At 45.3% G+C, this 244,094-nt stretch overlaps 4 protein-coding genes across 22 annotated transcripts; 2 read left to right on the top strand and 2 right to left on the bottom strand.

Moving 5' to 3' along the window:
• Nucleotides 1–44,008: 44,008 nt before the first annotated feature.
• On the bottom strand, nt 44,009–65,079 carry LOC126542284 (rhodanese domain-containing protein CG4456-like). Of its 8 annotated transcripts, none has more exons than XM_055077144.1 (8): nt 64,628–64,717; nt 62,736–62,841; nt 60,006–60,094; nt 59,592–59,720; nt 58,162–58,209; nt 57,102–57,221; nt 47,625–47,787; nt 44,009–44,751 (listed from the first exon to the last, which is right to left on the bottom strand). In XM_055077144.1, exons 4-8 carry the CDS (start codon nt 59,611–59,613, stop codon nt 44,685–44,687), a joined length of 420 nt encoding a protein of 139 aa, XP_054933119.1. In that variant the 5' UTR covers nt 59,614–59,720; nt 60,006–60,094; nt 62,736–62,841; nt 64,628–64,717; the 3' UTR covers nt 44,009–44,684. The 8 variants fall into 8 exon arrangements, with proteins under 8 accessions (XP_054933119.1, XP_054933118.1, XP_054933116.1 ...); XM_055077143.1 differs by having other exon boundaries at nt 60,006–60,132; XM_055077141.1 differs by lacking the exons at nt 60,006–60,094; nt 64,628–64,717 and adding an exon at nt 64,990–65,079.
• Nucleotides 64,749–96,731, top strand: LOC126542285 (rhodanese domain-containing protein CG4456-like). Of its 7 annotated transcripts, XR_011892756.1 has the most exons (7): nt 65,027–65,156; nt 65,755–65,815; nt 66,188–66,349; nt 80,148–80,310; nt 83,584–83,617; nt 86,359–86,405; nt 96,091–96,218. XR_011892756.1 is itself a non-coding variant. In XM_055077145.1 (6 exons), the coding sequence occupies exons 1-6, from the start codon at nt 65,121–65,123 to the stop codon at nt 96,123–96,125; spliced, it is 504 nt and encodes a 167-aa protein (XP_054933120.1). In that variant the 5' UTR covers nt 65,027–65,120; the 3' UTR covers nt 96,126–96,731. The 7 variants fall into 7 exon arrangements, 6 of the variants coding, with proteins under 6 accessions (XP_054933121.1, XP_054933120.1, XP_054933122.1 ...); XM_055077145.1 differs by lacking the exon at nt 83,584–83,617 and having other exon boundaries at nt 96,091–96,731; XM_055077147.1 differs by lacking the exon at nt 96,091–96,218 and having other exon boundaries at nt 86,359–86,537.
• Nucleotides 89,653–102,721, bottom strand: LOC126542276 (uncharacterized). Its single transcript, XM_055077137.2, has 6 exons — nt 102,107–102,721; nt 99,578–99,722; nt 98,678–99,160; nt 97,469–97,780; nt 93,693–93,921; nt 89,653–91,347 (listed from the first exon to the last, which is right to left on the bottom strand). The coding sequence occupies exons 2-6, from the start codon at nt 99,602–99,604 to the stop codon at nt 90,575–90,577; spliced, it is 1,824 nt and encodes a 607-aa protein (XP_054933112.1). The 5' UTR covers nt 99,605–99,722; nt 102,107–102,721; the 3' UTR covers nt 89,653–90,574.
• Nucleotides 102,722–103,010: 289 nt separating this feature from the next.
• On the top strand, nt 103,011–218,052 carry msn (serine/threonine-protein kinase msn). 6 transcript variants are annotated; one of them, XM_050189269.3, is made up of 30 exons: nt 103,011–103,357; nt 108,570–108,635; nt 108,750–108,806; nt 109,716–109,760; nt 110,581–110,661; nt 110,742–110,790; nt 115,325–115,386; nt 115,500–115,590; nt 117,630–117,702; nt 119,010–119,067; nt 119,246–119,300; nt 120,434–120,630; nt 121,232–121,344; nt 131,255–131,463; nt 135,720–135,898; nt 144,358–144,575; nt 147,155–147,293; nt 152,577–153,083; nt 163,907–164,053; nt 172,097–172,355; nt 178,793–179,004; nt 189,486–189,552; nt 193,904–193,972; nt 194,589–194,758; nt 200,212–200,292; nt 200,801–200,821; nt 203,529–203,607; nt 209,859–209,939; nt 211,177–211,316; nt 213,788–218,052. In XM_050189269.3, exons 1-30 carry the CDS (start codon nt 103,295–103,297, stop codon nt 213,869–213,871), a joined length of 3,672 nt encoding a protein of 1,223 aa, XP_050045226.1. In that variant the 5' UTR covers nt 103,011–103,294; the 3' UTR covers nt 213,872–218,052. The 6 variants fall into 6 exon arrangements, with proteins under 6 accessions (XP_050045226.1, XP_050045228.1, XP_050045227.1 ...); XM_050189271.3 differs by having other exon boundaries at nt 172,133–172,355; XM_050189270.3 differs by lacking the exon at nt 200,801–200,821.
• Nucleotides 218,053–244,094: the final 26,042 nt, after the last annotated feature.

Genomic DNA, 244,094 nt, shown 5'->3' on the forward strand with positions numbered 1-244,094 from the left:
GCAAATATTCAAAAGTTCGGCAATTAATTTATACTAATTGACTTTGTAAAACGAAGAAAAAAATACCGCTGACTACGCCGTACGATTCTCAACGCCACTGAGTTGGTTTCAGCTAGCCCTCTAGCCCACACCGTCGTTTTCGAAACATTGGTTACCGTTAGCTGGGACACCCTGTATATTACCGTCATGCAGTCTCGTAAGCACCACCTTTACCATCTCCTCCCCTTCATCATCCTGCTCGGAAAATGCTTGCTTTGAGGCTCAGAAATGCCAGCATATCGCTGTAGCACAAGTTTCTTCCTTTGGCTTCTTCGAGAAGTGCACGGATGAGGTTGAAGGACATCGTAGATTCATACGGGCCTCCCTACAACGCACTCGACTTGTGTACAACGCCCACCTACGAACTGGGACTTCAGGGAATCCCTTTTTTTTCGCACATAGAAATGGCGCCCGGTATGGAATGTCCCGTGAAGACGGTACAGTCATCAATAAATTGCATTACGCAGCGCTAGTAATGCTATATGTAATTGCCGGCGGTCTCTCATGGCTGTAAAGTCCAATCTCATTTCTTCCTTTTACCAGCCTATACAATCCTTAATGGCAAAGCATTTAGCGCACTTCAAGAAGGCAGGCACGTGACAGAGACACAGGACAATCCCTACACTAATACGCAAAGCTTCGCCTTATATAGTTTTTGTTCCTTCACGTGCTTGTGGACGGAGTGATGGGTTATTTAAGGATATTGGTCGGATGGCGTCACGATGGTGCCATTCATCCGTTGGGCGTGCATAACCTATCGAGAACTGCGCTGCTCTGCAGACGCTTGAAAGTTGTTGCATACGAACATTTCTACGGCGCATAGCGTTGACTTTGACGTATTTGTGCGAGATGTGACTGGTACAATCCATGTAAACATATGAGCAACAATGTTCACTTGCTCAGTGCTTGTAGACTCGGCTAGCAAGCATTACACGGACCCCGCAACATACCTGCTCATCGCCGTGTCAGACATTCGCGCAAGCACGGACACAGATTTACCAATAAATACGAAGGCCCCCACCGAAAACGTATCACGAGCAGGAATATCACGTTCATGGGTGCATCGGCGGCAGTTTCCAGAGCAAGGCCAACCTCCATGGAGCAAAAACGCGACGAACGCCGCCGCTCGGAGAAGGCCGCCCGTCTCGCGACGTCCCAAAACTGGCTATTTGCCTCCAATCCACTTTTCTCAGCGTGTTCTCCCACTTGCTCGCACGCCACGAGGTGATAGGGAAAGCCACATACACAAAAGAAACCGCCGCTTGGTTGAAAGCTGTCACAAGGCTCCTTTCAGGGACAACCACGCACGCACAGGTTTCGCTGGCCGTTCGTCATTCGTCACTGTAACGAGGTGGTCAGCTTGGCGTCCCTCTGTGCGATGTAGCCGGGCGGCAGCGTAAGCTCCAAAGCCCCGTGGTGACACGGAGTGGTTCTCACGCTCACGGGCTGCGTCGGCTGGTAGGCGGGACTGAGCGGCCGCAGCGGAGTGATGATACGCGACGGCGGGTCAGCGGGTGCCCGGAGCATGTCATCTGCCTTCATCAGCATCTCCGTCAGTGGAGCCGGGGCCCCGGACGCCTCGGTCGCGGCCCTGAACGCCACGTCGGGTTGTATGATGCCCTCGGAGTCTTGCGCTGAAATAGAACGTGCGCGAAAAACATGCACACACTTTTGGCTGTCATGGGCACGTGTGATTTAAACGGCGGGAGGAATAGCCGATTCAGCCCACGGACGAGAGTGACTATCATCATCATCATCATCATAAGCCTGTTATAAGTCCACTGCATGACGAAGGCCTCTCCCTGCGATCTCCAATTACCCCTGTCCTGCTACAACCGATTCCAACTAGCGCCCGCGAACTTCCTTATTTCATCGCTCCACCTAGTCTTCTGCCGTTCTCGACTGCGTTTCCCTTCTCTCGGTAGCCATTCTGTAACCCTAATGGTCCAACGGTTATCTAACCGGCGCATTACATGACCTGTTGACTCTGCTGAGCTGCAACGAATCGTGCCGCGAGCAGCTGGACTATCCGGCGTCCTTGTGCGCAGCGTGATTCGCCGGCACTGAGGCACGCCATGTCTCGTCCTCGGAGGAAATCAGTAGTCCATTCTAGCTTGATCCAGCTCAACACAAGTACACAGTGCCGCACAGTGGCTATAATAAGGCCATTTCTGAGCAATTCCTTGTCTTTTAATCTTTCATAATTTTTGTCTCTCCAGTTACTTCAAGACACAATCTGTACGGACGCTAAATAAAGATAAAGGCTACCAATCGTCGGGTTTTTGTTTGAGGAGATAAAACATGTCCACACGCTCACAGGCGACAAGGATTGCAACAAAGGCTTTCTCTTCACTACCCTCACCCCTGCCGTCTAGGATGTTCGCGCGCAGTCCAGCCGTCCGCACAGGTCCACTGGACATTTCACCAGCCTCTCAAACGTGCCAGCAGGCTGTACTCCTGGCTAGGCCACTAGGCAATAAGAAAGATTAAGTAAATTGTCCGTTAACCAAAAAAAAAGCTCCATGCACATCGGACTTTGATGAAAATTCTCCTGCCTATGCTTCGTCGCTATACTGAGCTGCATGCACCGAAATCCAGGCGTTCTATATTGCTCGTTCTATATTGCTCACTTTTAAATGTTACGTGATAGGACAAGTAAAAAAAAAAAGAGGATAAGACACTTTTTAAGGAAATTAACCCTCCTGAATCTAGAAAAATACTTTAGATTTCTGATTCTAACCGTATCTGTATGAAAAGAACTCGTGCTGATAGAATGCAACGCTGCAAAATGTGAGTTTCCAGTATAAGCAGCACATAGAGATTGGAAAGCAGGTTAGATTCTGTTCTGGTCCTCAAAGCCGGCAAAAGCTACTAGCAATGAGTGCACTCGACTGTCCACCGCTGTGCGCCTGCGGAGAAAAGACAAACTACGGTCGTACTGATATGAAACGGAGAGCAACTCACTGGTCCTCAGCGCTGCTGCTGGCAGAGTTGCAGTGGGAACGCATAAGGTGAGAGACTTGCGTCGCGGCCTCCGACAGCACATGATGCAGAGCACGGTCAGGGCCACTGCGGATGCCAGTATCACCACGAGGGCTATCCTGCACGCGATGCGTAGAGAACGCTTGTCTCCAAACGTAGCTCCAGGCCATTGGCGGTATACTACGGTACAGCGTGTGTCAATATCGTCAAGCATCCAGAACATACTTTAGGCATGGCGTAGCAAAGCGTCGGCGCTACCGTTTCTTGCTTAGCGATAGCCAAGCTGCAATGTCAAGTAACCGCTCTGCTAAGTAGCATCACGGAACCGTGGCCTTCGAAATTGGGCGGCACTTGGAGGCCACGATGGAATGCATTTCACATTTCAGTCGACATTGCAGCATGGTCATTGTCCGGCGTAGAAAATGCGCAGAAATTAATATATGTGGTCGCCTAATGTGTTGGATGTTTACGGGAACAGTCGATCGACTCTTTCGTGTCCCCTAGCGTTATTTTCCCCGCATGACCTCCGTCTTCTGCCGTTCGGCTTCCCTCGCGTGACACACACGCGATACGGAGAGTCTGTGTCGTAGCTACGGCGACAGATGAGGCTGTAGTGTTCCGAAGCTGGAGCCACGTGACGGTGAGGATAACTCGGGCGCATGAGGAACTCGCCGGCACCGCTACGGCTGCGAGACACCCGTCCGCTAAAGCCACTTCATCGGTATAGCAATGGAGGGGCTTTACTGTGCGCTCGTCAGTGCTGTCCGCGCGATACCCCGCGGAAGCCTTCCCGTTCGGCTACGGAGTGCGGCACCGACCAGGGCGAACACGCTCTCTCGAATGCGCTCCCGTTCGCGAGACTGCACCCGCGAACGACTTGGGCATTGGTGTTTGACATGGGCGAACATTACTCGCTTGGTATCCTTGCGTGGAGAGTTAAACTTCGTTGATCGTCTTCCATTCTCGTACAGTCGAACTCACATGGTCCTCAGCGCTGCTGCTGGCAGAGTTGCAGTGGGAACGCATAAGGTGAGAGACTTGCGTCGCGGCCTCCGACAGCACATGATGCAGAGCCTTTACAGCAAAGTGCTTGGGACTTCAGAAATCTTTCGTTATACGGGTCACTTCGTTGTAAATGTCGCGCACCGCACCCCTCACAATAGAGCACTAGGCATGTTCAACAAGAGAAAACCTTTATAATCCAAAAGGATAGACAGTTGGACAAGTTGGCACGGTAACATATTCTTGGGTTATAGCGCGAAGGGACACAGACGAAGACTAGAAGCAGACAGGACTAGCGCTCGTCCCGTCTGCTTCTAGTCTTCGTATGTATCCCTCCGCGCTATAAACCAAGAAAATCTTTATTTATCATGAATTCGAGAGAGGCTTAGTGAAATAGATCGCTCATTTTTTGTCAATACTTCGTCTGACGGAATGCGCGACCGCAACCTGCCTCTATAGGCTCAGGGCACGCCCCGCGCCGATAAGTGGGAGCTACGCGAGGTAAAGCTGCAGATCGCCGAATGCCGCTGTCGCCTCTCTTGTCGCCAAAATTCGTGGTTTGTTTACATGTTCGTCATCACTGTTGCCTTGGTTGACATTCCGGTTCTTAGATGTTGTCGGTAGTCAGTTATGATTACATAATACGGCAGCTGCCGCACCCGCTGCTGCGTTAAAACAAGCACCGTACAAGTTGAACGACTCCAGGAGCAGTGCCGCAGGATCTAACACTCGCCGACACCGGCACGCTCTTCAAGCTTAAAGTGTGTCGCTGGAGCTTTTGTTAGTGCTAGCGCAGAGTGCTGCTCAGAGATTGGGATAGTGGCGGCAGCGCTACGTGGCGTTCGTTGCAAACGCGTTCACAATACATACGAAAGATAGGAATTCGGCGGGAATTATTTCTTCGTTATGCAGGTCATTTCGTTGTACATGCGTTTGACTGTAGAGGTATGCTTTCGTCGTCAGTCGAACTTCCTGGACTATTCAGAGCGTTTGACAGCGTGTTCCATTGCTTGTGTGCATATTTCGGCTATCTGGCATCCTTGTACAGAAGGAGGAATATAGATGCCATTTTGCGTTCGCGCTACGTCCTTTCTTACCGAGTGGCGCGTCAGATCCCACATGTTATAGTTCAGTAAAATGAAAGCAAGACATCGCTCTCCTGATGCCAAGACCTTTTTCCGCGATAACTACTACGCACAAGAAGCACGAGCTCAAATTAGCGTCGTTAGTGGAACAGAATTCCAGGACCAGCCCTAAGTCTTCAAGAAGTGCGTCGTTACCAGATCTGTAAACCTGTAACAAGTGAGAACGTTGTCTTGCAGGTATGAGCTTGATCATGCACTACGTTACTTCTGACACCTTATGTGGCAACAATTTATTTTCAGTACTGTGTAGTATATAGAGTGCTGCAGTGCATAGTATATTACTCTGCAGTAGCTTGCCTTTCAGAGAACAAGATTATTTTGCGAGTCTGGTAAGCTTCATCTGACTACAATGGAAAAATTCGCTACAGCTCCTTGTTTGTATATAGCCGATGATACGAAATGACCTCCGGGTTTCTTAAATAAAAAAAAAGAAAAAAGAAAAGAAAGCTTACCAAAAGTACCATGCTGGATGGAGGTACGCCAGGATCACACCCGAGGTCTCTTCTAAGGGGCTGCTTCGGTGTTCTGCGCCTCTGCTTTACATCCATACACGAACCAGATCCCTGCGATTTCACTGCGGCGGGTAAGCTGGAAGACAGATATTCATTAAAATTATACTGATCGCAGTTTCTTCTGCAGATAGGACACAAATAAAACGACAGGATGTCTAAAGATGGGTAGTTAGACATTTTAAGCGTATATTCAGGCTAGATGTTGGATTTCCCCCGCCGCCCTCAGAGGACTGTTATATGTAGTTCAGAATAATAATTATCGGTACAAAATACATTTTGTAGTGTAGCTGAGCGGAAATACGGGCGGGAAGGAACGAAGTGGACAGGACAGCCTGTCCACTTCGTTTCTTTCTGCCCGTGTTTCCGCTCAACGACGCTACATGATGCACCAACTGGCGCACCAGTCTACGCTTACGAACAACATACATTGTACACCTGTCCAACAAAGGAGCGACATCTTCTAGCAGGATGATGTCGGTGTTTATCAATACCGAACCAAATGCGACTGCATGCAACCAGCCTAACAGAAACACTACATCTGAATCGTTAGCGAGTACGTATCTCTTCTTTTCGGGGCATAGAAGCGGTGTTACAAGAAGAAACGTCCGGATTCGGTCGACTTACACGCCAACGCGACTATCCGAGACTTAACGCGTCCTCTGTCTACTTTGTCTTTCATGCAACAAAGCGGGCGCGGGGGGAGGGGTGAGGGGGTGATTTGTTTCGTCGTTCCTGTGCTCCAGTGTCGAAATGAAATACTCGAGAACATACACAAAAATGGGGAGTTCTGTACATCCACATTAGTAAAATGGCTGTATATCAGGAAGGGGCTAAACACACTTCTAACGGTATTACCTCGTCTTTTTGCTTCGTGACGTTCACGTGTATATGTCAGAGCTGTTGAGGCGATACAATTACCGTTCGATATATATACGCGTATGACCAGGTTAAACACAAATAAGCTAAAGCCACAACCACCATCTTCTCCATCTTCTTGAATAACAGGTAAATTTCTGGGTGATCGAGAAAGGAGGAAATTGAGATAATTCTTGCATATTCAGGGCGATTAGAGCTTGGCTTCAGCAAGAATATTCCCATCCTGCTTTCCTTTGGAGCTTCCACGTTAAACTGCCGCCAGCGAAACGCTCGCAAGTGGCTATGAGCAACTCGCGAAATTGAAACAAGAATCTCTGCGGCCGGAGATCAAGAAATGACAACAAAGCCGCGTAGCAGGGGAGCTCCCTCGAGTTCAATAATCGTAGGGGTACTCGAGAAACGTTCGCGAAACGTTCGGCGAAAAGGCGATACTGGTATCCGTATACGTAAAAAAAAAAGTGTTAGTCACATAGTGCGTTCAATATAGGAAAGTATCCTCACTTAACTGCGCGCAAATTCTGCGCCGAAACTTGCTTGCTGGTTGAAATGAAACACCCCCGCGAGCAAGAGGTCGAGCCCGAAACTAAGTTTCTGCGTTGATGCCGCGCCGACCACCGTAGCATGAAGAAGCTCCGTGGCCCATCGACCGTTGACGCCAGCCCTGGACCTCTCGGTATATACATTGAGCCGCAGCCCACGTGCCCCTGGCGTACGTGACTCGGCGACGGGCCGGCAGGTTCGTGCACGACAGTGTTATATAGCGCGGCCCGATGTTGATGGGCGAACGAAAACGCGAGCAGAAGTGCAGTGTTGTCAACGTCTGCCGTTTTCCTGCGGAACGGATCACTGCTTTCCTGGCCGCGTCACTCAAGGGCGTATAGAACGAGGGTTCTAAGCACGCACGTCACGTGGACTTTGAGGGCAACGCGCCATCAAAACCCACGGGATTTGGAACCCTTTTACTCTGAAAGCCCTGCTCTGCCACCCGTTGCTTTTCAGCCGCTTACAACGGCTGTTACATAGATATCCGTGGCGGAGAAAGTCTTATCGCATGCTGCCCGCGTTTTGATTACCTTGAAAGTGAGCCATGGCTCACCCTTACAAGTCTTTCAAAGATATTTACCTGAATGCGATCTCGATCGAATCGCCACTTGCAGTTTCCATGCGAGAGATACCTATATAAGCTGCCTTGCCAATGACTACGGTTCGCGTATGCAGCATTTTATATGCATTAGGGTAAAAGTGATTTCATACTCACCGGCTGCAAAAATCGAGCAAGCGTCCCAACTTCCCCCTCGACAATCTGTGCAGAAATAAGAAGGCTAGCTATGCGGAGAGAGCACGTTGCTTGACGTTCTTATATTTCTCGTGACCACAATGTAAACTCGAAGTGGTAGTTGAAATGAAATGTCCTTTTCTGCCAGCATCTAAAACCACGTCGTCAGAGACGGTTGGATAGAGCACGACATTTGTGGGAGAGGGTTTCTAGAAAAATGTTCTGCGATTGAAGTGTTGTCAACGTTAATGAGAAAGAAAAATAGAGGCAGAATGGTCTGCTATCAACAGGCGGATGAAGCTTTAAAACGGTGTTTGGGCCATCCACCTTTTAGCGTCCTTTAGCGGCGTCAAGTCTGCACGCTGTCCACATCTTTTCAGAGCTTGTGTTTCTTTTAGGCCTCGAAAGGCAGGAAAGAACAGCACCATGCGGCATTGCGGGCTCTAGACGAAGACGAGTAATGCTCCGTCTGTGGCTGGGGCCATGTTGTCCGGGACCTCGGGTCAGTGAGGGTCCAGGCTCCAGAGTTGGTACACATCTTACTCTGAACATTGCAAGCACCAGAGAAAACCCCGGGCTTTGCTATCGTCGTTTAGTGGTGCTCAAAAGTACACATAGCAGTCCTGCGTCCAGCGCTATGGTATATCGCTCAGGGAGCGTCTCTGTTTCTCTCTCTCCCTCTCTTTTCACGCCAAAAGAAAGGCTTAGCGCATGGGCGCCGTCTTTGTGTCTGGCACATCGGGAGATTGCAAAAGCTGAGGATTATGTTTGGTGCATGTTGCATGGCTCTGTACCAAGCCATGTATAAATGTATCCGTTGCAGGCGCGCTTTAAATAGTTTCTTCGACATGTTGGCAAAGCAAACTCTCCAGTAAGTTCGTTCTAATGACAATATTTATTTATTTATTTATTTATTTATTTATTTATTTATTTATTTATTTATTTATTTATTTATTTATTTATCTCCTTGTCATCTGACGAGGAAAAAGGAACTCGTGTTATTTGGACATAGACAACCTTCCAGATATATATAAAAGAGACAAAAAAAGAGAGTTTGCGTCTAAAAAAAAAGAGGCTAACTCCACATTAACTGGTTGATGTGAACTCAAAGGGCGTTTCCCGCTAACTTGTACTTCTGTCTGCTTAGGCAACAAAGGCACGCTTCGATTCCCCCATACAGGTCTCTTTCCTTTTTCTTTATTTTTTTAAAGTGAAGCTGTCTTGCTGAGCTCGAGGAAAGAAAGAGAGAGAAAGCTTTTATTGTTTAAGACGATTTTCTTGGAATGGTCGGAGCCCCTTTAGTCCAGCGCCCCGCTGGCCTCGGCCGCCCACTTGACCTATTTTATGAAGGTCTGTTGTCCCGCCGGTCTGCGCTGGTTGGCTGTGTCTGCCACTGCTCCACTGTGTGGCGTGTTTTATCAAACGGGTGTGATACACAAACCCATTTAATGTTTTGTAGTGTTGGTGTGCCGCCGCATCACGGGCAGTCGGGCCTGTAGCGAGGGGGAACATGGTATTTTGTAATTTAAGATGGGGGAGGGAGTGAGTAACAAATTTAATACACCGGTTTTGAATTTTGCGCCAGCTGGCAGCTTCTTCTCCACTGAGTTGTGGCTGAGATGGAGGGTTTTTTTTTTTTTCTGGTTGTACTCTGATGAGCGAGAATCTCTCGGGCGTTCGTTGGAATGGGGTTATTGCGGTGTCCTCCCGGAACCCTCCCAGTCGAGTCTGACCGGTTAATAATCCCTCGGGCTAGCGAATCGGCCAGCTGGTTCAAAAAAATTCGGTGAAATTTTTTGTACGTATCTCGCCTTTATAACACCGAACCGCGTTTAGCGGATGGCCGCGCCATCTAAAATCGGCAAAGCGAACAACTAGTTTACGAGTTTGCCGTTTCGAGCACAGAATTTCATATAATTACTAGGAAAAACTGTGGAGCTAGTGTCTATTGGAAATGCAATCGGAGTGATTCAGTCAGCATTGAAATGATGGTTAGTACATGAATTTGGCCTAAACTTCGCCCTTTTGGCTTCAAAAGGCTGCGAACTTAACTTAACTGCGAACTCGTCGTATTCAACAAAGTACCGGCGTTATAATTACTTAAATAAGCATTAATAAAATTGTTCGACAGCATAATTCGTACACAGGACCTCTAGCACACAAGAATGGTATTGAAACCATTACCCCAAGGACGCATGCGTCGACAAGCGACATGGAGCACCCTTTCTCACGAGCAGGCCAGTGCGTTGGGCCACTTGGCGCGTTTCGATCCGCAATTGCACTAAAGAAGAAACCGACGCATCAGGAACGCAACGAGTGCAACACGACACTATGGATTACCACTGAAGTTTTAAACAAATAACACACACACCCAGATAGTATACTTTCTGCAGGTAAATGTGTATATAATATTCAAATTGTCTACAATTCACTGCAAATAAAATAATTTGTCCGTATAACATTCTATTCTTTAGTACTAATATTTACACCTCGAAAACCACACTTCATACACGCACGCACTTGGTTCGTGAGCAACTAACACCAAGAATCATTCGCTTTACGTTTAGATGTCAACTGGAGTTGAGTTTGCCTATCTTTTTTTTTTTTTGCTTTCTTTTTCTTCTGCTTGATATCGACGAGCCATTCTTTCAATTTAGGAACGGAAGGGGCTGGACGTGCTAGATTAATCACTGGGCACCCTCTGCCTGGGGTAAAATAGTTAAATGGCCAGAACTACTGGCAAATATTACAACGCTTCCTGCAGTTGCTCAGTAAAGCGAGCTCTCATATTCTTGAATACATCAATATGTGTGATCTGAATACGTGTGCGTGAAATTTCCTTTTAACGGTGAAGCCTTCATTGCGCTTAACACTCCGTGCCAGGGAGTGACACGAATAAGCATTTCTTACAACTTGAACCAGCTTTTTCTTATTTTCTTCTTTCTTTGTCACTTTCGGTCGATGCAGTCGGCATTCGGCAGACACGCTTCGCCGCTTTATAACGCTTTCATGTCGCGGCCTCACCAGTGAAATAGCGTGACTCCGGAACACTTATAAATGCCCACGCCTGAGAGTGCCTTCTGGGGCGTATTGATTGCAGAAAACGAAGTGTGAGGAGTACAGAATACGGACTATGTGGCTGCAAGCGAGGAAATGTTGTTTCGTGTCACGCAATAACGTCACGCGATCCTCGGAGGAGGTGCGTGAATATTTCTCATTCTGGACTATCGCAACGAACACCTTGGGCGCTATAACGTAAATCTGTTCCAAACTGTTTCGATTCTAATTCTGCAGTCAGCCTTCCACGATTGGTCAAAACATTTTCGGGGCGACCCCCCACTTCGCCTGTCTATCACGCGACGCCACGGAAACCGCGAGAACTCCCCACCTGATATGACGTGTACAAACTGGTTATGCATAATTGGACAGAAAAAGAAAAATAATTATTTATGACCAGACGCCTTTTCCGCCATTAGCCCTCTGCTATCGATCAAAACTTTTCGGCTGCGCCCACTACGCCTGTCTGTTATGCAATGTCACAAAACCGCCAATCAAACCGCGTCAAAGTGACGTGTACGCGTTAAGGAAGCATTAATATGCCGAACGAAGCTGATTTTTCGTTCTGAATAGCAGGAGACTGCCCCGTTCCGAGAGGAATAGAAGACGGATACCCGACGATCGCTTTGGCACTGGTTGCTCAGAGCTGCCGGGGAGCATGAATTTATTTGCGTGTAATAAAAATTTTTGCGTATCAGTATAATGTTATCGAGCCCTTTCGGCTCGTACACCACATCGCTATGCCCACTTTTCTTCGCTGAGGGTTCGCTTTAGTGGCATTTTTAACCTTCCGTTGCACACCGCCGCGATTTTCGACCAGCCACCGCAAGCTAAGTAAGGGGAAGCTGACCAATCGCATACCCCGGCACTACCCTTCTCGTCCGGTTATCTACTTTCACTGCGCTGGCTCGGCCCCACAGAAACCCTCTCCACTTCAGCGTGCGCCTTGTCTCTTGTCAGCCACTTAGATAAGAAAAAAAAACCTGTTCAGTGTAGGTAATCCTATTCACTTTGAAAGCAAACAACAGTGACCATCTGTAAACGAAGAGAGCTTTTGATTGGTCTCGTCAAAGAACGCTGCAGCTTGCCGCCCGATATTTGCGATGTTGGTACGTAAATTTGGCGCCAAGAGACTGGAATAAAAACAGATTGAAATAGTTTGACGTTTTATGGGCCCTTCTTTCTTAAACCTAGCGTCATGAGCCCCATAGCGAATTTTGTAGCACAATGCACATTTATTGGTAGCCCATACCAGCACAGCATACTCTAGAAATAAAGCACTAGGAATGATGTATAATTGCCCACTAAGCCAATATAGGCAAGGTTATCTGTCTGCTCCTCACTAGTCACCTAAGCGTGTGCTATTACAAGTCAATAATTATTCGGATGTATTGCGTGCGTGAATATTCCAGACCTGTTGTGGGCCAGAATATTTGTATATATGCGCACATATTATAGTCCATACTATATCAAATAAATACAATCTCATACTGTATACTAGGGCGCTATAACGTAAAACTATTCCAAACTTTTCCATTCCAATTCTGCAATCAGCCCTCCGCGATTGGTCAAAAACTTTTTTGGACCACACCCACTTCACCTGTCTGTCACGCGACGTCACGAAAATCACGATAGCTCCCCATCTAATATGACGTGTACACAGTGATTATGCATGATTTGACCGAACAAAAGAAAAATACGTATTTTTTATTCGATGCCTTTTCGCCATTAGCCTTCGGCTATTGGTCAAGAGTTTTCGGGCTGCACCCACTTCACCTGCCTGTCACGCGACTTCACAAAACCGCAAAAACTAACCGCGTCAAAGTGACGTGTACGCGTTAAAGACTCATTAATATGCCGAACAAAACTGCATTTTCTTCTGAATAACCCTGCCCCGTTCCGAAAGGAATAAAAGATGGCTGCCGCCGATCGCTCAGGCACTGGCATGGGTTTATTTGGTTGTAATAAACCTTTTTGCGTAGCCGTGTAACGTGTTCGAGCACTTTCGGCACGTTTACGACCTCATTGTGCCAACTCTTCTTTGCCGAAGATTCGTTTTAGCGTCATTCTTAAGATTCCGTTGCATGCCTCCGCGATTGTCGACGAGCCACCGCAAGCTATGTAAGGGAAAGCGGACCAATCGCAGACGCCGGCACCACCATCTTCATCCGTTATTGATTTTCAGTGCAGCGGCTCGGCCCCATCGAATCCCTCTTCACTTGAGCGTGCTCCTCGCCTCTCCTGAGGCAATTAGATAAGACAAACCACTCAGTGTAGGCAATGTTATTCCTTTTTCAAGCAAACAAAAGTGACCTCCTATGAACGAGGAGAGCGTTTGGACGGTCTGTTGAGACAACCCTGCGGGTGACCGCCCGATACTTGCGTCGGCGGTTACGCAAATTTGACGTCAGGAGAATGGAATAAAAACATATTGGAATAGTTTTACGTTATAGCGCCCCTACACTGTAAAATTTGTACGGTGTCGCACTTGTTCTGCTTAAACCAATAAGACAACATATATAAAGGTTATTCCGGATTCATTTTGACCCCCTGTATTTGTGGAAGTCTCAGCCCACAAGTGTTCCCACATTTCTCACCCTTTGGAATGAGACCGCCTGACCATGAATCTGCTTCGTGCTCAGCAGCTGCAGTGGGTGTGCGTGGTGTGTGTGTGCGCCCACGCGTGATTATTCTTTGGGATCTAAACTTTGCCGCGCTCCTCAAATAGGCGACGTTATTTATAGCGTGAGACTATTTTGTTAGCTCAGACACGACTTTAATGCCATGGTTTGTGGGTCACTACCACTGTATTGACGTTGTTGTGAAACTTTTATTTTTTATTAACTTCTTTGTTGAAGTCTGTCTAACTAGTCCGATTCGGCGTTTAACTGTGCGATTTGGTCTAGTGCGTTTGCCAAATAGTGGTGTCGCCGTCGTCTCAGACAGAAATGTGTCCCATAAACCAACAAGCTACAAGACCTTGTAAAGTGGATATATGTACGGGCGGGCGTGTTAGTGCGCGTGCGAGCGTGCGTGCGTGCTTCCTTGCTTGCGTGCGGGCTTATTTCGGATATAACCGAAAATGCCGAACCTTACTAACCTATAAACCTACAAAAGCCTTTAAAGTGGACTTCTCCACACATTGGTTATCACTGTGGATAAGCCAGCTTTGGCGTACAATTGAGCGCTGTTCTCGGAGTGACGAAGGTTCAGGTTGCAAGTTTGATTCCGGGTTTTGCGCGTTTGTTCATCCGTATACGCCTATTATCACCGTAGTAATTCTCTCAGTTACAGCGCTAGCTTTCATACAAATGCCGTTGTTTCAAGTGTAGCTTCCCGATGTTCAACTTTATACAATGAGGGACTAATGTAGTGGAGGGCTCTAGTTGAACCTTGAAATCTTTCTTTTTTTCTTCTTCTTTTTTTAAGTTAATGCTCACCTATATCTCGCTGCTCAGAAGTTGAATTCTGTCACTCCGGGATGCGGCAGCCTTTGCAGTTTAAACACTAAACGTTTTCCATCGAACCTTGCCATCCCGCCTATTTTGCCGTTGAATATATTTCGCCCACCCTCGGCTTAACTAAACATCACAAGTAAGCTTCTCCTACCGCTCCACACAAATCCTGTGCGACCCGTAGGCTGTACTAGCTTACCATTGCGGCGGCTGATTCCCGCTATCCCGACAGCCAGACGAAGGTTCGCCGGTGACCACCAGCGTCGACTCATGCAGCGCCGGCAAAACCGTACCTCTCCGGGGAAAAAAAAAAAAAAAGAAGAGCTGCGGTAAACGGTTTGTACGAAACACGTACCCCTCTTCCGCGGCACACGTTCGGTGCGGGTCAGCCGAAAAATGGGCGCAGAGGAGCACCGCCGCTACGGCGAACCGTACGTCGAACCGAGAGCGGCCAGCCGAGTGAGGACTCGATGCCAGCCGAACCATCTGTCAGAAACGTGTCCCACCGTGACGGTCCCCGCGCGCTCCGTGGGCTCGTGTGTACGGCTGGCTACCTTGACAACGAGACGGAGCCGGTGTCGCCACGGGAACGGAGCGGAGCTCGAAAGCACGGCAAAGCAAGAAGAAAGAAATCAAGGTTGAACAGAGCAAATTGGCCCATGTTTGGTGTGGTGTTCCGTGTCGCTTTTTTTCTTTTCTTTTTTTTTATTCTTTCTTTTCCCACGACCCGGCCGCGGCGATATCCAACCCGCCGTGCGCTATATAGGCAGGGAAATAAGCAAAACTGCGCTCGCGTGCTCCTCCGTATATTCTCTCTTCCTCTCCTTCAAAAGTCACTACACACACACACACACACACACGTATATGGAGCACACAATGCCGCAGACAAAACGTCGTTCTTGCCTTGAGCGGAAACGTTATGGAAAATTTTCGTTCGCCTGATTCATTTATAACGGGAGCCTTGTCACATTTTTAATCATTTCACAGTTTTACATCAGCGCAAAAACTTTATCGTGTAACTTCATAGCAAAAATGTTTAGTGACACCTGAAATATAGTTCAAGTGATACACATACACATATTAAAAAAATTAAGCTTTGTATAAAGCGAGCCTTAGTGGGATTTATTATTATTATTATTATTATTGTTGTTATTTTCATGAGGCCCTGCCAAGTAAAATCGGTAACAGCAATTGATCAGTGCCAAGAGGGGCGTGAATAAAAGTTCGTGTTATAACTACCCTTTTGATAAGAATAAGCGGTTGAAATTTCTATTAAAATAATTAAATTGCGAGGTTTAACGTCCCGAAGCTGTACAGTGGGTCATGAGGAACACCGTAGTGGCTCTGCATTAATTTTGAGCAACCTGGGGTTCTTTTGCGCTGCGCAACGACAACCATTGTTGCGCACTTCCAGTAAAAGCTGGTTATTAGTGGCATGCCGAATAAAGCGGATAATCTCCGGTACAGACTTTGCAAGTCATATGAGTGATTATAACGTGGTTCGAAATGGACGCGCCGCTGCTCGACGATGCCGAGCCGAAAATGCGTCGTAAATACGGTTCGTATGGTTGCCTCTTTGAAGTTGGTTTTAATAGGGATACTATGAAACGCCTTTACAACTAAGCTCTTGGGACATCCAAAATTGTTCGTTATACAGGTCACTTCGCTGTGAAGTTCGCCCACCGCACCGTGCGCAATAGAGCAGGCTAAGCAAGACCAGCAAAGGAAAGCCTTTGTTTTTTTAACATCGATTCAAAAGATAGTGAAAAAAGTGGCAAATTTTCTTCTACACACGTTGTACAACACTCGACACACTTTGTACTGCAACCGACCTTATGGTATTAATCTTCACGGCACGCTCCGCGATAAAGAAAGGAGGGGGGTACAGCTGAATAAAGGTACATCTGAGGGTCCCTTGTCGTCAAGAAAGAGAAGCAAGGAAAGGCAGGGAGATTAACAAGACACGCCTCCAGTTTGCTACCGGGGGAAGTCAAAATACTTGGTTCGTCTGCAGAACCCTCGATTACGCCTAAATTATTTGGAAACCTCACACAGCTAACCTTGCTGATTGTATAGAATCAATTCAAAATAAGGCTGCCCGCTTTATTTTGCGCTCCTACTCTCCATACCGAAGTGTGTCTCCGTTAAAGCAGACCCTTAATCTTCCAGATCTTGGCACACGACGGAAATATTTCCGTCTGTCTTTCTTGTTCGCTCCCTTTACTATTGAGGTTCATCTTATTCATCTGCTCCCATCTTGCCCGCCCATTATATGTCCAACCACAATGACCATGTATGCGAAGTGTCTCCCATATTTGCTAGGACCAAAAAACGCCAAAATTCCCCTTTGGTGCTATCAGTGAATGAATGGAACGCTCTACCCCAAGATATTCTAACAATCACTGACCCGTCTGCCTTCCAATCTGCCTTGCGCACATTTTTAAATGTATAAAATGTTCAGCTGCCACCTCTTGCCTGGCCTGTTTTATACATATATAATTTTTTTAAATGTGTATTTTTCCAACACCCACCTGCCGCGTGTGCCTTGCTGAAGGGTGCCATGTATAGCAGATGTGAATTGTATCCTGTACTCTCACCCTAATTTCTTTTACCCAAATCTGTGCTTGATTGTTGTCTTCAGTCGTTTTTATTGTGTTGACATATCATGTGTGAATTGTATCCCCCCTATGTAATGCCTTTCGGGGCCTTTAGGTTATTCAAAACAAATAAATAAATAAATAAATAAATAAATAAGAAAACCGTGACGCATTCGTCAGCCGTCACACCTGCTGCGGTGTTTCAACAAGCGGCGCACGAGTCGAGCAGTTTCTGTAACTGTGCAGCAGGAGCGAAGCACTCGCTGTGATTGATGCGCTGGACAAATACGTAGCTACAGCTTGTCGTCAGGCCCAGCGCTGACCACAGCTCAGTGACAAATCAGAACAGTAACAAATCAGCCGTCGGGGACGCCAGGCACATTCGTTGCATTGGCGTTTGCTGTAGAGGCATTCACAATATTTCTGAAAGACGAATCCGGCCGGGACATACAGGATCCTTCGTTATACGTGTTATTTCGGTGTACAGGTGATCGTTTAATATACGTTCGACTGCATATACCTCGCTCATTCATTCCAAAGCTTAAATAGACACAGGTGAACACAGTGAGCACGATATAGAAAAACTGATGTCGGTCAGGAACTCTTACCCGACTCCAACGAGTGCGGGGGCCCGATGCCTCGTACGAAATGGAGTGTAATAGCTCACTCTGGCAATCAATAAATGTCGCGCAGCTGCCACTCTTATAGCTGCGTTTCGATAGCGCCCCGGTGCTTCACCCCTTCAGCAATGTGCATTCCAGTAGGTGTTAAGAGGAGTTGGTTTCGAAATGTCGACTTCGAGCCCCATTTTTTTTTTCGAAGTTTTCCGCAATGTAGACCTAGGCAGAGACTAAAATATCTCGAACTCGACATTTGACGTGGCCATTGATTACAAGCTAATGCAAATATCGGTACCGCACACTTCTCAGATTCTTTATTTTTGATGCATCAAATTAGAACCGTGCAGCCGCGTATGCTACATATACTGCAACAAAGTATTAGCTGCCTTATTGTCCCTTGAATAAAAAGTATATAGTTGACTGGCGCATAATAAGTCTTGGCGTTGGCCTTCCCTGCAGAATCTTGTGAGTGATAGACATATATTTTCCCGAGGCACTACCATAGCCAGTATCTGCAGCAGGTGTTAGAGACGCATAATTACAGCACGTTCCAAGGTTTTTGGTTGTCGATGCACACGCCCGCGCGATCGATGGTGTCGGGGCCACTCCATGCAGGAGTCTCCAAAGAGGAAACTCCTCCACTTGTGAAGGGCTTGTCAGGGCATCAGACGCACGGGCATATAAGTGCACGTGTGTGCGAGCGAGACGTAAATTCGGACCGTGTCCCTTCATTCAACGTATACTGGTATACGATAAGAAGTGACGGCTGATGTGTGGGGTGATGCGACCGATATTCGTGATGTTTCTGTAACTTTCTTCACCTCAGTTAAGGTAAATCAGTGCACACGCAAACCTCCTTAATGTTCGTAGTCGGTTGACGGTATCGAAGACATATCACATTTGGCTACGGCGAGGCGCAATAGAAGTGACCAAAGAAAGGTGAGACAGACGAGACAAGCTCTTGCCCAGTGTCTCTCTCCTTCCTTTGGTCCCGTCACTCCGTCTTTGGTCTTGGCATCTATTGCGCTTCACCGTAGTCATATATGCATCACCAGGCGGCCCAAAATTGTTCTCTTCCAACGACACGTAGTTCGGCCTTGTAGTTCGGCTAACGACGAATTCTGCACTTTCGTAATATAGGTATACTATCGGTCAAAAGCATACGGCCTACGTTACCTGCGACCGCCAGGCTGACCACCGGCTCTTTTACAGAGCTCTGTGGCGGCTTGCACGAACATTTAATAACGAAAATAATAACGAATTTAATAACGCGTTCTTGTGCGTACTAGGCGTTGTCTATGGAACGTTTAAGAACGCGTTATTAAATTCGATCGTTATTATTTTCGTTACTAAATGTCCGTGCAAGCCGCCCTGGTAAGATGCCATGAGTTCCAACGCGGCGGGGAACGAAGCGAACCCTCTTAGCACCACAGCAGTCGCATAGACGAACGCGCACGCACGCACGCACGCGCACACGCGCGCACGCACACACGCACACACACGCACGCACACGCACACACACACACGCACACACACACACACACACACACACACACACACACACACACACACACACACACACACACACACATATATATATATATATATATATATATATATATATATATATATATATATGAAAAACTGCCGATAGAGCTTTCTGTTGCTCAATACGTGCTACATAAAAGTGTTTTTCCGAATGTGAAAGAAGCTCGCGAATACACGCAATGTGGCTCGAGCGGCCAGTCGCGCGGCAATTTCGCGTGCATTTGCGGGCTTTTTTAGTGCTCAGAAAAACACATTTATATACCACGTATTGCGCAGGGAGTTATTAATGTCGCTCTACAATTTTCTCATTGACACTTCTAATCTAATTATAATAGTTGAGAAGTTGGCCAACATAAAGTTTCAGAACGTTGGCCAACATAATTAACAGCATCTTTAAAACTGGAATTTTTCCGTGCACTCTTAACACAAAAGTCATAGCCATTTTTAAGAAAGGTGATAGATCTATTATTTCTAATTAACGATATATTTCTATCCTATCGTCTGTTAGCAAAATAATTGAGAAACTATTTGTTAGTCGCTTGAATAATTATTTGAAAAGGTTTAATCTTTTGAATAACTCCCAATTTGGTTTTCGTTCAGGTAGCTCAACTGACTTGGTGGTAATCTCATTAACAGACTACATTAAGAATTCTATTGACAAATGACTTTATCGTTGGTTCTGTAACTTTAGATTTCTCGAAAGCTTCTGACACAATCACGACATGTTGCTAAAAAAAATTAGAAGCCTATGGAATAACAAGTCCAGCGTTAATCTTTTTGAGAAACTACTTGTGTAACAGAAAACGCAAGTTTTCAGACACCAAAACAATTGATCAGGGGGTGCCACAGGGTTCCATTTTGGGACCATTATTTTTCATTCTCCAAATAAATGACCTTCCGCAACACGCTTCACCATCACAATGCATGTTATATGCAGGTGACACAATTATCTCAGACTCGGATATATCTTTAACATCGATACCTCATAAATTAAACAGTGCGTTAGCTAAATTTGTTACTTGGTGTCGCAGTAATCACTTCAATTTAATTCCAAACAAAACTAAATTCATGGTTTTTCGCTCCCCTCAAACAAGACTATCATTTTCACCTCAGGTTTCCCTTGACTCGCACTTTGTTTCTACTAGCGACTGGGTATCATTTCTTGGTATCTACCTCGATCGACAACTAAAATTTCACAAACATATCGCACAAGTTAAGAAAAGAACTTTCGGCATACGAGCCATCATAAAACCTAGATCTTGTCTGTCTACTCCTGCTCTCCTTTCACTTTATTATGCATTCATTCATAGTCATATTAATTACAGGATTGATACTTATGGCAACACGTATCAGTGCCACTTAACATTTGTTCAGCGCATACTAAACCAAGCTCTGCGCAATATTTCTAACTTTAGTCGAGATAATAATAATATCACACGCATGGAGAATAAATTGCTGATAACTACTGATTTATTCGCACTCAACTTAATTAGTATGCTTTTCAGATTGATTAATAAAGATCTCACACATAATTTTAGTTCCTTGGATTCCTACTCATTTTGCTCAGAAAAATAATTTCTTGCTGCATGAAGCTCTTACTAATTACGGTAAAATGACAGCATCATTCTGCGCTATTAAAATGTGGAATTCACTTCCCCGCCCCATCAAAACATCATCTCTTACTGCATTTAAAAAACACTTAAAACCCATCTTTTAAATTAATAATTCTGTTATGATTTATTTATTATATTTACAGTGTTATTGTTTGTTTGTTTCTTTCCTTTCTTCTTTCTAAATTATCTTTGTAAATATTTTACGTGATAACGATACACTGTTACTGTACATGCTAAGTTTACATGCTCATTTTTGGTGTTGGTACAAATTTGTATTTCTCTACCAAATACTTATGCCATCACAAAACAGATTTATGTATATATAAACCTTGTTTTTTTTTACCAGTTTCTTTTGTTGGCTTGGTTCATTCTATATTTCTCTGCTAATTTCGTAACTTGTTTCCAATAATCATGTACAGAGAGTCCCGGTACGGTCTTGTGACTCTTCTGCATATCCTTCTTGTTGTAATCATGCTTTGAAAAAATAAATAAATGTTTGATTCAATTTGATTTGACTTGTTTGAATAGGTGTTTGGAAGTAATTTGCGATCATGGTATTGTAATCATCACGCGACGCGTATTGTTGTTTGATAACACTCGAGAACTGATCAGGCAGACAGTCCAATGCAGGGTTGCTTCCTCTTAGAAGCCTTTGTGAAAATTACGGCATCCGTTGTTCGCAGTAAAATAAGTAGCCCCGAGAGATTTGAAAGTGTGGCGCCTCCTGACACCCGTCTAATTTGAAAACTGCCGGGACATTAGGATGGGCTCTCCACAGCAAGCAACACGTGCTACGACGGGGTAGGTGAGCCTCAGCTAGGCGATTAGCCACAGCCGTCTCGTGTTGAGCAATCGGGCAGTGAAGAGACGCTCTCCCTGTGTCCATAATTATCTGTCAACTTCTCGACACCCTTTATGTGTGTACCCCCCCCTCCCCTACTCGTATCCATCAACCCACTCCCCTTCTTAAAATTATTTTCCGTTAGTGACTGTCGCACTCTTCAACATTCACCGGGTTGTTGAAAGGCGCGGCGGCCCCTAACATTCCTATATTTCTGTTCCTGCGTAAACATCGAAGCCATTCACCTACCTACACTCCTACCTGTTTGTCGTGCGACTTCTTAGTTCCCCTGGCCCAGTATCCGTCCTTGATTCATTTTTCCGTGCGCAAATCAGTGTTCTGTAGGCCTTACTGCCTTTGTCTCGTTTTTTTTTTTTTTTTCGCCTTCTTCATTCCTAATAGCGCGTACAAACTGGCCTAAAAGCAAGCTATTCTCAAGTTTATTAACATAATGAAAGTCAGGGACAAGGGAAAGAAAAATAGGGAAACAAGAAGAGGGGCTTGCTTATTATTCGTTTCCTAGACAAGCAAGTCGCAATATTTTTCGAATGCTCTTCTTCCTTGCAGAGTGGTCGACGATTCATTCAAGTACCAGAAATGAGAAACGTACAGAACGCTGGCTTAGGGTGCCTCGATAGTAGCACGGCAAGAAGCCGTGGCTGCTGTCTTGCCGAATGTATTTGTGGATTTATAAACAAAGGTTATAACAAGAAGCGGCTCACATAAGCCTTGCATGCTGACGACGTATATCTTACGCATAATGTCGGCTCGCGTACGGGCATCTATAGAGGCCCGCCAAATCTGCTAATTGGAATGGTGAATTATATTTCCCCGTATTCTTCGATTTACTTTATTTTCTCTGATTTTGGGCACTCAGCACGTGCCACTCGATTCATGGTCAATCCTCCCGAATGGGCATTATTATTATTATTTGTTTTGAACACATATACACATATACATAGTTTACAGGAAAGGGAAAGCGACGAGCAGGCTGGCAACTGCCACCAGAAGGGGCACAACGCCTGCCTACTCTTCTGAAGGGAGGTGACAGCAACACATGGTCGCGATATGTGCGATTCCAACGTAAAGCACGGACAAATAAAGTCGGCTCACATGCACCTGTTAAGCTTGAAGCCGGCATCCGTCTATCGGGCTCTTGCGCAATTTTCTGGCACACCATGAATTCGTCGCGAATATCGTGTTGCCTGGCAATTTCCGATTGGGTACGGCCGCCTCATTATTCCAACACTTCGCACGAGTCTCGAACACTTTCGCGCGGAGGCCGGGCTGCATTAGTGCACGCACTGCACACCCACTGCAAATGCATATACGCACGCAGGCAGGCTGCCGAAACCGGTTATTTTTGTCCTAGCACTACTGCATATCTTATGACCTATGCCGACGTATATACAGGGTGTCTCAGCGAACACTTTCAAAATATTTTTGAGATTGCTTCTGGCAGATAGCACAATTCTAGTACATGAGCTTGTCTACTCGAAGAGGCGGACATTACTTGCACAAAAATTTAAATGCATAACCGACGAAGTAACAAAAATGCACTAATTAAGTTTTTAACTAATTACCTTATGATACATATTGCAATTTAGAAATTCTAGCGGGTGAGACTGGAAGGCATGTGCACTTGAAAAAAGTTGTGTGGATGACACCATTTACGAGATATGCGCGGTCAAACTTGCGGTAAAAATGCACTGTCATTCCACTAACTTCCTTAACAAAACGTCGTTTTATGCATTGAAGCAAAAAAGTAACTGGAATGCCAACGCATTTCTCCGCAAAGTTTGGGAATTAATATCTCTAAACTGCTGTCATCCTCACAATTCGTTCCAAGTGAATCGGTCTTGCGAACTCCCAGGCTGGGATGTGTAAATTACAATATGTGCCATAATGTAATTACTCAAAAATGATTAGTAATTTTTGTTAATTGTTCGATTATAACGCTTAGTTTCCTGTGTGAGTAATGTCCGCCTCTTCGAGTAGACCAGATAGAACTAGAATTGTTCTATCTGCCACAGGCATTTCTTTTTTTTTTAATTTCGAAATGTTCGCTGAAACAACCGGTATGACACAGTTTGTGTCACACGTGTTCGGGTCAAGGTGTGGCACAGTGCGAAAAGGGCACTTTCGAAATTTTTTACCCCAGTCGCCTCTTACGACATGCCACTCGCCGTTTGGCTCCCGTTATTCAGTTCCAATATACATCATGCAGGACAACGAGAACTTTCCAATAAAGCAATATTTGGAATAAAGCGAAATCTTTGTAACGGTGGCCCGCTGTATATAACGCTCTGCTGCCACTTAGATGAATATTCAGATGGAGGAGAAGACTGTCGCTCCGCCGGGCTCAGTGCGCATCACATATGCAGAGAACGCCACGCCTCCTCGAACCGGCGCGGTGAGATCAAACTCAGTACCGGAAACCGGGGTTGCCTGGAAGACGTGCTCAGGGCTTACAAATACTTCGAGTCTCCGCGGCGAAGTTACCGATGTTGTCGCTCTGTTTGGCAACTAAGTGCATCGTTGTCGCTGTATATTTCTAGCAAATAGCAGTGCATGACGGGGTGCATCGGGTAGCTGCGTACATGTGCGACTGAAGAACACCCGCACTTTTTATAGCACCACGGCTAGCCCTATAGTACTGAGAGTAGGTCCTGATCTCGCTCCCAGCATTGCCAGTACGAGTCAAGGAGCAATATGGAGAGGTGCGTCACTGCGGACGTCAGGCTTATGCGACCGAGGAAACTTCTTTTATGTGAATACCTCACTGGCAGATCGAGAGGAAGGGGAGAGTGACCCCCCCCCTCCCTTTGGATACCTTTTTCCGACATACTCTTGAATGCCTTTTAGCCAAATTTTGACTGCCGCAGGATCTGTACCATACATCCGAACAATTATAGGGCCTAGAGCGCAGGCGCTTGCGAAAATTATTAAATAAAGGTAGTACAACCTTGAGTCCTTCCCGTCCAAAACGCTTGCGCGCTTAGCTGTGAGGCAAAGGACGATATAGAAGCTTAAGCGCAGAGCATCAGGGACGGTGACAGCGTGAATGGGCATCCACATGGACACCCCGCAAGCCATGCAGCCCTAAGCGCCATGTCTTACCCCGTCGTCGTTAACAATGAGTCGCCAGATGACATCTTTTTTTTTTCTTTCCTAGGCAGATATAGCAGCGGCGAAGGCTGTGAACAGTCAAACCATAGTCTCCTACATGGTCAAACTGTGGGTTTTAGCGTCTGGAAACTCCGCAGTAAGGGAGGTCATGGCGGACGCCGTAATGGAGGGCTCCGGATTAATTTTGACCACGTCGGATTCTTTAACGCAACCCAAATCTAAGTAAACGAATGTTTCTGTATTTCCCCCCCCCCCCCCCCTAGAAGTAAGGATTCCCTGGCCGGAAATCGAAACCGCCACTTCGCGCTCGGCAGCACAACGCCCTAGCCACTGAGCAACCACGGCGGGTATAGCGCGAAGGCTGTACAGAGGGTAACTAAGGCTCACACGCATTGCGCTTTTAAAACTAACACATGCGACGAACCGTTCCACTATCAGGAAATAACACCAGCAAATTTAATCGAGCCTGTTGACGAGGCAAGACACCATTCTGTCTACAGCATCATAGTGTATATCATGCTGTGAAGAAAGGTCTCGATACCGCGTATAGTTTTCAACATCTCCAATAGAACCCTGCTCTCCGCTCGAACCCGGGCAGCGCACACTGGCGTGAGCCTCCCGCGCTCCACTTCGCGCGGAAACGCTGCACTTTTTAGCGCCTCCGAATCCCGCAGACTAACCTCGCGGCGTGACTGACAGACTGCTGATTTGTGTACTGCGTATCGTCTGGCCAAATGCTGGTGCCACTCTAGTAAGACACTTTAGGTCACGCCTCAAAGACACGGACCGGAAAATATGCAATGGGAGCAGGCTCGGAAGCAGGTGGCCGCGAAATAGAACACTAGTTCGTATATCTTTTTAAACTTACGATCGCGCTGTATACCCGTCATACAATACGTGCACGCGCATACGATGCAGCTTGGGGTCTTTATGTTCCGCCTGCATCAAACGCCCGAGGCTATATAATATTAAAAGCTTCCAGAACATCCGGGGATGAAAATAAGGCAGCTAGCAAGTCAACGAAAGTTCCGATGGCCACAGATGCTAATACAGAGGCCCTGCTTCCACAAACATGCAAGTCTATAGATTTCATAATAGCTGGCTCGTGACCATACTAGAATATAAAACGCGCGATGGCATAAGTTAAAAATAACAAAGACATTCATTAAGACGAACTCGAAGGGACCTTGAAAATGGGGTTTATCGGAAGTTAACAGAATAAGTTAACTGTAAAACTCAACATCTACTATTCCTGGTGCAACCAAATACTCATGACGCAAAACAACAAAGGAGACAGAAATAAAACCAAAAGGAAGGCGTAAGCAGATCGTTTGTGGAATTTACATGAAAGAAAATATTCCTTTATGCATTATTATGTTACTGTATGAAAGAAAATAAATGTCCTTGCTTACCGCCGATGTGCAAACCTGTGCGTTATTACAGAAGATGAAATTTCACCTAGCGTAGTAAAACATTTTATTGCGATAGCAATTATATATAGACTCCAGACGCATTTCTGTCGTCGTCGTCGGTGTCGTCGTGATGTTCCGTATACATTCCAAAGGGCGGTGACATGAAAGCGTGTGAGGGTGAGCCGGCAATTGTGGCTCAATCTTGCGCCCGCTGTGGAGGAAAGCGGGGAGGAAGCGCTCCGTCTTTCGTCATGCGCAAGGCACCGGGGGGAGGGGAGGCGTTCTGCTCTGGCGGCGGCTGCGTACGGCGCGGCCGCGCGGGCCCTGTCGTGAAAGCGATCTGCGATGGGGGCAGAGTGGGCCGAGTGCTGATAGCTTCGTGTGCTCTGTGTTCTCGCCGCTTAGTTCGCGTTGAAGCGAGAGGCAGCACGAAGGTCAACTCGCTCGCTGCTGCTGCCGCGCTTCATCACTCCAGCGTTCGGACAGCGAAAGTGCTCGGCCGTCGAGTAAGATGTGTTCATGTTTGCTTGTGCGCACGTGACAGCATGTATGTTAATTTAATTAGTAAGCGAATGGTTACGAGCTTATATGGCCGATAAATCTACTATCCTTACCTCGTGTAGCTGTCTACTAATTTGCTATCGCAATCATGTTTCGCTATTTCGGTGATCTCCCTTTGTTTAAAATACACCAAAGCATTCACGGCATTATCAGCGACAACGTTAGAACGCCGCTTGTTCTTGTAGCTGCTGGGCAGTAACTTCGCCATAATTATCATCATGCAGAGACACCATGAGGATTTCATCAATTATTTTTATGATGTGTAAGCACTGTAAATTCTGACGCCATTGTGGACGCTGTCGTAGATGTTATGTTCGCAGAAACACAATTTGCTTCTCGAGTAGCTAGCAGAGTTGCCTCCTTCTAAGTCTGCTGATGCGGCCTTCTCGCTCAGTCGAGTAGCACGTGTCAGTGACCGCTGCGGAAGTTCAGCTTAACCTTGGCGATTCGATCGTGTTAAGTGAATTTGTTTTCCATTGGTTCTGTGTGAAACCAATCAAATGCTCACACATGGTTCCTCATATCCGAAAATTTGGCTTAACCCTGTTCCTCTTAGCGGGAGTCTACTGTATGACGAACAAAATACAGCACATCAGTTACCGTTCCTAATTAAGTGGCATAAATTAAAGATCCCATAACAACATTTGTGTAACACCCAATGATAAAAAAACAAACAAGACTCTGCAATTACCGGTTCGTGCGTGCAGCAGTGGTATGAGTAGAAGTCAGAGTTCGGCTTTTAAGACCGACTGGTGATGAGTGGTTAGGGGAACAAAACATTGCAGGAAGCGTGAAATCAACGAAACAAGAACAAGATCTCTTTTTATATCATTCAATTAAATTCTGGGGTATTACGCACCGAAACCACGATATGATTATGACGCATGCCGGGGGACCCCGGATTAATTTTGACCACTTGCGTATCTTTAACGTGCACATATACATCGAAGTACACGAGCGTCTTTGCATTTCGCCCGCATGAAAATGCGGCCGAAGCGGTCGCGATCAAACCCGCTACCTCGACCTCAGCAGCGCAACGCCGCATATAGCCGCTATTAACCTTGACTGTCGGCAAGAGTTTTTTACTTATTTTCGAAAAGCGGCTTTACTCTCTTCTTAATAGTCCTGCTCCACCCACGCACTAAGGGTAACTTGACACACACTACTGGAGCCATCGGACTCATCAAGAATAGTTACCTGAATTCCTCAGCAGTGGTCATATTGTCACGTGGTCGTGACGGCAAAGAACACAGTAGCAATACTGTGAAAGGGTAAACTAGCTTTTATTGGGCGAACCTGTGCCCACAAAACAGGCTACACTTAAAGCACAACGATAGCGGCGAACACAGTCGGCGATCGTCGAAAAATCTGATCAGCGGGTCAAGCGCGTCGGCTTTTATACTCTAGTCGTCGAATGTTCCAGACTAATCGTTCGGACCCGCGTGCCTTCCACAAAGTTCTACACCATTCGCGTCACACGATGAAATCAGATAACACAGGGTTCGGCGACAACAGACAGCCGGATAGAAGCATCGATAACTTTCCAGAAACTTCGGATACATGCAGGCGCATCCCGCGCAGTGCGATTACATTTGTTAGGCGGCGAAACGTGGTCGCCCGATAAAGATAAGTACACGCGTCAATATGACCATTTATTTTGAGTTGTCTGACTGAAATAGAATAGTTAACGGACACTCTCAGCGGTAGCCTTCCAACTTTCTTGAGAGAAACCAGGATACTACTAGAACAAAGTGTGCATGACTGTTGTGCAAGGAGCTAAGCAAACACCTTGTGTGCAGCGCAGATAGTGTCAGGACTGTCTGCCGAAAGAGGGTTCGGGGATCTCTCCCAAAGTGTGCGACGTGACGAGTCCAGACTCTTCGAAACAACGAGGAAGGGATACTCTCTCTCTCTCTCTCTCTCTATTTATTTTTCATTCCTTATTTTTTTATTCCTTTTTTTTTTTTAGGATGTGCCGCGACGGGTAGAACCTATTCTTGGACATTTCTAAGAAACGTTTAAGGCACGTACCTGCGATGTCATAGTTTCAATAAATCAAGCCTCATTGGCGCTACCCGTATCGAGAGGAGTAACTCGCGGCACAGAATCGAAAGTTCTGCAGACAGGCGTGTTTGCTTCTCTTTTGTTTTCGTCGTCGAAGTGTGCATCTCACACCCCGTGACAACAGGTGCTCTAGGTAATTTGCGATGCGGGCCTTGTTTCTATGTGGGGCAGTCATTTCCGCCCCTTTTGTTCGGAGACAGCGGCACTAATGAGCGCTTGTTGTTCACGCTGTAGCCACACGCAGGTGTAGACAGCAGCGGAACAGTGGCGCTAGGCGAAGAGACAGCCGCTTGTTTTGCAGACGAGCACGAGAGCTATATATGGGGAGCGCACACGTGAAAACTTCCAGACGGCGAATTATTTGAGTTGTTGTCACGGTACTTTTCTTTTTGACCTTTTTAAACAAATAAGGCATTACGAGCATGGGTTCTACTTAAAAATTGCGCAAACATCAAAATTTGGCCTGCGTTTATTTTTATATTTCGTTTTCGTTTTTGTCGTGATTTGAATGTCGTTCCACTTAATGCAACGCTGAGGGCTCCTGAAAGTGTACGTCAAATACACGAGGTCCTAGCTAAATGTGAAGACACCTTCCTGTGTAATCGCCGATAGAGGCTCAACTTCGCGCGAGATTTTTTGTTCCGTGTAGCATATCACAGTTTCCATGCTTTCGACAAGCTGCAGAGCATGACGTCGCGAAGACAAAGCGACGCCGTAATCGCCAGTTTCGCGTAGGAATTCAGCTGCAAATTGCCCAAGTCAGTAACGTACATGTTGAAAAGTATTGGTCACAAAATGCTACCTTGCGGTACATTGTTATTTTATTACCTTATAGCTATTGTGTTAATTCTCAATTCTAAAGCGCTCTAATTTATTCAAAAATTAATTAGTAAAGAACCTGTTAAACGGACCTCTAAAGCCTAAACTACTAAGCTTGCTTATCATTAGAGCATGGTGTACACTATCGAATGCCTTGGTCGAGTCTATGAATATTGCTAACGCGCGCCACGGTTGTCTTCCATCAGATCAGGAACGTAATCGGAAAATTCTTTCATGAGTACGATTGTGTTCCTATTTTTCGTGAAACCAAATTGAGCTGGATTATGCAGAGAATTTCTTGCAAAACGACTGCATCACATATGCAATATGGTTTTCTTTTCATTATTTGTGCTGTAGTGCACAAAATTAGCCATCTGCAGAAGTATACTGCGCATGAGCAAGAAAGGTATTTTCCAACCAAAGTTGCTTAAGACAGCTGATTTTGGCTCACATATACATGGTCGACGGGTGCCTTTGTGCTACTGGTTTTAGGATGAGCTCTCAACGTCGTGGCGAATTTTATTGTAGTTCACGTCATCAATACTCAACCGAAGACAACGCTTTCGTCTTGAACAAGCAGCTTTTATTTTCATAAACAAAATTAAGTTCTACATAAACAAAGCAAATGCACTTGATCTGTGAAAGCACTCGAACTTAATTTGCCGAGACGCGGCCAAACTTGTGCCTTGTTTTCCAACCAATTTTTGTTGTACCGCCGTTGCACGGAAGAGGACGCGCACCATTTTGCAAGTCATCCAATGCGATCGGTCTGTAGTTGGTATAGTCGTCTTTTTTTACCGCTTTTATAAACTGGCCTTATGACCGACATTTTTAGCTCTTGAGGTATAACGCCAGTATCCAGTATGCTGTTTAGTATCTTTAGCATTACATCTTTCAGCTCTTTGAAATGGATGTATAAATATTGAAAACGTACTTTGTCTATTCCCGGCGGTTTAATCATTTTCATCTGGCGCATTATGTTCCAAAGATCCGTTTCACTTGTAGATGGTAGAAAGGAAGTGCGTGCGCATGCGTGAACTGGCTTGAACACGCCCGAGTTGCTGCCAATGCTTCCTCTCAGTACTTTCGCAGCTGTTATGAATGTATCGTTGAACTTATCGCAAATTGCCTGCACGCTTTGGTTGGGAAAGTTCTTTTTGGCCGCATCCTCAATGCTGACGTCTTTTGAGCTGCCCATTCGTTCATTTGCTATTTTCCATGTCATTCTCCCGTCTTGTCTGCTCACTGTAAATTGACGCAAGAAGTATCGCCTGTCATATTTTTACGGTCACCAGATTTCGGTAGAATACGAAACTATCGTCTTCTTTAATCATCTCCCGGCTGTTTCCTGCATCGCTGCCAGGCTTTGCCTTTTATGTAGCAGATATTCATTATCTCAGGAGTCATCCATTTACGGTGAGGATTTCTTTGCTTCAATGTCACGCACCTAGTCGCTCGGTTATATATATCTTGAAATATTTTCACTAGTTTTTCTGTATGCCTGTAGATGGTCAAGAGCTAATAGAGACGTCCAGTTAGTATTCCTGATCAGTTCCTCAACTTTTTCGTTGTCTAAGAGATCGCGTTTGGCGCAGCTCTCCTCTCCTTCGACATATTTCTCTGCGGTGATGACAGCAGCTATACAATAATGGTCGACTAGTTTTAGATTGATCACGCCTGACCTATATGACTGTTTTGCCAGCCTAAATACAGTGTGATCAATGCATGTTTTTGTAATTCTGAGTCCCAATTAGGCGTTTATTACGTTCGTGAGTCCATATTCAGCTAATAAATTCAGGTAATCAGCAACTGCTCATCCTGCTTCTTGCAGAATATCAATATTCAGGTCCCAAACCAACATAAGCTGTTTTTCATTCATATGCCGTTGAAGGAAAGGGATCAATTTACTCGAAAACCTTTTAGGATCCTTGCTTGGTGGCCTGTAAGTGCCACACAATATTTATGTAACCTCTCTTTTGTTAATATATAGCGCTATAACCTCTGCACGGTGAAAGTTGACATCGATCCTAGAGCATATCCATGCCTCTTTGACAAAGATGAACACTCCTACACCTCTTACATTTTCCCGACATAATGCGTACTTTTGATAACCGTCCAAGTCATAGCAGACCTGCCTGGTTGCGTCCAAATTTATTTTTGTTAAAACGATCACGTCAGTAACCACATTTCGAGACAAGTAAACACAAAACTGATCCCAGTGTTTTCTTACGCTTCGTATGTTTGTATGCAGTATGCTAATTTCTTGGCTAAATCCATCTTCAGCGATTGCATTTTGGACGTTTTTATCTAATTCAGCGAATGACTTAGAAGAAACCACTAAACTATCTTTTGCAAATCATTCTCTACATCAACTTTAATCGCTGCAGTACCTTCCACCTTTCTAACAAAGATTTTGTCATTCCGCGTCCAGACAAACTTGTAGTTCTACAGCTTTGCAAGGCTTCGACATTGCCAAAATTATATATATATATATATATGTTCACCCCGAAGGGCAGTTCTACTGGATGGCCACGGGTCTCGAGTGGCTTGGTCAGTGAACCTGACAATGATTGGTGGAATTTTATCTTTTCCTGCGTTGATCCTGTGGACTGCTTGGAGTGACTGTTTTTATGGTGCCTGTATTTCGAGCCTTTTGCTCAAGTCTGTAAGTATGTGGTGCAAATCTTGTTCTGAGCTTTCTGCTATTTCTTGTATTTCTATATTTTTTCGCCTGGAATACCGTTCGGCCGTATCACGGTCTCTTTTAGCCGCGCAATTTCAGCGTCCTTAGAAGACAGTTGTTTGGCCAGCTCTGCTGATGTTTCTTTCAGTGTTTCTATTGCCATTTCCTGATCCCGCGTCTTATCCACAAGTCCATCATATTTTGAAGATAGCGTTTCCATTGACTTTTCAATTGCCTCTGTTGTTGCATATTGGCGATCTACTTTTTTTCCAAGGCCTTCCAGGCATCCTAAAACTGTGGCGAGCATTTAGCTTCATGGTGGCAATCTTCTTGCTTAACAACTTTGACTCATCTGAGCTTTTTTCGTCTGTAAGCCTATGTTCATCTTCATCGCTGCTTTCAGGTTCGGAAGACTGGTTGCCTTGTTTCAATGCCACACAAGTTTCACACTCTCAGCTAGCGATTTACATTTCTGTCATTTTCTTCATGTGCTTTATTTTTAGCAATACCCGAGTACTTCCTGGCATGATTACCAACTTTTACATTGTTTACATAAACTGCACTGGGCATCGTTTTCAAGCAGTTTGGTACGAAATGTGCAGTCCAGTGAAGTATAGAATCAAACTCAATTATATCTGAAGTTTCTCTTACCTTGAGGGGCAAGAAAAAAGCTGTCCCAGCTGTGTTCGATGCCCCACCGGACTGCAGGGTGGGATCCTTTGCCGTGTCCTTTTGTAGGTTCGAACGGGCCCAGTCCGTGACGTCACGCCACTCCCAGTTTCCGAGGCGTCATCTCCAACGGCCATTCATATCTGCGCTGACCAGCTGTGCAGGATGCTGTCTGTAGTCAAGGAATTTCCACGTTGATAGCAGAAACCCACCGGAACAGCACGCTGTAGGTATAGCAAGTCGCTGGCAGATGCGAAGACGTACGAATGGGCCTAGAGGGAAAGGCAAAAGAAATTGCCGCGCCCGTCACGTGAGGCGAGGTGAGGTCACGTGCGCGTAATTATCACCCGCAGCCGTGTCTCATCGGATGCGACGTTCTGCTGCTCAGCACGAGACATCGGGTTCCCTAAATTTTCGGCCGCGCCGGCCTTGTGGGGAATACAGCTGGACGATGCGTACTCAAGTTTAGGTATAGTGAAGGTGTCATATGCATATTACCGCCAAGAACAGCACTAAAGCAGGCAGCTTGCCACAAGAGGGAAATAAAATAATACAAAGGCGCAAACCAAATACAAAAGCTCCTAATTTGGATCATGTCCCTAAACTCTGCTTCATTCTGGTTTGAAACAAAATGAAAGAGCTATATGTTGTCCGGTGTATGCTCTGGTACGATCTGATGTCCTTCCGTGTTACGTTATCCGTAGGCTAACCTGCCAAAAATTATAAAAACACCCTTTTGGGTTTATGTTGTCCCCAAATAACGCTGCGGTCACCGTTTAGGTCACCAAAGGCATGCACGTCTACATGCGTGGCGTCGCGTTCTTGAAAGGTAAATGTAGCGAGCGCAGAGTGTTGAATAGAGCAAATTCACGCTACATAGATGACGGTTCTTATTTGGGGACAAGATAAACCCTAACGGGTGCAAAGTTTTTCTTTCTTTCTTTTTAACAATGCATGCTCCTGTTTTTTATTTGTCATGGCTCGCGCACATGATCGTGGGTCTCTGGCAATGAGTACAGTACAAGAGTTATTTACCTCAGTACGGAAAACCTGTCCTTTTGGCAATGGAGGATACATATAGGAGGAACCCTGGTACAGTGAACTAGAAGCAATTAGTGTAGTATAGTGTAGCGCTGGCGCAACAGGTGGTTTTATTTATCCACTGTATGTTCGTCATACGCTTCAGCCTCTCCCCGCCCTCCCCACCTATATATGTTTATCCAATGAGCGAACTTCATTGTGTTATTCGGAAACAATAATCTTCGGCTGAAAGCCTATACCATTTCCTTTGTTATTTTTACGCATGTGGGCTTATCGGTCGCTTTCGGCGTTTATTTGCGTTAAAGGCGAATTTGGGGGTATTTTCTGTGCGGGTGATGTACTGTAGCAATCCTATGTATTCTTTATTGGCGTAAAATTAACGCGGTAATAGAAAAGCAAAAAGCACAGTGGGTTTGAGGTGACGCCGTCATGGCGCAGATGCAATCGTTGTACGTCCCGGTCACGCAATTCAGTGAATACTCCTAATATTCGGTGACAGTTCTGCCAAGTAGTGGCGTGACAGATTCGCTGCTAAGTGCGTTGAGGTTTTAATTAAATGCGATATGTTAAGACGATCACTTACGGCGTCTCACGCTGCCCTGACAGAAGCAAAGGAAAAAGAAAAACCTGAATTTCATTTTTATTTTGATCGCAACCAGTTTGTAATGAGCGCAAATATAGTTCTTGTGTTACTCACCCAAATGAGTGTCGTGTGCTACTCTCATTCCATAACGCTTTACGATAACAAAATTGTCCGCCTCTCTGACTGTATTTTTTATCCCTGTGCGCCAACTTATGTCGGAGTACTGACATTTATTTGTTATAAAGCTGCCGGATTTGCAGAATAAATTCAACGTGCTTTTTTTAATGCATATTTTTCTCCTGGTTTTAACCGAACACGACGAACCCCTTCTCATAACTAAGATTCAATATTTTCCCAAAATTCGGCGCACTTTTTCGGCTTTTGTTTCCCCGAGAAAGCTTTTTTTTTTCGGTGAATATATTACAGCGAAGCTGCGAAGGGCTACTTTCCCCACTATCGTGCCCGCACGTAAAAAAAAAAAAAAGAAAAAAAGAAATCCCAAAGATGATGCAATGCCGGGCCGACCCACGGGGGAGGTGCAGTTCGCCATCAAGGGGCCCCATACATAGCTTCGCTGGTTATCCTTCTTCACAGAGTGGATTGGCACTGAATTTTTTCTAATGACATTTCACCGATTTTTTCTCGGTGAATTTCTGGTTGAATAATTGACTCGCTTAGACGTGTTGTGTGAAATAAAATTAAAAGAGCGCAAAAAGAAGAAAAAGGCACTGACAAGACAGGAAACAGCACAAGCGATGTACTGCTGCGCATCCTGCTCCTCAATACTGTAATTGCATAAAATAACAAACTTTTCGTGAACCAGTCTTTAGGAAGGGCCCAAAGCCTTATGGCGATGAGTCATGGAAAAAATCAGATGAGCGCATTTGATAATCGATCACATATACGAGTTGTTCATGTTATATTTTTAAGTGTTACGGGATGTTTTTTTTTTTTTAATTGCCTGTTTCAGATAACGTAATTCTAGTCCTTGATATGAATTGTTCGGAGAGCGGACAATACTTGCACGAAAAATTGAAACTCACATTCAACAATTTAAATAAATCACTACCTACCTTCCTAATTTGCGGCACATATTGCAATTTGTGAATTGCAGCCGATGAGTTTGCAAGACGTATCACTTGGAACTAATTTCCAGAATGACATCAGCTTGGAGATATGCGCCATCAAACTTGCCCTAAATATGCACTGTTGTTCCACTTACTTATTTAACAAAGCGCTCTTTTATGCTTTGAAGCACAAAAGTAACTGGAACGCCCATGTATTTCCTCCCACACTTTGGGAAATCAAATCTCGAAAGTGGTGTAATCCTGGAGATTCATTTCAAGTGAATACGTCCTGCAAACTCCCCGGCTACAATTCGAAAATTCCAATATGTGTCGTAACCTAATTAATTAAGAAGTTAACTAGTGACGTTTCGTTATTTAGATGAATACGTGCTTCGATTCATCGTGCTAGTAATGTCCGCCTCTTCGTATAAACCAGCGCAAGGACAAGAACTATGTTATCTGCCATAAGACAGTCTCAAAAATTTCGGGAGACTTAAAGATTCCCTATACGCGGATGATATAACGATATGGATAACCAAGGGCAACTTGGGAGAGAAGGAGGAAAAGCTCCAACGGGCAGCCAATATAATAGAAAACTATACGCAACAAAGAGGACTCCAGTGCTCTGCGGAGAAGTCAAAACTCATTCGCCTCACAAAAACCAAAAAACAAAGAACTGACCCGAGACTCAAACTCGAGATAAGGCTGGACGGGAAAATTATTCCTGAGAGGTCAACAGTAAGAGTGTTGGGGATGTGGCTGCAATCTAATGTCAGATGTTTACACACTTTAAACACGATCAGAAAAACAACGCAACAAATTAACCGGATGATAGCCCGTGTGGCTCATAATCGGACAGGAATGGGGGAACAAGACACCCTCAGACTGGTGAAAAGCCTGGTCATTAGCAGACTAATGTACTCCCTACCTTACCATACCATGAACAGGGAGGAAGAAGAAAAGGCTGATACAATAATAAGGATGGCATATAAGACAGCCCTGAGGTTGCCACGCAACACTTCAAATGAGAAGCTTCTAGCCCTCGGCCTCCACAATACATTTCATGAGCTGGCTGAGGCCCAACTCATAGCGCAGAGGAGTCGATTGGCGCAAACGACAGTCGGCAGAGCTCTTCTTCTAAGAGTCGGCCTTGGAGAATGCATACAAATATACCAAAACGCCAAAGGTCTACCCTGCCAGATTAGAGCTTTGTATGGGGTATCACCAATACCACAAAACATGGATCCGACATTACACGCAGGAAGGAGAAAAGCTAGAGCAGAATACATAGACAAAACAACAAAATACTTGGACACTGCACGATTCACGGATGCTTCACCATATCGGGCCAACGCAAAGAACATGGTGGCAGTTGTCGTAAACCGTAAAGCGAAAATCACGGCCTGTGCTTCGGTTTCCCGAGCAACCATTTTAGAAGCCGAAGAGATAGCCATTGCCTTAGCTATACGAGAAGGCATAGAGCGCAACGCTCCACTAACAATAGTCACAGATTCTCAGGCCGCATGTAGGAACTATCAGAGGGGACAGATCGGCGCGAGGGCACGCCGGATACTTACCGAAATCAACAGAGACCTTGACGTCAGGTATACCCAAACAATAACATGGGCCCCGGGACACGAGGGTGTTACTGGGAACCTCCATGCAGATGAGGCGGCTCGAGGTTTTACTAATTGCCGAGCTGTCCATGGCAACATGGTGGAGGACCCGACACCCATCGATCCAAGTTATAGAGCGATCTTGCAACACTACAGGGAAATCAGAAGGCTCTACCCAGCCCCGCATAGGAACCTTTCAGCCGTGGACTCAGCGACGTTACGCAGGCTCCAAACAGACACATACATAAACCTACATAAATTGCACATATACTACCCAACAGCATACAAGGACATATGCCCGTGGTGTGGGAGCACACCAACGCTCTACCACATCACATGGGAGTGCACAGCTCACACAGAAGAACAAGAAGATAATAACACGAGAGCGAGGTGGGAGGCATTGCTATCCAGCTCCGCCCTCGGGGATCAGCTCAGGCTCGTCCGCAGGGCAGAAAGGATGGCGAGGGCCAGCGGTGCCTTGGAATAGGGGCCCGACCACACGGCGTTACCCCATTTTAGGGGCAACGAAGTTCTTTCTACGAATAAAGTTTTGTTCTTCTTCTTCTTAAAGATGATCACCCCGGAGAATGAGATCTTATTTGTAACATTACGCGAGTAAAGCGATACAATGAATATTAATATGACAAGGCAGGCACGACAGCGCGGTAACATTTACTCAACTTGTCCCTTACATCCGCGCCGCACTGCGAACACTGCAAGGACGCAAGCCAGGGCTGCCTCGACTCCTCTACGTAGCCCCTCTCACTGCTTGTCATTGTCGTCACAGCCCGAGAAAAAGCGGAAGCAAATAAGAGATAAACACAAAGATTGCTTGGGCGACAGGTCGAAGCCTGATCATGGCCAGACTCCTTCCATCGGAGCGCATGTAAGCTCGAAGCTGCGTGGCGATCGCACTCTTAGCGCTTTGGTAAAGTTTGCTTTCACTGACAGTTCTCCGTGAAAACAGAAGTAATGAAAAACAATTGGGTGTACCCTTTCCTTATATAAACCGAAAACGATGAACCCTGCAAGTTATAACATATAAAGTAAAACAAATTATCTAAAATGGGCTTCCCCACACGTAGATAATTATTGTGGAGAAGCCAGCTTCGAGCTGCGCTTGAGAGTTTGTCTCGGAATGGAGAGTCTTGGGGCCGAATTGTTTTCGTCCGATTCTCCTTATCTCTCATCATCCTTTCCACCAAATAACCGATCGCGGCACGGCTTCGTGTGATCGAATGACAAAAGACATTAGGAATTGAAAATGAAAACAATCGTTACACAATGCGAGTACTAGCTGCTTCCAGGTTCGATCCCGGATGATGCACATTTGTTCACCCGCGTACCTATTTATTTATAATGACGTTTACGGTTTTCGTAGTGACGTTATCAGTTACATAAACATAAGTGCTACCGCTACACAAGCCGTTGCCTATAATAACAAAAAGCGTGAAGCTAGCTTTTTCACACAAAGACTCTAGGCGTGGAGAAGACAGCTTTAAAGGAAGCTTTTGAGCGACGCTCGCATACATGGACGTGTGTAGAACGCTACCGCACGCAACTTCCACTGTCTAACAAGCAAATGTCTTTGGTACCTTTAAACGTGTTATGCTGAGGCACCGACCCATATATTATATCGCGTTTAGTGATAGTACTACCATGGCCGATAAGACTGCAAAAGTTCCTCTGTTCAGATGTTCGGCAAACGGCCCACGAAGAAAATGGCCTCCCTTAGGAGCCTTCCCGCTGTAACATAACGCGATGCTCAAGGACACCGGGCCTGAAGAATTGTTGAAATGTTTCCACTGAGCACGCCTCCACGGTGACGCACTCCACGGTGACGACATCCGTCGCAGCCCTTAAAGTGGCGATCGTTAATGGATGGCGCGCCGCCCTTTTCACACTACGGAAATTACGTCTATAGAAAACGAGATATATGCTAGGTACTGCACTTCATCTTTCCCAAATACGCATCGCTGGGCTTCGATCACAAGCAAATCTAGCGAATGGGAAGCGGTGGACTGGTGACATGATCACAAACGTGTCCATGACACCGGCAGCCAGACCGTGGGCCCAGAGTATGCGTTGTTGTGCCTGGCGACCCCTCGGAACAGAAGATGCTTCACCGGCAGACATGCAGCTGTCACGGGTGCGGGTCACGCCTCGTCGTTCACTCAAGGCAACTCAATCAGCGTCATCTGAGCCTTACGGACAAGCAGTCATATTCCAGATCTTCGGCTTCACGCTTCATCGCTCACTTCAAGAGCAGCTGTGGAGGGCTACCGCGCAAATAGATCCCTTATAATTCTAACAGACTCCAAGGAAGCATGCCGAACTACATTAACGGCAGAATCGGTCAAAAAGCGCTCCAAATCTTCCTCCGCGCTGGCCAACAGAATAAACGCATTAGACGCACCATCTTTTGGGTACCGGGGCACACTGAGATTGAGGGCAACCAAAGGGTAGATAGGATCGCTTGCGGGCATACAAACCGAGCGGACCTAAAGAGAGATCCTGAGAATTTCATGACAGTGATCCCAACGTACTCTGGCATACTAAATTACCATAGAGGGACGAGGATCAGATATCCCCCGCCCCACAATACACTCACTCAACAACAGGCAGTTTACTGGCGAAAGCTGCAGACAGGAACTTTCCCAAATTTACGTATACTATGCAAAATGTTCCTAAGTCAATACAGGGACACATGCCCGTGGTGTGGCGCAATACCCACACTTTTTCCCATCACATGGGAGTGCAATACGAATAAGGCATTCCACAAAATAGAAAATTCGAGTGCGGAGCAGTGGGAAAGCGTGCTCTCTGCGGCGACCGTAGCCCATGGATCCAACGGAGGCTGGTGGATCATGCCCGACGAGCAGCTACGCTCAGTAGTTCCCTGAAATAGGGGCGCCAACCATGCAGGCCGGAGATCGTCATCAACCAACAGAAAATGAAGACATCCGGCCTGACCGTTGAATTCTCTTTCTAGAGCAATAAAGTTTACTTCCTCCTCCTCCTCCTTCTAATTTGCGAGGAATTGGGCATTTCCGCCGGCTCCGCAAAAACTAAAGCAGCAGTTCTCGCCGTCATGAAGGCAGAAGTGACGGTCGAGGAAGTTGACGAGGCTTGGAAAACCATTGTTGAAAAAAAGCAAAAGGCAGACGAGTGCGAGAGGCGCAAGCGCGAAGCAGTAGGGAGGCGCGTGAAGAGGCAGAAAGGCGCAAGCGTGAAGCAGAAATGTGCGAAAGGCGCGAGCGTGAAGAGGCAGAAAGGCGCAAGCGTGAAGCAGAAATGTGCGAGAGGCGCGAGCGTGAAGAGGCAGAAAGGCGCAAGCGTGAAGCAGAAATGTGCGAGAGGCGCGAGCGTGAAGAGGCAGAAAGGCGCAAGCGTGAAGCAGAAATGTGCGAGAGGCGCGAGTGTGAAGAGGCAGAAAGGCGCAAGCGTGAAGCAGAAATGTGCGAGAGGCGCGAGCGTGAAGAGGCAGAAAGGCGCAAGCGTGAAGAAGAAATGTGCGAGAGGCGCGAGTGTGAAGAGGCAGAAAGGCGCAAGCGTGAAGCAGAAATGTGCGAGAGGCGCGAGCGTGAAGAGGCAGAAAGGCGCAAGCGTGAAGCAGAGGAGCACAGGAGGCGCGAGCAGGAGGCAGCGCAATGGCACGCTCTTAGGATGGCAGACCATGAGCGCAAAAGTCAGATACTTAGATGGCAGACAGTGCGACGCCAGCTCCACACTTTCGGGGCATACGAGGCTATAGACGAGGATATAGTCAATTCCCTCGCCTGTTTTGAACGAGTGTGAGAAAGAGGGTGTCAGCCGGGATTAGTGGACAGTGTTACGGTTGACGTCTAGCACCTTGTGCAAAAAGGATTCTCGCCCACCATGCCTCATCGAAACAAAGTGTGACTTCCTAATTCGCCATGGTTGTCTCGAGTGTATACCGGTCTGGCGGAAGCCCCGCAGTGTTTACAAGCCCCTTTTGTGTGTACGCGACTTTATAGGGACCCTTTCCTCGAACTGTCAGGCTCTTCAGGAGAACTTCCGCGAACCAGCAACGCGCGAAAGAGAGGGGATCAGCTGTCTACCATTCCCAGGACCGCCGCCTGCAGAGGCGCGCTCGCGAATACGTCAACTGGGAGAATGGATCAGTCGCCCTTCCGCAACTAGACGCCCTTTCCGCGAACCAACGTCGCCTAGAAGAAAGGAAAAGCGTCTACATTCCGGACCTGCAGGCTTGGTATCTACTGAGGCGGGACACCCATCCACAAACCAGACTCTGTGCCTGTCACGTGACGTCGACGGGATCGAGATCTCTCCCACGATTTTAGAAAGCCTATTTAAGGGGCTCCGAAATGTACTTTTAAATCACTTCATTCTCTTCTCATCATCTTTCACCAATCTTTGAATAAACCGTGCAAGTTTCGAAGTAGAAATCGTCTCGTCCTTGCCTGGTCGCCATGGTCTACCAGATGCCTGCAGCCCGCTGACAACGCCACGCTACCCAATAGTAATGTCGGTCAAGCTTCAGCAGGCATCGCTACAACTCGGCAGCAGTACGATACGCTACCCTGGAATACGCAACAACCGAGAGATTACCAGCGCTAATCTTACTTGTGTTCTATTAACTGCTTGTCCGAGGAGAAAGCACGAGACTATCATAGGGCTAAGAAGGCTTTGTTCAGACACATCGGTCTAGCATTTCACACCGTCTTCGAAGGCCAAAAAGAGAGAGCGGCAAAGCTTGCCGAAGATTACTGCACGCACCGAAGTTTCCGCAGTACGCCGTGACAATCAGAGAGAAGCGACAAAGCATGATTTGGTTCCGGGAAGCAAAATGGTAACAAGTCTTACCGTAGGAATTTTAAACCGGAGACTTTCATATCCCCTGGCATGCATAAGGAGAAAGAGGGTGACGCACCTAAAGCAGCGCAAGAAACTAAGGCGCCCGCTGATGGTGTTGGAGGCGCGGAAGAGAGCTGTGTGTTACAACTGCGGAGGAAAAGGCCACATGACCAGGAGCTGTGAGAAGCGGGTGGTATTTGCCACAATTCAGGACTCCGAGAGCAACCTGCAGCTGTTGAAGCTGTAAATGGGACAGCTTTCAGTGAACGGCCAGGTGTGTATGGAGGCGGCAATATCGGCCAGCCTGCCAGAGCAAGTCAGCTATTACTCTTCGGATAGGTCGGAGCAAACGCTGACGGAACGAGGCGAATCCTTCTCCAATATGGGAACTTTCAGAGCAAAACCAAAAGAGGAAACTCAGAGACTGATAGGCGTATCCCCTATTGAGCAGCGGTCAGAGGACCATGGAATGATTCCCGAGGAAGCTGCGCGCAGTCACGAGTCAGACGTGTTAGTAGCTGGAAGCGAGGGGAAGACTGTTGACGAAGAGAGCGGCGGTTTTTCCGCAGCAAACAGAGAGCCCGTTAGGCCAACTGTGTACAGAGGTGGCAAGTTCGGCCAGCCTGCCAGAAAAGGTCACCTACGGCTGTTCGAATAGGTCAGAACAGATGGTGAAAAAAGATGGCATAGGTCTAAGAGTAAAAAGGCGAACGCGGTCGAGGTGTCTAACATCAAACGCTCGAAGCGACAAGGCGACAGAGGCAAATGGGTGAAGGTGAAGATCCAGCCGGAGACTGTGAAAAAGCGAAGGACAGTAAATCCAAAGCTTTAGGCGTTTATGGGGATCGGCATGACGGACGTCGTGAAAATGAGAATTTTGCGAAGATTCTGGTGTACTAGCCATCGCCTAGCCACACTGCAGATGTCTCGGCCTTATTTGCAACGTCAAACTGCCCAAAGCCCTCATACGGAGCCCTCGTTAGTATACGGTCGCCGAGTTAAGCAACAACCCACTTGTAACGTTCACTGTTCACTGAGGTCGCTGCTTGTAGCTGCACAAAAACATGCGCCTCGTTTTACGGTGTCTAAGAGCCCATACATGCAGTCACTAGCAGCAATCAGATCAAATCGGTCGCCATTTTTATACTCAATTTGCACCGACGCACCAGTTTTCACTGCTTACAATACGTGTTCCAACCTTTCAAATTCACCAGGCTAGATTTACCATCTGTAAGTAGTAAATAAAGCAAATAGATGGCCTGGTCAGCTGAACACATCAAAAACTCCTACCTTGAATTCGCATTTCGTACCAGAGGACACATTCATTTCTTGGGGTAGTAGAGAGCCTGGTTGTGCAACACTTGTCAGCACAATAAACAGACACCAAGTTGCAGAGTCTCTCGCAGTGTACTTAGACATAAGCAGCACATCTTTTGTATCTTACTGCAAGTTACAGAGGCTGCATTTGTTGGAAGTGTTCTAATAACAATACCATGAACCATGCCTCTAGTGTGTGCTGTAATGTTTCATGCATATTTCAAAGCAACGCCCACAGGAGAATCTTAATCTTGCACCATATGCCACCAGCTGAAGGAAGCACATTGTCTTTGATTGGGGACCACTATATTGCTTCTCACCAGCCAAGCTGGCAATAACACCACTGAGTAAGTGTCCTATCATCAGTACCAGTGCCAGGAATTGTGCTACTTTACAACACAGTGCTGAGGAGTGCTTCTCAGTGTACTATGTACATTATATTTAACGAATTCACAATAATCTCAACATCTGCGACCTCATGGACTTGATGCTTGCACAAACCTACTGCAACACTCAAAAAGTGCACAGTAAGTAAGATTTTAAGCCGCATAATTGTACAATTTAGCAACACTAATTGTTTCAGTAGAGAAAGTATATCTTACCATTACTCCTGTTCAGAGCTTCAATGAGCAAACCACACAAAGAGACACCAACTAACAACTTTTATTTTGTAGTGTGCCTGCACAACTCAGTACGAATAGTCTGCTATTTTAAGTGTGACTGATGCCAAGAATACGTAAACCAGAAAATGCTCTTGATGCAAGTAGATTTCTAAGCATTAAAGAAACAAAAGTAGACAGTTACAAAAAAAAGATTGTCCTGTCTCAATCAACACTGTTCTGACAAACTACACAACACTAGAGAGCACAAGGACTGCCAAGAATCAGATATGTACTACATACGCAAGGCACCTTTAAAAATTTCAAAAGCTAAGGCCTCCAGATTGATTCATATGGACTAACAGGAACAATAAAATTAAAGCATATTATCTTGCTTAAGGCTCTATGCCTCCATTTTAAATATAAGCCAGTGTATTAAATGGCTACTAGTGCTGAAAAACTACGGCTTCCCTATCTGCACTTATTTTGTTACAGGTCTGTTGGCAGTAATACAAAAGCCAGAGTGCTCCATATATGTGAATTCATTCTTGGGTTTTACGTGCCAAAACCACAACTTGATTAAGAGGCACGCTGCAGTGGGGGACTCCAGATTAATTTTGACCACCAAGGGATCTTTAATGTGCAATCAGTTGTGCTACTCAGCATAAGCTAGCAGTCTTGCTTAAAAGTCCTACAACACACGTTGCAGCAAATGGCAGGATTCATCCCTTGATCACCTCTCCTCCACGCTCCTCCCAGTCACAGAAGCTGCCTCTGTAGAACCGAGCACTGTGAGACATGCAAAGATGTGTGTTACACTTGGTAATGTTGCTACAAATATACAGGGTGTCCCAGCTTACTTTAGCCAGAGTTTAAAAATATGGAAATGCCACGCAGCTGGACAGAACAAAATTAATGTTGTTTGTCGTCGCTTGGAGATACTCAAACTATTATTTTCATTCTGCCTAATTAGATAATTAGTCTTAATTAACCAGCCTATCAGATATTGTAATTAGATGAAAAGTGTAAATGATAAAATGATAGAGTGACACGAAAAACTCCCGATACAGCTTTCTGTTGCTCAATATGTGCTACATAAAAGTGTTTTTCCGAGCGTGAGAGAAGCCCGCAAAAACACGCAAAATTGCGCGCGAGTGGCCGCTCAAGGCACCTTGGGTGTATTTGAGGGCTTCTTTCATGTTTGAAAAAACACTTTTACGTAGCACATATCGAGGAACAGACAGCTGTACCGAGAGTTTTCCACGTCGCTCTACAATTTTCTCATTGTCACTTTTAGTCTAATTATAATATTTGAGAAGTTGGTTAATTAATTAAGACTAATTATCTAATTAGGTAGAATGAAAACAACAGTTTGAGCATCTCCAAGCGACAGCAAACAACATTACCTTTGTTCGATCCAGCTACGTGGCATTTGTATATTTTTACTCTGGCAAAAGTTAGATGGGACACCCTGAATGTAAGGTGAGCTGCTTGATCACATATAGAGAGAGGATAAGTGAAACTGTTGCAAGTTACAATTATAAAGTAACATGCTTTGGCCAAGAGATGAGAGTGAACACCATTCTTGCAGCACTATGTTGCGCATCTTTCTGAGCCACAAGAGCCTGCATCCCTGCTTGTGTCAAAGTGAGGCTGGCAGTGCTGTTCTCTAAGCACAACAGATGAAGAATGACTGCAGGCTGCCCAATCAACACAAAACACCCCCAACATTTTGCAAAACTCCTACAATCCAGTGCAAAGTACTTTCACTGTATGCAACAATGACACAAATAGTTACAAAGTGAGCTTCCCTGCACACAAACACTTTTTGTAGGGAAGCCAGCTTTGACACTTGTCTCGGAATGTCTGATCAGAAAGTCATGATGACGACAATGGCAACATTATTGCTATGCTTTGTTGATTGACATCAAAGACAGTGAAGATCCATCTTTGCAGCAAAAATTCTGAGAATGGCTGCTGCATTGCACACCACCTTTGCAGTTATGCTCTGCAAGCGTATTGAGGAAGCGATGCATCAAATACAGCACCTAGCTGTACATCTAGAAAGTGCTCACAGTGGACACCTTCTCAAGAACCTCATGAAGGCACAATGTTGTCTTTGTTTGCTGCAGTATTGCCTGCTGCAAACTCCTAAATAAGTGTGCAAATACTACCACTCTCACAGCCTGTGTCAAGCACACAACACCGCACCTACTCTTGAAATAACAGTGTATAGTGCATCAAACAATCAGCTATACAATGCTGCATGGGCATGAGTTCAATCAGCAGTTGGGGCAGTCGACAAATCTTTCTTAGCATTTTTATCCTACTTCTCCCAATTTAGTCAGCAGCTGCTGTCTGTTATTTAGCTCCTGAAATATCGCTCTTGCTTGGAAAAAAAAGAGAGAAAGGAAAAGAAAATTACACGTCCGACTGATAAAAGAGAACAAATGGTCTTTTAACTCACTATGCAAAATAAAGTTTTACGCATGAAAAAGATGCCTATGCACCCTAGTTCATTCAAAGTCAAATGTGCTGAGCCCCAATTCTACAGCGCCAGCGGGTCAAAGCTAGCTGCAGTTGGAAAGCTGCAATTAGTGAAGCTTTTTCTGTGGTGTCCAGAGGTGTAGATAATGTGATCTGTAATGGCCCTGTGGTGTGTGGGTGTATCGATACGATTAGCATTCTTAGCCTACTTCGCCTGCCACATATTGAAAATAAAGGTGTCTTCACCACTATGGTGTGTTTCTACATTGCTTGAATGCTAATTGCATTAATGTCAACAGTCATCATGAAATGGGCTCTGCCAGTGTTTTTTTCTTATCCAAATGGCAAAGATAAAACTAAGGCTGAGGTAAGCAAGCAAGTGTCCTGACAATGACACGACAGTACAGCGAAATGTACGAGCAGAAGAAAAGCACGTCAAACCCAGTTTCAAGCTCCTAACTGCTGTCGTAGTAAACAATCATACATGGCTGGGAAGCAGGGGCTCTCCTGACGCTGCGAGATCTCAATGTGGTAAATGCTGTGCTCATAACACCAGCGCAGCATGGGAGTTTTATTTTTACATCTAAAACTGGAGGTGCCTTTTGTCGTATTGGCAATCTGCCAATCTGGAAAAGCAGCCTTTGGCACACCACCTCACTTTAAGCCTGCCTCTCTGATGATACCAAGAACAGGGTCATAACGCCCAATCTGTTGCAGCAATGACACCAAAGAGATTGAAAACTTCAGTCTACTGAAGCTCACTGTTGAGCACATTTGCTGCTTGAACATATATATATATATATATATATATATATATATATATATATATATATATATATATATATATATATATATATATATATATATCTTAAATGCTAACACAGAGCAACAGCAAGAAAGCTTCACAGCCTAGTTGCAACTCTGGACCACATGGCTCTCTACATTGGCTGCTTCAAGTGCCAGGCCAACAGATGAGGTTTTTCTGCTATTTATACTTGGTTAAAAAGGCAACTACTGATGCAAAATACATAGCTATGTAGAAGAGACTGAAATTTTATTCATCTAAGATATTAGCACTAAAGTTCCATAAGTAATGGAGAATCTTTTAAAGTTGATAGATACATATTGTAGTCTCAGTCTTGATGTAAAAGGAAGCAAAACCAAAGTTGCCTTACGCGTGGTATCCTCTGGCATGAGCTGTCTGCATGGCACTCGTGGCGCGCACACCTTTCCGGCATGAGAAAATGAGGTTAGGATCATCCTGAGAAGGTTTGTCACGGCCATACTTTTCCTTGAACTTTTCTGGTGGCAGCTCCAAGGCAGAACCAACATCATTCACTGACAAAAGCAGAGACAGAAAGCACAGGTTTAGTTAGCACACAGGACAGGTCTAATGAGTGAATGAATGCTCTTTATTTCAAAAATAAAGTAATGACTGTAGGGGTAACACATTATCAGTGCCTAGAAGCTTGACATACTGACATGGTTGATTAAAGAGGCCCTGAACCACTTTCTATCGAAGTGGAGAAATGTATTTGAAGTTAAAATAGGCCTTTGCAGAATTACTTTGATGCAAAAAGTACTTCAATGAGTTCAGCAGAAGCAGAGCTATTGGCAATCAAACACTGCCTTCATGGTGCTTCCTCTCCTTTTTCAATGCCATATACTGTGAAGGCTACATTGGAGCAGGGCATGCCCACAACACTCCGCCTACTGAATGTCACTGTGGCACACAGTTCAAATTTGATTTTGGATGTTCATGTAGACTCCACAATTTCTGAATTTGGCACCTACGACACGCCAAATGTAAGCCAAACATGGTTGCCATCAGTGAGCTGCAGTGCGCTCAGCCAGCTGACTCGTCGTGGCATACCATGGCGGCCACGGTATCTACACTATGTAGCAGACTGCAGCTACATGCAATTGTAGTGTGTAGTATGCTCAGCATTTGATTTGTGCACAACAGGGCTTGAGGGAGTGCTCGCACTCATATGCTCCAGTCTGGCCGTGCTGCGTGGTGCGGACCGGCTTTGTCCTGCACCAGCTTGACCGACGGATAGTAGCCACATCCAACTTGCACATTGTGAAGATATATCAATATCTCAATGCAAAGTGAAGTCTGCCAAGACGTCTAACCAGGAGCAGCCAGGAGTGATCGCATGCTGGCAAGCATGGATGCGGTCCGACTTTAGGTTCCCCGCGGTTCGAGGCTAGCTAAGTGTTCAAAACAAGTCGAAATTAGCTAGATCCGATGGCTACAACACCGATGAGCATGTCTTGGCAACAGCTGCAGTGCTCGCGCACCAGCTCCTGCATTCCTTTCTGCATGTACAGGCTATCTTGTTAAGCAAGATCTTTTCAGAAGAGCACCAGAATTTGGCTGGATCAACCGCACGTGTCATCAAGGAAGCTATCTTGTCAAGCAAGATCTTCATAGAAGACCACCAGGCGGTGCTCGCTTGTCCCGACATCGCTACTTAAAGGCTGTCTTAATCTGCTGTCGACCAGTCTTGCAGCAGTGGCAGTGCTCACGCATTCCTTTACGCTTGTACACGTTAGTTACTTGTGCCCTTGCATTACGTTTTTAGTGTTTTTAGTTGAGTGCTGTTAGATATGCTCACCTGTGATTAGCTTGCTAAGATAATTGATGAACTAGAGCCAGGACTTCTTAATGAATCTGATCGTATGACTGATCACATTGTTGACAAGATTATCGTCAACATGAAGACCTCTGGAGTTTACATGCTGGAGCTAAAGAAGCATGTGGACAGCCGTGAGTCCAGTCTAAAGTTTCTGAATGATCTGGTTGACAAGCTGCATAGTGGCAGTGACAAGCTGCCTCACTTGTGGCAGAAAACAAAGCCCTGAAAACGGAAAACTGTTCACTTTCCCGCAGTGTCCCTGAGCTCGAGCCCTACTCTCGCATTAAGAACATCGAGATCAGGGGTATCCCCTGTACTCAGGGCGAGGACTGTGTTGCTGTATTGGAGACAGTTGGCAGGAAAATTAGATGTCCCAGGATTTCCTCTGATATTGATGTTGTTCATTGACTCTCTGCTAAAGATAAGGGCAAGAAAAACTTAAATTGCTAGATTCTGTTCTAGAACAAAAAAGAATGATTTTATCAGCAAGGCATGAAAGGCAAGGCTCTGCCTGAGTGACATCGGCAAATATGACAAAAACTTTCCTACATTTGTTAATGACCACTTGACATCACAAAATAAGGCACTGTTTTCCAAAGCACTGGTGCTAAGAAAAGCTAACAACTGGAAGTACTTGTGGATTGATAATTGTAAGATTAAGGCTAGAAAGACAAATGAGACCCGTGTTTGTCGCATTGCTGATGAGTCTGAGCTTTCTATTTTCAACTAACTGCCTCTATTCTGACCCTTAAATGTCATTACCATCCACCATGGTTTCTTACCTGTCAACATCTGCACTGAATAAATTCATGTTGTGCGACTACCATTAAATTACTCACTTCAATGCTAGAAGTCTCCACAAGTATTTTGATGATTTTCAGCATCTGTTTTCGACACTTAACAGCATGTTTTCAATAATATGTGTGTCTCAAACCTGGCTTAGTAATGATGACAAGGACCTATTCTGCTTTAACTCATACACTTCTAAGTATTCTCACAGAGGGACGAGTAATCACTCATCTAACATTCCATATAAATACCGGCATGACTTAGAGTTGAATATTACTACCTGTGAATCTGTTGAATTTGATTCCCCCATCTTCTGTATAGACAACAAGAACTTAATGTTTGGCTGCAATGATCGCTCACCTTCTTCTTTAGTTACTGACTTCTGTAGTGCCCTTGATCAAGCCATGGAAAAAATATCACGTGCTAATTGTAACGTAATAATCATGGGCGATATCAACATTACCCTCATGTATACCACTTCATCTAATTCTTTTAGTTATTAAAAGCATCTTCCATAGTTTTGGATATGAATGTTTAGTTACTCTCCCTACTCACTGTCCTAACATTGCTGATGGCACCTTAATTGATCACGCATTATCGAACTTAACAGACCCACCTGATGCCGGTATTGCTACCACCGATATTACAAATCACTGTCCTATAGTTCTATGCCTGCACAATCACTCAACCTTATCAAACACTTCATTCTACAGAGTTGTACTTGACGAAGAAATGTTCCTTGCTAGCCTACCTAAAACTGACTGGTCGGAAGTTGTATCAGTTGATTGAAGTTGATTGTCAAAAAGCTTTTTCACAGTTTTTAATGACACTTTCGAGGTATTTTAACTGCCACTCATAAAATAAAATGAAGAAGAAAAGTATCACCGCCGCAAAATCCATGGCATACAGATAGCCTTCTGAAAGCAATGCGGTCTCGTGAAAATTTGTATAAAGACTAGGGAGCAACCTTTCAATACTAAACTATTTGCCCATTAAAAAAAATTTCCTAACTCACTTCTTGCACAGCTCAGAAGTGCGAAAAGGAATTATAACAAACAAAAAATTATAGAATGTGGTAATAACACTATAGGAACAAGTGGGAAATAGTTAACACCTTTTTAAACCGTAGCTCTCAGAACGTCATTTCGAGAATCATTCACAATGACATGGTATACATAAATTCGCTTGATATCACAAATGCCTTTTGTGATGCTTTCTTCAATAACACTTCTGATTCCACTTCATGCTGTAACATGTCCTTTGACCGCTTAACTCATTCATTTTTCTTTTTTCCAACATCTGATTAAGTAATTTTAATGATTAGAACCCTTAAGGCCACTAGTGCTGGCCTCGATAATACTAACGTTTACCACATTAAAATCACTGCACAACATATCGCTAATGTTCTCTCAGCTATTATTAACCCAATATTCAAAACCGGTGTTTTCCCACAAGAACTCACATGCGATGAAGTCATTCCTCTGTTCAAAAAAGGTGATTGTACGCATACACAGAATTACAGACCCATTTGCATTCTTCTATTTTTAATCAAAAGTTATTGAAAAACTTATCGAAAAGCATCTAACAAAATATTTAGATAAATTTAGTATTCTTTCCCCTTATCAGTTTGGCTTTCGTTCTGGGTTTTCAACTAATCTAGCACTTATATATCTTACTGATTATCTCCAAAAAGCAATTGATGAAAGTAAATTTGCAGCCTCGATACTCGTTTACCTATCCAAGGCCTTCGACACAATTAATCACACAATTCTTTGTGCTAAACTTGAATGCATTGGAATAACTGGTCCACCTCTACTTCTAATCCACAGTTGCTTACAAGATAGAAAACAAGTTGTTAACATTTCTGGGTAGTACTCCAAAAAAGCTGTACTAACATTAATGTACCATAGGGGTCCATATTAGGTCCCCTACTTTTCCTAACTTATAGTAATGATCTGCCTAGTTGCCTCTCCTCATCGAAGTGCATTCTGTACGCTGATGACACTACTATATTTAGTTCTAGCAATTGTGTAACAATGCTAACAAGTAAGCTAAATGAAGATCTCGTGAAAATTTCCACATGGTGTGAACTTAGTAAGCTGCAGATTAACCATAATAAGACCAATTTTGTCGTCTGCCTTACATCAGTGATCACCTGAGCTCTTTCAGTCTATTTCCATCAACAATCACCTAATCACAGCAGTTGATCATTGCACCTATTTAGGTGTGGAACTTGATTCCACCTTAAATTTCACCTTCACATAGGTAATGTAAAAAAGAAAATAGCATATGGAATACACGTTTTAATCAAAGCCCGACCATATTTCTCATTTTCTACTTTCACGTTGCTTTATTATGGTTTTGTTCATTCTCATATTAACTATAACATTGAATCATGGGGAAACACTTATAACAGTCACCTAACTTCATTGCAGTCATTCAGAATCGAGCTATTTGCCTAATAACATTTTCACCTAGTAGCATTAGCGCAAATCAGCCGTTACATGCACATAATATTTTGAATGTGACTGATCTTGTTAAATATAACCTGGTCATATTTATTTTTAGGGCATTAAACAATGATATTCCAGTAACCATCATACCAAAGGCATCCCTTACTAATACAATATAAACAATACTAGCTTTGCAGGCAATATCAACTTCATTTTACCATTCGTTCGCACCAGCTATGGTAAGCAGTCATTACATTTTTCAGCTTTATCTCTTTGGAACACATTACCATTTCCTTTAAAATTGTTCAAAGCTCACAGATTTCGTACAGAACTTAAGCACTTCCTTTTAGCTTCCTCCAAGTTTCCTATTTGAGTGTAGTATGTGTTGTATTTTGTTTCTATATTTGTTTGTTTCTTTGTTTCTACTTTGTTTATGTTTGTTTGTTCCTTTGTTTCTACTACACTTTGTTTCTATATTTGTCTCCCGCATTTTTCTTCCTTTTTTTTTCTTAAGCTCTCTTAGTAGCTTCACCTTTTGTTGACTAATCCAAAGCCTTGAAATTGTTTAATGCATTCATTGGCTGCTTTTCTGTTCATTTATGCCTTGTCTCCTAAAAGCTTTTATTATCGTAAATTTTACATGTTGCCATTGTTGTTTGTATTATTAATTCTAGTCATCATGCACAGGAGGCCCCATTTCAGTTTCTAACTATGGAACCTCCTTCTGTATATACTCATCATATAATTATCCCCATTTTCGTCATCATGAATAAACTGATTTTGATTTTGATTCTTACGCGGGCGGCTGTGGCCGAGCCTGAGCAGACGATAGTCGGCTTCTTCCAAAAGGACATATTTATCAACATTTGAAAGCAAATGTTTGCTTACTTAAGCCTGTTTATTAAGCTGCATCAATAAATATACACAGTAAAGGTAGGAAGAAGTGCACTGATCCAAATGCCCTTCTTGATCGATGTCAGCTATTCACCAATAGCAACCACATATGGGAATCTGCTATATTACGAAATAAAGTGCCCAGAAAAGAGTGAGGAGAAAGTTTCTGTTGAAAAGAGAGCGTTTGAGAGAAAGGTGACTTTGCGCTCCACTTGCAAGCTCCACGCGCCACGCACGACTGCAAAATGTGGCTCAGATGTTCATAGCAATGTACGCTATCCACAGGGTATGTTTTTTCACCAAGCCTGAGGGGTGGTTCAGGACCCGTATGATTAAAACTAATAAAACCAACAAGAAGAGGAAAATAGCTTATTCTTGGCAAACCAAATTAAGGGAGTATCATCACCAGAATAATGTAGAAACAGACTTGGAGGCACTCCCTACCTCAGGTAAATAAAAACAGTTTCCTTGCAGACACGGGGCAATATGGATGAGGACGACTTCATCCAATGGTTGTGCTCACAAGTGTAGAGTGCATTATACTTGATTCCACCTCAGTGCATGCAGAGGCCACGAGAAAATTTAGTTAGCATCTTTTATGTTCCAATAACCAACGTGAGAAGCTGTGCACAACAGAACAACGCAGATCAACCAATTTTCCTGTAAAATAAACATGTGGATACCGTGTAGTATGATAAGAAGCCATCTCACATTCTTTAAGTAACATACGTGGTTGGCTCAGTGGATAAGCTTTTTCTGTTAGAATGGTAACATACAATGTTCAAAACCATGTAGGTTCATAGAGAAAGAAGATTGTTATATATTCATCAAAAGGTTGCTGGCTGCTAAATGTTCGTGCTAAACACATTGTAATCAGCTGAATGCAAAAAATACAACTTAGAAGCACACCATCTTAAAGGGGCCCTGAACCACCCCTCAGGCTTGGTGAAAAGCACAGTCTACGGATAGCATACGCTGCTGTGAACATCTCAGCCGAATTTTGCAGTTGTGCGCGGTGCATGGAGCTCACAAGCGGAGTGTGAAGTCACCTTTTTCTCAAGCGCTCTCTTTTCAACAAAAGCCTGCTCCTCACTATTTTCTGGATGTTTCATTTTGGAATATAGCAGATTCCCATCATTATCATCATCAGCATCATCATCATCATCATGTTTTATGACCACTGCAGGACGAAGGCCTCTCCCTGTGATCTCGAATTACCCCTGTCCTGCGCCAGCCGATTCCAACTAGCGCCCGCGAGTTTCCTAATTTCATCGTTCCACCTAGTCTTCTGTTGTCCTCGATTGTGTTTCCCTTCTCTTGGTACCCATTCTGTAACCCTAATGGTCCAAAGGTTATCTAACCTGCGCATTACATGACCTGCCCAGCTCCATTTGTTTCTCTTGATGTCAATTAGAATATCGTCTATACCCGTTTGCTCTCTGATCCAAACCGCTCTCTTTCTGTCTTTTACCATTATTGGATAATACCTGACATCAACCAAGAAGGGTGTTTGGATCAGTGCACATCTTCCTACTATTACTGTGTATATTTATTGACGCAGTTTAAGGAACAGGCTGAAGTAAAAAGTAAAGAAAAATCTGGTTTCTAATTTCTATAATAATTACGTACTTCCGGAAGAAGCCAGCTACATTATATTGCCTGCTCACACTTGACCGCGGCCACACACATAGGAACTAAACTTTGGCCACCCTGCTTATCGATGTCATAGCCAAGGGGTCTGACTAATTTTGACTAGTTTTGCACCCTCAACAAGCCTCGTATCATGCGCAGCTTAAGGTCAGACTGCACGCACGCTCCCCAGCATAGGCTTACTCCTGGCCACTCCTGGTCCTGGACTACGGACCCCTCCTAGCCTTTGTTAGAGGGTTGGCCCTTAAGGCCTTCCCCAAATCTCTCTTGTATATGTGGCCATTAAAAGTTTTCCACCACCACCACCACTCCTGGTTAGGCGCCTTGGCAGACTTTGCTTCACATTGAGCTACTGATGGCACTTCAATATGAGCAAGTTGGATGTGGCTACTACCCGTTGGTCAAGGCAGTGTCTGCACCATGTAGCATGGCCAGACAAGAGTATGTGAGCGTCAGCGCGCACTTGAGCTTTAGGAGAGAGCCTTGGCCAGCTCCGACTTCAAGGGTGAACAACAGCTGATCGCGAGCGCCCACAACACGGCCTCAGCTCAAGGCATTCTGGAATGAGGACGCCTCTCTAAATAAAGCTACATTTACATAATAAAAATTTTTATTCTCTCCCTCTCTTTCTCTCTCTCTCAAGCCCTGCCGTGCACAAAGTAAATACTGCACATATGTAGTACAGTTGCATGTAGCTGCAGCCCGCTACATAGCGTAGATATCACGGGTTGCCGCGACAAGACCACTGGCTGAGCGCACTGCAGCTCGCTGATGGGAACCGCGCTTGGCGGTTTGTAGGCACCAAAATCGGAAGCAGTGGTGTCTACGTGAACATGCCAAATCAAATTTCAACTCTGTGCGATGATAATGTTTCATAGGTGGAGGGTTGTGGGAACGCCCCGCTCTGCCGTAGCCTTTGCAGTGCATGCAAGTCATTGAAGGAGCAGAAGCACCATGAATGGATCATATGCGACCTTTGAGTGTCAACAACTCCGCTGCTGCTTAACAGGTTGAAGCACTTTTTGGGGCAAAGTATTCCTGAAATAGTCTATTTTAACTTCAAATGAATTCCTCAACTTCGGTAAAAAGTGGTTCAGGGCCCTTTTAAAGAAGAAGAAAGGGAAATGAGCATGCCATGCGAAGATAAAGCTAATTCGGTGTTGTAAGGAGTCATCTCCTGACCAAGGGTCTCAAAAGAAACCAAGCCACTTTACTGCTCCGCATTCGCACGGGCTCTGCTCGTACCCCTGCGTGGATGTATAAGACTGGCCTGGCGTTGTCTCCATTATGTTCAACGTGTGGTGTGGGCGGTGACATAGAATATTATCTTATGTGCTATACTCTGTATAACGTGGAAACGAGTGTTACTCGGGTCCCTCAAGAAGACAGGAATTCCCCACAGTTCTCTTCAGGACATTGTTTTCCCGCGCGGGAACCAGTTAGATAGGATTTCTCGCCTTCTTTCAAGTTACCTGCAGGACACGGATTTGGCCTCCACATGGTGACCTTAGGAGTGACTATGTGTACTTGTGAGGTCTGTGTCTGATTTATATGATTTATGTATTTTAAGTGTCGCTACGGTGGAGCAATTGCCGGCAGCTACTGCAAGGCTAATCCCACCAGTAGCCTACAACCACTCAACTCAACTCAACTCGACTCGTGAAAACAGGAGTATGTTTGTCCATGCAGCTCATAAATGAACCAATCAGAATTAATAAGATCAACTTTCAAAATATTGATGATGCGTCAAAACTCAGTGTCTCATTCAAAAATTACGTAGCTTCAAATAAAACACCCTGTGACACAGTTCACAGAAAGACATTACTAGTCTGAAGACTGTTTCTCTCAATTAAACAATGTGTGCAGAACACTTGAGGAAGGCAACGCCTCAGTAACTTTTTGCAAAGAGCACACAACCATGATGATCTTAAATTGGCTGCATCATGGCCGCAATCAATACCAGCACGCATTGACAAGCATGACATGCTCAAGCGAAGAGCCCATACCACAAATTATTTGAAGCTGTGCCTTTTTTGTCTGAGAGGGCCTCCAACAACAAAGTCAGTTTTAACTATCTTATGCTGGCAAACTTTATTATGGCCACCGAGGTGGGCAGACACTCTTAGTAATGCACAATGACTCTAATTCACGAATGTGCACAGGTATCAGAGTGCCTGTATTCACTGTTGATATTGTGAAACTAATAACAAACCACAGCACTCACATGGGATGTTGACACAACCTGGTATGCGCCCATCGTTGACAAGTTCTTTTGGCTCTCTCACGTCGACAAAGAAAGCTTTCCCTTTCTGCAGTAAGTCCTTAACTTCTTCATAGTCACAACCTATGATGCAAAATTTAGTGTTTTAAGCTCTAATGAAAAGTAACCTGTTATTTAAATGACAATAAAAATGAGCATTGCTGAAAGGAACTATAAGTTCCTACAGGTTTAGAGACAAAATTGTTAAAGACATTGATCATTCGTGGAGCATTAAATATGTTGCTTTGCAGAACCAAGCAACTAGAATTCTTGAGCAGCGTTACCCAGAAATGGCTTTCTAGGATTTACAAAACTAAAATGACTTAGTAATTAAGGTGGTCTACATTCACTAAGGTTTCCAGTTAATGATGAAAATGCGACAGATTTCAAATTACCATAACGATTAGCAACAAAACTTTCATTCACATGCACAAAAGTTCTTTACATAAACGTGTTACAAGAAAGTTAGACATTTAGCACAATATATTGGCCTCCATTTCCACTTGATCAACTTGGGGGAGACTTTCACTTCAAAGCAACCTACTGCCCACTGTAACACCGCACAGGAGCAATAGCTACAGCTGAATAAGAAAATGCACGCTGAAAATTATATCCCTGAACATGATCCATCAAGAATGCAGCACGAGATAAGAGCCAGATGCAGACAAGTGCAAAGTTTTACCTCCATCAGCCATTGTGAAGAGAGCTTGGTCCTTTGGTCCTCACCACGACGTAGTAGCCCAAATGCAAATGTTGAGTCCTTTTATATAAAACTTGCCTCCCACTTCTCCTCATTGAAGTTAACATTGACATAATTGCTTTGCAAACAGATCTTCAATAAGGTGGTCCATAAAATCTAAGTTTGTCTGGCTAATGACCCGAGAAACAACGTTCCCATTACTGTCTCCCATCAGTACACAAGATCCCCTCCCCCAGCATCTCTAATGGCACAAGAGCGTCTCAGCAGCAGCTCTGTAATGGTTCTACCATACAGCAGAGAAAACAAGGTGCTTTAATGACTTACTCAACTTCTCCAATGAGGCAGCATCTTCACAGTGGCTTGTGCTATAGGCTGATGAAGAAAAAGAAAATAAAACTAGATAACACAGCTGTGTTTTACACATAAATAAAAAAACAGTTCTGACTTGGAGCATATGCTGTGTAGTGTGGAGTTCATACAGTCTGGGAGTGCAGACTGTATGTGGAGTTCATACAGTGTGCCCTCCCAGACTAGCTGTTAACGTAGCGACCTAAAAGCTTTAAGCTGCGATTAAAAGCAAACTCATGAATGTTTTATAGCATGAACATTGAGTAAGAAAAGTGTTCGAAGTGATATTATCCTTCTAAATTTCAAAGAACACTCCCCATTTAACTTGTTAGATCGACTACAATATGAACAAATGACATATACTCACTTTAACTGTAGAAATACGTAAATAATGACAGCCAAAGGCTGGGACAATGTGCTGTTGTTGCTAGAGTTACAAAAGATTTTAATCATTGGCCTATGTTTGTGAATGTAAAACATGCAGTAGCCATCAGAAGTCAAGCAAGTTTACTATGAGCATTCCAATCACAGGTAATAGAATATGTAGGCTTTCTATCTGTTCACACACAAAAGAAAAGAGGCAAAATTGACTTTGCTGAACACAAAAGTCACATCAATTACATGTCCTTCCTTGTCCCAACCATTTTTTCTATTATAGTTAGTCCTGCTGTGTTATCAAATATATTCTACATCTACTCAAGTCAAAAGGAACTTTCAGATCACTAATTCATAACCACAGGGAAAGCAGGTGCAATATACTGCAGTTTCTGTTGCAACAGTGGCTGAAAAAGTACAGGGTAATCAAAATATGGCTCGCATGCTGTTAAAAGTTTTCACAGTCCATTTGCATACACCCATTTTATTTGATGTCTGCCAAAGAGAGCACTTTTTTTTTTCATATGGTCTGCTAGTACATGAAATTACCATTATTTGTTCGATCACACATAAATAAATCCAATTGGATCAACCGAAACCTTTGCCCACAATATTTAATTCTGAAGGTCTCCACAAAGCTTACAAAAGTTTACTATAATGTCTGAATATCTCTACACAGACTGTGCACTCATTTTTTGCACTTTTTTGTTGACTACTGTCTATATACTTTCTGTAAACAACCAATTGGCAGTCCATCAAAAACAAAAGACCGAATGGAACAAATTCGTTAACAATTTCATAGACATAAGAACAAGTCTACAAGAAAGCAAAACAGATCTGTATAAACTATCTAGAGATTGGGTAATTTCATTGTATAAGGGCTGTGACCTTGTCACTGGGAACCAAAGTGTAACCAACTAAATATTAATCACACAACATAATTTTGTAGAAGTTTAACAACAGCCAGAAGAACAAAAGAGATCAAGCGGTCACTTTTTTTTTTCCTTTGAAAACTGGTTTCATTCACAGACCTTTTGTCATCTGATGCGACATTTTGGCATATTCAGCATTGCCCAGTAGTCTCCTTTTTGTAATGCTCAGTCTGACTGTTTCTTGTGCAAATGTGTTGGTTCTGGAGGTTGAACAGGACCGTAGGCATGCTGAAAGGAACATTTTGTGATGCAGAAAGACATCAGTAAAGACATCAGCTCTGAATATTTGACCAGACCCGCCATGTCACTTAGCCCACCTAGCACACCTTGCCCCTTAATGCATTACGACATCCGATTGAGAATGACTGACCTCCCTGTCTTTCCATCTATTTCTTCTCTTCCTGGTTGAGAATGCCAATTATCACTTGTGGTGTGACATGGCATCAGCCATACAATGCGAATGTGTGCCATCCGACACTTACTTATCAAAATGAAAGTACTGTCGGTACTAACCCCAGAAATATTGAAGGCTACCAGAAAAGGAAAGCCTCCCGGAGGTGGTGCCCTGTCGCTTTCCAGTTAGCGAAGGTCCACCAGCGTTCCTTTAAGGTGGATATTCACACAGCACATCAGCGTTACACTGCCAGGATAGCCGAAAAAAAACAAAAGGATTATCCCCAAGCGTTCTGGTCCTACATAAATTGTCTTTGCACATCTTGTCACTACCCCAGTTTCAATACCCAAGGCAAGCACATTGACAGTCCTGCGAAGGGCTCTACACACTTTGCTGAACAATTTTCGTTCATCTACACACCATCACCTGATGAGCGTCAACTACCAGACAAATGCTCGCCACCTGTCCAAGGCGAGCAGTCTCCTCTACCACTCACAGTGACACACGTCCACTTATTCATTCATACTTCTTTTTTATTTTTTTTAGAAGCACTGTGTTCTACTATCTAGAAAATCAGCTCCTCACAAATCCCTCGCCTTGTTGGCATGGCTCATATATTCTTCAGGATGCTTGCACCTTATGTACTCGTATTCCTGTGCACTGTGTTTCCGTCCCTATTTGACCATGGGGCAGTGCTTGCTGCATGGAAATGGGTCCTCATTTTTCCTATCCACAAGGGGAAATCCAAGACTACTAATAACTTGCAACACAATTGCCCCATCTCCATAACATCAATCATATGCCACACATTCAAGTGCATTTTAAACAGCTGGCGTCCTCACTTTTTCAAATGCACTAACCTTATTTTCAACATGCAGCATGGCTTCAACCATGACTGTAACTGCAACATGGCACTTGCCAACCCTGAGCCACTTCACCAGTAATGACAATCAAATGGAAACCGACATCATTAAGCAACGCATTCAACACCCTCAACATTGCTCGCCTGCTGGACACAGGCACGTGGGGCTGGCCAACTTTCCAACTGGGAGAAGTCAGCCCGTTGTGTACTTTGGTGCCCACTCTAATAATATACAGGTGTCATCAGGTGTGCCTCAGGAATTAGTCCTGGTGCCAACACTCCTTTTGATCTATGTCAACGACCAGCCCAAGGATAATCGTTTTCTTCTCGTGCAGTATGCGAATGATAAGTCTATTCTGGCCCCTATTGTTTCCCCTACTACAAGTCATAACTTGCAGGAGTATCTGGCAGTGATCGAATCTTGGGTCCACGTGAAGCTACCTCCTGCCGAACTCAGTGTAATGAGGTTCTTAAGGTACCCACAAACCAGTGAAGCCCTCATACCTGATGCACAGTGTGCCACTGCTCGTGCAGAAGTCACTCAGTATTCTGGGAGTCATATTCACGGGCACTGTGGACTTCACCCCTCACATTGCAAAGTGTTGTCACCAAGACACACAGTGTGCTGTTTTGTCTCCCAGGTTTCAAAACCAAGCGGCCGAGCAACATTTCACCCACTGCACACGTCAGACGTCACTGCACACGTCACTTGTACTGCCAACTCTTGAGTACGGTTGCGCAATGTGGTCACCGACCCAGCAACACCTAGTGGCCTGTATCGAAAGCTTTCAAAGAAGAGCCTCATGCACACTTTTCACATGCACTGTAGGGTTCACTAAGGTGGACTATGCGACCCGATTGGAAGCAGCTAAATGGTGGTCCCTACACCATCGTTGTCAAATGGCACGGATGCAGCTGCTCTGCCACATACTTGACGCCATGGTTTCCTGGAACCTGCATTCCATCAGCAGTGCTTTTGAACAAGCATACTAGTCAACATGAGCCTCTGCACACAAGGACAAAATGCCATGGCTCCTCCCCCATCATAGCCACAGTGCATACATTTCTCCCTTCCCCTGAGTATATGAGCACCTCTCCTATCCACCACTGAAGGATCGAAAGATCTGTGGTCTAAATACTATCGCCACTTTCGCTCATCAAATGGCTCGTGAAGGCCCTTCGCCATGACGATGGACAACATGAACTTTACTGGTTTTCAGTGTCTGTATTGTCTCCCCTTATCCTTCCACCCCTTTTCCCCTTCTTTTTTATGGCTGTTATGTTTTTCCCCTCGGAGGCAGGCTAGAAGATGCACACATAAGGGTTTTAAAATTTCTGTCTACCTTTGCACGCAACTGGGAGAGAACATACACTTTTTCTGCAATGTCATTATTATTATTATTATTATTATTATTATTATTATTATTCATACATATACAGCACCACTGTATTCCTGAGTCATTCCGGTACTGACACATTCTCTAGTTCCACACTGTCACTGGAGCTGAAAGCTTACTGTCCTCTAGTTTGACAAACACCATATGTAGTCGTTATATTATAAGCGCTTATGAATAGTTATGTGCATGCTATACTCAAATCGGGTGACAAGTCATCCTGTCCTTGCCAGAATCAGACCTTCTGTCCCTCTTTCACTAATGCATGGATAGTAAATTTCAGTGTCAAGTGGGGAAAATAATACCCTCAGAAAAAGGAGGAATCAGCAGAAGCAGTAGGGTGGCCTTGCAAAAAATGCAGAAATCAAAGCGTGCGGCTTCTCTAAACTTTGCACTTTCACAGAGCTTAAGTCCCTGTTTACTACAGAGATATGATGTCAGAGTACTGTTGAAAACACGCTTCTCACGCTGCCTTCTACCATTCTCCAAAATACTGAATCTCAGACTTCGATAAACATTTTTTCCCAATGCGGACCAAGAGCACTTCATTAGCAGAGCGAGAATGAAACTAGGTGACAAAGTAGGAACATTACCCAGCTCCTCCTGGGAGGATTGATTTCTAAGCAGTAATATGTGCCTCCAAAGACATCGGGGAGCTTGGGTTCGCAGCATGGCTTGCAATTGGCACAACGCCATAATCTATTCGTATAAAACAGCAAGGAAAGACAACTCAGGCTCAAACAAATATCATGGAAACACAAGTACAAATCTGCGCAAAACACACATAGCATGAACTGCAATGCCAAAGGCTGTGTGCTATGGCTGAGGAGTCCTGCATGCATGAGGAGTCCTTTAGGATAGCACGATGTGCTCGTCGATTCATGTTGTAACGATGAACATCGATGAGCGCAAAATCAAAGACAATGGCCGAGGAAGAAATGAGTACACGGGACAAAAGCTTGGCTTCTTTAGTCCTTTCTACCTGTCTCAAGTTCAGATTTGCGCTCACTGATGTTTATGTTCAGCTTTAAAAAAAAAGTGTCTGGCCATATGGCCAAAGGGAACCGATTTGCTTGACAAAGGTCATGAACTTATGATATAACAGTACACAATGCAGGGTAACAACAAACCACAGCATGTATATCAATACGTTTTGAAACCTTTGCATAGAACTCAAAGTAATATTAAGCAAGGTCATCAATTACACTTCATGAGCAATAACAAATCAGCAACTAAACACAAAGTTGAGTACATGCCGATACAGATTCACTGCCAATGGTATCTACAGCAGTAGCAATTGGGAGGTGCACATTGTTCGTATTTCTTGTTGTCCTCTGTTGCACTAGAAGCACTGACAGTTAATCAGATTCTGCATAGTTCATGAATATATGAGCGCAACAAATTGTTAAATTTCAGACAACACACAGGCAGCAGTGAGTTGTAATGCTAAGCTGCCAACATATATATATATATATATATATATATATATATATATACATATTTTTTTTAAATGAATGTGGAAGCAGCTGAAAGGCAAATGCTCGGTTCGTTTGTCTCAGTATGCCAATGTTTATAAGGACACATGATCAATAAGGTCACAAGCAAACAGCATACAGAAGCTGTTTGCACTGGCACCATTTCATTCTTATACCGTGTAACATTGCACTGCTGAAAATAAACAATAGCCAATATGACCATGCCACATTATCTGAAGGAAAGCGTAAGTACTTTTCAAGAAATCACTCCTATCTCTCTCTCTCTCTTTTCCAGAATGGTTTGCTGTACAGTCTGAACATTAAACGCGAGTGCCCCTGATCTCATAGATTTATTGTTTGGGCCTATATATAGACACACACTTAGCCATACAAAGTCCTTTTCTGCACACAGGTCCTTTAATTACATTCAATTTACATTTTCCAATTCAATCCTACCGCGAAGTCGGTACTTCGCCCACTACGGTGCTAATGATGGGTACTAGGTTGACCAAATGTTACGCTTCTACTTAATGCCCTGTTAGTTCTCTTTGTGCGAAACCAACTGCAAATACTACGTACAGGCCCAAATGTTCGACAGAAATAAGAGCTATAGTATTGCTGTACACATTACAGTAATTCCGTCCTTCCTTTAGCAACTGCTCTTCGCTAACCACAACACCCACTACCCACAACGGCGTCACTTGATACCGATGCGTCGACTGCCTATTGCTTAAAAACACAGCCACACAGCACCAAAGTACTTTGTGAAGTCAATAGAACCGGCAACGGTTTCGGCAACACCACCTCTTAACAAATCACTCGGCAAGCAAACAAAAACGAGCGCGTGACAGACAGATACACGGCTTCGGGATCGGCTCACGTATATGTGCCGTGTTTAACCGTTTAACGCCCGCTTGGGCAGTGCTTAACGGCCAGCTGCTTCACTTGGTCACCTCCGAGAGCACTCTTGACGCGGTCATGTATACCATATGTATACAATGTATACATACTTTCGTTCGGACGTGTTCGCTTGCACAGCTATGCCGTTGCCTCACTCTATAAAATAAATGGTTGAACAAAAAATTCACATTGTATATTCATGAAAAGATCTGCGATGTTTCTTCATTCCATATATCGTTTTAAGAGAACGCTACAGGACAGTCCGACACCCTGAATGGTTAACACGGTGTAAACATTGTCAACGACAAGACGGCACAAAAAGTATGTTGAAACAAGTGCTGGCCACTCTACAATTTGGTTTTAGGATTTCTTTGACCCTACCAGTAGTAGAGGAAGTATTTCTAGGGACCCTAGTACAGGGAAGAAATGCCCCTACAAACTGAAAAATGATAGCGAAACCGACATTTCTCACCTTACGATTTTTCCTTGCGTTTGAACTCTAAAAGGAAGCGGCAGCGATGTTGCGATTCGAACAATAACTCTCGCTAATTGTAAAGTTTTGTCTGTTTTGTCGCTGGTGGAGGGGGCACCAGAGCAGTCGCCATGACAACGCTACCGACGCTTTTATCCCGGCCGCCGGTACGTGTTGCCGAGTGGTCAAGTCGGTCAAGTGTCGTGCGTTTATCGTGCGTGCGGTGTTGTGCGGTGTGCTGTGGCTGTTGCAGCGTTCAAGGTCGCAGTCTTAGTCGCAACGGAACCGCTGATAGCTTCTAGATGTGTTCTTGAGAAGAGTGGGAGATTTTCTTCCGATCGATATCTGTGAGAACCTTCGTACTGGGCTCGAGCGCACTGCACACTGCAACCTCGTTATAGCTGCCGGCGAGGCGAACGCGAAGTCTGTCGACTGTAACGTGAGTATCAATAAAAATAAACTCTCATTTTCTGTACACAAACGGAAAGTCTGTTGTAGACGTTACAACCAATGACGCAAGCTGCGAAACGAAGTTCGGACCATACCTTTCCACCAGACAACTCCTGTTTTTCCGGTTCTCGTGTATCAGCTAGCGCGCACCTTTGGTTTCAGCAGGAAAGAGGCGTAGAAGAAAAAGAAGACCGCGCGTGTTTAGGGTATTCGCACCCTCGTGCGTACCTGAATGTTCGCAGACTGCTGTTGACGATCAGCATGCGGTGTACAGTTACGTTCATCGTCTGTGTTGTGTTTCTCCTCTTTTGGCAGGCTGATGGTACACGGCGCGTTATCAAAAGGCCGCACAGAATTCCAAGGACTAAGCATACAGGTGAGCATATTCCGAGAGGACGATTCCATCTGTGTGCCACTTTCGTCTTTGTATGTTTTTTGCCAGTGCCTTTACCGATTAACGTGGCCTATAAGCGAATTTCAGCATTCGTGTAGGAAAAGTTCAGTTTTTGGTATAGTACGATAGCTGTACTTACATTAGGGAGGAGGAAAAGCGAAAGTGGAGTATAGCGAAAGGAAGAGATGCTCGAGGAGGACGGGCTAAGGTTATTACGCCTTTAGCTCACATGTTTATTAACTTCGGCGAGTCTGGAAGTTATCCGGGTTGTCTGTTTAATTGCCGTTTCTAAAGAGGGTTCTAACATCACTTCTTTCTTTTCTCTCTTTCTTTTTTTGCTCCTTTTTTTTTCAGCACCGGAGATGACTGAAGTGAAGGCTAAGTTCCCAGAAGTGAAATTTCAACAAGTCCAGGAAGTTCTAAAGCATCATGGCAAGAAAGGATCCGTGATAGATGTCCGCGAGCCGCAGGAACTCATCGAAGATGGCAGAATAAAAGGCTTCATCAACATTCCTTGTAAGTTTGCTTTTTTTTTTTTCTTGTTCTTCACTAGAGGACATGTACTTCTTAGTACATGTGTTATAGTAAGCGAAATTCTTCTTATGCACAATATATATATATATATATATTATTATTACGATATGATTGAGCGATGCTCAAGAGACGAGCCACCGCGAGAACGACGAAGAAGTTGGTCGGTGCCCTTGGCACGAGCGAGTGTCAGCCTGGCTGCCTGGCTCCAGTGTAAATAGCGTGTAAATAGCATCTCTCGTCTGTGTCTTTCCACGCGTAACATTTCTGGTGGAGGTCAGCGATTCCCGTCCTCACCACGGAACTCGGAAGTGGTCGGCACACCGAGCTTGTCACCATGCCTCCCGGTGACGCGCCCACCTCTGCAACGGCTTTGGCTTGTCCCACTGCTCTAATCGTCACGGTTGCCCCACATCATGACCCAGGTGTGTTCTCTGGCCTGGAGGGACAGGATGTCGACAACTGGATCAAGCTCTATGAACATGCCAGCGCTAATAACAGGTGGGACCCAACGATTATGCTCGCCAATGTCATCTTCTATCTCGGCGGCACCCCATGTGTGTGGCACCAAACACATGATATGACGAAATTACCAGTTGGGACAGTTTCAAAGAAAAGCTATGGGAACTGTTCGGCGACCCCATTGGGCGCGAGGCTGCCGCGAGAAAAGCTCTTGCGTCTCGTGTTCAGTCATCTACAGAGCCATACGTTTCCTACATCCTCGACGTCTTGGCTCTATGCCGTAAAGCTGACGATCATATGTCCGAAGCAGATAAAGTGGCACATGTGCTAAAAGGCATCGTCAACGACGCTTTCAATTTGCTTGTTTTCGGCAACGTCTCGACTATCGACGCCATTATAAACGAACAGGCTAAGAGCCACCGTATCTCACACCACATTGCGCGGCTACCCAACACTGCTGCTACGTCGACATGTGAGGGTCGACCGCGTCAGACCACCACCTGTGACGACGTCACCCGTATTGTTCGCCACGAACTCGAGGCCGCCTGTTCGCCAGCCTTCTCCACGACGCTTCCTGATCCGCCAGCAACCACCATTGCGATGATTCAGGCCGTTGTCAGACAGGAATTTGAAAACATGGGTCTGAACACCGTGTGTTCCACGTCTCGACCCAGCGTTCCCCAGTTATCTAGCGGCCCTCCTCGTCCCCAGCAGTCCTTTTCTGCCACATCTCGCCGCAACCCGTCCGAATGGCGTACCCCTGATGACAGGCCGATCTGCTTCTACTGCTGTCGCATCGGCCACGTCGCCCGTCGCTGCCGCAACCGATGGCCACCACCTCCTCGGACTTACGCCCCCACTTATTCCCGCGCCTTTGGACCTTCTGTACCCTATGCCACCCGCCATGAACCCACTACCGCTGATGTCCCTGCTCCGAACCTTCGCTACAGCCGCTCGCCCTCACCTCAACGCCACCAGTCTCGTTCGCCCCAACCCCGCCGCTTTTCTTCGCCGCCTATCGTCCCCCGCACCCAGCCAGAAAACTAGGCACTGCAGCTTCTGGAGATGAAGCTGCGTTGTCGACCCTGCCCTCAAATCCTCTGCTCACGTTACCTACTAACCGAAACCTTCTTGACGTTGACGTTGAGGGCTATCCTGTCACGGCACTCATCGATACAGGAGCACATCTTTCTATTATGACTGCTGCCTTCCGACGACGACTGAACAAGCTTTTCACCCCAGCGTCGGCACGCGTCGTCCGCGTTGCGGATGGCGGTACTGTGCCTATCATCGGCATGCGTACGGCACGTGTCAGCATCGCCGGCCGCCACACTCCTGTCCTCTTCACCATAATTGCTCATTGCCCCCACGACCTTATTCTCGGCCTCGATTTTCTCTCCGCCCATTCTGCCCTTATTGACTGGTCTTCCAGTACCCTTCGCCTTGAGTTGCCGATGCTCGCAGAACCTTCTGACGCACCCCACTGCCGCTTACGCTTCACCGGCTTTCTTCGCCTGCCGCCAAAGTCCATAGCCTACATTGAACTGTTGTCTTTCCCACCAGTTCCTGATGGCGAGTACCTCGTCACTCCTCTGCCCGACATCCCAATACAGTATGACGTCACCGTGCCTCACAGTATAGTTACTATTACTGCAAACCACACTCGCCTGCCTGTCAGTAACTTTGGATTGGCAAAGCAAATTCTACCGCAATGGCCTTGCGACCATTGATTGTCTCGGCGACCAATACGTGGCAGCGTTATCGACCGATGGTTCTCGCAAACTTAGCATGCCCCTCGCGCCAGCCTCGGGCGTCGATCCCAACGTAAAGAAAATGGTTGCGACGGACCTGTCCTCTACGCAGGCTGAAGACCTTTGCGAAGTATTATCGTCCTACCGCGATATTTTCGACTTCGACGATCGCCCTTTAGGCCAGACGCTCGCGGTCAAGCATCGCATTCTTAGTGGCGATGCTGCGCCTATTCACCGATGACCATATCGAGTTTCTGTATCAGAATGCCGAGTAATTTAAGATGAAGTGAACAAAATGCTCGATAAAAACATCATTGAGCCTTCATCGAGTCCCTGGGCATCACCTGTGGTGTTAAGAAGGACGGCACGTGGCGCTTCTGTGTAGATTACCGTCACCTGAACAGCATTACAAAAAAGGACGTCTACCCGCTCCCACGTATAGACGACGCCCTTGACTGCCTGCACGGTTCCAGATATTTCTCGTCTATTGATCTTCGTTCGGGATATTGGCAGATTGCTGTTGACGATATGGACAAAGAAAAAACTGCGTTCATCACACCTGATGGCCTATACCAATTTAAAGTAATGTCGTTTTGATTATGCAACGCCCCTGCCACCTTTGAGCGTATGATGGACTCCTTGCTCCAAGGTTTCAAATGGTCCACATGCCTCTGCTACCTCGACGATGTCATCGTCTTCTCGCCAACGTTCGACACTCACCTTGAGCGTCTCACAACTATACTTGATGTATATCGAAAGGCGAAGCTGCAACTTAACTCATCCAAATTTCGTTTTGGCCACCGACAAATTACTCTTCTGGGCCATCTCGTTGATGCTTCCGGAGTACAGCCTGATCCCGACAAAACTCGCGCTGTCCGAGAGTTTCCGGTTCCGAAGACAGCCGCAGACGTTCGAAGTTTTGTAGGGCTGTGCTCGTACTTTCGTCGTTTTGTTCCAGATTTTGCGACAAGTGCTACGCCCCTAACTAATCTTTTGAAGAAAGGCGTACAATTCTCGTGGGGCACTGCAGAAGCCGCCGCCTTCTCTCGTCTCGTCACTCTTCTAACCTCACCACCCATTCTCGCCCACTTCGACCCTGATGCCCCTACAGAATTACGTACAGATGCCAGCGGTCATGGCGTAGCCCAGCGTCTTAGCCCAGCGTCAGCGTGGCAAGGATCGCGTTATTGCTTATGCGAGCTGCCTCCTAGCACCAACGGAGCGCAACTATTTCATTACGGAACACGAATGCCTTGCTGTTGTCTGGGCGGTTGTGAAGTTCCGTCCTTACCTTTACGGTCGCCCTTTTTCCGTAGTCACTGACCATCATGCTCTTTGCTGGCTCTCATCACTAAAAGATCCTACAGGCCGGCTTGGTCGATGGGCTTTGAGGCTACAGAAATTTTCATATTCCGTGGTGTACAAGTCTGGCCGCCTGCACCAAGACGCTGACAGTTTGTCGCGTTACCCTGTTGATGACTCTGACTCCTCCAATATTGCCAGTGCTTCTTGCATATTTTCTATGTCCCAGCTGCTTCATTTCGCCGACGAGCAACGCCGTGACGCCTACATCGGAGCACTCATCGACCGTTTTGAACACTCTCCAGCCGATGCTACTCTACGCCTTTTCGTCCTCCACGACGGTACTCTGTACCGTCGTAACCTTCATCCAGACGGCTCTGAGTTCCTGCTTGTAGTACCTAAACACCTCCGCTCGACCGTTCTAGAAGAGCTTCACAACGCACCAACGGCAGGACACCTCGGCGTATCTCGAACCTATGACCGTGTACGTCACCGTTTTTTCTGGCCGGGCCTTGCCCGTTCCGTACGACGTTACGTCGCCGCTTGTGAACTTTGCCAACAATGCAAGAAGCCTTCCCAGCTCCCCGCTGGTTACCTGCAGCCGCTCGACATCCCTGCCGAGCCCTTCCATCGTGTCGGCTTGGACCTTCTCGGCCCATTTCCGGAATCTACATCAGGAAACAAGTGGGTTGCAGTCACGGCGGACTATGCGACCCGCTACGCCGTAACCCGTGCTCTTCCGACCAGTTGTGCAACTGATGTTGCGGACTTCCTCCTACATGATATCATTTTGATGCATGGTGCTCCGCATCAATTGCTTACAGACCGCGGCTGCACCTTTTTGGCCAAAGTCATTGACGACATCATGCGTGCCTGCTCAATACAGCATAAATTTACCACCTCCTACCACCCCCAAACGAACGGCCTCACTGAGCGTTTGAACCGCACCCTTACAGACATGCCATCCAAATATGTTTCAGACGACCACCGTGACTGGGACCTGGCTCTACCTCACATTACCTTTGCATACAACTCTTCCCGTCTCGAAACTGCTGGCTTTTCCCCGTTTTACCTCTTGTATTGCTGCGAATCGACGCTACCACTGGACACTGTGCTTCCATCCGCCACAGCTTCAACTAGCGATTATGCCCGTGATGCAATCGCCCATGCTGACCATGCTCGCCAACTTGCGCGCGCTCGTCTACAAGCCGAAACAACAGAAACAACACTACGACCTCCGTCACCGTGATGTCCATTTTGTGCCCGGCACCCTCGTGTTGCTTTGGTCACCATCGCGTAAAGTCGGTCTTTGTGAAAAACTGCTTTCCTGTTACACAGGCCCATATCGCGTGATACGCAATGTGACCGACGTCACCTATGAAATCGTTCTAGCCACGCCCACTATGTCCTCCGCTGTGACAACCAGTGACATTGTCCACGTTGCCCGACTCAAGCCCTACAACTCTCCATGCACCTTGGATATTTAACAGCACCGTGACGGTCCTTTTGCCGCCAGGGGGTAATATTACGATATGATTGAGCGATGCTCAAGAGACGAGCCGCCGCGAGAACGACAAAGAAGTTGGTCGGTGCCCTTGGCACGAGCGAGTGTCAGCCTGGCTGCCTGGCTCCAGTGTAAATAGCGTGTAAATAGCATCTCTCGTCTGTGTCTTTCCACACGTAACATATATATATATATATATATATTCCCTGCAACCTGCCAATAAACCAGTTGAAGTCAACGCTCTGTTCCTTTATCTGACCGGCTTGTTTCTTCCATTCTATGTTGCACTGTACCAGTTTTAGAATGCAATACTAGTTCGCCCGATCCTCAACCCTAGTGAACTTCATTGTGATGCAAGTCTCCAGGGCCTTTTGCGAACTCAGAATGCCACCACCTCACACTTCTTAAAGCGAGACACCTTTCCTCTTACGTAGGCTGAACTTTCCGGTGGATTTCGATGGGTATTCGTCCCTTGCTCCATAGAAAATGAATCACACTTAGTTGCTTGAACACCATGGATTTGTGAAGCACAGCTGCCATTTTCAACAACTGACAGCAGCGCCGTGCTGCGGAGCTACTGGCAGAAAAGGCTGGGCCGGTCCAAGAAAGGTCCACAACTAGGAATGGATATGTTGGCTTCACATTTACCACTGTAATTTGGCTCAAAAAGGGAGGGGGGGCAAAAACATTTTTATTCACCCTTGTATGAGCTGGAACTGGACTTATAATTAATATCTACCACAAAATGTGTAGCAATAGTATATGTGATGGAATTAGCATTACAACTGGTGTACATATTTAAATGTTTAAGCTTGTAATGTCTGTTCTCACCTGTATTTCATTCCAAGATTGAATAATGCTACACGAGTTTATTTTTTAGTTATGAGTACAGCCTTATATTTTAATTATTCAAGTGTAAACGTCTTTGCCATCGCTGAAGACATACTAGCAAAATTATGGTACAATCAACTGGGTAGAAAAGAGGGGGATCCCTCACCACCACCAAATGCACATTGTAGCTCTTGCACTAACGATCAGGCCTCCGCCATGAGACACCCTGTATAGGAGTGTGAAGGTCTGGAAGAGGCCAGGAAGCAGCACTGCCCACTGGAAGTGGTCACCTGCGAAATTTGCATTTGTATTGTAAGGGATGAAAAGAGACCACTGTCGCACTGTGGAGCTTCACATTCAAGGCTTCCATACTGTGACATACTTAGCTCCCTTATCTTCTTCTCTTCCCACACAGGGCAAGTTTCTGTTCCATGTGAATATTCTTATTCTTGCTCTCTCTCTATTACGTAGCTAAATAAATGCCCAGCATCCATTGATATTGCACTTTCTCTTTTCTCACATTTGCCCTGTCTTATTCAAATATATGCAATACTTGCGTTTATGAAAGGAAAAACATGGGCCTGGTTAAAACATACCCATGCTTACAAAGAATTCTGACTTTATCTTTAGCTTTTCTCCTGCGCAACACAATGATACCAAGCAAAGGCAACAGGCCGCTCTTCAAGTTACTCTCCCTCTACAATGGTTCACACAGACCATGTACACTTAAGTCAAATGTCCAACAGCGTTTCTTCTTTGTCAACCACAAAAGGCCTCTAAGCTTTTCATGTTACTACTCAAGGATTCACAATAAAATAAACTAAGTAGAAATATTATTTGAACTGTATTAGCAAATCATCCCTCCACTACGGAAGAAAAAGTGCTCTCTTACTGCGAGAAGAGGCTTGGTAATCTAGAAGAGACGCAAAAACGAAAGGTGGATGGTAACACCACCTTCAAGTTCCTGCGTCAGTCTGCCTTGATGTCATGGCATTTGATGCCGTATGCTCAGGCGTGGTTATTTTATTTTTACTGGTAAAGATGAACTACATTGTGTTCTGAAAGAGCCGAAGACTGAACTTAGCAAGTTTCAATAACTTTTAGTAAGCCACAACAGCTTAATGTACAAAAAATACTTTGAAGTTCATGACATCACACTGACACATGGTGCTGGCGTTTGACCAGGAAATTTAAGAATAAAATGTTGGTATCATATTCTCTTCTAATGAACAACCTATACCACAAGATTAGTGAAAATATTGTTTTGAAACAATACTTTATCATTATAAACTTAGTGTACGTCTTTAGTGCCCCTTAGCCATGTTGAGCATGAACCCTTTTCCTGCTGATGAATGAGTTAGGCATATCCACAGTATTTCTCTTTAACGAATGAGATTAGCATGTTGCCTAACCCAAGCCACCATGTAATACCAAAGAGGAGCATGTCTGTGATATGATTTGAGTCTTTCCTGAGGACATGCATGTACAGATTGTCTCACTTTCTACGGCATTTGTGGAAAGACTCGAGACTGCAGCATTGGCAGTATCGAGGTATCATAGCACAACTAACTTTTGCTTGCAGATGCTAAAGATTTTTTTCCACTGTGATAATGGGAAGTTAATTATTTTTAAGTTTTTCTTTCGCTTTCATTTGTCATTAAAATATTATTAGACATAACTGTATGCATCAGTATTCTGCCTTTCTGAAGCAAAGCTTTCTTTGCTTCTTCCTTCAACTTTTGCACTGCTGCAGCTGCCTTGCATGCCGCGCGTCAGGGGGTCTTTGAGCGCTCACGGCACTGACACGGGAGACAAGATAGGCGACCTCAATGACCTCTGAAGCTCCCTGCAGGATGCAGCAATGCCCTCCAGACACCATAATTAGACATGGTCTCCCGCAAAAGAATTGCAGGAGTTTACTGTAAATACAGTCCAGGGAGGAGGCAGGGAGAATGCTAGAAAGAGTAGAGAGAGAGGAGGCAAGGAATGGGTACAACTGGATCCCGTGCCCACGAATTCAGAAATTGGGCGATTAACCTTACCCCTCTTGCACTCGTGGCAGTTCACCTAACATGACACAGGAGAAAGAAAATGCATCGTCAGAAAGCGTTGCTCATTTGTGCTCTCATTGGTAAAGGAATGATTAATGAATGCCACGTCTCTCTGTGTCCTGGGTACTATATGTGAACAAACACAAGTGGTGTACCAGTGATGCAGACAAGGTAACATATGATATCACATCACAACTGTCATAGGCGGGGCCTGAGCACCCTCCAAAGTTTTTTGGGAGGAGCAGAGCCCTGCCCCAGTGATGCTGAAGCCTAGCTCGCCCCTCCGCCCCTCTCCACACACACACACACCTCAAGTGTCATTACCAGAGTTTTGTCACCCACATAATTTGAGGTTTCTTTTGACTTTCCTCTACCTTTTCACTTAAAATTTTATTGTGACTAATAGCTTACTGCATCACTGTTGGCGCAGACGTGCACAGCTTTTAATTCATAGTTTCACTTTTGCAAATCCTGACAATAGGAGGACAACTGCATTGGAAGCATTGACGGCGGCTACCTCATCCTGATTTTCTCACTTCAACAGTTTTGTAAATTTCCACTGTATAAGTACCATGCACATACACAATATATTTATATATATACACAGGACAAATTTTATTCTTTATTTAAAAGAGGAAGAGGTAGCCAATTAACAATTATTTCTAAAGGTATGGGTAGTCTATTCCTAGAGAATGAATATGATGCTGTATATTCGCCTCACTCCAAATTGCTTTGCATACTTTTTTGACCCTGAAAAATACCTATAGACTTCAGTGACCCCTTCGGCAGAGTCTTTTATAAACGACATGTAAAATGCATGTGAATGATATGTGTCTCAGTATTGCTTCTCTTTCCAATAAGCAGTGCTGATGATTCATGAAAGAAAACAAGATTTCTAGTAATTTACAACATTTATTAGGGATCGAAACATTGTCACTTGCACGCAGAGGTCATAAATATATATAGGATGTCCCAATTAACTATCATGCAGCAAGATTTAAAAAGAGCAATGCGTTCCTCGAAGAATACCTAGTGCGTATTGTTTCCAGTACAGTGGAGTACCTGCCAATAATTTTTTCGTTACTGAGATTAAATTAGGTAATGGTAAATAATTGTTCAACTCGGGACATACTATCCTAATTGTCAAAGTGTCAATAAGGCTTTTGTAGGCACCGCCAAGGGGCATCTAACTGTGGTATTTTCAGCAACATACTAATTGCATACAAATTTTTTCTGACTGATAAATAAACCCCGCAAAATATGGAGAATACCATGTGACCGCGCTCCCACCCACAACATAAAGCAGCGCCCTCGAACAGGCTCCCTCGTGAGTTATCCGGGACGAAATAAAGTAAATAAAGAAAAACATTGTGTAGTGCCTTATCTGCCGTGCCCCGGCCATAGTAACATGTCGTGTTTGGTGTTAGTTGGAAACAGCTGTGATAGCTGTTGTCTTAGAGTAGATCATGGATCTACAGATCACGGATCTATCTAAAGTGCATGGGTGTTCCTTTTTTTTTGCCACGAAACCTATCACCACAAAAGCGAATTGAAAACATCAGTGCAGAGGTTTAAAGGTGCGTTTTGTTTCATCGCAGTAGCCATGTCTTTCTCTCTAATGAACAGGAGGCAAACATTATCCTTGCCTTGGGAGCTGCAAGTGGCAAAAAGAGGAAAGCCGCAAGAATATACCAGTCATGAAAGTGTGGTGGTAAACCAAATGCATCCACTATCATCAGAAATTATGAAAACCTGAGACAAACCGACAGCTTCAAGAAACAGCAGCGGAGGAATCCATCTTTGAGTCCTAGCCTACGCATGGATGTTATAGCATTTATGGCCTCAAACCCTCATGCCAGCGTGCAGGACGTGGTCGCCCAGGTACCAATTTCCAAGTCATCAGTTTGGAGAATTCTAAATGACAGCTTTTCACCCATACCACCTTAATCAGCACCAATGCTTGGAAGATAGGGACTTGTAGGATTGTCTATACTTCTTGAATTAGGCCCTCACAAAAGCGGATGAATCACTGGACTTTTTCAGTAATATCACGTGCACAGATGAAGCCAATTTTTGCAGAAATGCCCAGGTAAATTTGCATAATGCGTACTATTGGAGGGATTCAAGTCCACGCTGGGTAAAGCGCAATCGGCACCAGTACCCATGGTTGTTCAATATGTGGTGCAAAATTTGCACTGGTGCTATAATCGGTCCCATCTTCTTCGATCACTCACTGACTGGGTAGCGTTATGTGGATGAAATCCTTGAAGGAGTGGTGGATGAGTTTCACAGCGAAGTCTCGCTGTCACGTCTTCCACTTCTGTGGTATCAGCAAGATGGGGCACCCACACACAGCAGCAACCAGGCACGAAACTGGCTGGATGCGACTTTTAATGCACAATAGTTTGGAATGCACGGGCCTGTAAATTGGCCGGCTGGGTCACCTGACCTCTCTCCACACGATTTCTTTCTTTGGGGTTATGTGAAAGATTGTGCTTACATGATCAAGACAGATGTCCGATTAGCTCAGGGCAAGGATAATGGATGTCTGCCATAGAATTCCAGCATCGGTCATCAAGAAAGCGACTGAAGATGTGATAAAGCGGACTCATTACTGCATAGCTGCAGAAGGAGACTGTCACGGCTTGTCACCCGTTCGCCGTCATCGCAAAGTCATCGACGGAGTATACAAGCTGGTTGGTCATTCTGTACTCAAGTGAACACAGCGAAGGAGTCAGAGTTGGGAGAAAGGGAGAAAAAAAAATATTTATCGACTGACGATGATAGACAAATTAAAATAAATACAAGAACACTAACACACAGGCACTTAATATAGATCAATGGTGAAGACAACAGAAATACAATGAATAGTTAACAGGGGATATAGAAATTAACACCACACAAAACACACTTAACGGCGGTCAACTAAACAGAGTTCGGTCAACTAAACAGAGTTCAAAACAAAACAAATGATGGCATACGCATGGCCGGGTAGCAGCAGCAAGTCCATAAAGCGTGGAGTCGACGGCAGAGCTTTCCCAAAGAACGCTGGCAAGCCAATCTCGTTGCGGTGGATGCGATTGCTGGGCTGGATTCACCGGGAGTCTGATGTCTTCCCTCAAGCAGGTTGAGCTAGCTTGAGGGAAACTACCGTGAGCTTCGTTGCAGACGTTGGTTTGTCATCTCTTACGTCAACTAGTAACTCGCAGTTAAGACATGGCTAGGCAGCCCAGGCAATACTGGACGGCACTAGCTCCTTGACACTTTTCAGCAGATTATAGGCTCAGCTTCTAGACCGCTTAGCTTGGTCTAAAGCCTGCGTTTAAATAACTTCTCCTTTGCCTAGTCGCCTGTGTTGGGGAACGGGGCAGGTATTGGTGACGATCCAATCAAGTTCACCCATATCCCGGCTCCTCCCAAGGTCTTGGCCGTGCCCCTTTTGATTAGGGGTGAGGGAGTGGGTGATTCCCCACGGCTGTTAGAGGTTGTGCACTTGTATTGCACCACACACGCACACCCTTGAGTCCGTGGTGGGCCTCTATTGTTCGTTCACAAACACAGGAGAAACGATGGCAGCCGGCCATACGGCACTGTCGGCACAATACACTGTCTGCACTTTGTGGACACAGGATTGCACAGAGGCACCACATATTTCGAGTATTCACACCCCTGCTTTCTTAGAAAGCTTCTCAATGCATGCGCGGGGCAGAGAATACACATGGGTTCCTACAAAAAGCCGTCGGGGCGTCAAGGTTGCGCCGACGACAAAAAGACAATAATCTCTAAACCGACCTTCGACTTCTTTCAGCCGCTTGCCCGAGTGGCTGGCAATAACCGTCTTGCTCGTCGGTTCCTGTTTCTACAACCTTTTGGCACCCATTGAACGGTGCTTCGCTGAATCGAATAATGCCGCACCGTGAAAGAAACCTATTCGAACACTATTTCACTAGGCAGCAGCAGGTGTTCAATTCAAGGTAATAAGGGCGCACTGAAATCTGTTTTTTGTGCGCAGACATCCCAATTGACAATTCGGCTTATCTAGAAGTGGTATATTTACTTTGTTGAACGCATCGGTCTTGCCTTTTCTATACACGTGGGTCGCTTCCTAGTCTGTTTATTTTGCTATCTCTTTCCATAAACCTGTTTTTGCAGCACTCTCATGAAAAATAAAACCGTCACATTAATTTGGCTTTGGTCTGAAGCAAGTTCCTGGCGCGAAATATAGCTGCACGTGCACTCTTTCGATGCGGTGTGAGCAAAGCCGGGATTTTGAAGCATTCTATGCCTATTGCTTTTCACACTTCATGAGTGGTCAGAACGCCACTTCGGTTGCGTTATCAAGGGGCTTTCGTTATCAATGTGATCAGTCGGCCTTGAGAGATGAATATTAAGTGTGACGTAAAAATGAGAGGAAGGAATAGCTGCGAAGTCACGAAACCTGCTGTTGGTGCTCTTTCAGTGCCATTATCAAGGTGAAGCCATAAAAATTTCTTTCTCTATGGTGATGCGCTGTCTCTTCGAGTTTGCAACAGGCAATGCAGTTGCTTTTAATCAGCTTATTTGAGGACACTGCTTTATGATGCGGATGGGAGCGTAGTCACATGGGTATTTTTCATACTTCGTGAGAATTCTTTGCCAGTCGGAAAAAGTTGCGCACGATTAGTATGTCGCTGTAAACACCTCAGTTATATATCATTTGGGGGTGCCTACAAATGCCTCATTGACACTTTAGTAATTAGGACAGTAGTTCTCAAGTTAGATAATTTATTGCAATTACCAAATTAAATCTCAGTAACAAAAGAATTACTGGCCACTACTCCACTGTACTGGAAACAATATGCACCAGGTTTTCTTTGAGTAATGCAACTGCTCTCTTTTAAGTTTTGGTGCATGATAGTTGGAGCACCCTGTATAGTTCACTCAGTAACCGAAATGAGACCAAGCCGGATTCACTTGAAATCAGAATCAACAGCAGTCATGTGCAGCAGCGCTTATACTTGGACTCACAGAAAAAGAAAAAAAAAGAGGTAGAGGCTGCAGTTTCACCAGAAAGGTGAAGCAGTATTAGTGATAGCGAAGTATATAACAGTTACACAAAGGAAGATTACACCACTGAGAGATGCCAGATTCTTGGTTGTGCAAGATGACTCAGGCTGCAAAATTGAACTGTCTCCTTCTATGAGGTCTTGTAAATTCTCATATGAGGCTGCCCCTTCAGTGAACAATTCTTCGAGGTCACACAAAGTTCTTGCAAGTGCAAGAAATGTGTGTGTGTGTGCATGCGTGCGTGCGTGCGCGTGTGGAATTTGAAAAGCTGGTCGGGCCCCAGCCCCCTCTGTGAAAAAGACAACTTTCCGCCTATGCCAACTGTCGTATGCCAACGACATCACCGCCAAATACTGTCAATGAACGCAAACAGCACAGAAAGCTTCAATTACATCGATTCCCACAGTGTGTGGGATCTGCATTGTTGCTTTGTTTATTTGTTAGAGGAAAGAGCTCCTTGTAATGAGCTCAAAGCTCTTTACATACAGTAAAGTGCCTGCTCACTCAACGTTGGCACTGAAGGCTGAAGGTATGTATTTTGAAAGGCTAATTGTGCCTTTATGTCTCGTTATAACTCTTTCACTGTAAAGCTTCCTAATTTAGAATCGGAAAAGTGCTGCAAAAATAAAAGAAACAACACGGATGAAGTTAAAAAACAGAAAGAGCAGTTTCTGTTTTTTCACTTTGTCCATTTTCTTCTTTTATTTGCACCAGTTTTATCAATAAAAATGATGGGCCCAATATCCCAGAAATAATTTGTTTGAAAGTTAGGTTTTCTGTCTTTTCAAATGAATTCAATTCCTTTACTGTGTTTTTTATTGTTATTATTATTGCAGTGAAAGATGTGCAGCAAGCATTTTCGATGCGTCCTGAGGAATTCAAGCTTCATTACAATGCTGACAAGCCCGACCCCAAGAAAGATGTCATCTTTAGCTGTCGCTCTGGAAGAAGGGCAGTGATGGCTGCAGAGAAACTACAGGAACTGGGCACCTATCACAAGTGAGCTTAGAGGGCTTCCAGATAGGCTCATGAATATTGAGTAATCAAGGCGCATTATGCAGAGAAACAAGTCAGGATCATCTTAAACATCCTGACACACAAGTCGGCTCGCATTTTAGCAGCATGCATGCCGTGCAAATCTCTCTAGCTTCAATCGAAATTTTCTCACTCTGACAAGATGGTCAATTTAGAAGAATCACGAACTGCAAGTGTATTGTATAGCGCATGTTTGTAAAACTGATTAAAATTAAAGTGATTGAAGCAAGCTAACTCTCCTGTTACAACTTTACAATAATATGCAGCATGTAATTATTGCATACAGGGCAGCACATGCCTGAAAGTAATATTTTGAAATGTAGGTATGCATGCGGAATCAGTATTTTCTTATGCATACCTTTCCAGTCTGCATGTTTTGGTAAATACCAATTAACTGCGAGACAGTTCTTTGCAGAAATTTGTGTAGCAAAGCATATACCCTATTAAGTGGTAGCGTTTGTGACAGAGATCTTTCCAGAGGCAGTGGGGAGGCAGGTAGCATTTTGGTATGCAGAAATTTCGGGGGAGCATCATGTGCCCAATGTGGAACACCTTGGCTATGCCACTGGTCAAAATTAATCCCAAGTACCCCACTACACGATGCCTCATAATCGAATCATTGCAAATGGTGGCTAAGCCCAGCTGTATGGCACTATTTTCCCATGATGGCAGCATCCTCATGAAAAGGACCTACACAACCGTTCACTTTATGCAGAAGTACAGTTGAACCTTGATAAAACTGACAGGGATATAATAACTTATAAGATATTACAAAGTAAACTTATGATATTTCTCACCGATATCAGCATGTCATGAATATATGCTTATAAAGAACATTGGATATAAAGAATGCATGTATTGGATGCAACTTTGTTTGTTTTAGAGATTCAGCTGTATGTTGCCTAGACTTTGTGTCCTTACTAGCCATAAAGCAATCATTGACCCTTCATTAGTAGACCTCATAGCCTCAACAACTAAGGTGCATGTTTACAGACAGCAGTGACAGGCATAATTTATTTAATGATGGATCAGCACAACCATAAATATTCTTCTCTGGTCACTTGCTACTTGCTAGCCTCACTCCACAACCTTGCGCTTTCTTGCAATCATTGCATGCAACCAGTCCACAAATGGGCGGCAGTACAGGTGTGCTAGTCACACACTATCAGAACAAGTCACATTCCATTCCCTTGGAAACATACATCCTGGAGTCCCTCAGTCAACTAATTGGTGTCCAGCAGCTGATGTTGCCTTACTTCTTGTAGATGAATTAGGCGCTAGCAATCATTTTGCCCAACAGCATGATCAGACACAGCAGTAAAGGATAATCCTCTGGCCCAGCAGTAGCAATCACATATTGCATAAATAATTACTGTGCAGAAAAACCTGCCATGGTACATGGCTATGGGGTTCTTCTGCTCAGCACAAGATGAGAGCTTTGATTCCTGGCTGCTACAGCCATGTTCATGTAGTGGTATAATGTAAAAATGCTCGTCTGCTTAGATTTAGGTGCATGTTAAAGAACTGCAAAGGTTTTAACCTAATCGAGAGTATCTCTCCTACTGCATCTCTCGTAACCCATGTGTTGCTTAGGAATCGTAAACACACCACATTTTTATTTGTCATGCAGAAAGTACACCAAATAATTCTTCCTTGTTTGTGTTTCAGTTCATGCTGATGGCATATGCCAAAACATGTTGGGGGCAAGGTTGAGCTATGAGGGGAGGGAGTGGTGGCAAGCACGCAATGGAGCTTTGCTGGTGTTTCTAATTTTCTTGATGATGCACTTTTCGGAAAACACCTGCAATGCTATTTTTTAATATCTGGCATTTTTAATAGTTGCCATTTAGAGCAAAATGTCTTATGAATCAAGATTAAGAGGCCTTTTAAAGGAAGTTGTTCAGAGAGACAGCTCACTAGACAAGACTGACCTGACAACCTTTTTACTTTCTGACAGAATGATGCAAGTTTTGCATATGCAGTGAGCAAATTTTTCAGTCCAAGGTAACTTGCACTGTTCAACAAGGGCAAAAATGGCAGTTCTCCTTGCAAACACACTACAGAAACGAGTTTTTGCCAGTTTGGCTTCTTGAGGTCCTACTTTAACTACATATTAGGAAGAGCACATAAAAGTAAATGAGGCTACTGGCTATGGATAGCAAAGCTTGCTGTGAGTACTACAGTGCTAATTTCTTGTCTTAAGCATGATCACTGTCTTCTTTTGTCCTTCAGTTCATCGTCCTTCAAATTCTGTAGCATGCTGTAAAGCTGTGTTTTACAGGTTAGCACCTTGTGCATGTTCGGGTGTGGCCAGTGTACGAAAACAGACCTTTGGTGCACCATAGCATTCTTTTGACATCTGCATCTTTTTTAAATAATTAATTTCTTATACTCTCAAAATATACATGCAACTTAGCTATGTATTTCATGTGAGCACTTATCATGACCGCTAGTTACTGGGTTATGCGATTTGTATAAAGGTATTCTGTTAACTCAAGTATCTGAGTAGGATACCGGTTTGGGCTCGTTGGTTACAATTCATGATCCTTGTTATTTGCATGCCACTTGAAACGAGGACTGGGGAACGACAGACACAAGTGCATGTGTCTGTCGTTCCCCAGTCCTTGTTTCAAGTGGTGTGCGAATAACGTTGATCAAGTGTCTGGTATGGGCTCTATACTAGATAAACTGAGAAAAAAAAAATATGAACTATGATTTTCACATGCACCCATGAGCAAAAAGTACACGAACCACAGAATGCGCCATAAAGCCGATTTTCTTCTCTGCCTGTGGCTGTAACTTGAAATTGAGGAATGCAGTCCAAACTTGGCATTGCAAACTTTCCACTGTACTCTTAATTTCAGTTTAGGCATGTTAATTATGAAGAAATTCATTTCTTTCAGTAACCTTGTGGTCTGTATACCTTTGCTCAGAGATGTAGATGCATACATGTGTGCAAGAATTCGAAGGCATGTTGTGCTCATATGCACAACATTCATAACAGTGCAATAAGAAACAAAAATGTTTTCAAGGTAAACAATACATGGTGCTGTGTATACATCATATCAATGTTGAATTTTTCTTATTTAATCTGACTTTTTCAAGGCACTTGAAATGTTCTTACTTTTCTTTATTGCATATGGGATACCATTCCATATACACTAGTTACATTATATATTTTGCTGCGTATTTTCTGTGAAGGTCTCTTGTAAAACCTATCAAATGTCTCCCATAAAGGTCTGTGGCTATCTTCTGCTGAAATTCTGCATTGGTGAGGCATTTTGTGGTTTATTTTTTGTTGAATGCATGTTTGGATGCGGTATACTTGCCTGCTTCATCCAGAGAAAATAATTGTACATCAGTGGGGATGCTGGGCCAAAAAATTTATTTTTGCAGTAAAATGACTGGTAGCATGATTTTCTTCACCTGCTTCCTGAGAGAACAGGATGCAAATCAGTTTCTTCCTATGCATTTCTGAGAAAGTTGAGGAATATAGAAAGAGTAAGATGACAGTTACTTAAACTCGGAACTAGTAGTGAGGAAGGTGCGAGAAACATGGTGATAGCGACTTGTATCAGCACAATGTTAACAATGTAATAAGTCGACGAGAGCAGTTTGGGCATGTTGGGTGCATGACGAAAAACAACATTTAGCGGAACGAACCCCATGACGTTTGTCGACGGTTGTGCGTTTAGCATTGTATCAGTATAGTGACGAAACATATTGCTTCTGTCGAAACAGGTTATCTATGAGGCGAGCACTGCAGTGGGATTCCTCTTTTGTGCTTCCCTAAGAACAATCAGGACCATCTAGCTCTATCGCCACAAAGCATGCACATGGCCTCCAACATGCATGCTGTGCCGATGCATGCGAACACCGAGAAACACGTCGTATGGCAACCGGGCTCCTCTCTCGCATTTCTGGACACTGTGCACCATCTAGTGGCACTGCTGAGAAATGTGTACGTGGCCTCTGAGACGAGAAGTGTGGCGGACCAGTGCCTGCAAACGTTGAGAATTATTCCCTCACTGGCCACACACTCAGTGGCACATACTCAGTGAACCAAGCCAGCAAGAAGTTCATTGAAAAGCGGCACACACCCATTGCACTTGTGGTGCAGCCTGCTAAAAAGTTGCCGGGAAAGGCGTTCATTGAAAAGCGGCACGTATGTACACATTGCCACATGCTCAGTAACACAAGTTGGTTCAATGGTTGGGTTCAAACCATGTTTCCTCAGCACAGCAGCCCAATGTGCTACCCATTTGACCACGGACTAGCCAGTGACCCAGGTAGGTGGGAAAATTGCTATATACAAACATACATGGATACAAACAAACAAACATAGCCCCCAGAGAGTGCGTGAAGTACCCTAAGAATGCTAATGCGTTAATAATTTAGCACTTGTGCATCTCACTTCCCCTGTCCGTATCTTGGTTTTGTGAAATTAGTTTTTTAATGCATTGGCATTCTTAGGGTACTTCACACACTTTCTGGGGGCCAATTATATATCTATGCATGCTTTATTTATGTATCTAACCATTTTCCCACCTACCTGGGTCACTAGATAGTCCATAGTATAATGCGTAGTGCATCGAGCTCCTGTGCAGAGGGAACATGGTTTGAAAGCAACCATAAGACCACCTTGGGTCACTGTATATGTGACAATGCGTACATACAGGGCGTTTCAGCTAAGTCAGGCCAAACATTAAAAAATTCATGTGCGAGTTACAAGAATGCAACTGACTTAATATTATTCACTGTCCTCTTGAGCAATTCAAAGTATATTTTACTTTGAATTTGTTACTTTTTCGTTGGCTTAGGTAATTAATGAACAACAATTAATTAACCAACTTCTAAAGCATTAATTTAAATGCAACATCTTCAATGCAGAAGTAGATCTCATTGAGAAATTTCCAAATTATTTTTCTGTGATAATAGCTGCTGTGGTTTTAATTTTTCCTAGCTGCAAAGAAAGCAGGCAACATTTGAAAAAGTACCACATGACTGTGTGCTCATGCACAGGGACATTAGTGCCCTCAAACATGCAGAGAATGAATTATTGATGCTGCATGCAGACCGATGATGTGAACAGCCTTGAGCAACAAAGATGGATCAAATACCATAGTCCTGGCTTCCACTTTTGCCGAGATATCTTGTCATTTGAACGATGGGGTGTGTGATAAAGAACGCATAGCGATTCTTGAACCTTTGTAAAAGATGAGGAGGTTTTGGTGGCAGATGGCGATGTATAGGAAGTGATGGGTGTGGTAATTCCCCCCATTCTTTTATGTGTGTGTGTGTGTGTGTGGCCTATTCATGCCTTCGGTACACATGCAGCATCATTCCTTTGTTGGTAGCATGTTTGAGGACACCTATGCCGATGGCCATTAAAGTGCATAGTCATGTGGTACTTTTTAAAATCTTGCGCGCTTTCTTTGCAGCCCAGGAAAATTAAGACCATAGCAGCTATCATCATGGAAATAAATTATTTTGATATTTTTCAATTCTCAGCATTCACAGGCACCGGCATGCCACGCACCTTGTCTCTGAGACTAGATGTGGAATTCTCGGCAGTGCATCTAGATGGTGCAGCGTGTCCAGAAAGAAGCGCGAGAGGCGAGCCTGGTTGCCGCATTAAGCATTTCTCAGCGTTCGCACGCACAGGTGCCGGTAAATGGCAACGAGTGTTCTTGGGGAAGTGTGAAAGAGGAGTCACTGCAGCGCACCCCTTATACATGTTTTCATTTTGCTGGCGGCAACATGGTGTGTCGCTATATTGATTCAATGCTAAATGCATTACCATCGACAGTCATCATGAAATGGGTCCTGCCAAATATTTCATAATGTAAATAAGCACTTTGTGCTAACTTGCTTCTAATAATGGCATAAGTTCACACACCCTGACACACATTTACACAGACAGTTTATAGTGATCAGTACTTTCGAGTAACAGAGCACTCTGCTGTCCACATAACCGCAACTTCTTTTTACTTTTGTTTCTATTTCCAACAGAATCAAGGTGTATCCTGGAAGCTTTCAAGACTGGGTTTTGCACAATGGTGAGTTCACACAAGGACCTGAAAAGAGGCCCGAGGGCACTGGTGATGCGAAGAAAGAGGAGGAAGATGAACGTGCTGGTTCAGATGCAGATGATTAGTTGCATTAATAAATGCTGCTTACTGAAAGCTTAAGTTGTTTGAGCTACCATTATTTTTCACTCAGAGGGAAAGAAAGCAGAAACATCATCAGAAATCGCTCACTGGATTTAGTGAAATTCATCAACCTCATCTGATGGTATGAACTAGAGATGGTATTTTACACTAGGAAGAGTATGTGGACATAATCTAGTGTGCAGCAATCCTAGAGTGTATCCCCTTTCCTGATAAGGCTTTCTTGCTCATTTTTATTTTCTCCCTCTCCCTCTCTCTGTTTACAATCACATTGTGAATGCTTCAAATCCGCTTCTCCTCTGGTCTGTGTATTAGGCATTTTCACGTTTGTATAATCATTTTCCAATTTTGGGTTATGTGGAGCGTAAAACATGCAACTCATCAAAGGGCGACCGCATTACTTTATGAGGGTCAAAATGGTGAAAAGGTCCAGCATTTCCTTTCAGCTTGTTCTTCCCTTTGTTTCTTTTTCTGCTAACCGATGAGAGTTTGAGGACTGCCTATTATGCCTTGTAAGAATTTTTTTATGGGTGCTATGCCTATTATGCATAGCACCCATAAAAAAATTCTTACAAGGGTGATGACTAAATGGCCTGTTTCATAGTGTGATACACTGGATAAATTAATTGCTTATGTTCACTTAATAGGAAACAATCATTGCCTGGTCATGAAAAACATGATTAGCATGGTAAGTTCACTTATAAAACTGCCACTGTATGTCTTGATTGTTAAATATATGAGAAAGCTTGTGCAGTAACAGCAAGCACAAGAGGCACAGTATTGATCTTCAGATAGCAGACCCATCAGTTTTGAAAGTACATATTCCAAATGAACGGTATGAAAAGGGATGCTAGTGACTCCTGAAGCCTCTAGCAGGCTGTGACACCAGTGTGTCTTGTTGAATGACAATTACCAACCTCACGAATGTTGCATCACCACATCACTGTTTACAAGCAGAGACCCCTGGAAGCTACTGGCTTTTCTCACTGAAATAGAGCGAGCAAGAAAAGCAATGCCGAGCTGCAGTGGTGCAGCAAATGAGAAGCCTCTGAAATTTTCAACTGTTCTCCTCTGCAACTAGCCACAAATGTACAAATCAATTTTACCTTATATTACATGGAAAACTATAAGTATCTGTGCCTAACTTAGAAAGGGCCATCTCTTATGTTGAAGCAACTTGAAAATACTTTTTTTTTTTTACATTGTAGGCTTATAAGACAGGGGACCACAAGTTTCTTGTGGTTGTAGACTCGCTGATGCTGTGATGCATGTGAAACCACATGTTTGTCTGAGAACATACAGTAGCGCTGAGTGGCTATGGCATCCTGCTCGGCTCAAGATGATGGGCTCAATTCTTAGCCATGGTGGTTGTATCAGAATTATTGGGATGTAATTGAAAAATTCTCGTGCATGCAGATTTTAGCACTGGTTAGAAAACTCAACGTGGTCAAGGTAAATCTAACAGAAGCGTCATTTACTAATACAGTTTAGTATTCCTCTTTGGTGTCACCTTAAACAGCCCCTCACCAGGCCCAATGGCAATTTTGGTCATACACTGGAAGTTGTGAGGTACTGTCCTAGGAGTGTCCTACAACATGAATGTTTCACATTGGTTCATGATTAAAGGAGATAGAAGAAGTTGAAATATTGTGCCATGCTGCCAGGAGGTGAGCTTCACTGCAAACATGGACAATCTCTCCCTTTGCCTTGACTAGCTTCCGCAAGCAACTTTCCTTCCCTGCTTTCTCCGATACCGAAGGCAATGGACTACACCGCACTTACATCATTGGGGCCTTCTATTAATGCAAAGAATTCCTTTTTTCCTCCTAGGCACTTTGTAATTAGTAGGTAGGAAGGTAGATTCCCGTAACACTTCATTTCCAGCCTCTTCAATAAAGAAGAGGCTGGAATCAATCGCACACTGATAGTGGGATCAAACCTCTATCACTCAGCGCAGTGGCCTGATGCACTTCAAAAACAAAGGGGGGAGGGGGGATAGAATTGTGTGCATTCTTCTCCTGTGCTGAATCCAGCTACATTGTTTTTGAGATGTTTGGCATGTGCATCACATGCCAGTTTATCAGTCTTGCCTTGCGAGAGCTTGTTGATGCTGTGTGAGACTTCATCCCCACCTTCAGGATCAGCCCACATTCTTCGGTCCTTTTCTCAATGTAGTTCATGCTTTGTAGAAGTTGCGACATTGTACTGCCTTCGTGACTGAACCAAGTCGAATGTGTTTTAATGTTTTTCCACTGGAGTACAAATTCTATCAACCTTTTAACATAGACATAGCTATGTACGATTCTACTGTTTTACCTATAGTCACAGATGACATCAAAACCTACGTTTTTCTTGCTTACGCCTGTTTAGTACCTGCCACTATGTATAAACCGACCAATTGGCATGTTGAAACTCGCATCAAACAGCTGGAATTAAAAGGGTGCCATGGCCATCACACGGTCAACATCACCGTTGTCGTGTTGCTGCAGTCATCACACACATGCTTGTCACACACACAACTCCTCACCTTACATAAACATATTTGTCCACCTGGTGACGCTTTGTGGAACCTGAAATGATGCTGGATAGCAGGTTGGCCTGCAAAATGCTTCACATAACATAGATTCCCGCAGTGCGTGGAATCTGCACAATTTGCTTTTTCTCTCTTCCTTTTTTACTGTGTGGTGCACTTATAGTAGTGGTTTTGCATTCTACATTGAATGTTTTATCATAGTCACATGCCATTATTTGATCATGTAGGCAGTGCCTAACATAGATTCATTTGTGCCTGTGACCTTGATTCTCCAGCAGGCAGCGGGGCTCCCTCGAGAGGAAAAGAACGTTGGCTTTTGTTTGAAATTTCGTGTCATTTCACGCCATGCAGCAATTTGATACTTTGCAGGCATGATTGTCAGCATGTGATATAAGCACTGTGTTTGTCTGTTTCCAAGGTCCAAACCTGGTGACGTGTCCCTTAAGCAGAAAGCATGCTTGGCACGTAATACCTGATTTCTTTGTTGGGCAGCTCATGTACTCAAATGACAAGGCTGGTGGGGTTCTTGGCATAATGACACTATACTGCTGCTTTTAGCTGCAAATGGAAAGAGGAAAGAGCAAGAAAGAAAAATCACATTAGTGCCTGCACAGTCTATTTTTATTATTGTCACGATGACGACATTGGTGCGACAAATCTGATCAGAAAGTCACAAAACGTAGTCAGTATACAAATGGTACAGCAAGCTGTAGTCTGGTGAAGACTTAACGTAGTCAGTATACAAATGGTACAGCAAGCTGTAGTCTGGTGAAGACTTCTGGTACAGATACACTTGTCATAAAATTGAAGAACTTGCTGCAGATGTGACAGAACAAATGTATGAATGTGTGTGTAGGCATGCACACATTAGGTAGGAGATGGATGTTGCACGACTACATATAATGTGGTACCTGCATGTGCAAAGCATGTTCCTGTGCATATATACATATTTGTACTTGGTTAAAAATCCTTTTTACATTTGAGGAGCTGGTTCAAAAGTCATCACATAGTGGGCGACACTGTGTGACATTTCCATCTCGTTTATCAAGAACAACAACAAAAATGCTGGCTAACCCACTACATGTCTCATGCAGCCATAATTATAAAAAATGCCATGCTGCTTCTTAAATGCTTGCTGACAAAAGCATGAAGGCAGATTATGCCCAAAATTTTTGTCCGCTGGCTGGTAATTTTTGCTGTGGCTGTTTAATATTAATAGTAGAGGTTTGTGAAAATACATGTCGTGTTTATAGGCAGCTTTTTGTACAAATTTAAGCTTAAGCTTTATTAGTGCATAATAAAAAAAAAGCAACATTTAAAATGTCAAAACAATGTTTCAGTCCAGGGAACTCTACATGCATCTGCATATCCAGACACTACAAAGTTCAGCTGCTGCATGAACTACCTTGCAAATGCTTGCACTTTTTCACCTTGTTTTGCTTCCTTCCTACAGCAGCTACTAGGCAGTTGTGGTATGGTGCAACTTTTCAAATTACCATATAAAGTGACCTAAAGTGAGCCGCTGTCAAGTCTCTAAGCTGGTGCTAGACATGTTCATCATGTCATAGAGGGTCTGCGGATCTGTCTCCGTGTCGCTGTTGTCACTGTCATCAGTTTCGGTCTCAGAGTCGTATTGTGGGTAGAGAGGTGGATCAGACTCCAATTGGTACCTCGGGTCTTGTGCCAAGTCTAGTTGGCAGTTTAGGTGCGGTTCCAGCTCTGCCTGCACTCTTGTCTGCATTTCAGCCGAGACATTTGCACGCATGTGCACTTGCATGCGAGCCCGCATGTTTGCAACATCTTGAGGCTGCATGGCCAACTTGCCAGGGTGATGAGAGTCCCTCTGAACCTCGACTTGCATTTCGTGTGGCACGCCAGCATGCGTTTCCACCACCACCACATCTCCTGGCATGCTAGCCTGGATCCCGCACTGCTGCCTTTCAATCATAGATGCCAACACTGGTTCCAAAGTTGGCATGCTCTCGTGTGGCACCACCACTGGAGGCCTGCAAGCCATCTGTATGCCTGCACTCTGTTCACTGGGTTTCCAAGCTCCTTTCTGGGGAGTCTCATCTGAATGCATGGTGTCGGGCAAACCTTGCAGCATGTGCTGCTGCAGCTGCTGATGCTGGTTTGGTTGTTGCTCTTCTTGCTGTTGCTTCTCTTCATTCTGCTGCTGTTGTTCCTCTCCTTGAGCAGCTGGAGTCAACTTGATTATGTGTGGCGCTGGCCGCGGTGGTGGTGGAATGCCGCCCATTCGTCCTGTGCAGGACGTGCTTGATGCACCCAAGGTGAGACCTGCAGGAAAGCAAGGAGTGTTCCTTATGTAGTTTCTACAAAAATATGTGTCAAGCTGAGCCGTTTCAGCTTCCTAGGGTGGTTCTTGATTAACAGGGTAAAGCATGTTTGGATTATATTTACAAGAACTTCAGTTGATTGCACTAGTACACATAGTTCGAAACTGTAAGTCATCAAATCATTAAGCTACTTTAAGAATGGTCATGTCAGGAAACGTATCTAGCTCATTAAGACATGCAGAACTAGCTTGAAGAGAATATATGTGGAAGACATGTAGGTAAATAAATGAAAAAAAAAGATCACAATGGTGGACCTACCTCTTAAGCCAAGTATCATCACAACACTGTCTCATATCATGGTACTGTTTTGAACACTACCAAGGACGGCTTGGAAGGGAAACAATTAGTGGATGTTTGCAACTTTTTTTTTTAACAACTAAGATAATGTCTGTTACTTCCTATAAGTGCTTTTCCAAGAGCTTCTTAATGAGCGGCAATTGTGTTGTGCAGGTGTTTACGTTGTTCACCATGCCTTGAATGCTTGCTTGCATTTATAATTTTTATGCACAGTAAATAAACAAAATGCCACAGAATACCATGCCTAGGAATAACAGATTTTAGCATAGAAACATGAAATGGTAGCATAGGAGAAATAACCAAACACATACATAACAGCACAGGCTCGTGCCTCATGGAATTATTGTGATCAGATGCCACTTGCATCTTCATTTATTGTGCCATGAGACTTGAACATGATGATTGTTGCATGAATTCCTTAAGAAGTTCAGTTGGGATATTTCACTGTCATTTATCTACACTCCTCAAAGTTTTCGTCTCTCAATAACGTTGAACAGAAATGTGAACATGCATAAGAACAAGCGAGTCATAAAAAGAACTTCTGGAGACGACGTCTCTGCAGCTGCCTATGAGGAGAAATGAAGCCATGAGCAAGTTTATTTTCATACCAAGGAAGAAAAAAGAAAAAGCATACCCCAGCAAAGATGCGGTGCATTCACTTCCCCCAAGTTGTATTCTGGCGTAAATTGGTAATAAAAATTGGCTCTTATTATCTGGACATCAATGTCAAGACTCAATTTGTTCGATGTTCGTTCTTGTTTTGATTGCACTCCGAGTATATTTCATAATGACAATAATACTGCAGTTATCACGAACAATATTAACATGCACGAGACCTATACAGATTTTCGTTTACTTTTTATTTGCACCTCAAGAGTCCCTGAAGGTCATGAGGGGTGGGCATGTGAAGGAAGGAATTGCTATGAGTATGTGTCTCGTTTCACCAGTTACAGTTGTTTCTGCCTTGTTAATATGTCAACACACATGTCCAGTCACAGCAATATAAATATTGGTCCTTGTGCTGCCAAATAAGTCATGCTATGAGTCTATTAAGATTATGAATGCTGATATCAGAAACAGTTACCTAGTGTTATTCACAATCAAACTGCTTTGAATGTGAAAAGAAATACCATGAATACAGAGTGTTTTCTTCTATTTTTCCTGACAGCTTGTGTGGTGCTGACTAGTCTCATTTTATTCACTGCACTTCCCAGTGCGTTGTAAAACATTTTAGGTGACATGCTGCCCAATGTTCCATCACATGCATTTTCTACACACACAGTAACCTCTTTATGAAAGCCAAAGAGAACGCATCAGTTTATCACTGGAAAGCAGCACTATGACAGTGCTTTCCAATGATGAATGAGAACCAACTTGCCACATTTTCAGCATAATTGCAGGACGGATTGGGAGAGATATTGCTACAGAATCTGACTCATATATTCTAACCTATATGCTGTGTACATAAGAGGAGTTAGTACGCATTGCATACCTGCCAACTCCCACAATGTTTTTTTTTTTTAAGTTTACGAATTTGGGCTCGTGCAATTCTACGAATGTTTCATCAACTCTTACAAAAGATCAATTATGTTCACGAAAAAGTTTCACTAATTGGTCTCCGATCATACCATTGAACGTTTTTCAATTATAGAAGAACACCAGAGTGGCACCTGCTTGTTTATTCGGACAAGTTCCTGAAACACGTAAAAATCAGCAACAGCAAAATCACTAAAGAACAATCACCATGGTCTAAGGGAACTGTGTTGCTTGTCATATTATACTGTTCCAAGTTTGTAGGTGTTTGTGTTCTGCATCTAAAGGTAAACCATTGTTAATAAAGTATGTGTGTATCCCACGAGGTGTGTGCTTGGGGCAAAATTAAAAACAAAATTTCCTATCTTCTGTCTCCCCTTTTCAGCATTGCGTCCACACGATTTTTGCAAATTTTTATGTTTGCCTGTTGGTGGGTATGCCACTGTCAGCCATTACCTTGGTGTGAGCGCAGATGGCTGGCCAGGTGTCCACTCTGAGCGAAGGCCTTGTCACAGATGAGGCAGTCGTAGGGGCGCTCGCCTGTATGCATGCGCATGTGGTTGCTTAGGTGGCCCGTCTGGGTGAAGCGCTTCTGGCACACCGGGCACGAGTGTGGACGTCCGCCCGTGTGAAGGCGCATGTGGTTGTTCAGGTGCCCGCTCTGAGTGAAGGTCTTCGTGCACACCTGTCAGGCATGTCCAAGCACAAACCATCGTCACCACATAGTCGAGGGTGTGCTGAAACTTTGTTTGGTGTGGTGTCTTGCCATAATACGAGGGAATACAAACAGTGACTCAGTCAGGGAAAATCATGGAGATGGATAAGTATTGCAATGCTGAACACATAGTCATTAATTTGTGTGATTCAGTAAAACAAATTTCTAAGCAGTGACTAAGGTTACTGGCAAAGATTGTTTTACCACTGCATGCCACTGCCAACATTAGTTGTAGTCATCGGTAATCACTATGCCATGTCTTGGTGCTTAATCCTGTGACTGTTGTCTCGGAAATATTGCAAGCAAGGAACTTATGCAAGTTCAAAAATATCAGCTTATAGCCTGATCTCACTTTTGTCTGAGTCAGTCACCTAGTTCCTTGCATTTTTTAAAGCATCACCATTTGGGATGCCTCTGCATGCCTGTAGAATGGCAGAAGATCTGACTAAGGTAAAAAAAAATACAGCAGTGTGTTTAAAGGGCCCCTAAACCACCTTTAATATTTTGAATACATATTAAATAAACGTACATATTGTGCAATGACAATCATCTTTGGTGAACTATGGCAGCGCTACAAGCTGTGGGGAAGCTGCAAATTCAAAAAAAACAATCTCATAGCTCTTTTCCAGGCTTTTCGAGTTCCTTCTTTGCATATTATGATGCCAGCAGGGTCATGTGTGTGACTTATCAGGGTAAAAGCTATTGACTGGTCAATTGAAGAACGAGAGTGCCAGTATGATGAAAGCCAGCTATGTGTTCCGAGAAGGGAGCGCGGCTTGCCCAGCTACCACTGCATCACAAATTTTCAAGCTCAAAGTGCTTGAGGGGTCCTTTAAATGTGTTTATGCATGCTTATACTTTCATGGCGACCTGAGCAACATTACAATTCAATTGCGTGAAAATGTGCAGTTTCAAATGTATGCAAATACAGTGAGCTAGTCACCAAATGCTGGGTTATTGAAATTGATTGAGAAAGTAGATAAATTTGCTTTAGTTTAAAAAATGCACCTTGAACATAAACATGTTCATCACATTTCGTGCTAGAAGCTGCAGCTTTTTATGGCTTGGTAAACACTAAATAGCCAAACACCAAAATATATTTGTAGCTTCATGCTACAAATTGGGTGGATGTCAGTTGTGCCTTTCACAAAATCTATTTCATGATCTCTTGCATTCATGTACTCGTTACCTGCACACTGCATAACGTTACGAGTAAGCAAGCAGCACAAAAAGCAATGCTTTACATTTCTCATAACGCAATTCATTTGCAACAATTTCAGCGCAGTGCAGGAGCCACAATTTGACGCCTTTTCAGCAGTGCTTTTTTATGCTAGCTATTCAAGGTAACTTCATCAAAATATCATGAGTGGAAAACTTTTTTCTTTAAATTTCGAAGCCTTCTCTTAGTTGGAATATACTAATGCATCTGCAATCTGCGAATCTACTAGAATGTTTTAAGCTTTCCAGACATAAATATGTCAATCTTTTCCAGTCTTAATTAACCTACACTTGCACTTATTCATTGCAGATGAAATTTACACAGCATTGCACTGTGATAATGATGTTATTAAGGAAAGCTTTTTGTCACATTATTATAGAACTCAAATTATGCGCTGCTTCCCTTGGCAAAACGGAAAGCAATATGTGCAACAGCCTATATAGCATAATGGGCCTACACTGGCACAGTGACTCATACCAAAACAAACTTGACACAGCCTTTTATTTTCACTGGGTCCTACCCACCACACATATTATGACAATTTCAATTCTAAAGTTACTATTTCGTGTTAAAGGTGCTAGCCAAGCCACTGAAGTACCTCAGCCAGCTGAGCCAAATCTGTGTTGCACAGCACAATACATGTGGGGTGGCAATCATGTTGCAGATGTTATGGCGTTGCTTTTTTGCGTACAAGTAGTGTTTGTTAGCGCATATTATTGGTGGTGTTGTGTGTGTGTGTGTGTGTGTGTGTGTGTGTGTGTGTGTGTGTGTGTGTGTGTGTGTGTGTGTGTGTGTGTGTGTGTGTGTGTGTGTGTGTGTGTGTGCGTGCGTGCGTGTGTGCGTGTGTGTGTGTGTGTGAGAGAGAAAGAGATTCTAAAAACTGGTGAAAATGACAGTGACTTCTTTTCTTTTTTTTTCAGACTCTTCCTGGAATTCAGCAGGGTCAATTTGCTGAGTTGGAATGAACGAATGGGAAATGTTTATGTGCAGAAACAAAATACCACACACGTGACCATGTAATTTGACATAAATGATAAGCAGAGCATGACGTGCAGTAAATCTTTCCCTGACATTCAGGGACTTCAACAAAACACCAGATTTGCCAATCGAAAGGGCACTGAAGGGAAATCTCACCTGAACTAAATTGGTAAATTTTGCTTTTGCTTTTTTGAATACCAAAATGTTCAGTGTTACCATAAGCAGAGTCCTGGTAAAGCTAGAAAGAACACAATAACGAAATATGTGTGGCGACACTACCCTCACATTCCAGCACCATCTGTCTATGATGTCATGAATTTTTCCATTGTCTCCATGAGGTGGAATGACCGTTTATCAATACAGAAAAATTGCATTGCATGTTAAAGTACAAAATGGCTTAACCTGGTAACTTTTGGGAACATTTTCTTCAGAAAAACTGGTCAACTACATGTAAATACAGCAAAACAGTAAATGTCACACTCATATCGCAAGCATGTACGTGGGTTGGGCATGAAATTTAAAGAATGGCCCTGTTGTCTCATCTAACAGACTTTTCTTGCACCAAGTAAAGTTCTGAAAAAGCTATGCTGTCTAAAGTGATTTATTGTTTCTCTTGGCAGCCCTTTAACAGACCATTTTCAAAATTTGTGATCGCACTGCTCTTCACCGCATATTTGCCTGGCTAGATGTTGCACAAGTCTTTCACACAAAGATGTGCAAAATGCATGTGCCAGTGCTTGTCTGACACAAGTGGCTTCATCATGAGAGCCGTGCCTACATCTTACATCTCTCAGAATACGTACAAACAATGCAAATATGAGCCATTAAGTTGGCAAACTATCCTATGGGAAAGCTAGCTTTACAATTAGGGAAGCAGGGCTGCTACTATTGCAGGCACATATAGCCGGCATTAAAATATACATATATCTCTCAGAAAATGCACAAACCATGTACCATGTGCAGTTGCTTGAATGAAAACAGCGGAGTGCACGATTTTTGTGCAACCTACAAGCAGCTCACTAAGGTGACTGTTTGGGCATGTTGTAGGGCATGCAGCAAAGAGCACTAAGCTGTATGACGAACTCTGATGTGTAATAAACACCACTTGCAACACATCGCAGTTGGTCATACATGTTAGCACTTTCACTTGGTTGCACAAAAACTACACACTCGCCACAACACACTCTGCTATTTGCATTTGCATGACTGCAGGTATGTGCTGAATGCACAACTGACCATGCCACCATTAGCTCTGCAAACGGCCTTACAGGAAAGCTAGTGGGGAAGCAGGTCTGCTAAAGCAGTTGCCGGCACATTTACCTGGCACTCAAAGGGACGTTCACCCGAGTGGAGGCGCATGTGGTTGGACAGGTGTCCACTCTGGGTGAATCGCTTGGAGCAGACGGTGCACTGGTAGGGCCGCTCGCCTGAGTGCAGCCTCTCGTGGTTGTTGAGGTGGCCACTCTGGGTGAAGCTCTTGTTGCAGTACTTGCACTCGTATGGCCTGTGGTTGGTGTGCATGCGCGTGTGGCTCAGCAGGTGGCCACTCTGGGTGAACTTCTTCTTGCACACCTGACACTCGTATGGCTTCTCACCCGTGTGAAGTCGCACATGGTTGTTCAGGTGGCCCACCTGTGTGCCACCACCACCACAAAGCTCAACAGGGGGGCTACTTGAGTTGTTGTTCATTTTACGATGACACATGTTATTAAGGCCTCATTCTCCGGCTTTCGTGGCATCTGTCGCCAATATCATCATCATGTTTCCTTCAAGAAAAGAAAACAATCATGCATGTTGAGGATGGTTCAAGTCTGCCCTGAACAAGCCTTAGAAGCTTTATCTCAGAACCATGGAATCACTGCACTGATAGTAACGACAGCAATGGGTGCTAAAACGACATGAAAAAACTGTGGGGGACTTGAGGAATGTTCTTGGGTTTTTGTGTTCATATTTGAGATGCAGGTTTTCATGTCCACATCATGTGACCAAGGGGAACTTACTAGAGCTGCACATGCATCTAGTTCATTATAAGTTCTGTAGTGCAAAAAAATGCATTAATAAATAATGCCCTTGTTGATCTCCTCCTGAACATCACTTTCTGTACATAAGGCTGTAACAAATAGTGAAATTGTAGAACCAGAACCACAGTCATGTTCACTCCTAAAGGCCTTAACATCTCTCGGCTCTGTAATTAGAAAAATAAAAAAAACTTTGCATGGGAAAAAGATCCTCACATGGATATGCAAATTCTTATAGCATGACTGCTCAGTAGGCTAGCAGTGTTAAGAAGGGCAGATATCTCCACTGCATTCATGAGAAATTACATTGTCTTGGGCAGGATACGAGTAGCCAGTTAAAATGAACATTACAAGTGCCATCATGTAGTACTTTTACTGTCCTGCGAAGGGAGCATGCAGTACAGCTTGGGCACAACAAAGAAGATTGTAAGCTTGGGCTATTTAGACCATGGCTGCAGCACATATGTGCCACTATGTAGTAGCTAACTTGACCATAGTTGTAGGCATGCACCTGCTTAAACTTTTTGGTGCATATGTAGCAGGAGTGCAGTGTTCCCTGATGGGAGCCCCTGCCTGAAGAGCTGCGACGAGATGGCGGTGGTGGTGGTGGGGGTGGTGGTGGGTTGGGCAGCAGTGACAGTGGGGGCATCTTGCTGTTGTCTCCAGACACCATTGGCTGACCCTCCCCCGTAAATGGTGCATGAAGCTCCATGTGTGTGTGCAGATGCATGGGGTTCTCAAACTTCTTGCCACAGACATAGCACTGGGGCCGCATGCATGACTCCATGGAGGCCCGCTTGGAGCGTGTGTTGTGTGCTGGCCCTACCACCGAATTCACTGGTGGAAATGGAGGTTGTGGTGGTGTGGCCATTTGAGAAGCAGCAGCACCCGACGAAGGCCCATAGTGTGTGGGCATGGGTGCAACTACGCACTCATATTGCACAGGCATCGAGCAGAAGTCCATCAGGTGCATTGGTGGTGTGCTCACAAGGTCCTGCACAGTAAGCATATGCAGAGTCTCAGAGGACGATCGACCACTGAAAATTTGAGGAAAGTGCCACAGTAGAAGTGGGAAGTAGAGTTTTCTGCACATAATTCAGTTTAATGTCATGTAAGAAAGTAGGAACAAGTACTACAATAAAGAGTCACTGTGTTCATTCATTTGGCTCCAATATGTTCATTAAATGCAATAACATCCTGTAGAAATAGACGTTTAACCAACCAAACAACATAAAAAGTTAATGTCTTCAGTGTGACCTGTGTCATGCATAGCACTAGCTGACACTCTTCATCTGTAATATTAAGATTTCAAAGGAAAAGGAAACAGAGTAAACATGTGAACACTTTCCACATTTTACGTGAGCCAATGTAACGTCACATTTGTTGTGTGCAAACGTCAGTTAAGCTGTACCTGCATGCTGTCACCATTCATTGTCATGATTGCTTTGAATGGTGAATATTCCCCGGCAGACCAAGTCCCGCTTCTGGCCTTGAGGCTGGACACAGGGTGACAAGACTCAGCTTGTCAGAGGGTGGGTCGGCCAGAAATCAGGGGTCTGCCAGTGAAAAAAATAAATTACTGCTGTTATAGCTTCGCATAGAACTTAGCTGACAAATAAATTATGTGCATATTGTACTTGCACAAATGAACATTATTAATTATGATGACAGCACAAAGATGATGGCAGCACAGAGAGATAAAATCTACAGAGTTCAAGGTGCTGAATTGATAATGGATAAATACAAAGAGTCAACCTGCACATGCAGCTCCTCATAAGGTTTTTGTGGACCAGCTTCATTGCCATTTCACTCAACAAAATATGTTATAGTGAAGGGCTGTTTTGACACCATAAAGAGTAAAGCAGAAGAAAAGGAAGATGTTAGCTCAGACCAACTTATAAGAAGCAACTGCCCTCTGGTTTACTTTGTTTGCTCAAGCTACAGAGGTATGCCCTTGTTAATCAGGTGTGCCAAGCTGTTTTTAATCTAATGAAATATTCTTCGAGACAAAAAATGGCTGACTCTGTGATAGATTATCTATAGTGGCAAATTCCCATGGTAGCAGCTTTATTCTTTGCAGCAGCTATAGACTGTAGCCAGTGGGAATGGATGAATAATGCAGAGTGACTACTAGCTTGATCATTTTCACCTGAGCAAGCTTAAAGAGTGTGAGGGAAAGATTACACAGGAAACAGTTTCTATTTAGCAATAATGAAACACCATGCACAAAAGATGCCCATCTCTTCCTGCCTACATCATATTTGTAGAGTGAACTAGCAATTGAGCTTTAATATGGTACATAATATTTGTACCTTTTAGTAATTAATTACATGCTTCAAATCATCAAAGCTGTCAACACTCGAGTGGCCATACATATGGAATGTCTGAATAGAGCTTTTAGGAAAACTAAGTGTGGATGGTATTAAAGAAAAATCGATTATGTAACGCTGATATGGTTGAAGTTAATAGTATATTATTACATCCAACAAACATCTTGCTGACTTCTGACTATACTTGCGCTGTGATGGCTAACAACAGACTTCTCTATATCACGTTGTGCACAAGACTGGAAGGTTTAGATGACAACTGCAACAGATCTGAAAGCTTTTCATTTGCAGTTGACAATCGCGTGCAGAGGAAGAGAGAGAGTTGCTTTATTGAACACGAAATTCCAGACTGAAGTCCACCAAGAAAAGGGAGGCCTAGTAAACTGGCACACAAGAACTACAAACCTTATTGTGAGCGTAATCTAGCACTAGCAATGCACCACTAAGACGGTTCTTCATGTGGCTGCAAACTGTAGATGCATTAAAATTTTGAGAGAAAAAACATTCAATGTACATTAGTAAGTGATTAAAACCTGAAGTGTAGAGGCTGGCTGGCCACTCAACTTTGCTGATTCGATGTAAGCGGCCAGATAGGTCACGCTGATCTTCAGTGAATGTGGATCAAGTCGGCCACTGGCAGATTTATTTAGGCTATTTGCACGCACTCTTACATGTGTGAGAACCGTGATGTTAATCATTTCTTCATCACCATGACTCCAGTGGAAGTGCGTTCTTTGTTCTTCATTCACAATCATACATGTTCTCAACATTTACAAGAGCCATCAAAAAAAAAAAATCTACATAGGTTAACTTTCCTCCATGCACATATGCACCATCCGACTCACTTTTTTGTTGTTTTTTTATTTTTCACTCGAACAAAATTTAAATGTGCACATGTTCCTGTCAGAGTATGGCGAGTCTACCTTTTGCGATCATATGTCTGCGCCAGTTTTCTTCCAATGAATATTAAACCTTGCCAACTATGACATCAATCCTCCAATTATTCGCGCCCTATTTATCAAGATATGCCGCAGGCGCTGTCAGAATTTGGGGCCGGGCGATGCATGCTAATAGAAGGTAATGCGCGAACGAATATGTCGCCGCGCAAAAATTCGAAGATTTTGGAACAGAGAAAATATATGACGCTTGTATGTAACCTAAATTTCAGTGCCTTCACATATGCACACGCATATGATTTACATTTGCCGATTTGCACGGCGCAGACTCGATGGATTTTAGCTGAGCGGCTGAAAAACGATGTCTGAAAAATGGATGACGCATCTCGTTGTCGGAAGTAGACAAACGCGGTCAACTCTGCGGCAAAAAAAGACAGACCGTAGATTCATTGTGCAATTACAATTTAGACATACTTTATTAGCTGACCGACGGAGAGACAAACCATAAGCGCGAGCGCAGAGTTGGTCATCCGTTTAGCCCACGTCGACAAGCACGGAAGGCTCCGAGCAGCAAGAAGATCAACGCATGGCTTCTGCTATAGAATACAGTGTCGCGACGGCCGCCCAGATGACTATATAATTAGTGGACACCGGATTTTTCTTTCTCGTTTTCTAGTGCGAGGCAGAGCACCCGTAGGGAGTAGAAAAAGATCTCACCTGCGGTTCGAGACCGTCTTCTTTTTTGCTGGCCAGCTGGCACGACCGACGGCGCTGAGCAGGCTCGACGCACGCAGAGCGCGTGCCACTGGCTGCGCGCGACCAGAACCGGCGCGGCCACACCATCTTCGTGCCACTTGCCCCCGATAGCATCGAGTATATCTGGAGCCATAAATGAGTACGCCACCATTCCCCAATAAACACCAGACAGCTAGTATATTAATTATTGTCGCGATGACTGCACGTCTCAATTCGACGGCACCGATAACACACGAGTCTTTGCAGACACCAGTGCACGAAGCGCGAGGCGTATGACACCATACCTACTGCACACTGCTTGGGAGAAGGTTCTTTCGCACTGGTTGAGCGGTTTAACGGCGCGATGCAGGGAAAATTTCAGGTTATAGTGTTCGGACATGAACATTGTGCACGACGAAATAGGATCCCATCCGGCACGAGCAATGAACGCTACTGCGGCTTTTGTGAGCCCCCTGATCTCAGAATGAACGCGCTCACCTGATATTCGCAAAGCTCGTCTTAATCGATGTAATGACTTTGAACTCATCGTACAGCGTCATTCGCTCAGAGTTTAGTGAATGCCAGTTTAGCTTTGTGCCGCACAAGCACGTGCGCGCACACGCGCGTCTAGAAACCGAAACTAGCTGCTTGTTTCTTGGTTGCTGGTTGCAAGCATAACGTTACTCATGCGAGTTCTGCGGTTTTTTTTGTTCGTTTGCGTGCCTTCAAAAATTGTGGCTTTTATTAATTAAAATTTAAAAGACGTTTAACAATAGGTAGGTAATATTGAAATATAAGTTTGGTAAACTTAGTGTATGCAGCGACCTTAAACGGTTGTCGTAATACTTATGAGGGCAAGCGCGGAGGCGGGGAAAGGCTTGAAATCATCACAGCAGGCTGCGTTAGTGGTGGATGTTGTAGAGTGAGCATTGACGGCCGGTTGTGTTGGTGAGGTGTGTGTGAACGTCTGCAATGAGAATCTTGAAACTACGCCGTGTTTGACACTGTTCGCCTGAGTGACTGTGTAGGACTAATGTGACGTTACATTGGTACGCTCGAGCCGCCCGGAGTCCCTTTCCGTGTTTTATTCGGCAAGGGAGCCTCCGAGAAGGCTCCGAGGGGCGCTTGAGATCTTTTGTTCCTATCGGCTTTCTCGCTGCGGTCAACGCCATGGCGCACACCCAGCCGAGTGTAAACTGCAGTCTGGATGACATCGACCTCAACAGTCTAAAGGTATGCGAGTCCATCCGATCGGTCTTAGTTGGTCCTTCAGCTAATTTGCTCGTGATTGAGCGTATCGGAGATCCTCAAATGTCAAGTGGGCCCTCTACTTTCGCCAATTTCCGTACAGCAAATGTTGAATTTCCTGGCTTCTTACCAGCTCTCTCGAAACGCGCTCACGTGGACTAGATGGTCTAAACAAGTTTAATCGCTCTGTCTACACGTAAACGTACACTGTGAAAGTCAGCTGGTCAGCCGGAATGCCTCCTTGTGTGCTAGGCCTAACTGTTTGGACATCTCGCTAATGTGACTTCGTTCGATTAGGAGAGCTCGCATGGTAGCTCTGAGCACTGTGTTCTAGCGCGCTATCGTTGAGAAGGAAATGCACGCTTGTGAATGAGTTGTGACCTTTAGCACAGTATCTGCTTGAGCTAGAGTTCTTGCATTTGAGAAAGCGCCGCTCACGCCCAACCGGAGGCGAGAGCAACATTTCATGCTTTCTACCTTCACTTCCGGCATGGTTGCGTCTCTGCCGCTCTTTCTAGGTTTCATTCTTTTTCTATGCGTAATCGCGTACAGCATCTGCAAAACGATGTATATCTTTTCCGCAGTGGACAACTATTTGCCCTGTTTTCGTATTATGCTAGCACGGGTACCGCCTTGTCAAACTTTGTGCTCGCCCTGTCGCCACTCTTGCTGCTTCCGTCACAACAGCTACTGGGCCGATGCCCTGTCCGCACGGCATGACTTATCGGATGCCGATTCTCCGAGGAAGAGCACGCCTTCTCTGCATTCTTGTGCGCGGACCGAGTATCTCCGTCAATGAGTTGCTTGTCTTGCTTTTACTTTGATTTGGGCTACATTTGGGCGCAGTTAGTCTCTGGGCGTGTCGTAGCACTGTTAACGTATCCGATAATGCTACTTCAGTGCGCAGTTTTGAAGTAGATGCGACAAGATAGTATAACTAGAACGAACAATTATTTTCGTTCACTTTAGCGAAAGCGCTAGGTCTGACGAGAAATGTCCGAATAACGGCGGGTTCATTGCTCTTAGATCAGGTTGCCATGTATTATAAAAATGTATTTTGTTATTTGTACAACTTGTGCTGCATGTTGCGGCTGTTTGGCTGCTGGGAGACTGCTTCAGTTCCTGTGCGTCCAGGCGCACTCGCATGCCGCTTCTGTAAATGGCATAGGGAGCGTTGGGTGGCGTGGTTTTCGGTATTCTGGGAAGGGTGAAGTAAGGAGTATCAGAAACGAAGTGTATTTGTTTGGTCTAACTGCATGGCGTCGATAGGCAGTGCTCGTATTCGTTTATTTCTTGCCTGCGTGCATATATATAATATATAATCTGCGAGGACGATAGCAGCACATGCTTAGATTCTCCAAGCAATCTCGTCGCTGTTTCGTAGTATGCCGTCATGCGCAAATGTATCACTTGCTACTGTGTAACCATGGTGGCTTGTTGCCTAGATTCTAGCCAAGTGAGGCGATATATGATCCCAAATGAGTCAACATTTTGTTGCAGGCCGTTTGGAAGGATGCCAGAAACAATACAAATCGCACTGCATTCTCGTTGCAGCGTCCCGTGAACAGGCGTTTAGATAAGATCCTGCTTAAGTGAAAACCGAAAGTCGTCATAGTAGGTACTCAGATCTCGTTGTCACAAAAGAAGAAAAAAAAATATCCTAAGAACAGTGTGGCACAGAAGATATAAGCGGGTAACGGAAGTTGACATTGAACATTGTGATGTGTTATCTCGCATGGAATTGTTATGTAACAGTGACAAAGCAGATTAAAATAATTTTTGGTTGTGGTAACATGATATAATAAAGTTTTTTTTATGAGGTTTTACGTGCCAAAACCACTTTCCGATTATGAGGCACGCCGTAGTGGAGGACTCCGGAAATTTCGACCACCTGGGGTTCTTTAACGTGCACCTAAATCTAAGTACACGGGTGTTTTCTCATTTTGCCCCTATCGAAATGCGGCCGCCGTGGCGGGATTCGATCCCGCGACCTCGTGCTCAGCAGCCCAACACCATAGCCACTGAGCAACCACAGCGGGTCAATAAAGAGGTTTGTTCGATTCAGAAAAAGGTGCACGGCACCTCAAACAAAAAAGTGCAGGGGGTGCCGGGCTGCCCCACTCGCTGCAAGGTTCAAGGGTGCAGTGCACCGCGGCGGCACCTTGCCTTGCACCCCGTTCAATCGAGCACGGGGGTGCAGGGTGCACTGCTGCACCTCGGGGAATCGAGGGTCTAGGTGCAGTGCACCGTGAATAGGTGCAGAAGGTGCAGAGAAACTTGGCTGAATCGAATAGACCTATGGGTTTCCACTAGTCAAGGCTGTGTCATGTGGAGGTGGCCATTTCAGCTACACTCTTCTCTTTGCAATGCATACATGTTTAATGTGAAAACAAGCCACTTACTTTAGGAACTTGCCACAATGTGATTTGTTGCATAGTTGGTGTGTATGTGGCCCCTCCCTCTTGCTTTTCCAGGTGCTAATTATTTTGTTTCAAATTAAGCAACAATATCTTTCATCTTGCTGAAGTTATAAAAAAAATTTTATCCAGCGAGTTGACTGTATGCCTTAGCGTTAAAAAATATATCACTTGCAAGAACAAAAGAGAATAGTTTGGCCTCTCCACAATGAGATGATCAGAGATTTTCCTGACGTAAGCTTTCATCATCTTAAGCAACAAAAAGTGACATGCTGCATGCTATGTGACTGCCTAATAAAAGTGCCAATGTCACAGACAGTTGCCGTCCAGTCTACTTTTATAACATAGCATATTAGCCCATTTCACAGTACTAGTCTGATCATAAGGGGCTCAAGATGCATGAAATAAATTTTAAGCAATTATTTTCATTACTGCTTGCTATTCTTGGGTGTTGTCCTGACGTGGGCATTTGGATAAGCAGTGCTTGAGAGATTTGTATCTTGAACATGGGCTCTTCTAGCTTGAGCCGCTATCATAGTAAAGCCTTCTAGAAATTGTGGCATTACAAGCAGGCTGTATGGAAAGAGAATGTGTTGTAGTGTAGTGGTGGTAACAGGAGCAGCTAATCAAGAGTGGCAGCACCAACTGGTGGAAGTAATATGGGGAAGGCGAGCTGTAATTTACATAGCAAACAGTAGCTTTGCAGTATGGCCCAAATTTAGACTTGGCATTTTGGCGAAAGTTTGTACCTTGCTATTCATGCTCGTGGCGTTGGGGGTTATGGCAAGGAGGTTGTTCGAATGTGCAATCATTTGGGATAATCGCTCTCAACCCTTTCTATAAAGTCGTCCTCCTCCATACAGTGCATGTGTTTTTGCGGTCATACGCTGGCTTCAGATGCACAGCACATGATCTTGGCTGCTGACAGGTAAACTGGTGACCAGTAAAATTGGGAACACAAATGTACAAAATTTACCTGATGAGAATGCCTTTTGTTCGTGACTTGCTGAGGATGCTCTGCGACCAGTTAACCTACATGGAAAACCAGGGTGTAGAATTGGAACTTAACAGGAACATTACAATTTGTTTCATTCTGGAATGAAACCGAAAAGAAAACAAATAAAAGAACATGATGTTTCTTGGTTCAGGTTCGCCACCTTCTCTCGAACTTTTCATCCATACACTGCCTGCACTTGTGTCGCAACCACGCTAGCTCATTCGTCAATGAACACTAGTTTGCTGCCACTAGTTAGTGTGGTTTTCAAAGGCCGTGTTGGGAGGCAGATGTGCTAGTAATGCCATAATGATGTTTGAAATTGATTACCCTTGAATAGTTCTTTGGCGGTGCACGACCTACATATAATTGCTGAAATGAAAAAGCACTCCCTAGTTTTGCAGTCACTTTTGATCACAATGGCATATAAACTCAAGTAGGTGTAATAAAATGATGGATTGCTCCTCAGGTGATCTTCTACACTGTGATCTTTTTAAAATACTTCGACTGAAGAGTAGCATGAAAGGCATTTTTTTTTTAGCTTGGAAGCCATATAGAGTTCTCGTATAAAATAAATGTATGCTGTACTTATTCTTAGTTTATGCTAACAAACATAAACAAGCTCAGATCGGTTTGAATCAGTGAAAACTTCAGTTCTGCATTCTGTGTTAAACAAACTTGATTAGTAACAAGTCATCATTATCTGAACATCCGAGGCAATTATTGTTTCTGTACATTAGGCTGGTAACATACAATTTAACTCGAAAGACTGCTTGTCCTTTCCTTCAACCTTTAAGACATCTCCCCATCTTTCTGCTTTAGTAGTTTTACACAAGAGCTGACGTAACTGCTACTAAGTTTATTTCTTTAAACATTGTAAGTAAGTGATGCTCATTGTAAAAGCAGATGTATCTATGATGATCTATTGGCATATCCTTTAAAACAGGCAGTGTCAGATAGTCACCTAGCCTGCTTGAGTTGAGGTATGCTATACATGCTTCTGATTCTAACATTTTTGTATACATTTCCTTAATCTTTCTTTCTCTTCCCTACTTTATTTCCACCAATGCTCTAAACGTCTCTTGCTTATCTCGACCGCTGACCAGTTGTTGCTCTTGCCCACTTTAAATCCAAGCACTTATGGAAGGCGTATGTTACCTACGGGTCTCACTGGGTAATCCCTTCACATTTTATTAAAATGTGCTGAGTGGTCTCCTGATGACAGATGGTGCAGTGGTGCCATCTGATGGCAGAAAATGATGCCACTGTGCCTCGATTATAATCAAAGGTAGGCAGTGCAATGGGGGTCAGGCTATTTAATCTTGATGTCGTGCCAATACAAAGGCTCGGCAAAGTGATGGTCAGAGCATATTGGGCATTCTGTTACATGACTGCGGTTGCTGTAAATGGGCAGGGTGTAAAGGCATGGCAGCAGCAACATTTGAGTGTCTATAATTCTGGTAATGTAAGGCTAATCCCAAACGTCTTGTTGGTATAGATTTGTGAGTAAATGCCCTTTAATGCCATGCGCAAACCACTCCTTTCATAAAAGGCATTGTGGGGCCCTTTAAGCTTGCAGCGGACCAATCTAGCATGCATTTGCAGACATGGAAGTGTAGACGTACATTTTAGTTTACTGTGACCAGTTCAAGACCAAGCTTGTTGTACTAACAAGGCACTCTCGAACTTATGGTGGTGTTCTTGACCATGTCAAAAGCTGTATGGCCTTTGCTGTCATCAGGTTTAGTTGAGTGTTTCTAACTCTTTCACTTTGCTCTTATTGCAGGATCCTGCTGGTATATTTGAACTAATTGAAGTAGTCGGAAATGGTACCTATGGACAAGTATACAAGGTTTGTACATTGCCCACATGTTCAATAGTTTAAACATTCATTTTCCATGGTTTAGCACAGAAAAAATGCAGCACAATGGTAGTTGTTGCAAAATTTTTTCTGCCTTCGTTGCAGGGTCGGCACACCAAGACTGGTCAGCTTGCGGCCATTAAGATTATGGATGTTACTGAGGTGAGGATTTTTATGTAGGAAAAAAGTAGTGCAGGCAGGCAGCATGAGCTGTGCAAAGGTTGTTCATAGGAAGGACTTTGTGCTTAGCCAATGAAGAGCAATAATAGTGTGCTCATAATTTCACTGTGATGACATGTGTAATTTCAAAGCATTATTGCCTGTTTTTAGCCTGTGTCAGTATTTGCTTTGTTTCACTTAGAAGTATGTGTAAATAGTTGAGACATATGCACCACTTCCAGGAACAGATTGCAAGAAAGAGAACACCACTATATTTCTGTTAAAACATCAGCCATTTTTATGGAAGGCTTCTTTTCTTGTGAGGCTTGTTTGCTGACATGTAAACTTTATCTGGATGGGGGAAGGGAAGGAGAGTCGATGATGCCATGCATAATCACCAAATAATTGATATGAGAAAGGAGAAACTTGGTTCATGTTCTGTTCATTATTACAGTAACAGCTATACGAAATTTTGCATGCAAGTTTTAGTGTATAATACTGCTGGCATAACAACTTATCAGTTTGTGTAGAAGCTAGCAGATGGCCATCTTTTGTGGCACTATGCTTTGTGGCAAGGATTGGATGAGGTATTTTGGAAGTCCCCCTTTCTGCATAGATAAAATATCAGAATGAAACAAATGTTAGGATGTAATATTTTCAAGCCACAATTTATCTGTGTTCATGAACCATATGAACCAGATAACTTGTTCTTGAGTTCCTGAACCACATGTAATAACCTAAGCTACAGAATGCTTGAAATTACTGAGAGTGCCGAACTTGTCAGGCAGAGCCTATATTCCTTAAAAGGGTACTGTTTTGGGGTAGTTGGTTACAATTCCCCTTTTCTCTACATTCCCTTTTGCTTGCACAAGACCAAAGCACTTATGCCTTGTTGTGTTCCTTGCATTGCAGGATGAAGAGGAAGAAATTAAGCTAGAGATTAATGTCCTAAAGAAGGTAAGTGTATGGGCAAATTGTTACACTACCATCCACAAGTGTTAGTGCGCTATGTTATTTAATATGGAATGGGTTGAGTGATGACCCCTTTTCCTCTCGCTGGAAGGTAATGCCACACAGTTTTGCCTAAATAAAGTTTGCTCACTACCATGTTCTCGTGACATGCACTCGAAATTTGTGTTGCTGTACTGTAAGTAATGGGAGACAACTGCCAAGCATTATGTTAAGTGGTGGAAAGAGCAGAATGTATTGAATGTAAAGTGCGACTGATGCTATACTAATTGGGATTGAGAGGGAGAAGTGGGATTGAGCAGGTCTTGGGATGCATAGAAGAGATAACCAGCAATCTGTTAATGTAACAAGAGTGCCTAGGTAAAGGAAATGTATTTGACAAGATCGGATAGATTGGCGAGTGATTGAGAAGCCGCAGGCACATATCTAGTACTGTTGGTGTGGGCAGTTGTGATTGAAGGTCTCTGGGAATGTCCTTTAAACTACAGTAGATAAGATGTGTTGAAACCCACCGCAGTAGCGCAGTGGCTATGGCATTGAGCTGCTGAGCTCAGGCTGACTCGTTCGATCCCAGCCTGAGCAGCCACATTTTAATGGGGGCAACATGCAAAAAATGCTCATGTGCTTAGATTTAGAGACATGTTAAAGAAGCTCAGATGGTTAAAATTAATCTGGAGTCCTCTACTACAGCGTGCCTCATAATTGCATCGTGGGTTTTGCATGTAAAATCCCAGAATATTGTTTTGTTTTGTTAAATACCCTGATGATGTTGTGTGAAGCTAATATTGGCCTTTTGTTCCCCGTGCAGTATTCCCATCACCGTAATATTGCCACCTACTATGGGGCATTCATACAGAAGAGTCCACCAGGCAAAGATGATAAGCTCTGGGTGAGTATTTTGTTCCTGTTTGCTATTAGGAGAGATGGGGAGTGTCGTTTAAGTCCTATAGCTGCTTTTGTCATTTTCAGTTGGTCATGGAGTACTGCGGTGCTGGTTCAGTCACAGATCTTGTCAAGTGTAAGTGCATGTGACTTTTTTAACATTTGTCCTGTCTAATTTTCTGTTCCACTGCAGTAATTATGAGCAATTGTTTACCATGCCAACTCTACTCTTCTTGCTTCCCTGGTTTCTTAGCAAAAGAAGGCATTCCAGTGCTCTTTTCTCCACTAGTCCTTTTGCAGTAAATTTCAAATCTTGTGGTATCGGCTAGCTAGAGGATTTGTGTTACAAGGCATGTTAAAACGCTTAAAACAGTGGTTACTTATATTGAGGCTTTTTTATAAAGGTGCCATTTTGCTTGAATAATTAATGCTGCCTAGGAATAAATTTGCATTTCGGGACATCCAGTTAATTTTGTTGAAATTATGCAAGATGGTTATGTCCATATTAATTTAAGCAGACCAATACAGATTTGGTTAAGGTATGGTTTGTTTTGAGTGCTTGGTATTTTAGTAAAAGATCCAGAACTGGAAGGAGGTAGACTGGTACGGGCAAAGACTGTGCACTGACTCCACACTGCGCAGTACAGTGGCCTTTCAGCCACTGTACTGTGCAGTGTGGAGTAGCAACATGGAAAGTTGTAATCACATTGTAACTACTAAAAGTGTTATTGACACTTTAAAGGCTGATTATTTGTGCCAGTCATGCCTACCAGTAGCACAGTGCTGAACGCGTCATATGTTTGTCAAAGTGTCTTATGCCGTATACTCCCTGGAGGGATACATATAGTCATCAACTCAGGCAAGTGGAAAAGGGTACAGTTTCAAGGCTGAAGTAGTAACTGCTCTTCAGTAATGTACCTTTGCACTATCTAATTTTCTGATCAGTGCATTCAGCTCCTGTTTGACACTGGAATCAAAGAGCGCCTATCAAGCATCTGTTTAACACAGGAATAACTGAAAAGCAGTAACCCTTTTAAGGACAGATCAGAAATCACAAGAACTTCTAAAAATGTGTGTGTGTGTGTGTGTGTGCGCGCGCGCGCGTGCATTTACGAATTGCATGAATTTATGCGTGTGTTTGTATGCATGCACATTACTTGTATCAGCTTGTAACAGGCAGTTTCTCTAATTTTCATTTCTGCCTCTCCCCCTTCTCCTTTTTTTCAACAAAGAATTATGTGCATAAGTATATTTTGTACACTCGTGGTGGCTTTTATGAAAGAAGCAATTTAGAAGCATTTTCTTGTGTGAAGGCATGGAAATGCAGTAATATGCACAAAGCTGTGCTGTGCTGCCATATTGAAGTTGAATGTAATAGCACAAGAACAAATAGAAGTGCCAACTACGTTCAAGGACCATCCCTTGAACAGGCTCTTACACCATCTGACGTTGTGAAGAGAAATGCAGAGCAATCAGTGAATTTGAGCCATCTTCAGCAGAGTACTAACAGTGTACGATAAATTTTTTCGTTGGCAATTTCACCAAGTGAATGCTAGACAAGCTCAGTTCATCTTGCACACGAAAGAGTGCATGGAGAACAGTGACCAGCTAGTGCAGGTACAGTCGTTAAATTATGCAGTTGAGGAAGAGGCCAGAGCTTAAGCGCATTCATGTATGCATGGGTTAAAGGGGACACTAAATAGAAAATGATTTCTTCTGTATCAGTAAATTACCCTTTTTGCAATATCAAAAACGCCACTCTTACCGCAATAAGACTTGGTCAGCCAGAATAGTGCTATAACAAGATGTGTGGCAACGCCTGCTTGAAGTTGCCGATCCAGCTCACTGGGGCGTCATGGATTTTGACAGCGCTTTCTAGGGCCTAGTTAATTCTTTAGCAGTAAAGATAGACTTCATAGTGTTCTAAAGGAGCCGAATAATGAACATGGGGAGTTTCAGGAACTTTTGCTGAGCCCAACGCTGCCTAAATAAAAAAAAAAAGTACTTTGAAATCCACGACTTCACAGTGACGCACTGGTGTTGGGAATTTGTCACGAAACTGAAACTTTGACTTTCATTTTCTCTTCTAATAATCAACCTATTATACTGAAATTAACAACAGAGTTTTCAAAGAAGGCTTTATCTATGCAAACTAATTTATACCCCTGACACACGGGCAGAACTAAAATCCTTTGCAGTAAACCCCTTTTGTTACTCTGAAGGACCTTTTGCAGAAAGAAGTTGCGCCGATGACACACGGCACCACACTAACTTCCTTAGGTGGTTCCTCAGATGAACGCCGCAAGAAAAATATCGCTGGCTGTTAAAGCAGCAAGAGAGAAAACATTTTTAAGAACTGGATTACATTTAGCTACTGTAGAACCCCAAAACATTTTTTTCTCTTGTTGATGGCTTATAATGTGCATATTAGCTTATTTTATTCATGTTTTTGCACTCTCAGCAGCAATTTAAAGGGACACTAAAGGTTACAAGAAAGTCAAGTTAAAGTGATAAAGCAATGCTGTAGAACGTCTAAGGCGTCAATATAATCGCGAACAGAGCTTTAGTAACCGAGAAATTGAGGTAAATGCACGACACGATTTGAGACCCCCCAGCGACATTCCGGTACTAGCCCGATGACGAAAGCACTCCTCATCATAATTTATGTCACTAGTACTCAACTACTCGTATTAAAAAGATCCCTTCATTAGATTATAAAACGGAAGAAAATGCTACTTGTCTACTTCTATTCGATTCTAAGAAAAAAATAAAATTTTGACGTTACCCTTGAGTAGTATGGGTGAACGAAAGGTTTCGTTTTCGCTCGACTCTGCGCGCTCGACTTTGCGCCGCGCGCGCTTTGGAGTTTCAATTGTTTCTTTATCGCGTCGTGCTGCGGTGGTCCTGCTGGCTCGCGAAACTTGCATTTGGAACAAGCAGCGAGAATGCCACGTCCATGTGTTGTCGTGGGATGCGCGAATGGTCCGTGGAACTTGCCCAAGGGCAGTTGCAGCGGCGAATCCAACGTTACTTATGCACTGTGTGCCAAGGAGTGAACCTCTCCGTTCGAAGTGGTTAAGTGCCGTACCTCTGCCACAGCGCGCTGGCAAAGAGCCGAAAAATCACGTAATGTGTTCGCTGCACTTTCGTCCAGAGGATTACGAGTTCAACGCCGACTTACTGAAGTCGCGTGAAGTGCCTTCCAAAGCAGGCAGTCGTCGTAGTAGTACGCAACGACGCCGGCAGCGCGAGCCCTCAACAGCACGTCACGTTCATCAGTGCTTAAATCGCTGAACTCGAGCCCAGCATCGCGAGCTAATGTATCGTTGTCAGGGTCATCCATTGCAACGAGCGTCGAAGTTGGCGTCATAAAATAAAGAACTAGCTTATCGTCGTGCGCTTTCCCTTCCGCTAGCCACCATACTTCCGCTTTCGCGCTGCTGTCGGCTCTGTCTTGGCTCTGTTTCTGGCCACGCGTTTGCGTTTTGTGCAGAAAATCCGTAGCGCCGTCTGCGGGAGCCGTTTTACTCACCGACGGCGCAACGTCACTATGAGACCATGACGTCAATATTCCTCGATCGGAGGGCGGGTGATTTGAACTGCGCTTGAGGTACGCGGACGCTTCAGAACGCATTTTCTCTTAAAATAAGTCTCTTCTTCGCACGAAACAAGCGTTTCGAGGTTTATGGGATGGTATTTCAACAATCCATGTTGACTTAATATTAACCTTTAGTGTCCCTTTAAATTGGTCCAGCAACTATGTACAGTCAGTGTTTTGTTATGCTACAGTGTACTAGAGTAGCTGTGCATGCTGTTTATTATAGTGCTGGCCACATTTCTGTCGTCCTTTTTCACGTCTTTGTTGTCCCTTCCTTCATGTGTGCAGGCTTAACGCGTTTTATTCAATGTGTTATTCATACAGTTGTGATCGCTTGACAGAACTGCGCATTTGCATCATGGCTCAGCGAAACGCTAGCAATGAAACAAGAGTTGAGGTCTCTCTGACGCTTGTCGTTCTCGGATCTCTTGAAGATGAGATAAACACAGCCAAGGCGATAGTGGAAAACATCAAACATCCACTCAACATATCATGCTTCATGTTGACTGCTTCGGCAGTGTCCCCTCGAGCCGCCAACTGCGGAAGGTGGGCCTACCATGCGCAATGAACGATGGTTTCACGATGCTAACATACCGATGCTAACACACCAAGGACGATGCAGGAAATGACACTACTGGAATTCAATATGGCGGCACTAGCGACGTTATGCGAGCGTTTGGGAGTATAGCTTGAGTAAATCTTGACGTTTCGACAAATTGCATTACTGATAAAAATTAAAAACTTTTTTGCAAGGTAAGAAAATACTTATGGGGCACCATAGTTGTGTGGCAGGTTTACTTCTATTGACGAGCTGTGTACGCTGTGTGCGAGAGTAACTCCCTTTCCTCTCGAAAAGTAGATGCGCGATCTCCTTTCCCACAAAGGAACTTTGCCTTAAGGGAGATACTCCTTTATCGTGTGTCACTGCACTTGAACGCCTTTTCTGGTACATGTCCTCTTACCTGAAGGGCTTTAGAGTGCCCGTGTGTCAGGGGTATTAATGCTTTGCTTTAGTGTATCTTTAAACTGCTAAGAGTACCAGCCATGACTGCACTCGATGTGGTATTTACAGCAACCAAGGGCCAGTCACTGAAGGAAGAGTGGATTGCTTACATATGCAGAGAGATCCTCAGGGTAGGAGATAGTTTGCTGCTGTTATTTTAGTTATTTTCTTTATTTTCGCATTGCCAACTTACTCACTCTTGCTTGCTCCCCACCCCCTTTGTCCTGTCCTCTTTCACATTTAGGGTCTGAGCCATTTGCATGCCAACAAGATTATACACAGGGACATCAAGGGGCAGAATGTCTTGCTCACCGACAATGCTGAAGTGAAGCTTGGTGAGTAACATATTGCAGCAATGTCCAAGTTTCCTCAGCTGAAACTAAACCCAGTTTGATTTACGATGCCTCTTCAGTAATACAACAAGCTTAATGCATTAAACTAATTGCTATTGGTTCTCAAAAGAGCAGAGGCAAAGTTAATGAAACTTACATTTGATTTGCCAGCCAATATAACAGGAGTTGATGTGATCGTGGGTAAGTTGCTGGCAAGTCATAAACTGCACATATATGCAGAAAGTTCTGTGAATCTGACTCGTGTTCAACTGTACTGAAAAAGATTTTTCACAGTTCATCATAGGTATTTATCCCATTGAATGGGAAATGACAACTTTCGTTTTATTTTAGCCCCATGTTATTTGAAAGTACTTCGACAGACCAAGTACTACAGGGTGTGGACTGTGGGAGTCATTGTATTATTAAAATCAACATAAATCGAAAAAAAAAAAATAAAGCACACACACATGCACATTCTGGCAAGTGAAGAACAAAGTGAAGTATGTGACATTCAAATATAAGTAACATTTGAATTATTTGAAAGAAGGCAGAAAGTTTTGCCTGAAGGCAAAAAGCAATTCCAAGCACTCGTATCACTAGTTATTTCATCAGGTGAGAGGGGCTAAGGTAAAATGTATGTCTGTATGCTTGTGGAATTTTGTCAGTCCGTCCATTCTGCAGTGCTATTGGGAAGGGCATTTCACAAGCAAACTGGCATGTCAAATTGTTGAGCAATTAAGAGGAGACGCTCCTTGAAACAACTTATTTTTTATTACTTGTACTAGAGGTTTCAAAGTTCAGCAAATTATAGTTTTCTATGCATATTTCAAATATGTAACTAATGTTTGTGTTGCTGTTATAGCTTTTAATGGGATGGGATGCACAAGGGCAAAATATAGTAATCTTTCTGGGCACTTTTTTTTTGTTCTAAATTTTCACAAAAAGCATCGCACTGCAGCTTGTTTAGCTCTTCGTAGATTGTGAAGTGCCGATATCTAGCCAAACAGCATGTGTAATTACTGAAAATAGGGAAAAAAATTGGACCATTTCAACAATTTTTTTTCTCAATTCCATGAAACATAACTTTGTACTTTAGCAATTACTGCTGAGGGATATTGCAGTTTCAAGTAGATACCAGCACTGTGCATATCTCCAAGAGCATGTATGTCAAATTTCGTTAGTATAAGACAGTTATAAGTGTACAAAGTTATTTTCATGAGATTGTGAAAAAGATTTGTTGAAGTATCCTAACTTTTTTTTTTTTTTCATAGTTCCAGTAATTATACATGCTGTTTGGATAGACATCACCACTTTGCTGTCTACAAAGAGCTAAATAAGCTAAAGTACAAAGCTTTTTTGCGAAAACTTATTGCTCAATAAAGTGCCCATAATATCACCATATTTTTTTATTGTGCAAGACATAACTAAAGAACTATAGCAGCTGCACAAAAACAAATGACTTATTTGAAATCTGCTTGAAAGTATATAAGTCAATGAATTTTCAAATCTCTAGTACAAATATTTAAGAAATTATTATTTTAAAGCACCTTAAAGCACCTGCGTTTCTTAGATACAAGGAAAGCCGAAGTGGTTATTTAGTTGTAACAAGCGCAGTGCATCATAAGTGGTAATGGGTGTGGCTTGATGCAGCATATTTAACACAAGAATGTAAGTGCAATGTCATGGCAAATGCTAAGCAGACGAAGTGAAAAATTGAGTTATTTGAACTACGTTTTAATTCTGGTTATAATTGCATGAAAAGCCAACTCAAGCTCTAGATGATTAACCAATGGGAAGTCTAATCTGCAGGCATTATATGAATTATTTTAGTATTTGGAAGAGGTTAATTTCATATAAGGAGTTTCTGAACTTGTCATGCCTTCACGGTAAAACTGAAACACTTTTCTATCCTTCTTGTGCTTAAATTACGAACAATGTGCAAACTCTGGTTAGCTCGTGCACCAGTTTTTAGAAAACCTGAGGCATATCTTGGTGCCTGTTTCTTGTATTAATTACTGACATCCCTGCCTTGTTCTGAACAGTGGACTTTGGAGTAAGTGCTCAGTTGGACCGTACAATAGGACGGCGTAACACATTTATTGGAACTCCTTATTGGTAAGTACTCATAATAGCCATCCTGTTATTCACATGCCTTCGCGTGCATTTTGATACAGATGCTTATTGTTAAATTGTTCTCAGCCACAGCTTTAGGCTCTCTTCAACTTGCGACAGCATGCATTGTGGACAGTGATGGTTGTCTAAGAATGACATTCTCTTAAAAAAATATGGCAGGGAGACCACAAAGGCAGAAATTTCATGTCGTCTTATACCAGAGCAGCAATATGTACCTATAATACGTAGCATCAACAGCCAAGGTTGGACCTTCAAACATTTCCGCATTTTCCCTTAGCAAGTGGCTATGTGCCCTTGAGTTAGATAACTTTTAGCACTCAGCATTGAGCTGCGCTGCCTCATTCATTTTGGGGTTGCACGCTGTGTTGGCATGCAGCTCCAGATGTTTTTGTGTTGTCCCTTTCATAATGTGTTTCAGTGGAGGTGATTTTCAATTCAATTTTTTTACACTCTTCAATCTATGTGAACTTTTAACTGCAATATATACTGCACAAAGTGACCTCCTTGTACAAGGTAAAGATGCTTTGTGCTAGGCTTTCCTTTGAGATGCTTTCCTCGGTGCACTTTGATTAGGCTGCCATCTCATATTTTTGGGAAATAAATGAGATCACGATTTTGGGTGCAAAGGGGAAATAAATGGGATCACGAGCAACAACAAATCGCATAGCGTGATGAGCCAAGTGTAGACAGCTGAGCTAGTTCGTTGTGAATAGCATTATAAAACATTGTTCCCGTGAACAAATAAACATGGACGAGCAGAGAAAGAACAACCAGTGTTCTTGTTGTCTTCCTCTGTTTTCTGTGTTTATTTGTGCGCTGGAACAATGTTTCATAGTGTGATAAGATTGCAAAATTCATGGGTGAAAGTCTGGGTGAAACATGACTGATAATTAGAGACCTCGAGGAGAGGCATTTGGCCTGCAGTGGACTAACCTTGGCCATTAATAAGTATAAGTGCTGTGTTCACTAGTGGCATACTAGAACAATCTATGAACATACTAATCCCTTGAGATGCTAAATCTTGCCTTCATTGAATGTAGTGGGCACAGTTTGTGGCTGCTGTAGGCTTGTTGTGGAATGTGCTCACACATAAATTTTGAGTTTTCTTGGAGGGAAATGTGCAAAGATGCAATTTCAGAAAAAACAGTAAAGGTACACTGCTTAAATTCTGCTGCCTGAAGTAGTTTTTATGCCATATTAATTTACACATGGTTTCATATTAAATAATGTGCTGAACCAGAGACTATGCCTAAGTTGATGGTTCTTTTTTTTTCTTTTAAATACGCTAGGATGGCCCCAGAAGTGATAGCTTGTGATGAGAACCCAGATGCTACATACGACAACAGGGTGAGTATACTCCAAGCACTTAATGGCTGTGTAGTCTAGTTACAGGAATGACAGTACTGCTTCGCTTTGTCACATTTTCACCATTTGCATGTGTAGGTTGCGTGTTCGTGGCTTCAATTGCGGCTAAGCTGAACAGAACTTTTCCCTGACATCCTTGGTATTATGTGTACCCTTGCAGAGTGATCTGTGGTCCCTTGGAATCACTGCACTTGAAATGGCCGAGTCACAACCACGTGAGTTCCTTGTATTTTAATTTCATATTGTGCCTTGGCTATGATGTGTGCATTTGTCTCAAAGCACAGAAACGTTGATGATGTAGCTGCCGTTGTAGCTTGTCTGTACTCGAGAAAATCCTAGGTTTGCAGGAGGTGGAAGCATGTAGATCTCTCCATGCCCCGCAGACTCCTTGCTCTGCCATGAGAAGATTGGTGCGCAACACCCAAATTTGCATTTGAGGTTAAAAGCGGTTCAGCATTTAACAAAACATAAAGGTGTTGAGCAACACCAGTCTTTCTGAATCCTTTCCAAGCTTCACCAGGGATCCAAAGGGAACTATGCCCTCATTGTACGGTAGATAATAAAAAATGGTGATAAGATAGAGTAAAATAAACTGCCACATTGTACTAGCTCTGCTTGGTATTATGGGGTTCTCACCCATGCTCTTGGGACAAAGGAATGACAACACAGTAGTGCAAACAATTACAAGGGCATTTATTGCACCTTTCATAGATCGATGCCTGCTAGCCGAGTTGCTACCCACAAAACATGCGATGGGCGCGCGACAAATCGCAGAAGTCCACCTCACTGCGCGCAAATAACGAGCGAATATGTTCGCCCCATGCTGGACACCAATGCCTGGTCGTTCGTGCGTACAGTCACGCAAACGGTGGCACGTTCGCACTATCGTGTTCGTCCATTCCGGGGTAGGCTTTGCGAGACGGTCTTGCAGAAGCATGGATCGGCGCACGCGCAGAACGTCCGCGCTGCTTGCCGATCCCGAGCTAAAGAGGAAGAGCCTTCTCCTTTTTGCACCCAAGTAACCTTGCCGTTAGGTGGTTCTAGCAGAGCAACACTCGCGCCATCTCTCGTACTATCCTGCAAGCATACCGACTGCCGAGTCAAGCCAAACGGCAAAGCCGGATTACAGGAGACAGGAGCTATGCGAGATAACATGTAAGGGGACGCGCGAGAGTCGCGCATCCCCACAGTATATGTTCAAATGCCATACATCGTTGCGCCACCCACCAAAGCTAGTTTTTGTAGCCACGTGACTTGTTTCTCATTAGGGTTGGTCAAGCTTCTTTTAGAATGAAGTCTTTTCTCATCAAATCATACGCATTCCTACTGCGCCTTTTTCTTTTTCCAGCTTTGTGCGACATGCATCCAATGCGAGCGCTGTTTCTAATTCCTCGGAACCCACCGCCTCGGCTCAAATCACGCAAATGGGCAAAAAAGTTTCACAGCTTCATTGAGACGGTACTGGTAAAGGACTACCAACAGAGACCATACACCGAGCAGCTGCTCAAGCACCCTTTCATCAAAGATCAGCCCACCGAGAGACAGGTCTGTACCCAACTCCTTGGAGTTCCTGTTTTTCTGAAGAAAGTTGCCAAATTTGTCATTTCTATATGTGTGCACAGAAACAGGAAGGTTTTGACTAGTTAAATGTAAAAGTAGTGGCACCTTTGTTCTCACAGAAAAGTTTGTGCAACGCCAACCAACCATGTTGTTAAATTGACCACTTCTACTACAATTTTCTCTCCTTGCTGTTTGCATTTGAGTTGTCCTATTCGCATTATTGGTATGTCCACAGTATGTGCACTTTTTACTGTATATTGAAGAACGTAGATATCTTATGTCTGAAGTTGCATGTTACACACAAGTCTCACCCATCTCTTACCTGCTGCGGTGGTTTAGTGGTTGTAGTGTTTCTCTGCTAAGCACGAGGTATCGGAATCAAATCCCAGCCACCACGGTGGCATTTCAATGAGGGCAAAACGCAAACACGCTCGCGTCCCGTGCATTAGGCACACATAAAAGATCTCCCTGGTGGTCAAAATTTATCCAAAGTTTCCACGACGGCGTGCCTCATAATCAAATCGTGGTTTTGTCATGGAAAACCTCGGAATTCTATTCACTTCTCACCTGTGTTCTCTTGGTGCAGGTGCGCATACAACTCAAAGACCATATGGACCGGTGCCGTAAACACAAGCGCTCAGCCTCAGGAGCAGGGGGTCCCAGGGAGGTACCAGGAGGGCCTGATGATTACCGATACAGGTTAGTGGCTTGTTGAAGCCTTTGCTGTTTGCCACCATGGCCATGAGTGGCGCTGGTTAACACTCCCAGTGCTAGAGCTAGTACATGTACACAAATACTAAAGAAAAAATTGGAGGACGCTTAAGCTTCGCCTTCAAGAGTGGAACGCGATAGCATTATCGCACCTCGTTCGCACCGCCCACTCGTTCGCTCTGCATGCTCTTGAGTCACACAAAGACGAAACATGCGCCTGAGCAAGCGGAACGAACGAAGAACTTGGTGTCTTGGAGGGAGGAACGATCTACGTGAGCCAAATGTTGTGATCGGCAAGGACAGCTGGGCCGTGGCGCGCCATGAATACAGACGCAATCATGGGGCTGACGCCTCGATGGGATCGTCCTCGATATCTCGCTTAGGAGCACCACGTAGATGCATGACTCCTCGCCAGCAGCACGGCATACATCGCAGGGGACGCTTTACCACCAGACGCGCTATGGCACAGCGATCACGTCAGAGGTGTCCCACATCGGACGCTGCACCTAGGAATCTCGCTGTGAGCGGGAAGAGGAGCCGCGTCGCGCGGGCGAGTGGCGCGCCACCTGTCGGAGTAGCGCCGTACATTGCGAGGAGGGGGTCTTCTGTGTTTGCCGCAAGATGGCTCTGCGTGTGCGCCATGCACAGAAGAAATGTAGCGGAAACATGCTTCGCTATGCGTTTAACTGCAACTTCTGTAATTTACATGCTCATAATTACTGATATACACGGCAGTATAACTTTCTACGGCACGTTTCTAAGGCAACACCGCATTCACTAGAGGCGCTTTCGTCCCGCTTTGAAGCATCGAACTCATGGCTCAGTGGTAGCGTCTCCGTCTCACACTCCGGCGACCCTGGTTCGATTCCCACCCAGCCCATCTTGCAAGTTGCTTTTATTTATGAATTGCCTTCCGCCATTTTTCGCTCGCGGCCAATGCCGCCGACGCCAACGACACCGGCTTTTCTGCTTCACGAGCTCCTTAACGCTATTGCGTTAAAAAGGATGGGAGCTACAACAGCGGTAGCTCAATGGTAGAGCATGGCACACATAATATGGATGATGTGAGTTTGGCTGCCACCTATAAAAATTTTATTTTCATCTGCTTTTATTGTAGCGAAGCTGTCTATGGGTATGCTTTGAAAAAAATCGTGGCGGTGAACCGAAAATTCCTTGCAGCAAAGCCAACTTTCTCACGAATCTCTCAATCTAATGTAGGTATCTTGTGAAAAAATGCTGAAATTGGCCTCTAATACGACTTTATAATTATGCCGAGTTTCATTTACCTGTCATAATTACTTCAGTGAAGTTGTAAAGATTACGGAATTCCCGTCTGCTGTCAATACATGGGCATCTACTGTGGGGGCATGCTTACAGAAAATGGCTGGAACTGTTGTTTTATCGAAACTGTCCTGAAACAAATTATGACAATTAGCCACTAAGATGACTCCTAGCGGCTAATTACGCTGAGTTTCATTTACTTTTCATAATTGCGTAGTTCACAATGAAGTTGTAAATATTGTGGAATTCTCGTCTGTTGTCAATACAGTCAAATCTTGTTACTACGAACCCCACATTAATGAATTTCTCAAATTTATGAATATATTGAAAATCCTCACCAGATTGTCTATATATTCAATGTAAAATATTTCAGAACTACCGTATTTACTCGCATAATGATCGCACTTTTTTGTCAGAAAAAATTGACGCAAATTCAGGGGTGCGATCATTACGCGGGTTAAATTTCCCGCGAAAAAAAAATATTTTATTTCGTCCCCCGTTTGCTGCGGGATGCGGGTGCGGGACACCAAAACAAAAATGGCGGCCGGCTGAGCAAGCCGAAAGCGCCGAACGCGATATTTTTTTTCTTCTCGTGAGTACATTACATGCATTGAAACAGTTTTTTCCGTATCAGTAATGAATAATATCGTTAATATCGGTAAGTTTGCGGCAATAACGTAGCCATGTCCACTTTGAGGGGGCAGAAACAGATGGGCGCGCTTAGCTGCCAGTGACATAGAAACACATGGCGGGCATGCTGCGGAAACTGCGGCATCTGTCTTCACTACTATCCTAATACCGCACGTTTGCGCTAAGGGTGGGTGAATATTTTAGCTGTGTTACAAGCGTTGGTGTATGAATAAAGTACACCTTTAACGTATCAGTGTAAACGTGGCTACTATCGTTGCCGCTTGCGATTTGTTGCTTGCCCACGAGTGCAGATGAGAAGAATCGAAAGGCACCTTTTTTATTATTGACCACAACCATTATAAAGCCTACACATAATAAAGGAAAGTTTGGTTGTGCCTCTTTTTGTCATGGAAGTGCGGAAAGTGATGAAAGTAATGAAATGAGGCATCTACTTAAGAGTGTTTGGTGCGTGCAGACCGCCTGGTTCGTCTTGAATAGTCGTTCGCGTAGCATTAAACAGATGGTAAGCGCAATCATTATTAGCTAGACTTGGCACACGACATATCGCTGCGGCGAGTTCGGGGTGCGATCATTACGCGGGAAATAAATAAAATCGAATTTTGACGACAAAATTCAGGGGTGCGATCATTACGCGAGTGCGATCATTATGCGAGTAAATACGGTAGTATCAATATGGCACATATTTCAGAATAACCCACGTAATTTATTTTTCCTTTTATAACTGGGGAACATCAGTATTACGAATTCAGTTAAAAGTAACAGTGCCTCAATTCTCACATGAAACAGAAACCGCGAGTGCAGTAGCTATCCTCATCACCATGTTGAGTGCCAACTGCTTCACCGCAAATTTCACCGCAAAGCTGTGGCGAAGTTCACGCGAGATCCAACAATGAATGGAGGTAGCGACGGCGCCAAGAAGAAGCGAAAGCAGTTTTTGCTGCGGGACAAATTGGACGTATTGCAAGTAATCGACGCAGGGAAAAAGCAAATCGACGTGTGTAGACAGTGTGGCATTGGCCTATCGACCGCCACGACCATTTTGAAAGACCGAGATAGATTGTTGAGCTTCACCGGGAGTCTCAACTCGCTCCTACGAGGAAAGGACTGCGACTGGGAAGCTTTAAAAATGGGGACCAAGCTGTTCTCACATGGTTCAAAAATGCCAGACTGCAAAACGTTCTCGTGTCTGGCCCAATGCTCCAAGAAAAAGCCAGCGAATTTGCCACTGCACTTGAAATAACTGGATTCGACGCCAGTGTGGGTTGGCGTTTTCGTTTCCACCAAAGGAACGGAATACCTTGGCAGGTAATCTCGGGCAAGGAAAAGGCTGCTGACAGAGAAGGCGCAGATTCCTGGCGCAATGATAGTTTTCTAGAGGTGGCTGAATTGTACTCTGAAAACGATATTTTCAATGCGGACGAGACCGCATGTTTTTATCATCTCCTGCCAGACGGGACGGTGCAGTGCAAAGGAGGGAAGAAATTGCATCTTTGCGTGACAGTCCTGCTCTGCTGCAGTGCAACAGGCACGAAGAAAATTAAACCGCTCGTCATCAACAGGTACGTGAGGCCTCGCTACATGAAAAACGTCATGTCGGTACCGTACGACTATCGCGCCAGCAAGCGAGCCTGGATGACCAGAGTACTCTTTTCAGAGTGGCTCATCAAACTCGACGACCAAAGGAGGAGGGATGACCGAAGAATTCTACTGGTTGTTGACAAGTGCTCTGCTCACATTGGGAATGTTTGCTTGATGCACGTTCACTTGGAGTTTCTGCCGCCAAACAACACTTCCTTCCTGCAACCCCTAGACCAGGACATTATAAAGAGTGTGAAGGCAGCAGTTCGTAAGCGCCTTGTGCAGCAGTTGATTATCAACCTCCGCCTAAAGCAGCCGACTGCAGTCAATATTCGTCAGGCAGCGGAAATGCTCATGGGAGCTTGGGGGAACTTGAAGGCGTCCACTATTAGCAATTGCTGGCGAAAAGCAGTGTTTGTCAAAGCACCTGTGCAGCTTGAAGATGACTTGGAGGCGACCTACAACAACCCGGGAGACCTGTGGACTGAGGCTGCGGAGCTGCTGTCCACTGTCTCTTCCTTCGACGACTACCTGGAGAGCAACAGCACATCACTAATGGCAGCGGACCTGACAACCGAGAGGATAGTTAACTGCGTTCGCACCCCAGTGACCATGACGACACGAAGGAAGACGACTGTGGGTCACCGAACACAAAAGATGAGATCGTGTTGAACATTGATGTTTTAGTGCACATGAACAAAGTCCGCAGTTTCATGGCTTGGTGCGATGACTTACCCAGTGAGGTATTGCGCAAAGGGGAAGACATAGACACATTTCTAATCGGCCGTGCGTGCTGCAGGCGCCAGAAGAAAATAACTAACTTTTTCAAATAAAGCACCTTTAAAGTGAGTGAAACATTTTTATTTGAGAGTATGCTTGTCTGCACACGCGTCTACTGCCAAGGTATGTCATTTTCATTCATAGGTTTGACCACTGGCTTATAACTGCAAGTATTTAATTACAACGATATTTCAAAATAACAAACGATTTTCGGCGGTCTCGTGTGATTCCTTATATTGAGATTTGACTGAATATGGCCTTCTACGGGAGGGAAACAGCCCCATGTTTGTCGTCTAGAATAAAACTAGTCCTTCCAAGTTTCGATCGGCTAATTAACTAGGAAGTATGCTCAATGGTAAATTACAAATAAATTTTGTTTCATGCACTGTTTTGGACTGTGCCCCGGTCAATGCATATCGTCGCTCACGTCGAGGCTTGGTTTAGCAGCCAGCTGCGTCGACAACACCTGCGTCTTTAGAGCAGCGTCTTAAAAGCCCTTCGGTGGTAGCTGTGTGTATGTATAGTGTAGTAAGGGACGTAGTGGCACGCCTGATATTTTTTTTTATTTCACATAGATGAGATATACATAACTATATGCAGAGTATTTGCCAACTGGAAAAATAGGAAAACCTGGAATGCTCAGGGATTTTGTGTAGTCTGGAAATACTCGGGGAAAACTCGGGTAATTTGTGCTATCGGGGAAAATAAGCTGTCATCTTATTGAAAAGGGACGAAAGTCGCCCTAATGCTGGCTTGAGTATAAGAGAGGAATTGTAACGAGTTGTCTTTGACACCTTGTCGTTGGCTGGAGTAATTGCCAGTGTACAGTAAAAGCCAATTTTTTGGATGCCTGATTTTTGGGATATGCCCGATAATGTGTACGGCTTCACGGCACTGCCTTGTACCCCATAGTCAAATGCATAAGAACGTTTGAAATTTTGGACGCAAGAACCCTTTGCCTTCCGATTTTCCAGACTTTTGGCGCAGTGGCAGATACGAAACAACAATAATCAAAGCCAATACTGCTGTTTTGATTATCTCGCCGCCTCGAACCGGCACCTTGCACGCAGATCCGCTGGTAGCTGTAGCCACCACAATGGCAATGCGAGGCCCTAGCAGCTTCGACATTTGCTATGAAGGCTCTTGCTGTTCGGTGCCATGTTTTTCATTGAAAGAATTTGCTGCTGTCAGCAATGGCACTGACTCTTCCTCTGTAATCCTCACGATTGGCTTCGAAGCTTAGAAAGCACAGCACGTTGCATAATGCCAGTTCCCGAAAGGCAGCTTCGCCTCGGCACAGCAATGTTACGCAGTGAAGCATGTGTAAATTATTGCAGTGAAGCTTAACAAGCATGAGAAAGGGCAATTGCCACGGGGCACAGTACATGTTCCCTAATTATACATGCTTGCACCTGCCATCTCCTGTCACAGTATGAGCACCAATATACCTAATAAGTGTACTGGCAGGCCTTCAGAGTTTTTTTGGACGTGCCTGTGGTGATTTGAGTCCTAAGGGCAGTAAAAGATGTGCATTCATTTTTTTTCGTACGTTTTCGCGGCCCCTAGGGAATCTGAAAAATCTGACATTGACTGTACAACTGACCGAGAGGGTGCATCAAATGGTCTGTGGGGTGAACACGCAGCGGAACAGAATGGACCGACGCACTGAGGAATTAATGGGAAAGGAAGCGTGCCGCCGCGTCTTTTAAGGAGCTTGAGCTCAAAAAACAAAGTGTTGGCTGACGCTGAGATGCAGGTGTCCCTCATCCAAACAAAAATAAACTCTTTAAAGCAGTGAAGCCCAACACTGAGATGTTGTGTACGGGCTGAGAGTATGTCAGGACAGTTGAGGTTGGCTTCCCAGCTGCTGAGAGAGATTCTTAGTTGTGGCAAAGCTCAGGCCTCATACCGATGAGCTTGCTATCAATTGATAGAAATAGCTCATATTTGAAAATATTTACTTATATATGCATCTCCTTTTTATTTGTATTTGAATATGGTCGACTCAATTTGGAATGGGTTTTACCATTTTTTTAGCTGTGCATTACACATCTTCCCCTAAATCTTCTGATATTAAAAAATTTCGAATATTATCGAATATTCAATTGAATACAAATATTCGAAACAAATAGAATATATTGATGGCTATGGGGGAGCAAACATGGCTCTTAGCACGTGTTTCTAAGAAAGTGTGTCTGATTTTGTGCTGAATTTTGCTATAATTTCGTGGGGCTGACGAAATATCGCCTGTAAAACACACTTAGCCACTAGACGTCGAAGCTGTGCAGGAAAGCCAGCCTCTCAGTAGCAAGGGGCTCAGATCAACAATGAGAGTGCACTCTTTTGCATGTTCCATCCCCAATCCTGAGCTTATTAAGCTTGACAGCGAATGCAATGAGTGCAGGGTCACATGCTTTTGAGTTTACGGGAGATTGATGCGGTATAACAAGGCCAGGCACAGGTTGGTGAAAAACGACAGCTAGCGGAAATTACTCAATTTTCCTAAGTGAGAATGAGCCAAATACACAGTCTTGTAGTATAACGGCTTACTAGTTCATCTTTTACCAATGACAGTGTAATTGCAATGTTCTAGCATGTTAAACCAACTTGGTAATAAATGCATGTGCATATGATTATTTGATACTAGATGCTAAGTATTCCTATTCAATTCATATTCGAAAATTTTGATATTCATACAACCCTAATGAAAAGCTGACAACGCCATCTCAGGGCAGCCGGGCATGCATACCGCATTATTTTCTTGCTGGGGAGCACCCCAAATGCGATGGCGAAAGCAAAACCTGCCAGTGTGGACAATCTCGGAAGTCATGGGTCAGCCATGACGTCGAAGATTTACAGTGCCATGTGACACCAGGGTGTCTACCAACCGGGAAAACCAGAAATTCTCGGGGATTTTGAGTAGTCTGGAAAAACTCGGGGAAAACTCTGGGAATTTGTGCTTCTATCAGGGAAAATTAGCTGTAATTTTATTGAAAGGGAATGAAGGTTGCGGTAATGCTAACTCGAGCAACAGAGAGGAATTGCAAGTAATGGTCTTTGACGCCGCGGCGGCTGTAGGAGTTGCCAGAGTACAGTCAACGACTGACTTTCCGGACGCCAGATAATTCGGACGGCTTCGCAGCACAACTACGTACCCCATAGGGTCAATGTACGAGAACGTCTAAAATTTCGGACGCAAGAACGCTTCATTGTTCGATTTGCTGGACTTTTTGCCATGACCGCAGGTCCGAAACCGCATTAATAAAATTCACCGCCGCCGTCATTTTGATAACCTCGCTGCCTCGACCCGGCACACTCGCACGCAGATCCGCCTGCAGCCGTAGCCACCACCGTGGCAATGCTAGGCCTAGCTGCTTCGAGGTTCGGTATTAAGTAAGCTTCTTGCCGTTCTGTGCCGTGTTTTTCATTGAAATAATTCGCCGCTCTCAGCAATGGCATCGATACCGCCTTTGTGGTCATCGTGATTGGCTTCGAAGTTCGGAAAGCACGGTGCGTTGCATAATGCCGGTTCCCGAAAGTCAGCTTCGCCTCATTACAGTAGTGTTGCGCTGTGAAGCATAACAAGTGTGGGAAGGGGAAACTGTCACGGGCCACAGTATGTATTCCTTAATTATACACGCGTGCACCCGCCATCTTCTGTTGCAGTACAAGTACTGATATGCCTAATAAGTGTACTGGCCGGCCTTCAGAGCTTTTTCGGACATGGCTGTGGTTTTTTCGGATGTTTTCGCGGTCACTAGGGAGTCCGAAAAATCGGTCGCTGACTGTACAGTTGTCCAGGAGGATGCTTCAAATAGTCTGTGGCGAATGCGCAGCCGAAGGAGAACAAGAAGACTGGACCTACGCATTCAGAAATGAACCGGAAAGAAAGCATGCGACCATGTTTTTGGAGGCGCTTGCACACTAAAGGCAAAGTGTTGGCTGATGCCGAGATGCAGGTGTCCCTCATCCAAGCAAAAAAACTCTTTAAACCAGTGAAATGCAACACTAAGGCGTTGTGTGCAGGCTGAGAGTTTGTCTGGAGAGTTGAGGTTGACTTACCAGCTGTTGCGAGATAATCTCGCTTGTGATAAAGTTCGGGCCTCATACCAATTAGCTTGCTATCAGTTGATAGAAATAGCTCATATTCGAAAATATTCTGTATGCATCTCTTTCTTATTCGTATTTGAGAATGTTCGACTTGATTTGAAATGGGTTTTACAATTTCTTTCGAATATATTTTATTCACTGTGCATTTTACTAACCCCTCCCTTCTGTTTTCTTTTTGAATAAAATAAACACTGCCCCTTACTGTTCAAACAGAACAGCTTACTAGAGAGTGACACCATTGGGCGACATGATGTAGGGAAGCCCGTCTTGACATAAAACAAAGTTCTGTGTCACTTGGGGAATATTGCAAATTCACTCGGGGAAAACCTGGAATACTTAGAGAATTTGAAAATGTCAATTTGGTAGACACCCTGGACACAATACATGCAAATCTCAGACACTCTGAGCCATGTACATCGATGCATTACTGTCAGCCACAATAGCACTCATAACCGCACTATTTAGCCCGACCTTCTTGCTATTTCTTTACAAGTGCTTACTGACAAGTTACTATCACCAGGAATGCTCTGAGAATTTAAAGTTGTTTTTACTGCTGAAACCTTAAAACCTCGAATTACCGAAATTGAGGACTTAAGTTTTTTCCTGCAAGTAAAACTTTGTTATATCGAGATTTCACTATACTGTCAAATGAAGTAGCAGTTTGTTTGGACGTTTTCTTCTGTTTCAGTTTATCAGGCCCATCAAGGTCAACGCAACGAAGGTCTACTGCATTTTGTTCATAATGTTTATCTTTGTTTATTAACTAAATTGTAAAACTAAGCCAAATGAACGTCTATAGATTACTCTTGCAAGTGGATGTGCCACGATAATGTAGATGTGAGTAATAGTTGCCATTGTGCAATAATTCTGGGAAATTTCTTGACACCTGTCAGGCCACCATCTCTCATCTTCACTGATGCAACACAATATGCATCTGGATGACTACGTTAATGCTTCCAGACTCGCCATGAACGGTGTCGTTTCTGATATAAGAGAGAGCTTTTGGTTGTCCACAAACTTATTGCTGTTCACGAATTACCTGGTTACAGTAGCAAAGCTAATGGCGACAACTCATCATTCTTTTGTACAACTACAATGTGTTTGAAAAGAATTTGTCACGTGCGTGTTCTCGTCGAAAGGGAATCCTAAAAGGACTGCACATTGATAATCATATCACTATGAATGCCTTACACCAGCAGTTAAGTAAAATGGGGCAAGTTATAGCAGTATTAGCTTTGTGTGTTCTCTAGCTAAACACTGCATCACAAGATGTCGCCACTAGCACTGTTGCTGCTGTACACCTCTCCGGTAACCCGATAAACTGCAAAAGTAAGATGAAGAAACGATAAGAAGTTTGCTGACAAACTAAAACTGTCCATAGTCACACTAATTCCACAGCCCAGTCTGGTAGCATCTGCGTGCTTAGTAAAAAACATCTGTGCAATTGGCTGTGTGACCTATTGAAACAACCACAAGCCTGGGTTTCATCTTTCTGCAGCGGTAGTGAGGGTGAGGATGAGGACGGCACAGCAGGGGAGCCAGGGTCCGTGGAGCCAGCGCAACGTGACTTGACCCTGAAGCGCAACTTCCAGCAGCTACAGGCCCGGGATGGTACGCTCACTGCTCCACAACAGCAGCAACAGCAACCAAGCAAGCCTCCCGAGCTCCCTGCAAGGCCACCACCGGTACCACCGCAGAGAGTTATTGGTGAGTGGCGTTCATTGGGAAGAAGTTTCGCAGTGGTAGCTGTTGCAGGTTGTTTACTGGCTTGAAATGGTAATGTAATAGATGTCGGCATTGAATGTAACTGAAGTCAGCTACACAGCTTGGTGTGCAGATTACAGCGATGGGCATTATGGTTTCTTCTCTGGCTCAAAATTAAATACCAAATGGGCATTAGACATAACCGAAATTCGCTACCCAAGTTCGTGCAATGATATCATAAGTTTGTTGAAAGCTCATTTTAAGGTCATCCTAAGTTTGCTTCAAAATACATAAGGATAGATTAGGGTCCTTTAAGATGCCAGAGCTATATTTTTCTTACTGTATTGTGGATTCAAACAGGACTGCAGGGGTTCTTGCTTCATAACTAACCATTGTAAGCTTTTAAAGAAGGAATTTTGGTAGAAATCTACAAAGATAATCATCAGTGTCAACAGTAACTTTCTTGTGTGACCATCTGAATTAAATATCTTCATGTCATCTGTAAATCACAAAACCATAAAGGCACATCAGCAGACACACAAAGTGGCAATCCCACTGCCAACCACAGTACCATATCATACCCATGACATAGTAGGTACATTTTTTTATAATCGCAGCACCCCATTGAAACCCCGTAGCAACCGCCACTATCCCTGGTATACTGGCTGCAACTTTGTCGCAATGGCTTTCCATCAAGCAGCTGCACCACAGGCACTGACTACGGGAGGGGGGGGGGGGTTTCTGGAAGGGGCAGAGCCTCTTCCCCCCCCCAGTGATGCTGAAGCCTACAACCCCCTCCCCCAAACACACACAACACACACACACCTAAAATGTCATCACCACAGTTTTGTCACCCACATCATTTGAGGTTTCTTTTGACTTGCCTCGATGTTTTCAGCAAAAATTTTATTGTGCCTGATAGGTTACTGCATCATTGTTGGCATGGATGTGCATGGTTTTTAATTCATATTTTTGCCTTATTCTGCAAATCCTGACATTAGGAGGACAAGCGCATTAGAACTAGCGGCGGTTACCTCATACGTATTTTCTCACTTCAACGTTGTTTTAAATCACCAATGTAAACACCATGCATTTATACAATATACCGTACTTACTCGATTCTAATGCACCCTCGATTGTAATTTGCACAACCCGGTTAAAGGGACACTAAAGTCTAATGCTAAGTCAAACTAAAGTGATAGATTAGTGCTAGAGAATCTCCAAGGCATCACTATTATCGTGAACAGAGCCTTAATAATTTAGAAATCGAGGTAAATGCAGGACGTGCTTAGAGACTCCCTCAGGTCATTCAAGCACTTGCCCTATGACGAACGCACTCCTCAATTAAATTCTGTCACTAGTACTCAACTACTCATTGCTAAAAACATCCTCATTATGTATTATACGATGAAATAATATGCTACTTGTCCAGTTCCATTTCATGTTTAGAGAAAAGAACTCATCAAAATTTCCATTGACAACGACGCAGGCGTTCGAAAGGTTTCGTTTTAGCGCGACTCTGCGCCACCCACGCTTTTGCATTTCAACACTTTCCTGATTGCGTAGTGCTACGCTGGTTTTGCTGGTTTGCAAAACTCGCACAAACTGCAAGTAGCAGAGAATCCAACTTCCATATGATGTCACGGGATGCCCGAATGGTCTACGCCACTTGAAGAAAAAGCAGCTGCAGCGGTGAATCCGCGCTCTGTTTTTGCTCGGTGCCGCCGTCTGTCGGGTGCCGTTTTATTCATCGACGGCAGCAAAGGGCGGTGACAGCATATGCAATGTTGCGACTCCCCCGGTTGGGTGGCGGGAGATATGAATTTCGAAAAAGGCATTCAGAGCTTTCAGGCACAATTTTCGCGTAAACTAAGTCTTTTCTTGGTGCGAAACAAGCATTGCGAGGTTTCTGGAATGGCATTTAAACAGTCTACGTCGACTTCATATTTGTATTTAGTGTCCCTTTGATTATACACACGTGCACTCAAGCAGGCACTCTTTCACACACGTCTCCTGCTACGTTACGAGCACCGATACGCCTAATAATTGTACTAGCAGGCCTTCAGAGCTCTTTCAGAACTACCTGTGGCGATTTGAGCCTTAGGGGCAGTAAAATGTAGTGCTTCGAAAGGCCAGTCAGGTATTGGCGACAAAAGTTAGTATTATGCTGAGTCGACTCGTATCTATTTGCAGAGACCACACGACACACAGGAAGCCGACAAAACACTTCACAATGAAAGCGAGTATACGGGATGGCATGAACATTTTTCTCCATTGCTGTCGCCATCTTTGAGACACACCGTATCTCATCTTGGTGCTGTTCATAGACGCATAGTCTCTTGTCAAACTTCTAGCATTGTTCCTAGGCATAATACAAATTTTTTCTAGTGCGGTAAAGCATACCAAAGCACATCTGTCATTTGGAATGCACATAAGACATTTGCCATTACATTTTGTCTTGTGCCTAATGGCACAAATTGTTTTAGCTCATTTGTACTTTTATGTCTCTCTTGTGCCCAGGTGCATATCTTTGTTCTTGTTAGCCTACAAAATTTTATTTAATTGTTTACAAAATTAAGTTCCTTGCCTACCCAAATAAAAATGTTGGCAACATACTGTGCGTGGTATACCATCCGTGGAAAGGCAATCATAATTGGTCGCCGTTAGCTTTGTGTCTTGCTTCACTGTTGGGCAGCACTTACTGATTGCACAGTAATAACAATATTCGCGGAATGACTACAGATTACTGCTGTACTACACAAAAAGACAAATTTTTCTGCTCCAAAACTGCTCCTTCTGGTTTGGTTGCTCCTAACCTGGTCCAGAACGAAATTTTTTCTTCTCCGAAAATTGCTCCACATCCTTAACTGGCTGAACCACCACTGTCATCCAATACGATACTTTCCATTTATATCTTAAGATGCTTGATACATTCGCAAATTTCTTATTATAGATCTAAATAATGTAGCTGCAAATGTGTATGCACAAAAATGTCTGTTAGTGTCTCAAAATGTTTGTCTTGCTTGCTCAAAGTATAATATCTTCATTCCAAAACGATGTGTGATAGCCTCGAGACGCAAGGCAACCCCATTCTTGCATTCTTAAGATTTTGTGACAAAGGACCACGCAAGAAAAACTTCTATAACGGCACTATAATTGCATCAGAATTTGCATGAAAGACACCACATGCATTGGCATGTGCCGCACAGAGTACAGTGGCTATGAGTAAGTGTCACGTCACCGACGCACTAGAAACAAGAAATCAAGAAAACAAAAGGACTGCTGCACGCTGTTTGTGTGCTTGCTTTTGTCGAGACTGCTTGACCGCCAGCACGTCAACTCTGCTCCACCAGAGCCCTCCTTGCTGGAAGGCTCTGGTGAAAACATCAAAGAATGTCGCTGCCTTTAGTTTTATTCATGTGGCTTAGTTGCAGCAGTATCAGCTTGAGAAGCGGAGTTCAGCCAGTTTCATATGGTGATGTTGCAATAGAAGTATCTTGTATATTAAGATACACTACACATTCTTTCATCTATCAGAAATACAGGTACTGATACATATCTTGCAGACATATCATGATACAGATAAAATATGCCCAAAGGCTATCTAAGATACATTTATCTTCGATGCTGCCCAGCACTGCCTGCAGTAAAGGGCAAAAGACGATAGAACAAAGTAATTTTGGCTTCACCTTCAACTTCTTTATGACGAGGTTTGAGTGTACTTCATAGTGAACTACTGTTTTCCACAATGGGCTAGTTTGTTAGACATAATTAAAACTGTTGCACAAAGTGATAAAGGGACAGGACTTGAGTGAGAAAACAAAACACACCCAAGCACAACGTTCAAGTGTCGTGTTTTGTTTTCTCGCTCAAGTCCTGTCCCTTCGTCGCTTTGTGCAACAGTTTGAATTACTGTTTTAGCCTTAAAATCTTCCAGGGCCAGGCTAGAAATCGGCATTTTCTAGAGGGGATTTGAGTGTGTTGGGCAGCATTCATTGTACTCTAAGCGCCGCCAAGACAGACACTACCGCTATTGAAGTTGACACTGCAGTCACCATCATTTGGGTCAGGCATAAGTGTGATTAACCCTAGTTAGAATAATCCAGCAAAGGCTAATTTGGGATCGAAATAATGAAAGTTTGGTCCCAGAGAAATGTATCAGCCAGCCAGGACTTCAGTCCAGATCAAATTAACAGAAATATCGGATTAACAAAAGCCTACTGTAGTAAGCGCCTTGCCGATGTCTTGACATTGCGCAGTGGTGCCTGATCCCCCGCCTCCTAGCAAGCCATTGCCACCAATCCCTGTGGAGGAAGAGCGCAAGCCAGCCACACCACCACGCAACCATCAGGCTGGTGGAGCCCGGGGAAGCTCCTCATCCCACCAGCAGCCCCTGCCGCCGCCACCAAGTAGTAGAGGCCCCAACCGCAGGCCAGAGGTGGGTAGCAGCAGGCTTCTTTTGCATTGTCATAGGAAATTACTGTATTAATAAAAGAAACAGACACATCACAAGAAGACAGAATTACTGTGAGCAGTCTGCCAACTGATTTCATTGTAATGAAAGAAAATCATGTTAATGCGAAAAGCTGAGCTAATCGGTAAGGTTTCACGAGTAAAAGCCACTGCAAAAGGGCACATGACAAAACTGAGATAAAGAACACGCTCAGCACTTCGGTTGGACATGTGTTTCCTCTTTCTCTCCTCCGTATTTTTGTGCTAGCTTTTTATTATAAAAAGAAGCACCTTTATATATTTGTGGTTCAACCTGCAGAGTACATGTGCTGATGGCAAACAGCTTCACTGCATTAATCTCCATCATTCATAAATTATGCCTAGTGAAACTTTATACTTAGACTTTAGCGTGATAAGTGTACAGACTTTTAGAAAAAAAGCTTAACTGTGCACAGTGAGCATTTTGCAGTATCAATTGCTCCACACACATGCGCTCCCTGGGAATGAATCCTATATTTATGTACCCGTGTTGTTGTCGCTTTCAGAAATCTTAACATTCAGCATGCATCAATTGGCCAAACAAAATGAAATAGGTGTTGTGAAATTGAATCCACTAGCAGAGTATGGGGCACACTTTGACCTGACTCTTTTTATGTTCCGATCATAAGGTGCCCTGAAGGGATGGATAGCTGCAGTGTTATGACACAAAGTGCCTATCACATCACAGCTTTCGCTGTTAAACCTTACTGTAACTGAGTTGGAGGGGGAGCTGAAATTACTTTGTAAGAACTGTTTTCCAATTTGACAGTCCTAAAACACTGCCCGCCAGGGAGGGGAAGTTACCATAGGGTAAACTTAAGCCAATGTGACAGTGCAAAACGCTGTATCTGTCTTTTTTACCACATGGAAGTGAAAGTACTAGTTAAGGAAGTGTGCAATTTAAATACAGCCCTTGATTTTGTGCCTTCTGCAATGGTCACCCATTTCGTAAAAAGAAAAGACAGAAGTTCTTCAAATAGAAAGTAGTCTTTCTATTTGTAAGGTGAGTGTTGAAAAGAATGCGCTGGTAGTTAGGAAAATTTTTGACAGATAGTCAAATTTTGGGGAAGAATCGACAATCCTATGAAAGTAATTAGGAGTCCAGCAAAATCCTAAGAAATCAAATTTCATTATAAATTGAACAAAATAGACTTGGTGTATGTAGTGTAAATGTATTGGCAGTTGAGGAGTCATCTGTTTGTCAAATGACAATAAAAGAAAAGCCTCTCTTGTGGTAGTGACTCTCAAATCCAAGCTTGAGTGCCCACATGCAAGTGACAGATGAGCTAGATGTATGGGAAGAAAGGTGTAGGACACGACCTTAGCTGCATCATCATATACATGGTTGTTGCTGAGAGCATGTTGCTAGCTTTAGCAATAACTTGAAAGACTGGCAGGATTCTATATTCCATGAGATAGACGTTGGAAGTGATTAAAAAGCAAACAAAAAAAAGTAAAAAATAAACCTTCTGTAATTCCTCTTGTTCTTTTTTTAACGCTTTCCTGTGCATGGGTAGATAGGCCGATTTTGGGTATTCTAGTAAACTATTTTTTACTGCTGCATCAAATGCTTGATATCAAAATGTATTGTATCAATTTGTAGGAGAAGTAATGTTTTCTTCTAATAATACTTATTCTTCAAAATTCTTTGGAAAAAGATTATTCAATAAAAAAATTTCTAACAACGAGAAAACATTGATGCTGCTTTGCACCAAGAGAACATAAAAAATTTCAAAACAGACACTTTGAAGAAAAATACTATTACAACATTCCTGCAAATATAAGCTTTCTATCTCTAGGACTTCTTCATACACAAAGGAAAGCATTAGCTTAAGTGGCTATCGCGCCACCTTGCAAACTGCCACAGTACCACCGCACGGCACTGCGGAGCGCAATGCCGAGGTAAACTCCCGGCCGTCTTCTCGCGCAAAACTCCACTCTGCGCCGGCGGCGGCGGCAAGTAATCCTGCCCGAACAATGTTGACACCCTGCAGATAATAACTGTGACCTTTAGAACACACTGGAAATCTTTAGATCTGTAGCGGTGCGACTATTGCCTCCAAAGCCGGTGAAGAAGAGGGCTCGAGTGTAGGTGGCGCGAGAATAGAACACTCTAGCGCGCTCGACCTGAGCGGCCGCGCTGTCGGCTGCTCCTGAGACCCCGCACCACCATTGCTGGTTGGCTTAAATAAATTGTAGCTATGGCAGCTATCTCTTTGCGCCACCTCCCACAAATTGATGACCCAGACAATCAAGCCCAGCCATGCCAGTGTCAGCACACCGACTCTACCAAGGCAAGGGACGTGGCCTCACGCAGTCCGGCTGACGTCCCGTGTTTGTAGGGTGTCTGGGAATTCTACATCGACATGCCGGACATCTGGTTCATCCAGCTGGACAGCCACTTCTTCCTCAAATAGATTCCAGGCTCCGGTTGCCATACCCAACCCCAACTTCTATGAGCGGGCAGCCATTCTTACTCGCTACACCACCTAGAGCACTCAGTCACAACCGCTCTGGCCATTTCAACCATCGTGTCATTCTGCGTTTTTTCGTCCCACATTGTCTGCATCGACTCGTGCCGATCACCAGCACGAGCCGGCCCCAGCATCACAACTCCACTCGGTTTGTGAGCCTCCTCCCCAGTTCGAAGGCAGCTGCACGACGGCTCTTTTAGACGCTGGATGGTGCTAGCTGTCCAGGAGCACTCCAAGCGCGGCAAAATCTTTGACTATCAATGTTATTGATGGGTGTATGCATGGAAAGGAAAGTGTCAAACAAATGGCATTCAAAAAGTTCTTGTAGTGCAGGATCTCAAGCTAACAACGTTACACAAACCTTCCCATTTTTTGTGGCTCTACTACGTCGTCTTGTATTCTGTACATTTCTAGGTGAACGCGCATTGTTTCTGACATCCCCTAGGGAAATATAAAATATGAAACCAGAATACTTGGTGCAGGTGTCTCAATCGTTAAGTTTTAAAGTTTATGTTAAGAGAGACGGACTTATCTCATAAAGAAGTTTGCTAAAGGCAGTTTTTAATTTGAGTACACTGGTACACCCTTGCATCTTGGAGTGTAGCTAGACGTTCACATATAAAGTTGGAGCCCCCTTACCAGGATGATAGTGAGTGGTTCTGGTAATGTCCAAGCATAGGTTTGTATTAGTGGTTCGCGAATACAAATATTCATTTCAGATTGGAACTCTCACATCTTGAGAAATCAACTAAGTTTAAATTTTCCGCGGCACTGAACCATTTCCAATACATGCCATGTATTTATTGACCTTTATCTGGAAGTATTTTTTGACCAAATTGTGGACATCTCGAAAACTTGTCGAGAGCGGAACAGTAACTCCGCTGCCAAAACGTTCAACAAGCTTCGTGCGAGGCTGCAGCGCCTACCACAAAGCTGACGTTTTCCCCGAATGTCAAGTCGGAACCTAGCAGCATAACAACTTTGTCAAGCAACCATGTGGTATGTCGTGTGATGGGAGAGACGTGCGCAGAAGCAGGCCCTGCAAAATAGCACGCTGGATGCAGTTCAGGTGTGAAATCCGTTTGGATTTTGTTCTGCGCAACCCATGTGGCACGAATTTTTTTATTCTACACAACGTAGAATGAAAACGCATGTGCAAAGTGCGTTCCAATACATCCTGCCCGCATAGTGCGTACTCTTGAATGCTCACGTTGCTTGCTACACAACGTATGCAGCACGGACTTCCCGCGAACAGTGCCACAGAAAGTGACATGAGCATTAACGAGTGCTCGCTATGCGGGCAGTACATACCGGGGGAATTTACTGTCTCTAAAATTGCTAGGATAGCTACAAGCAGAGGGGACAGTGAAAGTGTGGACATCAGTCAAAGCAAAAAAACATGCTTTGCTTGCTGTGAAATATAGTTTACTGCAGCGGCAGGAACGATCAGCTCATGCGATATGTGAAGCAGCACAAGGATGCATTTCTAGGTCCAAGTGCTACCCCAAAGCAGACCGGCATTACGGAGCTATTATGCACAGAACAAAGTGGCAGTGCCTTGAAAAACAGAGCTGGTTGATATCCCTGGCAGGTCTTTCTTCTTTCTTTTTTTTTTTTTTGTTAACCTTTTATGAAAAGCCAGTTGAGAAGCTCTTCTTGAAAAGGTGGTCAGTAGTGAATTCTTTTGAAAAAGTTTTGCTTTTCACTGCAATTTCTGCAACTTTGCTAATCTCAAAAATTCGCCTATCGGAAAATTTTTCCGGCTTTTACTACTTTGAGTTAACAAAGTATTACTGTATTTGATGCTATTTGAAAGATGCTTATAGCATTCAATATATTTGATCCACCCAAAATCACTGTATTTAGTTCATTGTAGTCAGCTTCGCCGCAGTACAGCCATGCTATGCAACGAATACAGTATTTATTGCGGTGAAGCATAATGCCGTGCAGTGAACCATATCAAAAGTAAAAGGGGGGTACTGTCACAGGGCCTTTTCGGTGTATGAAAGAATTGTAACATGCAGGAGGGTGATTGCTGCTCCCCAAACCTGTCAAGCAGCTATCCTTCCTTCATGACACTAACTGCAATTATGATACTGTCAAGCAAAAGTGTTGTACTAGAGAATTTTGTTGACCACAGAGTATAATTTTTTGTAGTGCAATAAACATGCATCTTTTTTTTTGTTTTTTGATTGGTGATAAAGTTCAGTCACTTTAGCATATGCTAAAGAAGACCAAGGTGAAAGTCTGGGGGATAACGAGATGTTAATTAAAATACTCCACATTATCATTCAAATGTGTTGTTACTTTCTATTACTTGTTGTCTCTCACCGAAGGTTGTGGTTTCGAGTTCCCCGAAGGTATTGAGTTCGGCTGCTGCCAATGGCCATGGGTTTGACCATCAATTTTGGTACCATTGAATTTTGGTCCCACCAGAGTTCAAGGGTTTGATTCTCACCGAAGGTTGTAGATTTGAGTGCCTTAATTAACTTTGCCTTCATTAACACCAAAGGTCATGGGTTCAACTCCCACCAAAGGTTGAGGGTTTTACTCCTGTCAACTGTTCAGGGTTCGAGTGCCTTAATGAACTATATCTTAATTACCTGTACCTTAATTAATCTCATCTTAATTAACATCGATAGTTCGGTCCGACTCTCGCCAATGGTTGTGGATTCGACTCCCACCAAATGTCGTGGGTTTGACTCCCATCAATTTTAATGCCATTAAATTTTGGTGCCATAATACCAGACAGTCAGTTTTTTTTATAACGGCGGACATCGGATTTTTCAACCCATGAGCCACTTAAGGCTTTTGCCTTAAAATTGCATCTTTATAAAACCAATTGTATTTGTATTTGAAAATTTGTTTATTCGACTCACACTTCGTTTTCATTGCCGTATTTGCTCGTGTAATGAACCTGCCTTTTTTCTTTCTCTTTCCTCCCCCTCCGAAAAGTTAGCGTCAATTTTGGGGAAGGGTACCTTATGCTGGAGAAAAAAAAAAAGTTGTGACAGATTTATTAGAGTTGAAATTTCATATCATGATGCAGATAAGAAACTCACTATTAAAAACTTTACTTTTTAAGTAAAAGCACTTGCACAACATATGTAACCAAATTTTTTATTCATGTAACTACCTGGCCATTTGTTGGTGCTTCTATTCACAACTGAAACTTTCGTCACTCTTCTCATTGAAGTCACTTGCTGCTTCTTTGTCGTCTACATTTCACAGTCTTCCGGCAAGCTTTGGCATAACGTTGTGCGCCTTCTAAGGCACAGCCCATTTCGGCGCATGAATCTCATTGTCCAACCGCTGCTAGCTTTAAAATTGCAAGCAAGAAAGCCATGTTTTCTGGCTGCAGCGCACGCATGTGGTTCTTAAGTGGCTCGTGGGACATTGTACAGCCTTCGCTCTGGAGCCTCTTGACGTACAAAAAAACTTTATGTGGTTTTACATGCAAAAACCACAATCTGATTGTATGGCACTCCGTAGTGAGGGTCTCCAGAAATTTGGACCACCTGGGGTTCTTTAACAGGCACCTAAATCTAAGTGCACGGGCGCTTATGCATTTTGCCCCCATCGAAATGCAGTCTTGACATATTCCAGAACTTCTGTTCCCCACAAGAAGAAACTCGCCTTGTTTTGACTCTCGAAATGCACGAAATGCACCTTTTTTGCAGCACGAAGCTCATCCTCTTGTTTTCGCCAGTAGCGTACTCACACCAGATCAATGCTCAAATGCAGTCCAGCTGAACGGTTCCCCTGCTCCAACACATGTTCAACGACCTTGAGCTAAAACTGCCGGTATAGCTAACATGCCAGCCCATTGTAGTTTATGTAGCAGATGCCAAAGAAGGTTCTCTGCATAACTTAAACAGAAGCAGCAATGGAATGGGAGTGAATTTACATTGATTGTTGCTTTGTTTGCATGGCGCTATAAGCAAAGCCTCTGAGATTTAGCATAGCTTCTGAGATTTGCACGGGTCGGCTGGTTTTCCTCTGGTCGTCCCAATTGCACAGAGAGAACGAAATTCCAGAGGTGGGTGTGGCGGCTGCTTCTTTGCACTGCGGTGCTTGCAACCGTGGCGTTGTGGAGGCTTTCGGGCACTTTGGTACTGTTGCTGCGGCTTGGATGAGGCGAGAAAAGAATGTTTTTGCACTGCTATATAATTGTTTACTAATTTGAAAATGATGTCTTAAGGTATACGAAGGCATACATTTGCTACGTTCAAGTGAGTATGTCGAAGTGGAATGTCTTAGTAAAAGATTGTCATGTGCTGGAAATGCACTATATTTCGAAATTCGCGGGCTGTATGTTTATCATTTTGTGAGCCAATTTCAAAGCAGTTTTGCCAGCTGGTATAGGCGTTTGCTTTAGTCTCTGCATTTCACCATTGTGGTACGGCTTGAAGCAAGAAATAGCACGACCCACCCACAGAAACCTGTCGTAGTCATCCGTGCAATTAGATTGAGGTGCACGTTAGGGAAACCTGAGTGGCCAAATTATTTCAGAGTTTCGTGCTACAGCGTACCTCATAATCGTAATGTTTTTTTTGCCTGTGCATCCAAAATATTGTATTACAATCGCAATTCTATGGACAAACCAGGCAGTGACATCAACATTTCCTCTGTTTGCACTGAATGCCAGCGCCGCGTACGAACAAGGCAAGAGCACAAACACCAGGCGTTGCCTGAGCCTGCGATGCCAGTGGTGGAATGGAAGCGAAAGTTATGCTCACATTGTGCACAATGTTTCGCACTCGCCAGTGAGGCTTCCCACATTTCCCTTCCTAACTCCCTTCATCGTGCCGTGGAGGTGAGAAATGTGGGCGCACCCTTTTAGAAGCAAGACAAGAAGCACGCATTGAGGGCAGTGGAAGCGGCCGTAGGTGTAGTTTGAGCGTCGCCTCCACTGTCATGGCTCTGGGCTGTGCTTCTTCACATTGGCTGTGAAAATGCTCCGCAAAAGCCGAAAGAAGAGCCAATGCGCAAGCTAAAATCTTGTGCGGTCTGTCTTCTACCCCTGCTGCCTCTGCTGGCACCGTATGCTTCGGCTAATGACAACCTCCCAGGGTAGCCGGGCATGCGCACCTCATTGCACTTTTTTTGCTGGGGAGCGCGGTGAATGACACGGCCTGAGCAAAACCAGCTGACGCTTGCAAATCTCGGAGGCCATGCTATAAGCAAGGAGGTTTCCTTTGCATTCAGCAGATGGTGCTCTAAGACAAAAAGGTGCCATTTTTAAGTTGTGACCCACGTCGTCCATGCTGATGTCAACGGCGACTGTTTAGCATGGTTCTTAAACTGTTTTTAGGCATTTTTGCGTCGTTGTTTAAGGTGTAATGGCATGATTATTGCAATCGTCGACAGCACTGACAATCTCACCGAAATAAATTGAATGGATATTACTTTTAACTTTTGAAGTGGGGTGCTCCCCACACACTAAAGAAAAGTGTTTTCTCAAGGGCACAAGGAGTGGGGTGTGTTCTCATTATGTGAGTGGGTTCACTACACGAGTAAATATAGTATTCCCGATTGGTTCAAAACTGAAAATTTGATATTCGCACACCCCTGGTTTGTATACATCAGTTTTGCCACTTCTTAGTGGCTATGGCCTTGTGCTACAAAGCACGAGGCAGCGGCTTAGATTCCCGACAGCTATGGTCATGCTTCAATGCAGGCAAAATGCAAAAGCACTTGTGAACTTATACTTAAGTGCACGGTAAAGAGCCCTGGTGGTCAACGTTAATTTGGAGTCCCCTCACTGCAGCGTGACTCATGACTTTGGTTTTTGCACATAAAACAGCATCGTTCAAATTTCAGCTTTGCCATTCAGGCTTTCGCTTCATTGACCTGCGCCCCTCCCCCTGTGTTTCCTTTTCTCTCTCCTTCCCTGTGCTACTTTGTGACGGCAGGCTGCCTTTTCCTGCAGGAGCTGGAAGTGCTAGCGCAGCAGCTGAATGAGCTTGCCCTGGGGGGTGCGGGGGGTCGGGGCTCAAACGGAGCCCGCCTGGCACCATCACAGAGGCTCAACGGTGCCCAACCCAGGCCACCTGCTTCAGCCGAGATTGTAGGCTCTGACTCCGACGAGGACGACGGCCTTATTCAGAATGATGGCACCCTGCTGGCATCAGACCCACCGAGGCCCTTGTAAGTGTCCTTCTTATCTAGCACTCCATCATCCAGCTCTTTCGTCAGAAGTTTACAACAGCAACTCCAAATGTTTTGAATGCCAAAAAGCTCTGCATTTGTAACCCACGTATGTAAAAGCTTTTTTAGAATAGGGTTCCACATTCCAAATTTGTGTCTTGCATTTGCAGTGCCACTGCAGCTAGAAAACGGAGCTACATTTGAAATGCTAAAATAAAACCAGATAAAGGAAGTGCCATCGGCATACATACATCGTTTAACAAGAATTGTCCATAGTTTATAGAAGCTTATAGATTAACACCAAACAATCTATTGCGCTTCTGGGTGACTAATTTGTCATCAACAACCAAGGCAATTGAAATTAGGATTTGCTATCTGAAGCTGTCCTACTTTAGGCCTTCAAGCTCTTGATTTGGCAAATAACAACTAAGCTGCCTTTTGTGGGACATCTCAGTTCTGCAGAACCCACTTTGGCAAACCAATTTAGCTCATTAACCTGTGCTGGTAGTTCAGACTACCCGATCATCAATTCATTACATAGTACTGTCGAGCACCAAGTAATTCATTGTAGTGAAAAGGTTGTTGCACTTCCTTTGTACTGTAAAACCTCGTTAAACTGTACCCACTTAAACAGCAGTTTCATTTTAAAAGTAGTAAAGTCAAATCCCCAAATCAGTGGCCATTGAACATAATGCATTTTGTATCTGCATAAACAATGCCAGCTTGTCGCACATGAATTGATTAACACATAGTGTTTCCACAGTTCGTCGCGCAATCAGGGCGGTAGGTTGGCACGGCAGAACAACAAGCCTCAGAGATCAGAACGGCCTCCAAGCGCAAATGCAGAAGGTGCTTGGAAGGGTGAAGCCAAGTCAACATCATCTCGACTCTGTGCCAGAGCATTGCCTCTTTTACTAGATACCTGTGGAATGGCTCAAGCTCCCAGCATAACGGGCCTCCTCTCAGTTGTGAACAAGCGTTACGAGGTGGCGTTCGCGACCGGCACTGTTATCATGGGCGGCAGGCGATGCCGAAGTCTGGTGACCTACCACAAGGTGTTTAAACGGTCAGTACCACGGTGAAACCATGGTCGGAACAATCCTTTGAGTGCACTTTCTTTAAAGGTTAGTTGTCTGACTCTAGAATAGCTCTCACCTGTAGTGCCTGCAAACTTGTGCTGAGCTATGATTGAGGCTAATGGCCTTCGAGATGGCGTGCACATGTTATGACGATTTCGGAAGCCACGCGAGGTAGTGCCCAGTGGTTCCGCTAGCCACATGTGGCGCTCTCGACCGACACTAGTGAAAAGGGAAATGGTTTGGCAGCTGGTCTTTCGCTCATGTGGCAGGCATCCCAATGGCCAGAGAGCGTTTTGGCCTGTGTTGTGGTGTCGTGCAAGCTAGAACTTGCATAATGCCGAAGCTCAGACAAAAACCGTGTGCTCAGCATAGAAGAAAAATTTGACATTGTTTGTGCTATCGAACGTGGCACGAAGAAGTCGGCGCTGGCACACGAGAGGGATCTACCGTTGACTGCTGTGTGTGGCATTTGGAATGCGAAGGAAAAGTTACTTGGCAGTGCTGCTGCGACCGCGAGAAGATGTCGGCTACGAAGTTAGACTTTTCACCACCTTTGGATCTGTTATTGCTGAAGTGGCACCTAACGACAGTGATGAGGACGACATGGAAAGCGACAGCATGTGAGATTCGTGCCCTGTAGTGGCAGAATCTGTGTGTTAGGTCAGTCTTGTGCGGGTGTTTGCTGAAGAGTAGGTTGGCGGGAAAGCTGGCTTGCAGCTTAAGTGAGTTTGAGGCCACTGTCGTTGCTGCTAGGCCATGGCAGCATCAAATGAAAATAAGACTTTTGTTGCGTGAAGGGAATAAACATTGCAGGTTTTTTGCTCTTTCATCGCACTCCGTTCTGCGAGTTCCGTAGCCAACATCTCTTTGCGGTCGCAGCAACGCAGCCGAGCAACTTCGCATTCCAAATGCCACACACCGTAGTCAAGAGCAGATGCTTGTCGCATGCCAGCGTTGGCTTCTTTCTGTCACGTTCGATAGAACAAACGATGCCTAATTTTTCTTCTATGCTGAGCACCCGGCGTCTTTTTTATCCGAGCTTCGGCACAACGCAAGCCCTTGTTTGCATGGCACCGAAATGATGTTGATGTGGCTTCACGCACAAACGCACAGGGCTCTTGGAGGCCGTTGTTCAGATCTCTGAGGCTTGTTGTTCTGCCAAGGCCGCCTGATGGAGACGACGCACCGCCGTGTTTGCGCGACGAAAAGTGGAAACACTACGTGTTAACCGACACGTACGCAATAAGCTGGTGCGATTATGCGAATACAAAACACATTACGTTCAATGGCTGCTGAGTTGGGGATTTGACTTTACTTTTAAAACGAAACTACTGTTTAAGCGGGTATGGCTTAACGAGGTTTTACTGTAGTTGGAGGGATTGGCAAAGTTTGAAATGCTATAAGTAGTTGTATGCTATGGTATCTGTGATAGGAAATGGGATGTGGTGCACGCATTTCCACATGCCGCAAGGGTCTCATGTGCACACTTGTTTTGTCCAGACCTCCAGACGGCTATAACCAGGAGACTCTGCGCTGCCTGGCCTCTGAGGACCCACTATGCCAGGCCCCCAACAGACCTTTGCCTCCGACTCCTGATGAAGAGGAAGGTCGCAACGATGCCACGCTTGTCATGCGCAGGGTCGGCTCTCTTTCTATTTGCCCCATTTTTGGTCTTTGCCAAACCTTTTTTTTTCTGGTCTGGTCACGGGCTATGGCCATGTCTAACCATGGAAGTCCTTGCATGCTTTTTCGGTGTTACTTGCCCTTTATGAGCTCTGATCCCCTTATTGCCTTATGTGCAGCACCTTGACACCAGGGACAGAAATGTGATATCTCCCTGTCTCTTCACTTCTGTTAATATGCACCAGATCACTGAGTAGTGGGCATCAACTTATGGCACGTAGCACAGGCACCAGTGTGCCTAAATAAATGACTTTCATTTTGTTATTCTTTCCATATAGAGGTGTACGAATACCAAATAGTACATTTCGAATTGAATATAGAATATCAAGAAAGTTTTCACAATATTCAATGTTTACAAATTTTGCGCCAAAAGATATTGTGCTGCACATACAGCACGAAACTTTGTCTCCTAGCATTGCTTAACAAAATGTATCAAGCTATCAATAGCATCGGTACATGAAAAAAATCAAGATATTCAGTACGGTCTACTCTTACTAAAGGGAATACCAAATGAGAATGCCAGCACTGATTATAGCTCAGTTCTAGTATGTATATGAAGGTCTTGAAGATGTTTTTGTATCAATACAACCGATGTTCAATCAAGTGCTTTCTTCCCCTCTGAAATTAATGATTCAGTGACATTCTGTTGTACTGAATACGAATGAGCTTCTCCATTTAATAGTGGATCTGTGTTGTACGACAATTCTTTATTTATTGCTTAGAAAGTTTTGCCACCTTGTCAAAGACTCTGAAATCTGCAGGAGCACAGCAAGTTTGAGCGGCGACAGGAACGAGAGGCCGCCATATGGTGTGTCGCAAAGATGGCGGCTGTAAACAACTTTGTTGCCATCCTGTGCAGTCACTTTTGTTTGCAAGGCGGTTTGTCGGCTTTTCTTTTGGTGTGCCACTCAGCTGCTGCGAATAGATTTGCATCGATTCAGCACCAAATTGTAACTTTAGTCGGTGACGCCTGATGACGCCAAGTAAGCCTGATGGTCTAGGCAGTGTGGCAGTGATGAAAATTTGCTGCAAGCCATTGTGGAATGCTTGCCACTAGTATGTTTAAATGGGTGGCTCATCATGTGATCAGTCCTGAGTTCACGCGTGCAGTTTAGATCGACAGCTGTTGAAGTGGCATGTAGTTGGTTGGCATATCCAGCATGATCTGCGTGCCTATCGGCGGCTGGTCGGCTCGATCTTGCATGCTTTCACACTTAACGATGCTGCGCTCGGCGTTCTTTTCGCACAGAAACCCATGTGAAAGGCTCACTTGCACGGCATTGCACACGAGTACAGTCGATTCTCATTACAATGGACTCTGATAATCCGACAAAAGATATCCGTTTTATCTGAAGTCCGTAATATCAAACTCCTCACTTCCGAAACTTTATTGCAGAGTGAGTGATGAACGTCCAAAGTAAAAAACAAACAGAAAAGTTGCAGTTTCACCCGAAAGCCGAAGCATCGATTGCGATAGCAAATTAAGCAAGATAAGCGCAGCAGCAGCAGTAAGCGAATTGACCTTAGAGCTGTCTCTCGCTTCAGTGTGAACTAAACATTGAAAGCACAGCATATACGAAGCTACCAGCACTGGGCGCGCCTTGTCCACATCGCAGGTCGCTTTCAAGATAGGGCGGCCGCACCGTAAGCAGCAGCCGCTAGAGTAGAACCCCCTTCTCCCGCTTCCACCCCTCCCCCCACCCATCCCCCGCCTCGCCTTCCTCCCTCTCGCATGCGATATTGAGCCGTGATCATCGGCTGACCCTCGCAAGTAGCATGTCAGCCTGTGTTGACATGTCAAAAGTATGTTTTATGCGCCTGATTTTGAAAAAAAAATTGCCGCTAATTTCGTCCGCTGTAGCCAATAGTCCGTTGTAGCGTAGTCCATTAAAAGCAAATTTTGTTGGATTAATAAAATAGGTAGAACAAACTAAGGCTGAAATATGGTCCGGTATATCCAAAAGTCCGTTGTACATGGGTGTGTTGTACACTGGTCCGTTGTATACAGGTCTGTTGTACTCGGGTCCGTTGCAATGAGCGTGGCCTAGCTTCGCCGCTCTACCCGCCATGGTTGCTCAGTGGCTATGGTGTTGGGCTGCTGAGCACGAGGTTGCGGGATCGAATCCCGGCCATGGCAGCCGCATTTCGATGGAGGCGAAATGCGAAAACACCCGTGTACTTAGATTTAGGTGCACGTTAAATATCCCCAGGTGGTCTAAATTTCCGGAGTCCTCCACTACGGCGTGCCTCATAATCAGAAAGTGGTTTTGGCACGTACCCCTCCCCCCCCCCCCCCCTTTTTTTTTTTTGCGCTTCGTCGCTCGCGCAACATCTGGTGCTGTGCGGGTTATGTTCATATGACTGCGGCCAGTAGCTTTAACAGAAAAGAGACTCAAGTACTGGCAGAACCTGTTGGCTATTTATTTGTGCCGCTGTCTCTACTTCACTCCTTCTCATTACCCATTAGCATAGCATGACAAATTGATGAAGTGATCAATAGCGATTGAACAAGGCAGCTCTTGGACCTGCATGACACAGCTCTATAGCCGGTAGCATAGCATGTGAAGCAACCCTAGTTTAGATTAGCTTTCCTAATGAAAGCAACGCATTGTCATCACTAACCTATACACTTAATGAAAATGGAAACTTATACGATTGCGAAACTTCGCTCTGTTGCCATGTTCTGGTAACAATGGTAATGGTAGGCTGTTGTCAATGCTACAAACATAGTTTCGGTTTCTAGCGGAGTTTGTTGGTGCATATAAACTTTTCAGTGCACTGTGCAAGGACGGGACAAGGAAGGAAACAAGCATGAGCGCTCATGTTTGTTTCCTTCCTTGTCCTGTCCTCGCGCAGTTCACCCAAGAGTTGATAGTTTTGGTTCGCTATTTGATTGTAACGCTCAGGTAATTTTCAGACCTCTTTTAAAGAAGGGTGTTAGAATGGGTATTACATTGAACAGTAATTTTAGCTGTCAGACAAGGTCATCGTTTTCAAAAATATAACATTCCATAACTTTAATTCAAATGGGTCTAAAAACATGCATTCTTGGTTTCTTTCAGTCGCTGTTCGTTCTAGTTTACTTTTGTGTGTTGGTCTTCTTTGTAATCCACATAGTTTAAAAATATTTTAATAAGGAGATACATAAAATGTTTTATATCTAAAGACTGCATAATGTGCAATAAAAATAATTACATTTGCTGACCGTTTATTCAGACACCGATAATTTAGACAGCTTTGCGGCACCAAATACACTCCTTGTGTCGGCGCTAACAAAGGAAGTGCCAGACAATGACTTCTGCAAAGAAACCCACAATTATTTGGCTGTCGGAGCACAGTTAACATCTGTTCAAGTTGTGATGGGATGGCAATTTAATGCATGCATTGACCATACTTTTGTCTGTAGGGACAGCATGACACTGATCACATGCAAACACATATGCATGCAGTGATGCATTGAAAAGTTTTGTTGGTCATTTGTAGAATAAAGGCACTTACCGTAAAAACCGGACTATAGGTCGGACCGGAATATAGGCCGATCCCCCAACTAACGAATTCTAAAAATGAAAAAAAAAAATGAAAAAATCTTTTTCAGTGGCAAAAGTACCGAAAGACACCCTTACCTTGAAACAAATGTGACTCAGCCGGTTGCACAATGGTGGCAGTGTTTATTTAAACGCTGCGCGCCTGTGCACCTGGCCAAGTTTTTGACAGTATCACGCGACCATCGACCCGTGTGATTGTCAGCTCCTTATTAACTGCGCTGAGTGGCGAAACAAACGAGATATGCGCATGTGTACACATGTTCTTACTTTCGCTATTTCGCCGCTCCGTGCCGTGATGATAAAGTGCTGACAAACACGCACAATACTGTTAAAAATTGCCCAGGTGTACAGTACACAGAAGGGCACGAAGTGCGCAAGCGCTACTCCAAATCAGAGCAACGCCTTTGATCAGAGGAGCCCGAACTAGAGTCGGATGATGAGTGCTTCTTGCTGCCAAGTCCATAGGCGCACGCGATCTCTACCGCTTTCAAACAGATGCATTCGGCAGTCACAGGCAGCGACCTTACACGCAGCTCCCGGACGAACTCCGCAACCTTGTCTTCCAGTTCTGCGGTCCTCTGCGATCCGCCCCCGAAATGACGTTTTCTTTTGGTTGCTGCAAGTTGTAATATGTTGATTTTGCCTCCACCACTACCGAATGCTCTTTTCGGATACTCCAAATTCGCGCTGTGCCAGCAGGTTGCCGTGGGCTTCCACGTACTCTATCGCCTTTTTCTTGAAGGTGACGGTGAATTGACGTCGGCTTCCAGTCATTTTGAAACAAAATGTGAAAAAGCAGCCTTTAACCAATATAACTTTGTGGCAATGGAAACTCGAAATGCTGGTGCCACAATGTCGCCACGCCGCGCTGCTGCTGATGGCAATGGCGATGGCAAAGGCGGCTGTTTACTTCATCCGCCCATTGTTGCAAGACTTCCGTAGTTTTTCCGTCAGTGTCCGGTATATAAGACGAGGGTCGACTTTTCGCAATGGTTTTTTGAAAAAAAGTTCGACCTATATTTCGGTTTTTACGGTATTTCTGGTGAACGCATTATTTTGGACATTTAGGCAGTCCCCTCCATTTACGAATTATCAGTGACTTTATTTGAAATCAGCACATCAAAATATGTAACCAATCCAAGTTTCATGAAAATCTGTTCATAAATTCAAAAGATGGTTTTAAGCTCAGAGCCTTGGCTTTTTTTCGCTGTTTACCTTGGCCAAGCTATCGCAGCAGCAGCAGCACTCCACATATCCACAGTGGCTACATTTCGTTCTGTAGCCTTCATCACTTTAAGTGCCAGGAGATGTCTCCAATATGTCTGTCACTGTAAAGGTTGTGCTTTTTCCTATTAAACACTGTGCTGCATCCCATGTTGCATTGGGAAGTTGACTCTCAGAATGTATGCAGTGTAGCTTTTGCTTTGTTATAAGCTGCCTGCTTATAAAAAGTATCTCGTATATTGAAAAAGAGTGAGGTGTTACATTTTTAGCATGATCCAAATTCACACCTGGTGAGGTTAAGAAACCTTAGTTTGTGTAAATATGTTAACGTTTGTACCCTTGGGGCCACTATTATATTTTGTTGGTCTTCAGTTTGACTTTGTTACATTACTGGGGAGCATCCTGTAGCTTCTGGTACTAGTTCCTGTATGCATAAACAGAGAAGCTGAATACTAGGCGCCACCTTACAGATACCAAGCAACAATAGCAGCAGCAGCAGCAATGAGCAGAGGCATTCATCATCTGCTGGAAAAAATGACCGCGGGAAATTACCTGCAACCAGCAGCGCAGCAGCAGCTGCACCCAGCGCTGGTAGTCGACGTTCTGAAGAGCACCCACGACGATCTGGTCACTCCCAGCAACAGCACAGATTCAAAGAGCGGCCACGTGAGAGCAAAGGCCGTCGGAAAGAGTCATCAGCATCGGCGACCACTGCAGCCGAGGTAGCCAGCCGGCAGGATGTACGTCGCCCCACCGAGCGAAAACATTCGCAGCAACTCCCAGGCCATGCTGATCGCAATCCAGCAGCAGTTGCTGAGTGGCTCATGAAACACTCGGGATCGCCTGCAGTCAGGTCATCACTCAACTCCTCTGCTGGGACGCCCAGCCCTGAAAGGCTGTTACGACGTGAGGGAGCAGCCGATTCTACAAATTCAAGTGGTGATGCTGCCCTCTTGCGAGAGGAGACAAGTAGTAAGGTCAGTGAGGGAGTGCAGGAGGACCCATTGCCTCGACTAATTTTCTGTAGTTTTAACTGGCTATAATCCGCCTTAACCCGCCACAAATCAAACTGTGTATACTCGTTACTGTTCAGTAGGCTGATTTTTCCCATGCATGAGCTTGTGTGCTAAGGTGGCAGGAACACAGAGCCTTTCTCTTGTATCATGCTGCTGTTGTGCCTGTGTTAAGGGAAGATAAGTTCTTAAAGAGGTCCTGAACCACTTTTTATCGAAGTCAAGAAATGCATTTGAAGTTAAAATGGGCTGTTTCAGCAGTACTTTGCAGCAAAAAGTACTTCAATGCGTTCAGAAGAAGCAAAGTTATTGGCAATCAAAGGTGACGTACGATATTCCTTCTTCAATGCCTTGCACTGTGAAGGCTGCGGCAGAGCAGGGTGTGCCTATAACGCTTCGCCTACTGAACGTCACCATGTTGCGCAGTTGAAATTTGATTTTAGGTGTTCACGTAGACGCCACTACTTCTGATTTTGGGCCTACAACGTGCCAACTGTAGGCAAATCTGGCAAACCCGGTTGTCTTCTTGTGAGATTGAATCCCGGTCGCGGCAGCCGCATTTCAGTGGGGGTGAAATGTGAAAACACCTGTATACTTAGATTTAAGTGCACGTTAAAGAACCCCTGGTGGTCCAAATTATTCAGGAGTCCGCTACTACAGCGTGCCTCATGATCAAATGGTTTTGGCATGTAAAACCCCATAATCTAATCGGTTCTCCTCAGTGAGCCGCAGTGCGCTGAGCCAGCAGACACGTCGCAGCCATGGTATCTACGCTGCGTGGTAGACCACACCTACATTCAACTGCATTGTGTATGTGCAGCGTTTGCTTCATGCATGACAGGGCAGGAGCATACGCTCGCCCTCATATGCTCCAGTCTGACCGTGTTACGTGGTGTGGATCGGCTTTGTCTTGCACCAGCTTGATTGATGGATAGTAGCCACATCCATCTAGCGCATTTTGAAGTGTGATCACACATTGTTAGAGGCTAGTTGAGTGTACAGAACTATTTGAAATTAGCGAGACCTGACGGCTATGACATCAACCAGGGTAGCCAAAGCTTAATTCCTACATGGACAGCTGCCTCCAAGCATGAGCAGATGATAGTTTGCTTCTTCAGGAAGTATGTAATGTTTATTAAAATTCGAAAGCAGATCTTTGCTTACTTCAGACTGCTTATTAAACTGCGTCTATAAATATACACAGTAACAGTAGGAAGAAGCACACTGAACCAAACACCCTTCTTGATTGATGTCGGTTGTTATCCAGTAGCAGCCGCATATGGGAATCTGCTATATAACGAAATAAAGCGTTAGGAAAAGAGTGAGGAGCAGGCTTCTGTTGAAAAGAGATTGTTTGAGAAAAAAGATACTTCGTGCTCCGTTTGCAAGCTCCATGCACGACTGCAAATTTTGGCTGAGATGTTCAAAGCAGCGTATATTATTCGCGGACTGTATTTTTTCACCAAGCCTGAGGGGTGGTTCAGGACCCCTTTAATGTATTGTTTTTGAGATTTCATTTCAGAATTAAGCATAGTTCAACCCTTGCTCATTAGAAAGGAAAAGAATGTAAAGGATAGCTTAAAATTTAGCTATAATAGAATGAAGGTGCATTCAAAGTTGTCAAGGTGACTTGAGAAACTGCAAATCTGATTGTCATTGTCAGCCTGTTGCCTTCACTGGCACCACGTGTCATTGCAGATAATTCATAATGATAAGAATAGCCACCTAGTATTGGGTGTAGCATTTTCCATTTCATACTAAGGGACATTTAGCATCCTTGATAGCACAAACTAGCTCACCTCCGTATAGCTTCAGTGCTCTAAAGCTTCTGTAAGGTGACCTATAGAAGCCCAGACCAGACTCAGTGGCAGCACGTGTGACCTGCAGCAGCTTAGTAAATCCTCACAAAGGTCCACAATGATGTTGTACAGTGGCATCTCATGCCACGTAGCACTTTGCTCCTTGTCAGTATAAAAAGTGTATATATTTTGTAAAGTTTCAACCAGGGTTTGAGTAGTGTTTGTGCCTTTGTGGTTTTGTCCTTTCGCATTCATTGTGCCCTTTATGCTGTCCCACCACTTTTATAGCTTTGTATGTGTCTTTCCCTCTCTTCTTACTTGCCTCCTCTACTAACACTTTCTTTTCTCTGGCTAACATTGCTTTTCTTTGGCTACTAACCTCACTTTCATTCTTTACCAAGGTCCTCTGTGCAGTAACCTCAATCTCTTCTTCACTGAATCATCTTTCTCATTCTGCATGGCTCTTCTGCGATCATATGATGTGATTTTACTGTCTTGTCTTCTGCAGTGTCACCCAGTATGCAGCAGTGTCCTACTGATTTCATGAGACTGAGGCTTGTGCTTAATGCGTGCTTGGTAGTTCATTGGCATTAAGGGAGCAGTTGGTCGTCAGACGAGCAAAAGATAAATAAATAATAAATAAATAAGTGTAGCTTCAGGCTTCGAAGTTGACACTTGGAAGAGTGTTTTTTCTGGAACTCTCGCAACTCTTCTCAAGTAGACAGAGAAATGAAGTAGGTATGTTTTTAATCATGCATAAGCTATTCATAGCCTGTTTCGATTTATCTGTGGACTGAATTTTTTGGAAATGCTTGTAGAAAATTTGGTAAATGACACTTGCATAAAATCGAATGGGTTGAACAAACAGATGTTATACTCTAAGTAAATGAATAAAATTACAGTGAAATTCCGATAATTCAAAAGTTCCTAACTCAAACTAATGGATAATTCGAACTGCTCTGTTGGTCCCGGCGAGGTCCTGTGTGTTTGAATAGAGGAAAATTCCCACGAATTCGAACTCCAAAAACCACGCAATGGTTATTTAAACAAAAACGCTCACTCCCATGCACCGCTGTTCGAACAAACCTGAGCCAAAGGCAAAGGTGCGGTAGCTAGTGTTGGATTCGCACCGCTGGCACGAGTTGTTCCAAACTCAGCGCTGACGCCCGTTATTGCAAACGGGTCGCAAGCCCCAAGGGTAGCGTTGGCCTGGCGGCCTGGGGCACTGGAAGCATCCGAAGGTCCCGGCAAAGCATGAGTCGACTGGTAACAGAACAACTGGTTTATTCTAACATCGCAAAAGAGCGGGCGGTCAGGTCGACCGAAGTGAGAGACGGGAGAGCACGTAACTCGACAGAAGAAATCGGAGCCTCTCTCTTGGCGTCCGGGGGCAGCTGCTCTTATACTTTCGCAGTTGAGGGCAAGAAGGAAGACCTCGTGACGAGACCACGTGACGGCGGGTACGGACAGACTGAGATACATGTTGAGACGAGTGTAGTGACTCAACCGCCGGCCGGGCGCCGGACAGACCTCCTCGCTTCACACTTGGGGAGCTCCTCTCCCCGGCTGCCGCGCTTTGACAAGCGTGGGCACACACACACACACGCACACACGAAGACACGTGGCACTGAAACACGCCTGGACGCGCTTGGCGGCGAGGCTTGCGGCAGCTCCGAACGGGCCAAAATGTCCGCCGCTTTGAAGGAAGCCCCGGCGTCCGTTGCATCCGCGCTGGCTATACCGCGCGTCGTAGGCGAAACGTAACAGACCGCCCCGCCGGGGGAAGGAGATCCCGATGGTCAGGGGACTGCATCCGCTGTCCGGAGGGATGTCGCTCGATGATGCACATAACCGAAGTCGGTCGTCCTTCGGCGTTTCTTGAGCGCAGCGCACATAGAAGGCCTCGTTCTCTCGTTCAGGTTCACACAGGACACTGCAAAGTGACTTCGGGAGAGTTGACATTTTTGTTCTCGTTTCCGGCAAGCGTTAGAACCACGCCGAAAGTCAACCGCTCAGTCAGCAAGCACGGCACAACCCTCACTAAGCCCTGCCAGGCTCTTTCCCCTTTTATACTACTGCCTAGTTCCTTACAGTAGTTTAGCAGCACTCAGAACGCGTCCACAAATCGGAAAATTGCACTAGAAAGCACATCATCACTTTGAAACACTACACAAATGCAATATGTTAAAAATCCTGCCTCAGGAAGAAAAACATCAGTAACAAACAATTTTGAGGCTGATTCCCACGTTAGGGGCTTCGACTTAAGCCATCGGCGTTACCGTTGAGACTCCCCTTTTTGTAACGCACCTCAAAGGAATATTGTTGCAAAGCGAGGCTCCAGCGCAGGAGGCGGCCATTTTTGGGAGAGATGGTCTGCAGCCATTGGAGAGGGCAGTGATCCGTCTCAATGATAAACCTCGAGCCGGCTAGGTAGCATGACAATTTCTGAACGGCCCACACGATACACGCACACTCTTTCTCGGTGGCGCTGTACGCCTGCTCACGACTGGTCAGCTTACGACTAGCATACAGGACGGGGTGTTCTACTTCTCCATTTTCCCGTTGGCACAGTACAACGCCCATGCCTCGCTCACTAGCATCACACTGAACAACGAACCCTTTTGTGTAGTCGGGCGATCGTAGCACAGGCTGGCTTGTTAGGGCGCTCTTTAGGGCGCTAAAAGCTCTTTCCTTTGTCTCATCCCAGACAACTGTTTGCGGCTCTGTCTTTCTTAGAGCATCCGTCAAGGGAGCCGCGATATCAGAGTACCTGGGGATGTACCTCTGATAGTAGCCGGCGACACCTAAGAACGACCGAATATCGGTCTTCGTGCGCGGTTGCGGGAAGTCTCGCACAGCGGCCACCTTTATTTCAGAGGGGCGGCGACGACGCCGACCAATCACGTGACCGAGGTAGACAACCTCGGCCTGTGCTAACTGGCACTTGGGAGCCTTGACTGTCAAGCCCGCATCGCGCAGGCGGGTTAGCACTGCCCACAAGTGGGCCATATGCTCAGGCCAGGATGCGGAGAATATCGCTACGTCGTCTAGATACGGTAAAGCGAATTCTTGCTGTCCCCGCAACACTTTATCCATGAGGCTTGAAAAGCAGTATGGCGCGTTCTTCAAACCAAAACTCAAAACTTTAGGACGGAATGTCCCCATTGGTGAAATGAACGCCGCATACCTACTAGCCTCTTCTGTAAGTGGAACCTGCCAATAACCCCTGACAAGATCTAGGGTGGAAATAAACTGCGCGCTACTCACTCTCTCAAGGCGCTCCTCGATGTTAGGGATCGGATAAATTTGATCCTTAGTGATGGAATTAAGCCTGCGGTAGTCGACGCAAGGACGAGGTTCCTTGCCCGGTACCTCAACTAATATCAAAGGGGAGGTATAATCACTCTCACCCGCCTCAATAACACCGAGCTGTAGCATTTTCTTTACCTCAGCGTCCATAATATCGCTCTGGCGGGGTGACACCCGGTACGCCTTGGATCGTACTGGCTCTGGGGAGGTAAGTTCTATGTCATGAGTAAGGACAGAAGTCCTACCAGGCCTCTCAGAGAACAGACCTTGAAACTCTTGTAAGAGCTGGTGTAGTTCGGTTTTCTGCTCAGGCGACAGCGATGCTTTACTGATTAAGTCACTAATGACTTGATCGGTGTCTTTCCTGTTCGTCACTGAGCCTAGTCCCGGAAGCTCGACCGGAAGCTCTTCGGGAGCGTTTACCATCATACACACTACTGCTTCCCGTTGCTTATAGGGTTTGAGCAGATTACAGTGGTAAACTTGCTGTGCTTTCCGTTTTCCTGGCAGACTGACCACGTAGTTAACGTCCGACAGTTTTTGAACAATCCGTGCTGGGCCCTCCCACTGCACGTCGAGTTTGTTCTTTAGCGATGTGCGCAATATCATGACCGCATCGCCCACCTCAAAACGACGGGCCCTGGCTGTCCGATCATAATAAACCTTGGCCCTCTGCTGGGCCTTTGCCATTGCTTCACCTGACAACTCCTGTGCCCTTCTTAAGCGTTCGAGGAGCCTAAGCACGTACTCCACCACGACTGGGTCGTCGCCCCTGCCTTCCCACGATTCTCGAAGCATGCGAAGCGGAGACCGCAGCGAGCGACCGTACACCAGCTCAGCTGGCGAAAACCCCGTAGCCGCATGCGGCGCGGTCCGTAATGCAAACATTACCCCAGGCAGACACAGCTCCCAGTCAGTTTGATGTTCAAAACACAATGCTCTCAACACGCGCTTCATGACGGAGTGGAGCTTCTCAACGGAATTCGACTGGGGGTGGTGCACTGAGCTGTGTAACAGCTTTACCCCGCACCTTTCGAGAAAGGCTGTCGTCAAAGCGCTAGTAAACACTGTGCCCTGATCTGATTGGATTTCCGCAGGAAAACCAACTCGCGCAAATATGGACAGTAGTGCATTGACTATCTCAACTGAGCTTAGTTCTTTAAGCGGCACTGCTTCAGGGAACTTTGTCGCTGGGCAGATCACAGTCAAAATGTGTCTGTACCCCGTGGCTGTTACCGGCAGAGGTCCCACTGTATCAATAACGAGCCGTCTGAAAGGCTCCGTAATGATAGGTACCAACTTCAACGGCGCCCTCGATTTGTCCCCTGGTTTGCCCACCCGCTGACAGGTGTCGCATGTCTTCACAAAGTGGTCTGCGTCCCGAAAACACCCTGGCCAATAGTACTCCTGCAAGAGACGGTCCTTAGTTTTCTTAACTCCTAGGTGTCCGGACCACGAACCCCCATGCGACAAGCGCAACAGATCCTGACGGTAGCACTGAGGCACGATCAGCTGATCGAACTCCACTCCTCTGCGGTCTAGATACTTCCGGTACAGGACCCCACCTCTTTCCACAAAGCGAGCATTTTTCTTGGCGATACCTTCCTTGACAATGCAGCGTATGTTTTCTAGGCTGCCATCCTTCTTTTGCTCGGCTATCAAAGCCGACCGGCTGACTTTTAGCAACCTGTTAAGTCCATCTGACGTAGGCGCGATGAGCAAATCTGCAGATAGCTCTTCTAACTTTCCCGTGTCGGGCATTTCCTCTCCAGTATCTGCTGCCTTTAACGCTACAGGCGCAATTTTATTCAGTTCGGGCGTGCTCTGAATATCAGCTTGCTGCACCTCTGACCCTTTCTCATTGTTTGACAACGTCGGTCCCGCAACTACCGCCTTTGCAGCGAGCTCCCGAACCTTCGATCTGGTTAAGGCCTGAACGCTAGCCTCACCAAACAAAAGCCCCTTCTCGCGCAGGAGGTGATCGGACCTGTTCGAAAATAGGTACGGGTACTGGGGGGGCAGCATAGATGACACTGCCGCCTCCGTCTCAAGCGCTCCGAAAGGTCCTTCAATCAGCACTTTTGCTACGGGCAGACACACGCTGTGAGCTTCCACGGCTTGCTTGATCCATGCGCACTCGCCCGTGAACATATCGGGTTCCACGTAGGAGGGGTGAACTACATCCATCGTAGCTGCTGAATCGCGAAGCACTCGGCACTCTTTCCCGTTCACGAGGAGGTCTCGCATGTAAGGCTCGAGAAGCTTCATGTTCTCGTCAGTGCTGCATAAGGACAAAAACACAACTTTTGTTTTTGTTTCTGGACACTGCGCCGAAAAGTGACCCGGCTTCTGGCACGTATAACAAACGTGCGCTTGCCTCGTCTCGAACCGCTTTCTGCGTTCGGCTTCGGTTGCCGCCGTCTCCTTACGTTCGGTCGGACTGCTTTCACTCGCATCCGCACTACGTGTGTCCCCCTTTGCTCTCATGGGTGTGAACTTCGGCCTCTCAAACTTGGAGCCAAATTCACCCTTTTGACCGTCCTTAGCTCCGCGAGCCCGACGCGTCACAAACTCCTCGGCTAGCTCAGCGGCTCGAGCCACCGTACTAACGTCTGGCCTATCCAAGACCCAGTACCGCACGTTCTCAGGTAACCGACTATAAAACTGTTCTAGCCCGAAACACTGCAGAACTTTCTCGTGGTCACCAAACGCTTTCTCTTCTTTGAGCCACTCCTGCATGTTTGACATAAGCCTGTAGGCAAACTCTGTATATGACTCACTTTTACCTTTCTCATTTTTCCGAAACTTCCGACGGAACGCCTCCGCTGACAGCCTGTACTTCTTTAGCAGACTCGATTTCACTTTCTCGAAATCCTCTGCCTCCTCTCTCTCCAAGCGAGCGACTACGTCGGCCGCCTCGCCGGGTAACAAAGTGAGCAAGCGCTGTGGCCACGTTTCCCGAGAGAACCCCTGCTTCTCGCACGTTCGCTCAAAGTTAACCAGGAACAAACCAATGTCCTCTCCAAGCTTAAACGGCCGCATCAGGTCAGTCATTTTGAACGATACTCGTTCTCCTGCACCGTGTGCCTGACTTCCATTACGAGCGCGTTCCATCTCTACCTCGAGACGCTTCATTTCCAAAGCGTGTTGACGGTCGCGCTCTTCTTTTTCTTTCTGTTCTGTACGTTCGCGCTCCTGTCTTTTTGCCGTCTCCCTCTCCTCAATGGTCTCAAGGCATTCCGACAGCTCGTCATCCTCAGCTTCTAACTCAAGAATAGCCCTTAGCAGTTCCGGTTTTCTGAGTTTGTCTGAGACATCCAGACCCAACTCTCTTGCAAGCTCCAGCAATTTCGGTTTGCGCAACGACTTCAAATCCATGGCTGCTCTGAATGCTGCTTTCTCTACTGCCTACTATTGTCTTGCCGCAAACTAACCCGGCAGCAACGACAACCACAATTACCAGCTCTGTTTCTGACACTAACAAAAGCCTGGCAAAACTCAGAAGAAGAAAGTCCCGCACTCACCAAACCTCGCAGCCAAGAATTCAGCGCAGTCGTTCCGCTGCAGGCAACCAGTCATCACACAGGGCTCGTTGCACTGCTCCCGGATGGTCGTTGTGCTGCTCAGCATACAGTCAACCGCATCTCTTCGCTGCTGGCCTCCGTTGTCGCGATCTCACCGCTGGCAACCAGCTGTTGGATTCGCACCGCTGGCACGAGTTGTTCCAAACTCAGCGCTGACGCCCGTTATTGCAAACGGGTCGCAAGCCCCAAGGGTAGCGTTGGCCTGGCGGCCTGGGGCACTGGAAGCATCCGAAGGTCCCGGCAAAGCATGAGTCGACTGGTAACAGAACAACTGGTTTATTCTAACATCGCAAAAGAGCGGGCGGTCAGGTCGACCGAAGTGAGAGACGGGAGAGCACGTAACTCGACAGAAGAAATCGGAGCCTCTCTCTTGGCGTCCGGGGGCAGCTGCTCTTATACTTTCGCAGTTGAGGGCAAGAAGGAAGACCTCGTGACGAGACCACGTGACGGCGGGTACGGACAGACTGAGATACATGTTGAGACGAGTGTAGTGACTCAACCGCCGGCCGGGCGCCGGACAGGCCTCCTCGCTTCACACTTGGGGAGCTCCTCTCCCCGGCTGCCGCGCTTTGACAAGCGTGGGCACACACACACACACGCACACACGAAGACACGTGGCACTGAAACACGCCTGGACGCGCTTGGCGGCGAGGCTTGCGGCAGCTCCGAACGGGCCAAAATGTCCGCCGCTTTGAAGGAAGCCCCGGCGTCCGTTGCATCTGCGCCGGCTATACCGCGCGTCGTAGGCGAAACGTAACACTAGTGAGACACATAGTGTCTCACTAGCTACCGTAATGTCATCTGCCATAAAAATTACAAGGGAAGAGGCGCGGGAAGCCTAGACCAAACCGGAGCAAGCAGAGCAGCGTGCACCTTCCTTTCCAATCCGGTTTAAAAGAAGCAGGAAGAAACACCCAATGCATGCTTGATCACGTTACCGTGTGCTCAGAGTGCTTGCTTGATCTTATCACACTCGAACTTTATTCGGAACCTAGGCTCTTTCCGGCACATGTCACGGGCTGATGGAGAAAAGATCAGACTTTTTCAGTGTGGTTTCGGTTTTGTGTGCTGTACCGCACAATTGATCTGGCACTATATACAGGGTGTCCCACATAGCTTTAGCCAAGAATCTAAAAATGAAAGGCGCATCGGAAGCAAATTGAACCGAACGCATGCTATTCACAATAGCCTATAGTAACTCGGACATTTTTGTGTTTTTCCCATAACTTGCTAATTAAGTTTAATTACCCAACTTTTTCATTATTGGCTAGGACCCCAAGTAGGATATGCAGATTTGCAGAGCACCTTCAAAAACCACCGATCGAGTTGTTTCCTTTACGGTACGTCTCGCGTAGTTCTTTTTTCCGGGTTGCAAAGAAAGCCCACAAAATATAAAAAAAGCCACGTGACGGAGCGCTTGCGCAGTGCTATCGTGCTGCTCTCAAGTGTGCGTTCGGATAACAAGGTCGGCTCCCGTCCGATGACTGCGAAAATGCATGCTGCTGGCCGGTTGCTGCCGAGGAGATAAAGAACGCCCTGCCACTTCCTCATGGCCATTCACGATTCAGCCGACCTTGGGACACCCTGTATAAAGGGGCTCTTTGTAGTTTGAACACAGTTTTATTCTAATAAGCTATTGGTCAGAAATTATTCTGTCGACTTAGTGAGATTCTACTCTATTTACGTCTACAGCACCATATCTCAAGAAATAAAATAATTTAAAGAAATGTTTTGGTTTAAGATCCAGCTCTCCCCATAATAATAAAGCTTGCCTTCTGCTTTGTTTTCTTAGAGCCCTGTGTTTACAGTGTGAAGATGAGTAGCAGGCTGTATTTAGTGCTTCATATATTTGCTCATATTTCATACAAGAATTCCACCAAGGTGGTTGGGGCTGTAGTCAACATAATAAGCGCATCCACATGAGAATTTTATACATGTGGTAATCATTGCTTGCATTTTCTTATGGTGACAATTAGTTTCTAGTGTATATCCGACTTAAGTTTCATTGCGTTTTCACCAAATAAAGTAATGAGTATGTTTGCAGCCTTGCAGTATTGTCAAACATGCTCAAGGGTTCTGCATTTGGGGTGTGTAGGGCAACCATGATGACCGACTGGGACGGTCGGACCTGTCCCAAAGTTCGTCGGGCAACCTGTCCAATGCTCGGTCAAGTGGCGAACTACCTGATTTGCTGCCACGTCACGCACAGCAACGCCAGCAGGATAAGTCAACGTCTGATGAGGTATAAAAAACTTTTTGTTGTTAATTAAAAATTCTATTATGACATTGTCATTAATGTGTCATATAGATCTTTATGATTTTATTTTTGTCAGTAGTGCCACATGTAGCAGTAAGTTTTTCCACAGTTTCTAAATTCATAGCACTCTTCTCCATTCAATCTATTAAAATGCAGGTGCCTTCTTGCATAATGAAAGTGCTTACTTGGGCAGTACTTTTTGTGACTGCTAATTCCCCCATTGACCTCTTATCTTTATGGCAATGTGAATTGTTTTTTTCTTGGTTAACTGTGGGAGGTTGTACAATCTGTACCAACTTTATTTTGTAACACTTGCAGTAAACAGGGGAGGTGTGCCTTCAAAGCATGTGGTGCGAAAGCTAAAACTGCTGTGGTGACCGGGATTTTAACCAGCATGCAGTGGGATCTTTTTTAGTTTTGGGTGGCTATAGAAAGAGGCACAACTGTCTACAGATTAGTTGTTAAGTGCTATTAGGTAAAGGTCATGACTGTAAGTGTTCACATTTCAACTTTCTGGGAACTTTTATTTGTGGGAGCTACGTTTTCCAGCTTCTAGCTACGTTTGGTTTTAGTCCTATTTAGGCTGAAGTGGGCCTTCCTCAGCAACATTGTTGAGAGCTGTGTTCTGGTGAACTTTGTTTAGTGCAGTATTGTCACTGTCCAGATGTCATATCAGCATGACATGTCAAGGCATGATGATTCAGACATATGCACATAAATAGATTAGGCTTTTATGTAAATTAGATGAAAGTGAAGTACAGGCATTGCATTGTAATTTGTGTCAGCAATGATATCCAAATATAGTTGTGCTATTCGTTTTGTCATACTCACTCAAGTGTGAGAAATCACCAGTTCCAGGCTAACAATGAAAAACTGCAAAGCGTGTTGGAGAGCATACCAGTGTCATCTGGTGTGTAACATTCTGTAAGGCATCTTGGGACAGGGACTTAACCTTTCATATGACCATTTCAGGAAGCACTTACCTTGTCACTATTGCATGTATTTTATCATTATTATATATTTCTTCCACACTTAGTGGTTGTCTATGTTCTCTGCATTCCGTGCAACTTTCCGTTCTTGTAAGCCAGCATTTGGGAATATGCTGTCATTTCCCAGGGCCTTTTTCTGCCTTGAAATTAGATTGTATTCCACTGTGCGTAGTTCTCTAGGGCTCTTGAAATTAAAAAAAAAAAAATTGCTTTCTATACATATTTCCTGTACATGTCAGGGCTAGGTTGGCTAGGGTATATATGCTTCATAGCACTCGGCCCCTTGTCGCAAATCCAGTAAACTGTCCAATTCACTGCCGCTTCCTTGTGCAGCAGTACAGTGTAAACATTTGTGGGGAGGAATATTGCTACATGAGCCAGAAAGCAGCTGTGACAAATCCTTGCAGGCTTCGCATACTGTCATTGAAGCAATTTAATATTGTGCTACACTGCAACACATCCAGGAAAACACTACACAAGGCATACAAACGAAGCAGGAACAAACTTTTTTTTTTTTTTTTTTAGAGAACTTGTGCAGTCGATATTTATTAATTCGACCCTGATGGTACCGACAAAGTTGATAAAATTATCTGGCAGGTCAGAATGATGGAAAAAAGAAAATGCCAGAACACACTGCTGGTTCATTTCGCGGTAGTATTTTCTCGATACTAACATGCCCCCGAATCAAATGTGTGCCCATTTATTATGGGTCGAAAATAGCAAACTAATGTAGAAGTTACATTAAAGTTCCTAAACAAAGCATAAATATTGTGAACAGCCAATTTATTAGCAAGAAGAATGATCAAGGGTCTAATATGTGTTGCACAATGGTAGCTGGTTTCCTAAAGTCAGCTTCGCTGCAGTAGGTTTGTGTTATGCGGTAAAGCATATGAACACTGCAAAGTTTGTTTTAGTTTTGTACCCAATTAAACCACACAGGCAATTTTCAGCCAAGTTTTCTCAAAGGAAAAAAAGATTAGCATTGGAATTCTGTTGATACCGTAATTGGACATTGTGGCCTATAATTTTTGCTTGAAAATTCTCCTTTGGCAGACTGAAAATAGGCATTTTCGACAGAAGATTTGTGTAGGTTCAATGCATTCGCTGTCCTCTGTGCTCCTCTGAGACAGACGCTGCCGTTAAAGGGGTCGATGTTGGTGTCACCATAGAAGTCGGGTGCGTGCGTGCTTACTGGTCGAGTTCAAATTTTTGATGAAGGATAATTTTAGGATCGAATTAAGAAGTTTAGGCCCATAGAAATGCATGGGCACCAGCCGAGTCCCTTCAGTTGGGATCGACTTACACAAAAATTCAAATTTACCGTGGTCAAAATAACAGACGTCCACTGTACATGTGAGAAATACGTTAATGGATTATGCCCCAAGCAAAAAAAGCTTTCATGAATCAATTGAGAAGGAAGCAGAACACCCAAGTCAATAAGGTGCATGCACATGCTTAGTGTATATGTCACCATTGCTTTCTGTTATTTTCTATTTGTTCTCTTCCTTTCTTGGTTTTTTATCATTGTTTAGAATGATGATTTCTTTCTTTCAGGAGGAACAGAGAGGGGGGGGGGATGAGGAGGTTTGTTTTGTGTGATCCATTCTTGTTTTCCTTACATGTTCACGCACCGCAAGAAACAGTTCATTCTTTGTTTTGTCCAGCCGTATCATCTTTCCACATCTCTTCGCATGTGTGTCACCACACAGTGCAATAACATGTTCTGCAGGTAGTAATGTCTTGAGACATGCTGCTGAAACATGCCAGTCCTTTCAAACAGAGGTTGAGGAACATTTGTATGCATCTCAAGTTTTGCACATATCCATTATAAATATGCAACCATGGCAGCACGTTCAAACTCGGTCATTCCTAACCAGCACTTATAAGTGGCATTGTCACTTGTTGTGTCTGTGAGTGTGTAGTTTAAGAGATGGAATTTTTGTAATTGTTGTCCATGAGCTGAGTGGCCCGCATGGTCAAATCGCTTGTCACACACCTCCAATGCTATAGTACCACTAGTCATGCTGTTGCTGCACAGTAATGCTTGTTTTGTTGTCAATGCATGTTTGAGATTCATAAGGGCAGACAACAGGCCGTATGATGCAGCAGTGCTTAAATATCAATGTGCATACACTTTGGCTTATCTTTTTGCTCATAAGCAAGCCTTTCAACTCGAATGTTGAGTGCTAATGTGCATACACGTTGGCTTATCTTTTTGTTCATATGCAAGCCTCTCGACTCACTCTTGGGCACTTTTCAGTAATGCTTGTCTACTATTCCTCAAAGAAACAGTTGCTTGTTGATGAAAATACCTCCATCGCAGTGCATTTGAGTAGATGGCGAGCATGCGTATGAATGAATTTTTGGCTTGAAGTTTTTTTTCGAAGTTTCGGGCACATTAATGCAGAGTGCATGTTTTTCGTGATTGCTACTGCAAATTAAAAATATGCAAGCACTATTACCAAAATTCGCAGGTGCTAGAGAGTTGCAGTATTGGGATAATCTGCTTTGAAGTTCAGCTTAAGACGTTGCTTGTTGCAGTACAGCGCCCGTGTTGGTTTATTCTGTTTCATCGTAGTTTCAAAGTGCGCTGCCATATTGCATATTCCATTATTCTACCAAAATTCAGATTTGCCTGCACCAAACTGCAATGTAGCCTGCTCCAAGCTTCTCCAAAATGCAGTTTGTCTGCTCCAAACTGCTCCAAAGCATAATTTTACTTGCTCTAAAAATTGCTCCAAAATCACTTTGGGCAGTCCTACCCCTGCACTCGTAATGGTCGCAAGCTTTTATCTGAGATTTGGGGTGAAAATTGGGGGTGCAGCGATTACACGGAGAAAATCATTTTTTTTTCCCCCTCTTCTCATAAATATTTTCAATGGTACTTGCCTTTATTGAATTAAGTACTCACTTGTACTGGCTGAGGCTATTCTTGGCTATTCCCTTAGTGCTGCGCCTGCCGGCTTGGCATAATGTTGACGCCCCACAGACAAGCGACAGTAGCGTCTCGGAGCCAGCCGCTAAATGTCGGTGGCTATGCTTTTGCCACCTGGAGGTGCCAAAAACTCGGCACAGCCTCCTTGCTTTGCCACCAACTTAAAAAAAGAAAAATAAAAGGCAGAATTCTCGCACCACACGAAAGATAACACTCCCAACCTTCTCAAAAATCAAGGGTGCAGTTTACACATTGGTAATTTTTAAATATATATATATATATGTTATTAAATTAATTAATTTTTAATTTAACTCCTACGGGGACGGTAGAGTATCCGTCTCCAGTGCAAGAGGACCGTGATTCAAATCCCGGTGCCGCGCTATTCTCCACCGGAAAATACAAAAAAAAAACGTGTGTTGAGAAAATTGCACAAACAGGCCTGGAGTGCGGCCTGATCCCGGTGACCAGAACCGGTAACGCACTCTCTCACCAGAGCAGGATTGGCCACCCTGGTGCAGTACTTGGCCACAACCTCCTATATGAATACAACAATCAAACCCCGGCCCTCAGTCCCCAGCAGCCGCGAAGCAACTGACCACGGCGGCGGTCAGATCTGTGACGCTGCAGAGGGTGCTAAGAATACCTGGCTCCGGACAGGCCGCCATTGGAATCTGAACCTGGCAACGTTTAACGTTAGAACGCTATCTAGTGAGGCGAGTCTAGCAGTGTTATTGGAGGAACTAGAGGGTAGTAAATGGGATATAATAGGGCTCAGTGAGGTTAGGAGGACAAAAGAAGCATATACAGTGCTAAAAAGCGGGCATGTACTGTGCTACCGGGGCTTAGCGGAGAGACGAGAACTAGGAGTCGGATTCCTGATTAATAAGGAAATAGCTGGTAACATACAGGAATTCTATAGCATTAACGAGAGGGTGGCATGTCTTGTTGTGAAACTTAATAAGAGGTACAAAATGAAGGTTGTTCAAGTCTACGCTCCTACATCTAGTCATGATGACCAGGAAGTCGAAAGCTTTTATGAAGACGTAGAATCGGCGATGGGTAAAGTCAAAACAAAATACACTATACTGATGGGCGACTTCAATGCCAGGGTAGGCAAGAAGCAGGCTGGAGACAAGTCAGTGGGGGAATATGGCATAGGCTCTAGGAATAGCAGAGGAGAATTATTAGTAGAGTTTGCAGAACAGAATAATATGCGTATAATGAATACCTTTTTCCGCAAGCGGGTTAGCCGAAAGTGGACGTGGAGGAGCCCGAATGGTGAGACTAGAAATGAAATCGACTTCATACTCTGCGCGAACCCTGGCATCATTCAAGATGTAGACGTGCTCGGCAAGGTACGCTGCAGTGACCACAGGATGGTAAGAACTCGAATTAGCCTAGACTTGAGGAGGGAACGAAAGAAACTGGTACACAAGAAGCCAATCAATGAGTTAGCGGTAAGAGGGAAACTAGAGGAATTCCGGATCAAACTACAGAACAGGTATTCGGCTTTAACTCAAGAAGAGGACCTTAGTGTGGAAGCAATGAACGACAATCTCATGGGCATCATTAAGGAGTGCGCAATAGAAGTCGGTGGTAACGCCGTTAGACAGGAAACCAGTAAGCTATCGCAGGAGACGAAAGATCTGATCAAGAAACGCCAATGTATGAAAGCCTCTAATCCTACAGCTAGAATAGAACTGGCAGAACTTTCTAAGTTAATCAACAAGCGTAAGACAGCGGACATCAGGAACTATAATATGGATAGAATTGAACAGGCTCTCAGGAACGGAGGAAGCCTAAAAACAGTGAAGAAGAAACTAGGAATAGGCAAGAATCAGATGTGTGCGTTAAGAGACAAAGCCGGCAATATCGTTACTAATATGGACGAGATAGTTCAAGTGGCTGAGGAGTTCTATAGAGATTTATACAGTACCAGTGGCACCCACGACGATAGTGGAAGAGAGAATAGCCTAGAGGAATTCGAAATCCCACAGGTAACGCCAGAAGAAGTAAAGAAAGCCTTAGGAGCTATGCAAAAGGGGAAGGCAGCTGGGGAGGATCAGGTAACAGCAGATTTGTTGAAGGATGGTGGTCAGATTGTTCTAGAGAAACTGGCCACCCTGTATACGCAATGCCTCATAACCTCGAGCGTACCGGAATCTTGGAAGAACGCTAACATAATCCTAATCCATAAGAAAGGGGACGCCAAAGACTTGAAAAATTATAGACCGATCAGCTTACTGTCCGTTGCCTACAAAGTATTTACTAAGGTAATCGCAAATAGAATCAGGAACACCTTAGACTTCTGTCAGCCAAAGGACCAGGCAGGATTCCGTAAAGGCTACTCAACAATAGACCATATTCACACTATCAATCAAGTGATAGAGAAATGTGCAGAATATAACCAACCCTTATATATAGCTTTCATTGATTACGAGAAAGCGTTTGATTCAGTCGAAACCTCAGCAGTCATGGAGGCATTACGGAATCAGGGTGTAGATGAGCCATATGTAAAAATACTGGAAGATATCTATAGCGGCTCCACAGCCACCGTAGTCCTCCACAAAGAAAGCAACAAAATCCCTATAAAGAAAGGCGTCAGACAGGGAGATACGATATCTCCACTGCTATTCACAGCATGTTTACAGGATGTATTCAGAGGCCTGGAGTGGGAAGAATTGGGGATAAAAGTCGATGGAGAATACCTTAGCAACTTGCGATTCGCTGATGATATTGCCTTGCTTAGTAACTCAGGAGACCAATTGCAATGCATGCTCACTGACCTGGAGAGGCAAAGCAGAAGGGTGGGTCTGAAAATTAATCTGCAGAAAACTAAAGTACTGTTTAACAGTCTCGGAAGAGAACAGCAGTTTACGATAGGTAGCGAAACACTGGAAGTGGTAAGGGAATACATCTACTTAGGGCAGGTAGTGACCACGGATCCGGATCATGAGACTGAAATAACCAGAAGAATAAGAATGGGTTGGGGTGCGTTTGGCAGGCATTCTCAAATCATGAACAGTAGGTTGCCACTATCCCTCAAAAGGAAAGTGTACAACAGCTGTGTGTTACCAGTACTCACATATGGGGCAGAAACCTGGAGGCTTACGAAAAGGGTTCTGCTGAAATTGAGAACGACGCAACGAGCTATGGAAAGAAGAATGATGGGTGTAACGTTAAGGGATAAGAAAAGAGCAGATTGGGTGAGGCAACAAACGCGGGTAAACGACATCTTAGTTGAAATCAAGAAAAAGAAATGGGCATGGGCCGGACATGTAATGAGGAGGGAAGATAACCGATGGTCACTAAGAGCTACGGACTGGATTCCAAGAGAAGGGAAGCGTAGCAGGGGGCGGCAGAGAGTTAGGTGGGCAGATGACATTAAGACGTTTGCAGGGACAACATGGCCACAATTAGTACATGACCGGGGTAGTTGGAGAAGTATGGGAGAGGCCTTTGCCCTGCAGTGGGCGTAACTAGGCTGATGATGATGATGATGATGATGATATATATGTTTTAATTTTTCAGGCGAAGTTCTCGGTGTGGGCTTTTACATGAGTGCAGTCATTACACAAGTATATACAGTAGAGGTTAGCCCTTTGATGTGAACCATAGCTTCAGTTCGTAGCTTACTTTTTCTCATCTTTGGTTGACAGCTTCATTGCTATATTGTATAGAGGCAACGGGAAAGGTTGTATCAAGTTCTGAGGTGTGATTAAGAATTTAAATTTTAAATAACTAAAGTAATACAGCCTCAGTCTAGGGGACGTATTATGCAGACATTTACATTCCTGTGCTGGTAGTGAGGAACAGTACATTCTGAGCTCTCTGTTGAATAGGCCCACTTCAGCAGGAGATGTCACATGCTTTGCACTCACATCTGAGGCGTTCATCATTGTTTTGCCTTTTTAATAACTGGTTGTGGCTGGACTGCTGTGTACAGGTTATGGTTTTCGCGCACTGTTGTGTGCATGGCATTCCTCTCCACTGGTGTCTGCCTGCATGTGTACCTAAGGCCTGGCCACCCTGTGTGTGCGTCTCGTCTTCTTTTTTTCCTTCCCCCTCCCCCTTTTTTTTCTTTTTCCCCACCCACCCCTGTAGTACCGACAGGCTCTTAACCCACCGGCTCCACCTCAGTTGCAGTTGCAACAGAAGCAGCGCTCGTTCCTGGCGTTTGGCTTTAGCGCGGGTGGGGGCAGCACAGCGGGGGGTGGGGCACCCCCAGCCCCATCTCCCCGGCGGGAGTCCCATGTCAACGTCAACGTCACACCCACCTCGCATGAGGCAGTGAGCACCACCCCAGAGATCCGCAAGTACAAGAAGCGCTTCTACTCGGAGATCCTCTGTGCAGCTCTCTGGGGTACGTTGCTCCTTTATCTCGTTTGTCTCCTGTTGAGGTAACGCATGGCACAAGAAAGCGCCAGATAGGGATGGGACGAGAAAATACGAAGGCAAGCTCTGACCTCAACTTGTGCTTAACTTGAAAAGAAATTTGTGCAATTGCACTTCCGCTGTGCACCCAACAAAACAAATATCTTGTAAGTTAACATACATTCTTTAACTTTTCCGTCCTATATATGTACACATGGCTCATTGCTTTCATAGGATAGTTAGAGACAAGGACAGTGCTCGTTATTGTCAGTCATTTCATATCCTTTTACATTTTGACAGTATGACCTTTTTAAATGCCATGTAGCAGTGATTCCTGGAATATTGAATATGCAAGCCCATAGGCCACATTGTGTTATTGTGTTGCATTACATGATATTTTTACCTCCTCTGTTTTAATAGCCTGAGCCTAAGGCAGTTCTCATCTTCTGTGTGTACCAGTGTAGAACCTACCAAGAGCTATTTACAGCAATGATTGAATTTATCACATCTGTGTTGCAATTTACAGAGCCATATTTAAGGGGTTCCTGAGCAACTTTTCATCGAAGTTGAGAAATGCATTTGGCGTTAAAACAGACAAGTTCAGGAATACTTTGCCGCAAAAAGTTTGTCATTGCAATCAACAGAAGCAGACTTATTGGCAATGAAAGGTCGCCTTTGATCCCCTTCGCGGTGCTCTCGGTCCTTCTTCAATGCCTTGCACTACCAAGGCTATAGCAGAGCAGAGTGGTGCCTAGAACGCTCCGCCTACTGAACACCACCATGGCGCATGGTTGAAATTTGATTTCTGATGTTCACATAGATGCCATTTCTTCTGATTTCGGCACCTACAACGTGCCAAACTCGGAAGCTATTCCTCGTCTTATTGTTCAGTTCACGGTGTCTCATCTTTGTGCTGTGCTACAGTGTCCTAGATAGCTACGCGTGGCTATTTTTGCACTTAGTGACATCACTGGCACATTTCCTTTCACACTTATCTCTACAACAATTGCACAATTTCTGAGAGTTGAACAAACTTTATCTTCATGTTCACTCGTGCGAGTATATTGGCAGAATGCACATCGGCTAAGCGATGGATGCTGCACTCCGGGCTCGCATTGTAAGGATTTCCAACCTAAGAAGCTTCGACCACAGTGATGACAAACCTTGAGGGTGCGCAACTTGGGAAACAGACGACCTGTTTGTCAGATGCTGGTGCTCTGGCCTTGATTCATGTCACTCACAAATACAAATCAAGAGCACACTGTTGTCGTTAGCAAGCACGCTCATCACAGCATCCCGCAGTGGCTTCAGTGTCTGTGCTATGCTGCAGGTGCAGTTACTACATGCAACTGTTTTGGCTAACAATGTAAATGACAGGATTGGAGTGCGCACTCATGCTCACGCTCATGCTTGGCCATGCAATTTGGTGCAGACCAGCTTTGTCCTGCACCAGCTTGATCTACAGATTTGCATATCTTGCACAATAGCAGAGTACAGTCTGTCAAGGCAACTGCCAGGCACCAGGCTTACGCAGACATGCTCTCACTAAAGGTGTGAGAGCACGCTGCAGAGCATGTGTGTGGTTTCACATGTTTCAAAGCTTTCAAAGCACTCCTCAGTTAAGGAGGTATGGTAGGGTAAATGGTACATGATAGTTTTAACGTAATATTTTAGAAACGGCTGCAGATATTCGCATCAAATTTCACGCGCTTACAAAAGATGCTCTTGGGTACAACACAAGACACTTTGTTTGTGTCTAGATGGTTTGCCTTTCCTGTAGCCCACTCCTAAAATTTTAGGTGTGTTTAATTATTTGATGTACCTTTTCTCTGCAACCACACAGAGGAAATTGATGATATTACACAGTGTTATTCTAAATACCCATAGGTTACATCTGAACTAAAAGATATCATACCCACTTCGGAGTTCGCACCCCAAAAAAATGTCTCCTTGCACAAAGCCACAAGGGCGGTTTCTTGCAGTGTAAATTTTTCCAGTGTTATCATTGATATCATCAGATATCTTTTTAGTTCAGAATATTTATGACTGGTTGTAGTACATGTGTACAAATTTTCAATGGAATGGGATGAATACTTTCTGAGAAAAGGTACATTGAATTTGACAAATTCATAAAAAGTGCAATTTGAAAAAAAAAATTTAGTTTTATGTTCGTATACTGCTTGTGGATGCTCAAATTGCCCCAGGAGAATATATTTCACCGCTGAATTTCTTGCAGGTGTCTCCAAAACCCTTCTTAGTGTTCCTTTTTATCAGTCGTCCTTCCTTGCTCTCGGCAGAGTCAGAATTCTGCCCTGTCAACACGCTCTTTGTCCATCCTGTCGAGGGCAATATTACAAAACAGACCTGAAACAATTCCAAGGGCCTCCAGAACAGCTTTTCGTGCAGAATTACCTTCATTTTAGTAGGCTACGGCATTGTTAGTTGTTTTCAATGTGTAAGCACTGACAAAGTTTTCTTAGGGCAGCGGCACCAGATGAGTTGGTTGAGCGACTCATTGGTGTTCTGTGTTCGTCCATGAATACATTTGCTCAGAAAACTGATTACCTTTGAAAGTTCTCTTTCTGCTCCATTTGCTGGACAATTGTGCCATCTTCTGGGCAAGCAATACGTTTGAAACTCGAAACAGAGGCAACCACGACCACCTAAGCAAAAGCAAGAGTTTGATGTAATATAGTTCTTTTCTACAAAGGGGCTATTACATCAAACTCTTGCTTCGAGTTGTTAACAAATTCGACTTCGCCCTGCCATTTGCTAGCCGCCTGGTTAGCTCAGATGGTAGAGCGGCTGCCCCAGAAAGGCGGTGGTCCCAGGTTCGCACCCCGGACCAGAACGAATTTTTCATCAACTGCGATGCTTTCCTTACGAGGAACCCGTATGGGATTCCTTTGTGGCAATTGCTACGATTGGGTGGATGTCTCATTTTCTTTTAATTAATATATGATTTTTTAGTACAAATCATTTACTTACCACACACACAAGCAAAAAAAAAACACGCCATAACGAATAAAATCGCGAACGACAACAATGAACAAACCGGCCTTTACCCGCCATTTTTAAACGCCAGGGCATGCAGCACACTTCGACGCGACATTTGAACCACTTTGAGTGGGCGCTCAAGGTAGCGCTTCCGCAGGTTTGTTCCTCATAGTGCAGTAGATCTTTCTGTGCCTAAATTGCAAATTCAATTTTTGGGGGGCGGCGTTACCCAACCATACCTCCTTAAATTCTGTCACTAGTGCTCAACCACTCGTTGCAAAAAACATCCTTGTATCGTATTATAAGACGAAATAAAATGCTACCTATCCAGTGCTGTTTCATTTTTAGAAAAAAGAACTAATTGAAACTGCCTTTGACAATGATGCGGGCAGTCGAAAGGTTTTGTTTTTGTTCGACTCTACCCCGTCCATGCCTTCGCGTTTCAGCAGTTTCGTTATCACGTAGTGCTGCACTGGTTTTTCTGGCTCGTGAAACTCGCACAAATTGCAAGTATAGCAGAGAATTCAACTTCAATGTTATGTCGGATGCCCGAACGGTCTACGCCACTTGACCGAAAAGCAGCTGCTGCAGCGAATCAATAGCTCTGTCTTGGCTCAGTGCTGCCGTCTGTCGGGCGCCGTTTTACTCGCCAATGGCAGCAAAGGGTGGAGATGATGTATGCAACGTCACCACTCCCCTGGTTGGGTGGCAGGAGATTTTAATTTCTGAAAAGTTATTCGGACCCTACAGGTGCGATTTTCTCTTAAACTAAGTCTTTTCTTGGCATGAAACAAGCGTTGCAAGGTTTCTGGAATGGTATTTAAAAAGTCCATGTTGACTTTTTATTTGCCTTTAGTGTCCCTTTAAACTGCGTCATATATGCACAGGCACAGTAGGAAGAAGTGCACTGATGCAAATACCCATCTTGATTGATGTCAACTATTGGCCAATAACAGCTGCATATGGGAATCTGCTAAATGACAAAATACAGCAGCCGTAAAAAAGTGAGGAGAAGGTTTCTGTTGAAAAGGGAGTTTTTGAGGAAAAGGTGCCTCCACGCTCTGCCTGCTAGCTCCACGCGCAGCATAACGGCTGCAAAATTTGGCTGATACGGGTTTTTTCACCTAGCCTAGGAGGTGGTTGAGGGGAAGCACTCCTTAAAACAATCTTGTTGTATATAATTTGTTTTAGAGGTTTGCAAATTAAGCCAACGGTATGGCTTTTTATCCAGATTTAAATTATGCAATTAGTTTTTGTGTAGCTGCTATAGTTCTTGAGTTATGTCATACAATATCGCCAAATATAGTAATCTGTATATTCACAAAAATCGTCATGCTGTAGCTTATTTAGCTCTTTGTAGACTGCGATGTGGCAATATCTAGGCAAACATGTACGATTACTGGAACAATGCAAAAGAGTTTCGACATTTCAATTTTTTTTCCAAATAATTCCCTAAAATGTAACCTTTTACTTTTGCAACTACTGCTGAGAGGTACTGGAATTTCAAGTAGATGTCAGCATTCTACATATCTTCAAAAGTATGTGTGCCAAATTTAGTTAGTCAAATCTCAATATAATGAATCGCGAAGAACCACCAAAAATCATGTGTTATTCTGAAAGGTCGTTATAGTCAAAGCCCCAAAATTAAGCATTCCACCCATCAACCCATCAGTCGTCGCCGTTTGAGCTATCCATGAAAACATCTGTTGGCTCTCGGCCCGCGCTGTTGCTATTTTCTGTATATTCCGCTACCACGCACCACCGAAGCACCATATAATATGTGGGGATGCTCGACTCTCGCACATCTCCTGTAATCCAGCTTCTCCCTGTTGCTAAGTACCAGGTGCAGTCAATGGGATAGCAACACATTACAAGAGATGGTGCGAGTGTTGCGCTGCTGATACCACCTAACGGCAGGGTTAGTTGGGCGCGGCAGGGAGTAGACTCTTTCTCTTTGGCTCGGAATCGGCAAGCGGCGCGGGCATTCTGCAAGTATGCCGATCCATGCTTCTGAGAGACCATCTTGCAGGGCCTAGGAGCAGGGCACCGTAATGGACGAACACGATCGTTCAAACAAGCCACCATTCGAGACCGTACACACGGACTACCAGCCATTGGTATCCAGCACGGCGTGAACATATTTGTTCCATATCCAGTTGTTAGTCGAACTTCGTATGTTTGTTGCGCGCCCATCGGCATGTTCTGTGGATAGAAATTCAGCTAGCAGGCATTAGTGTATGAAAGGTGCAATAAATACCCTTATGGTTGTTTGCACTACTGTGCTGTCGTTCCTTTGTCCCAAGAGCATGTGTGAGACCCCAGAAATAAGAGTGACGCACGCAAAGCAGATGCTGAGGAAACTAACTGACAAAAACGAAGCTCCATGTCGCCTCCAAAGCGCAATCTTTCTTGTCCATTCTTAACATTCCTTGCTGTGGTCACCATGACTGTCTTGCTCAAGGCGGACACCTGAACTGTTCCAAAGCGCAAGTGCGCGTAAACGACACCGTCTGGAAAGTGTAAAGTGTGACTATGTGGCATCTATGCGAGTACAGAGGTTACATTTCTCCACGAAGAGCGAAAGAAGAAAGAGACTCGCCTCGGTAGCTAGGTGACACTTGCCTTGGCGGAGCATGCGCTTGCAAAACTCGGATGCATCGTTGCCTCCGCAATAGATTTTAAAAAATTCTCTCTAGCATTTCTTAATTGAGCACTGTCTCAGGTTTTCGGAACCCATGCGCCGCGGCGTCCACTTTCTGCGCCTTGTTGTTTGCTAGCCTTGTTTTTGACTGCCATGAAGGATACACGGAAACGTAAAATTGCCCAGATTTCGGAATATTAGTTCATAGTACTGAGGCATTGTTAAGATAACATGGAAACTGAATAATAACCATTATTCTGAAAAGTTTGGTATTCCGAAGTTTGTAGTGCTGAAGTATATTTACATTGAAACCCTAAGAAATCAGCAGAGGATTTCTGAAAAATTAGTTAATGTGGTATTCATGGTAACAAGGTTTCTCTCTAGTATAGGAAAACTATAGGAGTACAAGCACAGGTAAAACACAAAAAAATCAGCCAAGGAAACTCTGAGAACCCTTCCTGTGCCAGGTTGGCCCACATACAAGAAAACACTGAGAACCGTGCTGTCACACAGATATGCCAGCTTGAGAAATTTGCTCTTTCTTTACTCCAATAATAAGCTTTTTCTGTTGAATGCACAAGCATAGAGTATTGAAAGAGTACTTACGTCATTGTAAAGTGGTCTGGCATAGCTCTTAGTGTCTTTTTAAGGCATAGTTTGTGCTTATGTCTACTTTCATGCAATGTAGGTGTTCTGGCTTATTTCTTGTCATGATGACTCACAGTGGTGTTTTCACGCTCACCTAGTGCAACATAATCTCATCTCGCTTTCTTCTCCTTTCGATTCAGGGGTGAATCTGCTGATTGGCACGGAGAATGGCCTGATGCTGCTGGACCGCAGTGGGCAGGGCAAGGTGTACCAGCTCATTTCGCGCCGGCGCTTTCAGCAGATGGAGGTGCTCGAGGGCCAGAATATCCTGGTCACAATCTCTGGCAAGAAGCAGCGTGTGCGCGTCTACTATCTTTCCTGGCTGAAGAGCAAGATCCTGCGCACAGATGCGGTCAGTCTGCTATCGCCTAAACCCTGCAAGCAAAAAGCCAGTTATGCTTGTGGACAACTATCTGTGCCAGTAAAGGGAAAGCTATGGAGGCAAAGCATGCGTAACTAAGAGCACTCCTGAAAATGTCCTGCATTCTCATCAGCTCTGGTTTAACACCTTCCTGTTCGCGGTAAAATGGGCAGATTTTGGGTAGTCTAGTAAATTATTTTTTTACTGCTACAGCAAATGCTTGATATTGGAATGTATGGTATAAATTTGTAGAAGGAATGTGCTTTCTAATGGTATTTTTTTTCAAGCGAACATTAACTATTCTTTGAAAAAAAATTAATAAGAATATTTCTTAAGGGGGGACATGGGTTGTGGAGATTATTACATGCATCTTATGGTCAAATCTGATGAAAATATACAAGCTTACTTAGTTTTTCGTGCTGATTTCAAATATGCAATAATCTTTCTTGTAGGTTCATTAGTTCAGGAGATTGACGGTGCTGCCACTCTATTGTTTCCGGAGACAATGGAAAAAAAAACTGCTCAGCAGAAAGTGAATATTATTGCATAGCTAGATACTATAATGTGCAATAACTGCAATGCTGCAAAAAGTTTTCAAATGGAATTTTAATTAGCCATTCTGCAGGTGATTAAAATTTTTTCCTTGACCTAAGGCTACCACACCAAAAGAAAATTCATAAAATGGAAATATACATACGCACAAATTTGAAATTCTGCTCTCAGCACTTTGTAATATGTAGATTAGGCTTTCTGCTAAAGAAAGAATTAGTGCTCTAGCTGTTCTAGATCATGAGATATCGCTTCGACAGTCCAGTGAAGTGACCCAAAAACATGTTTTGAGAAAAGTGAGAAAACGTGCAAAACCCTACTTTATTTACAAATTTACAGCTGTAACAGCTCAGTAGGCACCAGGCATGTAGTCCTGCTGACTCCCAGCCCCGGTGTGCCGCTTTTTGGGGGACTGGCGCAAATTTTCTGATGCTTTGCATTTCTTGGCTGATGCTGTCATTTGACGCCTATCTTTCTCGGCCATGAGGGTGCGACTTTGCTCGCTCGGATTTAGACATAGTTCTTTCATTATGTCCTTTGAGGCCCTTGCCCTTGCACACAACGATGTTCCCAGTATGACCCACGTTCAGTTCGGCGTAAAGTTCGCGAACCGACCGCGCGCAGTCGCTCGTCAGATTACACGCCGCGCGATCGGCCGCTGGCGTCAACTTCGTCTTCACGTAGCTCTGGCACGTTTTCGTGTGAAGAGCCCGACGGCTGATGCCCATCAACGAGACAAACGTCATTGAACGCGGTCTGTCGGTTCTCCGTTGCCTGCATGGCACGCATAGCAAAAACGTTCACAGCAAAGGGTTTCATTCGTTGAGCACTGTGAATGCGCGGCGAGCTCCACACCGACGCAATCTCTCCACAATTTGCGCACATAAAACGCAGCTTCACAGCGAGTCCATATTCCCGCTCGTCTCGGACGATTATAAGGTACCACTGCAGATGTTGCAGTTCGCAAATGTTAATAAAGTGTTCACGGCACTCAAATCCACAATCGTAAACGTAGTCCCATCAGGCGGGCGAAGTGCATCGTCGGTACTGTCACCCACACTCGCGTTTCCTCTCCGTCGCTGGAGCGGAAGACAACTCCGATAGCTTTGCTTTGGCTTTCACTTCCTCCTCGTCCCGCTTGGAGGGTTGCCGGTAGATCGTATCTTGCCGTACGCGAGCGCTGGGTCGAAGGGTGAACGGCAGGCAGACTTGTCACAGTATCCGCAGCAGCCGATGCGGTCGTTAGGCCTGCCGTTGCTGCATCGACGATTTCGGCATCGGTCGCTGAGGTTGTGGCGTCCTGAGCGTTTTGCAGTGTTGAGCAGCGTTTTTTGAAGTTTCCGATGAGTGTCCGTCCCACTTCTTGCGCACCAAACTTGTGCCGCGTTCGAAATTTGCGCTCCGTTTCAGATATCTCGTTGACACTGGGGCAAGATGGCGCACCTCAGTGCGCGGCTCCAAGCGCAGAGCAGACGATGGCCGTGCAGTTCCGCCAATCGGGAGGCAAGCTCAAGTCACGTGCTCCGAGTGACGAATAGGAGGGCGTTCTAGTACCTTTCTTTGCCGCGCATTCTATAAGTGGCCAATGGCTGAATGGGGCCCGTTCTGGCGGGAATTTGAAGGGAAAAGTCGCCTCTTTCAAATGAGACCAAGATGTCCGCGCTAGCACACGTGGAAGAGCAGGCGCGCGTTTCGGAAAATATGCCGTTTCAGCGCAAGTTCCGCCTGAAATTCAGCTAGTACATGTCGTATAAGGCGTCACTGCGGCTAAAATACTGATGTTATCGGTATGAAATTAACAATATAGATGCAATAATAGCTGTACATTCCAAAAATGCAAGAAAAAAAATCGAGTTTTTTTCGCAATTTTTGGTCGCCCGTGAAGACGAAGTTGACGCCAGCGGCCGATCGCGCGGCGTGTAATCTGACGAGCGACTGCGCGCGACCCGTGTCCCCCCTTAAGAGGAGAAAACTGTAAACCATTGTTGGTGCTTTGCTCCAAGAGAAATTTTCGAAATATACATATTGAACGAAAAAGCTATATACGTTCGAACCTCGATATAGCGAACGGCTCTGTGATAGCGAAATAGTCCGATATAGCCAGAATTTGATATATAAGATCACGTAAAAAGCGCTTCAAAAACTTTTGCAGAATAATCAATGAACCAAGGGCACAATCGGGTATCGTTGTTTGGAGCGCGAGTTCAGTCGCACCGCGTTCAATTGGCCTAGGCATCTCCGACTTCGTCAGCCGCGCAAAGTCTGTGCAATCTAGGTCAGTCGCGCATGCAACCAATAGCGCGCTCCGAACAACGATCCCCGATGGTGCCCCAATTGTGGCGCACTAAATACTCACTTGAAGCTTCGCACAAACTATTTATTTATATGGCTGAAGTTATTGCAGCAATGTAGCCTGCTTCTTATTGACAGCCACGCGTGCTTTAAGGAGGAGGAGGGGATCAGAACTAACTTTATCGTTTCTTGACAGAAAGGGCTGAAATTTAGGCACACACACTGCACATTGCAATAAAGAGACAAATCTAAAATTTCATATAGATAACTTCATTAATTTTTATTTTATAAGAATTTATAAGTACCTTGCTTGTGGAAAGCCTGGCACAGTGAAACACGATAGGGAGCTGGGAATGCTTTGCATGTTTGCCCAAATGTCTAATCTGCACCAAGACAGTGTTCAATTTTTTTTAGTGCGCTAGTAATCTTTTGCTCAACATAACATGCACGTGACTGTGCTTCATTGCATGTAGTTATTGTGAAATAATTAAATAATGGAAAGATAAAGAAACATTTCAAGACTGTCTTTAAGTACAGCACAGCTTATGGATCACAGCAAAATGAACGACCAAAATCAGTCCAGCCATTGTTGTGCTACGCCTTCCACGAGCGAGGTGATTGAGAAAAAATAGCACAATTGAGCAAACTGGCTGCAAAGTTTTAAAAGCACTGCAAATTTATGAGAAAGAACCAGGGCTGTAATATTTTGAATCATTGCTGTTGAGCATCGTCTTACACCTTTGCCTCTTTGTTTGGTGGGCTTTGGATGCCTTCTTCAGGTGTTCTTTATCCTTTTCTTGAGCCCTCTGGATGGCAAGGGCGCCAAGATGTAGTACACCCAAGGTAGCACACATTTCCGAGTAAGCTCTTTGACTCCCTGAATTATATTTCACGACTGCCTCATTTGCTGCTTTCTCTTCCGCAAAACGTGAGGCATGCTTGTCCTTTGACAATGTTGACCAAATAATTGAGTGCAAGCTTTCAGCTGCATTCTGGGTCCTTCCACCCTTGCAGCGCTCCAGCAGGTGGACTTCTGAAAGACGTTGATACAAAGGCAGCATGGCTTGGGCAACTCTGCTCATAAGCTTGTATTTGTGAGCAGGCTGTGCTTTTCTTTTCTTTTTTTTTTTTTTTTTTTTTTTCGCTTCTGCTGCTTTCTGCTCACACCAGCTGAGAGAGCGAGGGGGGCACAGCTCATAGTGGGAGTCACTGTCGGTAGATGTCACGTGATAATATGTGGCCATGACAGCTTTCTGCATTGCATCAACATTGTTAGTGTTCTTGCTGATAGCCAGGCCATAGTTGGTGAGCTTTTTTATCAACTGTTGTGTGAGCGCCACACGAGCCCACCTTTGCCACCCAGTGGAGGGTGGCAAAGGTGGAGGGTACCCCTTGGCCTTGCTCACAATGCAGCGAAGGCCAGTGCCCATTCTTTTTTTCACGTGGTTTATGCAGTCTTTTTTTGTGACTGCTATAAACCCACGTGGCTGCTCATCTCGCAACGCCTGGAAAACACAGCTGTCTCCATCAGAGACGACTGCAGTATATCGCAGGTCGTTCTTGGCCAATGAACGGCAAAAAAGCTGCAATGCGGCCTCCACTTCCATTCACACAGAGCCAACTTCAGTGTTTCTTTAACACTGATGCTGCTGCCTCCACTGAAAGTATGTGGGGTCACCCTCTGCTGGGCCCGGCTACACCCAAGGCAGAAGTTTGACAGAACAACACTGTCCAGCACAAGCCCTGTGTGGAATTCTTTTATGCATCCAATCCCAATGTGGGAGCCATGACCGCGCATGAGCCAAGTGCCATCATAAACAACGGTCACATTTTTAGTGAAGCCAACCTCCCTCTCGCTGTACACCTTCACAGCAGCTACAGCATCCATAAAGGTGTTGTTGGCAGCCTCCTTCCTCTGCAGCAGGCTTGAACAGCCCCTTCAAGTGGTCCTGGAACGTTTTGTGGTGTAAACCACAATGGGACACATTCATTGTGGTCCAGAAATCGTTTAGAGCTGTCTGCCCTTTCCTTATTGCTTGAACAGCTTGCATTGAGTGAACGTTCACATCAAACATCCTTGCACTTTCCTTCCTTTGAGAGGACCTCTGGGACTCAAAAGGGCCACAAGTAGTGCATGACAGCACTATTTTCACTGCCAAACTGAGCCTAGTGTCGCAGTGGACACCCACAGAACGCTGTTGGCATCTTGGGCACAGAGCTTTAGCGATCAAAGATTTCATTGTGGAAACCTGCACAATAATGAACTCACTGCCACAAGGGTTCGAAATTTGTTCTTCGCCTTGCTGGTCCATCAAATTGAACTTCCGCTCAGTTGCAGACACTGCGCGAAGGTAGTCGCGAACGCTGCATGCCTGCGCTTCTGCCGTCACCGCTAACAGGAAACGTGGTTCGAGGCACGTCCGAATCTTGTGACGTTCGGGCGATGATTCGTCTGGTGAACCTTGAGTCATTATGCTGTAGCTCAACGACGGTTGGGGTTCACTCGCAGGCTGCGTGTCCCTGTCACATGATGTGTCGGAAACAGGGTACACTGTCTCTGCCAGCGATGGTGACCTTTGACCCGCGTCGCCTCCAACGACACGATTTCGGTTGCTGACTCACGCAGCCGTACGCACAGGTGCAAGAACCTCCGTTGGCACATCTTACGGTGGCTTGGTTATCAGTGTCAATGGCACAGGGCGATTGTCGGCTTCGCTGCTGGAATCGCATGGTGCAAGATAACGCGGCACATTATCCACGTGTTCAGTCCGCTGCTCCGCTTCTCCCACTGGCTGTTGTCTTTTTCTCACCGTAGGAGGCTTGCGCCTCCATTTTCCAAAGGCGTGCTTCGTCCAAAATTTCTTTTTGAACAAGCGATGATCCATCACTGACCTGGGAGCTTTTGGAAATCCGAATTCTGCGAGTGTCAAATGAGGAAAGATGCCAGCGTGGTTTGCAAAGCAGACAACTGCGATCCGCTGCAGTTGCCAGCTTGCCCGCTGCCGCAGCAGCAACCATTGGTGAGACTCCTTTCAGCACGGCAACCAATCGGAGGCCGGCTTTCATCGCAGGGCCCGTGTGACCACCTCTAGCAGACCCGCGCTTTTTTTGTGTTTATGTGTTTGTTATAAGATAGCGACGACAGAAGAATTCAGAAACGGAATGGCGAAACTTCTAGCTTTTGAACGATACAAGATGGCGGTGTTCGGTGACAGGAAAGACAAGTTAGGGCTCCGTGAACTGCGGTGATTTTATGCGATTTAAAACTGTTTTCTCGCCCTGCACACTCGTAAATTAATTTTTTCGGGCACTTTTAGTACGTTGTCAGCCAAACTATTTTGATACAACGTAGATTAGGCATTGCAGATACCGAAACACGTCGTTGACAAAAAAATTTTTTTTTTTTTTTTTTTTTTTTTTCCAATTTTCGCGATCTGATCCCTGCGTCTTCCCCTAAAAAGACTGACAACTGGCCTGAATATGTTGCGAAACGTTGATGGAAATGAAGTGACCATGATTTATAGTGATAGAATTCGGCACGCTATTCAGGATTTAAGTAGAAAATGTAATTTTAAATTGACAAGGAAAGTCGGAAAAACCAGTAAGTGGCGAGGCCTGGCGGTAAAATCTTTATACTTCTAAGTGTAGTAACGAGATTACTGTACGTGAGTCGACTGTCATTAAGTACATTATATTTATAGCTTAAAATTGCAGTTCGTATATTATTAGGCACTTGCGCTTTGTTCTATGTGTGTTATGAAGTAAAGAAAATGCGTCATTGACGTTGTCGAACTAGCCAAGCAACCGCATGCGTTTGCTGCTACGTTCAAATGGTGCCCTCGGCGTGATCAATGTGTGCAGCTATAACACGCAGCAGTCGGGAACGCCCGTGGCACCACCACTATCTTCGGGGGTGTTGCGGGAAAGCTCACCACCTGTCAACAGAGCACACATGGTCCAAGATGGCAGTTCGATATATCCATTTTACGTCCAACCCCGTTAGAAATAAAAAGTAAAGAATGCGTGCAATTTTCCAGGCGATATAGAAATTGTTCTACATACTCAATAATTCTAAACATCTGCATTCGATATATTGAGATTAGACTACGACATTTCTGTAAATATAAGCTTTCTGTAAACATTCTTTAAATACAAACAAAAATGCTAGCCCTAGTGGCTGTCGTGCTCGTGCAGCGGCTCTTGGGAACCGCTGCGCGGCACTGCTGAGCGCAATAATTGTGCAATGCCAAGGTCCATTCCTGGCCACCTTCTTGCACAAAACTACACTCTTTGCATCGCCACCGGCAAGTAGTCCTGCCCAAACAACGTTGGCACCCTGCAGATAAGAAGTGTGATCTTTAGAACACACTGGATATCTTTAGGTCTGAGTGTGGCAGCGAGAAAACATTTAGGAGTAGAAAACTAACCCTGCCGGCAGATACCTGTTGACGTTCCAGGGCTATTTGACGCACTTTTGCCGTCAGTGCTGAAGTCCGATGAATCAGTCATCTGAGTATGTGCTGCTACCACCATCGAAAAATTCTGACGCAGGCTCATCGGAATTCGTTGAAATTCGCTGTTTCCAAAGGGAATCTGCACATGACGTCGATGCCATGTTGGAAGCTACGAGCACTCATCACGCCCGACTTAAAAGGCGCTTTAAATATCCCCCCCCCCCCCCCCCTTCCTGCGAACTACGAAAGCAAAACAGCAAAACTAGAGAAATAGTTGTGGTGAAAATAATGCGGCGTCCATTATATGTCGTGCCTCATAACCACATCATGGTCATGAGAGGTAAAACTCCAGAGTTTAATATTCTCTTTTAAGCGCTGAATGACACTAGCTGTCCAAAAGCACCTAGAGCACGGCAGAATTTGAGGTTAAAACCATCGATAATGGGCTATCGACGAGTATAGGCGCAGACAGGAAGGTGTTAAGCTAGGAAAGAGAAAACACAAACATCTTATTTACGAGACACAGTACACCACTGAGTGTTAAATTTGACTCATATTATTGAATTTCTCTTCCGCATTACAGTCGCCAACCATTTATTCGGACCTCACGGGGACTGTGGAAATGTCCGAATAAACAGGTGTCCGAAAAAGCAGACTAAGAAAAAAAAAAATCCTTGATTTCTACGCACTTATTCTGGCTCGGCAGTAGGCTTGAAAAAATCATGAATGCACCATTGCGCGCTGTTCTGTTTACACGCAATCAGATAAGCCTGAATCTCGGAGAGGGTCGTACGGTGGCTGAAAGCACAGTCACTGCTTGTATACACGCTCTGCATGCGATGGCAGCGTAGCACATGGTACGTCATCTTCCGACTCATCGTCCGGCGGTGCAGCAGAAACCTGACGAATGATCTTGCCGTCGTCGAGTTCTGCGCATGTCAGTACAGCAGTGTCAGCAGCTGTAAAACTGAAATAAGACGGTGTCCGGAATCTCAGTGCAACCACTGCGCAGGTCTCGGCAGAACATATTCGGCGTCAGTAGGGAGCGCGTCGGTAGGCGTCAAATCCCAGGCCTCTCGGCACCCGCTTGTCGGCATTCCCCAGCGCTGTCTGCGCCATTAGACAGTTGACGCGATGTTTCCGTATGCCACGTTGGATCACCGCAACGTCGACACATCACGCCGACACCATTTGCACAAACGAAAAACATGGCCTACGCGCAGCGTCGTGCGCGAAGAAACAAATCAGTTGCTGGATTGTCTTGACATGGCTTACTAAGCTGAAACCAGAACTGCTGTAGAGCCACTCTATCGAACCGGGCAGAAACGATGATGATTAGCGGGGATTTGCAGTAGCACCACTTCATGGGGCAGCAAGGAGGCTCCGTTCAATACAAAAATGTCGTTCAGCAAGTTGAACCATGCAGTGGTGAAAGTCGGTGCATGGTGCTCTCGATCGAATTGGCTCAAGGAGTGTCCGAAAAATCGGACGAGAGGTTGCAAGGTGTCCGAACTTTCGGCAGTTCTTATACATTATCGTCTATGGGGAGAGTTGGCGGTGCCGCGAAGCGGACCGAATAATCGAGCATGTCCGAATTTTTTGAGTCCGAAAAATTGGTCGGCGACTGTAGTGCCAATGCGAAACCGTCGCAGATGGAAGCTATGCTGAATCTATATCTGTCCCAAGAAAGCAAAAGGGCTGTCAAACAGTGCCGAAATACTTGGCACAGTAACACATGAGTTGTCCGTGAGTATAGTCTCATGGTCATTGCACTGCAAATCACGCCAGTTGTATAGCATACTTGGGCTACCAAGCTACTTGCACCAGTACAGCGCTTGGTAAATTTGCCATTCACATTAAGTAATCTGCTGGAAATAATGTTTCATTATGGGCACAAGAAATTACATTCAGACCTTTCCTAATTTTGTTTGTTTTAGATTCCCAAGCATATAAAGCTCCTCACTAAGTTTGCTTATTATCTGTGAAATAGATATTTTAAAATGAGTTTTTGTTACCTAGTGGTGACACGCATTTTCCATTCAAAGCGCCTACGAATGCCATTTTCAATATGTGGCCATAAAGTGGAAGTGGAGCCTAACGCAGAGTCAATTCACTCTTTATAAAGTGTTTTTCCCGCTTTCTGGTAATTGGAGACCTTTTGAGAGTATTCAAAAACATGCGAAAAAGAAAAAAAGAAGTGGACAAAAATGTGCCAGATAAGTTCGGATTGCCTGCGAAACAAACTGAAGCTTGGATTGTTGGAAATGCAACTTGTGGCATTCCATTTTTTCGCCTGTTGCCCAGCCTTGTTTTCGGTATCGAGAAGATACGCCCAGATGAGAAGGCTTGTGGGTTAAGCGTCTAAGGCCAGCATTTCACAAGCAGAGACAGAGTGCTGGTCAGCTCCAGAGCTGAAAAAAAGAGAAAGCTTGAAGCAATTGCCACAGAGCAACGTCGAGTATTAGGAGGAGGCCTAACCTATACAGCTTGGGCAGTCCATTGAGAATCATTCCTTGAACAAAATGGAATCTTTTGAAATCTTTCAATAATTTTTTTTTTCTACACATTTTGGCAAATTTACACATTTAGAAAAACTCGTTTTAAAACTGCAGCGACGAAAGCTGCTTTGAGGATTATTTTTTTCTGAATATTTGTAATAGACAATACTAGTGACACCTTAAGCTTTCTAGATTACTTTTTTCAAGAAAAAAAGATATCGATTTATGGATCACAGTACTTTTGAAGTACTTCTTACGGCAAAGTGGTTCTGAAATAACCTACCTTCACTTGAAATGTCTTTCTCCACTTCGATAAAAAGTGGTTCAGGGCCCCTTTAAACTAAGACCACCATTTCTTGCCTTCAGCAGTAGCGCAGTCTCTTCAAGGCCTCCGTCCTAGCACAGTGGCTCAGTGGCCACGGCATTTCGCTGCTGAGCAGAATGTCGCGGATGTGTTCTCGGGCCGTGCAGCCGCATTCCAATGGGGGCAGAATGCAAAAATACTTGTACCATACTTTCAGTGCATGTTAAGCTCCAGGTGGTCAAAATTGATCTGCAGTCTTCCACTGCAAAGTCTTTCACATTCCAGGTGTGCTTAGGAATTTTAAAGTCTCATGAATAGATCAACCTTGCAGCCTCTGGAATTAGAAGTGCTCATTTCATTTTGCATTGCTTGCAGCAAGTTGAAAAGCGCAATGGCTGGATAAACGTCGGGGACCTCCATGGTGCAGTTCACTTCAAGATAGGTGAGCCCAGTTCTTTCTTTTCCCCCCCTATGTTGGCTCATGTGCCTGATGCACGTTGTACGGTGTATAAAAGGGCAAGGCGCAATATGCTGTTTACTGGCTGGGCTATATGTCATTGTGAGCCAGGAAGTAAGCATTTCCTTACTGCAGCTGGTGCCATTCTTCCTCCTTTATGTTCATGCAACTGTCTGCTTCCTGAGTTTTTATGGTAAAGGAAGGGCAGGTTGCTGTCCTTCCCTAGAAGTTGCGCATGATGTAGTAAAAGCATATTTTTTTTTGCCACTGCCACTTGGCGTTGTTGCATCAGGTGGGGTGTTGACTGCACCACTTCGTGAAAGCTTCCATAATGTCTTTAGTGCTGGGTATGAGTGGCCAAACTGTAGGTAGTGGAATTAATATGGTGATAAGCATTCAGCCGCTTGATTTAGTCATTAGCAGGCACTGACAGCTTAATTGGAATGGGAAGGAAGTATATAGATAGCACATACATGCAGCACTTTTAGCTTGGCACTCATGTTTTTACTTTTGCTACATTTCTCATGCTGAGATATGGCCGGGGCCCTCTCAACATGCTAGCAGCACACATTAAGGCCTGCTTCAACCAAAGTTCAACAATCTTATTGCGTCCATGTGGCTGTTAGATATGTACAGTAGAACCTCGTTCAATGGAAGTCCCTCTAACCGCGAAAAATCTTTCAATTAACCAGGTTTTGCAATGATCAAAAATGGATCAAAAACTTTAAATAAATGCTAGACGTCACCGCATCAACACTGCTACTTCATTTCGCCTGTGAAACGTTCACTTTAAGTAGTCATCGATGCACGACAGCTTTTCATGGTAATTCGCTGCACCATAAGTCATGTCCTCCAGTTGGCTAACAGTGCGCTGCTTTTCACTGTTGCACCGCTGCGCTCGTCAAAACTGCATGGAACATTAAGTGACTCGACCACTGTAGCTAAACTGGTGCTCGGACAGCCTGAACATCGCCTCCATCTTTGTTGGACGGCTCACTGTCGCAGATCTCTCCTTCCAAGTCTGCATAAAATGTTTGTGCATCAAGTTCAGCTCTCAGATAGTCCGCCATGTTTATACCGTTGCACCCACTCTCGTCATGTTTGCCAAAGTCGTTCGTGCGTGCACACGGTGCTTCTCCCTTATCATCCAGGGTTCATTTGGCATCCGTCATGTCATCACAACCATCGTATGGATCATTTCCAGAACTATCTTGTTGCTTGAAAAACCCAGCGTGCTTAAAGCAACGCCTGATCATATTGCCCTGCATCTGCTTCCAGGCATACACGATTAGGCAAATGTTACCCAGAAGGTTTACAGAATATTGTCTGCCGTTGTCACAGTACAGCAGTATTCTTCTTAGCAAATGGTAGCAATAAAGCTTCCTCACATGCAGAGTTACCGCATTTACTTGAATCTAACGCCTACTTTTCTTTTTTTTTTTTTTTTTTCGATTAAACGAGTCCAAAAATTGCATGCACATTAAAATCAAGTATGACCCTAAATCTGCGTTACCATATCGCCATCGGCATTACAAAATGGCTGCCTTGTACATACTTCGAGCCTAGCTGCCGTAGATTCCTCCATGTGTGATAGTATGTGTGCTTAGATTAGTCCAGTGTCCATCTTCCCGTTTTCTGTGTTTGCTCTATCAGCATGGAAGTGCCCACTGCAATGAAACGCCGAGTTCATCACAATGCTGCAATTAAAAAGAAAGTGATCACATGCGTGGAGATGGACAGAAATCGAGCCGCATCACAGGCATTCAGAGTTCCAAAACTTGCGTGCAGGACTGGCGCAAACAGGAGAGGCCTTCTACTACGGCGGCTGCTGCATACGGCGTGGCCTTGCCTCCCCCATCTTGAAAGCAATCTGCAATGGAGACAGGCTACGCATTTAGGTGCACTGTGCTGTATTCTTGTCAATTCGTTCGCGTTGAAGCGAGAGGCTGCACAAAGATCAATTCGTTCAATTCGACCAATTAGTAAATACGGTGCTCCTTGATCCATAGGCTGCGATACTGCTGTGACATTCGGTAATAGAAAGACAAGCCCAACTGCTTTCGTGTTCTGGATGTAAGTGTCGGCTCGGCAGTTATCCACAACAAAAACAACTTTCCATCTCGTGGCAGCAAACCTGCAGTCAAGATGCTGCACGTACTTCTCGAACAGCGCTGCCGTCATCTAGGCCTTGTTATTTTTGTAGAGCACATCCTTAGAGGAGGGAGTCTTGCATTTGTGAAGCACTGAGGCATCTCAACTTTACCTATTATCGGCAGTGGAATCTTGTGACTGCCACACATAATTGTGCCTAAAAGGGCAGTTATTCTGACCTTGGATTGTTTCATTTCCCATGAAAACTGCATCCTTTGGGGTCTGAGGCATCTCAACTTTACCTGTTATCAGCAGTGGAATCTTGCGACTGCCAGAAATATTTGTGCCAGAAAAGGCAGTTATTCTGTCCTTGGATTGTTTCTGTTCCCATGACGACCGCATCCTTTGGGGGCAAAAGTATTCGTTGATAGCTTTTCGTAAAATAATGCTGCCTCATCCTTGTTATAAACATGGTCTTCCACATACTGATCACGCTGCAAAGCCAATTTTAGTGTCGCCACTCCTGCTAATGCTGGACGCTGTCAGGAACATGATGTTGTTGTGGTCTTTAAATCAGGACAGCCAGCCATTGCTGCACTTAAAGTCTGCATGGCCCTGCCACTGTGCAAGTTCCATGGCCTTTTCGCGCCACACTGTGCCATTAACAGGCAGGTGTGCTGCATTTGCATGCTGTTGCTACTTTATGAAGGAGTCTTCAACCTCCGGAATTGTAGGAAAACGAATCCTTGTCCGCTTTGTCGATTGACTTTTGCGATAGGCTTTGAGCATCTGTGCCTTGTTTCTCAGTTTTGTCGAAAGGGTTGACAAAGGCACCTTGTGCTTTTGAGTCGGCTGTTTTTTGGAGCTCGTCCATATTGTGGCCTCCTTGAGTAGGCCTACCTTTTGACACGGAATCAGTTTTCTACTTGGGGCATCCTAACACCGACAGCCTGCACGTAGTCAGTAACAAAGTCATCAGCACAGTACAAACACGTCCACTTGCGGCACAGGACAAGTAGCCATCGCCAACACACGCTATGATGATACCGCCGATGCATCAATTCTATAATGGAAAGACAACGCACAAAGAAACGAAGGAAATGGAACCAGAAAATTGCAAAAACCAGAAACAGAAAATTGTGGCATAGTGGCACCTCATTGTTACTCTATCAACTAAAGTTACCCTCATAGACTAGCATAGTGTAGAAAGCAAATCACAGGGTGCAATGAAGCACCGGTAACACAAAGTTGTGAACTGGTGGCACCTAGTTACTGCTCTGCCAATGAAACGTAGCTTTCGAGAATTGCAAATAGCGCCGCATGCATCTCCGAGGAGTTCCAAATCTCTGAGACCACAGTTGAAAACTGGCGAAGTAGAGGTATACTGGCTGTTCATGTTATGCAGTAAAATTTGCATGGCAAATGTTGGTACCATCAAAAACCTTAGAATTACACGGGATTTCATATAAACCGAGTTCGAATTAACAAGGTTTTACTGTACCTGCTAATGCGAAGATTATTGACATCAACATAACTGTTTGTTCCTGCTTTTTTAGCACTGTTTTATAGCGAAAGCTGTGCAACATTGTGCATGAAGGTCGCAGGCTTAATTTTCGACCATGGCAGCTTCACTGAGGCAAGGGCAGGCAGAATTCTCTTGTACTTGAATTTCGGCGCTAGTTATAAGAGCCACAGGTGGTCAAAATCAATCCAGGGCCCCTGCACCACAGTATTCATCGTAGTCGAGGTGTTACTTTGGCGTGTTCAATCACTCAGTCGACTCTGTATCAGTGCTAATGTGTTCTTGAACACAACCTCACATGTTGCTATGAGTGCTACAGCCCCCAATTCAAATCTCAGCATCACAGTAATATAACTGGAACTGTAATGCATATTTTATGTCAGGGTGAAGCTCTCCATAGGCAATGGCTGTGGTACTTGTCTTGTCACATTCCTTCACTTACGGCATAGGTCTTTTTTATTACCTGTGCATTAGAAGGGAGTGCCAACATTCACACCCGCCTATCGTTTTGATTGTGCATGTTACAGCACTGCTAGGGGTAATCTAACATTTCTCTAGTATGACCTGAATGTGTGCCTCTGTGCAAGGCCTCAGCAGCAGCTTTCTGACTATTTTTTTTTTTTTTCTTTTCTTCTCTTCTTTCTTCTGCTCCCCTCCCCCTGGCTTTCTCTTCACTCCCCGGGGGCCTTCTCTGCCCCCCTCCCCGTGACTCGCTGAGCGCAGTGGTGTGGTCAATTCCCCAACACGATCTAAAGGAGTGGGAAAATACCTTTCGAATTTGGAGTGGCAACGGTAACTAGCGCTTTGATCCCGTTTCTTGGCATCCTTTCCCCCAGTCTGTCATTTCCTTTCGGTTCTGGCCATTTCTGCTTTTTGGAATGCGTGTTTAATCAAAGGAATTGATTTCTAATTTTATGTATTCTTTCCCATTACTCTTGTGCTCTGTTGAGCTGCATGAACCTGTTGGTCTATTTCTGGGCAGTTTGAATGTTAATAGCTCATAAGCTGGCGTGTTGATTGCTTTTGGCTGTTATTAGAGCCAGTTTCCTATTTTTTCCTGCATGGACTATTTGGTCAGTAGTTTCAGTGCGCATGCATGCTGCTCAGCCAGACACTGAATTGTTGGCTTGAAAGTTCGGTTGTGTCAGCTGCCCACATCTGAATAAAACCTTGTTTTCACATAATTAACACGAGCATGCACAGCTGTTGAAAAATAAAAAGTGACGTGAATATAAGTTGTAATAATCTAGCGACACAAGGCTGCCCAGTTGTTTAATGTGGCTCCGTCTGGAGAACCAGGTCACCTGATGCATGAGAGTGCCTTTTTTGGTTGTGTGCTGCTTTTAACTTGCAAAGCATCCATGGCCTAAAGGTATTGAACCAGTGTTTTGTCATTTCCCCCTTGCAGTGAAGTACGAGCGCATCAAGTTTCTGGTGATAGCGTTGAGGGACAGCATCGAGATCTATGCCTGGGCACCCAAGCCATACCACAAGTTCATGGCGTTCAAGTCTTTTCCCGAGCTGATCCACAAACCTTTGGTGGTGGACATGACCATCGAGGAAAACATTCGCCTCAAGGTGGGCGCTTTCTGCATTCTGTTAAAATGTAGTGATTGTCAGCTCACAGTATCATGCACCAGTAGAGAGAGTAAGAAAACACATCAGCGATGATTTTTAAGCATGTGTAACCACCAGCAAGCTGATCTGCATGGAGTGAATAGACAATGTAAAAGCCCTTGTCTAGCAAAAGGGTGAGGAAGAGGAAAAGACAGACATATTTTTAGGTCTAAGAAGGCAGAAAGATTGATGACCTGGGGATTCCTAATGTTTGAACTGAAATGTATTATTCCAAAGCACGTCAAGTAGGCCAATATTATGAACGTGATATTTTTTCAAGCTTAAAGGGCCCCTGAAACGGTTCAGACAAATTTAGAGATGCGTAGGGTGCAGCTACAGTTTATCATTCGCTCCACAATTTGTGTGAAGCGTCTCATATTAAGAAAGCTATGGACGATTAAGAGTTACCCTCCTCCATAGTCATGTATTTTCTGCTCCACTCGTTCGCTGAGTGATCGGGGCTAAACTCTGCCTTCACTGGCTCTGCTTCATGATGGCACGTCGTGTCGCCTACTTCCGGTGGTCTAGGAGCAAGCGTGCGAAGCCTCTCCAACCTTTCCACCTGCAGCTTGGCAGTTGACACCAAGCGGGAGCTATCGAAGCAGCGAAGCATTGCGAGCATTCTGTCGCTGTGCCGAGTGTGTCTGGTATTTCGGTAACCACAGGCGGGATGGGCATTTCAACAGATGGGTGGAGACAAACTCAAGCTGATGGAGCTTTAGCGTAGACGTACGTGAGCAGCCTGATCGGTCTGCATGGTCCAGCCACCTGGTGACGCAGAACTTAACCAGCCAAACAAAGAGCTAATATTGCTCTAACAAAGTGCAAAACATTTTAAACATTTACAAAAACAATGTGTTTATGATTACGCTCCTGAGGAAAATTTACACCAGCAGCAAAGTAGCATAGACTTTGTTACAGCCACTGTGTTTTGTTGACCTCTTGCCACCGGGTGGCTGCACCGTGCAGACCATTGACATTCATGCCTCTGCTCATCCTGTGAAACGGCACAATCAAACGGTCAAGATCAGTCCATTTGCCCTTACTGGAATACCAGGCATGCGAAACGCTATTGTGGTAGTAATCCTCCGGTGTAAAGTGACGACTGCAAACGCTCAAATCCTGGCACCAATCGGATAGCAACAATCAGATATGCTGCAGCCACTCCGCTCGTCTGCTGCCTTGCAGAAGGACACAATGTCACAGCTTGGCATATTGCCGGTTGATGGAGTTGATGGAAGCACCGCTGTTCCATTCGCAGTGGCACCCTCAGAACGGCGGCGCTTGCAGTGAGTATCGGTAGTTCATGGAAGAGCTGACACCGCTCATGGGTTAATCTTTCCCTGTTGCGCTTAGCTTTCTCTAATTTGACGCAAGGCATTGATTTGACGCATTCCACTTGACTGCCGGCTACGTGCTACTTCTATGCTCCTCAGTCGTCATGAGTGCTCCAGGCCCACTAATCATTCAGCACTCGTTCACAGCAGCGTTCAAGAGGGCTGCCATCCTTTACGCTGAAGAAACAAATCACTGCGCAGCGGGCTGCAAGTTCGTTGTTTCTCAACAGGTGGTGCAAGAGTGGCGACTGCAGCAAAGCGAAATTTTCACCTGTGACGGCAAGTGAGGAATTTCCCACGTGCCAAAGTCTGGATGCTTTCTGGAACTGTAGGCTAAGCTTGCGGCGTACGTCGCTGAAATGCATGATTGGTCCCTTCCACTGAAGTGCGACATAGTCATGAAACAAGCCCGGATCTTCGCCTTTGAAGGACCTGCTCTGCCGTGAGTACGGGTGGCTGGCGGCACAAGACCGCGAAATTACGCCAACCGGACCTGCCAAAAGAGCCTCCCTGACAGCTGCATGTGGTTGGGTGCATTCAGCGTGGGCTGCTTTTCCACAAAATGTCGTGGTGTGGCCGTTTGCCAAATGTGAAATTTCGCTGGACAACGATGCGATGTGGGACCGTACCAACGATGACGATGACAGCACTAGTGAAAACGAGTAGTCCAGTGACCATGTCAGCTACTAATAAATTTTCGCTATCGAATGCGCCCTCGGGTATGCTCTCCTTTTTTTTTTTTTTTCCCCCTCCTGTCACGCGATATGGGGGGGTCGACTTACAATCGTGTAAATACGGTAACTTTGCTTGCTTGACTGGCCTACAAGTTCTTATGTTGGTAATTAGGGCATGTAGATTCTAAAAGCATTACTCTAGGAGTTGTGCACGTCTGGTCATGAGTTGCCCGTGAGTGGCTTTTGTGCGTCTTGTACATGCTGTCGGCTTCTATATCTTGTGCCCCGTACCTCAAACCATGGAGTATTTAACTCTTTCGTTACCATGCTTATTCAAATCGATCACCGGTGATCGATGCTTTGGATTGCAGATTTCGACAAGTTGGAGCCATTTCTTATCCACTTGAGGCCATCCAATAGTTAGTACAGGCACTGCACTTTCAGGATCAGTTTAAATTTTCCCGCTCTGGCAAAGTTGTGATTTTTGTGGGGACCTCTTTGCGAACTAATGTGCATATGTTGTAGCGAAAAGGGGTGTGGCTGTCACCCCCGGCCACGCTCGAGAAGAAAGCGTGCTGCTCACGATTACGCCACACTAGCATAAAATTTTTTTAATTAAATGACTCCCGGCAGGTCAAGAATTAAATTATATCACCGGCTGTGCTGTCCGACAGCACTGAGCATTGATAATTACCCAAGAATGACGCCAGCTGCTCATTAATGAGCTTTGATTTGGAATCCGAATCGTTTTATTCCGCCAAAGTTTATTTCTGAAAGTCCGCCGCATGTGCAACATGGACCTGGCATTTTCAACCAGTTTCCAAGAGTTTCGGTTTCGCTTCTCTCGTAAAATCCAGGCAAGGGGCACTGCCGGTGTCACTGCGCAGTTATTGAAAGTCGCTCCCGTGGCGTCGTCCTGCGCGGCTGCATCATGAGAAAAGCGTCGCACTTGAAACTATGCTGCACCTGCACTTGAATTTATTTATAAGGACTTAAGTTATGATTAAGAAGTTGACAGCAAAGCAGATTCAAGCTCTTACGGCGACAATGTTTTGAGTGAGCCTGGGGCATCTGCAGCTGTTCACCGGCGAGTTTCCCTTATGGCCTTGAGTGCTCTTCTTCCTTGTGCACACTTATCTGACGATATTTTAGCACGATCTGGGAGCTGTACTGTTTATCTTCAGGGTGTACACTTCGCTTGGTCATGATGTTCTGACATCAATAGCAATGCAACTTCCGTTCACGCCAAGAAGGCAGCCAGTCGCACATCTCGGCCCAGCACTACAGAACAGCGCAAGACAGTTTACAAAGGCGCGGGATTTCTTTCTACTCTTCTTCTCTGCAGAGGTGATAAAGACAATGTGCAAAAATGCAAACAGATATGCTTGGATGCATAGCGTTGTAGTTGCCCCGCTATGCTGAGAGTGATCGGTCCTGGAATTAGGTGTATGATTCGAGACAAACTGATGAAGTACATTCTTTGGACTTCTCATCGGACTACCTCCAGAACTGCAAAATGTGTCGCGAGGACCGCCAAGTTGAACAAAAACCAGACGTTTTGTGGGAAAAGTGCCGAGTGCGCCTATGCTTCACAAAATCGAGGGACTGCTTCACCGCGTGGCCTGAGCAATGAACTGGTCTCAGTTTGTATCCGAAGAATAGCAGTGTACTGAGCATCTTTCTTTTTTAATTTTTTCTTTCAGGTTATTCCTGGGTTACTTATCTTTTAAATGTATATTCTGAATTTCCTTTGATATTAATGTTTTTGTAGGTTTAATGTCTTTTTATTGTTGTTTTTATCAACTGGCAGCAAAAATGGCACTTACTAGAATTTTTGTTTTATCTTGTTTGGCAACATGTTTGTGGAAAGAGCATTACATTATACAGTCGAACCCGACTATATCGAACCCGTTTACATCGAATTATTCTATATATCGAACAATTTCTGGTCACGGTATAGTTACTATGAGTATATATAGCAAAAATTACGCTTACATCGAACAAATATTGCAGTGACTCCCGATATATCGAACATCAAGCTGCGGAAAAGTGCCCCCAGAAGTTCGCTCTCCCTCATGGTAGCGGGGAAACCCGGCGGCACGGCTCCATCCAACCGCTCTCCCTACCGTGACCGTACTGCCTCGGGCTGTTCGGGCGAGCCGTCGACACTCCCCCTGTCGCACATAGTGGAGTGTATTAGGCTACATCCTCCCTCTTTATCTATCATCTTTCACTTCCCACTCCCTCTCCCCTTACGACGCTTCGCTGTGCTCCCTCACGGGTTGCAGAATCAAGCGTCCTTCCTTTTTTTAGATCACTATCTATCGACACTCCCCAGCAAAAAATGATCCTGGCCCGCTTACAGCGCTTGCTCAGACAGCCAATCAGAGGCTCTTGTGCCCTCTTCGTGCAAGATGGCGAAAGTGCGAGTTGTCTGGCTGCTTTTCTGGTTTATCGTGTTTGCGCCTTGTGGGCCTTCTCCCGCAGTGTTGCCGTGATGAAGCGGCAGAATTCGCCTTTCGTCGTAAAGCTCGAAATCATAAATCGCGTAGAACGCGATGAGAAGTTGGATGTCCCCGCAGCATGCAAAATTCCGAGGAGCACTCTCGGCACGATTAGGGCTAAAGTGGCCAGACTCGCAACCCGGTGCCCATGGCGCCCGACGCATACGCACGGCCGTATGCGAGGCGTTTTCATACGTGCCGGTTTCCGCGTGCTCGGTGATGACTGCGAATTCTGATGAATGCGACGAAGCCGTTGCCGGTGTTGCCGAAGTTTGGAGCGAGCTGTCAAAATTTCCGGGACATTCGAATCAACGGTGGACGAGTTTGTGAGTGCAGATTATGGTGTCGCGACCACAGGAGAGCCCGAATACAAAGACTACATCGCCGACATCGTACCGAGCACAAATGAAAGTAGGCACATTGAGGAAAGCAACTACGGTCCTTTGCCCACATCCTCTGAAGTGATTGGTGCACTCGCATTAGTCCGGTGCTTCTGCGCGAATACGGAAGGTTGCGGCCTCAGCTGCTCCGACTCCTTAGACAACGTGGGGAAGTGCGTGCGTCGCAGGCAGCGAAATTGCCCAAGCAGAAGAAAATGCAGGACTAATTTATGCGAAACTAAGCCAGTTTCTTCAATAAAATGATTTTGTAAATGGTATGTGCTTTTATGACATTCAATTATTTAGCAGGCTTATATCGAATCATGCTCTATATCGAACTGATAGGCGTTTTCTTGCGAATTCAATATAGCCGGGTTTGACTGTATGCAATATGCTGTGCTGCAATGTGTGCTGGAGTATTATTTGTAGGGGTAAATAATTTTTTGCCGAGACCTATAAAATATGACCATTTTCTCGTGGTAACGAAAGAGTTAAATTATGTGTCTAAATTCATGCCAGGTGGTGTACGGATCATGCCAAGGATTTCACGCAGTGGATTTGGACTCTGGAGCTGTTTATGATGTTTACATTCCTTCCCATGTAAGTCAGCCTTCTCACGTTACTCTGTGTTCCGAGTTTTCTTGAAAACATGAAGCATATGCACTACACAGCGATGCTAGCTTGTTCACTTGCATTTGCTAAAGCAGCATTCTGTTTATAAATTTTATAAAGGCTTGCTGGCCAGCTGCTATCCACTGGTTATATACCAGGATCGTTCTGTCAAAGGAAAGGAAGGGCTGTCGAAGGCAGTACAGGATTAAATGGAGTGATAAGATTAGGAATGTCATGGACGTAGAATGGTGTTGCTTTACTGAAGACTCTGATACTACTTATGGAGGGCTCATGATGTCATTTTTATACGTTTGACGTGTCCTTGTCTTTCCTGCATAGCTGCCTTAGTAAGGCAGGGGTAATTGGATTTCACTGGGAGAGACCTTCAACCAGCAGCAGTGAGAATAAATATACTGATGATCATGGTAGTGATCTGTCATATTGGAAGCATGTATGTTTTATCTATACTTTTCCTTTTTGTGCTGTCGTGGAGCAGTTCCAGGATCGTGCAGCAGGGGTAAGCACCGTGGCTGGTTTCTGGCTTGCTGAGACTTGTAGCTTGCACACCAGGGCACACCAGGGAAATATCAGTGCTATCTCTGAACACGCTGAAATGCATGGTCACAGGCATGCTGCACTCTGCAGCTATCAGATTCACTCTTTGTTTCATGAAGCAAGTTGCTATCTTGTGCATGAAAACTATTTGAACTCACAGTTAGCATCGCATGTCATTAAAGGGAGTTGTGTGTAGCTATGTGTTGTATCTTGAATTTCAAATGTAGATGCAGCCGCAATTTCTTGTGGCATTTATATGAAATTGGTTGCTTCCAAAAAGAAAAAAAAAATTCGCAGTTCTGCCCAAAAGGCAGAGCACCGATTGCGATAGCAAATTAGTAGATAGCCGTACAAAGTAAGGGTAGTAGTTTTACCAGCCATATAAACTTGTAAAGATTCACTTACTAACTAAACTAACAATGATAAATGATAAGCACACAGAAATAGCGCTCACTGTCTTCGTGTGTGTGCGTCTTTCTACGTCCTTGTTGAGTCGCACTTGCACATTCCATAATGGTTTCAAAGCAACTGGCCCATCAACATGTTTCAACTAAATTAACCAGCACTGTGTCACGCGCACACAGGTAAACATGAACACATCTCACTCAATGAGCGCAGAAACTCTCTCTGAAATTTCTGAAGTGAGGAATCGCGGCAGCAGCAAGTGAATTGACCCTCATGTATGTCTCGCATAAGCGTGAACGAAACGTCGAAAGCACAGCACATGCAAAGCTAACGGCACTACGTGCACTCCGCAAACATTGCACATCGCTTTGAAGATTAGGCACACGCGTGCGCACACTTTAGCCACATTGCAGATCGCTTTCAAGGCACACGAGAGCCGGCGACACGTCCATACGGCATCCCCGACTCGCATGGTCAACGTCGTAGTAGACGTCGCGGTTGTCTCCACTCTGTACGGAGCGGCGGTCAAGGAGGACATCGAGGCACCGTAGCAGCCGTCGGAGAACGCCCCTCCTCCCTCGCCTCACCCCCCTGCCTCGCACGCCACAGGAGGGGGCACACATCCGGGCCGTGGTCCTCGCTCATGCACGCGAGTTTGAACCGCGTTCACTGGCTCATCCTCACATGCTCTCACTCGTGCGGAACCTCACACCGATGGCAACAGCAGAAATGCACCTGGAGTGTCCGTATACAGTGGAACCCCGTTCATACGTTTTTCACCGGACCGAGGAAAAAAAACGTAACAGCCAGGAAAACGGAACAGTGAGGAAAGCTCCGAAAATGAATGAAAAAAGTGCAGCTTCAACTATAGACAATTTATTTCCACAGAGTGCGCTTAGAACTGAAAAAAGTCTAGAATGGTGGCTTGCCGTTTCTTTCACTCTCTAGAAATCACCACGCGTTTCTCAATAGCCTGGAAGGCCGCACTGCTGTCAGCGTCGCTATGAAGTATGACGTACCTGCAAAGGAGGTCCAGAGCCGCGACGGCTTCTCCAAAGCTAGGATTTGGCAACTCCCCGGCATCATGCGGCTCGTGCTCCTTGTGGTCACCGCGCCACGGCAATGGCAACGGACGAAGGAATATCCGCGAGAAATTTTGCCCTCTTTGGCGTAATCATGCTAACGCGCTAACGATTGTTTAGTATTGCTGCGGAGCGCGCGCGCCCGAGCAGCCCGCTTGCGCGCAGCGCGGCGTGGGAGAAATGTAAACGAGAGGAGAGCTGGCCCGGTAGGCCGAGCAACGCCATGAGCAACGCCAACTTCCGGCTTCCCTTTAGCTATAGCTTCACAAAGAGTGACGTCAGGGCCTCTCCTGAGTTTCCTTCCTCCGTGAGTCAACCCGTCCAACAAACCATTCGGGGACCGTAATCACAGTGATGATAGTGAGAGCATTTCTCACGAATGGCCACCTAGTGGCGGCCTCTCGAACTGGCGTGCGGCTTCTTGCAGCCAGTTCCATAGCCAAGCCCGGTCAAAACTCGTCAAAGGTCAAAATGGCAGTTGAAGCGCGTTGCCTACTTTAGCCCAGGCGGGTTCGGGTTGCGACGCATCATGCGGGAACGTTTTCACAGCTACTACGTAACAGCGGGGTTCCTTATACATTGGATCCTATGGAAGCTATGCTGGGACCGGATGAAAACGACGTAGCAGCCGGGAAAACGCAGCAGTGAGGAACGTAACAGCGGGGTTCTACTGTAATTGCTATCGCAATAAAACAGTTGCGCTATATAAGTAAATCACTACAGACTCCAAAGTACCATGTTGTACATGTGTGACGAGAGCCTCTTACGCAGTTCAATATTGACTGTTCTTGATTCTGCAGTTTTGCTAAGCTAGAGATGTTAGTGTTTCCGGTACATAAAATTGCTGTGCATGCATTCCTTAACGGTTCAGTACTGTTAGAAGTGCTGGATAATATCTGCACATTCCTTTTTGTTCGTTTTTCTCCAGAAAAGTTCCTTTAATTTTTGAGAAAGTACGATTAAGTTTTTGCGTTCATGTCTTCTTTATCTTTTTTTCTTCTGTGTTTTGTTTGTTCCAGGTTAAAAAAAATTCTATAAACGATCAAATCCTTCTCCCCCCCATTTTTCTTTTCTCCCTTTGTGTGTTTCCACATCTGGATTGTGTTTGCACATTGGCATAAGTTTGTAACACTTCGGTAAAAACCAGCAGCGGCACTCAAAGCTGATCTTGTTGCCTTTCAGAACCAGGGTCAGATCACCCCCCACACCATTGTGACTCTTCCCAACTCCAAGGGTGTCCAGCTACTGCTCTGCTATGACAGTGAGGCTCTCTTTCACCTACCGCGGTAGCTTACTGGCTATGGCGTTAGGCTGTGCCAAGCTTGAGGTCGCAGGTTCCAACCTGGCCTCAGCAGCTGCATTTGCATGAGGCATAAATGAAAAAATGCTGTCACAGTTGGGCGAGAGATGGTGCATCATACCTATCATCATTGCGTGTTGTTATGGGGTAGCATTTGTGTTTATTTGCAGATGCTCTGCCATATCGCCATGGATAGTGGTATACTCAGCGTGTCGACCGGTATACGGCCTCGCGGGGACAGAAAAATAGTCCGAAAAATCTAACAGTCAGAAAAACTTGTTCGCCCAAAAAACATGAAGTTTATTAGGCTTAGAGTGACTCGAAAGTTATCATTACTAATATGGATGAGATAGTTCAAGTGGCTGAAGAGTTCTATAGAGATTTATACAGTACCAGTGGCACCCACGACGATAATGGAAGAGAGAATAGTCTAGAGCAATTCGAAATCCCACAGGTAACACCGGAAGAAGTAAAGAAAGCCTTGGGAGCTATGCAAAGGGGGAAGGCAGCTGTGGAGGATCAGGTAACAGCAGATTTGTTGAAGGATGGTGGGCAGATTGTTCTAGAGAAACTGGCCACCCTGTATACGCAATGCCTCATGACTTCGAGCGTACCGGAATCTTGGAAGAATGCTAACATAATCCTAATCCATAAGAAAGGGGACGCCAAAGGCTTGAAAAATTATAGGCCGATCAGCTTACTGTCAGTTGCCTACAAACTATTTACTAAGGTAATCGCAAATAGAATCAGGAAGACCTTAGACTTCTGTCAAGCAAAGGACCAGGCAGGATTCCGTAAAGGCTACTCAACAATAGACCATATTCACACTATCAATCAGGTGATAGAGAAATGTGCAGAATATAACCAACCCTTATATATAGCTTTCATTGATTACGAGAAAGCGTTTGATTCTGTCGAAACTTCAGCAGTCATGGAGGCATTACAGAATCAGGGTGTAGACGAGCGGTATGTAAAAATACTGAAAGATATCTATAGCGGCTCCACAGCCACCGTAGTCCTCCATAATGAAAGCAACAAAATCCCAATAAAGAAAGGCGTCAGGCAGGGAGATACGATCTCTCCGATGCTATTCACAGCGTGTTTACAGGAGGTATTCAGAGACCTGGATTGGGAAGAATTGGGGATAAGAGTTAATGGAGAATACCTTAGTAACTTGCGATTCGCTGATGATATTGCCTTGCTTACTAACTGAGGGGACCAACTGCAATGCATGCTCACTGACCTGGAGAGGCAAAGCCGAAGGGTGGGTCTAAAAATTAATCTGCAGAAAACTAAAGTAATGTTTAACAGTCTCGGAAGGGAACAACAGTTTACAATAGGTAGTGAAGCACTGGAAGTGGTAAGGGAATACATATACTTAGGACAGGTAGTGACTGCGGATCCGGATCATGAGACTGAAATAATCAGAAGAATAAGAATGGGCTGAGGTGCGTTTGGCAGGCATTCTCAGATCATGAACAGCAGGTTGCCATTATCCCTCAAGAGAAAAGTTTATAACAGCTGTGTCTTACCAGTACTCACGTACGGGGCAGAAACCTGGAGGCTTACGAAAAGGGTTCTACTTAAATTGAGGACGACGCAACGAGCTATGGAAAGAAGAATGATTGGTATAACGTTAAGGGATAAGAAAAGAGCAGATTGGGTGAGGGAACAAACGCGAGTTAAGGATATCTTAGTTGAAATCAAGAAAAAGAAATGGGCATGGGCAGGACACGTAATGAGGAGGGAAGATAACCGATGGTCATTAAGAGTTACGGAATGGATTCCAAGGGAAGGAAAGTGTAGCAGAGGGCGGCAGAAAGTTAGGTGGGCGGATGAGATTAAGAAGTTTGCAGGGACAACATGGCCACAATTAGTACATGACCGGGGTAGTTGGAGAAGTATGGGAGAGGCCTTTGCCCTGCAGTGGGCATAACCAGGCTGGTGATGATGATGATGACTCAAAAATATACTACACTTGGAGGCGATCAGATCTCCGTATACAGGCAGGAGCATCACAGTGGTGGTATCCGCCAACGAAGATCGCCATGGATATAGAAGAAACAAGCCGCGTTACTTCACACCACTTGTCTCTCGCGAAGTCACAGGAGGTGGCGCCGTTCACACAAACGTGAAGCCGCACAAACACACCCGAAGACGCAAACTTTCCGAGACGCACCTGCTCTGTAGGCACACCATGTACAAAATAGCAACCGAAACTTTTTAGAAAAAAAGATGATTCTGCATTAAGTGATTATGACGATAGTGCCAATCGAAGAAAGAAAAAGTGTCATCCCCTGGAGCGCTTCATCAGCTAAGGGCAGGCATGGCCTTCGAGACTAGTGGATCACACGCGCCATAGAGTTTCTCACTATAACACCTAGAGGGAAATCTGGCACCACCGTTTATGGGAGTTTTCTAAGGGGCACTGTGCCGTCATTGGAATGATGGCATGTGTCTGCAAGGCTTGTGTTGGCTGGTTTTTTAGGAGGCTTTGTCTAAAGCATGGATATGGCTACACAAATAACGCGTTCGTAAAATAAAATCTTCATAAAAGGTTTTCATTCACCCATACTACATCTTCCAATGAAGTTTGCTCACCTACAAGGCATAACCAAGCGAAGAAAAGTGAGAACAGACGACAAACTGTTCCAAAGCGAGCGCAAATCTTGTCGTCAGTCCTCCAACTTTAGTGGCCCGCTGAGACTTTTTACGTTTCGTATAATTGTACATGCAATAACAAGTTCTCATAATTAAACAGAACATGTTTTTGTCTAATAATAAAGCTAAAAGAGCTTTTTACGTCCTGTTTTAGTAGAGAATGAATCATTGTGACAGACGGAACGGTGCTTGCCAGGTGCGTCTTCAAGGTGTCCTGGCTCTCCGAGAAGGATGCCAATCCGAAATCACAATATACCGGCATTCCCATGCATACCACAGCACAGCAGTGCCAGATTTCCCTCTAGGTAATATAGTGAGAAACTTTATGGCGCACGCTCTCTATTGATAGCATGTGCCTCCCAATCTCGGAGGCTATAAAGCAGGCCACTGGAAGCTGAGCCTGGCCAAGTCAGCGGAAAATCCAGCATGGCAGCCTCCAAAATCAAGTGGTGTGACTCGGAATGGCGATTTAGTCCGGAAAATCTAACTTTAGAGCCTAAATTCATCTGAAAAAAATGGTCGTGAAGATGCATTATCTTTATGGGAACCCTCATGGTGCATTTACGAAGTGCAGAATATCCATCAAGTCTGCATTTTTAAGAGTCTGAAGGATCCATCGGCTAATGTGCCACCTTCGTTGACGCAGGTAATGGTAGGACTAAATCCTGCGCGGCTTTTCTTTAGTTTCAGAGAAGAAGAAGATGCTCGATGTTCGAGCTCTGGAAAATAAGTGACAGCGATCGCTTTCAGAACGAAAAAGCTGAAAACGATCACCGAAGTTTTTCTTTTTGCAAAAGAGGTACCCAGAGGTGCTCTCACTTTTATGTGTCATTAAATGCAGCCTTTCCTTAATCACTTTTCTTGGTCGGAGCTTCGGTTAATTTGAACTACTTTCTTCAATTGGGAAGGAAACGGTGCCTGCACGATCTGTGCCAACACGCATGGCGTGGGCGGACGAAGTGTTGACGCTAGACGTGCCGGTTTGCAGCTCAGAACGCGATCCAGTAGAATGTCCAGGCAGACCAGCAACCGGCAACTCCGCGAGTATGACAGGCCTAGCCGCCTTCCGTCACGCATTGCACAGCCGCTTGACGCGTAGGAGCCTTGAGACGACGATCTTTTCCAGCCATCCGGGCAGCGAAATCAGCACCTTATCAAACGTCGTCGCGAAGCAAGTGGCTGAAAAAACGTAGACAGCGGCGTGATGAAACCGGAGATAAACAAACGTAACGAAACGCGAGAGCGGTCGAGCGCGCACCAAAGAGCGCCGGACCAATAGGAGCGAGGCACGCGGGGGTGTGTGCGCTTTGGCCAATCGGCGGCACGGACGCATCCTTCAGAAATGACGCGACAGCGTCGGTTTCCCTTCACTGACTCCATTTTGAACTGGCGCAAAATGCGCACAAAGAAAACAGCTTCAAAACAAGCGCAAGATGGCGGCCATCGGCCACCGCGTTCGCAAATGGCGACGGCGCGAAGTTTGAACATTTTTGTCCAAATTTTGCTGATTTCGCGTTCACCCTGGCCCCTTTAAGCGCGATTTTTATTATTTTCCCATTAAATTTAGCTTCTAGATTTCGCGGAGGGATTCTTGAATGTATAAATGTAGCGAAAATGCACTTTTCCGAAAATCGACTTTTTTGTGATTTTTTGCCGTTTCAAGACCCGCGTCCCCCCTTAAGTGTCACCATGAAATTCAAATTAACGAGCTTTTATTGTAAATACTCCTTTTCCTATCATAGAGCATGCTTTATACTAAAGTATGTCATATCAAGTTGAAGAAGAGTGAATTTTCTTTTTGATAGTAGTATTCTCAAACATATCTAATCTCAAAAATTTTTTAAAAAGTGTTGCTTTGCACAGAAAAACGTTCAAAAGATTTCAGAATTTCAGACTTGTGCAATATTCCAGCAAATATCATTTTTCTATGTAAAAAATTTCGCCACATATAAAAGGAAACGTTAACCCTAGTGACAATCCCTAGCGCGATGCCAAAGTCTACTCACTGCGCAGCCAACAGCAAATGTTCTCGACCCAAGGTTGCCAACACCGTGTGGATAAGAACTGTGACCTTTGACGGCAGCTTTGAAGCAGTTCAGCCAAGACAACGAAGCTGACGAACCAAAATTGTCTTTTGTGTCAGTGCTTCTTCAAAGTCCAAAAGTGCCACAGATGCATGAGAATCAGTGAATGCGACATTTCCATGCGTGAGTCGTGCGTGACACCCTCTTCGAAACTACGACTGCTCATCACGCCGACCACGCCCTTACTCAAGGGTTCTTCAGAAATCCATGCAAGTTAAAAACAGAAAACTGAAAACCGAAACTGACTAAATACAGTTAAACCTCGATTTAACGAAATAGGTAAAATCGGCAATTTGCTTCGTTATATAAAGATATTGTTGTATTAGAATTCAACCTTTTATGCAAATAAGTAGTTGCCGATCGACCTTTCTTACATGGAAAGGGGCCGCAGAATTTTCCTAATTATCCGGCGATTGAAAAATGCAAATTTGAATGAGAAAACCATTAATTTTGATCAATGTGGGAGTCGGCGACAAATGATACGGTTTCATGCCACGTCAGTTGTCCCAGACCACATGCCAGGCTGTGACAGGCTGTGAGCTTTCCCGCAACACCCTCAAAGATATCGGTGGCGCGATGGGCATTCCATAGTAGTATGAAACTCTATGGGCGCTCCCGACTGCTCCGTACCATAGCTGCACACATCATTCGCACCGAGGGCACCATTTGAACGTAGCGGCGTACACATGAGGCTGCTTGGCTAGTTCTTTCGACGTCAACTACACATTGTATTTGTTGCAATGACTCCTCCTTGGTGTGCCGCGCTCTGTGCCTGCCGTGCCTCATGAGGACTGGTGGTTTGCGCCCACAAAGACACAGGACAGCGTGCGCCCACTTAATAGTTTGTTATTGGCAGTGTTTCAAAATGTTTCGGTTGACAGTCGGGGAGATCGCAGCAGAAAGAAGTAGTGGCCAAACAAAGACTCTGCCGAGGTTGATTCCGCAAGCACTGAGGTTGCCCCACTCCTGAGTTCAACTGTGGCTGTAGCTGCTTTGGCCCTTCTACACCGCTACTGCGGCATGGTATAGGGCACCGGCATATTGCTTGTGGATCATTTAGACTATGTTGAGGACTCCGTGTTTGAGCACACGGCTGCCAATAAGAAACAAGCTACACTGGCGCGGTACTTTGTGCCAAATAAATAAATATTTGTGTGAAGCTTCAAGTGAGTATTTACTGCGCCATGATTAGGACGCGATTAGGGATCGTTGTTCACAGTGCGCATTCAGTTGCAGCGCGCGCGATTGACTTAGGCTGCGCCGACTTCACGTGGCCTAGGTTGATTGATTGGTTGATTTGCAAAAGTTTTTGACACATTTTTTATGGGGTTTTATATATTGAATTATAGCTATATCAAACTATTTTGCGATTACCGCACTTTCAATATGTTGAGGTTCAACTATTATTAGTGTTATTGTAGCATTCTGTATTACATGTCGCTTCTTTCTTTCCTTGTCATATTACAGATGAGGGTGTCTACGTGAGCATATATGGCAGAGTCAGCAAGAACATTGTCCTGCAGTGGGGAGAGATGCCCACTTCAGTCGGTAAGAGCTATGTCGTAGCTTACCTGCCAGCGTGCTTAACGGCACTTTGGCACATCCTTTATTGGCTGTATGTGTTGTCCAGAAGACCGCATGCTGCCATCAGCACACTTGTGATATAGTGGTCAATGTAGGAATCCATGAAGTAATGTAACAGGAAAACAGGAACACACTCATTTGCAGTTAAAAGTCTGTTTCTTCTTTAAAAGCTTTTTTTTTTATTTGTCAAGGTAATTACCTTTCGCCCCATTGTCTGTGCATTAAGAAAAATACTGCCATGTTTGCTGATGTGGCCGTAAATCACTGCTTTCTTTATTTAAAAGAACTTGAAAATTCGATTGCCCTGTTATAGTTTAAACATTTAGATTTTTTGTCTTGCTTAAGATGGCCCACTTTAAAGAGAACACATGAAATATGTGTGCAAGTCCATGGCTTCGTGTCTCCTCGGTGCAAGTCTACTGGCAAGATGAGTTCTCACTGTACAGAATGCAAGCTACCTTCCCTTCCCTTCTTTTAAAGGGACACTAAAGACAGTATTTTGTTTATTTGCTTCAAAAGATTTGAATCCAAATTCCCTGCACCATGTTTCACGGGTACTACACTCATTTAAGAGCATGTTTATAGGTGCACTGAAGGGAAGAATACATTCCTCTGTATTAGTAAGTTATCATTCCACAATACCAAAAAAAGCCACTCTTGGCAATGAAAGGAGGCTTGGTAAGCCAGGGAAGAGGTAAAAATGGAATGCTTGTGGCAACACCACCTTCAAGTTCCCATGCCAGCTCACTGTAACATCAAGTATTTTAGTGGTATCTGCTCAAGCCTAGTCAATTTTTTCTTTCTAGATATGTCGACTGTGTGGCCTTCTCAAGGTGCGATAGGTTAAATTTAGCAAGTTTCGTGTGGTTTGACAGTGTCACAACAGCTGCAGTATGGGCAAATACTTTGAAATGTTAGCAATGATGTACCAGAGCTGCCGGGGTTGTGACATGATATTTAAAGAAATTTAGCCTTTATTTCCTTTTCTAGTAATCAACCTCTTACCACGAAATTAACAAAAGTAATTTTGAAAATGTATAGATTTACTGTTACTCTAGTGTCCAATTAACAAAAGCTGAAGGTTGAAATTTTTTTTACATTTAAACTATGTTATTCACCCTTGTGACGGTGTAGTCATACTGTGTTAATGCCACATTATCGTTTCTCGATGACTTAATGCAGTGCACATGTTACAATGCAGCATACGTTGGCACGGGCCAGATCATGGGCTGGGGCAACAAGGCCATCGAAATTCGTAGCGTGGAGTCTGGCCACCTGGATGGTGTGTTCATGCACAAGAAGTCACAAAAGCTCAAGTTTCTCTGTGAACGCAATGACAAGGTATGGCCAGATTTGTGTGCTCTTGGTTTCTTGCAGTGCTGTTCACGAACTGATTTTAGTAAGCATTGCAAGCAGGCTGGTGCTATCGGCAAATTTATTCGAATAAAGTAAGAGTTCGAACTGAAGAGGGCCCCTATAAATATATTACCCAGTCAATTCAATTGTGCAGTACAGTGCGCAAAACTAAAACCATCACTGGGCTTGCATAGAGGAAGCCTTATCTTTTCTACATCAGCAATGTCACCGGAAGAAGTGCAGTGACATGATCAAGCACACGTTAGGAGGAAAGGGACGGTCCCAGTTGGCACCGATGCATTTCTATAAGGCCAAACATTCTTATTTCAATCCAAAGGATTGGCCTTCGCCAGATAATTCAAAGTTAGCCAGTCAGAATGCATGCACCTTGACCCCTGTTGTGACCCCTCCGATAGCATCCCCTTTAGTGGCAATCTTAGCAGAGCTTAAGGAACAGTAGTGAAAACATTGAACACGTCATTACCCATTGAAAACATCTGTTTTTGGCCAGCCCTAAGAATATTTTTCAAGCAATAGCCGTACCTCACAATGGCCAATTATGGTAGTTACCCTATTGCTGATCTTCCCCCCCCCCCCCCCCCCCCCCCCCCCCATGAAAGTTTGAAAATTGGGCCAGAAATTGCCTGCGCGGTGCATTTGGATACAAAACCAAAACTGCTTTTGCAGCCATCGTATACTTTACAGTAAAACACAAATGTATTGCGGCAAACCTGACTTTAGGAAACCAGCCGCCATTATGCAGTGCATATTTTTCTTTCTAAAGAAATTGGATGCACATCAAATACCTACTTTGTTTATGGTCTTTAATGTGATTTCTATTTTAGTTTTCTACTTTGGACACATGAAAAGTGGGTGCACATTTGATTTGAGGGCGTGTTACTCTGGCAAATGCCACTGAATGAATCAGTGATGTGTTCTGGCATTTTTAGGCATCTTGTTCAGTTCGGCCCGGTGAATAATTTGATCAGTTTTGTCAGTCCCATCGGAGTATTGTTAACAGAAGTCGACTGCATCTCATCTGCATCGCCTGCTCGCATCAGTTCTCGCTTGCGCATGTTTGGTTTGCTTGGTTTGGTCTCATTCGCGTTTGTTTCGATTGTCATGGTTTGAGATTGTTTTGTAGTCTGATTGTATGTGCAACGCGAATTCTGTAGTACTTTCTGGAAGTCAGGTGGCACCAGCGATTACACTGGAACCTTCGAGTGATGTATAAAAGCCAACTTATTTCACCCACAGATCAGATTTCCAACGATTGCCAACTCTGCTACATGTCTCTCTCAAATTCTTTGCGAAATATATCGCGAAATGAAAGCACGTATAGAGCTGCGCTCAAACTTCGCATTAGAGTGTATCGTAGTCGTCGGTGAATTTTTTTCTGCTCAAGGTTTAAAACCTCAAATTAACAAAATTTGCAATTTAACAAAAGTTTTTCACTGCAAGCACAACTTTATTATATTGAGGTATGACTGTATTCATATTCTGCCAACAAAAAAGCACCCACAAACTGATATTCGTGTGATCTTGACTACCGCGGCTGCATTTTTATGGGGATGAAATGCAAAATACGTTTGTGTACTTAATTAAGTGCATATTAGAGAACCCCAGCTGGTCACAAGTAATCCATAGTCTCTGATTGCAGCATGCCTCATAACCAAATTGTGGTATTGGCATGTAAAACAGTTTATTTTATTTTATTTTTATATATTCGTACACCCCTAGTAGGAAACCATTATTCCACTTTTATTGTCTTAGTGATGAAGACGTGAAAGGCCAAAGTTCGGTTTTATATAAAACAAGTCAGTAATTTTCTCAATAGTAGTGTTGTCGCACATGAATGTGAAAATAATGTACTTTGTTTCGATGTTCAGCACTGCTAGTGTGTTTGATGTTATCTATTGCAGCACACATACATTGTTATAGTACACTCTTAGGCAAAGTTACACCCCTTGGCTTGCCCCTTCTGCCACACAACAATAATCGTTATCGGCCTTGATGCGTTTCCTTTCTTTAACGCTGCGAGCCCGGAACTTTCCAGTAACGAACGGCACGCGTGTTATCAGAAGGGGCACTCCAAAGGGTGTAAACTGTTCTATGCTGATAACGCGCGTGCCGTTCGTTACTGGAAAGTACCGGGCTCGCAGCGTTAAAGAAAGGAAACGCATCAAGGCAGATAACGATTATCGTTGTGTGGCAGAAGGGGCAAGCCAAAGGGTGTAACTTTGCCTAAGAGTGTAAGCTACTTGAGTGCTCTGGAAAGGGAAGGAAGGCAAGATAATGCAGAACAGCTTTTCTGCTTTATTCTTTGAATAAATTAGAGCTTTCTGAAATTATTGCCATAGAATGCTCCATAAATGTGCCTCCAGAGTGTAACTTTTTCCATTGTTCACAACTTGGAGTGGCTCGATAATGTTTTTCTCCCTGTGCTTTGTACGTAGGTGTTCTTTTCGTCAGCCAAAGGCGGCACCTCCTGCCAGATCTACTTCATGACACTGAACAAGCCAGGAATGGCCAACTGGTAACCATGGTACCAGCAGGCTGCCTCTCCCCCTTTTACCGCCAGCAGCCATCAAACAGCATAGTTTACAATTACTTTGAAAGTGTCCGTTCACAGTGCTTGGGCAAATGCAGCAGTTTTTACCTGTTTCTGCTATTGGTAGTAACGCTTAACAAAATGTGTGGAGTTGTCTTACTGATGTTTTGTCTTTTTGGCCTTCTACCTGAAGCTAAAACCCCAAGTGAGCAAAAATTTCAGTTGGCAGGGGCAATGCAGGCCATTTCGCAGTCTTCAGAGTGTGTCTCTCAAGAAACATTGTGTAACTGCCCTCAGTGGTAAGGCATTATATGTAGAATTTATGAATGTGCTTGTCGCTGGAGCTACCCATCATTGCTGCGCCCTAGAGAGCAGTTGTATAGCCTCGCCTAGTCCCAACACATCAACAGTTTTGGATTTTTGGAAATGCTAGCATTTCAAGCTTGAAGTTCGCCACACAGCCTTATAATGTGAAACATTTCATAAGTGCATTAAGAATGTCATCTTCGTGAATTAGTTTCACAAGAACTGTCCCTTTATTCTTTATGCAGACCATCTGCCAAATGGATTACATAATTGTAGTAAATCATAGAAGTAAGAGTGAACAGCTCTGGCATTTTCCCAAGATGTATTTTTCTTCATCTTATCACTGCCTCATCTTTCTGGAGATTCGACTATAACGTGTGTATACCTCTACTTGCAGCATTGCTGAAACAATGCTTTGTTTTGCAAAGTCGAAAACTGCTGCGTTTGCCATAGCATGCTTACTTTTGCCTGGGCCATTCGCTTGTGGCAACGAATTGATTGGCCACCTTAGAAAGCTCTTCTGTATATGGGGCCTTGCTATGTTTTTGTTGTCAGCCACCTGGTGCCCGGGTGTATGACTAGCTGCACTGTCTTAAGATAATATGCTGTTAGCTCCTACTGCAGATCCTTGCTGCTGATGCTCATGATTGACATTGTTGGTCCATCAAAACTGGAGAAAGAAGAAAGTGCTTTTGCCTGAGCGATGCGCACTGCTCTCTAAGCAGTAGCTTTAGTGGGTGCAGGAAAAAAAGAGGAACGGAAATTGCAACTATGGCCTTGTTGCAGAGTGGCAATGTAAAAGTGCACATAGTTACATATCTACATTTTTGTTTGTGCAATACTGCTTGTAGTTGATCTGAGCAGTTGGACTCTGTATGCTGCTGTCCTTTCTACTGCTTCCGTCATTTGTGGTCCAAGGCATGGTTGCTCCCAAGTTTTCTTATATACATATATATATATATATATACATATAGTCGTGGCATGTGAAGGCTGTTGTCTCCTTGGCTTTTGGTCGATGTCATGACCTGTATTTATCATGTACAGAATTCCTCTATTTAATTTTGATCGTCCTATGCTGAGGGAATTGGAAAGGTTTGCTTTCCCCTAATTTTTTGTTAGACTCCTTGGATGTTTGTTTTTGAAGTGCAGTGCCACTGTAGAAAAAAGACGACTTGTGTTCTCTTAGCATCATGTTTGTGATCGTGTTTGACACTACACTGGCAGGCCTTTATCAGGAGTGTGCATACTTGTAACATGGGTTGCGTTGCATTGAGCAAAGTCTATTGCACGAATTCTTTTCGTCTAGATGGCAAACAACTTTCAAAGGCTGTTTATAGAAATCAATTATGCATGCACTGTGCCAACCAGGATGTGCTGAAGTACCTATGAGCATTACGTTACTGACCAGGCACCATTGCTTATTTTATAAAGAAGTCTGATCTGTCATGAAATAGTATTGGTTTTGGCTTTGGATTGAAGGCCTAATATCATTTGTGCTTCTGTAGTTTGTTCCTTTTTGTTATCGCTGCAAATATTTTTGTTAAAGCAGCAGACCAGGCAGTTTGCTGCATTGGTATGAACTGAAATGCAACCACATGGTAGTGAACTCTAGCCTGAGTAGCGCTCAAGCAGCCGTTGCAATTGGTTATAGAGCATTTAAGCCAGTAGATGTATGACATGTTTTTATTTGCTCAGAATTGCGCATTAAAGAGCTGAGCAGAGTGAAAAAGAATGGATTTCTTGTTTTCCCGTGGGATAAGAAAAAGCCCTCTCAGTTTCCTGTTAACTCTTGTACAGGTGCTAGTCTAACACACTCAATCAGCCATTGCATTTGGTTACAGAGCATTTAAGCCAGTAGATGTATGACGTATTTTTATTTGCTCAGGATTGCACACTAAACAGATGAGCAGAGTGAAAAAGAAAGAAAAATGGATTTCTTGTTTTCCCTTGGGATGGCCATAAGAAAAAGCCCTCCGTTTCCTGTTCACTGTTGTACAGGTGCTAGTCTAACATCCTCAGACTTTGCTCTTTCGCTGCTTATTGTATGCAACCGCAACCATTTTCGTTGCCTGACCTTTGCACAAATTCTTGTATCTGGTCTTGCGTACATGCCACTTTCGTGTCGCCCAACAAGCTAACTCTGAAGTGAGTGTGTTTGTAGCAGAGCCTGAAACTGGCTTTTAGTTCATGGCAGTGGCAGCGGCTTCAAGAAACTGGGAAACATTGAGTTAGAGGCCCCAAGCTTCATTCTACTGTCGTTCCAGTTTGGGGCAGAACTTGCCCTCAGCAACCGGTCGGCAATTGGAATCACGCATTGCTTTTGTCTGATGAGGCCTTCTAGTTGCTCAATACATAGCCTAGCTAACCTATTCGAATTGAGGGGCTAAGCACAATCTCCTAATGCCAATCCTTTGTTTGAGCTTGGCTGCCACTAATGTCTGTCTGCCAGCATTTGGCGTGTGCTATCACTTCGTGTTAGTTCTTCACAGGCTGCACTGTTGGAACATCCTGCAAGAGGAGCTTCAACCCCCCCCCCCCCCCCTTGTTTTTCTTTTTTTTTTTCTCTGCAGTAATTTGCTGCGGTATTTACCACGTTTGGATACAATAAGCTTTTGTATCATTATCAGGCTGACATTGAGTTACCACAGCTCCAGTGTCCATTATGCCTTGCTTGAAGCAAATGTTCGTTTCATACAGGGGATGGTGTATGTTGATATTTTGTTTTTTAAGTTGTGGGCCTTGTTTTCTCACTAGCCAGCATATTCATGCCCCCCCCCACTTCTTCCCCAACACATAGCTTTTTTTTTTTGTTCTTGTTTGCAATTTGATGGCTCTGTTTTGTTGTCCTAGTTTATTACAAAGTGGTAAATACGACCTTATGGTTATGTTTTGTATATATTGACAGATGCTCCTTTTGCTTATAGATTTAAAATGGCGAACAAACTCAACAGCAAGCAGGAAGGAATATTATCAAAGTTTGGTCAGCTTTTCCACAGGCTCACTGTAATGTCAATAATAGTGCCAAAGCCTTCCTCCCCCCCCCCCCCCCCTCATTTTTTTTTTTTTTTTTAATTTTGTTGCATTACAGGGCTCTTGTTGCAAGTGGCACTTGATCCCTTTGTGTCTTTATTAGGTTTTTTTTTTTTCCATGCGTACTGCACATGTCAGAGGTGCATCTGATAGTCAACTGAACGCAATGAGAAAATGTGTGTCCATGTACATAAACATATGCGTATATGACATGATTTACGAGTAACTGCATCCCTTCACATATTTGCTTGCTGGAGCATATATGGTACTTTAATAGAAAACTAATAACTTGTAGCTTATTTATGACTGACCACAGCACGGCCGCAGAGCTTTGGAAAATGTTTGCCGCACGTTGCCTGTAGGCTGCATTGTGCGCATGCTCAAAGATGTCCCCTTTTACGCTACACGTAAGATAGTCGTGGTTGTATTTCTGAAAGCTTTCTCAGACAAGTGATAGGATGTCGTTGGCACTTCATGCTTCACTGATTGCAGCCGAGACAGCCAGCCAGTAGCATCAGACGCATAATCTGCGTTTCAACCTGGCTGCGTGCATTACAGCTTTGTGGTCGTGCTGTATAGAGAAAAGCTGGAGCGAACCAAGGTGTACAATGGTAGACCCATATCTATTAAGCTACTTCACAAGTGTTTGACCAGGGCTATGTATACTGAACGATGTGTCATATAAGCAAATCTTTTGCAAGATGTTATCCCAGGGGAACTTTTTTAATGCATCTTTGAGAATGAGAAAGAGAAAAAAAGAGCAACGACTATGTAACATACACCTGCGGTTTTATATGTTTTAGTGATTCTGTCAATAAAGTTTTACAGATTTTTTTCTGGTTTCATGTTTGAGCAACGTACTACATTATGCTCACATGTCGCAACATTATGCTCACAACACGCGAGTATGTTTGGTCAGTCAGATTACCATGTGCAACGGTTTCGATAAGCGCATAATGTTGGAGTCGCATGTATTCTTCTGTTGCTGGATATGCTGTAAAATCTCAGGGGAGCAGTGAAGTTTGACAAAGCACATTTCTTTACGCCCGTAAAAAATTGTCTGCCTCAAGGACATGAGCTTACAGGCAGCTACATTTACCTTCAGAAAATCTGTTTAAAAGAAAAGTAGCACGTGATCACCATTTACGATTCCTGTCAGGTAATGCTCAACCCGCCATGGTTGCTCAGTGGCTATGGTGTTAGGCTGCTGAGCACGAGGTCGCGGGATCGAATCCCGGCCACGGCGGCCGCATTTCGATGGGGGCGTAATGCGAAAACACCCGTGTACTTAGATTTAGGTACACATTAAAGAACCCCAGGTGGTTGAAATTTCCGGAGTCCTCCACTACGGCATGCCTCATAATCAGAAAGTGGTTTTGGCACGTAAAACCCCATAATTTATTACGAGTGTTGCAACTGCATGCGTGCAATATATTTTATTTTCTACATATTTTAATTCTGTAGCAAGCACTTGTCCATCCATTTTCCAACGTAACGGCGCCCATTGACAAAATAGATCACAACTCAACACCTGCACGCAAGTACCAGGTCTCCTCTGTCCTTGCCAGAGCACTATGACAGAGGCCCTGTACGAATGCTTAATTAAAGGGACCCTGAAACGATTTTGACGAATTTTTACAAACGTACTGAGTCGTTAGAGTAGGTCCTTGTGATCATTAATTGACACATCTAAGTGCTCCGCGTAAAGCGTGTAATTTATTATAAGGTTTTAAAAATGCACATCACTGCCGATCGGAGCACGCTGCTCGGCGGAATTTTAAGCCGCACCTACCCATATGACGAAAATCACCCATATGACGTCAGTGGGGCGAGCTATCCGATTGGCTGACCAGGGCGCGTGATCAATAATTTTTCCAACTTTATGGTAAACAAATGATCTTCGTAATAGTTGGAATGTTAGTTCATTTGTTTTTATAAACAGAAAGTAACATAAAGAGAATGCACAAGAACGATTTTTCAATACAATTAAGCACTTCCGGCACACAGCAAGTGTCTGCTTGTGTTACTACGTACTCCATTTTGACGAGAGCTCCGCGGTCAGAGTCGGTCTCAGTCTTTTCGCGAGCACTACGATTCGGCTTTGTTGCTTTGTGGACTGCAAACGTAGCGACTGGCAATATGTCAAGCTGCGACATCGTGTCCCTCTGCAAGGCAGCATAGAGCGAGCTGGCTGCTGCGCATCGGACTGCCGCTATCCGATCGGCGCCAGGGTTTGCGCGTTTGTGGCCGTCACTTTACACCGGAAGATTACTAACGCAATAGCGTTTCGAGAGTCCGGTATTAGGGCAAATGCAAGCGCAAGGGTACAGGGTCTGGCCGCTTGACTGTGCCGCAATGGGATGAGCCATGGGATGAGCAGAATCGCAAATGCGAATGGTCTGCACGGTGCAGCCACCTGGTGGCACAGAGCTCAACCATACACAGTAGCAGTAACGAAGTGTATTCTTCTTTGGCTGCTGGTGTGTATTTTTCGCAGGAGTGTAATCATCAACACTTTGTTTTTATAAATGTTTAAAATGTTTTACACTTGGTTAGAGCAATATTAGCGCTTTGTTTGGCTGGCTAAGCGCTGCGCCAACAAGTGGCTGGACCGTGCAGACCGGTCAGGCCGCACGTACGTCTACGCTAAAGTTCCTTCATCAGCTTGAGTTTATGCCTCCAGTCATTTGCCGAAATGACCAGCTTGCCTGTGGTTACCGGAATACCAGACACGTTCGGCGCTACGACAGAATGCTCGCAACGCACGCTGCTTCGATGGCTCTTGCTTGGGGTCGACGGTCAAGCGGCTAGCTAGCGGAGAGGTTTCACGCGGGCGGGGGCGGGCTCCAAAACAACCGGAAGTGGACGATGTGACGTCGCATCGTGACGCGAAACCAGTGAAGGCGGAGCTTAGCCCCGATCTCTCGGCGAACGAGTTGAGGAGGAAAAGCATGACTAGGGAGGAGGGTAACTTCTAATCGCTTGTAGCTCCATTAATACGTAACGCTTCACTTAAATTGTGGTGTGAATGCTCTACTTAAGCTGTACCCTACGCGTCTACAAAATTTGTCCGAACCGTTTCAGGGGCCCTTTAAGAGAACAGAAAGACAATGCTTTGGAGACTTCATTCTTACCACTTCTTCTCCAGTCACTATGTCCAAAACATTCTTGGAAAGACGGCACACTTTGGTGAGCTGCACATCCTAATTCTAGCTCACTCTGCCGATTCCCTCCTTTCTCTTAAACTCGTCCATTATACAGCATCTGTCCCAAAAGATTGCACATTACACTTTTTGAAAAGTCGTCTAGTAAATCTTGATACATTAATGTCAACTTCAAAATGCTCCTCGTGAAATGCAACACACTGGTTCTGCCTCATGTTCCATTGGTGGAATTGCACTTGGAAGTCTCCTTGTCTTAAGCCCTTCAATAGCAGTTTCGTTTCTTCTTAAATTGTTGTTGCAACCTTGTAATGCTGCATCCGAAGCACCAGTTCATGTTTTGAGAACAAAAAAATTGTCACAGGTTGTTAAAACTGGTAAGGAGCAAGGGTGTTTTGAGTACATTGATGAAGTGGCGTGCCAAAATCTTGTGCATTGTCAATGCAGAATGCACAGAGGCATTGTCATGGTGCCAAATCCAGTGGCCCCCCTTTTGACAAATTTGATCATAACAAACAATATTTTTGTGCAGAAACTTATATTTATAGATATTTGCAAGATAAGGCAAGTTACACAGGCATAACGGCAGCCAAAATGGCAACGAGCAACCTCTACCTAGTCTTCATCGGTGCTGAGCCACTGTTGCTTTTTCTTGGCTCGTGGCATTACCCCTTGGGTGAACACATGCGCATGGTCCTTCAAACGAAACTCATATCAAAACCTTCAGCTATGAATTCATGGTGCACTGTTCCACACCAGACAAAAGAACACAGCATGGCTTTAATTTTCATTTGCTTAAACTCTTTAAAACGTAAATCCAAGACTCGTCGCTAGCTATTACTCTTTGCAAGAATTTGTTGCTTTCTTTTCGTCGGAGCTTCTGCTCAGAAGTAAAGTTTCGGTACATCTTAGTACACAGTTCCTATTTTCAAGTTTTCCATCGGAATCATCTGAAACGATTACTTTCTCAAACCAAGTGCTTCTGATATAAACCAAGTCGTTCTGACTATTCATTTGAATGTTGGTGAACATGAGAGAATGTGCTATTGATGTTTGCACCTTTGCACTAATTGAAGGGACATACTGTTTTTCATTTGGCCCTGGTGTCTTCACTGCCTTCCTGAAAACGGAGGCCCCCACCGCCACACCTTCTACCACTTTCTTGCTGGCTCACTGCATGTCCATCGAGGCTTCACTGTTAAGAATACCTCGCCGTTCTCGCTCCGTATCTCTCTTGTGACCTGTCATTCAAAATGAGGCAAACGAAAACTTGTTGCACAATTTATTTGTTGTGAAAGCTATGAACAGTGCGTGAATGTTGAAGTCATCGTAAAGCTTTCTAGCCATCACTTTTCTAAACGGTTTCGGCATTTGGGCAACACACAGTTTCCAATATAATAGAATTGGGGCAAGTTGTTAGCATAAAACATAATCCAAGCACTATGGTGCAATGTCAATTCCAGGCTCCACTGCAGGCCACATAATGATGGAGGGAAATGCAGAAATACACTTGTGGGTAGTTTTGGGTGTATGTTAAGTAATCCCAGGTAGTCAGAGTTATTCTGGAGAACTCTGCTCTAGCATTTGTCGTAGACCTTCCTGTGCTGCTTTAGGCCTTAATGAATCACTGTAATTGTAGGATAAGAATTCGTAGGTTCTGAGAGAGAGCATAACATATGTGTACGAGGTCTGTCAGAAAAGTATCCGACCTTTGGCTGAAAAAAAAAACTGGCATAACTGGAGCGTTGGAAACCTAATCACCCTCAAAGTAGTCTCCTTGGGACTCCACACACTTCTCCCAGTGGTGCTGCCATTGTTAGGAGCATTCCGAGAAAGCCTCTTTCGCAGTGGAGTTTAGCTCAGCTGGTGTTGCAGCGATAATGTCCTCTCTTGTCTGAAATCGCGCTCCTTTCAATGGCCTCTTGATTTTGGGAAACAGCCAGTAGTCACAGGGGGCCACATCAGGAGAGTAAGGAGCCTGTTGAACTACAGGAGTCTGGTTTTTCGCCAAAAAATTCTGAATCAGGTGCGAGGAATGTGCAGGAGCGTTGTCGTGATGGATGCACCAATTTCCTGTTGACCACAACTCTGGTCTCTTGCGCCGCACGGCATCACGTAGGCGATGGAGGACATCCCTGTAGTACTCTTTGCCGATTCTTTGACCCTGTGGTGCATACTCATTGTGCACCACACCGCGGGAGTCAAAGAAAGCAGTCAGCATCACTTTGATGTTGCTGCACACTTGGCGGGCCTTCTTTGGTCTTGGACGTGGAATGCTTCCACTGTGACGACTGGGATTTGGTTTCTGGGTCGTACCCGTACACCCAAGACTTGTCACCAGTGAGTATGGTGTTCATGAAGTCGGGTTCACTGCTTGTAGAATCCAGCGTGTCCCATGAGATTTCAGCACGAAGTTGCTTTTGCTCCCCCGTGACCAGCTTCGGCACGAATTTCGCCGCAACTCTCTTCGTGGCCAAATGTTCGGTCATAATGGAATGTGCAGCAGAAGTGCTGATGCCCACCTCTTCCGCAATTTCTCGGATAGTCGCACGACGGTCCCGCATCACCACAGCGTTCCCTTCGGCAACGACCTGGTCATTTCGGCATGTTGATGGGCGACCGGAGCGTGGCTCACTCTCTACCGATGTGCGGGCCATCTTTAAACCGGTTGTACCACTGCTTAATCTTTGTGCTGCTCATAGCATCATCATCATCAGCCTGGTTACGCCCACTGCAGGGCAAAGGCCTCTCCCATACTTCTCCAACAACCCCGGTCATGTACTAATTGTGGCCATGTCGTCCCTGCAAACTTCTTAATCTCATCCGCCGACCTAACTTTCTGCCGCCCCCTGCTACGCTTCCCTTCCCTTGGAATCCAGTCCGTAACCCTTAATGACCATCGGTTATGTTCCCTCCTCATTACATGTCCTGCCCATGCCCATTTCTTTTATGCGTTGCATATTACAATCACTCAGTTCAGCCCCTGTGCGCGGCCGGGCAGCCACCATTGGGGGTATGAGCCATCATAGTGGCTCATACCCCTACACTAGATTTTTATGCGTTGCATATTGCAGTCACTCAGTTCAGCCCTTGGGCGCGGCCGGGCAGCCACCATTGACCTTTAGCGCAACCACGTGACGTGACGTCACGACAGCCGGAGGAAAAGCTGGGCCCCAACTCGCGCGCAATGTGCAACGCATTCTTGGCTTAACCAAGCTAAGCCTGGCCATTTTTTCTTGATTTCAACTAAGATGTCATTAACTCGCGTTTGTTTTCTCACCCAATCTGCTCTTTTCTTATCCCTTAACGTTACACCCCTCATTCTTCTTTCCATAGCTCGTTGCGTCGTCCTCAATTTGAGTAGAACCCTTTTCGTAAGCCTCCAGGTTTCTGCCCCGTAGGTAAGTACTGGTAAGACACAGCTATTATACACTTTTCTCTTGAGGGATAATGGCAACCTGCTGTTCATGATTTGAGAATGCCTGCCAAACGCACGCCAGCCCATTCTTATTTTTCTGATTATTTCCGTCTCATGATCCGGATCCGCCGTCACTACCTGCCCTAAGTAGATGTATTCCCTTACCACTTCCAGTGTCTCGCTACCTATTCTAAATTGCTGTTCTCTTCCGAGACTGTTAACCATTACTTTAGTTTCCTGCAGATTAACTTTTAGACCCACTCTTCTGCTTTGCCTCTCCAGGTCAGTGAGCATGCATTGCAATTGGTCGCCTGAGTTGCTAAGCAAGGCAATATCATCAGCGAATCGCAAGTTACTAAGGTATTCTCCATTAACTTTTATCCCCAATTCTTCCCAATCCAGGTCTCTGAATACCTCCTGTAAACACGCTGTGAATAGCATTGGAGAGATCGTATCTCCCTGCCCGACGCCTTTCTTTATTGGGATTTTGTTACTTTCTTTATGGAGGACTACGGTGGCTGTGGAGCCGCTATAGATATCTTTCAGTATTTTTACATACGGCTCGTCTACACCCTGATTCCGTAATGCCTCCATGACTGCTGAAGTTTCAACAGAATCAAACGCTTTCTCGTAATCAATGAAAGCTATATACCTATAAGGGTTGGTTATATTCTGCACATTTCTCTATCACCTGATTGATAGTGTGAATATGGTCTATTGTTGAGTAGCCTTTACGGAATCCTGCCTGGTCCTTTGCTTGACAGAAGTCTAAGGTCTTCCTGATTCTATTTGCGATTACCTTAGTAAATAGTTTGTAGGCAACTGACAGTAAGCTGATCGGCCTATAATTTTTCAAGTCTTTGGCGTCCCCTTTCTTATGGATTAGGATTATGTTAGCATTCTTCCAAGATTCCGGTACGCTCGAGGTCATGAGGCATTGCGTATACAGGGTGGCCAGTTTCTCTAGAACAATCTGCCCACCATCCTTCAACAAATCTGCTGTTACCTGATCCTCCGCAGCTGCCTTCCCCCTTTGCATATCTCCCAAGGCTTTCTTTACTTCTTCCGGCGTTACCTGTGGGATTTCAAATTCCTCTAGACTATTTTCTCTTCCATTATCGTCGTGGGTGCCACTGGTACTGTATAAATCTCTATAGAACTCCTCAGCCACTTGAACTATCTCATCCATATTAGTAATGATATTGCCGGCTTTGTCTCTTAACGCATACATCTGATTCTTGCCAATTCCTAGTTTCTTCTTCACTGCTTTTAGGCTTCCTCCGTTCCTGAGAGCCTGTTCAATTCTATCCATATTATACTTCCTTATGTCAGCTGTCTTACGCTTCTTGATTAACTTCGAAATTTCTGCCAGTTCTCTTCTAGCTGTAGGGTTAGAGGCTTTCATACATTGGCGTTTCTTGATCAGATCTTTCGTCTCCTAATAATAAGGTCGGATACTTTTCTAACAGACCTCGTACATGTCTCGGCAGACTTGTGCTGCTTTGTAGAATATAAAAAGTAGTATCAGGTAGTATAGCATCACATTCAAGCACCAGATGCAAGTGGCTTACGTACGCCCCTTAGCATACCTTTCTTTTTCATGCTTTTGCTAGGCATGAGGGTGAAGTAGACCTTAATTGCATGATTGAAGCATTCTACACGAGGAAGTGCAACCCTTACGCTTCGTAGCTTTGGCAACACTACTGAGAAGTCTGGATTAAACGGCCCGAGCCGATGCCATTTAGAACACAGCTGTGTTGTCAAATTCGTGTGGAGAAAGGAAAGAAGCTATTTGTTGTTGAATACTGGTATTCCTGGTCTTTCTATAGGACACTTGTAAGGGCGCTTCGCACTCACTGATGCTCTGAAGATGTTTATTCATTCAATCAATGGCAGCATTTCTGAGAAATAAATTGTTTTGTGCTAAGACACCTTAGAGGGCGATTTTCATATTTGAAGGACAGAGAGCCGTTACTGTTACAAATAGGCATTGTGCTAGCAGAGAGAAGAGCCAAGGGAGAGCGACGTAACCCTTGGACGGGACATATGGTCTTTGCCCCTCTGCGTCTTTTAACGCTGGTACAATTGCGATAGCAGATATAAAGACACTGGAGGCACGTTCGTGCTGTGTGTGGCGGCGCATGTTTAGGTGCTCACGTGGTCCGCTGCGGGTTTAAAGAGGTTAAAGGGGGAGCAGCGTGGGGAACAGGGAGCATGCGAGGGCGAGCCAAGAAGGCTTGATGCGCGAAGCGTGCACTGAGCAGCAGCACAGATGGCGCTTAACGTTCGGTTTGGGATAACCACACAAGCTGCCGGTGCACCTCATTTATGCCAGCGGTGAGACCGCGATTGTTAGCAGTCGGCATTCTAATACAGGGTTCGTGCGGGTCCTTGAAAACCCTTGAATTTGAAAAGATCGTTTTCAAGGCCTTGAAAGTCCTGGAATTTTCGGAGATCCTTGAAAATCCTGGAATTTCCTAAATTTTTATTTTTAATAAACTTCCAGTGATTGTATTCGAGAAAATTTCAACCCTCCTGAATTCCCGCTGTGATTTTGTTAAAGAAAAAAACGGGAATTCTCAGGCATATTGAATTGTCTGGTAAAACTCGGGGAATTTGTGCTTCAGTCAGGGAAAATTGGCTGTCATTTTATTGAAAGGGAACGAAAGTCGCGATCTACTGCTGGCTCGAGTAAAAGAGAGGACTCGTTACCAATTGTCTTTGACGCCGTGTCGTTGGCTGGAGGAGTTGCCTGTGTACAGTCGGCAATCGATTTTCTGGACGCCCGATTTTTGTGAAATGCCCGATAGCGCGGACGGCTTTGAGGCTCCACCACGCGTCCCATAGAGTCGATGTATAAGAACGTCTGTATTTCAGACGCAAGAACCCTTCGCTTTCCGATTTTCCGGAGCTTTTGCCGTGACCGTAGGTCCTAAATGGCATTAATCAAAGCCATCACCACCGTTTTCATGATCTCGCCGCCTCGAATTATCCAGCGCTCTCGCACGCCGATCCGCTGGCAGCAGTAGCTACCACCGCGGCAACTCTAGGCTTCGCTGCTTCGACGTTTGCTATTAAGGTTCTTGCCGTTCGGTACCGTGTTGTTCATTGAAAGAATTCGCTGCTGTCAGTAATCGCACCAACTCCGCATCTGTAATCCTCGCGTATGGCTTCAAAGCTTAGAAAGCGTGGCGCGTTGCATAATGCTGGTTCCCGAAAGGCAGCTGCGCCTCAGCACAGTAATGTTATGCGGTGAAGCGTACGTGAAGTAATGCGGTGAAGCTTAACTAGCGTGGGAAGGGGCAATTGTCACGGGACACAGTACGTATTCCATAATTATGCACGCATGTAGAATTATGGCCCTGCGTATGGTCCTTGAAAATCCACACACAGGACCTTGAAAGTCCTTAAAAACCCTTGAATTTTTGTCATATGCACCAGCATGAACCCTGTAATACAAACACCACCTAGGACTAGATATCGGCATGTACGTTGGAGGTATAAAAAATGTCCTAATGCAAGTTGGAGCTCCCGCTATTATATGCCTGCCACTTTCAAGCCTGTAGATTCTCTATGTAGTTGTCTATGTAGATTCTCTATGTAAAATGCTCTATGTAGTTGTTTCGGCATGTTGATGGCCGACCGGAGCGTGGCTCACTCTCTACCGATGTGCGGCTGTCTTTAAACCGGTTGTACCACTCCTTAATGTACTCCTGAAGCTGTTTCCAGCTTAAAAATGCTCGATCCAGTTGTTTCCAGCTGGAAGACCAACTTAGGTGGATTCCGCTTCCAACTGGAAAGTGCCATTTCCAGCTATTGCCAGCTGGCTCTGGAAATTTTCCAGCTGGAGGGGCTAACTCCAGTTGAAAACCTGGCTGGGAAGACCATTTCCAGCTGGAAATTCACAGCCAATTTTCATGTGGGGAGGTAATTAATTTTCTTCGTATATGTGTTGGGCTACATCATACCGCGCCTGTATGGTATTTTAGTTTTTATTGCAATTAATCATGCCCATAAACATAGGCGCTGACTGAGGAAGCGGGGGGGGGGGGGGGGGGGGACGCTCCGGGGGCCCGAGACCACTCCGAAGGTTTCCGGGGGAAAAGCAGCCCCCCCCCCCCCCCCCTACCCCGGCAATGCCGAAGACTACGCCCCTCCTCCTGCAAAGTGTCATTGCCAGAGTTCTGTTACCCACATCATTTGAAGTACGCTTGCTATTGATATCGACATCTAGGCAGAGGCCGGGAATCTTCGCTTTAATAGCGAATCTTTTAAAGCCACCTTTCCGCGGTTTTCTTCTGTGCGGACACTTTTTCCATTGATTTAACACGAGCCGAAATCATTGCATCAATGCGCTCTGATTACGAAGATTGAGCAATCGATCATGATTGTGGTCATGATGCAGTAATTCAAGAAATATTCTGCACCTAATAATGTTTAGCACTGCAACATATTTCATCCTAATCCACCTTCATCCTCCTTCATCGACCTTAATTCTCCTTAACACACCTTAATACAATCGGCAATTATTAAGTATGCTAATAAGTAATCATCTCTTATACACGGCTGGACATGCTTTGGTTCGTTTCCGGCCTTCCTTGGGTCACGTGATATTTTCTATGCCTCACAACGCGACCTTCAAACAGAGATCTAAGGCTCTCACCTAATAAGCCACATGCAGAGGGATGTGCCACAAGCAATACTATTTCCGACGCAAAAAGTAAAGCATCTCATCATGTGGCAGAAAAATTGTCTGCAGTATCGAACTCGCCTCAAAGCTCCTTTGACATCAGTATACCCCGTTTATACGGCTTTAGGAAAAAAAACCAACCTCCTCATAAACGTTTTCTTCGGCATGATCGATACGGTTATCATCATTTCTCAAAATTTTCAACTGGCTCAAAATAACGCGCCTCCATAGTATGCTACGGCCCGTCCGCGGGAGCCGAGGAGAAAAGGCGAGGAGAATCGAGGAGGAAAGCACCGCGGGGAGGACAGTGTCGCTACTTTCAGATTATCAAGGGGTTTTACGTAGTGTTAAAGTCCCTCAATAATCCCTCTCGCCGCCCGTTTGACTGGCATATAGTTAGAGGAGGCATTGATATGACTAATCTTCCGTAAATTTCTCGGCATCCGTCAACAGAAAAAAATCATGTGGGCCGATCCTGCTGAAAGTGCAGAAAGGGTCCAAGCTCAATGGCATATACCCATGTGGGCTCGGGAACCTGTAACGCGCCCTTCGAAATTTTCGGGATGGGCTCGCGTATGGGGAGTGCCTAATGCCTGCTTCGCCTCCGCCGCGGGTTGCCCCGGCATTGCACTACCGTCGGAATCGGCCCACGTATGGTGAGTGCTTAACGCCTACTTCACCTCCGCCGCGGTTGGGCCGGGTATTGCACTACCTTCGGGCCGATCCGTGGCGGAGGTGAAGCCATTTTCTTTTCTTTTTAGAGCTTTGACTGTCGTCAGCTCTCGCTGCCATCGCTGCCATTCCATCTTCACAGAGTGGAATGGTGGTCAATTTCCTCACTCTTTTCTGGATGGCGGTAGTTACCGGCATCTTCTGGGGTGTGAAGGCCAGTTTTCTCATTGATTCGGTGCCCGCGCGATTAACTCCAGATCATTTCAGTTGTCACCATCTATTCAACGATCACGCGCATCGCTGTTGCTTCGTTAGTTCAACCTTGTTTGTTTAGACTGATCCAGGGACAAGGAAAGGGATTCAGTTCGTAGTCATCTAGTCTATATTGTCACGTAGTAACGGTGAAGAAGGCAGCAAAGCTGGGATTAACGAAACTAGCGTATTGGGCGAACGTGTGCCCTCAAAAGCAGGCTAGACTCGAATAACAACGATAGCGGCGAACACACTCGGTGATCGTCGAAAATCTGATCAACGGGTCAAGCGCGTCGGCTTTTATACATCAGTCGTCGAATGTTCCACAGTAATCGCTGGGACCCGCGTGTCTTCCACAAAGTTCTACATTATTCGCGTCGCGCATACTTGCAGTCAGATTACACAATGTTCAGTGACAGTCAGCGGATGGAACCATCGATAACATTCCAGAAACTTCCGATACATGCAGGAGCGTCCTGCGCTGTGCGACATTTGTTAGGCGGTGACAAGCGGTCACCCGGAAAAGATAAACCAAGTACGCGTGTCAATCCCCCCCCCCCCCCCCCCTCTTAAAAAGCATCGACCCGATGCTGCAAACAAACGAAAGTAATAAACAAAAACACCCGTAGCAAAGAGAAAAAAGAAATAAGGAAGTTCGCCAGCGTGCGTAAAAGGGCTCAAGACGCACCACGTGGACCACTTCAGATCGTGCGCGGCGTCGCTGTGAATGCGAAATGCCGTCTGGCAGGATCTCATAGTCCAGTTCGCCAATACGTCGGATGATCTTGTAGGGTCCGAAATAGCGTCGCAATAGTTTCTCACTGAGTCCTCGTCGGCGTATCGGGGTCCAAACCCAAACACGGTCGCCGGGCTGGTACTCGACGTAGCGTCGTCGGAGGTTGTAGTGTCGTCTATCGGTACGCTGCTGGTTCTTGATCCGTAGGCGGGCAAGCTGTCGGGCTTCTTCGGCGCGCAGGAGATAGGTAGCGACGTCAAGATTCTCTTCGTCTGTGATGTGCGACAGCAGGGCGTCGACAGTCGTCATCGGTTTCCTGCCATAAACCAGCTTAAATGGCGTGATCTGTGTTTTTTCTTGTACCGCCGTGTTGTAAGCGAATGTTACGTACGGCAGGACCGCATCCCACGTCTTGTGCTCGACGTCGACGTACATTGCTAGCATGTCGGTCAGGTTCAGGCGCTCCGTGAGACCATTCGTCCGCGGATGGTAGGCAGTTGTCTTCCTGTGACTTGTCTGGCTGTATTGCAGAATGGCTTGCGTGAGCTCTGCTGTAAAAGCCGTTCCTCTGTCGGTGATGAGGACTTCTGGAGCACCATGTCGCAGCAGGATGTTCTCGACGAAAAATTTCGCCACTTCGGCTGCACTGCCTTTCGGTAGAGCTTTAGTTTCAGCGAAGCAGGTGAGATAGTCCGTCGCCACGACGATCCACTTATTTCCGGAAGTTGATGTCGGAAACGGTCCTAACAAGTCCATCCCGATCTGCTGAAAAGGTCGGTAAGGAGGCTTGATCGGCTGTAGTAATCCCGCTGGCCTTGTCGGTGGTGTCTTGCGTCCCTGACAGTCTCGGCATGTCTTGACGTAACGGGCGACGGCAGTCAGGCGCGGCCAGTAATACATTTCCTGTATCCTCGACAGCGTCCGGGAGAATCCGAGCTGCCCAGCGGTTGGATCGTCATGTAGGGCGTGCAGTACTTCTGAACGCAGCGCTGACGGTACAACAAGAAGGTAGCTGGCACGGACTGGTGAGAAGTTCTTCACGAGCAGGTTGTTTTGTAGCGTGAACGAAGACAATCCTCGCTTAGATGGCCTAGGGACAACGTCGGTGTTCCCTTCCAAATACTCGACGATGCCTTTTAGCTCCGAGTCTGCTCGTTGCTGTTTAGTGAAGTCTTCCGCGCTTACTATTCCAAGGAAGGTGTCGTAGTCCTCGTCGTCTTACGGAGGGGGATCGATGGGGGCGCGTGAGGCAGTCGGCGTCAGAGTGTTTTCGTCCGGACTTGTATATCACCGTGACGTATTCTGAGGCTCCACCGCGCCAGCCGTCCTGAAGGGTCCTTTAAGTTAGCTAGCCAACACAACGCGTGATGGTCGTTGACGACTTTGAATGGCCTGCCATATAGGTAAGGGCGGAATTTGCTGTAGCCCAGATGATGGCGAGGCATTCCTATTCAGTCGTAGAATAATTGCGTTGCGCTTTTGACTGCGACCGGCTAGCATATCACCTGTTCAAGTCCGTCTTTCCTCTGGACTAGGACGGCACCGAGGCCTAGGCTACTGGCGTCAGCGTGGATTTCGGTATCGGCGTCTTCGTCGAAGTGTGCAAGTACCGGCGGCGAGTGCATGCATCGTTTGAGTTCTTGAAATGCGTCGGCCTGCGGCGTTTCCCTCTTGAACTCGACATAACCTTTGGTTAGATGTGTTAGCGACTCAGCGATGCGTGAAAAGTCCTTGACAAAGCGCCTGTAGTAGGCACAAATGCCAAGGAATCTACACACTGCCTTCTTGTCGATAGGCTGTGGGAGCTTTGCGATGGCAGCTGTGTTCTGCGGGTCGGGGCGTACTCCAGATTTGCTCATGACGTGGCCTAGGGACAGAAGCTCATCGTAAACGAAGCGGCACTTTCCCGGCTTCAGAGTGAGCCCTGATGACTTGATGGCCTCTAATACTGTCGCAAGCCGCCTAAGGTGATCGTCGAAATTTCCGGCAGAGACAACGACGTCATCGAAGTAAACAAGACACCTCTGCCACTTCAGTCCTGCTAACACCGTGTCCATGATGCGCTGAAACGTTGCAGGCGCCAAGCACAATCCGAATGGCATGACCTTGAACTCGTAGACGCCGTCTGGCGTGATGTAGGCGGTCTTTTCGCGATCTCTCTCGTCGGCTTCTATTTGCCAGTAGCCAGACTTGAGGTTCATCGACGAGAAGGATTTAGCGTTGCAGAGCCGATCCAATGCGTCGTCTATCCGTGGAAGGGGGTATATATACGTCCTTCTTCGTGATCTTGTTCAGTCGACGATAATCGACGCAGAAACGTAGGGTTCCGTCCTTTTTCTTCCAGGACTACAGGAGATGCCCACGGGCTTTTCGGCGGCTGGATGATGTCGTCGCGCAGCATTTCGTTGACTTGTTGCCTAATAGCTTCATATTCTCGCGTTGAAACTCGGTAAGGACTCTGGCGGAGTGGTCGAGCGCACTCTTCGGTTATTATGCGATGCTTTGCAACTGGTGTTTGTCGAATCCTCGATGACGTCGAAAAACATTCTTTGTGCCGTCGGAGAAGACTTCTGAGCTGTTGCTGCTTACTCATGGGGAGACTTGGATTTATGTCGAAGTCTGGTTCGGTAACTATTATCGTCGGGGTAGATGCGGCAGAATCTGAGAGAACAAAGGCTTTGCTGGTTTCCACAAGTTCCTCGATGCACGCGATTGTCGTGCCCTTGCTGATGTGCTTGAACTCTTGGCTGAAGTTGGTTAGCATCACTTCTGCTTTCCCTCCGTGGAGTCAAGCGATCGCTCTTGCGACGCAAATTTCACGGTCGAGCAGTAGATGTTGGTCGCCCTCGATGACGCCTTCTACGTCAGCGGGTGTTTCAGTGCCGACGGAAATAATAATGCTAGAGTGCGGCGGGATGCTCACTTGATCTTCGAGCACACTCAAGGCGTGGTGACTGCGAGAGCTCTCCGGCGGTATCGCTTGATCTTCCGACAGCGCTATCGACAGTGGCGTAGCAACAGGGGGGGCCGGGGGGCCGTGGGCCCCGGGTGCAAGGGGCCAGCGGGAGGGGGGGGGGTGTCATACGCCTGAAGACACCACTTTTTCCGCAGGCTTGACTGGACGCAAATGGCAAAGAATGCTCCGGTATCCAGTAGCCCGAGCTCATGTACCCGATTCGTTGCGCCGCAGAATTGTCGGCTGCAGCTCTATCAACACCCCGTGAAATAATCGCACGAATGTGCGGGCTAAAAAATTTAATTCGAAAAATGGTCGCTAAATTATTCGCCTTAGCGGAATGTTTCATGTGGGGTGTGCCGTGCAGCTCGCTTTTACTTCCCCTCTCCCGCTCGCTCCGAGAAGCCGCTGCGAAACCTGAAGTTATGTTTCACGCTTTCCTTCTTACCCTCGAAAGTTTCAGAAAACTGTTGTTATTGTGTGACTTCATGTCATAGGTATAGTGTCTGTGTCAGCTGCACAGAATTAAAAGAAAACGTGAATTTTGTAAGGATATTTCCGGATATTCTGTGAAGTTATGTGTCTGTGATTACTAGGAACTCGGTAGCGTGAAAAATATGGCAGCTAAGTAATAACCATATCCTTAATAATCCCCTAATTAGTACTTATAGAGCTAGCACTTCAATTCCAGAATTAAGGATTCAAAGTCCTATTATTAACTCAACAAAAACTTCTTAAACAAAATCGATCTGGGTGCTACAACCTACAGTACTTTGGCACTGCGGGCGGCGCCCAGTATGGCAGTAGCGAAATAAATATGAAATAGTGGACCAGTGAGGTTGATCCCTCAACCCTCTCCATTGCAAGTGCCGACCAACAGGTTTCGCTGGCACGGGCTTCATCGAGGTCCTTTTTTTTTATGGTGACGCCAAGAATGGACGCGAAGCGTGCTCTATTCTGTTCCCAATCTTTTGGTGGTACCGCATCTAGGATAATCACGTTCGTCCGAATAGCAGCAAATAAAAACAAGGCTTTATTGATCACAATAAAGAGAACTCGTAATTGTCATAACATTGGCGCCCGCGCAGCAGGGAGGCAGGTGGCGTTTTCCGTTTTTCTAATATAGGGGGGAGATCAGCGTCACTGAGACACAATTTAATTTTCGTTTTCGTTCAGGGCTGCCCACAACCAAAATACTGCGGGCCATAGTACCTACGACGATTTTTGTGAAGTTGTTGGGCAAGATATGAATGTCGGTCTTCAATTTTGCAAATGCTATTTCCGCTAAAATTGGTAATTAAAAGTTTATAAATTTTTTTTTACTTGTGACGTGAGCGGTATTTGCCACGATGCCGCATTTGTATTGGTTGCCAAGCCTTACAGTCTGACAGAAGATGTGCACATGCGCTTATCACAAGTTATCAGTGCAGCACACTGTGTTATTTGGTGCAGAAAAAAACAGCGTGTATTGTCCTTGTTAGGATCGGCCTGCAGCTATTTCAGCCCGCTGCCGGTGCGTCGATCAATCCGGGTTGGCGGCGCCCTTCGGAGAACGAGCGAGGACGACGACGTTAACCCACCATGCGCCGCCTTGGCAAAAGGGTGCTTTGCGGTACGGGGGCCCCAGGATTCGTCACAGTCTGCCGACACACGAGGCGACCAAGGAGAAAGGCAGCTCTGGAATGTAGAGGTACCGAATGAGTTTGGCGGGCCAGCTATTGTTACCCAACTCACCAACGCGGACCTGATCTGCTACGGGTGGGGGAGTTGCCGCGGGAACGTCGTCGTAGGCTCCTTCCCAATGTGCTACCCGGGCGCGCTACCCGGTTGGCTCAGGGTTCTACGAAGCCCCTCTGACGTTGGCTCCGGACCATTGGACCTGTGTGTGTGTGTGTGTGTGTGTGTACGTGTATGTGAGCCCTCCTCCTCCAAAAGGGTGGGTCATCTTCAATGACGTCGAGCTATGACGTCGAGCGGAGTGCTTATAAGCAGCGATTGTCGGCTGCTAGTGTGTGCTCGTTGTCGTGCTCGAAATGTACTCGTGAGCTGTGTGCTCGTTTGCTGTATGCTTCGTCTTGCGGGCTCCATTTGGGAGTCACGCTAGACTGTTGATGTATGTCTAGTTTCAACTGTAAATAATGTAAATAAACCCTGCTTGCCTAAGTCCCGACGAAGAGTCAAGTTCATCCCTACGACTACGACTGCAACATCTTACAGGTTCGAGCTCCACCACTGGAAAAGCTGGCGCCACCGTCGGCGCAACGTGCTATTAGGGATCACGTGGACATAGCGGCCGCGTCGGCTGCTTCGGGAGCGCCGAAGCGAGCTGAAAAGGAAAGTTTAAGTTCCGTCGTACGCTGCGGTCCTCATTTATTGGCGGTCCTCATTTATTGGCGGGATTTTCCCGCTTTGAGTGTCTCCTTTACAACGATTGAAAGCACTAGAATAGGTAGTGGCTGCCTTTGAAGGTGCGCAACATGGTAGGCTTGCTCGGTGCCGCAGTGCCAGACGTACGCAACGGAGCCCGGTGTCAGCCTTCTTCATACGTAGCCGCCGGACAAGAAGCTGCGTGAAGCTTGGCTCGCGAAACATAAAACCGGCGAACAGTCATCGGCTGCCACTCGGGTATGCAGCAAGCACAGACGCGAGGAAGATTTCTGCTTCGGCGCCGGGTCTGCAATGTTCGAAAAACGCGCACTGTGACGCTCGCCCGAGTCCGCTGCCCGACTAATGTCATGACGGTTCGGTCTATGAACTTGTCGATGCTATAGATACTGGCAAGTTCACTGGAGTGGATAGCGAGCGGTAAAAAGCACACAAAAAAACGCATGGCATATGGTCATGTTTGTGTTACGAATTAATGCACTGGATTACAAAAAAGAAGCAGCGGGAAATCGCCCGCTGAGAACACCGATAAACATATAGTGCGACGCAACTCGATAAATAATATTGAAACGTCCAAGAATTTAGAAAAAAAAAAGAAGATTGGATCGTCGCGACGTCCAGCACATCAGTCCCCGTAGACGTCGAAGTCTCTACAATGAAATTATTTTTGAACAGCTCTGATAGCGCCCACGCAACATTGGTTGCTTGTATACTGTCAAATGCTCATATTCTGCAGCCTAAAGCTCATGGCACGGTGCGAAAACGCGCACGCGGCGAAAGCGCAACAGTGCGCGGACAAGCATGCAGACGCGCAGTCGGTCGCTGCGAAGCTGTGCGATCGCTGCGTTGAGGCTTCATTCTATTACGCTCCATTTAGATATACAAACACTATAAGAACATATTTCACATAGTTTGGGCTCGGCGTTTGCCTACCTTTCACGCAAGAAGCCTGTTCGGGAGACTAAATAGCGGCGACCGCGCACAGTGGCGTCCACTGTACGTATTCGGTAAAGAGATAGCGTCTGTAAACGATTCTGTGCTTTCAGTTTGCCCAAGATTATTATTTAGACAGTACAAAACTTCACTCGTTTCGAAAGTACTTACAGAAATTTCCGGGAGTGCACCCGGGTGGTGTTTTCAGTGAGCGCTGACAGCAAAACCTATGAGGAGCGCGCTGCGTGATCCCTCATACTACGCCAGCGAGGCGCTTCCGATAGATGGCGACTCCGTAACTCCTCGCCGCCAATACCTGCTGCATTCGTGACCTCTGGAAAAGAAAGCGAAGGAGAGGGGGACCCGGGGGACGTGCGTGGTGTCCAAGGCGGCTGTACTGGTGCTGAAACCCGGAAATTGTCGATATCCTCGCCTTCCTCGTCTACACCCGGCGGCGGGGGGCGGGGGGGGGGGTGACAGAAGACCTATGGGCCCCGGGTGCCAGACGACCTAGCTACGCCACTGGCTATCGATTTCGACTTCAGGTCGATGATTGCGCCGTGTTGGTTCAGGAAGTCCATGCCGAGAATGACGTCTCGTGAACACTGTTGGAGGATAACGAAGGTAGCAGGGTAAGTCCGGTCATTCCTGCCGTGCAGATTCCAGTTGGCGTAATGAGGTGTCGTCCAGCGGTCCGAATTTGAGGGCTTCCCCATGCAGTTTTAACTTTCTTCAACCGGGCGGCGATGTGTCCACCCATTACAGAGTAATCGGCGCCTGTGTTCACTAAGGCGGTGACTGCGTGGCCGTGGAGAAGCACGTCGAGGTCGGTGGTTCTTTGTCCTGCATTACAGTTAGGTCTTGGCGTCGAATCACGGCTGCGTCGCGTTGACCTGTGGCTGGTATGTGGCGTCGTCAGGTCGTCTTTCGTCTGCATATTCTTTGCTTCCAGACTTCGTCGGGACGGCGGCGTGTCGTTGTTATGCCGTCGAGATGATCTCTTCGGCGTCTTCGTCAGCGGCGGAGGATCTTCGTCAATTCGACGAACAGCAACCGCACCTCCATCGGTTGCTGCTCTTAGTGTTCCGGATATGGGATCGCATACCAGCCCCGGGCTGGGCCAGTGTATGGTCGGCGCTGCGGCGAAAGGTAGCGGCCTGGTGACGGCGAACAAGACGGTCGTCGAGGGCTCCAGTGAGTGGCGGCGAGGTAGTCGGCAATATCGCGAGGTCGTTCGCCAATCTGTGGTCGCGGCGCGTTAGCGGCGAACCCTCGCAGTCCCATCTCCCGGTATGGGCATTGGCGGTAGACGTGACCCGCTTCTCCGCAGTGGTAACAGAGCGGGCGGTGGTCAGGGGCGCGCCAGACGCCTGTCTTCCTTGGGTAGCTTCGATGGACGACGGTTGGGCGAGCTGGGGCGGCGGCGGACGGCGGAATTCCGTCGTTAAAGCGCTCTGGCGCGGGCGCGGACGGCGGGCGACGGCGGCGTAGGTCATCGCTTCAGGCTGGGCCTGTGGCGATTTCGGCTGGCCTTCGGGAAGTTCCAGTGACCGCTGGAATTCTTCTCTTACGACGTCCGCGATCGACGCAACCTGAGGCTGGGATCTTGGGAACATCCTCAGAAGTTCCTCTCGCACGACCGCTCTAATGGTCTCGTGTAGGTCGTCGGTGGCCAATGACTGAACTTCGGCGTAGTTTCCTGGGCTTGCGCGGCGGTTGAATTGCTGGTTCCGCATTTCCAGAGTTTTCTCGATGCTCGTGGCCTCATGAAGAAACTCTTCGACGGTTTTCGGTGAATTTCGTATCATTCCGGCGAAAAGTTCTTGCTTGACGCCACGCATGAGTAGGCGAAGCTCTTTCTCCTCGGACATATCGGGGTCGGCGTGGCGGAACAGGCGCGTCGTCTCCTCGGTGAAGATCGCTATGCTTTCGTTGGGTAATTGCACTCGGGCTTCTAGCATAGCTTTGGCCCTTTCCTTACGCGCGAAGCACGTAAAGGTCCGCAGGAAGGCGCTACGGAACAGGTCCCACGTTGTCAGGGTCGACTCCCGATTCTCAAACCACGTCCTGGCGGCGTCTTCTAAGGCGAAGTATACATGCCGCAGCTTGTTGTCGGAGTACCAGTTGTTGAAAGTCGCGATTCTTTCATACGTCTCGAGCCAGGTTTCTGGATCTTCAGAAGCTGATCCGTGAAAGGTTGGTGAGTCCCGAGGTAGTTGCAGCAGAATGGGGGACGCTGGGGCAGCCATTGGGGTTTGTGACTTGGGCTTGATCCCTCTGGGCTTCTCGGGAAGAGGTCTGTATTTCGGTCGCAATCCTTGCTGCCTACGGCTTGCTCGACTGGTCCTTGGGGACGTTGGTGTTGTCTTCGGGTTTCAGGATTGGATCGCGGCTTTGAGGAGGCGTTCGGTACATGAACGTGCTCAGCACCTCGTAGTGACGGTGAAGAAGGCAGCAAAACTATGATTAACGAAACTAGCATTTTATTGGGCGAACTTGTGCCCTCAAAAGCAGGCTACACTCAAAGAACAACGATAGTGGTGAACACACTCGGCGATCGTCGAAAACCTGATCAATGAGTCAAACACGTCGGCTTTTACACATCAGTCGTCGAATGTTACAGAGGAATCGCTGGGACCCGCTTGTCTTCCACAAAGTTCTACGTTATTCGCGTTGCGCATACATGCAGTCAGATTACACAGGGTTCGGTGACAGTCAGCAGATGGTACCATCGATAACATTCCAGAAACTTCCGATATATGCAGGCGCGTCCTGCGCTGTGCGATAACATTTGTTAGGCGGTCGAGCGGTAACCCGGAAAAGATAAACAAGTACATGTGTCAATATGTTCGTGGAACGAGTTGCGGCTGGAGAAAACGCCAGTTGCGTTTAACTTTTCCTTTTGCTTCATTATTTCCTCGATCGAGTGACGACTGTTACGTTCGACCTGCGGAGGATGGCGATCTTCGGGGAAGCGACAGTACCCAACCGAACGGTGGCTCGCTTTGAAAGGACAATACGACAGTCCCCAGCCCATCGGCGCCACCATGTCTAGGCGCGATAGGCGAGCCAAGTATTGTTTGTGGATTTGCCGCCACCGTCACGGTTTGTTTGAAGCGGTGGAATACCTGGAAGAAGGTGTTTTGCGGTTCCGTCTCACCGGTCTTAGAAGTCGTCAGTCAATGGACAGACGCGGTGTTGGATTTGGAGACGATCCCACCGCTGTCAACCAGATGTTGGATCTTGAGGACAATACCAATCGCTGTCCTCCAGATTTTGGACCTTGCCGTTGGGTGCGGGATTTGGCCGAGGTTGAGGAGGACGTTGAGATGAAAACTGGAGGTTTATTTACATTTCTTTTACAGTGAGAGTACCAAGAAATTAACAGTCATAAAAGTCATTACGGGCCGGCAGCAACTCGGACGCTGCGGCCCGTGGCAAGAAGCTCGAAAGAGATGAATCAAGGAATGCTCTCTTGCTGCTCCCCGTCTCTGGCTTTTCAGCCCTTCGGTGTCTCGAAGTCGCGTCACGTTCGGCCAATCGGCGAGCCCGCTCAGGTGACGCCATTTTCGGCCAATCGGCGAGCCCGCTCAGGTGTCGTCATTTTCGGCCAATGGTAGGCGCCCGTGCGATTGTGTCACACCAGGCGCCGAGGGTCGCTCCTTGGGCCCCAATTGTCCGAGTGCTTACTTCTCTCTGCGGTATTGCCATCTTGCCTTGTAAGCGTCGTCACAATAGGCGGATGGGGGCGACGTTTCAGTGCTGCAAAGCAGCTTTGCTCGGTACCCACGTTACCTGGAACCGTGCCAGGCTCCCGCTACACTTTCGGGAAGAGTCAAGCAGTGAATAGCTCCACCTGCGTCGCACGAAGTGGGGGACGCCAACTCGTTTGCACGTGCAGCACCTCGGGAACGGGGTAGATGTGCTTCTGCGCTCCTTAATTAGCTGTGGCGCGATTCGATGTGGTCTGGTGAACTCGAAGGAGGCTCAGGAAAAGGTCCCGTATCTAACAGCGGCGGCCACTGTTTGCGGGGTGAACTCTGGGACCAAGAGGCGCCTGCTCAGGGCAAGACCCGTGTCTGCGAGAACCCCCTCACCTCAATGTGGTTAGGGAAACCTGTGAGGAATTGAGTGTGCAAACCCTTCCCCTCAAAGGCAGGTTGGTTACGATGACTTTGGACGCTCCGAATTGGTCGACGGTTGACGGGCTGTTTCCCTCACCTAGAGATCTAGGGAGGACAGAGTGTTTATAAGCAGCCGTGGCGCGGCTGGTGAGTGTGCACTCTTTCAGTCATGTTAGACTGATGAACTGTAACGTTCTCATGTAGATACTGTAAATAAATTCCGTATTCCTCGTTCTCGATGAGAACAAGTCCCTCCTTGCAACAACGTCCTCAGCGTGGATGAGTTGGATGACGGCGTGGGCCAGTTACCATCTATTTCATGCCCGACTCCAATCATTACACGGCTCGCCGCGACGCTGGCAGATCCTCGGAAGCATATAACCGCGATGTGGGTTAGATAAGGTGGAAAATAAATAATGCGAAACAGCGAGTATCATCAGATCCTGCCATAACCGTTAAACCCAGAAGCAATATGACTCTCACCCGTTACCTCGTCTGGCTTTTCCCTAATTGTACAGCACTTTTCGTGCAAAATTGTAAACTGGAAACAACAGTCGCAAGGAGTTGAGAAATTAAGCGATCTACTAAGAGAAAGAGCCAAGGCAACAGCCAAACAGGAAGGAAAAGCGAAATTTAACAAATTTAACCGTTGTTTGTGAAAATATTTATCGATCAACATCTTTTTATTTAAAAAGGAAGTAGAGGAAACGCGGCCGGAAGTAGAGAATAATTCCGTGAGTTTTGAATGACGCTTCTACAGTTATCAATTGAGCCGCCTGACGTAGCCATGGAACTTCTCTGCTGTGCTAATAACGTGAGTGTTTTTCTAACCTTCCGTGGTGGGCGCAGTACGTCTAGAATCGCAGCGTCCTGCGCTCTACGCGGTTGTACGGGACTGGTGACCACGCATCGTTAGGCAACTTCCCAAATACATCAAGGTAGGCCCTATCCCCACAAGCCGGTCGTCGCCAAGCTCGCGCGAAGACTTTAGAGACAAAATATGGCAGTCTACCACCACACTATACACAGATGCCGAGCAGTACCCCCAAAAAGAAGCCATGACGGCCAGCGTTGTCTACCATAACCTTCAAAAGGTGGTCTCGATGACGGTCCGCACTGCCAGCGCCCTCGTACAGAGGAGACAGTCATCGCCTTGGCCATCACCTCAAGTCTATATATATACGCTACTAGAAATCTTTATTCTACACTTTCGCTTGTTGACTTGTTCTTGGCAGTGTTCTTCCTGCGCTTCTGTCATGCGCCAGTCCGTTTGATGTGGTTCCTTGTTTGTCAAGGAGAGGTGTATCTCGCAAGCGTATTTGTGCGGTACACCTTAATTATTTCAATTATCTTTTGTTTACGCGTCTTTATGGCGAATGGTGGGCACTATTCACATTTGTAATAGTAAAGGTACCCCCCCCCCCCCTTGGTTTGCATATAAAAGTTACCTTGGGTTGCCCCCCCCCCCCCCCCGAGAAAGAAAATCCTGGGTACGTGCCTGGTAGTTAGTCACCATGGTTAACCTCCAGTGGAACTGTCGCCGCCGCCCGAAGGTGCCGCAGTGGAACACGCGCTCGTTGCGACGGCGTCAAGCTGACCTCTCGGAGCGTATACTGCGGGGCGATTACGACGTACTCGCACTGCAGGAAGTTGGTGTGTCGGCTGAGGCGCTCCGACTCCCCGGCTATATATCGGGTACTCCAGCGTCACGACGTTCTTCGTGGCGTCCTGCTCTGCGGCCCCCTGCCTGGTCGCCGGCCATTCGCAAGCTGCCCCAAGCTGTCCGGTCTACGTGCGCTGCTCCATCCCTCACGCCGAGGTACCGGTTGCTGACGTGACCAGCGGACCAATGGAGTGATATGCGGTGACCGTGGGGCTCGGATCTACGGACAATACTGTGGCGAGCATCTATGTGTGCCCCTGCCGCCCCTAGGGCGCTCGCTGCCTGTTGCCGCTGTCTGCCCGTCTGGGACAAGAGAGCGTGCTCTGTGGTGACTTCAATGCACATCGTACAGCCTGGGGTAGCCGCAGCTGCAACACCCGCGGCAACGCTTTGGTAGCTGCTACACTTCAGGCTCCTGGGGGGTCCGATCACCTTGTCATCATGCTGACGCCCGTGTCCGCTCGATCCCCTAGGTCAAGGTCCTGCACGTTGATCCACTGGGATGTTTCCGTCGGATCCTCGCCAACAATTCCAGCGGGGAAATTATGCGGGCTATTCAGACAGTGCAGCGGCGGCCACCGTCCAGGTGACCATACAGCCAGCCCAGTCCCTACCGGACCTACGGCTGCTTAATCTGTAGGCCGCACGACGCCAAGCAGAGCGCCGCGCTCTGCGGACCAAGCGGCCTCAGCACTGGACTGTCTTCCGCCGGATAGACACCGTATGTTGACGCCAGGCCAACCTGAGGCGTCGGCAGAATTGGCAGAGTGTCTGCTCAACCATCTCGGGTGCTCATCACGGTTCGAAGGCGTGACAATTTCTACGATCGCTCCTGCAAAGTCCCACGATACGCCAACCAATTTTTGCCGTCGCGATCACCTTGGGGATCGGCGACGTGGACCTGGCAGAGCGACTAGTGGACCTCTTCTCATACCGGTTCCGGCCGACTCTTGTTCTACCGGTGGACCGAAGCAGGCCCCAAACCAGAGCTGCCTGCTCAGCCACCGCCCTTCCTGGACAATGGAGCAGATTGCAGAACGACCAGCCGATCACGCGCCACGAGCTCTTGTCCACTCTGGGCCGCATGAAGCGATCGCAGTGCACCGGGGTTGCATGGTATCACTTTCCAAATGCTACGGAACCTGGCTCGCCCGGAGAAGGACCGGCTGCTGGACTACTTCAATATCTGGCGGTCTGGCTGCCTTCCAGAGGAATGGTCGATGGCTGTCGTTGTGCCAGTCTTGAAACCGAGAAAGTCTGCCAAGGCACACTTCCTACACGCCCGTATATGTCCCTCACCTATGCTGCCTGCAAGGTGTTCGAGTCTGTAGCATTGGCGCGCCTCGAGTGGATCTCATGAACTCTTCCCGGAACAACAGACAGGGTTCCGTCGTCACCGGTGCACTGCTGACTCCATCGCGGACGTCGTATCGTCCCTGGAGGACGCCGGAGGGTCTGGCGAAGTGGCATTGCTTGTTTTCCCAAATGTTCTCGTGCTGTCATGCGCCGCCGACCAAAACAACTACCGGCGCCGGAAATCATGTTAGATTTTCTCTAGAATGTCCTTTTCACGCTCGAAAAGACATTTCAGCGCGAACATTGTGAAAGCGGACTGGATTTCGCGGCATCGCCCATGCATCGGGAGTCATATCTCGTAACGCAAGGAGCCCCACCGAACACAAAGTTTCAAGGGCGTTTTGATGGCGAGCGGGCTCGTGCAGATCCTCGCGCTCCCTTGGCTCCCTCGCGCAGCTTGTGCAAAGGAGCCAATCACGACCGAAAAATTCGATCCGGATCGGGCTTGATCGCCATCAAAAGTGCGCCGTGTGACACCGGTATTACTTTTGCATTCTTTTTGTACATGATACGCGATACAAGGTGCAAAA

This window comes from Dermacentor andersoni, chromosome 2 (assembly GCF_023375885.2).
Source record: "Dermacentor andersoni chromosome 2, qqDerAnde1_hic_scaffold, whole genome shotgun sequence".
In the NCBI taxonomy this organism is placed as follows: Eukaryota; Metazoa; Arthropoda; class Arachnida; order Ixodida; family Ixodidae; genus Dermacentor; species Dermacentor andersoni.

What these genes read in the sequence shown, in the direction of transcription:
- LOC126542284 (XM_055077141.1), bottom strand. Translation starts at nt 62,838, where the DNA reads ATGGCGTTGTGCCAATTGCAAGCCATGCTGCGAACCCAAGCTCCCCGA. An exon ending in TGCCTCATTGGAGAAGTTGA is followed by an intron (nt 57,222 to 58,161) that starts GTAAGTCATTAA and finishes TTTGCATCATAG; the next exon opens with GTTGTGACTATGAAGAAGTT. An exon ending in AGGTTGTGTCAACATCCCAT is followed by an intron (nt 47,788 to 57,101) that starts GTGAGTGCTGTG and finishes TGCTTTTGTCAG; the next exon opens with TGAATGATGTTGGTTCTGCC.
- msn (XM_050189269.3), top strand. Translation starts at nt 103,295, where the DNA reads ATGGCGCACACCCAGCCGAGTGTAAACTGCAGTCTGGATGACATCGAC. An exon ending in TATGCAGAGAGATCCTCAGG is followed by an intron (nt 115,387 to 115,499) that starts GTAGGAGATAGT and finishes TTTCACATTTAG; the next exon opens with GGTCTGAGCCATTTGCATGC. An exon ending in GAGAGGAGACAAGTAGTAAG is followed by an intron (nt 153,084 to 163,906) that starts GTCAGTGAGGGA and finishes TGGGGTGTGTAG; the next exon opens with GGCAACCATGATGACCGACT.
- LOC126542276 (XM_055077137.2), bottom strand. Translation starts at nt 99,604, where the DNA reads ATGACAATGAATGGTGACAGCATGCAG. An exon ending in TGAATGGTGACAGCATGCAG is followed by an intron (nt 99,161 to 99,577) that starts GTACAGCTTAAC and finishes CTTACTGTGCAG; the next exon opens with GACCTTGTGAGCACACCACC. An exon ending in GCACCAAAAAGTTTAAGCAG is followed by an intron (nt 97,781 to 98,677) that starts GTGCATGCCTAC and finishes GGTGGCACACAG; the next exon opens with GTGGGCCACCTGAACAACCA.
- LOC126542285 (XM_050189294.2), top strand. Translation starts at nt 65,121, where the DNA reads ATGACAACGCTACCGACGCTTTTATCCCGGCCGCCG. An exon ending in TCCAAGGACTAAGCATACAG is followed by an intron (nt 65,816 to 66,187) that starts GTGAGCATATTC and finishes TTTTTTTTTCAG; the next exon opens with CACCGGAGATGACTGAAGTG. An exon ending in GAACTGGGCACCTATCACAA is followed by an intron (nt 80,311 to 86,358) that starts GTGAGCTTAGAG and finishes TATTTCCAACAG; the next exon opens with AATCAAGGTGTATCCTGGAA.